The 281,350-nt window shown below is 38.8% G+C and overlaps 28 protein-coding genes and 3 pseudogenes across 48 annotated transcripts; 9 read left to right on the forward strand and 22 right to left on the reverse strand.

The window, feature by feature from the left end:
- The window catches only part of LOC122008225, a 26,744-nt pseudogene extending 25,633 nt beyond the window's left edge, over positions 1 to 1,111 (reverse strand).
- Positions 1,112 to 21,579: 20,468 nt separating this feature from the next.
- Positions 21,580 to 30,637, reverse strand: LOC122011860 (probable LRR receptor-like serine/threonine-protein kinase At1g53440). 2 transcript variants are annotated; one of them, XM_042568267.1, is made up of 24 exons: positions 30,437 to 30,637; positions 29,158 to 29,332; positions 28,378 to 28,449; positions 28,233 to 28,301; positions 28,080 to 28,151; positions 27,920 to 27,991; positions 27,772 to 27,843; positions 27,275 to 27,346; positions 27,110 to 27,181; positions 26,955 to 27,026; positions 26,788 to 26,859; positions 26,619 to 26,687; positions 26,460 to 26,525; positions 26,303 to 26,365; positions 26,187 to 26,222; positions 25,110 to 25,159; positions 24,617 to 24,990; positions 24,272 to 24,464; positions 24,054 to 24,194; positions 23,825 to 23,943; positions 23,476 to 23,686; positions 23,121 to 23,358; positions 22,657 to 22,807; positions 21,580 to 22,152 (listed from the first exon to the last, which is right to left on the reverse strand). In XM_042568267.1, exons 1-24 carry the CDS (start codon positions 30,573 to 30,575, stop codon positions 21,778 to 21,780), a joined length of 3,045 nt encoding a protein of 1,014 aa, XP_042424201.1. In that variant the 5' UTR covers positions 30,576 to 30,637; the 3' UTR covers positions 21,580 to 21,777. The 2 variants fall into 2 exon arrangements, with proteins under 2 accessions (XP_042424201.1, XP_042424202.1); XM_042568268.1 differs by lacking the exon at positions 30,437 to 30,637 and adding an exon at positions 29,851 to 30,085.
- Positions 30,638 to 74,748: 44,111 nt separating this feature from the next.
- Positions 74,749 to 78,195, reverse strand: LOC122011861 (50S ribosomal protein L13, chloroplastic-like). Its single transcript, XM_042568269.1, has 4 exons — positions 77,904 to 78,195; positions 76,464 to 76,649; positions 75,700 to 75,870; positions 74,749 to 75,099 (listed from the first exon to the last, which is right to left on the reverse strand). The coding sequence occupies exons 1-4, from the start codon at positions 78,150 to 78,152 to the stop codon at positions 74,983 to 74,985; spliced, it is 723 nt and encodes a 240-aa protein (XP_042424203.1). The 5' UTR covers positions 78,153 to 78,195; the 3' UTR covers positions 74,749 to 74,982.
- A 288-nt stretch (positions 78,196 to 78,483) lies between these two features.
- LOC122008038 (probable NADH kinase) lies at positions 78,484 to 82,286 on the reverse strand. Its single transcript, XM_042563610.1, has 5 exons — positions 82,036 to 82,286; positions 79,542 to 79,787; positions 79,354 to 79,434; positions 79,042 to 79,193; positions 78,484 to 78,967 (listed from the first exon to the last, which is right to left on the reverse strand). Exons 1-5 carry the CDS (start codon positions 82,150 to 82,152, stop codon positions 78,565 to 78,567), a joined length of 999 nt encoding a protein of 332 aa, XP_042419544.1. The 5' UTR covers positions 82,153 to 82,286; the 3' UTR covers positions 78,484 to 78,564.
- A 240-nt stretch (positions 82,287 to 82,526) lies between these two features.
- LOC122012448 lies at positions 82,527 to 83,040 on the reverse strand. The gene has a single exon (XM_042568992.1). It carries the CDS (start codon positions 83,006 to 83,008, stop codon positions 82,742 to 82,744), a length of 267 nt encoding a protein of 88 aa, XP_042424926.1. The 5' UTR covers positions 83,009 to 83,040; the 3' UTR covers positions 82,527 to 82,741.
- A 2,306-nt stretch (positions 83,041 to 85,346) lies between these two features.
- LOC122012633 (peroxidase 51-like) lies at positions 85,347 to 88,237 on the reverse strand. The gene is made up of 3 exons (XM_042569236.1): positions 87,910 to 88,237; positions 86,165 to 86,356; positions 85,347 to 86,080 (listed from the first exon to the last, which is right to left on the reverse strand). Exons 1-3 carry the CDS (start codon positions 88,171 to 88,173, stop codon positions 85,508 to 85,510), a joined length of 1,029 nt encoding a protein of 342 aa, XP_042425170.1. The 5' UTR covers positions 88,174 to 88,237; the 3' UTR covers positions 85,347 to 85,507.
- A 5,133-nt stretch (positions 88,238 to 93,370) lies between these two features.
- Positions 93,371 to 98,370, forward strand: LOC122011863 (glycine--tRNA ligase, mitochondrial 1-like). Its single transcript, XM_042568270.1, has 9 exons — positions 93,371 to 93,896; positions 94,544 to 94,926; positions 95,019 to 95,136; positions 96,011 to 96,205; positions 96,303 to 96,527; positions 96,947 to 97,006; positions 97,169 to 97,249; positions 97,329 to 97,734; positions 97,916 to 98,370. The coding sequence occupies exons 1-9, from the start codon at positions 93,420 to 93,422 to the stop codon at positions 98,149 to 98,151; spliced, it is 2,181 nt and encodes a 726-aa protein (XP_042424204.1). The 5' UTR covers positions 93,371 to 93,419; the 3' UTR covers positions 98,152 to 98,370.
- Positions 98,371 to 98,893: 523 nt separating this feature from the next.
- On the forward strand, positions 98,894 to 106,481 carry LOC122011864. Its single transcript, XM_042568271.1, has 16 exons — positions 98,894 to 99,192; positions 99,600 to 99,694; positions 99,874 to 99,987; positions 100,829 to 100,933; positions 101,029 to 101,100; positions 102,762 to 102,874; positions 102,953 to 103,081; positions 103,200 to 103,268; positions 104,139 to 104,226; positions 104,332 to 104,403; positions 104,476 to 104,576; positions 105,305 to 105,422; positions 105,512 to 105,571; positions 105,668 to 105,778; positions 106,015 to 106,129; positions 106,239 to 106,481. The coding sequence occupies exons 1-15, from the start codon at positions 99,057 to 99,059 to the stop codon at positions 106,117 to 106,119; spliced, it is 1,488 nt and encodes a 495-aa protein (XP_042424205.1). The 5' UTR covers positions 98,894 to 99,056; the 3' UTR covers positions 106,120 to 106,129; positions 106,239 to 106,481.
- Positions 106,482 to 106,834: 353 nt separating this feature from the next.
- On the reverse strand, positions 106,835 to 107,825 carry LOC122010921. Its single transcript, XM_042567386.1, has one exon. It carries the CDS (start codon positions 107,630 to 107,632, stop codon positions 106,964 to 106,966), a length of 669 nt encoding a protein of 222 aa, XP_042423320.1. The 5' UTR covers positions 107,633 to 107,825; the 3' UTR covers positions 106,835 to 106,963.
- Positions 107,826 to 110,256: 2,431 nt separating this feature from the next.
- On the reverse strand, positions 110,257 to 113,603 carry LOC122011865 (U2 small nuclear ribonucleoprotein A'-like). The gene is made up of 8 exons (XM_042568272.1): positions 113,378 to 113,603; positions 113,197 to 113,237; positions 112,591 to 112,720; positions 112,303 to 112,508; positions 111,426 to 111,599; positions 111,187 to 111,237; positions 110,896 to 111,057; positions 110,257 to 110,586 (listed from the first exon to the last, which is right to left on the reverse strand). Exons 1-8 carry the CDS (start codon positions 113,457 to 113,459, stop codon positions 110,581 to 110,583), a joined length of 852 nt encoding a protein of 283 aa, XP_042424206.1. The 5' UTR covers positions 113,460 to 113,603; the 3' UTR covers positions 110,257 to 110,580.
- Positions 113,604 to 114,215: 612 nt separating this feature from the next.
- Positions 114,216 to 117,697, forward strand: LOC122011866. 3 transcript variants are annotated; one of them, XM_042568276.1, is made up of 4 exons: positions 114,216 to 114,717; positions 115,721 to 116,190; positions 116,902 to 117,182; positions 117,280 to 117,697. In XM_042568276.1, exons 2-4 carry the CDS (start codon positions 115,810 to 115,812, stop codon positions 117,362 to 117,364), a joined length of 747 nt encoding a protein of 248 aa, XP_042424210.1. In that variant the 5' UTR covers positions 114,216 to 114,717; positions 115,721 to 115,809; the 3' UTR covers positions 117,365 to 117,697. The 3 variants fall into 3 exon arrangements, with proteins under 3 accessions (XP_042424210.1, XP_042424208.1, XP_042424209.1); XM_042568274.1 differs by having other exon boundaries at positions 116,902 to 117,697; XM_042568275.1 differs by having other exon boundaries at positions 115,800 to 116,190; positions 116,902 to 117,697.
- A 318-nt stretch (positions 117,698 to 118,015) lies between these two features.
- LOC122011867 (F-box/kelch-repeat protein At5g26960-like) lies at positions 118,016 to 123,243 on the reverse strand. Of its 5 annotated transcripts, none has more exons than XM_042568277.1 (4): positions 121,568 to 123,243; positions 121,333 to 121,385; positions 118,812 to 119,128; positions 118,016 to 118,432 (listed from the first exon to the last, which is right to left on the reverse strand). In XM_042568277.1, the coding sequence occupies exon 1, from the start codon at positions 123,150 to 123,152 to the stop codon at positions 121,869 to 121,871; it is 1,284 nt and encodes a 427-aa protein (XP_042424211.1). In that variant the 5' UTR covers positions 123,153 to 123,243; the 3' UTR covers positions 118,016 to 118,432; positions 118,812 to 119,128; positions 121,333 to 121,385; positions 121,568 to 121,868. The 5 variants fall into 5 exon arrangements, with proteins under 5 accessions (XP_042424211.1, XP_042424213.1, XP_042424214.1 ...); XM_042568279.1 differs by lacking the exon at positions 118,016 to 118,432 and having other exon boundaries at positions 119,010 to 119,128; positions 121,568 to 121,640; positions 121,849 to 123,243; XM_042568280.1 differs by lacking the exon at positions 118,016 to 118,432 and having other exon boundaries at positions 119,010 to 119,128; positions 121,333 to 121,499.
- Positions 118,262 to 119,886, reverse strand: LOC122009556 (psbP domain-containing protein 6, chloroplastic-like). Its single transcript, XM_042565758.1, has 3 exons — positions 119,550 to 119,886; positions 118,812 to 119,128; positions 118,262 to 118,432 (listed from the first exon to the last, which is right to left on the reverse strand). The coding sequence occupies exons 1-3, from the start codon at positions 119,884 to 119,886 to the stop codon at positions 118,262 to 118,264; spliced, it is 825 nt and encodes a 274-aa protein (XP_042421692.1).
- Positions 123,244 to 126,277: 3,034 nt separating the features above from the next.
- LOC122009560 (NDR1/HIN1-like protein 13) lies at positions 126,278 to 127,047 on the reverse strand. The gene is made up of 2 exons (XM_042565763.1): positions 126,760 to 127,047; positions 126,278 to 126,709 (listed from the first exon to the last, which is right to left on the reverse strand). The coding sequence occupies exons 1-2, from the start codon at positions 127,045 to 127,047 to the stop codon at positions 126,278 to 126,280; spliced, it is 720 nt and encodes a 239-aa protein (XP_042421697.1).
- A 1,313-nt stretch (positions 127,048 to 128,360) lies between these two features.
- On the forward strand, positions 128,361 to 131,690 carry LOC122011871 (protein prune homolog 2-like). The gene is made up of 7 exons (XM_042568284.1): positions 128,361 to 128,936; positions 129,021 to 129,205; positions 129,604 to 129,684; positions 129,761 to 129,847; positions 129,929 to 130,061; positions 130,149 to 130,220; positions 131,173 to 131,690. The coding sequence occupies exons 1-7, from the start codon at positions 128,861 to 128,863 to the stop codon at positions 131,307 to 131,309; spliced, it is 771 nt and encodes a 256-aa protein (XP_042424218.1). The 5' UTR covers positions 128,361 to 128,860; the 3' UTR covers positions 131,310 to 131,690.
- Positions 131,691 to 132,109: 419 nt separating this feature from the next.
- Positions 132,110 to 136,442, reverse strand: LOC122011869 (transcription factor bHLH128-like). Of its 2 annotated transcripts, none has more exons than XM_042568283.1 (6): positions 136,018 to 136,442; positions 135,063 to 135,400; positions 134,585 to 134,716; positions 133,352 to 133,417; positions 133,118 to 133,186; positions 132,110 to 132,491 (listed from the first exon to the last, which is right to left on the reverse strand). In XM_042568283.1, the coding sequence occupies exons 1-6, from the start codon at positions 136,340 to 136,342 to the stop codon at positions 132,435 to 132,437; spliced, it is 987 nt and encodes a 328-aa protein (XP_042424217.1). In that variant the 5' UTR covers positions 136,343 to 136,442; the 3' UTR covers positions 132,110 to 132,434. The 2 variants fall into 2 exon arrangements, with proteins under 2 accessions (XP_042424217.1, XP_042424216.1); XM_042568282.1 differs by having other exon boundaries at positions 135,063 to 135,403.
- Positions 136,443 to 153,257: 16,815 nt separating this feature from the next.
- Positions 153,258 to 154,080, forward strand: LOC122011873. Its single transcript, XM_042568287.1, has one exon. It carries the CDS (start codon positions 153,304 to 153,306, stop codon positions 153,865 to 153,867), a length of 564 nt encoding a protein of 187 aa, XP_042424221.1. The 5' UTR covers positions 153,258 to 153,303; the 3' UTR covers positions 153,868 to 154,080.
- Positions 153,898 to 155,923, reverse strand: LOC122011872 (probable beta-1,4-xylosyltransferase IRX10). The gene is made up of 4 exons (XM_042568285.1): positions 155,597 to 155,923; positions 155,046 to 155,434; positions 154,714 to 154,955; positions 153,898 to 154,613 (listed from the first exon to the last, which is right to left on the reverse strand). Exons 1-4 carry the CDS (start codon positions 155,700 to 155,702, stop codon positions 154,094 to 154,096), a joined length of 1,257 nt encoding a protein of 418 aa, XP_042424219.1. The 5' UTR covers positions 155,703 to 155,923; the 3' UTR covers positions 153,898 to 154,093.
- Positions 155,924 to 157,643: 1,720 nt separating this feature from the next.
- Positions 157,644 to 169,705, forward strand: LOC122011875 (formin-like protein 7). Of its 8 annotated transcripts, XM_042568296.1 has the most exons (10): positions 157,644 to 158,039; positions 159,243 to 159,337; positions 159,852 to 159,930; positions 160,040 to 160,120; positions 160,201 to 160,420; positions 165,426 to 165,542; positions 165,664 to 165,811; positions 167,705 to 167,844; positions 167,937 to 167,972; positions 168,703 to 169,705. In XM_042568296.1, the coding sequence occupies exons 5-10, from the start codon at positions 160,226 to 160,228 to the stop codon at positions 169,504 to 169,506; spliced, it is 1,440 nt and encodes a 479-aa protein (XP_042424230.1). In that variant the 5' UTR covers positions 157,644 to 158,039; positions 159,243 to 159,337; positions 159,852 to 159,930; positions 160,040 to 160,120; positions 160,201 to 160,225; the 3' UTR covers positions 169,507 to 169,705. The 8 variants fall into 8 exon arrangements, with proteins under 8 accessions (XP_042424230.1, XP_042424225.1, XP_042424229.1 ...); XM_042568291.1 differs by lacking the exon at positions 159,852 to 159,930 and having other exon boundaries at positions 167,702 to 167,844; XM_042568295.1 differs by lacking the exon at positions 159,852 to 159,930 and having other exon boundaries at positions 160,040 to 160,084; positions 167,702 to 167,844.
- A 1,347-nt stretch (positions 169,706 to 171,052) lies between these two features.
- Positions 171,053 to 174,117, reverse strand: LOC122011877 (calcium-binding protein CBP-like). The gene is made up of 5 exons (XM_042568297.1): positions 173,596 to 174,117; positions 171,770 to 171,816; positions 171,514 to 171,689; positions 171,394 to 171,412; positions 171,053 to 171,301 (listed from the first exon to the last, which is right to left on the reverse strand). Exons 1-5 carry the CDS (start codon positions 174,080 to 174,082, stop codon positions 171,197 to 171,199), a joined length of 834 nt encoding a protein of 277 aa, XP_042424231.1. The 5' UTR covers positions 174,083 to 174,117; the 3' UTR covers positions 171,053 to 171,196.
- A 2,359-nt stretch (positions 174,118 to 176,476) lies between these two features.
- Positions 176,477 to 179,256, reverse strand: LOC122012766 (probable monofunctional riboflavin biosynthesis protein RIBA 3, chloroplastic). The gene is made up of 7 exons (XM_042569413.1): positions 179,096 to 179,256; positions 178,729 to 179,002; positions 178,205 to 178,435; positions 177,787 to 178,109; positions 177,524 to 177,653; positions 177,013 to 177,309; positions 176,477 to 176,858 (listed from the first exon to the last, which is right to left on the reverse strand). The coding sequence occupies exons 1-7, from the start codon at positions 179,149 to 179,151 to the stop codon at positions 176,652 to 176,654; spliced, it is 1,518 nt and encodes a 505-aa protein (XP_042425347.1). The 5' UTR covers positions 179,152 to 179,256; the 3' UTR covers positions 176,477 to 176,651.
- Positions 179,257 to 179,634: 378 nt separating this feature from the next.
- LOC122011878 lies at positions 179,635 to 183,279 on the forward strand. Its single transcript, XM_042568298.1, has 4 exons — positions 179,635 to 179,964; positions 181,971 to 182,571; positions 182,664 to 182,949; positions 183,024 to 183,279. The coding sequence occupies exons 1-4, from the start codon at positions 179,823 to 179,825 to the stop codon at positions 183,072 to 183,074; spliced, it is 1,080 nt and encodes a 359-aa protein (XP_042424232.1). The 5' UTR covers positions 179,635 to 179,822; the 3' UTR covers positions 183,075 to 183,279.
- Positions 183,280 to 183,511: 232 nt separating this feature from the next.
- Positions 183,512 to 187,985, reverse strand: LOC122011880 (50S ribosomal protein L34, chloroplastic-like). Its single transcript, XM_042568302.1, has 2 exons — positions 187,715 to 187,985; positions 183,512 to 183,919 (listed from the first exon to the last, which is right to left on the reverse strand). The coding sequence occupies exons 1-2, from the start codon at positions 187,908 to 187,910 to the stop codon at positions 183,666 to 183,668; spliced, it is 450 nt and encodes a 149-aa protein (XP_042424236.1). The 5' UTR covers positions 187,911 to 187,985; the 3' UTR covers positions 183,512 to 183,665.
- Positions 187,986 to 189,509: 1,524 nt separating this feature from the next.
- Positions 189,510 to 191,724, reverse strand: LOC122011879 (probable E3 ubiquitin-protein ligase RHC1A). Of its 2 annotated transcripts, none has more exons than XM_042568299.1 (2): positions 191,569 to 191,724; positions 189,510 to 190,564 (listed from the first exon to the last, which is right to left on the reverse strand). In XM_042568299.1, exon 2 carries the CDS (start codon positions 190,488 to 190,490, stop codon positions 189,591 to 189,593), a length of 900 nt encoding a protein of 299 aa, XP_042424233.1. In that variant the 5' UTR covers positions 190,491 to 190,564; positions 191,569 to 191,724; the 3' UTR covers positions 189,510 to 189,590. The 2 variants fall into 2 exon arrangements, with proteins under 2 accessions (XP_042424233.1, XP_042424235.1); XM_042568301.1 differs by having other exon boundaries at positions 189,510 to 190,570; positions 191,569 to 191,721.
- Positions 191,725 to 191,984: 260 nt separating this feature from the next.
- Positions 191,985 to 197,303, forward strand: LOC122011881 (DNA-directed RNA polymerase V subunit 5A-like). Its single transcript, XM_042568303.1, has 4 exons — positions 191,985 to 192,381; positions 192,836 to 193,012; positions 194,205 to 194,318; positions 197,044 to 197,303. The coding sequence occupies exons 1-4, from the start codon at positions 192,094 to 192,096 to the stop codon at positions 197,167 to 197,169; spliced, it is 705 nt and encodes a 234-aa protein (XP_042424237.1). The 5' UTR covers positions 191,985 to 192,093; the 3' UTR covers positions 197,170 to 197,303.
- Positions 197,304 to 197,468: 165 nt separating this feature from the next.
- Positions 197,469 to 207,927, reverse strand: LOC122008547 (annotated as a pseudogene).
- Positions 198,305 to 198,395, forward strand: LOC122013079 (annotated as a pseudogene).
- LOC122008546 lies at positions 201,940 to 205,491 on the reverse strand. 2 transcript variants are annotated; one of them, XM_042564309.1, is made up of 3 exons: positions 204,614 to 205,491; positions 202,675 to 202,930; positions 201,940 to 202,572 (listed from the first exon to the last, which is right to left on the reverse strand). In XM_042564309.1, exons 1-3 carry the CDS (start codon positions 205,451 to 205,453, stop codon positions 202,184 to 202,186), a joined length of 1,485 nt encoding a protein of 494 aa, XP_042420243.1. In that variant the 5' UTR covers positions 205,454 to 205,491; the 3' UTR covers positions 201,940 to 202,183. The 2 variants fall into 2 exon arrangements, with proteins under 2 accessions (XP_042420243.1, XP_042420242.1); XM_042564308.1 differs by having other exon boundaries at positions 201,940 to 202,930.
- A 29,193-nt stretch (positions 207,928 to 237,120) lies between the features above and the next one.
- On the reverse strand, positions 237,121 to 238,762 carry LOC122009580 (enoyl-[acyl-carrier-protein] reductase, mitochondrial-like). Its single transcript, XM_042565786.1, has 5 exons — positions 238,756 to 238,762; positions 238,468 to 238,599; positions 238,222 to 238,365; positions 238,019 to 238,121; positions 237,121 to 237,214 (listed from the first exon to the last, which is right to left on the reverse strand). Exons 1-5 carry the CDS (start codon positions 238,760 to 238,762, stop codon positions 237,121 to 237,123), a joined length of 480 nt encoding a protein of 159 aa, XP_042421720.1.
- A 2,862-nt stretch (positions 238,763 to 241,624) lies between these two features.
- LOC122011882 (nuclear transcription factor Y subunit B-3-like) lies at positions 241,625 to 252,108 on the reverse strand. Of its 2 annotated transcripts, none has more exons than XR_006120052.1 (7): positions 251,910 to 252,108; positions 251,577 to 251,822; positions 251,349 to 251,478; positions 251,187 to 251,192; positions 244,106 to 244,201; positions 243,949 to 244,002; positions 241,625 to 241,946 (listed from the first exon to the last, which is right to left on the reverse strand). XR_006120052.1 is itself a non-coding variant. In XM_042568304.1 (7 exons), exons 2-7 carry the CDS (start codon positions 251,810 to 251,812, stop codon positions 241,944 to 241,946), a joined length of 522 nt encoding a protein of 173 aa, XP_042424238.1. In that variant the 5' UTR covers positions 251,813 to 251,822; positions 251,910 to 252,108; the 3' UTR covers positions 241,625 to 241,943. The 2 variants fall into 2 exon arrangements, 1 of the variants encoding a protein (XP_042424238.1); XM_042568304.1 differs by having other exon boundaries at positions 243,949 to 243,999.
- A 523-nt stretch (positions 252,109 to 252,631) lies between these two features.
- On the reverse strand, positions 252,632 to 263,553 carry LOC122011883 (serine/threonine-protein kinase ATG1c-like). Of its 3 annotated transcripts, none has more exons than XM_042568305.1 (14): positions 263,434 to 263,553; positions 263,005 to 263,321; positions 261,372 to 261,489; positions 261,208 to 261,266; positions 259,828 to 259,892; positions 257,508 to 257,601; positions 257,342 to 257,422; positions 257,157 to 257,262; positions 256,081 to 256,153; positions 255,658 to 255,998; positions 255,217 to 255,581; positions 253,404 to 253,686; positions 253,247 to 253,317; positions 252,632 to 253,104 (listed from the first exon to the last, which is right to left on the reverse strand). In XM_042568305.1, exons 2-14 carry the CDS (start codon positions 263,263 to 263,265, stop codon positions 252,904 to 252,906), a joined length of 2,118 nt encoding a protein of 705 aa, XP_042424239.1. In that variant the 5' UTR covers positions 263,266 to 263,321; positions 263,434 to 263,553; the 3' UTR covers positions 252,632 to 252,903. The 3 variants fall into 3 exon arrangements, with proteins under 3 accessions (XP_042424239.1, XP_042424240.1, XP_042424241.1); XM_042568306.1 differs by having other exon boundaries at positions 263,422 to 263,545; XM_042568307.1 differs by lacking the exon at positions 263,434 to 263,553 and having other exon boundaries at positions 255,217 to 255,572; positions 263,005 to 263,422.
- Between the last annotated feature and the right edge of the window lie 17,797 nt (positions 263,554 to 281,350).

A 281,350-nucleotide genomic window follows, 5' to 3' on the forward strand; every position in this document is an offset into this window, starting at 1 on the left:
TAGTAAGATAGGATCAATTCGATTAATACAATCCAAACTGACAATTTTACATCTAACATCACAAGTTTTTCAAATTGTGTAATATATATATCCGGATGAAATTTGAACCTTTATTATTTAGAAAATTCATCTCACCACTTACCAGTGAAAAAAAAACATAAATAAATAAATAAATGACGTTAGAACTGGTTTATTTATTTTGGTCAAAAGACCAAAATTCAAAGCCATACAACGACCCACTATAGAAAGAGTTTGTCTTTCAAATTTTACATTCTTATAATTATAAGTATTGGAAAAGGTTTACTCTTGTTACTCTCACTTTGGGGAAAAGAATAGTTTCATATTTAATAAATTGGATAAGTTATTCAAAAAGTTCAAATTATTAATACGATCACTAGTATAAAAGTGAAGTATTTAATTGCAATAAAATGGATTTATTCCTAAACAACCACTAAGCAAATAATTGATTTGTGCTTATCTATTCATTTGAAGAAGTTTGAGACAGAGCTAGAAATATTAAACACTACCTCATAATATATTTCTTAAAATTTATTAATAAACATAAAATCTTAATAGTGGCATTCAAATATATAAAGAATTAGCATAAATTCGACTCATTTATAAAAATAATTTATTTTAAAAATTATTACACTATACAAAATTATGTTTCAAAAATATATCTATTGTATATATATTTTTTTATTATTAATTCAAATGATGATGAGATACTCCTATCACCCTTCTCTGAACATTCGGGAAAAAAAAAGTGATTTGTGTGATTTGTGCCGTCCAAAGCCGTACATATACCTTGAGTGACTTGATTTAAGACTCCGGACACTAACAATCAAAAACCCTTCTAATTAAACCGAAGGAGAAGAACAAGGCTAAGATCTGAAAAACCACAAATAAATCCTTAAACCAAAAACTTTTTTTAAAAAAGGATAAAATGGCAATGCGGTGATTTATACCTTCATGGTCAACCAGTGTCTGTGTCTGCGCTCTGCATCTGAGGTCCAAGAAGGAACTCAAACCCAAGAGCAAAGAGAGGAAGAGGAGAGGATGAGAACTAACATTAAACAGAGTTGCCGCTTTGATAGCGCTCATCACAACGTTCCTAGACGAGAGTCACGAGACGGAGGAAGAGAAAGGACATATATGGAAGGTATTTATAGGGAGATTGTTGGAACTTGGAACTGACTTTAGTTAGAGCACTTATGGGAGTGTTTGATAAAGCTTCTAATAAAGATCTATTTAGATTCTAGTTATATGAAAGTACTTTCGAGTGTCTGTAAATGTCAATTTCTGATTCAGCCTATGTAACTTTTGATTAAAAATTAGAAGCAATAATTTGATGTTTTTTTTACTTCTATTTCTTTTTATGATTTAAAATTAAAAATTGACATTTATGATTTTAATAAATTTATCATTTAACATAATTGTTACCATACTTCTGCGATATTTATTTTTTAAATGATATTTTATATTTTTTATATAATTTATATTTCTAGATTTTTTACATATTTTTTTTGTATTTATATAAATTTTGTCATGTTTTTGTTTTTATTTTTATATATATTTTTCATTATAAAAAGTAATAATTTTGATATAATATTTAAAATATAATAATTATTATATAAACAAATAGTGTATCAAAATTATATTTAAATAATTAAAAATATAATTTGATGATATTATTATCATTTAACTAAAAATTAAATTTTAAAATAATTATTCATCAAAAACTTCAACTCTATCTTATATTAATTTTTAACTTCTATTTCTAAACATTCTATACATTAGCTTCTTTTTTACTTCAAAATAATCTTTAATTTATAAAAAAAAACTCACTTTTACATAAGTAAAAGCTGTCCTAAACATTAGACAGATAGATTGAAGGGATAGATTGAAGCAAATAGAATCAGAAAACATTTTCTTTCTTTCTTTTATTTATCCTTTGTTTTTGACATGTTCAAATATCGACAAAATGTATACAATTCGATACATATTTTTTTTAACAATTTTTTTAAAAAAATTATTATTTGATGCGGCGATGGAGGAAGATCTATCTGGCACAGGATCAACTGTCAGAGTGGAGATCAAAGTTAAGATGGTCAACGATGTCAAAGGACCGAACAGAAGATCATTGCAATGTCCGATCGGACGGTCAGGCCCCGGCCGACAGGAGATGGGTCCGAGTCGACCCCAATTCCGAATCAAGATGATACGCAAGACAACCGACGCTCAATATAGAACAGCAGGATGCCGAGGGAGATCGCATAGTTGGTCTAAACGGGGGAAGATATGTTACTACACGGTCACAACATGTAAGAACCACAGAGGCGACATAGCGGGGGAGTCCCGGCCGAGCGGCTATCCCGCTCAGCCAAGTAGTGGAATAATTGTAATATCGCTCGACATTTTTTTGACAGATAGTGTCACTGACACAATGCATGGTTGACAGGTGAATCATACGACAGAAGCTTCTACTGTCGCTTCAGGGATATACATGTCTATTAAGATATGGTGTCAGAGGTACTTTAATTTCCTTAAAAGGTCTTTTCATGGAACACGTGATAAAGTGTACCCATGTCTCGAGAGGCGCGAACGCTGCCCACTATGACTCTATATAAAGGGTGGTCCTTCACAGGCAAAAGTATGTGTTATTCTTGAGTTCTACCGTTGCTACTGTTTCTCCGCTTTTATTCACATTCCGTTAATTGACTTGAGCGTCAGAGGGCCAATACCGAGAACCCCTTCCCTAGCCCGACACTGACGCCGTTTATTTTACAGAGCGAAGCGAAGTCCACATTCAGTCAGCAAAGCCGCTACCTCTCAACTTTTTAGGATCATTATTTAAAATATCATTTATGATTTTTAAATATTTTGTTAGTAAAATGCTCTCAGGATAAAATATATTTGTTGCTTGTAAGTTATTACCTAAATTTTTCACTAATCCTAAAATAATATTTTAGAGTAATTTAATAATAATAAAATAGTATTTTAAAATTGTCAATTTAAAAAAAAACTCTTTAATTCATTTAAATATAATCTTAGTTAATTATGAAAATATATTTATCATGAAGATTGGGACACTAAGGTAAATGTCATTGTTCCAATCCTTTTCTAAAGGTCTAGTTCTCTTAACATCATCTTTAACTGAGGTTAACATGTTTTAGTCTTTTTTGACTTGTTCAATGACTTGGATGTTGATGGAAGGACTTTTCTAATATCGTTTACCTATTAATTATTTAGATAAGATCCATTTCAAATTACAATGGTAAGAATTTGAGTTTTTGAATATTAACTCCAATAACACATAGCGTACTTGAAAACGCAATAAATTAGTAGGAGATATCAAGTAAGACACTAAAGTAAAATATAAAAAAATCTCCAGTTATAACTTTAACTTTACATATAGTCTTCAATCATAAAACAAAATTTATTTCTATTTCTTACATGTAAAGTTTTATTTACTTGAATTTCCTCATGCAAATATGATTATATAATTGACTCTCATATTTTTTTTTTAAGTACAAAAGGTCTAAAAATGAGTATAATTTCTCTTAAAGTCAATACTTTATATTATAATTGAATATATTTTCTATTAAAATTGTCCCTCATATTTTTTAGGTAGAAAAGTCTAAAAACAAGTATAATTCCTATTAAATTTAGCACTTTACACTAAAATCGAGTATATTTTCTATTAAATTGAGCACGATTTTTTTCCCATTTAATATAATTCTTACTAAATTTAGCACAATTTAAAAAAAAAATCTAGTGTATTTTACATACAATTGAGATAGAAAAAGAATCGTGCTCAATTTGATAGAAAATATAATAAAATGAGTATAATTTCTTTTAAAGTCAGCACTTTACACTAGAATTGAGTATATTTTCTATCAAAATTGCCCTCATATTTTTTAGGTACAAATAGTCTAAAAACAAATATAATTACGATTAAATTCAGCACTTTAAACTATAATCGAGTATATTTTTTTATTAAATTGAGCATGATTTTTTTTCTGTTTAATATAATTCTTCTTAAATTCAGTACAATTAAAAAAAATCTAATATATTTTTATCCAATTGAGTATCATTTAAATAAAATCTAGCATATTTTTCATCTAATTGAGCTGGAAAAAAAATCATGCTCAATTTGATAAAAAAAATATATTAAATTTTAATTTAATATACTAAATTTAAAAAAATATATACTTATTTTAAAATCTTTATGCTAAAAATATTAAAAATGATTAGATAAATATATTTAATTAGGGAGTGGAAATAAAGAATTTTTTAACGGTGACTATACAAAGTTTTATTTGTCAATGAGTCTGAACCCAAATTGTCGCATAAATCAATTGTCAAGAGGCCATTGGACTGCAGCGCTGTTGGAGGGGAATTAAAAAAAAAAAACAAAATGTTAATTCATGGAGGAAAAATAATATTGATGTCTGTCCAACTAATTAAATAAAAAATTGAAGATGCAACGAATGAATGAAACTATTTTTAAAATAAAATTAAAAAAAAATCCAAAAAAATCACGACATCAATTCTATCAATTTAACGAGTTCGATTGGCAATAAAAATCTATACCTGCAGATGGAATGCATTCAGTGGTGATGCATTCAAAGCATAGCTAGCTTTGAGCTAACAACCAACCAACCAACCAAGTTGGCTTCTTGGCTCACGGTGTTGCATTTATTTTCTTCTTTCTTGGTTGAACCTTATCTTAAATCGGAGAAGGTGCCGTGCTGATTATGGGAAGTCAATGTTGACCGTAAGGAGATTTTAAGAAATAATGAGCTCGCATCACTATAGGACTTGTGTACTAAAGAAAATAATTAGAAGCAAAAAATGTCATTGGTCGGGCTAAGGAAGAGATATTCGGACGCAAGTTAGAAAGATAATGGTAAAGAAAATGAACATACAATAATAGTGAAGAAATGAGCTTTTTTAATGAAGCCTTGCGTATTTGCAGGATAGAAACTTCTTGTGTATAATTTGCATAGGAAATATTTCTCTAATTCTCTAACAATAATTACACAAGACACTAAAAAGGAATGTTGAGCTAATGTGTCATTAATGCACTGTGATAATATGTTTGCTCAGCTCCCTCCAACACCTGATGTGACCTTGCTCTCGAAAGGACTCGGCTCGGCTAATCGTTATAGACCACTTTAAGGGCTTGGTTAGGCCTTGTTGAAAACTCGACTTAGCCTCGTTGAGGACTTGGCTCAGCCTCATTGAAGACTCGACTCAACCTCTTTGAAGACTCATTTTGGCCACGTTGAGGACTCGGCTTTATCTCATTGAGGACTCGTCTTGGTATGAAAGGTATTTAAATGGCTAACTTGATACGGAAGGTATTTATTTTGTTAGAAAATGCTCTTAGGATAAAATATATTTGTTGCCTTTTAAGTTACTACCTAAGTTATTCACTAATCCTAAAATAATATTTTAGAGTAATTTAATATTGATAAACTAGTATTTTAAAATTATCATTTTTTAAAAAATACCTGAGAAAAATTACCCTACCGAAGTCAATGCTGAAGTCAATTGTAAGCTAACAATTAATGATTTTTTTAAAAAAAAAGCTCCTTGAGTTTATTTAAATATAATCTTAGTTAATTGATGAAAATATATTTATTATGAAGATTGGGACACTAAGGTAAATGTCATTGTTCCAATCCTTCTCGCCCCCACGGGCGGGATCAACCGGTTATGACATGGTATTCTTGCAACATGAGTCGAGAGGTCGAAGGTCTGCGGCAGCAATTGCGATAACATCAATATCTGTCCGTGCTAAACACCTTCGACCGCCATGTCATCGCCGGGCCCGTATTCACCGTGATTTACTCCCTCTCATACTCGTGGGGCAGGGGTGAGGGGGCCGCTGGGCGGCGGGACCCGCCTTTGCAACATTGTTCCAATCCTTCTCTAAAGGTCCACTCTTATCATCATCTTTAATTTGGGTTAACATCTTTTAGTCTTCCTTGACCTGTTCAATGACTTGGATGTTGATGGAAGGACTTTTCTAATATCTCAATATTTATCTATTAATTATTTCGATAAGATCCATTTCAAAATTACAATGACAAGAATTTGAGATTTCTGAATATTAACTCCAATACCATGTAGCGTACTTGAAAAATGCAAGAAATTAGTAGGAGATATCAAATAAGACAATAAATCAACTGTAAATTAGAGAAAAATCCCTAATCACAATCACAACTTTGCATGTAGTCTTAAATCACAAAAAACTTTGTTTCCACTCCCTGCATGCAAAATATTACTTGTTTCAACTCCTTCATGTAAATTTTGTTACCTAAATTACCCCTCAGATGTTTTAGGTATAAAAAGTTTAAAAACGAGTATAATTCTAATTAAATTCAATACTTTTTAACTAAAATTCAGTACTTTATACTAGAATTGAGTATATTTTCTATCAAAATTAATCTTGATGTTTTTTCGGTACAAATAATCTAAAAATGAGTATAATTCCTATTAAATTCAGCACATTAAACTAGAATTAAGTATATTTTCTATTAAATTGAGCACGACTTTTTACCTGATTAATATAATTACTTAAAAATTTAGCACCATTTACCATTTAAAGAAAATATAGCAGATTTTTCATCAAATTGAGTACCATTTTAAAAAAAATCTAGTATAGTTTTTATCCAATTAAGGTGAAAAAAAAATCGTACTCAATTTGATAGAAAATATACTAGATTCTAATTTAATGTACCGAATTTAAGAGAAATAATACTGATTTTTGGACTTTTTATAGCTAAAAGTATCATGGGCAATTAGGTAATGTGTTTTGACTAGGGAGTGAAAACAAGATTTTTATCACTAGGGATTGCATGCAAAGTTTTGTTTCCCAATAGAGAGTGCATGCAAAGTTACTCATAAATCAATTGTCAGGAGGTGATTGGATAGCAGCGCAGTTGGATGGATAAATAAATCATTCTTGACCTACTCCTATCTTTTCTATAAACATTCGATCATTTTTTATCTGTTCTAAATTTTCTTGTAACATTCAAATATTATTGACCTACTTTTGTGCCTCACCAATTACTTTTGATATACTTCGGGTCTCCCCTTAACTTCGTTAAAACTACTCTATTTGGCATCCGATTTCAATCATATCTCTAACATCATTTATTAGAATCGAAAGAATTCATATATCTCTCTACTTAAAAGTTAAAAGTTTTGGTACCAATGAAAATATTTTTTATCCTTTTAAATGTATGATTTTTTTCGTATCTATATGGAATTTTGATGGTACATTGCTGTTGGAAAGAGATTTGTTTGACTCTAACGTTCAGTTGGAATGCATTCAAAAACACAAATAGCTGTAAGCCGACCGCTAACCACCAACCAACCGGATAATTAAGTTGGCTTCTTTGCTCACGGTTTTGCATATATTTTTTTTTTCTTTCTTAGTAGTTTCTGTTTGGGCACAAATCAAATCAAAAGAGTTTTTGTTTTCTAAATTATATTTTTATTGTTTAAAACCTCAACACATGAGAATTAATTATTTTGTAAAAGATAATTACTAAGCGTTTTTTTTTTATTGTTTAGAACTAGTCAAAACTTTGAGGATCAATAAATCACCAATCATTATTATTACAATTTTGCATGTGTTGTAATTAATAACATGGATAGGTCTTGGCATTGTGTGATGGTAGATGTCTCCATTAATCTTTAATTTGTTACACAGTGCTGAACTGGATGCTGCTGATTTCCACCCTACTGACAGTGCATGTCTGGACGAGAGAAGAGAGAAAATGTGGAACAGAAGTTTAACACAAATTAAGAGCATAATGGAAAACAATAATCTCATAATTAAACTACAATTACAAATGGGAGAATTCATTCCAGTCATTGGAGGGTAAATGATTAGCACAACCACTGTTTCATGCATGTGAGCAATCAACAAAAATATATATATATAATCAGAACATGGAGCCGATAAACTAACTACTGAAACTTTGCAAGTGCTTGATAGTGTGCTTTGCTGAGAAATAATGGAATTTAGGAAGCAAGAAGAGAACAGCCAGTTATCCAAGCAAAGCTCCAAAAGTATCTACTTGTCTATTTGTATTAGGAAGAGGAATAGGCTGCTGCTTTGTATACATTCAGCTGACTAAATAATAATCCAGTGATTCAATCATAATAGCAGGGATATTGTCCCTACGATTTAATTTGGAAAATGGAAAGATATGAGTTTAACATTAATTGCAACGAAATAGACAAAATTCAGTAGATTTGTCAAAAAAATTCTAATCACAAAACAGTTAAATAGTGAACAAATGAATAGAGGGCTGACTCTAGATTTTAAAGGGTCTGGAAAAAAAAAATAGACCCAGTATATTTATAAAAAATAATAATAAAATCAATGCTATATAAATAATTTTATTAATAGAATAAAAATTTTATCATGATAAAAAGAGATGAAACAAACTAATTGAGTAATTAAAATTAATTACTTTTCATTTAATATGCACCAAGTAAAGTTAACCTAGATCAAACAAGAAAACTCCACATAAATTGAAGCAGGTCTAAGCAATAAGAAAAACTCCACCTAAATTGAAGCCTCGAAGGGTCTAAGTGCGTGTGTAATGTTAGTGGGCATCGATGATGATGCAATGATGCAACGATGACGTTATTGGAAATCACAGTATGAGAACTAGGAAGGTGACTATCGGTGATTATTAAAGTGGACAAAAACGAAGAGTTTAAGTGTGAAACAGGAAGCAAAAGTAAATTTAGGGTTTAGGAAAAATAGGAAAAAACAGGAAGAAAAGACATGATTGAATATTTCTCTCTTTTATTATTAACACTTTTATAAAAAAAATTACAATTATTTTAGATTTTATAATTAGATTTTTTTAAATTAATTTTTTATTCAATAAATATTAACATTTTCTTTTACTAATAGAAATGGAACTCTATCCGAAGTGGGGTACTATCCTGTGCATCAGTCTCATCTTGACCAACCTAGGGCCGGTCCTGAATGAATAACTCATTCAGAAGGACGATACATAGATCAAATAGAAGCGGATCCAAGGCCAAATAAAAAGAACAAATTTTGTGATCAATATTGTTTGTGACCAAAAATAAAGTCTAGCTTCCACTATTTAGTATATTTTAAGAAAATAAAATAAAATAATCACCATGATCAAAAATAACGGAAAATAGTGATGATGATTAAAATATAAATATTCTCTTTGTTATAAAAAAACACATTTCTATATTTTTTAAACTCTAGGTTATTAAATCACACATCTTTATTTATTTATTTTATTTAATATTTCTATGATCCACTGACATTGCCAATTACGAGAGAGAAGAATAACTTTAAAATTTCACTATTATTTTTAAAATAAAAACCTTAATTTCTCGCCCATATTGATTTAAACTTTGGCTTCACAAACTTCTTTTACGATCTTAAGTTGAGTTGCCTTGATAATATTAATAGAAGATATGTGCTAATTTTTGTAAATGAGACCATTTTTTATTATTATTATTTATATATAGTTACAAGTCTCATTTGAAAAAAAAATTCATATAAATACATCGTAACTAGGAATTAAACTATAGATATCTAGGAGACAACATTCTCATTCAATCTTTTAAATTTTCTCTCTTAGTTATAAGATATTTTTCTTAGAGAGATAATAAATCTAGGATGTTCTAGGTTGTTAGATCATTTATTATAAGTACTTTTAAATTTATTATGATGATTGATCCTGTCCGAACCAGAAGTCAACAGACGCTGGGCACGTGACGCTCCAAGGCTCGCTGATGTAGGTCTCCAACTAGTGTCGAGATGCTCCGGCTATCCTGCACAGAAGTCGAGCCGGGAAGGGGATTCCCAGCGACGACCCTCCGACGCTCAAGTCAGGTAAATCACGATGAACAAGGTGGCTCCAGAAGTCTCAGAGTACATACCAGCCTCCTCTGTCGATGAAACCTGAGGTTCTTTATATAGAGCTGTGAAAGGTTTGGGCACGCGTACCAAGGTGCATAAGTGTCCCCTGTCCTATCCTAGGTATGCGGCTGTCAGAAAGCTTACCTGTCCTTTCCTAGGTACGCGGCTGTCAGAAAGTTTACCTGACCCATATCGCTACAGTCAGAGCATGCCCTCGATGGGACAGCAGAATCCCCTGTCACAAGATTTGGAGCATGACACACACGTGAAACCTACAGGTTGTCAGAGAAAGAAATCCTCTGGCCCTTTCCTTTGCTCCAAACTTGTAGTCCGAGCGGAAAGATACCTAAACATCCGACCGGACATCCGCAGTGGTTTACTTGTGCTTTGTGGAGACTAACAAACAGGGGTGCTTTATGACTGTGATCGGTCAAAGGTCACTCGGTCCATGACCTTTTTAACTGAGCGTCGAACCCCGATTTGACAGGTGCCTACCAACTATAAGTGCAACCCGGACCCTTCCGGTACTCGATTCCATCGGCCGGCAGGCGGACCGGCCATCTATGGCCGTCCGTCCGTCGGACCACACTCTCCTCGGGGGGGCGGCTGTTCGGTGACTTCCACTTGGCGTTGACTTTGCCGAGAAGAGGGGGCCCGCTCTTACTACCGGATCACTTGCCTTCCTTCAAGTCTAGTCGAAGGAGGCGATAGTCCGAACTGTGAGTCTAGCCGAACGGCTCTTCCATGCTAATCTCCTCCGCCCGGTCAGCGGCAGAGGTATCCTTGAATGAATCAATGATGGCTTTCGCCGGATCTCCTTGCGTTCTGCGCCAATCTTCGACATCAATGTCGATCATACCTTCATTAAATGCTCCGAATGATTGACTGCCACGTGGAGCAATGCCATCAGAGTACGGAGGCGGTTGCATGATATTTTGATGTGACCGAAGCAATTCGAAATAAACGGCTAGATGTATGCATTGATTCCCGTGACCTGGATCCGACGGTGGAGGCCGACCGGCCCTCACCCTATAAATTCTTCGTTTCCTTCTCGCCTTCACACGCCTCCGTTACCTCTACTGTTGCTCTCTGCGCTGTGGAGCTCCGGCGATCTTGTTGCTGCCTTCTGACGCTCTCCGGCGCCTTTCCTCGATTCATCTCCCCTCAGTAAGGTTTTAGATCTCTCCTCCTTCCTTTCCGGTATCTAATCCGTATTTCTTCCCCTAGCTCGAGTCTTTGAAATTCCATTCCTTCGTCTTTGGAACTTCCTTTTTGATTTCTTCTGCCCCGATCATGGCCAGTTCTTCTCATCCCGAAGAACAATCCTTAGGCCCATGGTATACTACCATGCGATCTCGTTTCGAACAACGGGATTTTGATATTTTGGCTGACAATTTCGAAATCCCCGAGGATATCGAAGTTCGCCTAGCTGGTCCTGCCGCTCGGCCACACAGACCGCCGCGCGGTGGTTTCTGTGTCTTTCGTGACCAATTTACCGCCGGTCTGCGGTTCCCCGTCCATCCTTTTATAGCAGACGTCTGCAATTATTTTGGCGTGCCGCTCGGAAGTTTAGTACCAAACACCTTCCGTCTCCTCTGCGGCGTTGTCGTTTTGTTCAAGATTCACAACATTCCCCTCCGACCGGAGGTCTTCTTTTATTTCTATTATCCTAAGCAAGCCGAGCCGGGCACCTTTATGTTCCAAGCTCGGCCCGGTTTGGTCTTCTTCAATAAACTACCCACTTCCAATAAACATTGGAAGGACTATTATTTCTACCTCCGCATGCCCAGTCAGCCAAACTTTCCGACCCAGTGGCAAGTCAGTCTACCTCCCCCTCCCGAACTGAAGAAATTCAAGACCCGACCGGACTATCTTCACGCTGCAAATGTACTAGCCGGTCTACGACTTGACATCAACAAGCTTCTTCACGAGGGAGTGATGTACATTTTTGGGCTGAGTCCTATACGGACCCCACTTCCGACCGGCTTCGGTAAGAACTTTGCTTTGGCACTTGCTTTAATTGCTAACTGATTTCTTTTTCTCTTCATGCAGCTGACATCGTCATGGACTCGGTGATGGCCGGCGTTCTAAAGAGAAAGGCAGCAGCGCTGGAGGAAATGAAGGCGCTGGGTATTCAGCCGGTCGGTTCTCACGAAGGAGAGAGCGGCACCCAGGCTGAATCGGCCGCTCAGGCCTCTCAACAGCATGTGGACAGTGGCGCTACCCCCTCCAGGGAACCAACGGCCCCCGAGGAAGGGTCCGTTCGGGAGGAGGATCAGCCGCTGCAAAAGAGACGCCGAGTGGAGACCCCACTACGCTCGGCTACCTCCGCGGTCCAACCCTCTGACCGGGCCGCCTCGACTGCGAAAGGGAAGGCACCGGTGCCTGAGACCATTTCATCTGACCGGACGCCTTCCGACTGGGACGAGCTGACTGCTCCGGTCGAGGCCACTCCGGTCGACACTCTCCCCCCCGCTCGCCGTTCAGTCCAACGTTCGACCATCCATTCGCGGTCTTCTGCGCCAGCTTCTGATCCCGGTCGGGCGATCCCTGGTCACGGCCGCACAATACGGGTTACTCTTCATCTTCCGACTGAAGAGTTGCTGCCCCTCGCCGAGATGTGGGCCGACGCTCGGGCGCGCGTAGCACTGATCCCTCTCCAGAACTTAGCCAACAGCCACATGCAAGCGGCTACGGGGGTAAGTTCTTCGTTGTTTTTTGTTTTTTGTTTTACCTAAAATATTTCCGCTCGGCTTCTAACAACTGCGCCTTCTCGTTTCAGAGGTGGGTGGAAGAGATAGCAGTTTCCAACCGTCTGGCTATGGCGGACGAGGAGATAAGACAACTGCGGGCGGCAGGTGGTCCGAGCGGCTCCCAAGGACCTTCCTACTCCGAGCTGCAAAAAGAGCTGAAGAAAGCTCAAACTCTGCTGGCTGCTGAGCAGAAGAAAACAGCTGACCAGGCCCACGCCCTAGCCGAGTCCGAGCGACAGGTCAAGTCGCTTGACACAAAGATAACTCTGGCCACCACTCGGAAGAACACAGCCATCTCCGATCTGGAGAAGAAAAACGTGGAGGCCCGGGGCCTGGAGTTGAAGATAAAGGAGCTGACGGAGCAGCTCGATCGGGAGAAGGCAGGCCGCTCGGCCGATGCGGAGAAGATTGAACGTCTGAATGAGGCCCTGACAAGCTCCCAGGCAACCTTCAAGGAATACCAGGATGCCGAGCCGAGCCGAGTCGCCGCTCTCCGACAAAGTTACATCCGATCGCCCGAGTTCTCGGAGAAAATTTGCGAGCGGATGTACTCGGCTTTCGACCTGGCAATTACGGCCACTATGACCTATCTGAAGTCGAAGGGCCTTCTTCCGGAGTCCACCAATATTCCAGCCGGCGATCAAGTGGAGCTCCTGAGCAACATTCCGAGGGACCTCTACGACTACATCGAGTAATTTTTGTAATTTCGCCGCTCGGCTGAACATGAACCTTTTTGTACTTAGGCCACTCGACCTAAGGTTCTAATTTTAATGAAATGCTTTCCTTTCGTGTACTCTATCTTTTTGCACTGTTCCCTGGCTAACACTTGTACGGTCCGCTCGTCTTCTATCACATCATACCTTGGGCATTCGAGGTGCATTCTTCCAGAATGAAGTGTTTTCCCCAGCTCTTCCGTCCGGCCGAATATCAATCTGGGCTGCTAGCCAGAATCGCTCGCTATAAGCCGATCCGAACCTTTTATACCTCGAGTCCGATCGGAAAATAGCTTCGGTCTGACAATCGGCGGGGAATACGGATAATCGCAGTGTCGACGATATTCCGCTCGGATTATTTATAGACGCCGGCTCGTCTCTTGATTTTTAACGACGGAGCTCGTCGGCGCGGATATTTATAGCCGGTCGGCGCGGCTCTCGATCTTTAACGACGGAGCTCGTCGGCGCGGATATTTATAGCCGGTCGGCGCGGCTCTCGATCTTTAACGACGGAGCTCGTCGGTATTCCGCTCGGAGGGTTTATAGACGCCGGCTCGTCTCTTGATTTTTAACGACGGTGCTCGTCGGCGCGGATATTTATAGCCGGTCGGCGCGGCTCTCGATCTTTAACGACGGAGCTCGTCGGCGCGGATATTTATAGCCGGTCGGCGCGGCTCTCGATCTTTAACGACGGAGCTCGTCGGCGCGGATATTTATAGCCGGTCGGCGCGGCGCTCGATCTTTAACGACGGAGCTCGTCGGTATTCCGCTCGGAGGGTTTATAGACGCCGGCTCGTCTCTTGATCTTTAACGACGGTGCTCGTCGGTCTTCCGCTCGGAGGGTTTATAGACGCCGGCTCGTCTCTTGATCTTTAACGACGGTGCTCGTCGGTCTTCCGCTCGGAGGGTTTATAGACGCCGGCTCGTCTCTTGATCTTTAACGACGGTGCTCGTCGGTCTTCCGCTCGGAGGGTTTATAGACGCCGGCTCGTCTCTTGATCTTTAACGACGGTGCTCGTCGGCGCGGATATTTATAGCCGGTCGGCGCGGCTCTGCGGTTTAACGTCTGGGCTAGACGGCCGTCAAGGCTAATTTTGACACTTCCGTTCGGAGTTGCTCTTCGCCTTTCCCCCAGCTTGGATAATGCCTTCCTGGCCGCACGGCTCAGGATCTACTTCATCGAGTATTTTGGCTCGGATAATATACCTCCGTTCGAAGGGTACGGGGCCTTCGATCTTCGAGCGTTTGGCTTGACCAATTTAATTCCGGCCGAACGGCACGGGTTATTTGCTTACAAGTCTAACCACATAAACCTCCCGGCCGATCGGCCTGGGGGCCTTCGCGCTACGATGATAATGCCTTATATTCGCTCCTTTGACTTTTCATCTCTGCATTTCAAGTATTTAGTCGAAAAATGAAATACACAGGGTGATTTACAGTGATACACCTTTCACCCTGCCCGGTAAGGCTGGAGGTGGTTCGCGCTCCACGGTCTATCTAGCTGCCGTCCGTCCTCATCCTCCAGATAATACGCGCCCGAGCGGAGCTTCTCGATGATTTTGAAAGGGCCTGCCCATGGCGCTTCAAGCTTGCCGACGTCGCCGACCGGCTTGACTTTCTTCCAGACTTGGAACGATCTGGGAATTACGCGCCGGTTGTAGTTTTGCTTCATCCGCTGACGGTACGCCATCAGCCGAACGGACGCCTTTGCCCTCTCCTCTTCTACCAAGTCCAGCTCTATGTTTCTTCGTTCGGTGTTGTCATCATCATAGTTCTGGATCCTGGCTGACTCAACGCCTACTTCGACCGGTATGACAGCCTCACCGCCATATACCAAATGGAACGGTGTGACTCCCGTCCCTTCTTTTGGCGTCGTTCGGATAGCCCACAAGACGCTCGGCACCTCGTCCGGCCAACTCCCTCCTAAATGGTCGAGCCGAGTGCGAAGAATTTTCCGGTTGGCGACTTCAGCTTGTCCTCGAGGATAGGCCACGGACGTGAAATGTTGCTCGATCCGTAGCTTTGGCACCAATCCTCCAACATCTTCCCTGTGCACTGCTGTCTGACACGACCCGGCGAGGGATGCCGAACCGACAAATGATGTCTTGCCAGATGAATTTTTAACCATTTGCTCGATGATCTTTGCGGATCGGCCTCCACCCACTTGGAGAAATAATCTACCGCCACTAGTAAAATTTCCTGCCGGTCGCCATCGGAAATGGACCCACAATATCCATTCCCCACTGATCGAACGGACATGAGATGGTTGATGCCTTCATCTCCTCTGCCGGTCGGTGGGAGAAGTTGTGATACTTCTGGCATGAAAGGCATGTAGATACTGTCCGAGCGGCATCTGCTTGTAAAGTTGGCCAAAAGTATCCGGCCAAGAGGATCTTCTTGGCTAACGAGCGTCCGCCCGGATGACCTCCACATGATCCTTGATGTACTTCCTGGAGGATGTAAGCTGAGTCCTCCGAGCTCACACATTTTAGCAGAGGACGCGAGAAAGCTTTCTTGTAAAGCTGATCTCCGATGAGTGTAAACCGACCGGCTCTTCTTCTGAGGAGCCGGGCTGCATATTCATCGGATGGTGTGGTGCCCGAACGGAGGAATTCTATAATAGGTGTCCTCCAGTCACTTGGAAACGCGAGGCCTTGCATCCGGTCGACATGCGCCACCATCAGCGTTTTTTCAATTGGCTGCTGAATGGCGATCGGCGTTATTGAGCTCGCGAGTTTGGCCAACTCATCGGCCGCCTGGTTCTCCGTTCGGGGAATCTTATGGATAAGCACTCGGAAAGTAGCTTTGAGTTTTCAAAGGCCTCAGCGTAGAGTTTAAGCCGAACACGGTTGATTTCAAAGGTGCCGGAAAGTTGCTGAGCGGCCAACTGTGAATCCGAATAGAGAGTTACCCGACCGGCCCCACATGTCGTGCAATCCGGCTATAAGGGCCTCATACTCTGCCTCATTGTTGGTGGCCTTGTAGTCCAGCCGGACGGATAGGTGCATCTTTTCTTCTTGCGGTGAGATAAGTAATATCCCAATCCCGCTTCCGAGTCGAGTGGAAGACCCATCCACATATATCTTCCACAGAGCTTCCGGCTCGGGCCTCTGCACTTCGGTCACAAAATCAGCCAAGGATTGGGCTTTAATCGCCGGGCGGGGCTGTGGATGTCAAACTCGCTTAATTCGTCGTCCACTTGATAAGCCGTCCGGACGCTCGGATTCAACAGGACTCTTCCGAGTGGACTTCGTCCGGACAATGATTGTGTGGGCCAAGAAATACGGTCGAGGCGCCGAGCGGCTAGAACCAATGCAAAGGCCAACTTCTCGAGCCGGTGTAGCGAGATTCACATCTTCAAAATACACCGGCTGCTCTTCGCCGCTCGCCCTCACAAGTGCTGAGCCTACAGCATGTTCAGTTGACGACAAATACATATACAGTGACTCACCTCCGATCGGCTTGGCCAGTACAGGCAGGGAATTCAGATATGTTTTCAACTCTTCAAATGCTCGGTCACACTCTTCGTTCCACTGGAACTTAGTAGCTTTGCGTAGGATCTTGAAGAACGGCAGGCTCCGGTCGGCAGTTTTGGAGATGAATCTGGACAAAGCAGTTATCCGACCGGTCAACCGTTGCACTTCCCTTGTGTTTCTGGGAGGAAGCATGTCTTGCAGAGCTTTCACCTTGTTGGGATTTGCTTCGATCCCCCGCTCGGTCACTATATACCCCAAGAAACGCCCTCCTTTAGCTCCGAACAGGCATTTCTGTTGTTTTAGCTTGACTCCATATTTGCGCAGTGTTCGGAAGGTTTCTTCCATATCCTTGAAAAGATCGGCCGCTCGGACGGATTTGATAAGAATGTCGTCACGTAAACTTCCGTGTTCCGCCCGATCCGCTCCTTGAATACCATGTTCATCAAGCGTCGATAGGTGGCCCCGGCATTCTTCAATCCGAACGGCATCACATTGTAGCAATATGTGCCGTCGGCCGTTACGAAGCTCACCTTTTCTTGATCTTCGCGGGCGAGCGGTACCTGGTGATAGCCCTGGTAGGCGTCGAGCATGCAAATTAACTCACAGCCGGCCGTAGAGTCCACCAGCTGATCTATCCGGGGCAGAGGATAAAAATCTTTGGGACATGCTTTGTTTAAGTCCCGAAAGTCAATGCAAACTCGCCACTTGCCGCCCGGCTTGGAGACCAATACCACGTTGGCTAGCCAGCTCGGGAACTGCACCTCGCGTATGTGGCCGGCCTCCAGAAGTTTCTCTACTTCCGCCCGGATTATGGCATTCTGCTCGGCGCTAAAATCTCTTTTTCTGCTTTACTGGCCGAGCGTCAGGTCGGACATGCAACTCATGTTGCGCTAGGCTAGGCGAAATTCCGGGCAACTCGTGTGTCGACCAAACAAAGACATCATGATTTTGCTGGAGGCATTGGATCAGCTTCTTCTTCTGTTTTTCCTCTAGATCTCGATTCGGGGGACCTTCCGAGCGGAAGAAGCTTCTGCTCGGATCATCTCTATATAGCAACGCCGAGCTGCTAGTTGATCTCCCCGCACTTCTCCAACTTTGTCCTCCACGGGAAATTTTATCTTCTGGTGGAAGGTTGAGACAACCGCTCGGAATTCGCCGAGCGCCGGTCGTCCCAAAATGACGTTGTAGGATGAGGGAGAGTCAACCACCACGAAGTTTGTTGTCCTGGTCCTCCTGAGCGGCTCTTCTCCCAGCGAGGTGGCCAACCGGATTTGTCCGACCGGCTGAACTTCATTGCCCGTAAACCCGTAGAGCGGGGTCGTCATTGAAGCAGCTCGGCTCGATCAATTTGGTGATCGAGCCTTCTTGAATAGTATGTTGACCGAGCTCCTGTGTCAACAAATATGCGTGAATGGTGTAATTTGCTATTACCGCTTTAATGAGCAGCGTCGTGGGGTACTTCTACTCCTTCCAAGTCTCCGGGCCCAAGTGATTTCGGTCCACTTGCCCGCTCTTGGCTACACCCGATCTGCAACGCCTGCCTTTCTTGCTCGGTTGGAGTCTCCTCCGGTCCGCCCACCAGCAATTGATTTCGCCCCGGAAGTATTGCTCCTGTTTTCTTCCTCCCGAGTGGATGGTCGGGACCGTTCCCTGGACGTCCGGCGACTTTCCTGTCTTGGGGATCTATGCCGATCGGACGTATGGTGATGTCGCCTCTCTATGCGGGTCCGGTCGGCTTCCTGGGTCCTTTGCCTCGTGTTGAGGGGAGGAGACCGTCGTTCGGTTCTCCGGGGAACAGGATTGGACACAAAGGGAAGGCTTCGGCAATCCCTCGTGTTGTGCGTATCCGTTTGGTGGAATTTGCAGAACATTGGGGTCCACCTCTTCTTTGGCTTGGGCCGAGCGGCAGCCACTTCTTGCACGTGCGATCTGGTGTGGGGAGATCGAATTGCTTCAGCCCTTGGTCCTCTAGGTGGTTGCTGAGCGGAGTGCTGCTTCCGCTCGGCATGAACAAGTGCACGTTCGGTTGGAGCTTCTTTTTTCCGAGCGGCTTGCGCTTCTTCCACGTTTATGTATTCGTTGGCCCGATGTAGCATGTGATCATAGTCTCGGGGCGGCTTTCGGATGAGCGACCTGAAGAAGTCCCCATCAACAAGGCCTTGTGTGAAGGCGTTCATCATCGTTTCCGATGTGGCTGTTGGGATGTCCATCGCCACTTGGTTGAATCGCTGGATGTAAGCTCGAAGCGATTCTTTTGGTTCTTGCTTGATGGCGAACAAGCTAACGCTTGTTTTCTGATAACGCCGACTGCTGGCGAAGTGGTGGAGGAAGGCCGTTCGGAAGTCCTTGAAGCTTGTGATGGATCCGTCCGGCAGTCTACGGAACCACCGCTGAGCCGATCCCGAGAGCGTGGTAAGGAAGACTCGGCACTTTACTCCATCAGTGTATTGGTGGAGCGTGGCGGTATTATCAAACTTACCCAAATGATCATCCGGGTCCGTTGTTCCATTATACTCGCCGATCGTAGGGGGCACGTAGTGCTTGGGCAGAGGATCTCGCAGAATGGCTTCCGAAAATTGGCGGTTGGTCCGCTCGGGAGATGAGTCCGTCCGGGGAGCTTTCCCCTTCCTGTCATCCCGCCTTGGCATTTCATCTGAGGAAGATCCTATATCTCTTCGGGCTGGCGTGGCTCCAGGAGTGCGAAATAAGGCCGGTGGAATGCGACGGTGGTGCTTCCGCTCGGCCCCCCGACGCGGACGTTGCTTGTTGCTCCGCTCGGCGGATGCTTTTGCTTTGCTCCACGAGTTTGGCGGCCCTTATCTCGACCGGAGCGTCGAGTTCCTCCCTTGAAAGCGTCACCGTGTCTTGTCGTCCAGCCTCGTCCATTGTCTCCCGTGCGGATGGCCCACAGACGGCGCCAATTTGATCTGTCCGAACAGTGAGTTGACGCCGGGCACGTGGCGCTCCAAGGCTCGCTGATGTAGGTCTCCAACTAGTGTCGAGATGCTCGGCTATCCTGCACGAAGTCGAGCCGGGAAGGGATTCCCGACGACCCTCCGGCGCTCAAGTCGGGTAAATCACGATGAACAAGGTGGCTCGAAGTCTCGAGTACATACCACCTCCTCTCGATGAAACACGAGGTTCTTTATATAGAGTGTGAAAGGTTTGGGCACGCGTGCCAAGGTGCATAAGTGTCCCTGTCCTATCCTAGGTATGCGGTGTCAGAAAGTTACCTGTCCTTTCCTAGGTACGCTGCTGTCAGAAAGTTTACCGACCCATATCGCATGCCTCGATGGGACAGCAGAATCCCTGTCACAAGATTTGGAGCATGACACACACGTGAAACCTACAGGTTGTCAGAGAAAGAAATCCTCTGGCCCTTTCCTTTGCTCCAAACTTGTAGTCCGAGCGGAAAGATACCTAAACATCCGACCGGACATCCGCAGTGGTTTACTTGTGCTTTGTGGAGACTAACAAACAGGGGTGCTTTATGACTGTGATCGGTCAAAAGGTCAGCTCGGTCCATGACCTTTTTAACTGAGCGTCGGAACCCCGATTTGACAGGGTGCCTACCAACTATAAGTGCAAACCGGCCGGACCCTTCCGGGTACTCGATTCCATCGGCCGGCCGGCAGTCCAGTCGGACCGGCCATCTATGGCCGTCCGTCCGGTCGGACCACACTCTCCTCTGGGTGGGCGGCTGTTCCGGTGACTTCCACTTGGCGTTGACTTTGCCAGAGAAGGGGGGGGCCCGCTCTTACTACCGGATCAATGATCAATGAAAATTTTTTATGAAATATAATCCTTGTAATTAGTCAGACTAAAGGGTTAAATACTTAGTGCTAGTAAAAAAAAACAAAAAGAAACTGCACTTTGAGGAAAATTGACTTTGAAAGTTGCATCAAGACACTTGTATCTAAATGGAGCTTGTTCAAATTACTCAAAGGGAAACTTGAGTAAATTGGCTCCAAAACTTTTTCCTAGAAATACTAGAATATTTTGAAAAAGTAAATGGTGCGTGCATAAAATACAATCATCCTATTATTATTTTATTAAGTGAATTAATAGATAGTAATTTAGAAACACTGAAGGATATTTTTTTTTGATGCTTTTTAAATTATATAAGATTCTTAAAAGAGGATAAATGAAATAATTTTTAAACAAATTTAATTTAATGCTCAACTTTGACAAGGAAGTATACAGTTTAAAACTGTCTTGAATTCATACATTATTAATTAAGAAAATATAAATTGGAATTCAAAATAAAAGGACAAATAGGCATTCAGTCTAAATACACTTACAAATATTCTGAAATATAATGCTATATGTACATTTAAAGGGCACAATTGAAATGAAATAAATTACATTCAGAATCACCTGAAACAAATTATTGCATAAATTTCATTAAGAGAATCACCATTCAAGTGCTATAGGAAGTAGCCACATTCTTAGAAAACACAGTTACAATCATACATAGAATTGATAGGAACTAGCAGAAACTGTGATGTTTTCCTTCAAACGCATAAGCTTACAAACTCAGACTGAGAATACATTTCTAAGAGCAAGGAGTTGAATATGAAGAATAGAAAACTGCAATTAGTTCAATGGTGCCAGTTGAAGCAGCTAAACTTCACACATAACCAAGTGAAGCAAGAGTAAAATCTTGTGGTGAAGACTTGTTCATGGCCAGTCGAGACATCAACAAAATCAAACACTTTTGTATTAATACTGGCAAATGAAACGATACTATAAAAAACTTAAGTAGGTTTGCTAAACAGTCTACAGACTTTACTGAGTTTTATAGTTGCAGTTTCTAGGGCTGAATTTACTTAAACGATTGCATTCACATGACTGTTTGAACGTGATCCTAATAAAAGCACCATTTCTTTGCCCTAATCTGTGTAGTGAAGCAGAGGGTGGCTTGTTTTTGCCTGTGAGTTCTTGCCACTTGATGCTGAGATAGAGGAACCAATCGATGGGCCATCGACGGAGCTCTGTGTTTGGCTGTCTTGGGAGACCTTCTCCAAAGCTTTGAACCTCACGTTATCAACTGTAGCTGCTGCTCGATTTGCGGGCATGACCTTAACTGGCATCTTGCCTTCAAGCATGCTTATCACAGATGACATTGCAGGCCTGAGCGTAGGGGAGGGGTTGGTGCAAACCAGAGACAGTTCCAGCATTTGCAGTGCTTCCTCCTTTGAGTAGTTGGAGCCAAGGCTTTGATCAACTAATTCAAGCAAATTTCCCTGCTCTTGCAAAACATAAGCCTGCAGAATGGAATAGATTATTGAGATCCAGTAAGATTCAATAACAGAACAGTCTATTGTCTAGTAGATTTTTTTTCCTTATTTTGAAAAAGAAATGAGAAAATGCCAATTAGAATTTGTACATATGTATCAAACAATCTAGATGAAAAGAAGCCCAAGTTTAATGGAAACGATAATGAGAAAGCAGCAAAGAAACGATTTTCTAAAAGGAGGGAAAAGTTAACAAGTAAACAAGATGTGTATAACTGCATTGGCTTACACATTGTTTGATATAGCAACAGCCATGGTTAATTAGATGCCTAATTGACCAAAGCAAATTAAACAAGAGACTAATTAGGAGCATGTCTGTCCAAAAATTGCCAGAAATAAATAACATGAAAAATATTCTAAGAAGATTTTTTTAACCAAAATCACCCTACAGAGCAAATTTGGCTACGATTAGGAAATAAGGATCTATCAGGAAAGATCTCACATCAATGAAAAGAAAAAGAAATATTTCCTTACCCAATCAAGAAGATAGACAAATTCCTCCTTGGGCCTATAATTAGTGTTGCTAATCCCACTGACAATTTCTAGTGTCACCACCCCAAAACTGTACACATCTGCTTTGTCTGTCAAATAACCTCTCATTGCATACTCTGGAGCCATGTAACCTCTGCAAGAGTTACAAAATTTACATAAGGTTAATATGATGCTGTCATTTCAAAAATGTAATATATACAACTCAATTCAGATCAATATATACAACTCAAAGTTTGCATACTCTAATTCAGAGTAATATGTACAACTCAAAAATGTAACTCTCTCAATGAACCTATGTCATTAAATTCCATTATCAACATATGATATGCGTATTTTCTTAATTTAATCGCATACATCGGATATTTCATCTTGAACATGATGCTAGTTATTGGATCAAATATGCATTTAAAAAGAAAAGTAAAACATAAATCAATAATACTACTCACATTGTTCCTGCTATTCTTGTGCTGATATGAGTGTTTTCTTCTTCATCAAGTCTGGCCAAACCAAAGTCCGAAATTTTTGCATTGAGATCTTTATCTAGTAGAATGTTTGTCGCCTTGATGTCTCGATGAACAATCTTTAGCCTTGACTCCTCGTGAAGATATAACAATCCTCTCGCTATCCCTATGCAAATATTGCGTCTTGTTTGCCATTCCAGATTGAGGCGATATTTTAGCGGACCTATTAAAACCCAGATTTAGCCTTGTATCTTTTGCAAATGATTTATGAAGTACATGTTAGAGATGGAACCAAGAGCACTTTCCAGCAATCTATTTGTGCAACAAGATAAACACATACCAAATAAAGCCCGAGCGAGAGAATTATTCTCCATGTATTCGTAGATAAGCAACAATTGATTTCCTTCTATACAACAACCATAGAGCTTCACTAGATTTGGATGTTGTAAAGCTGATATCATTCCTATTTCATTGACAAATTCACGATTCCCTTGCCTAGATTTGGAAGAAAGTTGCTTGACAGCTATTATGGAACCCTCTGACAGTTCACCCTGAGACAGTCATAATTAAAAATAACCCCAAAACATGATATTGCAAATAATCTAAAGTTGAAATACCACAATAGAAAACAATGCATTTGACACAATTCAGATTAATAAAAAAAATACAATTTACAAATGCAGTTATACCTTGTACACGGGACCAAACCCGCCTTCACCTATCTTATTTTCAGGATCAAAATTCCTAGTAGCAGCTTTTATCTGTTTCAAAGTGAAGTAGCCAGTAGGCAGCTCAAGGCCTTTGAGTTCTGCATGATCGTTAGTGTTTAACTAAGCAAAGACCCATGAACTGCTTTTTCTCTTAATGCAGGGTCTTTAATTCGGGACGTGCTTATAGAAAATTAAAACTATAGCTTACCATTGTCTCGAGGGTCTTTCCTGATGAAGTAAAACCAAATGATGTTTAAGGCAAGAATAAGTACTAAACAAGATGCTATAACAATGCCCACAATGACCCCAACAGATAGCTTGCTTTTATCCTTGCAATCAGCCTCAAAATCTTCAAGAAGCAACATAATTTTTTATTATTGAGCAAGATATTAATGGAAAACGAAAAACCATTTCAAAAGGACTTACTCGGAGTGATAGAAATGGCTGAGATAAGAGGTCCATATACATTCCTCACAGGGATGGAGTTTGTTCCCTTGCCACCCCACTGAAAGTGAATCTCGAGTGTGTCATTAACCAAAGTAGTGAAGTTTCTGATATGCACCTTGCCAGTTCCATTAGCTTCTTTTGCTATGTTGAAATCCTGCAGAACTTTTTGACCCTGCATTCGTTTAGAGTATTGTCTGGTTAATAGATGAATTAGCACATAAAAGACTTTTCAAAGGATAGGACTGTTTAAGTATTATGAACGTAACTATTTTGTAGGGAAAAAACGAACAAGGAGAATTAATTATAGGCTAAAAACTCAATCACCTGGATTGACACATCAAACAAACGTCTCCCAGTACTAGCATATGTTTGGTCATCAGTGAGCATAATCTCAGCAAAATGGAGACTCACTGTGTAATTTCCTTTCTGTAGGCATAGACCATAGTATTTCATGGAAAGAGGACTAAGCCGAGCTGTCGTGTATAATTCTGGATTACTCATATTTAGGATTGAAGAATTCTCTGCAATAAAAGATGTTTTATCTTCTCCTATAAAGTCTCCAGTATTGCTGTATGCCCATGCTCCATTGTTGCTCTCACGAAAAGTAGAGTGATCAAAATTGCCAGATGAATCATCTTGGTATTCATGCCCGTTGATAGTCACCTTTTTACCACCACAGTTGATGAACAGTTCACAATCTGCAAAATGATGGGAGATAGAATCATGCGAAATCAATGCCAATATTTGTCATGGACTTGATTAACTTGAATTATATCTCAATTTTTTGGTAATCCTTTTTAAAAGCTTATATACCTACTTTTTGATTTCCCTGAACAAGGGAGATTCTTTCTTAAGCATGAGGCTATCCTGCATAACCATTCAAAGCAGAAACATTTGATGTGAGATTCCACAATCTGATTGCACATTTTGATTAAATTGTTCCTACTTAGCTGAAAAGAGAACAAAAATCAAGATGTTGTGAGGGATGAGGTAGAATTAGTTTAATGAAAAGAGAACCATGACACCCAGATAAAGATGATTTCAATACTCAAGAAAACTCAAGAGAACTAAGCTACTCTCCTTCTATTTTTCCAGCCAACGCCATTTTCCCATGCATATCTTCTTCTTCTTCTTCTTCTTCTTCTTCTTCTCAATTTGTGTTTATCTTTTCTGATTACTTATCAATTTGTGTTGGTTGTCTATTTTCCTTAACCTCTAGTTTTACAGGCATATAGACATCATTTTGATATTATAATTAATTTCAGCTTGTATATAGAGTTGCTTCGACCTGCATATTTTAGTTTGTTTTTTAATTCAATGTATTTTCAATTTGTTCATTTAATCTTTCGTTTTATACAATTTTATTTTATGATAAATGTAGTAAAAGTTGTATAAATAAATATATAAAATTTTTGAAATTTCTTAGTTATTTTGTTCATATGGTTTTTAGTTCCCTTTTATTATGTTGTCACCAAATGGGGAATCACCTGATGAGTGGGAATTACACTCCCGATTGGCGGATTCAAGTTATAGATGCTCAACCCTACATCTACACAAACTTGAAGTTTCTTTTGAAGAACATCACCAACATCAGATGCTATACCATTGTTTCTCAACCACTGAATTGTTGTTGTTTTTTTACTGTCATCTCTGTGGGATTCCTTTGTCAAACAAGCTAAACATAACATCTATGATCTAGTTTGAATGCAAAAGGTAAGAATTAATATTATAAATTTGATTTAGTCCCAAAAGGGAAATTTAACAATTGTGCCTTGTGTCAAAAGACAAATCACATATGGGATATATAATGAGTCTCTTTTTGTTTATCTATATGCTAAATCTTATCATTCTCGACCTATGAGGAAAGAACAATAAGCAAATATCGAAAGCTTACGAGTTTTCATTTGTAGAAAAACTTGAAACCAAGTTCCTGCATACAACAATTTAAATTCTTAGTGGTGCAAATTTTAAGAACTATAAACAGTTTAATAGATAATTATTGAATCTCACACTCCATCTCGTGGCTGGCAGGATCTTGGTGGAGATACATTAAAAGAATTATAAGAAACATCCCTGAAATAGGAGACCTTATTAGCTTGATGTTTGTCATGCAAAAGTTAGTTCTTCTAGTCAGATGGATTAGAGATATAACTGAGAAAAGACATACAAATTCTGAGTGCTTGTCAAAACCCATCCTGGAATGCTTCCACTGAGTTTGTTATTGGTCAGGTACCTAACATATTAAATGGATGTGAGATCTGCAATATTATTATTGGTGCAGAGTTGTAACTCAACAACAAATACTATCTATAACTGCTACACTTACATATAGTTTAAGTTTAGTTCACCAAAGCTGCTTGGGATTTGCCCGGTCAAGTTGTTAAAGCTTAAATCTCTGAGGAATTGAATTGGCAAGTAAAAGAAAGATTAGCATCATGTTGATTATTGAACTTGCTAATGAAATTGGTAGAGCTTCCAATGAGAGAAAATCTTACAAACTATTTAGACTTTTCATCGTTCCAATATAATAAGGAATTTCACCAGATATTGACAGGTTCCTAAGAACCCTATATAAAATAACAGTCAATAAAGCAAAGATCTGTATATATATACATAGAGAGAGACAAGCTACTTCACTGATGAAAGTTTGTGGCTAACTTACAATTTGGTCATGTTAATCATATTCTGCAGTTGAGGAAACTGTCCATCTCCCCCTTTCCAGTCAGTCACCCTCCTGGATTTGCAGCAAAAAAAAACAAATCAAATATGTCTTGGAGCCACTTCAAGCAGATTGAAATACTAACTAATTGTTCTTACAGCTCAGTTATTGATACCAGACTGGAGAAGCTGCGAGGAAAAGGACCTTCCATAGACGTCCCTTGCATGTCACTGGCACACATGGTTCGAGTATCCAACTTGTTCATAACGAAATTTAATAATGATTTAACATTTGGCCTAGAATGGTAGTGGTTGACGACTTACAAGCGTTGAAGATTTGTCCAGTTACCAATGAAACTTGGTATTCTGCCAGAAATTGGGTTGCCATCTATTCTACTGGAAAATGAAAAGCAAAAAAGTTTAAGCATGCAGTACAACTAGACTGTTAAATTTCATTGGCTCAAGCAAAAATGCTGTGTTCAACACTTTAAATAAACTACTTTATGCAGTTTGATTTGTGAAGATAAATCATAAACCTATACTTCCACCATTTACCATGGTAACTTGTTTTAATCAATAAGGTTTAATACTAATGACAAAAATCTACACAAACTTATTAAGTTTATTGATGAATGGGCAATGTGTAGCTTGCTAAGCTTCTATTTATGAAACACTAATGGCAAAATCTTGTCACACAAGTACATTGTTAAGTTTCTAGATGGATGTTCCATTTCAATGCTTAACCTGATCAGCTAAAGTTTCATGTTTCTGAGCACAAAAAGGTACTTCTATATCCATAAGATACAAGAGATGTAACATACAAGTCTTTTAAGTTGCGGAGATTTCCAAGTGATTCTGGTAATTCCCCTATCAGATTATTTGATGAAAGAAATCTGCAACGAAGACAAAAGCAGGAATCAAATGACACTGTGTGTATCATTATATATGTAATGCATGTATCCATCCTACAAGCGAGTCAAATTGCTGAGGTTGTCAAGGCCTTCAGGAATTGAACCTTCTAGTAAGTTTGCTTCTAATACCCTATCACAAATTATATATGTTTATTTAATTAGCACCATAAAATATTATAGAAGAAAAGAAAAGTATGGCGGAGGACAAAGGAATATACAGCGATGTGAGTGACGTGATATTTCCAATCTCTTCGGGGATTCTCCCAGATATCCGATTTCCCAACAGAGTCCTGTAAATCTTTTGTTGCAAAAGAACCCTCATGCAAATCAGAAAAAGAAATGGAAGAAGAGTGTAAAAGTATATAAATTACAGATCGGTGAGACGAAGTGTTCCCCATTTAACTGGGATAGTTCCATTCAGATAGTTCCTTGCAAGATCTCTGCTAGACACAATAGCTGAGCTATGGCTTTATCATTCACCAAAAACAAGGCGTTAGTTAATCACTAGTGACTTACAGTGTATCTAAGAAAGTAAGGTTGGCAAACTCAGCCGGCAGCTCTCCATTCAAACTCTGCCCCTTCAGCAGGCTGCAAAAGAAATAAACAAATTTGTTAACTAGTTTTTATCTTGTCTTTGTCAAAGTTTATTGGCTGACAATTAATTCTAAAATCTTGAGTTTCCATCTGGAGGACAAGAGAAAGAGGAATTTTACTTTAAACACAAAAGTAAAATTCATTGAGTTTCCATCTAGACCCTTATTTTACATTGAAAATTTTCCAATAAGATGTAATTTCATTGAGTTTCCAACAAACTGTAGCAAAAAAAAGTGTACTTCCAAGAAGTCAACTTGCATTCCCAACTAAATTTAGTTCCAACTTCCATGAAGCCAACTTGAGTTTTCAACAAGCTGTATTTCCAAAAAGTGAATTTGCATTTCCAACAAGCTGTGATTACAAGCCAACTTGATTTACTAACAAATTGTGATTCCAAGAAGTTTAGTTCCAACAAATCAGTTTGCATTTCGAACAAGATGTAGTTAACTTGGATGTCCAAGAAGGCGCTAGCAACAGTATCATGCTCTTAGTTACGTTGACTTAATTTAGTAGTAATCAATACACTTCACAAAAGTTTAGTTTTTGCAAAAAGGCACTCAAATTATTAAGAACAGCCAATCGACAAAATCTCATTATTTAAGTACAATCACAATGCATTAACAATTTTCCATTCAATTCCTCTTAATTGTGATTAAGAGAAATAAAAGCAAGTAAAAGTGACAAGAATAAGAAGTTGCTTACATGGAAGTGACATGACAATCATTGGTTGTGGTGTTGCACATGCCACAAGTGACATTGTTGGCATAGTTTGCCGTTTTGTTCTCCGTGTCTACCCATCCTGGAGCCTTACTGCAAGGGTCCACACTGAAGTTCCAGTTCTTGTTCAACTTTGAACCAATGGTTCGTAGAACTTCAACTGTAAATCAAATGGTCCACAATTGTTCCAAGCATACACGTTATATATAGCATTTAACACTTGAGAGCCATGCCTTGCTAATTTAAATCTCATAAAATTGGCAGATAATTGACAGAGTTTGGTGTAGATTTAAAATTTTAAATTTAAAATTAGATGAGAGATTGGCACTACACACTAGTCCACCATTAGGTCACAGTAGAATGTATATTAATATAAGCCAATTTGATAAGTGTGCTTAACTAATAGAGAGACCACTAATTACTTGCCACTATTCCTAGTGAAATGCTAACGGCCAACAACACATAAAGCTAAGTAGGGCAAATTGCGCGGCTAGAAGCCGCTCAACCAGTTCGGCCATGATTCCGTGACCAGTGACCACCTTCGTCATGTGTTCTAGCGGCCGTGAGCAAATTTAAACAAATAAATAAATTGGAGAAGTTGATTCAATAAGTTGAAATTGCTTAGTTGGCTATGACACAAGACTAGTATGAACAGATAAGGACAGCAATAGCACTTACGCAGTGGAGTCAAAATCGTCAGAGGATGGACTCTACTAGATTTGAGATCATGATGGCCTCCGATTTTGAAACCTGATCATGCTGTTGTTTGTTATCAAATGCATCCAGCATTTGATATTGACCAAGTCTACTTTTTAAATGAAAAGGATGAACAGCCACCAAATCAAATAATTGATTTGTGCAGACATCTCCGAGTAACACGTGATTCCTTATTTTACTCTTTGAGAGGTTGACTCCACTGTCTTATTTCCAGAAGTCCAAGTGATGTTTTTATATTAAACAGTCTTAAAATATCAACATATTTTTGAACTATGCCGAAAAAAAAAATCGAAGAGTAATCGAGGAAACGCACATCAAAAGACAAAAGGAAATCTTTTTTCACTTTATGGCTTACAGAGAAGAAAGCATTAGAATCCTAAAGTGTCACAGAAAAAGAAGAGAAATATGCAATAGAAGAAAAATGAGTGTTTATCTTTACGAACCCATGGCATTCATCAGAACCATTCTAATCGATCCCAAGGAGACGAACAAAACTAAGATCTGAAAAAACCTCAACTGAATCATTGAACGAGAAACGGTGATTTACCTTCAGAATCGACCAGTCTCTGTGTCTGCGCTCTGCATCTCAGGTCCAAGAAGGAACCCAAAGCCAAGAGCAAAGAGGAGAGGACGAGGAGACGATGAGGGCTGAGTTTAAACGCCGTTGCCGCTGTCATGGCTCTCATCTCAACAATTCTTCGACGAGATGGAGGATGAGAAAGGACAGATGGAAGGTTTTTACAGGGAGATAGTTGGAACTGACTGCACTGTGTTTGTGTTTATATAGATGAGGTATAAGCAAATAATTTCAGTAAAATCAATTATTATTATTATTATTATTATTCGGTGAAAGAAGCTGATTTATCTCATTCTAAATATTGAAGGGCCATACTGGTCCTACAGGAGTCGCGAGATGACAATTTCATTTTTTTTACTATGAATTATTATTTATTTATTTTATTATTATTATTGAATATTGCTACCTACCAACCGCATGGTTCACATAGTGCTCGAAGTCAAAGAGAAGTAGAGCGTTAAAAGTCTATTTTGTCTTTCTTTTAATAAGAATTAAAGGAACTATGGAATTTTACACTGTCAATTCTGATCATCACAATTTTTTTTAATTAAAATTAAATCGGAAATTAAGGATTTGATTTTATTTAATTGAGAAATCTTTTTTAGATAATAATAGTAATAATAATATATAAAGATTGTAATTCTTATCTATTTAGTTATTTTAGGTTTTTTTTATTCATTAACTCGTGTACTTTAGGTAAAAGAGCAATTAAGGTAATTCAAATTTTAAAATGAAGTTTATGATTTCTATTTTTGTTACTAAAAATGTTTTTAAGGTATGATATGATCCCATATTTTACAATGGACCTAATATTTTTTTATATCAGGTCTATTCTGATCTGATATATATATGGTCCAATATCAGACATAACATGAGTCTGATATTTTCCATATAGGCTCAGTGTGCACCTGATATTTTTCGTATGACCAGTCTGAATTTAATATTTTTCATATCATGCATGTTGGGTCTAATATGAAAAATATAAAGCTCATGCATTGAAAAAAGTGTAGGATTTAGGAGGTTGACGGAAGGGGTAGGAAGGGAATAATATTATTTTTGATACTCTTTTTTGATAATTTTAAAATTAAGATATTTTTTTTAGTAAATAAGGAAACGTGGCCACTCATTTTATATGAAAAGACTTTAAAAAAAATTAGTAAAAATGCTCTTAAATAAAATATATATGCTGCCTTTTAAGTTGCTATCTAAATCATTCACTAATGCTAAAATAATATTTCATAGTATTTTAATATTCATAAAATAAAAATATATCAATCTTTTAAAAAATAACTTTTTTCAACCCTAAGCTAACAATTTTTTATTTTTAAAACAGTTCCTTAAATGTTTTTAAATTTTAATACATCTGCTCCTACTTAACTGATGAAAATAAAAGATCAAAACATCCTATTGTGTCTATCGCTCTTGTACTCATTTTCCTTGAGACTGAAAATATTTTTGTTCATTTAGCGAGGGACCTTGAAAATATCAATGTAATTGCTATATACGGTTGTAATAATTTGTGAAGTTAGTTAGCTTACATAGAATTTGGCACTCTAGAAAAAATAATAATAATAATAATAATAAATCATCCATAACATCTCGAAGCATTAATTATTTTTTACCAAAATAATATTATTGAATGTCTCTTTTTCAAAAGTTATTCAATATCATCAATAAATGAGAAATAGACTTACAATAAGTCTTATTGATTTGTTCCAATCCTTCTATCAACCCACTATATATTCTAATATTTCGATATAGAATGGCGTTGTTCAATGTTTACCAACTAATTATGTCGATATGATTAGTCTAAATGATAATTATTCAAACCATTTAAAACGAGAATGGTAAAACTTTGAGTTTTCTGAATGTTAATTCAAATAGCAAATAGTAAACTTGAAAATATTGCGAGAATTTAGTAGGAAAGATCGAGTAAGACAACGACTGAGACAGAATGGATGACGATAAATTAATGGGCACAGACAAGTGGAGCAAAAAAGTCAAACATACAAGGGAATAAAAGTCAATTCAAAGAGGAAAAATAATATTTTTTTTAAGTTGGGGTCAGACACATCTGTTCAACTAATTAAGTAAACAAATTGAAGATCAATTCTGTCCAAATTTTTTTAAAAAAAAAATCCAACAAAACATGTCATCAATTCTATCGATTTAAAGAATTTAATATATAATTAACATGGTTAGGTCTTCATTATATATTGGATTTTATAATTGGTGTTGAGCTGGATTCTGCTAATTTCCAACCGACTGACCGTGCATGTCTGTACGAACAGAGAAAATGTGGAACGGACAAAGCTGGGCTACTTGTCAGCTTGCATAATAGAAAACAATAATCTCGTAATTCCAGTTATTGGATGTTTGATGATTACCGCTAGAAGCATAATGACTGTATCAAGTGTTTCTTTTGGATATTATAGTAGTTTAGATATGAGGTGTTGTTATATGAGATTTTAGAGTTCAAAATCGGTATGTATATATTTTTTTCCATGTCTTATCAAGGGTAGATTTTCTAGATCGCTTTTTACGGTATAGAAGATGATCTTTTAGTATGAATTGATGAAATTAATGGTCTCCGTTCATAAAATAGATAGAGAGCATTCATCCCCAACAATCCATATTAAGGGACCATCCCTTGGACCGCAAAAAGCGGTCCAGAGAATCTAAGCTGTGTCTTATTACATATATTAATAGCTAGTAATTATTCATAATTTACCTTCTCTATATTTATCTAGAGATAAATTGATGAGATCATGAAGGAGAGTGAATCATATTTCACCATATAATTACAATATCAGATCTAGACAAGTAAGCAATAGAAAAACAAGAAAAATAGAACACGGAGCCGGTAAACTAATGAAACTTTGCAATTGCTTGATAGTGTACTTTGCTGATAAATGAAATTTAGTGCAGGGCCGTCGTCTTTTAAAAAAAAACTAATTTTTTATAGTAAAATTACTAATAAAATTATATATTTAAGTTTTGATAATAAATTTTTAATTAATAAAATATAAATTATTTAATCTTTAATCATTATTAAAAACTTTATTAATTTTAATTAAAATTCTGATTTTTTTTATTTTTTAAAAAATATTTAATTTTAAAAATAAATCTAAACCATTAATATCAAGTAATATTTGATATTTGAAAAAGTGTTCCAGCATGCTATCTGTAAAAAAAAATCATCTAAAAATAGATGGAGAACTAAAGATAGTCATTTTTTTAATCTATATAATAAAAAATTAATTTAATGTTTAAAAAAATCAATATAAAAGATAATGAATGAAAATTTTCTAATTTTTGTTCTTATCTAAAAAGAAAATAAAAATTGAGGGAAAGAGAATGAAGATAAAAAGAGCCCCTTTAGTTTGATAGTAGTGTAATAGTTCAGGGTGTATTAAAGACAAAGGGTGTATAATATTTTTGATGTAATGATCAGAAGTCGATTATCAGAAACTGACGATCTAGAATTTACCTCATCATACGTCTGATATCTGTGTATCTACATGTACCTTTCTTCATATCCGTGGAACCAGTACTAAGAAGGTTGTTAAAGTAACAGATCTATATTTTTTTTATAGTGGTGTAATAAAAAAAGAAAAAAAAATACTTCGTTAGTGTATATGTTCCTTTTTTTTAATGTAAAGGGTCACTCTGCTAGATTAAAATGACATCATGATTTATCTCACTTTTAATGTATATGGGATAATTTTGAAGAGGTTTTCGGGATGAGAATTAATTATTATTTTTTTACCGTCGACTAATGCCTCAATCAATCAATTTGAGACCTTAGACATATGCCTTGAGCCGACAGTTATTTAGTATTGGACAATTTAGTAGGAGATAAGAAAATATGTTGAATTTGAAATTACAGAATTAAAATGTTTATTAGATGACTTAAGTTGGTAATCTTAAGTTATCAGTGAAATTGATTTGGTCAAGCTTTGGTTATCCGAACATAGTGAAAATCAGAGTGTCAAGTTGGGATGTCACCTGATTGTTGAGTATGACTTATCTGAGTCTCCAAGTGCCAAATTGATTGAGTGTCGAGTAAGTCGTCTAGTACTGGAGCAGGTTGTCAAGTCGTTGTGTGCTCGACTATCAAGTAAGTCGACTAACAGAGTTGCCCGACTACCAATTATAGGTCGAGTCGGAAAAATTGAGAATGTGCAATATATTGGATATGTAAGTTGATAGCAAAAACTTTTACTTATTGGCCTAAACAATCAAAGAAAAATAATTAAGATGAAAACCATAATTTATTATCTGTTTTTTCCTTTTTTGGAGAATCTTCTATCTATAAAATTGTCATGTTTCTTTAATAAAATAAGTATCCGTATATGTTAGTTTCTACTCACCCTTCCTTTAGAAAGCATGCCGCGAACAGTATGGGAATTCTCTCCTGAAGCTGTGCAAAATAGTTCGCACCTTTGCACCACCTGAATGTCTCCTGAACCTGAGCTGAGGCCAACAGACACTCGTTTAAGCTCACTTCCTAGAGGGGCTAAAAAAATTATAATTTATTATATCATTTAATATTAAAATTTTAATTTGAAAGAAAAAGAATTCACGAAAAAATATTAAAATATAATAGCAAGTAAAATATTAATAGAGATGTTATCAATCTTAAAAAAGTCTTTACCCGATAGAAATAAAAAGGAGCTGTAAATATTTTAAAATATTTGAAAAACTATGGATAATTAGATACTTATGCTGCCTACAGAATTTATTGATCATACAAGTTATAATGACATCTACATGAAGGAGCTTTTCGAAATTGAATTTTATTATAACATATTTTAGATCAACCATATTATAGCAAAGATTAAATAGATTGATGATAAAATCTATTGGACAAAAAAGATAGTTGAACATCTAGACTAACAAACTTAATTTATATTTTTACAATAAAAATAGCAAGATGTGTTGTATTCAAATTAAATAATTATGGGTAATATTTAACTTTTTATTTGATTATATTTTATAATATTAAATGTTATTTAATTCCATATTTTATTTTACATGGTGCAATCTCTCTCTAAAATAATAACAATATGCATTGCACTTTTACAATTAAAACGCGAGCAAAATGATTATTGATAATATTTAAAAGAGATTATATTTTGAAACATGCATGATTTTTAAGCTAAAATCACATTAAAACATTGTAAAAGGTCATTTTTATTGAAGCTTATTTAGGCAATCAAAATATCATATATAACATTGCATAGGAGGACGAATAGGGTATTGATGTAATTATTTAAAAATTCTCTAATACAAAATTTTCATACCCTAATTAAAAAAATGTAACTTTTAAAATAATTTATTTGGTATTTCAATATATATTAAAATATTAAATCTCATAACAAAATTAACAAATTTGATATGACATAATACTATATAAAATTTTTTAGTATATCATTAGTGTTGATATATAAAATATGATATATGCATATCTTACTATTTTATTAAAAATCTCCCCCCTTTACTAACTAATTTTGGTGAAGCCTAAAATGTATTTACGTTAATGTCCTTTTTTCTATTCACATTAAAAATAATTCCAAAGTTTATTAGTAATTTCACAAGCAAAACAATCACTGATCTAGAGTTCAAGACTAAGTTACAGCGTATTATTATGAATTTTTCTCATCATTAATTTTCTCTGGTTATTTTATATAAAAAAATATAGTTCTCTTTAGTCCCATATCTTAGAATTGACAATATTATAATCAAAGAAACTTCTATAAATATTTTAGGCGGATGCTGTTAAAAAATATATTTTTCTTAGTTTTTTTTACTAAGACAAGTATAATATTAAATTAAAATAATTTTTTTTTTATAAGGAAGCCCGTTACAGTAGTTTGTTGCTGAGATTCTCTAGCGTCACTATTGCATGAGTTTCAAAGACCCAAATAATTTATATATTATTATATTACACACGCCGTGTGCAAAAAGTATATATTGAATTTCTTAACCTTTTTTCAATTATTTTAAGTAAATACCTATCATTTAAAAAATTATAAAACATTTATAAGACTCTATTTAAGATAGATTCCATACATATATTTTTTCCTCAAAATTTAATTTCCAATTAACTTATAGATTTTTAAAATCATGATTAAAAGTTAAAATTGGATAGAAATATATTTTTATTAAAAAATTTAATTAATTTGATTGAAAATCAATTAATCGATATTTTATCAATCCAATTTAATTAATTTTATTTTAAAAATTAGTTAGCTCAATTAGTTTATTTTTTTAATTTATTATATTTTAATTAAATCAATTGGGTTTTGGATGGTTGCTCAGTAATTATCAACAGATTTTTTTTTTTGATACACATGATGTCAGATTTTCGTAAACATTAATGTTCAGCCTTCTGAATGGGTAAGAAAAATATTAAAACTTTAATATATCAAAAATCGATATAGTATTATAGGTACTCAATTTTTGAATATACGATATAAAATTTAATATTTTTTACATTTCAGTATATACTAATACCAAAATAACAAATAAATTTATTATATAATCATCTATTTTTCTAATTAGAGTATGGGATAAAATTAACAGCACAATGGTATCATTTTAATTCGGTTTAGTTATTGTTTATTTGATTTAACCTAATTAGAAGTTTCAAAATTCAACCGAATTACTTGAAATAACTGATTTTTTTTTAAAAAAAATCTAAAATAACCTAACTGAATTTTAAAATTGATAGGTTCAATTAATTAGTTAATTTTATTTAATCAAACTTTTGCATATAAAAAATTCTAACCTCCTATGATCAATTTACATATTTTGGTGGAAATTTACAGTGGCGAACAAGCATCTCCTGTATAACATGATTGAAATGAGTTTGTGGTCACCTACTTTCAAGAGCAATATAATCCATAATATGATTTTACCACTGAGATCCCTAAAATTCAAAAAATTTAAAGAGCGGATGAAATCACTCCATCAAATCAGATTTTCTCATTTTTCTAATTTTCTTTAATAATGAGATATTAATCGTCGGTATAGGTTCTGCTTATTAACCCTATTCCACCTCAGGGAGTTTGTTTTATGGTTTATAATTCAACTTGTAAATATAATTAGGAACGAGCAATGTTAATAATTGAATTATCAAATCGCTTAAATCAAAATCGAATAAATTATTATTTTTTAGTTTTTGATATATATAGATAATGATATGCCAAACAAATTTCCTATATAATTACTATTTTTCTAATTAAGATAGTGGCCAGAATCAACACCATACTATAATGGTGTATTTTGATGTTGGATTTCAAAAATTCAATACTATAGTTGTGAAGTTCTTATTCGTTCAGGTTAATAATATCGATTTATTTAGTTTAATTAAATTAAAAAATTAAAATTAACTGAAAAAATTGATGTTTTTTTTAAAAAAAATATTTTCAAATAACTTAGTCAAACTTTTAAATTCGGTCATTTTAAAAGAACTTTACTTATATACCTTTATTAATTAGTGGGTATTGGACAAATATAATTTTTATATAGACGGGATTATATTGATATATTATCAAAATTTTGAAATACTAAAATTTTTTATATAAATTTATACCATATCAGATTTCCGGTATGATATTGATATAAAAATTTCATATACTAAAATTTTTAAAACAATATATGATTTCATATGAAAAAATTGATATACTATACCATAAGAGCCCTAATATCCTAGAACTAATTTATATATTCAGTGGAAAATTTGTGATGCCAAACAAATATCTCCTATATAACTTGACTGAAATGAGTTTGTGGTTAACAACTTTAAAGAACAAGATAATTCAGAAAAGTTGTGTAGTTGAGATCCTGAAATTCAAAAAATTTGAGAGCAATTTATAAGTGACCACTCAATCAAATCAATTTACAAGTTGTTTTTTAATTTAATTTGTAAATAGTGAGTAATCATTAATGATCCTGTCCGAACCAAGAGTCAGCGGACGCTGGGCACGTGGCGCTCTCTGCTGGATCCTCGAGTGCTCCGGCGAACCTGCAACAAAACCGAGCCGGGGGGTGTCCCGGCGACGGCCCTCCGACGCTCAAGTCAGGCGAGGAAATAGCAAAGAAGTGGCTTCAGAGATCCAGACGCGCGTACCTCCGGTGAAGAAATGGAGGCCTTATATAGAACTATCGAAAGAGCCCAGGCACGTCGATCGAAGCAGTCATCTGCTTTAGACCATACCCAAGTATGGGCCTGTCAGAAGAGCATATATGAGGCCATACTGCTACTGTATCCACCTCTCCCTGATGTGACGGCGGGATCTTCCATCGTGCAATCTCGTGTACGGCCTTATCATCAGACGTGCCTTCTCTGACATCCCATATCTCGAGACAAGCGCATAGGCTGCTCGGCTACCTTTGTACCCTCGCCCTTATCTTGGCCGAGCGGACCACCCGCTCGGCCCTCAGGTCCCAGCCGAGCGGACTCCTGCTCGGCCCTTAGATCCTCCTGCCTTGGCGTCAGAAACCCAAGCCCATGGATGGGTTATCTATAGCTCCGCTCGGACCATTATCCGCTGGGCCAGCCCTCCATCCGTCCTTAGGCTGGGACCCTTCAGAAGGTGGGCCCCCCATTCTTACCGCCGGATCACTTGCCTTCCCTTCAAGTCTAGTCGAAGGAGGCAGTGAGTCCGACTGACTGGACTATGTGTCCGAGCGGGCGGTCGTCGCCTTTTCGTCGCTTATAGTACCCGTAGGGCCGTTCGGCCCTTCCTCCAAATTCAGCCGTTCGGCTCTTCATTCCGGTTGTCTTGTCGCTCAACATGGATGTTTGCTTGTCTAGATCTTCTCGAAAATCACGCAAATCTTTTTCATTAAGTCGAAGCATGCGCGGTATGGGCGCATTAATTGTGCCTGGCGACAGAGCGCCACGTGGCTCCTCTTGCGTGGCGGTGATGATCCGTACGATGGGACGCTGGTTATTTCGAAACGGACGGCTAGATGATTACTTCGTCTTCCGTGACCTGCATCCAACGGGCGAGGCCGACCAGCCTCGTTCGTATAAAGCCCTCGTCTTCGCCTTTTTGCGCCGCATTCTCTGTTTCGTCGCGAAGTTTCAGTCGAAGGTGTCCGCTGCTGCTGCATCATTCCGGCCGTCCCAGCTTTCGCCTCTCGGTGGTCTTCGGCTCTTTGGTGATCCTTTCTGTCTACCTTCTCTCAGTAAGCTTCTCCCCTCCCCTTACAAGGCCCTCCCAACTTGTTCTACCTTCTTTGCTCCCATTCCTTCGATTTCTCGCTGTCTTTTTGCTCCTTCGAGATGGCAAGCTCCTCTGAACCCGCTGTTGGAGTTCAGGGCCCTTGGTACCTGACTATGGAGAGCCGATTTGATGAGGAGGGCGCTCGGCGCCTTGTTCGGACGTATGGGATTCCCGATGACTATGAAATAGTTGTAGCCGACCCGTCTGACCGGCCCCATGACCCGCCGATCGGCACCATTTGTTTCTTTCTGGACCAATTCCAGGGCGGCCTTAGGTTTCCTACCCATCCCTTTATTTTGGAGGTTTGTAATTATTTTCGCATCCCGCTCGGCCAACTTGTGCCGAATTCCTTTAGGCTGCTGAGCGGGGTAGTCGTCCTCTTTAAGCTGCACAGTATCCCTCTTGACCCCAAAATATTCCACTTCTTTTTCTACCCTAAACAATCTGAGCCGGGCACCTTTATCTTCCAAAGTAGAATAGGCTTTAGATTTTTTGATAATATACCGACCTCCAACAAACACTGGAAGGAGTTTTTCTTCTACATCCGACTTCCCGAGCGGCCAGTCTTCCGCACCAAATGGCAGACCGCTGTGCCGACTCAGCCGGAGCTCGGCAAGTTCAGAAGCAACCCATCCTATCTTCATGCGGCGAACTGGTTATCCGGTCAGCGATACAAGATCGACCAGTTGCTTCTCAAGGGGGTGTTGTATATTTTCGGATTGTCTCCCGTTCGGGCAAACCTCCCCATCCGCATGAGTAAGGATTCTTTACTCTTAGTCTTTTTTGTCTAATTGATTTTAATTTCTTTTACTGCAGCTGAAGTCATGTGGCGCTCCAAGGCCACCGATCATCTGAAGTTGAAGTCCGTGGAAATCGAAGCGGCGACTAAAAGAGAACTCGCCGAGCGGGGTCTTATCCCCAGCCGCCCGGCAGCTACAGGAGAGGGGGGGACACAGTCGGCCCCTGAAACAGAAGGTTTCCTCTGCTCCAGCAGAGCTGGGAGTCCCCCAGGCCGGGGATCCCCCACTGGAAGTTCGGCGGAAACGTCGAAGAGACCCCAGCCTTCCGACTCAAAGCGAACCACAAGTGCCGATCGGGGTAGATTCGCCGGACCGCACACCGACGCAGATCGGGACCCCTGTGGCTTCGCCTACCGCACGGCCCTCAGGCTCTCCTCCCCAAACTCGTCGCCGCTTACGTCGGTTGGGCGAAACTTCCACCATGGGGGAGTCCTCGCATCAGGCGGCCGCGACTGAAGAAGCGCCGTCCGGCCATCCGACCATCAAAACTACCCTCCGATTCCCGTCGGAGGAATATTTACTGTCTTCTGATCGGCCATCAAGCCCTGTCCACGAAATAACCCTGACGGGCCCGCTCGCCAAGCTGTTCGAGGACGCCCAGATTCAAGTGGCCCTCATGACGCCCAAGCAGCTCGGCGATAACAACATGCAGCAGGCCACTCAGGTAAATTCATTTTTCTTTCTGTGCTATGCTACCGTCCAGTTCCTCATTTTATTATTTCCCTTACAGCACTGGGCTGAGCAAATCGCCACTAGCCATCGGCTAGCCGAGCTGGAGGATCTCTTGGAGAAACTCCGTGTCAGGGGGTCCATCGGCCGAGCGGGAGAAACAAACCCTCGAGGCCGAACAGAAGAAGTCCGCCGACTTGGCGACAGAGGTGGCTCGACTTGAAGGCCTGGTCAAGACACGCGACGCAGACGTGAAGCGCGCCAGCAGCCGGAAGAGGCGGGCGATTGCTGATCTGGACAAAATGAAAGTTGAAGTCCGAGCCCTAGATCAGCAATCTAAGAACCTGGAAGCCCAACTAGCTGCCGAACGGGAAGGGCGCTCGGCTGAACGCACCAAAGCGGAGGTGGACCTGAAAGTTCTTCAAGATTCGCTGATTGCCGCCCGAGCGGCGCTCAGACAATATAAGGAGGGAGAGTCGAGTCGCCTAGCAGCAGCTCGCCAAGAATACCTCCGCTCGGAGCGGTTCGGCGCAAAATTCGGTGGCAACGTCTCCTCAACTTTCCTCGAGGCGGTCAAGGTCACCATGGCGTACTTGAAGAAGGGTGGCCACCTTCCCGAGGAAATGCACATTCCAGCCTCCGACCTGGCGGCCATGATTGATGATATCCCGGACGCCTTCTTTAATTTTGAAGACCCAGAGTGAGGCGAGTTGTTTCAAGTGCTTTCTGTATTTCATCCGCTCAGCGGATGCAAAAATTTCTGTACGTGCCGTTCGGCCTCCTTATGTTTCTTTGCTTGTATTTTTTTGTTTGCCCTTCATTGTCTCGTTTTAGCGTGTTGCTGCGTATTCGTAGCATCAGTTGGACTCCCCTAGCTTTCTACTAAACGGCCGATCGGGTTAACCAATTGACTTATTTCCTCAGAATCGTTTAGCGCTTGGCTATAATAATTGCCTTCAGTGAATGCGAAGTGTTGGCAAACCGACGGCCGATCGGGTCAATCAATCTGGTACTTGCGAACAATCATGATCGGTGGGGCTCTCGATCTTTAACGACGGTGCTCGTCGGCGCGATTATTTATAGCCGATCGGCGCGGCTCTCGATGTTTAACGACGGTGCTCGTCGATCTTCCGCTCGGGGATTTATAGACGCCGGCTCGTCTCTCGATTTTTAACGTCGGTGCTCGACGGTCTTCCGCTCGGGGATTTATAGACGCCGGCTCGTTTCTCGATTTTTAACGTCGATGCTCGACGGTCTTCCGCTCGGGGATTTATAGACGCCGGCTCGTCTCTCGATTTTTAACGTCGGTGCTCGACGGCGCGGATATTTATAGCCGGTCGGCGCGGCTCTCGATTTTTAACGACGGTGCTCGTCGGCCTTCCGCTCGGGGATTTATAGACGCCGGCTCGTCTCTCGATTTTTAACGTCGGTGCTCGACGGCGCGGATATTTATAGCCGGTCGGCGCGGCTCTCGATTTTTAACGACGGTGCTCGTCGATCTTCCGCTCGGGGATTTATAGACGCCGGCTCGTCTCTCGATTTTTAACGTCGGTGCTCGACGGCGCGGTTGTTTATAGCCGGTCGGCGCGGCTCTCGATTTTTAACGACGGTGCTCGTCGGTCTTCCGCTCGGGGATTTATAGACGCCGGCTCGTCTCTCGATTTTTAACGTCGGTGCTCGACGGCGCGGATATTTATAGCCGGTCGGCGTGGCTCTCGATTTTTAATGACGGTGCTCGTCGATCTTCCAGGCTAACTCCTTACCAGGTCAAGCGACCTTGGCCTTCATTTCAAGTCTAGCTTGGATAATTACCCCCTGGCCGAACGGCTCAGGGTCCACTTCGTCAAGTATCTTGGCTCGGATAATATACCCCCTTCCGAATGGTACGGGGCCTCCATTTTTAGAGCGCTTGTCGCCAATTTGATCCGTATACCACCGGCCGAGCGGCTCGGGGCCTTCGTTGTCGAGCGCTTGGCTCGGAAAACCATATACCCGGCCGACCGGCTCAGGCCTCCACATCGAGCGCTTGGCTCGTAAATAATCCTCCCCGATCGGCTAAAATGTACTGGCCGAGCGGCTCGGGCCTTCGGCTCGAGCTCCCGGCTCTATACTAACCTCCCGGCCGAACGGCTCGGGGTCTTCGGGTTACGATGATAATGCCTTATATTCGCTCTTTTGACTTTTCATCTCTGCATTTCAAGTATTTGGTCGAAAAATGAAATACACGGTGATTTACAGTGATACACCTTTCACCCCGCCCGGTAAGGCTGGAGGTGGTTCGCGCTCCACGGCCTATCTAGCCGCCGTCCTCGTCCTCCAAATAATACGCGCCCGAGCGGAGCTTTTCGATGATTTTGAAAGGGCCTGCCCATGGAGCTTCAAGCTTGCCGACATCTCCGACCGGCTTGACTTTCTTCCAGACAAGATCGCCGACTTGGAACGATCTGGGAATTACGCGCCGGTTGTAGTTTTGCTTCATCCGCTGACGTTATGCCATCAGCCGAACGGACGCCTTTGCCCTCTCCTCTTCTACCAAGTCCAGCTCCATGTTTCTTCGTTCGGCGTTGTCATCATCATAGCTCTGGATCCGGCTGACTCAACGCCGACTTCGACTGGTATGACGACCTCACCGCCATATACCAAATGGAACGGTGTGACTCTGTCCCTTCTTTTGGCGTCGTTCGGATGGCCCACAAGACGCTCGGCACTTCATCCGGCCACTCCCTCCCAAATGGTAGAGCCGAGCGCGAAGAATTTAGGTTGGCGACTGACTTGAAATGTTGCTCAATGCAGTAGCTTTTGCACCAATCCTCTAACATCTTCCATGGCCCGTTGTCGGACACTAGTCGGCGAGGATGCCGAACCGACAAATGATGTGTTGCGGATGAATTTTTAACCATTTGTTCAGTGATCTTTGCGGATCGGCCTCCACCCACTTGGAGAAATAGTCTACCGCCACTAGTAAAATTTCCTCTGCCCGCGCCATTGGAAATGGACCCACAATATCCATTCCCCATTGATCGAACGGACATGAGATGGTTGATGCCTTCATCTCCTCTGCCGGTCGGTGGGAGAAGTTGTGATACTTCTGGCATGAAAGGCATGTAGATACTGTCCGAGCGGCATCTGTTTGTAAAGTTGGCCAAAAGTATCCGGCCAAGAGGATCTTCTTGGCCAATGAGCGTCCGCCCGGATGACCCCCGCATGATCCTCGATGTACTTCCTGGAGGATGTAAGCTGAGTCCTCCGAGCTTACACATTTCAGCAAAGGGCGCGAGAAAGCTTTCTTGTAAAGCTGATCTCCGATGAGTGTAAACCGACCGGCTCTTCTTCTGAGGAGCCGGGCTGCATATTCATCGGATGGTGTGGTGCCCGAACGGAGGAATTCTATAATAGGCGTCCTCCAATCACTTGGAAACGCGAGGCCTTGCATCCGGTCGACATGCGCCACCAGCAGCATTTTTTCAATTGGTTGCTGAATGGCGACCGGCGTTATTGAGCTCGCGAGTTTGGCTAACTCGTCGGCCGCCTGGTTCTCCGTTCGTGGGATCTTCTGAATAAGCACCTCTCGGAAAGTAGCTTGGAGTTTTTCAAAGGCCTCAGCGTAGAGTTTGAGCCGAACACAGTTGATTTCAAAGGTGCCGGAAAGTTGCTGAGCGGCCAACTGTGAATCAGAATAGAGTGTCACCCGGCCCGCTCCCACATGCCGTGCTGCCTGCAGTCCGGCTATGAGGGCCTCATACTCTGCTTCATTGTTAGTAGCTTTGTAATCTAGCCGGACGGATAGGTGCATCTTTTCTTCCTGAGGTGAGAGTAGTAATATTCCGATCCCACTTCCGAGCCGAGTGGAGGATCCATCCACATAGCTTCCGGCTCTGGCCTTTGCACTTCGGTCACAAAATCAGCCAAGGATTGGGCTTTAATCGCCGAGCGGGGCTGATATTGGATGTCAAATTCACTTAATTCTGTCGTCCACTTGATGAGCCGTCCGGACGCTTCTGGATTCAACAGCACTCTTCCGAGTGGACTGTTCGTCCGGACAATAATGGTGTGAGCCAAGAAATACGGTCGAAGGCGGCTAGAACCAAAGCAAAGGCCAACTTCTCGAGCCCAGTGTAACGAGATTCAGCATCTTTTAAAATGTGGCTTAGAAAATACACCGGCTGTTCTTCGCCGCTCGCCCTCACAAGTGCTGAGCCTACAGCATGCTCAGTTGTCGACAGATACATATAAAGTGACTCACCCCCGACCGGCTTGGCTAACACTGGCAGAGAATTCAGATATGTCTTCAACTCCTCAAATGCTCGGTCACATTCTTCATCCCACTGGAACTTAGTGGCCTTGCGCAAGATCTTGAAGAATGGCAGGCTCCGGTCGGCGGTTCTGGAGATGAATCTGGATAAAGCAGTTATCCGACCGGTCAACCTTTGCACTTCTCTTGTATTTCTTGGGGGCGGCATGTCTTGCAGTGCTTTAACCTTGCTGGGATTTGCTTCGATTCCCCGCTCGGTCACTATGTACCCCAAGAAACGCCCTCCTTTGGCTCCGAACAGGCACTTTTGGGGATTTAGCTTGACTCCATATTTGCGCAGCGTTCGGAAGGTTTCTTCCATATCCTTGAAAAGATCGGCCGCTCGGACGGATTTGATAAGAATGTCGTCCACATAAACTTCCAGATTCCGCCCGATCTGCTCCTTGAACACCTTGTTCATCAAGCGTTGATAGGTGGCACCGGCATTCTTCAATCCGAACGGCATCACATTGTAACAATATGTGCCGTCGGCCGTTACGAAGCTTACTTTTTCTTGATCTTCCCGGGCGAGCGGCACTTGATGATATCCTTGGTAGGCGTCAAGCATGCAAATTAATTCGCAGCCGGCCGTAGAGTCCACCAGCTGATCTATCCGGGGCAGAGGATAAAAATCCTTGGGGCATGCCTTGTTTAAATCTCGAAAGTCGATGCAGACCCTCCACTTGCCGCCCGGCTTGGAGACCAAGACTACGTTGGCCAGCCAGCTCGGGAACTGCACCTCGCGTATGTGGCCTGCCTTCAGAAGTTTTTCCACCTCCGCCCGGATAGTGGCATTCTGCTCGGCGCTGAAGTCCCTTTTTCTCTGCTTCACTGGCCGAGCGTCCGGTCGGACATGCAATTCATGCTGCGCTAGGCTCGGCGAAATTCCAGGTAACTCATGTGTTGACCAGACGAAGACATCATGATTTCGTTGGAGGCATTGAATCAGCTTCTCCTTCTGTTCTTCCCCCAGATCAGAGGCGATAAAAGTCGTGGCCTCCGATCGGGTCGGATGGATCTGGACTTCCTCCTTTTCATCATAAATTAAAGCAGGAGGTTTCTCGGTTATGGCGTGTACCTCAATTCGGGGCGCCTTCCGAGCGGAACAAGCTTCTGCTCGGATCATCTCTATATAGCACCGCCGCGCTGATCTCCCGCACTTCTCCTACTTTGTCCTCCACGGGAAACTTTATCTTTTGGTGGAAGGTTGAGACAACCGCTCGGAGAGCGCCGGTCGTCCCAAAATGACGTTGTAGGATGAGGGAGTCGACCACCACGAAGTTTATTGTCCTGGTCCTCTGAGCGGCTCTTCTCCCAATGAGGTGGCCAGCCGGATTTGTCCGACCGGTTCGTTGTCCGTAAACCCGTAGAGGCGGGTCGTCATGGGCAGCGACTCGGCTCGATCAATTTGCAGGTGATCGAACGCCTTCTTGAATATGATGTTGACCGAGCTCCTGTGTCAACAAATATGCGGTGAATGGTGTAATTTGCTATTACCGCTTTAATGAGCAGGCGTCGTGTGGCACTTCTACTCCTTCTAAGTCCTCGGGTCCGAAGTGATTTCCGGTCCATTGGCCCGCTCTTGGCTGCAGCCGCCTGCGTGGATCTGCAGCTGCCGGACTTCTGGCTCGGTTGGAGTCTCCTCGGTCGGCCCACCGGCAATAACGTTGATCTCGCCCGGAAGTATTGCTCCTATTTTCCTCCTCCCGAGCGGTCGTGACCGTTCTCTGGACCGCCGGCGATTCTCACGCCTCGGAAATCGGTGCCGATCGGGTGTCTGCGATGTCGCCCTCGGTGCGGGTCCGGTCACTTCATGAGTCCTCGCCTCCCGCCGATGGGAGGCGATCGTCGTCGGCTTTCCCGGGAACAGGATTGGACACAAAGGGAAGGCTTGGCAATCCCTCGTGTTGTGCGTGTCCGTGCGGTGGAAGGTGCAGAACATAGGGGTCCACCTCTTCTTTGGCTTGGGCGGCGACCACTTCTTGTACGTGCGATCGGGCGTGAGGGCGGATTGCTTGACCCTCGGTCCTCTGGGTGGCTGGCGTCTGTGGTTGCTTCGGCATGAGCAGCCTGGTCGGCTGGGGTTTCCTTTTTCCGAGCGGCTTGCGCTTCTTCCACATTTATATATTCGTTGGCCCGATGTAGCATGTGATCATAATCTCGAGGCGGCTTTCGGATGAGCGACCGGAAGAAGTCCCCATCCATAAGGCCTTGCGTGAAGGCATTCATCATCGTCTCCGATGTGGCCGTGGGGATATCCATCGCCACTTGGTTGAACCGCTGAATATAACCTCGAAGCGATTCTCTCGGCTCTTGCTTGATGGCGAATAAGTTGACACTTGTCTTTTGATAACGCCGACTACTGGCGAAGTGGTGGAGGAAGGCCGTTCGGAATTCCTTGAAGCTAGTGATGGATCCGTCCGGCAACCTCCGAAACCACCGTTGAGCCGATCCCGAGAGGGTGGTAAGGAAGACTCTACACTTTACTCCATCTGTGTACTGATGGAGCGTGGCTGTATTATCGAACTTACCCAGATGATCATCCGGGTCTGTTGTTCCATTGTATTCGCCGATCGTCGGAGGCACGTAGTGCTTGGGCAGAGGGTCTCGTAGGATAGCCTCCGAAAATTGGCGATTGATCCGCTCGGGAGGAGTCCGCTCGGGAGCTTTTCCCTTCCTGTCATCCCGCCTTGGCATTTCATCCGAGGAAGATCCTCTATCTCTTCGGGCTGGTATGGCTTCAGGGGTGCGAAATAAGGCCCGATGGAATGCGACGGTGGCTGGGGGCGCTTCCGCTCGGCCACCAGACGCAGATGTTGCTTGTTGCTCCGCCCGCTCGGCGGATGCTTTTTGTTTTTGCTCCATGAGTTTGGCGGCCCTCATCTCGACCAGAGCGTCGAGTTCTTCTGTTGAAAGCGCCACCGTGTGTTGTCGTCCAGCCTCGTCCATTGTTCTTGTTCGAATGCAGGAGCTTTCCCACAGACGGCGCCAATTTGATCCTGTCCGAACCAAGAGTCAGCGGACGCTGGGCACGTGGCGCTCTCTGCTGGATCCTCGAGTGCTCCAGCGAAACTGCAACAAAACCGAGCCGGGGGGGGTGTCCCGGCGACGGCCCTCCGACGCTCAAGTCAGGCGAGGAAATAGCAAAGAAGTGGCTTCAGAGATCCAGACGCGCGTACCTCCGATGAAGAAATGGAGGCCTTATATAGAACTATCGAAAGAGCCCAGGCACGTCGATCGAAGCAGTCATCTGCTTTAGACCATACCCAAGTATGGGCCTGTCAGAAGAGCATATATGAGGCCATACTGCTACTGTATCCGCCTCTCCCTGATGTGACGGCGGGATCTTCCATCGTGCAATCTCGTGTACGGCCTTATCATCAGACGTGCCTTCTCTGACATCCCATATCTCGAGACAAGCGCATAGGCCGCTCGGCTACCTTTGTACCCTCGCCCTTATCTTGGCCGAGCGGACCACCCGCTCGGCCCTTAGGTCCCAGCCGAGCGGACTCCTACTCGGCCCTTAGATCCTCCTGCCTTGGCGTCAGAAACCCAAGCCCATGGATGGGTTATCTATAGCTCCGCTCGGACCATTATCCGCTGGGCCAGCCCTCCATCCGTCCTTAGGCTGGGACCCTTCAGAGGGTGGGCCCCCCATTCTTACCGCCGGATCAATTAACAATCAATTAAATTATTTTGTTTATCATCTTTTATAAAAATTAAATAAATCAAATTGATAAATTATCAATTAAATTAATTAAAAATTAAAATAAATATTATTTCAATTAAATTGAGCCTCAATCGGAAAGTGTCTTATTAAGAATGTTACATACATCAATTTCAGTGCTTAGCCCCAATATCATTACAAGTTTTTTTTTTTTTTTTAAATAAAAAATAAGAAAATTATGAAATTTGAGACTTTAAATTTGAACTAATATGCTCGGGATAGGAGTGAGTAAAATTTAATTAAATCCTATTAACCGATTGAATTTAAATTTAAATTATTTTAAAATTTAATTCTTTTAAAAAATAATATTAATTATATTGATTAATTCGGTTCGATTTTAATTTTAACATTTTGAATTCGATTAAATTGAATATGCCGGACTTGAAATATTTCAATGGTAAACTTCTAAGTCTTTAATTTTAAATTAAAAATTAATATCAGATAAACATGCATAATTATTAAAAAATTTAATTAATTCAATCAAAATCTGAATTAGTCAATATTTTATTATTTTGATCTTCCGGTTTATTTGAAAAAGTTTAGTAAGTTCAATTTTGATTATTTCAATTTTGCTTTTATAGTTTATTAAGTTAATTCGATTTTTTTTTTAAATTACTATATAATTTCGAAACAGAAAATCCAAACTCATACATATCTAAGCATGACGTAAGGAACTTGCTGTTTACTACTCCTATGTCTATTTAGAGATGGCAATGGGACGAGACGGGGGCGGGTTTGTCATTCCCATCCCCGCTCCGTTCTCATTTTTTTGGGTTCGGAGATTTTCCGAACTCGAACCCACGGGTTCGGGGATTCCCCATCTCCGCGCCCATTTCTAAATGTAATTTATATTATTATTATTATTTAATAATAATTATTAATGATAATATTAATATTAATATCCATATCAATAATATTATTATTAATAATATTTTTAAAAATTTTAATATTAATATTAACTCTATTATTAATATTTTTTAAAAAAAATCATATTATTATTTATTAATATTATTAATAATAATATTCGGGACAGGTTCAGGGATGGGGATAGTATTCCCATACCCGTCACAAACCCGCCCCATCCCCGAAAATTCGGGAATCCCCATCCCTATTTCAAATTTTCTCCGCGGGACCCCAAACCCACAGGGAAAATTGTCATCCCTATATCTATTGCATCAACTAGTCATATTCTTTAAACAATCCGTGTTTTGAGTTATATACATCCTAACATTTATACTCTCGTAGTTATGAGGTATGCGTTTTAATTGCGTAGTATGGTTCAATATTAATGATATATTGAAAATTTTAATATGATATTATATAATATCAAATTTTTAGTATGGATATAAGATTTAAATTGTTAATATTTTAAAATATAATATACTGAAATACCAAATAAATTTCTTAAATAATTATCTATTTTTCTAATTAAGATATTAAATAAAATCTGTAGTGTAATGTTGAATTTTGATATTAACTTTCAAAAATCCAACACCATATTATTAATCGAATTAGAAATTTTAAAACGCAATCGAAATATCTGAAATAACTAAAAATAATAAAATTTCAAAATAACTAAAATGAACTTTTCTAATTATGATATAGAAATATTGTACCGGTAAATATCAAAATTTTGATATTTCAGAATTTCAGTATTCTAACTGTATAAAATTTACATTATATTGAAAATTTAGTATATAACCAACTTACATATTAGGAGGCATTTGTGGGGGCAAACAAACATGACTTAAAATGGATTTGGGATCTCTACTCTCAAGAACAAGATTTATTGCTAAGATCCCTGAAATTTCAGAAAATTTGAGAATAATTTATAAATGATATTACTCAATCAAATCATATTTTCTTATTCTCTAAAGTCTTCTAGCTACTTATTTATCTTATTCTATAGCCTAGAGATCTTCTTATATAATTTATAATTCAATTTATAAACCTAAGAAGGGTTAGACAACTAAAAACATAATTACCTTTTACTACATTAATTCAATTTATAAATATGGTTAAATATAGTTACTGGTGAGCAAATGATTAATAATCGAATAAATCAAACTATTTAAATTAAAATAGAATAAATTGACTTTTTTACCTATTTAATATTTTAGGCATTTCGGCATATATAAATACAAATTTCTTATATAATTATAATTTTCTAATTAGGGTATTGGGCAAAATTAACATCATATTGTGGTGTTACCAAGTTTTGTTCTAAATATCCTTCAAAATATACTAGGGATCTTGTAAAACATTTTTAAGAAGTAATTGAGTGACATAATCCATAATATGAGAAAAAAAAATAGGTGGAAATGTAATTTCCATCCACTATCAAAGCATAACCAAGAAATTGCATGGCAAATGAAGTCAAAATCTGAACTCGTGGAAACAATTTGAGGTTGATCCATGTTTTTTTATTATAATTTTTTTTAACAATTTGTCAATATGAACGTCAATGTTTTACTCATTAAAGAACATTTTCAATAATTTTTTAAAAATCCAAATAAAAGAAAAAAACCAAATGATTACTATCGTTAGTAAAATGTCGTTAATTCAAATAACTTAATCAAACATTTAAATTCCATCTTTTTTATTTTAATCCAACTTTACTTACCTCTATTAATTAGTGGATAATTGGACAAATATAATTTTTTCTTTTATAATTTTTATATAGAAGGGATTATATTGATATAGTATCAAAGTTTTTGAAATACTAAAATTTTTTATATGAATTATTTTAATGCCAAACAAATATCTCCCATATAACTTGATTGAAATTGATTTGTAGTTATCTACTCTCAAGAACAAGATAATTCAGAATAATTGTGTTGCTGAGATCTCTGAAATTCCAAAAAAGATTCAGAAAATTTGAGAGCAATTTATAAGTAACATCACTCAATAAAATCAATTTACAAGTTGATTTTTAATTTAATTTGTAAATACAATTAACAACCAATTAAATTAATTTTTTATTTTTTATCATCTTTGTATAAAAATTAAATAAATCAAATTGATAAATTATCAATTAAATTAATTTTAAAATAAAATAAATATTCTCTCAATTAAATTAAGTCTCAACCGGAAAATGTCTGATTAAGAATGTTAAGTATATGATTAAGAATGTTACACACATCAATTTTAGTGCTTAGCCATTAATATCATTACAAGTTTATTTTTTTGTGTTTTTAAATAGAAAATAAGAAAATTATGAAATTTGAGATTTTAAATTTGAACTAATATGCTCGGAGATTGAATTACATTGTTGCGGCGTGAGTAAAATTTAATTAAATCTTATTAACTGATGGAATTTAATTTTTAATTATTTTAAAATTTTATTTTTTAAAAAAATAATATTAATTATTTTGATTAATTCAATTTGATTTTAATTTTAAAATTTGTAATTCGATTAAATTGAATATGCCAGACTTATATTTAAATTGGAAACTTCTAAGTCTTTAATTTTAAATTAACGGTAAAGAAAATTAAAATCGGATAAACATGCATAATTATTAAAAAAATTAATTAATTCGATCTAAATCTGAATTAGTCAATGTTTTATTATTTTGATCTGTTCTTGAAAAAAGTTTAGTAAGTTCAATTTTGCTTTTATACTTTATTGATTAACTTTTATCTTGCTACTAAAAATATTTTAGGTGAAAGAGCAATTAATGCAAATGTGATAATAGGTTGGTTCCCGACCTAACCTTGCTCTCGAAGGACTCGGCTCGGCTAACCGTTATAGACCACTATCATTCCTAATTAATGACTTTTGCTCCTATACTTATAAAAAGATAGAATATGATAAGACATTCGGAGATCACTTATATAAATATGAAGATGAACTCTTTATAGAGTATCGTAGTATATTTTATAATATTAAATGTTATTTAACTCTGTATTATGCATTGCACTTTTATAATTAAACGAGAGCAAAATGATTATTGATAATATTTAAAAGAGTATTATATTTTGAAATATGGATAATTTTTTAAGCTGCGGAGTGAATTCCTAGCCAGGATAGATCTGGTAAAAGTCGTGTAATACAAAATTTTCATACCCTAATTAAAAAAATATATAATTTTAAAAAAAAATTGTTATGTATTTCAATATATTGATATGACATAATACTATATAAAAATTTTCATTATATCATTAGTGTTGATATATACAATATATATTTATATATATATTTTTTATATTTTTTCAATTATTTATAGTAAAGTACCTACCATTTAAAAAATTATAAAACATTGATAAGTATATTAATTTCAAAATTTTCATATTATCAAAAATTTTGATATCAATTTCATATTGTTAAAATAAAAAATTTCATTATATTAGTACAAACTGTCTATATCAAAATTATAATAGAAAAAAAATTATATTATCCAATTGCCTATTGCATCAACTAGTCATATTCTTTAAACAAGTGTTTTGTGTTATATACATCCAACATTTATACTCTCATAGTTCTTAGGTATGCCTTTTAATTGTGTTCTTACATGAGCATGGTTCAATATTAATGATATATTGAAAATTTTAATATGATATTATATAATATTAAATTTTTAGTATGGATATAAGATTTAAATTATTAATATTTAAAAAATAATGATAATGAAATACCAAATAAATTTCTTAAATATTTGGAATGTCTAGGTTACAAAGTTTTCTTCTCGGTTCAGTTACCATCATGTAGTGCAAACTTATGAATGAGATATTAATTGTCACTATAGGTGGTACTTATTAACCCTATTCCAGCTCAGGGAGTTTCTTTTATGGTTCATAATCCAATTTGTAAATATAATTAGGAATGAGCAATGTTAATAATTGAATTATCAAACTGTTTAAATAAAAATTGAATATATTATTATTTTTTATTTTTATATATATATTGATAGTGATATGCCAAACAAATTTTTTATATAATTACTATTTTTCTAATTAACATAGTGGCCAAAATCAACACCATATTATAATGTTGTATTTCGACGTTAGATTTCAAAAATTCAATACTATAGTCGTTGTGAAGTTCGGTCCGATTAATAATATCGATTTATTTAGTTTAATTGAATTAAAATTTTAAATTAACCTGAATTATCTGTAAAAATTAATGTAGTTTTTTAAAAATTATTTTCAAATAACTTAATCAAACTTTTAAATTCGGTCTTTCGATTTTAATCAAACTTTACTCACCTCTATTAATTAGTGGGTAATTGCACAAATATAAGTTTTTTTCTTTTATAATTTCTATATAGATGGGATTATATCGATATAGTATCAAAGTTTTCGAAATACTAAAATTTTTTATATGAATTTATACCGTATCAAATTTCGGTATGATATTGATATAAAATTTTCATATACTAAAATTTTTAAAACAATACATGATTTAATATGAAAATCTAATATACTGTACCATAAGAGCCCTAATCTTCTAGAACAAATTTATATATTCAGTGGAAAATTTGTGATGCCAAACAAATATCTCCTATATAACTTGATTGAAATGAGTTTGTCATTATCTTCTCTTTGAGATTCCTGAAATTCCAGAAAATTTAAGAGCAATATATAAGTGACATCACTGATTACGAGTGAGAAATCATTAACAACCAATTAAATTAATTTATAAGAAATCTATGAAATTTGAATTAATATGCTCAGGATTGAATTACACACTGTTGGCAGGAGTGAGCACAATTTAATTAAATCCTATTAATTGATCGAATTTAAATTTTAATTATTTTAAAATTTTATTTATGAAAAAATTAATATTAATTATTTTGATTAATTCGTTTCGATTTTAATTTTAAAATTTTTAATTCGATTAAACAGAATATACTTGAAATATTTAAATTGGAAATTTCTAAGTCTTTAATTTTAAATTAATGGTAAAGAAAATTAAAATCGGATAAACATATATAGTTATTAAAAAATTTAATTAATTCGATTGAAATATGAATTTGTCAATATTTTATTATTTTGATCTGTTCCGATTTAGTTGAATATTTTTTAAAAAGTTCAATTTTGCTTTTATAATTTATTGATTAACTTTTATCTTGCTACTGAAAATATTTTAAGTGGAAGAGTAATTAAGTTAATTCGTTTTTTTTTAAATTACCATTTAAAATTATATTAATTTAATTATGAAAAACTTTCTTAGAAAATAATAATAATATATAAAGATTGTATTTTGATAACATATTTTAGGTAAATTTAAATCTTTTAAGTATTTTGTATTTTATGTTATTATTAAATTTTATATCTTACCATCTAATTATATAAGATTTTGAAAACCTTTTTATATAATACTATATTAAAATTTTCAATATCAATATAAAATTTAATATTTATTTATATTTCAATATGTTCTAAAATTTCAAGTAAATTTTTTTATAAATTATATTTTTTAAGTAGAATTTAAAGTTTTATATTAGATTTAACTTATAAATTTTATTTCTATTCATTTAGTAGCATTTGTTATCTAATTAATAGGCAATTGGATAATTTATTTTTTATATTATAATTTTGATATAGACATTTTGTACTTAATATATTAAAAAAATTTATTTAAAGAAATCAAAAAAATTTATTGCTTCGGGGAGTTGAAAATAAGCATAGATCCGGAGATTCCCGAATAGGTCAACCTTTCGAACTGCTGCTGAATCCATGGGCAGGCAAGAGACAACCTGGCGAATTGAAACATCTTAGTAGCTAGAGGAAAAGAAAGCAAAAGCGATTCCCGTAGTAGCGGCGAGCGAAATGGGAGCAGCCTAAACCGTGAAAACGGGGTTGTGGGAGAGCAATACAAGCGTCGTGCTGCTAGGTGAAGCGATGGAATGAATGCTGCACCCTAGATGGTGAAAGTCCAGTAGCCGAAAGCATCACTAGCTTACGCTCTGACCCGAGTAGCATGGGGCACGTGGAATCCCGTGTGAATCAGCAAGGACCACCTTGCAAGGCTAAATACTCCTGGGTGACCGATAGCGAAGTAGTACCGTGAGGAAAAGGTAAAAAGAACCCCCATCGGGGAGTGAAATAGAACATGAAACCGTGAGCTCCCAAGCAGTGGGAGGAGAATACGATTTCTGACCGCGTGCCTGTTGAAGAAACATTTTGTATATAGACATTTTGAAATTGATATCAAATTTTTTTGATATATTAAGTACAAAATGTCTATATCAAAATTATAATATAAAAAATAAATTATCCAATTGCCTATTAATTAGATAACAAATGCTACTAAATGAATAGAAATAAAATTTATAAGTTAAATCTAATATAAAACTTTAAATTCTACTTAAAAAATATAATTTATAAAAAAATTTACTTGAAATTTTAGAACATATTGAAATATAAATAAATATTAAATTTTATATTGATATTGAAAATTTTAATATAGTATTATATAAAAAGGTTTTCAAAATCTTATATAATTAGATGGTAAGATATAAAATTTAATAATAACATAAAATACAAAATACTTAAAAGATTTAAATTTACCTAAAATATGTTATCAAAATACAATCTTTATATATTATTATTATTTTCTAAGAAAGTTTTTCATAATTAAATTAATATAATTTTAAATGGTAATTTAAAAAAAACGAATTAACTTAATTACTCTTCCACTTAAAATATTTTCAGTAGCAAGATAAAAGTTAATCAATAAATTATAAAAGCAAAATTGAACTTTTTAAAAAATATTCAACTAAATCGGAACAGATCAAAATAATAAAATATTGACAAATTCATATTTCAATCGAATTAATTAAATTTTTTAATAACTATATATGTTTATCCGATTTTAATTTTCTTTACCATTAATTTAAAATTAAAGACTTAGAAATTTCCAATTTAAATATTTCAAGTATATTCTGTTTAATCGAATTAAAAATTTTAAAATTAAAATCGAAACGAATTAATCAAAATAATTAATATTAATTTTTTCATAAATAAAATTTTAAAATAATTAAAATTTAAATTCGATCAATTAATAGGATTTAATTAAATTGTGCTCACTCCTGCCAACAGTGTGTAATTCAATCCTGAGCATATTAATTCAAATTTCATAGATTTCTTATAAATTAATTTAATTGGTTGTTAATGATTTCTCACTCGTAATCAGTGATGTCACTTATATATTGCTCTTAAATTTTCTGGAATTTCAGGAATCTCAAAGAGAAGATAATGACAAACTCATTTCAATCAAGTTATATAGGAGATATTTGTTTGGCATCACAAATTTTCCACTGAATATATAAATTTGTTCTAGAAGATTAGGGCTCTTATGGTACAGTATATTAGATTTTCATATTAAATCATGTATTGTTTTAAAAATTTTAGTATATGAAAATTTTATATCAATATCATACCGAAATTTGATACGGTATAAATTCATATAAAAAATTTTAGTATTTCAAAAACTTTGATACTATATCGATATAATCCCATCTATATAGAAATTATAAAAGAAAAAAACTTATATTTGTGCAATTACCCACTAATTAATAGAGGTGAGTAAAGTTTGATTAAAATCGAAAGACCGAATTTAAAAGTTTGATTAAGTTATTTGAAAATAATTTTTAAAAAACTACATTAATTTTTACAGATAATTCAGGTTAATTTAAAATTTTAATTCAATTAAACTAAATAAATCGATATTATTAATCGGACCGAACTTCACAACGACTATAGTATTGAATTTTTGAAATCTAACGTCGAAATACAACATTATAATATGGTGTTGATTTTGGCCACTATGTTAATTAGAAAAATAGTAATTATATAAAAAATTTGTTTGGCATATCACTATCAATATATATAAAAAAAATAAAAAATAATAATATATTCAATTTTTATTTAAACAGTTTGATAATTCAATTATTAACATTGCTCATTCCTAATTATATTTACAAATTGGATTATGAACCATAAAAGAAACTCCCTGAGCTGGAATAGGGTTAATAAGTACCACCTATAGTGACAATTAATATCTCATTCATAAGTTTGCACTACATGATGGTAACTGAACCGAGAAGAAAACTTTGTAACCTAGACATTCCAAATATTTAAGAAATTTATTTGGTATTTCATTATCATTATTTTTTAAATATTAATAATTTAAATCTTATATCCATACTAAAAATTTAATATTATATAATATCATATTAAAATTTTCAATATATCATTAATATTGAACCATGCTCATGTAAGAACACAATTAAAAGACATACCTAAGAACTATGAGAGTATAAATGTTGGATGTATATAACACATGAAGAATTGATATACAATACACTTCATAATACTTCTGACCGATGGAATTGATATACAATACACTTCATAATAACTAAGTATGACATGAAGAACTTACTCTTTATTGCTCCTGCCTATTACATCAATTGGTCATATTCTTTAAACAATGAGTGTTTTGAGTTATATATATACATCTAAAATTTATACTCTAAGAGTTCTAAGGTATGTCTTTAAATTTAGTTCTTCCATGAGCACAGTTAAAATTTAATATTTATTTATATTTCAATATATTCTAAAATTTCAAGTAAATTTTTTTATAAATTATATTTTTTAAGTAGAATTTAAAGTTTTATATTAGATTTAACTTATAAATTTTATTTCTATTCATCTAGTAGCATTTGTTATCTAATTAATAGGCAATTGTATAATTTATTTTTTATATTATAATTTTGATATAGACATTTTGTACTTAATATATCAAAAAAATTTATTTAAACTATATGAAATTGATATCAAATTTTTTTGATATATTTTATATGAAAAAATTTCTATCTTCTGACCGATGGAATTGATATACAATACACTTCATAATAACTAAGTATGACGTGAAGAACTTACTCTTTATTGCTCCTGCCTATTACATCAATTGGTCATATTCTTTAAACAATGAGTGTTTTGAGTTATATACATTTAACATTTATACTCTAAGAGTTCTAAGGTAGTATGTCTTTAAATTTAGTTCTTCCATGAGCACAGTTAAAATTTAATATTTATTTATATTTCAATATATTCTAAAATTTCAAGTAAATTTTTTTATAAATTATATTTTTTTAAGTAGAATTTAAAGTTTTATATTAGATTTAACTTATAAATTTTATTTCTATTCATCTAGTAGCATTTGTTATCTAATTAATAGGCAATTGGATAATTTATTTTTTATATTATAATTTTGATATAGACATTTTGTACTTAATATATCAAAAAATTTTATTTAAACTATATGAAATTGATATCAAATTTTTTTGATATATTTTATATGAAAATTTTTTTTATCTTTTTAACGATAGAATTGATATACAATACACTTCATAATAGCTAAGTATGGCGTGAAGAACTTACTCTTTATTGCTCCTGTCTATTACATCAATTGATCATATTCTTTAAACAATGAGTGTTTTGAGTTATATGCATCTAACATTTATACTCTAAGAGTTCTAAGGTATGTCTTTAAATTTAGTTCTTCCATGAGCACAGTTAAAATTTAATATTTATTTATATTTCAATATATTCTAAAATTTCTAAGTAAATTTTTTTATAAATTATATTTTTTAAGTAGAATTTAAAGTTTTATATTAGATTTAACTTATAAATTTTATTTCTATTCATCTAGTAGCATTTGTTATCTAATTAATAGGGGATAATTTATTTTTTATATTATAATTTTGATATAGACATTTTCTACTTAATATATCAAAAAAATTTATTTAAACTATATGAAATTGATATCAAATTTTTTTGATATATTTTATATGAAAAAAATTTTATCTTCTGACCGATGGAATTGATATACAATACACTTCATAATAGCTAAGTATGACGTGAAGAACTTACTCTTTATTGCTCTTGCCTATTACATCAATTGGTCATATTCTTTAAACAATGAGTGTTTTGAGTTATATACATCTAACATTTATACTCTAAGAGTTCTAAGGTATGTCTTTAAATTTAGTTCTTCCATGAGCACAGTTCAATATTAATAATATATTGAAAATTTTAATATAATATTAAATTTTTAGTATTAATATAAGATTTAAATTTTTAATATTTTAAAATATAATAATATTGAAATATCAAATAACTTTCTTAAATAATTATTTATTTTTCTAATTATATTAAATAAAATCGGTAGTGTAGGGTTAGATTTTGATATTAAATTTCAAAAATCTAACACCACATTATTAACCGAATTAGAAATTTTAAAATAGAAATATCTGAAATAATTAAAAATAATAAAATTTCAAAATAACCAAAATGAACTTTTAAATTTGTTCAGATCAATTAATTTAATTTAACTAAATTTTTATTCATCTCTGTTAATTAATAGGCAACTGTATATATAAATAATTATTTTTTCCTTTTATAATTTTATATAGATATACCGGTACCATATCAGTATTGAACATTATAAAATTTACATTATATTGAAATTTTGATATATGGTATTGAAATAGATTTTACTTATTCGATTATCTAATTTTATATGAAAATTCTTATATACTGTACCGAACAAGTCCTGACCTTCTATAACCAATTTACATATTCCAAGAGGAATTTGTAAGGTAAACAAACATCTCATATATGACTTAACTGGAATGGATTTGGGATCACCTACTCTCAAGAACAAAATATATTGCTAAGATCCCTGAAATTTCAGAAAATTTGAGAATAATTTACAAATAAGATCACTCAATCAAATCTTATTTTCTTATTTTCTAAATAAATTTGAGAATAATTTGTTATGCCAAACAAACATCTCCTATATGACTTGACTGAAATGAGTTTGTGGTTATCTACTCTCAAGAACAAGATAATTCAGAATAGTTGTACCCCTGAGATCGCTGAAATTAAAAAAAAAATTTAGAAAATTTAAGAGTAATTTATAAGTGACATCACTAAAACAATTTACAAATTATTTTTAATTCAATTTGTAAATATGATTAGGAGTGAGTAATCATTAACAATCAAATAAATTAATTTTTTTACTTTTTGATCATCTTTATAAAAATTAAATAAATCAAATTGATAAATTATTAATTAAATTAATTAAAAATTAAAATAAATATTCTTTTAATTAAATTAACCCTCCACTGTCTATTAAGAATGTTACACACATATATCAACTTCAGTACGTACCATGAATATCACTAAAAGTTTATTTTATCTTTTTGTTTTTAAATAAAAAAATAAGAAAATTATGAAATTTGAGACTTTAAATTTGAACTAATATGCTCGAGAATTAAATTACACTCTTGCTAGAAGTGGTAAAATTTAATTAAATCTAATTAACTGATCGAATTTAAATTTTAATTATTTTAAAATTTTATTTTAAAAAATAATATTAATTATTTCGATTAGTTCAGTTAGTTTCAATTTTACAATTTTAATTCGATTAAACTGAATAAGTCAGACTTGAAATATTTAAACTGAATATTAATTATTTCGATTAGTTCAGTTGTTTAATTAGTTTTTTTCTCAAATTATAATTGTGTTAATATTTACTTCTAATCATATATTCCCGTGTCCCTTTATTGAATAAGATGATCAAGATATCCTTAAGATGTGTATAGTATTTTTGAGATGTGATTTGATCTGTTTGATTGGTACGTAAGAAGGAGAAAGGGGACATATAATTTAGGAACAGAGAATCTGAATTCATACATTTCATGATAGCTATGCATGACGCCAGGAACTCACTGTTTACTGCTCCTATGCCTATTGCATCAACTAATGATATTCTTTAAACAATCAGCGTTTTGAGTTATATACATCTAACATTTAAATTTATACCCTCATAGTTCTGAGGTATGCATTTTAATTGCGTTCAGCATGGTTCAATATTAATGATATATTGAAATTTTTAATATGATATTATATAATATTAAATTTTTAGTATGGATATAAGATTTAAATTATTAATATTTTAAAAATATAATGATACTGAAATACCAAATAAATTTCTTAAATAATTATCTATTTTCTAATTAGGATATTAAATAAAATCCGTAGTGTAGTGTTGGATTTTGATATTAAATTTCAAAAATACAACGCCACATTATTAACCGAATTAGAAATTTTAAAATCCAACCGAAATATCTGAAATAACTAAAAATAATAAAATTTCAAAATAACTAAAATGAACTTTTATAATTTTGATATAGAGCATATTGTACGGTAAAAATCAAAATTTTGATATTTCAGAATTTTCGGTATTGAACGGTATAAAATTTACATTGTATTAAAAATTTGGTATATAATATTGATATAGTTTTTCATTATACGATTATCTTATTTTATATGAAAAATCCGATATGCTATACCGAACAAATGCTAACCTTCTATGACCAACTTACATATTCCATGAGCCATTTGTGGGAGCAAACAAACATACTTAACTGAAATGGATTTAGGATCACCTACTCTCAAGAATAAGATATATTGCTAAGATCCCTGAAATTCTAAAAAATTTGAGAATAATTTACAAATGAGATGATCACTCAATCAAATTATATTTTCTTATTCTCTAAAGTCTTCTAGCTAGGGTGCTACTTATTAGTCTTATTCTATAGCCTAGAGAGCATCTTATTTAATTTATAATTCAATTTATATACCAAAGAAGGGTTAGACACCTAAAAACATAATTACCTTTTACTACACTAATTAATTCAATTTATAAATATGGTTAAATATAGTTATTTGTGAGCAAATGATTAATAATCGATTAAATCAAACCATTTAAATTAAAGTAAAATAAATTGACTTTTTTTTACCTAAGTTAATATTTTTGGCATATATAAATACCAAATAAATTTCTTATATAATTATATTTATTTATTTTAATCAAATTAGGAATTTTAAAATCTAATTGATATTTAAAAAAATCAAAATAATCAAATACTAATATATTTCGATGGGAAATTTGTGGGGCAAGCATATTCTCATATATGAATTAACTGAATGGGTGTGTGGTCACCTACTCTCAACAACAAGATAATACATGAGATAAAAAAAAAAAATTGGAAACAGTTACAAGTGAGATCAATCAATCAAATCATCAAATCAGATTTTCTCATTTTCTATTTTTTTTCTTTTTCCTGATTGCTATTGAGATATTGATCGTAGCTAAAGTTGCTACTTATTAGCCTTATTCCATCAAGATTTTTATATTAGCTTTTAAACTTTACAAGTTGGTTTTTAATTGATATGGGATAGTAATTAAATCAAAATTGAATAAATTATCAAACTTTCATAAGAAAATTTCACCAGATAGATAAAACAACAATTAAATTAATCAAAAATTAAAATAATTGAATTTTTAATTAAATTAAGACTCAATAGGAAAAATCACAAATTACTAATGTTACACATAAGCATACTTGCAGTCACGAATATCATTAAAAGTTTATATCTTTTGTAATAAAAAATAAGCAAACTATGGAATGAATAAAAGTTTGATTAAATTGAATTAATGGTTCGAATTTAAAATTTTGATTGAGTTATTTCACTCTTTTGATAAATGAATTAATGGATATTTTATTAATTTGATTTATCCAATTTCTTTTAAAGTCGGTTTAATTTGTAACCAATTACTCTATCCTAATTTGTGTTATATATATATATATATATATATATATATATATATATATATATATATATATATATAGTTTTGTTAAAATACGGACTTCTCCATGCGGATTCATCCGTGACATACAGATTTTGTTTTATTTGTGATTTTTTTTTACCTTCCTCGTTCTCCTCTCTCGTCGTAGTGTGTATGTGCCAGCCTCGCCGACCTCCTCGCCACTGGTCGGCCGAGCACCACCCACCGGTCACCCCGCCTCCTCGCCTCCGGCCGCCCACCACCCGCCGACCACCCGCCGGCAGCCAGAATCCCAGCCGAAATCCGGCCGCGATTGCGGTCGCTAGCGTGGTGGCCAGATCGCAGCCGGATTTCTGCCGGATTCCGGTTGAAATCCGGCCGGGAATCGGATGGAGTCTGGTAGCGACCGGATTCCGGCCGCGATGGCGCCATCATCATCGCGACCGCACCTGCCTCCGTCGCGATCGCGTCCGAACGCGCCCGCGTCAGGATCCGACGAAGGCGCGTCCGGATTCCGGTGCGATCACGGCCGGAATCCGGATGCGACCGCGCCGGAATCCAGTCACCTGCCCAACACTGTCAATCGCCTGTATTGCGGCTGGAATAGAGAAGTGGCCGGAATCCATGCCGCGATCCCCGACGGGTTCACCCCATGGGCTATAGTGTGGGTGGATCCAGGCGGTCGGAGGCCGCCGGTGGTGGGCGATGGCCGGCGGCAGGGCGGGTGGCGGGCGCGCGACGTGAGCTGTTTCTCGGTGAAATGCGTCGAGAACGAACGAAGCAGGAGAAAAAAAATAAAAAAGAAAGAGAAAATTTTTTATAAAAAATTAATAAAAAAATGACATGGCATTAAGTCCGTAGCAATCCGTAAATAATAATCCGTGTATATATATATATATATATATATATATATATATATATATATATAAAATATAATATAATATAATATAATATAATATCAGAAACTAGTGACTCAACACTTCATAATTTTTAAAAGAATTCAATAAATGTTATATATGAGATTTGATCTCATGCGCGATCTGCACAGTACGCGCAGAGATAAATTCAATAGATTTTTAAAATATTTTTAATTAAAAAAATTAACATTTCCTTATATAAATTTTTAATACATTAATATATCCCCTCAACATATTTCAATACTCAATAAATACTTAAATTTATTTTATTTTTTAAACCAAACACTATAACCTAATTGAAAAGCCTGAACCCTAGAGGTAAAATCTAAAAAAAAAATAGCATTGATACTATAACTCAAAGTCTGAACCCTAAATAGCTTTGATACTATAACTCAAAGTCTGAACCTAGAGGTAAAATCTAAAAAAAAATAACTTTGATACTATAATCCAAAGCCTGAACTTAGAAATTAAATTTTTAAATAATATTTTAATTATTTGTTTTTAATTCAAAAATTGCGCGCACAGTCACACACTGTGCGGGCGCGCAGGATATCAACTTCGTGTATATATATACAACAAACAACAACAACAACCAAGCCTTTTCTCACTAGGTGGGGTCGGCTGTATGAATCCTTTTACGCCATTGAGCTCTATCTCCTATTATATCATCATCTATATTTAAATAAAATTTATCTTATTTTATTGTTGCTAACCAAGTCTTTTTTGGTCTTCCTCTTCCTCTTCCTCTTCCTCTTCCTCGTTTGATATGCATGTTTATCATAGTTTCATATCGCCTAACTGGAACATTTATTGGTCGTCTAAGTATATGTCCGTACCATCTTAAACGTGTCTCTCAAAATTTATCCTCAATAGATGCAACTCCGACTTTTATATATATATATATATATATATATATATATATATATATATATATATAGTCCTACTTAAATATCGCCTACTAACTAAAATTGAAAAGTACAAATAGCTATTGATAGACGGTCCAACATTATAATTTTTTTTAAACTTAAAGTTACAATATATCCTAAGTGAGATATTAACTCTCATTATCTATAATATCCGTCCTACTTTTTATTATTACACCATAACTTTAGGACATCATTGTTATTATAAGATAGTTTATGTGGATGAAAGCCACAACGAGATTGATTAAGTACCGACCCTGTGATGGTCAACATGGGGCTGTCGCATAGGGCCCCATGTAAAAAATTTAGGGAGGTAAATGCATCAAGCCGCTCATGAGCCATTCGAAACTCGATTCGATAAAAGCTCATTTAATAAGATTCGTTAAGATAAACAAATCAAGCTCAAGTTTCACAATATTCTGATTGTTGTAGGTGCAACGGAGACCGGCAAGAGGGAGGTAAATTGCTGAAACCAAAAATAAAACTACCCTCCTCGGATTTCAACTCAGAAATAAAATCAGCAGAAAAAATAACTAGCAACTATATGAAATTAAAGACAGAAATAAAACGGGAGACCGAGGTTTAACCTGGTTACAACCAAGGAGGTTGTTAATCCAGGACAATCGAAGATCGCACTAGCAGAGTCTCCTTCACTGTAGGCGGAGAAGCCTTTTTACACACTTAATGAACTCACAAGTTGCTAGGAATTGAAAGCTTGAATCAATGATTAATTCCTAGGTCCAGGGGTCCTTTTATAGCCCCTGGAAAGTCTATCCCGAAGCTCCAAGGCGCCTCCAACAATGGTCCAAGGCGCCTCCAAGCAAGTGTTCGGATATAACTCTATCCGAAGCCAAATGGTCGATTTGACCAAGCTCAAGGCGCCTTAAACAAGCCTTGAAGGCGCCTTCAAGCATGATGAAGGCGCCTTGAGCCGCCTTTTCAGCTCCTTTGCTTCGTCTTCCGACGTCTTCTGTAGTTCTGGTCTTTTGGGTGATTCCGGCCAACTGAAATAGGGTTCACTCGAACCCAATTTTCAGCCTTCCTCGAGCAGGCTTCCGTCCGGCTTCTCGTCCCTCGAACGCCATGCGCGTTCTTCTCGCTCCACTGGAGTACTCTTCCGCAGCTCTCTCGTCCTTCGGACGCACCGAGCCCGTCGGCTCCCTTCCCGTGCCGTCCTTCTCACTAACTGCGTCTTCCGCTCGATTTCCTGTGCTCCTAAGCTCCTGCACACTCAGACACAGGGATCAAACAAAACGCAGGACCTAACCAACTTGGTTGATCACATCAAAACACCTACGAGGTCCAACAATCTCCCCCTTTTTGATGCGCATCAACCCAAGTTCAAGTTAGGGTAAATAGACATAAATAATAATTTTAAAGGAAATTACTAAACTAACATATTTAAGCATAAATTTGTAAAAAATAAAAAATATTAAAATTTTAATTTTCGTACTCCCCCTAAATTTGTATCTTTCTCTCCCCCTTTGATCACAGCAAAAATGGGGTACTAATAAGAGCAAATTAAATTTAAAAAAAAATTCTAAGCAAAAATGAATTTTTAGAATTTTACAAAAAAATTTCTAAGTTTAAACTGAGTTTTCAAAAAAAATCCTAAGCGAACTGTTTGACTGTTCCAAAAAAAAAATTCTAAGTCAAATGAAGTTATTTAGAATTTCAAAAAATTTCTAACTACGATAAAAAATTTTTAAGTTAGAATTTTCAAGAAATAAAAAATATTTGATAAACTTTTAAAGCATTATTTAATTCTAGTTTTTAATGCTTTTTTAGAAAGTTAATTAAACATTTTATTTCAATATTTCAGCTTCTAGGTCGTGGCGAGACACTAGGCCTTCTTGGTTATTGGAGCAACAACCACTTCCTTAAACAAAGCTTCCATAAAGAATTTCAATGTTTAATTTTCTCTCTTAAAGGTTTTTTTTTAAAAAAAATTAATTTAGCACAGATTTTGGAACCCAATAGAAGTTTCTTCCTACAGGGTTATTCAAAAATTTAGGGGTACATATTTTCTTGGTACATTTTTAAGTTGATCCTGATGGTTTCTAATATACCAATTTAATTTACCATAAATTCTAATTTTTGAATTTGAAAACTTCTTTAAGCATGCATCATTTTTCAATTTTTCAATATCATTTTTTAATTTTGTATTTTCTAATTTCAAATTTTCATTTTCCTTTTCAAATTTATCTAACTCTTTAGAAAATGCTTTTATAAATTTAAAGGACTGAGTCGGGGTTAGATTGCGTACCTTACTTACCTGACTCGGTGATGCTCCCACCTTCACTGCAGCTTTCCTCTTCTGACGTTCTTCCCCCTTCGTCGATGCTCATCTCTGAGCTGGACGTTTCTTCTAGCTGATGGTTGGCCATCAGTGCTAGTCTCGAGAATTTTTCGACTTCCGATTCGGAGGATGACGAATAATCCCACGTGGCCTTTAGATTGTGTTTGGTTCGAGCTGACTTCTTGCTCCTTTCCTTATCCTTCTGTTTGCTCTTCAATTTTGGGCAGTCCTCCTTGATGTGCCCTTCTTCGTTGCAGTTGTAGCAACGGATTGTCTTTCTCTTTTGATGATGTTTACTTGACTGCGATCTAAATTTGTTAGATTTAAAAAACCTATTAAAACGTCTTACCATTAATGCAGCTTCGTTTTCATCGATTATCGCTTCGGAGTCAGGATCGTCCTTTTCGGCTCGTAGGGTAATGTTGAGGTTCGACTTCTCTACTAGATTTTCTGCAAGTCGAGATTCGTGAAGTTCGAAGGTTGAAAACAATTGTTCCAATGTACTTACCTCGAGATCCTTAGAGATGTAGTAAACATCTACTAAGGAGGCCCACTCGGGAGTTCTCGGGAAGGCGTTGAGCGGGTATCGAATTGAGTCCCGGTTTATTACTTCTTCTCCAAGGTTGGTGAGTTGAGTGATCATCTCTTTGATCCTCGCTTGGAGTTGCGCTACCTTCTCGCCTTGGTTCATCCGGAGGTTCGTCAATTGGGTCCGGAGGATGTCATGTCGTGTCAGCTTTGCTTCGGAGGTACCTTCGTGAAGCTCCAGGAATTTCTCGCAGAGATCTTTCGCGGAGTCATAGCTTCCGATTCGACTTACCTCTTGTGGTGGCAGCACACTGAGCAGGTGGAACTCTGCCTTTCCGTTGGCGACGAAATCGGCTTGCTCCTTCTTGCTCCATGTGTTTTCTTCTTTGTCTTTCGGCGCTGCAAAACCATATTTCATTGTAATAAGAATATCAAAATACGTTTTAAAAAATACCTCCATTTTGCGCTTCCATGTGGCGAAGTCTCCGTCGAACTTCGGGGGATGGATGTTCGCTCCGACCATCGTCTTGATCTTCGTGCTTCAGTCGGAGGTTAGTCCTTCTGAGGCTGTCAGACTCTGATACCAATTGTAGGTGCAGCGGAGGTCGGCAAGAGGGGTGAATTGCTGAAACAAAAAATAAAACTACCCTCCTCGAATTTCAACTCAGAAATAAAATCAGCAGAAAAAATAACTAACAACTATATAAAATTAAAGACAGAAATAAAGGGAGACCGAGGTTTAACCTGGTTACAACCAAGGAGGTTGTTAATCCAGGACAATCGAAGATCGCACTAGCAGTCTCCTTCACTGTAGGCGGAGAAGCCTTTTTACACACTTAATGAACTCACAAGTTGCTAGGAATTGAAAGCTTGAATCAATGATTAATTCCTAGGTCCAGGGGTCCTTTTATAGCCCTTGGAAAGTCTATCCCGAAGCTCCAAGGCGCCTCCAACAATGGTCCAAGGCGCCTCCAAACAAGTGTTCGGATAGAACTCTATCCGAAGCCAAACGGTCGATTTGACCAGGCTCAAGGCGCCTTCAAGTTGAAGGCGCCTTGAGCTGCCTTTTCAGCTCCTTTGCTTCTTTGCTTCGTCTTCCGACGTCTTCCGTAGTTTCGGTCTTTTGGGTGATTCCGGGCAACCAAAATAGGACTCACCCGAATCCAATTTTCGGCCTTCGTCGAGCAGGCTTCCGTCCTGCTTCTCGTCCCTCGAACGCCGCTCACGTTCTTCTCGCTCCACCGGAGTACTCTTCCGCAGCTCTCTCGTCCTTCGGACGCACTGAGCCCGTCGACTCCCTTCCCGTGCCGTCCTTCTCGCTAGCTGCGTCTTCCGCTCGACTTTCTGTGCTCTTAAGCTCCTGCACACTCAGACACAGGGATCAAACAAAATGCATGACCTAACCAATTTGGTTGATCACATCAAAACACCTACGGGGTCCAATAATTATATATTTGTTCTCATTTTTTAATTGATCAGATTTGTTTTTCAATTGATCAGCAATTCCTTCTAGAACTTGTACTCTGGAAAGTGCTTCTTCCAATTGGCTCCTTTGAGTTGTTACAGCAATGGTTGAATCAGTAGCTTCTTCCAATTAACCACTTTCTCTCTACTTGTATTTCTCAATAGCTTCATGGAGCAGGGATTCATTTTCATAGGAAATTGAGTTACAAAATGAACATTTTATAATAAATGCTTGTCTAATATCTATAATAAGTGGTTGTTTGAGAGTTTGAATTTTTTTTTTTGTAGAAAATTAGAATGTCTTATACTAGGAAGTATCTATCAAGACATGATAAGCGGAAAAAAAGAAAAAGAGTTGAAGAATTTATTGAGTCTCAAAGAGGGGCAATTGATAGATTTATTGTCAAAGAATCGAAAAATTCATCACTTGAAGATTTAGTTAATGAAGAAAAACAAGAAAACAATGGTAATGAATTACATGAAGGCTTAGCCATTGAAAATGATATAGAGGGTGATGTGAATGAGATTAAAGACAATGAAAGTGGTGATGACTTAGACTTTAAAAATAATTATTCTAAAAGTGATGATGATGCTATTAATGAAGTGAATGAAGAACCAAGTTCATCAATTCCATTTAACATTTTTTATCCTAAAAATTGGGAGAATTTAGATCCCAAATGGAAGGATTAATTAATGAAAAAGGGCTCTATAAGAGATGTATTAACAGGGAAAGGTCCCAAAGATAGATCAAATAGACGATTCTATTCACATTTCTATACTCGGATTTTGCCAAATGGTCAAAAGCACCATAGAGATTGGTTGGTCTATTCAAAAGCACTTGATAAAGCATTTTGTTTTTGTTGCAAGTTGTTCAAAAAGGGGTCTCAACCAAGTCAACTAGCAAATGAGGGATATTGTGATTGGGGGCATCTTAGTAGTAGACTTAAAGAACATGAGACAAGTATTGAACATATCAATTATTATGTTAGTTGGTCTGAGTTGCGTATCAGGTTAATGAAGGGTGTAACAATTGATCATGCTATTCAAGATCAAATCAAGAAGGCAAAAGAGCATTAGAGGAAAGTATTACACTGATTAATTTCACTTGTGAAATTTTTGGCTAAATAAAATAGAGCATTTCATGGTAGTAATGAGAAACTTTATGATGATAACAATGGAAATTTTATGGTTGTTGTTGAGATGATTGCTGAGTGGGACTCAGTGATGAGGGAACATATTGAAAGAAATACACATCATTATTATCTTAGCTATAAAATTCAGAATGAATTGATATGCTTGTTAGCTTCTCAAATAAAGAGTTCTATTCTTGAAAACATTAAAAAAACTAAGCTATTTTCTGTAATACTTGATTGCACTCCTGATGTTAGTAACCAAGAGCAAATGACTTTGGTTATAAGATGTGTTGATGTTTCTACAAGCCCAATGAAAGTAGAAGAATACTTTTTGAGAATTTTAAAAGCGGATGATACAACATGACAAGGCTTATTTGAAGAACTGCAAAATGTGTTGAAGAGTTTTGATCTTGATATTGATAATGTGAGAGGGCAGGGATATGATAATGGGGCAAATATGAAAGGGAGACATCAAGGCATACAAAAAAAATTGTTGGATATAAATACTAGAGCATTGTATACTCCGTGTGCTTGTCATTGTTTGAATTTAACACTTTGTGATATTGCAAATTCCTGTGGAAAAGTGAAATACTTTTTTGGAGTAGTACAACAGATTTATACAATATTTTCTTATTCTACAAAGAGGTGGAAGATTTTGATAGATCATGTAACAGTAAAAGGTTTAACTCTCAAGCCATTCTCAATCACTCGATAGGAAAGTCGTACTGAAAGTGTAAAAGCAGTGGTACTTCAAGCTCAACAAATCAGCGAAGCTTTACTTCAAGTTGCAGAAGAAAAAGACACTGACTCTAAAATAAGAAGTGAAGCCAAGTCTTTAGCAACATTTGAACTTGGAAATTTTGAGTTTTTAGTGGATATGATTATTTGGTATGAGATATTGGGTAAAGTTAATATTGTTAGCAAAAGCTTACAATCTGAAAACATGCTAATTGACGTTGCTATGACCAAGATTAAGGGGTTAATTGCTTCTTTTGAAGAGTATAGAGAATCTAGATTTGGACAAGCTATCAATACAACAAAAGAACTTGCTTCAACAATGAGGATTGATCCTGTTTTTCCTTAAAAAAGACAAATATATAGAAAAAGACATTTTGATGAGGTTACATATGAGTCTTCGAAACTACCTCAAGAATTTGCCGAGGAAGCTTTTAGAGTTCATTATTTCTTGTTCATAGTAGATTAAACAATTGGGTCATTGAAGAAAAGATTTGAGCAATATGAGGAATATGAAGATTTTTTTGGATTTCTTTTCACAGCTGAAAAGTTGAGTTCATTGATTGATGAGGACTTGAAAGCTCATTGTAAGAATTTTGAAAGGAAACTACAAAGAAAAAAATGGTACAAGACAAGATGTTTCAGATTTGAATGGAGATGACTTATTTCAAGAACTGAAAATCATAAAACATATTCTGCCAAAGGAAACAAAAACTACAAGTGAAATACTAATTTTTTTGCAAAGAATGAATTGTTTCCCGAATTCATTCATTGCGTACAGGATATTATTAACTATTCCGGTACTGTCGCATTTGCAGAAAGAAGTTTTTCTAAATTAAAGTTGTTAAAATCTTGTTTGAGATCAACCATGGCCCAAACAAGATTGAATGCATTAGCTATGATTTCGGTTGAGAGTGAGTTTTTAGAAAAACTTAATTATGAAAAATTGATCGATGACTTTGCAAATAATTAAAATTTGTAAGAAGATCAGTTTTTTATAGTTAATTGTAATAATTCTTTTTCATTTTCTAATACTGAGTATTAACAACATTGAATATAATATTTTTATTATTATGGATTTTAGTTTATGTGTTTTGTTGATGAGTTATTATATAGTATCAATTTTATTATTTTTTATCTGAATTTAAGGACTTTTTTTTTTTCACCAGATCCTTCAAAATCTAAGACCGACCCTGAATATTATTCATCATAATTAAATAGTCCAATACCATTGATCTTATGGTAAAATATAAATAGAAAAAATACATGACATTGACCTCTCAATGTGTTTGATGGCATCCTATCGAGTGATTTTTTTCCCCAATATTGTGACACTTTAGTTTTAGAATTTTTTTTACATATCATATTTTTATATTTCACGAAAGGACCTTTAATTCCATAATACCTTCTTCCTCAGAGTTTGGCCACCCAACGACGTGTATGCTCAGCCTGCTTGACCTAGAGCCTCCCATCGGCCCTAGTTGAGTAGCCAGGTCCTGTGACCATCATTACCGAGCCGCCAAGACCGTCGTGCGAGTTGGTCAAGTGGCTAGGTGGTTCAGCAGAGCATTGTCCGAGATGGATCACACGGTAATTTTTTATACATTTTTAAAATAAGAAAAATATTTTATAAGAGAAGTGTCTTTTAATAAATATAAAATTATATGCACTTTTTAATAAGAATATATTTTTTGAATATTGCCAATGAATTAGAACAAGTTTTATATAATACCATCCCTATTTTTTTTTTTTTTTTCAATCTAGACTTACAATAAGTCTTATTGATTTGTTTTGATCCTTTTATCTATCCACGTATTTTGTCATTGTTTCTCATTCTTAAAATATTTTTTTATAATTCAAATATTTAAACTTCACCTAATTAATTTTGAAAGTAGAGTATCTTCTTCTTTAATTCATCTGCAGATTAAATACCTATTTAAAAGTCGACACTTAAAATATTCATTTAAGATTTAAATTTTGATCAATTATTTATTCCCTTAGTATTTTAACATTGTACTAGACCTATGGAGTCTCTTTTTTTCAATTACAGACTATCCTAATAGAATGGTGTGGTTCAATGTTTATCTACTAATTATGTATGTCGATAAGATTCGTCCAAATGATAATTATTCAATAATTCAAAACCAGAATGACAAAATTTTGGGGTTCTTAATATACAGTTCAATAGCAAATAGTAAACTTGAAAATTTATAATTTAGTCGTGGAGATCAAGTAAGATTAGTGGTTGAAAAATATTAAAAATTTTAATATACCTACGAACCATATCAACATATATCTCGAATGTATCAATATTAATGGTGTACCGAAAAGATATCAATATTAGATTTAATATTTTTCAGTATTTAATATATGATGAAATACATAATAAATTCTCTTATAAATTAACCCATCTAACCTAACAGAACAATAATAGTGACTTTTTTTCATTTTTATTTTTCTTCACTTCACATCTCTCCTAATCCAAACTTTTGTTATTATATCAATACGTCAAAATTTTAATGTGCCAAAAATTTTATTATTATGAATGATATAAAATTTATATCATATTAAAAACTCTCTATAGCAAAATTTTAATATACTAAAATTTTAATTCTATATCTATATATATTTTTTATATCAAAATTTTCTATAATACCCGCCCTAGGACAACGGCTGAGGTGTGAAATGGATGATGATAAATTGATCGTCAGTAGGCAGTTGGATTGTAGTTGGAGGTCAGTAGGCAATTGGATTGTAGTTGGAGGGAAAATGAAAGATTGAAAGTCAAAACATTCGACTGAACTAAAGTCAATTCAGGGAGTAAAAATAATATTTTTGAAAATGAGAGTTAGATAAATCTGCTTGTAAAAAATTGAAGATCGATTCTGTCGAGAACATTGGAAGACAACAACCTAATAGAAAACAATAATCTCGTAATTAAACTACAAATGAGAGAATTTCATTCCAGTTATTGGAGGTTAGATGATTACCACTACAAGGACAATTACTGTATCAGGCATGTAGGCAATCAACAAAAACTAATGAAACTTTGCAATTGCTTGATAGTGTACTTTGCTGAGAAATGGAATTTAGGAAGCAAGAAGAAGAAGAGAACAACCAATTATCCAAGCAAAGCTCCAAAAGTATCTACTTGTCTATTTGTATTCTCTTGTCCCTTATAGGAAGAGGAATAGGCAGCTGAGCTTCATGTGGATGATCTGGCCCTTTGTACACTTTCAGGTGAGTAAAAAGCCTTCTTCCAAGCTGCAATAGGCAAATAATCCAGTGATTAAATCATAATAAGATATTGCCCCTACAATTTTGGAAAAGGAAAGCCATAAGTTACACATAACAGACAAAATTCAGTAGATTTGTCGACAAATTCTAATCGCGAAGCAGTTAAATTGTGAACAAACAAACGCCTCATTCAGAAGGATGATAAGCAGATCAAACAGTAGCATATCAAAGCCAAATAAAAAGAATAAATTTTGTGATCAATATTGCTTGTGACAAGAAACTCTGCTCTCAGGCCACTAGGAAAAATATTGAGAGATTATATTAGGTCATTGAGAATGTGTAATAGTGGAGATGTAACTTGCTAGAGAAAACATTTACATAATGGCCTAAACATTCAAAGAAAAAGGAATTATGATGCTAACCATAATATATATTCTGTTTTTTTTAAAACTCTTCTATCTACAAATTTTCTTTAGAACAACAGTATCTGAAATGCATTCCACATGTTTCTTTAACAAAATAAGTATATCCATAGGTTAGCTTCCTCATACGTGTTCACATTTTGAATATCTTAACATTCTATGATATGTGATATTGTGATTGTCAAAAATGGAGATAGTGACTCACCCTTCCTTTAGGAAGCATGCCACGAACAGCATGCTCGATAATTCTTTCTGGAATTCTCTCCTGAAGCTGTGCAAAAGTTTCCACCTTCATACCACCTGGCCTCCCTGAATGTCTCCTGTAGAGCTTTTGGCTTCTCTTTTTACCAGAAACTGCAACCTTTTCAGCATTCACCTATTTTGAGGTATCATGCAAACTATTGAGGATTGAGAAAAAAACAAACAAACTAAGATAACCAAATGAAAAATATTATCTGATAACATCATCTATTCACCAATGTCCCAAACATATGAGACTACACTTGTCAAGCATTTAAATGGTGCAAAAGGTTAGATCACCATTAGATATATAAATAAATAAGAAGTTCTCAATATAACAAACATATAAGATTAAGTGATCATCAGACACTTATTGAGCATTTAAATGTGCAAAAGGTTAGACACCATTAGATATATAAATAGATCAAAAGTATCCAATATATCAAACCAAGAACTCAACAATTTATTAAAAATTGTACAAAACTATCCTCATATCCATTGAAGAATCAAACGTGGTTGCAAAATCATCCTGCCAAGATTCCTTGTGGCAATTAACAGTGGCTGATTAAAAAGCTAGAAATGAGCATCCTTAACAAATTAAACAGAATAATTGGAATGTCTAGGTTACAAAGTTTTCTTTTGGGTTCAGTTACCATCATGTAGTGCAAACTTATGAAATTAAACCTTGAAAAATGCTAAAAGCTGAAACAGTTGCTTTCATATACATACCACAATAACATAAGCCCCCATGTCAACACTAGGAGTATAAGTTACAAGGTTCTTTCCTCTGATATGTATTGCAATGGTTGATGCTAGTCTGCCTAAGATTTTATCAGCTGCATCAACTATATACCATGTTTTTTCTGAATTAATATGATCTGCAGCCTTGGGATACCAAGTTTTGTTCCAAATATCCTGCGAAATATAGTAGGGATCTTGTAATACATTTTTGAGAAGTAACTGAGTGACATAATCCATAATATGAAAAAAAAAAAAAGAGGTGGAAATGTAATTTCCATCCACTATCAAAGCATAACAAAGGAATTGCATGACAAATGAAGCCAAAATCTGAACTCATGGAAACAATCTGAAGTTGATCCATGTTTTTTTATTATAATTTTTTTTAACAATTTGCCAATATGAACGCCAATGTTTTACTCATTAAAGAACATTTTCAAATAGTTTTTTTTAAATTCAAATAAAAGAAAACTATCTAGGAAGAAACCAAACTTCAAGAATTTTTCAAAAAAGCGTTATTAATATTTATGGCAAACAATAAGTGTTAGAAAGGCCCGTCTATGATTGGATTTACTTTAGCATTATTTTAGTGTGAATTTGTGTGATAAAGCAGAATTGTTCAATTTATGTTTAGTTTAGCCACTTTCAATTCATTGATTTGATAATAGATTAATTGATTTCACAACACAATTTTATCATTGTTTGACTTCTTCCATTTTCTTTTTGGTGAAGAGGGAAACACAGAGATGCTCCATGTTCTCTTCATAGTTGACAACTTTCTTATCCTACTACCATGATAAATCTATGTTCATGTATCTAGCCTTTTCTCAACTGTTTCTTTCTTCTTTCACCCACTACAATTGCCTAGAGCCGCCTTAACAATTAGCACCTTCAGATAACCAAAATGGAACTTGCTCATAACCTGATCTATAACAATGTAAAATCATGAGTGCTTACATACATGTGTATCCTTACTAAGATGTCCACTAATGAAATCATCCCTAAAGATAATTATCACCTACATTAAGTCCATACGAACAGAAAATTGTTCCCGCAACAGATCAAAAGTTTTCCGAATCTTGTGAACCTCTACCCAATAACAATCATCCAACACCTTTTAACCAACCTAATTACATTCGACTTAACTAGTGAACCATCATATTTTATCGTTTGTTCCGATTCTTGTATATCTCTCATATCTGGTGCTCAATGTTTTTGATTTACATTTTACAAATACTAACACAGTCAAAGTTTCCGCTTTGTGCACGAGAGTGATTTACTTCCATAGAAATAAGATAGAAATTGGAGAATTAAAACCCTCAATAAATGTTTTTTTCTTTCAACTATGGCATACTGAAAGAACCAAGAACCAGTCGGAAACACAGTCAGGTATTAAATATTTGGTACAAAATGGGAAGTAAGAGAGAGTACAGGCCCGTTAATCTCGGACTCCTCGAACATCCACCGCTGCTCTCTCGGGATGACCACCGTATTCTGCTGCTGCCGCTCCTGCTGCTGGCAATGTATGCGGAGGAGGCGCTTCGAAGCGATGGGGACGCCGCCGAGAGACGGCTTGGTGGCTGCGACGCCCGCGAATCTAGAGAAACCGAGGGAGGTTGTTCCGGGAACGGCAGACGTAACGGCGGCGGGTGACGAGTAGCAGAGGACCGCCGTCGCCATTCCTCCAAGAAATGCGAGGTTTTCTGTTCCCCAAGAGAAAGGAAAGGGGATAAGATAGAGCGCGATCCTAGTCGTGTCCAAACTCGTGACTGTAATTCCATTATTTTTTTTTAAAAAAAAATCTTCAAATTTCTTTTCCACTTTTTTTTTAGGTTAATTGTTAAAAAAAATATTTAAACATAATTTCTTAAAATTTGGAGGATGACTAAAATTCTTATGGTTTCTCAAACGTTAATTGAATCATTAACATATTTTTCATCTATATTTTCGTTTTATAATTATCAACTATATAAAAAAATCTACTATATCAACACCACATAATAAAATCGAGTGCAATTTCAATTTTCCACAAATGGATTAGTCTTTAGCTTCGGGCTTCAAGACAAAGTACCAAAGAATCAAATTTACAAGATTATAGTTCACTCTGTGGTTGATGATATGTCACAGAACAATCCCTCAAAAATTCACGGGGCAAATAAACTTTCAAAATTGGAGCTTTTGCTGATACCTCAACTCTGTTCCCGTATCGAAGAGGACAAGTTACATGACAACCATCAACATATATGACACCTTCTTGAGTATACCAATCGATAAGCATTAGTTGTTCAGGTTTCACAAATCCCCGCAACAGAGGAACTTCCGCAACTCTGGGTGAGATGGGCTCTCTCGCCATGTATTGAAGATCTTGGCTCGAAATCGCCATGGGGATACCTCCAGCAGAAAGGATGGCAGCTGTTGATCCTGCGGCGGTTGAGATCCTGAGGCCACTTGATCGGGAACTGACTAAGCTTGAGCTTGTCCTGTCGTCTTTAATTCTGAAGGAAGACCCAAATATCTTTATTTCCGAAAGACATCAAGCAAAGGCTCAGACTTCAGGGAAGATTTGTACCTGAACGAGAACCGAGAAACGGTTGCTGGGCAAGGGTGCGCAACAAGAATGTCATTTAGAGCATAAGTTGGAAACAGATTTCCATTTACATGAATGGATATCCTCGAGAGCTCTGAAGGCTGTTTGCGACCCTCGAGTACATCATCTAATACCTTCGTAAAAATAGAATAGAGGTAACGAGTATGAAGATGAGAAACTGAAGGAACACTCAACTAAGCAATTGCAGATCATAATACTACAAATGAGACTTTGCAAATCAATAAACAAACTTGACTAATAGTCTTCTATAAAAGTAGAAGTTCTGGATGTTGCCTGCTCAAAGTTTTTTGCAGTTGCAGCACAAAGATAGCCTGTACTTCTTGTCGCGTCAAATGAATCGCTTAACTCATTAACCTGAGAATGAAAAATAAGATTTGCTACAGTTTGTCACATTGACATGAATGACCAAATATGCAAATCTCAACTGCCCAAAACAATTAAAAGGACCAAAAACAAGTGACCTCTTCGACTTGAGTGGGATCTGAATTGACGCCCAGTACTGGAATGGAGTCATCCAAAAAGTGACTAGCTCGTAAAAGAGTGCCATCTCCACCGATTGTGATCACAAGATCTACATGACGAATTGGACGACACAAATTATCTCGTGTGACTGGTTCCCACTCAATGTATTTGCTTTGTAGTACATCCTGACAGAATCTGATTGTATCCTGATGTACCTTATATCTGCTATTTAAATAACTTATAATCTGCAAGACATCCAAAATGAATAATGTGATAGACCGTTCAAGTATGTGCAAAGCAACATTTGTAATGACATGAAATACTATTTTCACACGTATACGATCCATGAGACTATAAGAGAAGGCGATGCTCTCATTTACTTCCATGATGACAAAAGCATATATCAAAAAGGGATTAAATCAATTTGTGCACCAGACTATCAAATTATTAAAGTAGCTTGGCTAACAAAGTCTAATATGATTTTTTTTTCAAGCTTTGATCTATTTTAACCACCAAATAAGATTCCTAACACTGATAGCAGCTACACATGTACTTGACAAAGACAAATCAGCAAAGAGGAACAAATATTTATTATTTGGAATCTCCAAGTGAGAAGATTATTTATGTAGTTTTAGCATGATATAGGTGCTACAGCATTTGACCATTAGAAGACTGCAAAAGTTAGAGGAAGCATAAAGCAGAAATGATAATGTCAGACTTGAAAGCAAAGTGCCTTGAGTGGTAACCAGATTGATGCATGCATGTTAGTAATATATGCTTATCTAACAGAGTTGATGCCAATATGTTTAAACTACAGGAAACTCTTGCAATTAAATACACAAGCTCCAAATGAAACCCATTAAGTATGAGATTAAAAAACAATAAAAAGTAAGATAATAGGTGGGTTATATGTAAAATTAAAACAAAACCAAAAAATTCCAGTGAATTAGTGGGTATAAATCGAATAGGCTAGCTTTGATATTTGTAAAAAGTAAGTTCACAAAGTCAAATGAGGCTTCCAGATTATCTGTTGAACTACCTACTTCATAATTTGTTGCGACAAAGGACATCCTTGAATTCTAGCATACAATAAAATCCTAAGAATTTTCATGTACAGATGAACCACATGGCAATGTTAGACAGTAATCATCTGAAGATCCTAAACATCATGCCCTTGAGTTCACTGAGGTACAACGCACACATCCTGGGCATTAAAAAAGTTATCCACCATTGATATCTTATAGCCGACCCCACCTAGTAGGATAAGACTTGGTTGTTGTTAATGATATCTTATAGTAGTACCAACAATAATTAATTGGTGTCATCAAATAAGCTTCTTAGTGTCTAGCTCAATGGGATCTATCAATCATTAGATTCTAGCTATGAGTTAGCACATTAGTTTAGCAATATGCAAGAGCTCTTTATATTTGCTTGACAGGATGAATAAGAGAAACATAATATACAAATGACACAAAGATTCTTGTGAAACTTAGAAAATTGCCCCAGAGTATCTTTAATCCCTGACCCATGGTGTACTTAGAAAGTTAGAAGTTACAAAATGAAGGTGAAATACTAATAGTGATACGAATCTATGAAATAGAAATTTAATGTCTCTTTTAGATTTCATCCCACTAATAGCAGTCAAAATTAGGGTAAGAATGAAAGAAAGCTTGTCTTCATCTTCAATGATAGAGGAATATGTCTCACAAAAATAACACATCTGGGATTTGGGTGAGTTCGGTATTTCATTCTTTGTAATGAAACAAGCAATAAATTTTGACACATGACCAAGAAACAATGCCACATAGATGTACCATCTCAAATTCTACTGAAGATATAACAAAAACACCAACGCTGAATATTAAGTACCCATGCTACACTAGCTTGAGTTCCTGTAACAGGGAAAAATTCAACATTTGACGACTTCTTTAAGAACCTAAAATGAATATTATAGCATTTCTCCATCTTTCTGCAGGAATGCCTTTCTAAAAGACTAAAATGCTTTGACTTTGATCTCCATACAAATAACTTTTCATCCTCAGAAACCACCAACTAACTCAAACTCCCAGCAATAGAAAAAGTGAAAAAAGGCAAAAAAAAAAAAAAAAAAAAAAATTGTAGGAACGTCAGTTTATCGCCATACAAGATTACACCAAGAGTTTAGCATCATATGCTGGATAAAAAAACACAAAAGAACCAATGAGCAACTTTCATAATATTATCTCAACAAAGCGTCACCTAACTGTAATACAAGGAAGACACCTTTTCAACCTCAAATACACTACAACCGTCAACTCTATCACCAACCAGCATCACACAAACTTGCGTCAAGAACACACATATATCATTTATCTAGCATCATACGATCGGTCCAAATTAAGGGCGAACCTAACGTGAAACTATCTCCACGCAGTCTGTAGCTATGTAGAGGTACATGATTCACAATCATACTAAGCAGTCAAATAAGTTAGTCAACAAGAGTGAGAGATGCACCTTAGGGTTGAGGGAAGAAGGAAACGAGGATGAGGAGGAAGAGGAGGGAAGTATGTTGGGCCTTGGCGGATAGACGTCGAGAGGCTTCAGCAGGAGAAGTACACGGCGCCTCGCCATTGTTGGGCCCGAGCGACCGACGGCGTTGAGGGAGGCGGCGAGGTACCAGGAAATAGAAGGGTTCGGCTTCGGTTCACGGATCCATTGCTGCAGCAGCCAGCGATCGGCTCTGAACCCGGTCGAAGTTTTTATTTTTTTTTTAATTTTTTAACCCGGCCCAGATGGCCAGAAAAACTAATTTCACACTCCTTGCAGCAGCTGAGCTGGAGGCCTCGCGTAGTCAAACACATCTAACCCTGCCCATTGAGTTGAAATCTTGTCCAGTTGTCTTTGACTTTAACCTGTTGACCAGCCAAGCTTTACTTTGGCATATGCTATATATTTGATCTCGTTAGATAGTTAAACTGCTAAAGTATGGCTTTCTTTGATTTTGGGATTTTGAGAAGCATGCAATCTTGATATTGAAAACTAAGATTACATCACGTTGACCCACGATATATGAGCAAGGAGACGAAGACACAACAAGTACACGTACACTTTTTGCATCAACTACCAGGAAATTAACTGACTTAACCGACGCCTCTTCCTTGACTAGCAGATGATCACAACAACAACAGCTAGCTATTGTCAATGGCAAACGGCCGTGACGTTAGGGCTTCACGGCTAGCCGTCCTCCTCCGACGACTCCGCCGCTTCCGGGAAAAGGAGCGTTCCCGATGATGGGGACGGTCCCGAAGCCAGGTGCGCTGAAGCCCAACTGAGGACCCATGGGGTTGCCGTAGAATCCTCCGTAGCCAAAGAAATTCTGAGGCTTGTAGTTCTCAGGCTTGTTCTTGATGTTCCTTCCTTCAAGGCAGGGAACAGAGGTGGCAAAAATGAGAGCCAGCAGCAAGAGAGGCTTAACACTGAACTCCATGATCAGGGATCGATATTGATAATGTTTGCATGGCCAGTGGGTGGAGTGGAGTGAGGCAATTTATAGGAGATCAAGGAGAGGAGGAGGGGTGGCCATTGGGATGGTTTCATTTAAGCGCAGTAAATAAGAGCAGTAAAATTGCAGATGAAGCTTTAATGTGGTCTTTATTACCAGAGCTGTTGGCAGGTGATTCCACTTTTTTACTTCTTTTTCTGCAGTGAAACTGAATGCTGCATTCATGGCTCTGCAAGTGTGCAGGGCTTGCCAGGATTGCTGGAGGGACGCAGGACGATTCAAAGAGACTTTACATGAATTAAATCTTGTACTTGGGAGAACAGTAGAGAAATAAAGGTAGTGTTATTTTTGAGAAATTTGGGAGGTGAAAATTTAATTTAATTGGTTCCTGTTCTGTGTAAAAAGGTGAAGAAAAATATTAAACTAGTTATTTAATTTTTAATGCTGATAATTAGTTGTATTTTTTTTTAACTAAAAGATTAGTAGTCATTTAATTTTTAAAATTTATAATTATATATTTTAATGCGACTTGTGCATAGCGCTGGTGAGCAACGAGTTATTAATGAATACCATAAACTCTACTTATGAGACAGATGAAGCAAGTGCTACATAAAGCAGGGGAATGAAGATCATATCCACCCAGGGCGATCAGTGGTTAAGACCTAGGATATTATTATATAAGATTTTAAAATTAAAATTGGGTGTATCCGAGTATATATTTTTTTTTCTGGTCTTGGCCACTTATATTAATGGTTAGTAGTCATCCATAATTTACCTCCTCCTATCGGCCTAGGGACAGGTTAGCGGAGGCGCTAGGGAGGACGAATCTCCTTTTGCCACATGGGAATCAAGATCATGAGTCGCCTCGGGACGATCTAAAGCTAGTTCATCAGGTGTTACTACCATAAGGTCTAGGGTTCAAATCTCAGTATAGCTGAGGTAAATGTCTCCCTCATACTTAGTCACTATTCTAGAGGGTAGAAGTCACCCGTGATTTATCTTCTTTGTATTGACCCTAAGACTGATTGGCGGGGACGCTGGGACGAGCGTAGTCACTTTTTGCCACCATAGGAATCAAGATCATGTCCCTCATATCTTGGTCATTTATACTAATAACTAATAGTCATCTATAATTTATCTCCTCCGTGATGGGTTGGCAGAGGCGCTGGATGAGCGAATCGTCTTTTGCCACATGGGAATCAAGATAATGTCCTCTCGGGATGATGCGATAGTTGAGGCATAGGGTATTGCCACATGAGGTCTCAGGGTCAAAACTCGGCGTGTCCGAGCATACCTTCTCCCATACCTTAGCCACCTACACTAATGACTAGTAGTCACTCGTGATTCACCTCCTCCGTGTTGACTTAGAGACTGGTTGGCGGGGATGCGAGGGCGAACAAATCGCCTTTGACCAAATGGGAATTGATACAGTGATGAAAAGGGTCCCCCAAAAGATGGGTCAAACTAGGAAAGAACAGTTAACGTGGAGGTCAAAGTAAAAACAGTCGAAACACAGGTCCCCAGTTGGGCGTAGTGGGCCAAACGTGCTACACGGCCGGACGAACATGGTTGTTCAGACGACCGGTCGTGGGGAGCCTGTGATGGTGGTAAGAGACAAGGCATAAATCCCCTGAACCCTTATCTTGGACAGATGCCATGGCCGATCGGATGAAAGACAATCCTCCAACAATAGAAAGGCCGAATAAAGGAAGATAGCTCTGTTCAGTATGACCGAGTAGGGACGTCCTTGCCGAGCAACCTCTAGTCGACGTCCGATTGACTTACGATGGGACCCACCTACGTATCTCATCATACCCTTTTGGAGGCTCGTGTCACTGACAACGAAGCATGTCCAACAGTTAGACTGACTTTAGAAACTTCCAGTCTATCACATCAAGGATTTGTGTACTCGCTTAAGGAAAGATGTCAGAAACATTTTTTAACTTGCCTTTTCTTATAATGCTTTAGAGAATGTTTATATATTTTGAAATGCTTGCATAAATACTACAGTAACACTATAAAAGGGGTTCTCATCTACATGTTGAGATATACGTAACTTTGTTATTTACACGATCTAGCTACAGTTTCACTACTGTCCTCCGCTAAAAATCGAAAATTGACTTAAACATTGGAAGACCAACGCTAGAAACTCCTTCCCGATCCGATACTAACATCTTTTGTATTATAGGACCGTGTGGATTCTTCATATAGCCAACCTTGAAGCCACGTCCCTAGCCCACTATCTTCTCCGCTTTCGGACAGGATCAAGAATCAAGCTAACTATATCTAAAAACTGAAGGAACGAATCAATTGCTACATCACATTGGAATAATACAACTCATTTATTGATTTACATTCCGGATTCATCAGTTAACACTATATCTTAACTCTATTGTTCAATATTTGATCTATAAACTATTGGCATTTGCTTGTAAAAAAACACATAAATGAATCATATCTGGCTGTTGATTCATGATTTAAGTATTAATTGAATACAGTGCACTCTTTCCTGATCTGGCCCTGTATACCAGTTTTCACACCAACCCTACCAAGCTTTATCATCGATCCAGCAAAGGCACTGAAGAAGCTGGTTTGATTGGCTGCAAATTTCTGGACGACAGGCCTTGATAGGCGATTTATAAACAACACTTCATCTGAGGAAAACAGCCCTTCACCATTCAGTAAGTTCTTGTAGTAGACATTGTCAAAGATTGTTGGGGTGTAGGGATCCATGTTGACTGCAATGGTTGGATCCACATTTGGTGGGCATGCTTGCTTTAGCAGGCGTGCATATGCAAGATTGAATGATGGATCCATTGAAGATGATGAACTAAATGAATAAAGACGTTTCCTGAAACGGCTACAGTGGGAGAAGCCAACTGTGTGAGCCCCTGAAAGGGTGATCATGTCATAGGTTGTGAGGTTGTTAATCCTGAAGAGGCTGGAGAGAAGGTTGAGGTTAAATTCAGGACCGGGCAGACGGCCAGCAACTCGTGTAGCCTGAGAAATAAGCCCATCGCGCCTGCCAAGCTCCACGATGAAGTTTGGGCCACCAGACTAGAAACAAAAGTCTATTCCATTACAACGATTCATAAATGGTAATTGCAAGCCTGCAAGAAGTAAGAAGTAGAATGAGCTTACAAGTACTATTACATCCCTTGCAGCAATTGCTAGGATATCTGCACAGGATACAACACCCGGGCACTGTGCTTCCACGGCCTGCTTGGCCTTGATGACAGTGTCAAAACCATCACCAGCAAGCGAGAGATTGTCAGGGGCATCCTTTTCGGCATTTGCTCTTGGTGAAGCTATCATAACCGATGCATCGCAACCCTGAATATTCAACAGATTCGATTAGTCTCCTTGGATAATTTTACCATATTGCACACTTCATTACTTTTTTAAAATCAAATCACAGCCCATTATTGATTTTACCAACTGATTTGAATTTTAACTCAAAGTTGACTTCATTGTGTCCCTTTGCACCTAGAATGTTTTGTTTTTTTGACTCTTAAATTCTAGTAAATGATTTCAAAATTAGCTCACATGAGTTGAACACGGGCAACATGGTCACAAGTTAGATTTCCAAATCAATTTCACTCCAAATCAACTTGTTTGAGGTCGTTTGCACCCACAAGCTGAATTGGAGGTCGACTTGTCACATGTTTTTCATACAAAATCAACTTGTTTGAGTTCTTTTGTATCTAAAATGATCACTTTCGGATCTCACCCATCCTAATGGCAAATAAATATAAAAGTTAGTCATTTAAACTAATTTTATAGGTCTGTAATCTAGGCAAGGGTAAAATCGGAAGAAAAATATTAAGGGGAGGTGGCTTAGGTAACAATGCACTACTATCTTTGGTCCCCTTGACAGTTTTTTATATTTTTGTTTAAACAGTTCGGGCAAATTTGAGGAATTAGATACCAGGTGATCTAAACTGTCCTCATGACTTGGATAGGAGTCGGGGCTTACATGGTTGCCACAGAGAGGTTGCCTTAAATGCAACTTTGTGAACTCTTGCAGCATATTTACTTACTCTGAAAACGAAATTATTGATTGGGACTTGTAATATGATGTGAATAAAGAAATATTTGTGTGGGTAAAGACTAAATTGTACTTGAATCCAACGTTTACCTAATTTCATTAAGAACATTATTTTCAATCTTTCACAAAACAAAATCTTCCAAAAATTATTTGCTGGATGGCTATTTAAAGAATAAGACTACAAGTTATAACTGCACTTGTGCTATCTGATAAAGATCAGCAAGCCTTTAACTTGAGCCAAATCTTGATATTGGAGAAAGGCCAATAAATGAACCGGATCCTAACCAAAAGTAAGCCATCAATCACGATGAAAAATCAAGAACTATGCCTTTTCCTAATGTTCAAAGATTGAAAATAAAATCAATAAACCTCAATTCTGATCCAACTGCTAAACCAGTGTTGCATAAATTCCAATTTAGTTTTCTTCCAAACATAGGCAATTCAGCATGAAAGGGAGGATTTTTCTTTACACAAACACAGACAAAGTCACGAGTAGATATTAAATAAGGCAACTCAGACATTGAGGCCATTCTATCTTCTACCCTGTACTTTTACCAATCGCTTCAGGAGTAATTTTTTTCACCGCCTACTTTCTCTATGTATTCTTGTCTCAAAATCATCAATTTGTTAAAAATCTGGAAGGGTAAAGAGTTTGTGACCTAATTTGTGATAAAAATCCGATCCGGAACCTACCGAACCACAAGTTCATGAATTGCAACTTACAATTGCGATCTACATTTTAAACAAAGAATAAAGAAGAAAGGGAAAGGGAACAGAAGACAAGAAACTCGTCGAACACAGAACGCTTGGTTGACGAAAGGAGTACTTTGGGGCTCACCTCCACAAAGCAATCGTGGAAGAAGAGCCGGAGTGTTGCAGGCACCGTGACGAATGTCTCGCGCACCTTCTTGGCGACTGCCTTCCTCACTATCGACTCCACATTGGGGCAGCTAGACTTGTAGAAGTCTGGCCTGAGGTGAGCCGCTTCGCTCCTCGCCACTGCGACGAACAGGATCAGAAACCCTAGAACCGACCTCCTCCAGAGCGCCTTGGCCATGAATTCCAGCTTGCCACTCGGCCTTTCCAGCTGTCGTACGAGCATCAATGAGCCGCAGCAGCGGGGCTTTGAAAGGGATGGCGGGGTTGCGGTGTCTTTGGGGTCAAAAAGAAGCAGGAGGCAGCAGCAGCAATGGAAGTTAAAGTGGGAGTGGTCCCGTCGAGGGTAATTCAGGGATGTTTACCTCGATGGACGGACAGAGTTTTTGGCGAACTGTTTACCTTGAGCCGCTTACCTGGGCCGACAATAGATTAAAAAGCGTAGTTAATGACTAAACTACCCCTACGATTTTCCTCTGTTCCCCAAAATCATTGAATTGGTTGCTGGACGCACGAAACGATGAACCACAGGCAAACCGACACTCATGGTCAAGGACACCAACGAACAAATGTCCTTCTGAAGCTGGTGGTATTGAGGTGGCCACGTCAGAGTTCACAAACGGGAGAAAATCAGTAATGGAGAGTAATGTCCCCACCTATTTTAGAGTTAATTCGATCATGTCTATACAGGTATTGCTCCAACTTTTCACATTAAGATGATAGAACCTACACTTAAGTAGTGAGTCCCACCATTTCATTGCGAGAGGTTGGGGCAGTACCTGGCAAGGTAAAATTTACCTTATTTTAGAGCGACATTACTCTACACCAATAAATATACATGGTCTCTTCTATTGTCTGTCAAAATAGATTAGAGGATCTCTTCTCAATAAAAGATGCCTAATTAAGCGATTAGAAGTCACGAATATTTAAAAATAATATTAAAATTTTATTATCAAGAAATTAAAATTAATTTTAGTCAATAAAATACTATAATAAATATATATTTTTAATTTAAAAAGATATTAATTCTTAAATAAAATCTAAAAATACCTATAAAATTAACTTTAGTCTTATTTTTATTCTCTGTATAGATTATTTTTTACTATCAAATAAAAAACACTCTTGAAACAACTCTATATAATGAACTTATGTAATAGTAGCATTAATATCTATTTACTAAGCTAAGTGTTAGTTGATACAATAGATAAATTGACTTATGAAATAACAAAATTAAACAATTTATTTTTCTTTACACATCAGTTGACGCATTCAGGATCATCTTTTTTCATATGACCATTTTTCTTACAGAAGAAATAAATGAATTACTTATTCTATTTCTTATGCTCCTTATGGCCAAACCCCTCCAAAATTTAAAATTTGCTTTTCCTTTTTCCTTTATTGTTGATCTTCTTTCTCTTCTTGTTCGAATCTTGAGAATCAGATGCTAAGTGAGTGCTTTCAGATATTATACCTCAGTCTCTCATTCTCTTACACGCATTGAAGTATAAACTCATTTTATGTTCACTTTTTTCTTTTTAATATTATAATATATCTTAAAAGCAGTGAACTGTACAAACAGAAGCATCAAAATGAAATGCACTAACTTAAACTCAGATATTTGGATTTTTAATGCTTTCAGACATGTGGCGATATTAGACATCTCCATGATGTACTCTCTGAAATTTCCTTTGCTGTTATATTGCATAGTTAACAACTTCAAAAGAAGTGTGGTAGTCTTGACTTTTTTGTTTGCCATGAAACGATCTACTAATTGCCTAAGGAAATTTCTAGCAACTTCTCCCTAAGTTATTGAGCATTTAATTGGTGCTAAAACAGAAAATCTCATGATACTTAGACTAGTGCGATTTGATCGCTTCTACTTTTCAAATTCCACCATATGTTCTATAGTGTTAGCACTAGTAGGGGTGATCGTGGATCAGGTTGGTTCGGTTATCAGGATAAAAAATTATCCGATCCTACTAGATCAGATAATACAATATCATGACCTACATCCGGTCTTATATCCGACGGTTATTATGTATCAAATATCTGACGGGTTGTTAGTTATTTGGATATCCGACCTTATATCTAATAAAATATAAAATATAAATATAAAACAACAAAAAAATAAAATATTTTAAAATGATAATAGACATTATTCATTACACGTTGTAGCAGCTAATCTCCAGTAGCTGCTACAATATGTAACAGCTTATCGGTAGTAACTACTACAACGTATAGCAACTTATCGACAGTAGTTGCTATAAGTAGGGGAGATCGCGGATCGGGTTGGTTCGGTTATTAGGATAAAAAATTATCTAGCCCTACTAGATCGGATAATATAATATCAGGACCCTACATCCGACCCTATATCCGGTGGATTTTTTTTTTTCCGGTTCAAATCGATATAAGCGGGTTGGTTGGTTTGGCTGGCTGACTGCTCACCCCTAAGCACTGTCAGGGGTGCAGGGCGATCATGTCTCAATACATAGTTTAAGTTAATGTAACCGAAGACTATGATAATGTACTCTTTTCATTCAGTAAAATTTAAATGTCTATGAATGTGCTCTTTATGAGATATCAAATGCAACATTGTAGAATTTCGTAGTATAACAATGAACGGAACTATAATAAATATTTCATCTAAGTTGAATAACCGAGGATTGTACTGCGGATTCTGATAATTCGAGAAGTTTTTATTTGGTTATGATCGAAAGAAGAAACAAAAAAACAAAACGGATACTTACCTTAGTCTAATCTATTTTTTCTATAGAAAAATTAGCAGAGGGTAAAATACGAGGTACTTTATTGCTTAGTCTAGCTTTTATGGAAGCTTTAACAATTTACGGACTGGTTGTGGCATTAACACTTTTATTTGCGAATCCTTTTGTTTAATCCTCAAAATATAAAAAATGTCTCTTAGAGACTTTTTTCTTATTAACTCTGAACTTGGAATTTTCCTTTGCTTCTTAGAATTATATTAACACGTTACTAAAAAATTACTTATTTATTGAGACAATACCTCATTAGACTAAAATATAATTTGTTAGTGATACTATATAATATAACTCAAATTTTAATTGACAATATAATGAGTCTTCTTTTAGGTCATCCATTGTGCACATAATATGATATTTAATATGAGTAATATAATGATTTATAGCTCATATCAACCTTAATTTGCCACATAATATGTTTTCATTTAAGGCGACATATTTTGTGCATGATTAAAATAAAAATATTTTGATCTATCCATAAACATATATCTGGCATAAAAGTAATGGATCAATTACTTTTAGCATAGATATATATCTACCAACATAAAACATACTAAATCTACCTAATGTGTCTTCCTTTGGGTCAACACAATAGTTAAATTTAGTAACACGTGTGTAAATAGATCCAAAAAAATTCTAGAAACTTTAATCGAACAGATAAACATTTGATCAATCTTAATAGCTCGAGTTTGGACTTATCAGTCGATTGATACTGTATGATCAAATTAATTGCCTCAATCGATCTAAGAGCCTACTGTACTCAACTACATGACAATCAATCGATTGATGGTGTGTGCCAATCGATTGGTGATAACCAATCGATCATAGAACCTTCTGTTAGACATCACACGCTCTAATCAATTATTGATCCTTGGCAATTGATTAGTGTTCATCAATCGGTCTGCCAGTCAATCCAAGAGCTATCTATGCTCGATTTCATGTCCATCAATCGATTGGTGAAAAACACCAATTGATTGATACCTTCAATCAATTCGACTGATCGATTAAATCATTTCTATTGTGATTTAAGATTGCCAATCGATTATCAAGCTTCAATTGATTGACATGATCGATTCCAATCACTTTTGTGCCCAACCTCAAAGTTATTAATCGATTGGTGGCAATCTCCAATCAATTGGAGATAACAGTCTGACTTGTAATCGATTGAAAATTGATCTCGTATTCAATCGTGTCGTATCAATCAATTAATCATGTCTTAATGCAATTGATTGGTGTAAATTGATCGAACGGATCAATCGATTCCCATCTATTCTATTCGTGAACTTTGGCTTGATAATCGATTGCCTAATCAAGACAATCAATTACGTCATCGCGATTTTGTCCTAAATGATCAAATCGTGACAATTCTTCCTGAAGATGGCGACTGTTCACCGTTGTTCTTCATGAAAATCACAAAAAACCTAGAAGATCAAGTATTTTCTAGGTTTTCTGTGCAAAAATTTTTCAATGATCAAGCATGATTTATACAGGAAAACTTTATCTAGTATAAAGAACAACAAATCGACAAAAAACCTTAAACCATATTGCCATAGCAAACAATAAAATAGAACCTATAGCTCTGGTAGACTAGTACCAATTGATAGAAGTTGTTATAACCACACCAACAGCTATTCCCTAAGTCACATAAATTTTAGAAACTGAATAAGAACTCGAATAGGAAATACAATCCTAAGTACAAAGATATAGTAACATCGCATGATGGCATAATAAAATCAATGAAGAAATTGCAGTAACGATGATAAAACTTGAATGCAGCAAAAGAGACATTATTGTAAAGTTTCATCCTCAAACTGAAAATCCCCAAGGAAGAAGAAGAGGCGGAAGATCTTCCGAAGGAATTAGGATGACGATGCCAAAACTCTTTCCCAACGGAAAATGAAAGAGATGTCAAGATGCCTTAATCTAATGGGGACCTCTCCCTTATATAATGCATCCAATCCATATTAGTCCATGGATAATAGCATATCAGGTTTAGGGTTCTATACATATAATCCACATCCAATAATCCGAAATCTTTAAATCAGAATTAGATTATTTTAACAAATTTGGTTTGGTTCGTATTCACATATACAAATTATAATTAAGCTCACCTACAGAGAAATAATTAAAGTTTCAAAAATTTTAGTGTTTTAAAAGTCTCTTTTGGTACTCTGTGAGAATAAGTCTTTAAAGGTGGTCTTCAAGGTGGCAATTGTCCTGTTAAGGATGTTAAGAGAGTTTTGATATAAGTTTAGTTAACCTGAGCTGTTTTAAATTTTGTTATTTGATTTATCCCCTAGTTTGGTTAAGTCCTTGTAAAGGTAGGATTGTTGTTTTCCTTAATTTTTGTAATTTACTTCTAATTTTGTTTAGAGATGCAATTTTCCTTGTAGTTTTTCAACTTTCAAGTAATAAAATTCCTCTTTGTTTAATCTATTACAAAGATCCTTTCTTGTAATATCTATTTTTCATTATTCAATCTTTTTTTATTTATTTATTTTTTCTCTCAAATGGTATTTTAATATTTAGAACATAAATTTTATTATATTAATTCTGTTAGTATTTGTTTTTATATTTTTTCTCCCTGTTAATGCCAACTATGTGGTGAGGTGAGATCATATGAAGACTGAACCAGAACCGCAGCGGAACAAACTTCATTTTAGTTGCACCACAAAGCGACCGCACTCCCGTTTGTATGCGTTTCGCATTACTCGCCTCCGCTGTTTCTAAGTCCTTCGTCCCGACCAAAACCCTCCGCCGCCTCCACCTCTCCTCCGCATCCTCCTCTCCCATGGCTGCCTCCGAGGAATCACTCCGATTAGCGCTTGCTGAGAAGCAGGCCACCGTCGATGCCCAGGCCGAGGCCGTACGCGCCCTCAAGGCCCGCCCCGGCTCCGCCAAGCCCGAAATCGACGCCGCTGTCGAATGCCTCAAGGCCCTCAAGGTGGAGGCCGGAGCCGCCGCCAGACAGCTCCAAGCCGCTGTCAGTAGAAATGGCAACGCGTCCGCCGCCTGCAGCAGGGAGGCGTTCCGCCAGGCTGTTGTCAACACGCTCGAAAGACGGCTCTTTTACATCCCCTCCTTCAAGATCTATCGCGGCGTCGCTGGCCTTTATGACTACGGCCCTCCTGGCTGCGCCGTCAAGTCTAACGTGCTCACCTTCTGGCGCCAGGTAAATAATCGTTCGTCTACGTAATTGCATTCGCTATCTGTCTATATTTAGGTATATGTACGTTGATCGATTATATACCATGTAGAATTATGGTCGTCTGACTGAAATTTAAAAGGAAAATTAGTAGGGCAACTGTTTTATTTGATCTATGTGTAACAACTAACGATAAAACCACGTTCAATCATTTTTTTTCACCCCACCCACTACTTGCCTGCTCCACTGCCGTGATTTACCTCCCTCGTGATAGCGGCTGGGACGTTAGGGGCGAGCGATTTTGCCTTTTGCCACCTTCAATCATTTTTTGTATGTTATGATACCCTCCTCCGTGTTGGCCTTGGGACGGGTTGGTGGGGGCGCTGGGAGTGAGCGTATTCGCCTTTTGCCACCTTGTATGTTATGATAGAATTCATAAATCTATAACTAATTTTTTTTTTTTTTTTTTTTTGCAAGATTTCCTATGGGCTTACACTTGTAATAGATTACTGTTTTTTTGGTTATCTTTCTTCTCTGCCATGCACACTTGTTTGTGCATCTATTGTTCTTATGACTATCAGTTGCAGGATTATAAGCATCTTTTTTTCACTATCGGAGTTCAAGGTTTGCTGTGCTCTGAATTTACCTCGTTTTTTTTTTTCTATTTATTGTAGCATTTTGTCCTAGAGGAGAATATGTTGGAGGTTGACTGCCCCTGTGTCACGCCAGAAGTTGTTCTTAAGGCATCTGGACATGTTGATAAGTTCACTGATCTAATGGTAAAGGATGAGAAAACAGGCACATGTTATCGAGCTGACCACTTACTCAAGGACTACTGCAAAGAGAAGCTCGAGAAGGATCTCGCATTATCAGCTGAGCAGGCTGCAGAGCTTAAGCATGTTCTAGCAATGTTAGACGATTTCTCTGCAGAGGAATTAGGTGCGAAGCTTAAAGATTATGGGATCACAGCACCAGACACCAAAAACACACTTTCTGATCCTTACCCCTTTAATCTCATGTTTCAGACTTCCATTGGCCCATCTGGTATTTTGCCCGGGTCAGATAAATTTACAATAATTACAGATTGACATTTGATTAAAAATTAATTAATAATTTTCAGTATCGCGTTAATATGTACTGTGTTTATAGATATATGAGGCCAGAAACTGCTCAAGGGATCTTTGTGAACTTCAAGGACTTGTACTATTATAATGGTAACAGACTTCCATTTGCAGCAGCTCAGATTGGTCAAGCATTTAGAAATGAGGTTCGTTATTATTGCATTATTTTCTCCTTCCATCTGGATATAGGAACTTTAGTACAAGAGATTAACTTAATTGCTGATCATTGTCATGTGGAAAGTGAATTGCATACTGTTTTTTGATATAATTATTAGTCCCATATAGAAGAAATAATTTGAAACCAGTGACTTCAGCATTGGGACACTGACTCCTTGATCAGCTAATCACTTTTTGGAATGCAGAGCTAACCCCCAATAACAATATCATCACTGAGAAATGCGTAGTCTTAAAAATGTCGATTGGGATGAACCATTTTAAGTTTATAGTAGCCGCATTTTTTTTGCACTATATTTGCTATTCTTAGCAAATGGGAGGTTGTGAACATTTTGTTAAGGAATCTCTGAACTTTTTGAAATTGAACTTTCCATATCAACATTTTCAATATTCAGATATGAGGACATGCATCTTCAGAATGTTAATCAGTAAAACACTGTCTCTATTTTTTTTTGAATAAATGAATTAGAAGAATAATATCCAGTCCTTTCACAAATAATTAAACCAAGATGAAAGAATTTTTAAAAAAATGTAAAGGAAAAGTTATTTTGCCATAGTTTTGTCGAGAAAAAAAAACAATTAAATGAAACCAGACGAATTAAGTCTTACATGAAAATGAACAGACATTCTTTAAATTCACTTTTGAAATGTAGGTAGTTTTAATGGAATACATCACATCACATTTTGTTGATGTATCACTTAATTCCTAGTAAGTTAGTCTCTACTTCTCATTGATTGTCTTCCTTCATTTTCATCCTTATAAATACAAAAGAGTGTAAAATGTGTTTTTGGTCATGGCGTAAGGTATTCAATGGTTGTCGTCTTGAACCAATTTCAACATTGCAGATTTCACCTCGGCAAGGTCTTCTCAGAGTCCGTGAATTTACATTAGCAGAGATTGAGCATTTTGTGGATCCAGAAGACAAGTCACATTCAAAATTCATTGATGTTGCCAACTTGGAGTTTTTGATGTTCCCTAGAAAGGAGCAAATGGCAGGGGAGTCAGCAATACCCATTATACTTGGCGAGGCAGTTTCCAAGGTTGGTTCTTTGCCTATTTTCTTTCCACTCTTCTCCTTCTCTATGTTTTTACTGCCATGGCTGTTGAGTCTCTTTGGAAATTGTTTTTACTTGTTAGGGAATTGTCAACAATGAAACACTTGGCTACTTTATTGGGAGGGTGTACCTCTTTCTAACACGCCTTGGAATCGATAAAGAACGATTACGTTTCAGGCAGCATTTGCCAAATGAGATGGCTCACTATGCAGCTGACTGTTGGGATGCAGAGATCGAATGTTCTTATGGCTGGATTGAATGTGTTGGAATTGCTGATAGATCTGCATATGATTTACGGGCTCATTCGGTGAGATGGAAACTTTTATCACCCCATTTGCATTTAGTACTCAGATACTGTACTTTTATTTTAAAACCTTCACATTCTCTAAAAGCATTTCAGAAGCAGGACACTAGAAAGTAACTAAAGATACAAAATTTGTCCAGTCAAACATGAAAAGAAACATCTTTCCTGCATTTAATTACATTTAGAAAGTATTTTTTTCTTACATGTGACTCCATATCATGCCAAAGTAAGTAATTATCTAAATCTCCCTTCAGTTTTTGCCCTTGTGCCAAGCATCTGTTTAAACTGTTCCAAGTCATATTTCTATTGTCTCTTGTTATTGTACTATTGTCCGGCAAATATGCTCATTCTTGATATACTTTGTTATATCTGGAAACTATGTGGACTGTTATTGAAATTGAATAATTTCATTTGATTAACAGGAAAAAAGTGGTGTCCCTTTGGTTGCTCATGAAAAATTCTCAGAACCTAGAGAAATAGAGGCAAGTTCCTATGCCTGACTATGCTCTGTAGTTTATTTCTCCGTTATGATCTATTCCTTGCCTGCAAATGTTGTGTTACTATTCATTCTTCCTCTATTTATTTATGGCTCTTTTTTTTTCTCTTTTTCTGATAGTGTCTGTTTCTGTTCACTTTTAATTTAGAAACTTGTTATTGTGCCATCAAAAAAAGAACTTGGTCTCTCATTTAAAGGCAACCAAAAGATGGTGGTCGAAGCACTGGAGGTAAACTTGAATTTCCCATTGAAAATTTGTCCTTGTATGTTCATTGAATTTGTTATTTATTTATACGGCACTACGACAGGCTATGAATGAAAAGGAAGCACTGGAAATGAAAGCTTCTTTGGAATCTAAAGGCGAGGTAGAGTTCTATGTTTGTACTCTGGGGAAAGCTGTTGTCATAACAAAGAAAATGGTCGCAATTAGCATTGAAAAGAAGAAGGAACATCAGAGGGTTTTCACACCCTCTGTTATTGAGCCATCTTTTGGTATTGGACGGATAATATATTGTCTTTTTGAGCATTCTTTCTACACACGGCCAAGCAAATCAGAGGATGAACAACTAAATGTCTTCCGTTTTCCTCCTCTAGTGGCACCCATCAAATGCACTGTTTTCCCACTAATTAAAACTGCAAAATTTGATGATGTCGCTAAAATCATAGCAAAATCTTTGACAGCAGCTGGGGTTTCTCATATTATTGACATCACAGGTATGTTTCTTAAAGAATGATAATCTTTGTCTTGTGTTGCACCACACTAATGCAGTATCCTTTTCTTTACAATTGGTTCATGTTCTCGATGGATGATTCATACTGTGCACTTTTATATGATTTGTTAACTTTCATTGCACAGCAGAATGAATTGAGCATTTGTTCACTGGGTTTTTTACAGGCACATCTATCGGAAAGCGGTATGCCAGGACCGATGAAATTGGCGTACCTTTTGCAGTAACGGTTGATTCAACTGATAGTGTGACGATCCGTGAAAGGGATAGCAAGGAGCAGATCCGTGTGAGCATCGACGAGGTGGCATCGGTGGTGAAGGAAGTGGCAGATGGGCAAAGCACCTGGTCTGATATTACGGGGAGGTATCCAGCCCATGCCGCCGCGCAATCCAATGAGGAATGAACCATACTGAATTCAACACATGACATCTTAGCTTTTATTCCCACAAGGGTTTTAAGCTTTCATTTTACAGTTCAGTATTTCAATAATTGCATCAAAGACTCGACTAAATTATGTATTATTTAATCATTTAACCTTGCTTATGTCATTTAAAAATTCTAATTATGTAGCATTTTGAACATGTCGTTCCTTAACAGATAGACTGCATTACAGTTGAGTGTTTCAGGCTGTTTCAGCACGATGAGGCATCTCATTCTGCACATCATATTTTAAAAATAAAGGCAAATATATGACTACTTTGTCTTCCTATTTTAAAAAAAAACATTTTTTTTTTTAATTTTAAAATTGTAAGTTGATTTATAATATTTTAAAAATCTAAATTGATCTTTTTTAACTTCTTGCTAACGTATTTTTATAAAAATAAATTCTTTTACTTACAGTATTTAGAAACTCATAATAATTAAAGTAAATGTGAAATGATTTACAAATTATCTTACATATCAATAATTAATGTAAAACAAACAAGCTAATTTTTTAACCCGCATGTGGTTAATGTTTTCATTAAAATGAACTCGTTTAAAAAAATAAAATTTAGATTTTTTTTAAAAATAATTTATAACTAAAAAAGGCATGTTTTGACAGATGGCACATCAATTTATTTTTTTTTAAAAAAAACAATTTGGATGTTTTCTTCATTTATATTTAATTAATTTTATATGGTTTACACTCTCTACCTTCCTTCTCTTCCACTAATTAAGAAGGGCCGTTCCGGAATCCGGATGCCGCTCTAATCATTGCTTTGTCCGCCCGTCCCTTCATTGCATTCTTTCGTTCTCTTCCTATTCCTCAATCGGATAGCCCTAAAAGAGCCCCAGCTGAATCCTTTCTCCGCAGATCTCTTTGAGCCAATGCAAGGAGGAGGAAGAGGCGGCACAGGCGAGCCGCAGAGCAGCTGCCGGAGCGACGATGTGATCCGGCTGGAGCGCGAATCCGTCATTCCCATCCTCAAGCCTAAGTTAGTCATGAGGCTCGCCGATCTCATTGGTGCTTCACTTCTCCTCTTTCCTTCTTAACTCTCATCTAAAGCGTGTGAATTACCTAGTTTGCAAGTGTTCGCAAGGTGTTTTCCCCCCCTTTTGTTGATCTGCATTGTAGGTCTGTTTGATGATGAAAAAAAAGAGTTTGAATCTCCATTATTCATGATGATCAACAGCTTTTGGACAATGGACTAAATTGTGAGCAGAAATTAGGAATAAGGATACGGGAGATATAACTCGATAGTGTTGGGTTTGATTGCTCTTGCAGAATTATATAGCCTGCTCTATGAATTATATGCTACACTATCTCCTAGTATAACTCTGTGTTCTATAATTTGTTTATATTTTATTTTCTAAGCTTGTTCATTATCTCATCGATCTATTCAGCCACCTTGACATGATTTTCTCTCGCAGAGCACGTTTCTGATCGGACAGAATTTTTGAAGCTTAGTAAGAGAATTGAGTACACTATTAGAGCTTGGTATCTTCTTCAGTTTGAAGACCTGATGGTATGTTCCCAACAGTTACATACTGAGAAAATTGTTTTTCAGGTTTTTGATAGTATCTCATGGACGTCCTATTATTATTATCCTCTTTTTATTCTTCATCCCATGATAATAATTAAATGTCTAATTGATCAGTCTAAACATATCTACTTCAATATTGAAAGATAAGTTTATCCTGCCAGCAACTGTATTCCCTGTTTGATCCTGTTCATGGTGACAAGAGATTGGAGCAGCAGAATTTAACATCTGAAGAAATTAATATTCTTGAGCAAAATTTCTTGACATATTTCTTTCAGGTGAGTTGTAACTATAAATCTCCATATGAAATGCATCAAGTTCATGATTATGTTATCTGTTAGATAGAGTACCTGAATTATTAAAACTAACACAATTGATAGCACCTTTGAGCTTATGAGCATTTAACATTATGAAGTGCTTGCATATCATAAGATGTTTTATATTGACTTGGAAGTTGGCCATTAGCAATTTAAAGGAGTTCATTTTTCCTGTTAAGATAATGGGTTGTTACAACTTGGTGAAGAATGATTTTATCACAAAGTATTCTTAGTTGGTTGATGTCAAGAGTAAAAGTTTGCGCATATATAACAGGAAACCTTTTTCCTCCTACCTTCTTTATGCTTTTAAATAGAAATGTAATCCTTAATTTGCTTAAGGAATATAAAGACTTGATCTGCTGGATTAGGTGATGCAATATAAGTAATATACCTCAGTTGCTGATCATGTGACCATAGAGAGAAGAGGCGGGAATAGGAGAAATTTTGTTGGCCATTAGGACCGGAGAAATTCTATTTATCCAATGATCTATCTTCACAATGTGCCAAATACTATACAAGCTTTTTATAATAAAATCAGGCAAAATAGACGAAGGACAACTGAAACATCAAAATAAATAAACAATATACAAACCTAATCTGGTTTACTTATTTGGCCATTTATATTGTTAAAGAGTATTTAATTCATTTTGTATCATATGAATTACCTAGATAAATCATGATCTAGTCAAGAAAATGGATTTTTTGTAGTTAATAGCCGGGTTATCTGACAATTCCTTGATACAAATGGCATTTGATTCTACTTGATTCCAATATATTCTATTATCCTCATATTGAAATGCAGGTAATGGAAAAGAGCAATTTCAAAATAGTAACTGACGAGGAAATTGATGTCGCACATAGTGGACAGTACTTGTTGAACCTACCAATCAAAGTCGATGAGTCCAAGGTTAGTAATGCATAGATTATGAAGAAAATGCATTTTTTATGCATCTTTGTTCAAGCGGTTTTGCTCACAAATCAAACCGATATTTGTTATTGTAGCTCGACAAACATCTTTTATCAAGGTATTTTAAAGAGCACCATCATGATAATCTTCCAGAATTTTCAGACAAGGTATTACTATAGCTTTCTTGTTACGCCAACATGTGATACTACAGTTTCCTTTTTTCCTTTTTATTTCATGAACCTCTTGATCCTCTTTGGCAAAGACAGTATATCTTAGTATATCCTGATCTGGACAACTGTTTTGGAGGAAAAAATATGATACTTTTTTCCTTAAATAGTGCCATTTTCTATTCAAATTTCAAATGTCATAGATTATACGTCATAATTCATAGAATTCATTTACAAATTTCTGCTTCCCAGATATGTAGTGCTATTTGAATAATCTTTGAATTTTGTAGGCTTGCTTTACAGTTTATTTACATTGCTTAATAAGGAACAATTCCAATAATCTTGTTCATTGTTCTCTATTGCATGTTTTTCATATAGTTGTAGCATATGAATACATAACTTTTTTGGGCATCTCACTAGTAAGCTTCGAGTTCACTTCAAATGATCTACTTACATAGTGGATTGATGCAAAAATGTGCCAGGGTTTTCTCTGATCATAGTTAGTAAAGAAATTAATACAATCAGGTTAGTTTGCAGTCGCCATGTGTAATATATGGAATGTCAGGTTCTTCATCCTGATCCACCAAATAAATGCTCCAAAGGGAACCTATCAAAACATAGGTAAAGGACATTGGCAATAACAAACAAATGAACAATAGGTAGACTGGTATATTCATGATCATCACCCAGCTCTTAGGAGCACACAGAGCATCATCAAAGAAGGACTGCATCAAAGTAATGTGATGAGAAACCTCCTGCACCCTGTTGGTTAAGCTGTTGCTTAAAGCTCCTAGAAATTGCTCATAGGAATAGCAGCCAGCTACAGCCCTTGTTTATCCCAAAGAAGTGGCACATCTCATGGTTGCTGCTGCTTATGGCTACTTGTCCAGATTGCAATCAGCACTGCCTGGCACTTGGTTGCATAGGGTTTTCGCATTATGTGTGCTACCTTCTTATCAGTTATTGCAAGATTGCATATTGCTTGCGATGTTGCAGCTTGTGGCGCTGGAAGGGATTGAGAGCATTAGATGTGTTGGCATATTGTGAATAGTTGAGCATTTGGAAGTGAATTGCTGTCATTTTTGTTGTACAACTGTTTGCAAACGGTTAGCAGTGGCTTTTGGAGTTGTTACTGAAAGTTGACATGGAATTTGTAGTGATAGTGGGTTATGAGTTCCATCCATTTGGCAAGATCTGGAGGTTAATCACAACATATTATCACATTTCATATGGAGACACTATGCAGAATTCAACCACCTCTCTCTTCTAGTCCATTGGCTACTTGGTAGCATGAGGAAGAAGATCCCATTAGCATGAGGATCTGGGACATGAAGACAGCATCTTCGTTTCAATCTACTTTGGTTCCTAGGCTACACTTAACTCCTGTGTTTGTATGAGTTTTAAATTATGATCCTTAACACAAAATGGAGAGATTCAACCAACTTTTGTAGATTTAATATTTTTCTTGTGCATGCTGCTCTAGTGCTGAAGCTTGTATTTGATTAGAAATGCTTTGAAAATCTTGGTAGTCTCTCATTTTTTGAATGTGATGAAAAATTATTTCACAAATTTTTAGCTCTTCTATTATAAATTATTTTGTAAAAGTTAAATTCATCTTTATTTCTATGAGACACTCATGATTTTTTTATTTGTTTTTGAAGTATGTAATTTTTCGTCGTGGCATTGGAATAGATCAAACAACTGATTACTTTGTAATGGAGAAACTTGATATGATCATTTCCCGTATTTGGATGTGGTTCCTTAAGAAAACAAGGTACTGATATTTTCTGTTTCTTCATTCTTCCCTAGCTTAATTACCTTATGGTTTTGCTACTGCTGAAAATTGGTGCAGGTTGCAATTTCTGTTTACCAAAAGGGCAGACAAAAGGCCACAGAGTAATCCCAAAAAAACAGATGAACCTAATTCTGAAACAGAAGAGTTGTTTGTTGAACGAATTAGGATTGAAAAATTGGAACTGAGGTAAAGTTTTCATATAATGAATGTATCATGATTGTTTTCTCTCTTTTTTTTTTTCCTTTAAACTTCATCGTTTTACAACTGATGCTTGTTTTTCTTGTCTTTCCGTTGTGGGTTAAAGCATGCGAAATTTGTTTGGGAAGATTATGATACAGGAGCCTACTTTTGATAGGATGATTGTTGTCTATAGGTATGCCTACCTTTTTTCTTTTCTGGTTAATTTCAACCATACTCCACAGGGTATTGCCTCTAATTAAATTTGGTATACAAGATTTCTTTTGTTCCATTGTCATCTTTAAATTTACCTTAATGTTTTATTTTGGAGGTCAAATCTATTTCACAGAGGAAGACATTTTGTTGGGATTCCCAATTAGCATAGTTTAATAGATCCAGTCAATTTCATACCTTTCTTGTTTTTCCTTGGCCTTCTTCTCTCTCTTTCTCTCATGCTTCCATCACCTCCTTCGCCCAAGACAATGCCACCTTCAATCGCCATCAAAACCGCTTACTGTTATTCTGGGATCCTTTGCTGCAAGAGCATGGCATCAAAACAGCTGGAACCCTCATTCCCATGTGAATGGCCTGGTGGCTGACCATACTGACAATGGTTAGTTTTGTGTCTACATAGTGGATATGGAGGGTGGATGGTGGAGTCTACATCTGATGGGATAGGAAGGAGAGTGAGATAGAGTCAACAAGGAGAACAAAGAAATAAAAGAATCAAGGAGCATGAAATTTGATTGAGAAAATAAGAAAAAGGAATATTCAACTCCAAAATATGCTGATTAGGTCATCCTGTCACTTTCTGTCCCCCACTATCAAATTGATTGCTGAAATGCCAGGATGAAACAAAAGGGTGACTTTGGAACAAAATAAATTGTGTTCCAAATTTATAGAAGGGCGTACCTTGAGTTCCATTTTCCTAATTTACTCTTTCTTTTTCTATGAAATTCAGACTTGATTTTTGAAAAGAAAGCCCAGTCTCATGTTATGAAGTATAACCCTATGCATGGAAATAAATCTACATCTAACCCCTTATGTGTAATGGAAAATTATACAGACGGGCTGGTGACAAGGACAAGATGGACCGAGGAATTTTTGTGAAGCACTACAAGACTATACCTATGGCAGATATGGAACTAGTTTTGGTCAGCATTTTTTTTTTTTTTTGAGAAAAAAAGGAAGACGCTTGTATTTTTAGCATCAAATTTCTGTTTTTACCAATATTTGATACGTATTATTTGGTTTTGCAGCCTGAAAAGAAAAATCCAGGTTTAACACCTATGGATTGGGTCAAATTTCTTGTTTCTGTCATAATTGGACTTGTATGTCTAAATAAATAACCAGTTGAATTCTACACTAGAAATGATATTCAGATTGGATCCTGACTGTTGCAGGTTACTCTTGTTAGTTCTCTTGAAATGCCCAAAGCTGATATATGGGTTGTTATTGCTGTCCTCTCTGGTGTTGTTGGTTATTGTGCTAAGGTCTATTTTTCGTAAGCACTTCTTCAACTTTTACTCAAAATATGTTTTTTTCTCTGCTTCTTTTGGTATAAGGACATTTGTATTGTACTTGAATTGTTTAGGATGAGACACAATTAGATTTTTTTTTAACAATCATCATAATGCTTACACACTAGGAATTATCTGATACACCTTCACCACTTTTTTTTTTTTTCTTAATCTTGGCTTCGATATTGTTTGTACAATGACATTGATGCTTGTTTTTGTTTCAGTAAAGCATAGTTAAATCAAGGAATGTTTAAAAACCGTCTGAGTTTTTCTATTCTTAATGTGGCCCGTATAATTTGTTTTTTGTGTGAATGCCCATGCTGTTGGTACGGACTTTAGTTCAAAATCATTCTTGCAATTTTCTGTTAACTAAAGTAATTATTCAGCACATAGGATCATCTGTTTTTTTTTTTTTTTTCATTTCTCTCCTTTTTTTTTTAGGTCTATTTTATGATTTAAAATTACTTTCATTTTCTTTGCTACACATCCCATACAATACTAGCAGTTTTATGGATTAGCCAATTCTTTCTGCAAAGGAGGCTTACTATCATGGAGTTGTTTTCATGTTCATGTTTTTCTATATTGCATTCGTGATTGCTGAACAACTATTATATTTGACCAAACTTCTGGAGTATACTGGGATTTTGATTTCAAATTGTGGTCGATATCTTCTTCTGATTTATCAAATGCTAAACTTCCATTTATGCTGCAGGTTTCAGCAAAACATGGAGACTTACAGGAACTTAATCACCCAGTCAATGTATGACAAACAATTGGATAGTGGGAGAGGCACACTATTACACTTGTGTGACGATGTGATCCAACAAGAAGTACGTTCCATACACGAATCTTGATAACTTTTATTGATAGAACAATTGCATTTCTTCTGCTGATCAACTGAATTCTTGAACATATTTAGGTCAAAGAGGTTATAGTTTCTTATTTTATTTTGATGGAGCAAGGGAAGGCTACAATGCAGGTTCTATTTCTTTAAATACTCACATATTTCCATCTTTATGTCATACTATCACAGTACAATTATATGAAATTTCACTCTATTTGGATCTACATGTAGGATCTCGACATTCGGTGCGAAGAACTCATTGAGGAAGAATTCGGAATGAAATGCAATTTCGAGGTTCTAGATGCTGTCCAAAAGTTGGAGAGACTTGGAATTGTTTCTAGAGTAAGATTGCAAAATACCCACTTTATCCTTTCTGACAAGATTCTTGTTTTTTCAGTCAGTTAAAGCTCTGTCAAGCTTCTCTATGTCAAGTACCTGAGATGATTGATTGTCTGTGATGATTCTTTATGATCATCCAGCAAACGTATAATTGGATACTGACTCCATTATGTTATGCATTACACCTTGATCCGATACATTGATGTGGTATATCCATTTGGTTGCAACTTCTATTTCAGGACTCTATCGGAAGGATATTCTGCCTTCCACTGAAACGAGCCAATGAGATAATAGGTCCCACTACAGAAGAGTTGGTAATAAAAGCCACTCAAAGTCAAGATTAATGTGTCCGGAGTAAGCTCCTCTCCCGATTCCATTTTCCAATATCGTTTAGCATATTTCATGTCATGATACTGGTCTGTCGGAAGATCCCTAATACATTGTTCTTGAATGTTTATTGCAGTTCTGGTCTTAGATTTTCTGAAAAGATTCCGTCATGGAGATTCACCCCATTGGAGGCGCATGTTGCTGGATTCCCATTGATGGATTTTACAGAAGTCGCAGGCTATTCAAACTGTTTGGTGATCTATAGAGAACATTAATTGTTGATTGAGGCATTCAGTTTCAGTAAGGATTAATTAATTAATTAATTTTTTTGTCATTGGAAATATGGTTACCTTTTATTGCTCACAAAAGTACCAATTTATTTGATCGGATGAATGATATGATAGTCAGATGGCATTTCCCTAATGAACCACCTAACTCATCATGGACGTCAACAAAATGCAAACCAGTGACGTACCATCTCATCGACGATGACAACTTCGATCGATGCTGGCAAGCGAAGAACACTTGTGACTTGACGCGACACTCTTAATATGTAGATGCCGTGCGATGCAATCTGGCTCGGTGGGTGGGTCTCATGCGATCGAAATGTGCTGCAAATCTCTCGATCGACAAGGCACATCCCGTAGATAATGATTGATTCACATGGTCGAACAGATATTTACATACATCATTTCATTTATTCATTCGATTCTCACCACGCGAGAGCAGCAGTAATAGTAATAGTAATAGTAATAGTAATAATTAATTAAAGATCACATATTAACCCCACTGCAAATATAATGAAGCATGCTTGACCATATCTGATTATCGTTACTTACGTACATATAGACGATGGATGGATCATAATCCTCTGGCGAGCATCTGTTGGTACTCCATTTCCTGGTACTGAAGCAATGCCACGCGGCTCTGCGATCGCAGCTGCTCGTAGAACCGCTTGATGAACTCCTCCGCCTCGTCGTCCACCTCGCCTTCTCCTCCATCCTCTTCCTCCTCGCACTCCGACGGGTAGTCCATCACGCGGACGGAGGACGGGGACGAAGCGGACGGCAGCGGCGTGCGCTGCTCCCCCAGCGCGAGATCATGGGACGACGACGACGACAGGAAGAAGTTTTCCGGCAGCGGGGAGTACTCGATCCTCGGCGGCACCACGGCGGCCCACGGACTCGCGTCGTCGTCGGAGACGACGGCGGCGTGCAGGCAGGGGAAGTAGCTGTGGCGGTGGCGCCTTCCGTGGTAAAAAACAGGGTAGTTGGGGCTGTTGCTGCACGAGAACTCGTACTCCCGGCGACCGAAGAGGGTGGAGACATTCTTCCCAATCCCCGGCGCCCGGTGGTGGTGGTGGCTTTGGAAGATGAGGCTGCGGCCTAGAGACTTGCCTCGCTTCATGAGGAGGTTCATCTCCATGGCCAGCCGTCGCCTGGACGCGAAGCCTTTCCTCATCATGAAAAATGCAACTCGCAGATAATTCCAGAGCTTCTTGGCGGTGGCAGCGTGGGTGCGGAGCTCCATAATCTTGGCCCGAGGGGTTGTTCTCTGATCCCTGCGAGGTTAATTAAATAACCTCGCAGAAGAGGAGAAATTAAACCCCCCACAGAGAAACAAGAAAAAGTGGGCGGAGAAGGAAGTAACTTATAGAGGGAGGGATGCGGGATATTGTGAGAAGGTGGAGTGTGGAATGGAGAAACGGAGCTAGCGGTGGGAAATGATGACAGTATTGGAGAACAAGAAAGAAACCAGGAAAAAAAATATAAAAAAAAAAGAAAAGGATCGGAGATAGGGAGATATGAGACGATATGATCAGTGAGCTAGGCCTAGGCGGAGTGGACCATGGCAATGTAATAATGAGTAGTTTAAATTGTGAGGACAACGCCACTGCAACCACTGCACCGACCGCGCGCGTCTCAGCGAAGCCTTTTTCCCTTCGTCCTCCTCGCCAGGGAGGCCGCACGCATTCGCCGCTCCCACGCGCCCGATCGAGCTCTGTAAAAGACAAAGCCAGACTTGAGATTGAAACGTTCGCACTTTTTAATTTAATTAATTGTTTGAAATCGCGTGACCCTGAGTAGCTAGGTTATTGTCGAAGCCAAAATAGCCTAATATATGGATTTTACATTTAATTCTAATACGGTAGAAAAAGAAATAGAAATATATGAAATTTAATTCCAAAAAGAAATGAGATCTTTCTCGAAAAGTAAATCTATCAAAAGAAATCACCATTATCCTAAATATTATAAAAATAATTATTATACCTCCTCTATGTCTTGGCCATTTGTATTAATGCTTAATAGTTATCTATTATTTATCTCCTCCGTGTTGATCTAGGGCTATGAGATTGTATATTACATATAAATATATATAATTACTGGATGCAAATTTTTTTTAAGCTCCTGGGGTAAGATATGCAGGATAAATGGAACTATTTTTTTTTAATTGGTTTGAAATCGTAAGCACCGTTCTGGATATAAAAATATTAAGTGTCTTTGTCCAGTTGTTTTCACCAAATCAACGTAGCATTATATCAATCCCATTAGCGCGGTAGAAATGTAAAATTTAAATAGAGAAAGATGAATATTTTAGAGTCGATTTCTGAATTTAAATTTTTCTGATAAATTTAAATTTAAATTTAAAGTATGACACAACTTTTGTGAAAATGCAAGTTTGATGTAAAGATTCTTATCTATTAGTGGTTTTAATTTCACTCGAACGCTGTTGAAATATATTATTAATTTTGGATTATTTTCTTCCCCTTTTAAATTTATAAGCGCTCCTCTACTACCTCATATCCAAGATTCAATGTTTGAAAGCCAATTCACATTTTGTGTTTTTTTAAAATGAAAATAATAAAATCTTTTAGGATTTTTATCTTAGTATGTAAGTTAGGTGAACTTTTCTTGTTTTATCGGAGAACTAAATTTCAATTTAACATTTCTCTATTATTAATCAAATTTCATTCATGATTAAAGTTAACAAGTGCAAGAAAATGGGGGCCCATATTTATAAATATAAAAAGGAAAGAAATAAACTCTAAATTATGATGGAGAATTCTAATATTTTATGTCATAGGTCTTTGAGGCTAGGCATTTGACTAAGGAGCACATTCATAACACTTCATGTTTTGAAAGATAAAATAAATAAATAAATAAATAATTTATAATTTTTTCATACAGATAAATTATAAATATTACAACTTTAACATGTGGAACCACACTCCTCTGATTGAAACGCTTCAATATAATAAAACAACAATTTATATTTAGTTTCTAGTTGGAGTCCATTGTATACTTTAGCTAATTAAATTAAAACATTATGTTGTGACCAACTAATGAATGGTTAAATTATACACAACAAGAAGACTAGTGCTATTAGAAAAAAGTAATTATCGTGAACAATGATTGTTCATGGAGGATTTTCAGGAATGGACAAGAAAAATGCATCCTTTAAAGACTAAGCTTTTTGTTACACTTTCGTTATAGTTCTTTGGTCTGGCGTCTGTTGACGAGAATTGAACTGAATGGAAATAGAAATGAGAATGACCATAATCAGCATGAGTTTTATAGAATACTTTAAGCCCTGAATATTTGCACCGTGAAGTTCACGCACAAGACCCATATTGTTGTAATGCCTTGCGTGCCGAGAACTCAGCCAAAGACATGGGTTTTTAGGGCAAAATTAACGTGCCTTGAGCAACCAGCGAGGGAGAGATCCAGAGAACACATGATCGTCGTTATGGTGGGAGCGTACTTAAGCTAGCGGCAGAAGGAATTTTGTGCTCGCTTCCTCTTTCGTCACTTTCAAGTTTTGGTTTGTTGTGTTTTAATTTTTTCCCTTCGCTTCCAAGTTGTTCCATTACTTTAAACCTCTCTATCCTCGTGTTGCTCCACTGTTTATGCCCAAGGAAAAGGATTATTAATGAATCAATTTGAGGCCACACAGTGGCCGACATCGAGCTGCACTGTTTTATTGTTTTGATCAGAGTTTGACCTGAGCTTGAACCTTTATCGAAATACCCTAAAGGAACTACTTCAATCAATGCATATATATACACACACACACACCATCAAAATCAAATCATCCACAATCAAGAACAGGGAAGAGAAACCATATCGTAGTGGCAACTCCAGAGAAACTAATAGTAGATAAATCATCCGAGGCTGGCAGGTTAATTTTCCTCAACAGAACAAACACAGTTTTGACATTCATTGGATGGATTAATACAGAATTATATCTTTTACAGAAACTAACTTTGTTAACAAAAGGGTGTTTTTTTTCTCTTCCTGATGAAGTAGAATAGAAATGCATGAAGCAGGCTTCAAACACTTTGTTGCTTGGTAACGCATGAATAGGAATTAGCTCAGCAATTGCTTTTACACTCAGTTGCCCATTTGTAGCTTCAAACAGTTGGACGATAACACTAAAGGATTAGCAATAGACCCCTTTCACAGTTGTAGTATCAGCTGCTAGTCCTGAAGCGAAGAAAGAAACAAGGCGGCATTAGAAATGACTCTTCAAGAAACAGTTCAATCCTCCAAATGCAAAGACAACTCAGGGTGTTAAATATCTGGAAAAAAAATAATAAAATGTCTGGTAAAAATATGTTCCATCTATTAACAGTACATTGTATTTAATCAGACCTTTTAACAAAAATGAGACCATGATTTTTGGCATATTGACCCAATGCTTCAACAACAATGGTGGTGGTCTTTTGGCAATTTGACAATTTTTAATACACCCAATAAAAGGGCAATGCAAGTTGAATACTAGGTCGAGAGAACCTGTTCGATTGGCTGAACATCTTCGTTCTGGTCATTATCTTGAACTTCGTTTCCTTCATTCTGGTCATCTACTTTCACTGTATCAACTACCATATCTTCCGACGCATTTGTCTCCTTTCCCAAATTCATAAATTCTTCAGGAATTTGACCTAACTTTAGTGCCTGTATAGCAGAAAGAAACACAATTTTGGTAACGCATTAAAACTAGAAGAAGAAAAACAAAGACTTATTTCTAACAGGTGTATTCTACTATAACTGCTTAACTAGCCTGTTCGATAGTGATGAACATACCTTTTCAAGCCTAGCAACTTCTTCAAGAGTTTGAGAATTGATGATCGCAGCCTGCATATAACAAATTATTAGATCAACAAATGGGACAATTCCTAACTGTAAATGTTGTCAAAAACAGGTCATTCAGCATTGTGATAGAGGTAACTCAGATAATAAGTGGTTAAATTAAAAAGATGCATTACATTAGGACGAACACTTATTTCTAGCACATCATTTATTGGCAAAGAGGAAGGAGTTACCTTAATAGCAGTAATTTGCTCCAGAGTGGGGGTGACTTTAGGAGGCTGCTCTAATTGTGAAACATTTGGTTCAGTTGGAACCTCAACCGGCGTGAATGTCTTTGGAATTACTACTTTCTTTGCTTCCTCTTCAGCTTCTTTTGATGCAAACAGCCTTTCTGCTTCAGTCCTCTCCTAGTAGTGTAAACAGCACCAATACAACAACAACAACAACAAAAAAGTGAAACAAGTGCCTAGTATAAAGCAAAACAAAAAATTTTACAGGAGCAGCAAGCACAATTATCATGCCCAGTAATTTACCTCTAAAATTAAAACATTAGAAATTTATGGTAAATCACCCTACAGAGCCAGCGATGTAATATTTCAGATGAACTAATTTTAAAAACAAACATTAACAAAATTGTACGCTAAGGTTTTAGATCTTGTTTTACTACTGTCATTGGTAGCTTGGAATAGTTCAGTATCGTGCCGACTCATATCAACATACAACTAGAATTAGCACTAGTCTGGCCAAGTGAACCTAAATTTTGGCATGGATTTGATGTTAATTAATTTCAACGATCTCTTGACCTTTCAATCAACCACAATCTCAATCCTCCGGAGGACATACTTATTTCCTCTATAATTTACTTCAATGTGATTAGAGCATTGCATCCATATGCTTTCATATTCTTGTTTACTCTAGCTCAAGGAGGCATAAATGCCGTGTCCAAGTAACAGACTCATACATCTGCCCACTACTCTTTAGAAAATTAATTTAGCAAAGAAACTTAAAAAAATAACTATTTGAATGTAGATGTAATATTTTGAATAGCAAAATATACAGTAAGGTTAAAATAATAAAACACAGATCCAGCAGAAAATTAACTCAACCAACCTTCTGTTTCACTTTCCTGAAATCAAGCAAACGCAACTTTTTGAGTCTGTGAATCACATACAGTCGGTAATTTGGCTTCTTTGTAATATTATTATCCAGTAAGCTAAGAAATTGCAGCTTTGGAAGAGATACTAGAGGATCAATCTCCACCAGGTTTACCAACCGATTATTAGTGAGAACCAGTGTGTGCAGTTTTGGTAAGAATTCTGCAAAAATTAGTGGAAGAAAAGTGATTTAAAAGGCAATGAATTACAGGCAGGTAATTCTGCTTAAGGCCCAAGATACAACCTCCAAGATTCAGATTGATACGAGTGATGCGGTTATTGTTGATCAACAGAGTACCAAGACGATTTAAGTAGGGAAAATTTTCAAGCTTCACAATCTCATTGTCAGATAAATCAATGGTGTCAAACTGGTCCTGCACAGACAAAAAATAAATCAGATAAATATATGTGAACATGTAAGATAAAGATTCTAGGGCGAGTATCATCTTCTCGGTTAGATCCCCTCCCCTCTCTCTCCAAACAAACAAGTAAGATAAGGAAATGAATATTGTCACAAGGACTTCTTTTCTTAACTGTATGCATTTAGGCATAAAATCACAGTAACGATGCTTTGTCACACAAGTGATGAATATTACATTAACACAAATTACAATGCATGTCCAAGTCAAGACCGGTACTGAATGTTGAGAAATCCAATGTAATCCATCTGAGTTTGCCAGTAACTTCACAATGAAACTTTGCCGGAAATTAATACTGACAGTAAAAGCCTAATTTTGAACTGTATGTCAGGACATAAGTCTAGCTCTGATGCAATCTAACATTAGGGACACTTAAAACGAGCTCAAGAATAAATACAATAATCAGGAAATCAGAGCCAAGTCCAACTCACCTCCGTAGCACCAAGGTTCTCGATGACCGCGATCTTATTACCTGAAACCACCATCAGAAACAGCACATCAGAACCACGACGGCTCCAAATGCGTGTGATTTGGAGAATACGATAGGCCGTGGAAGGATAGGTAGAAGAAGAACAAGCAAGCAAGTCACGTAGCAGAGGGCGAAGTACTCACCGCGCAGATCGAGCTCGCGCTCTTTGATGACATTGAAGAAGTGCGGACTCTTCCATATCAAGTCCGCCGTCAGCCTCACCATGTCCTCTGCTGTCGCCGCCGCCCGCCGCTACACTGGAAAAAGACTTAGAACCGTCGTAAATCGGTTGCAGGCAGAGAGCGATGGAGCAAAAACCTCGCGTAGGGTTTCCGTGCAGCACCGCGACCGCGGAGAGCCGCCGATCCCTTTTCTTCACGGTCGTGTCGACGGATTCGGATCTCTTCCGATTTGGATCCGCCAGCCCGCTTTCACTTTTCAAAATCCAATTGAACTAAATTAGTTTTTTATTTTTTATTCTGGATTTAATCGGTCGAATCGATTTATTTGGTCCGGTTTAAGAATCCGAGTGCTTGGCACGAAACAGTTGAACCCGATGCCTGGTCAGATTTTACGTCCACCGGTCTAAGAATCTGCGTGCTTTCTATTGGTCAAACACGCCTGTGCCTGGCGACTCAGGTCCGAGCCACCAAACAGGAAAATTAAGCCACTCATACGCCTGGAAACGCTGTTCCGAGACGTCATATCTCCGCTGGCACCGCCGCGGAGGTTCTCTCGACCGCTGACCAGGTTCTTTCCGAGTTTGGTGGATTGGTTGGCACAGCGGTGATTTTTACGGTCTCAAGCCTCATCCTTATCCTTCCACGGAATGATACTTATTATCACCCATGTTTTAGACACATAGATCTACCCTTGTAATTATTAGACGAAGCCATAAGAACACGTGGTCCCTTTAGGGTAACGTGGCGACCGACTAGCTCGCTGCACAAAAGCGGCGCCTTTATAAGCGTCATTGCCCTTTCCTTCCGATCTATTGATCAGGTCGCGCAAATTTCATCGTCTTCCTCCTTCCTCCTCCTGAATATTTCGGTACTCTCGCTTTGCATGCGATCGGGAGAGTTCGGAAAACTGGGATTGGCGGCGGATTAGGGCTTTGTGCCATTTGTTTCGAAGAGCATCGACCATGCCTTCGGTGCTCGGAGAAACCCTCCACTCGCGATCAGCTTTCTACTCTTCTTCGTTTCCGCTTACCTCCTATAGCAGATCCAATTCCAGCCGTTTTAAACAAACGCGTAATAAGTGGAATCGTCGCAGTAATCTTAGCTAACATTTGCTTCCCGAGGGGTGTTAAAATCTCACCCCGGTTGCGAACAAATTAGGTTTTCTTCTCCATTCGATTTTCTTCTCCTGCTCCCTCTTGTCTTGTTTCCTCATTCATCGACACGTGCTTCGAGTTGCCTAGGGATCTTAAAGTTTGGGTTTTGCTGTTCTTGGTGCGGACGCGTAAAGAAATTTGATAGAGGTATTCCTTTATTTTCTCGATTTGTTATTTTTTTTAATAGATTACTGTTTTATGAGTATAGATCTTTTAGGTGCTATAAGAAAATTTGCGTTTTGATGAGATGATTCTTCTTTTTGTTCTTAAGACGTTTAATTTGAGGATTATTAAGGGGATTGTTTGTCTTGGAATTTTTTTCCTCGAGGTCGCTTGACCATTTCATCGATGTGAACTGAAAGGAACATCAGATAGCCAGTACTCAGTACTCAATAGTCGGTGATATGCCTGGTGACACTTATTCAGTCAGTTTGTATAACTAAACAGTTTGCAGGTCTGGATCATTTAACCAAACAGTTTATAGGTTGTCTAGGTGAATGATCATAAAAATATAACTAATAATCCTCTTGCATTTTTCGTAGATGAAATCCATAATTGCTGCAGGGAACCAAAAGTCTACCACAAGATGTTTTTTTAATCATTATTGTACTTGCTCAATCCTTGCTACTGCTGTTTGCAGATTTGGCTACTTGGATTTTTTTTTTTTTCTCGTCTACAAATGTAAAGATGATTAAAGCTTTTTTTTTTGTTCATTTGGCAAGGAATAATAATTGAAGATCCTATCTTCCTCGAAATGTGATTCTTTTCCTTGGAGCTAGATCTTCTCGAAACTAACTCAATATAAATACCTGTACGATTCCAAGCGCATTGCACATGTTTGGAAAGTGAATGAAATTTCAATTTCAATAGATCATCTTCTCAGATATTATGCTATACACTTTGGATTCTTGTTCTTCGAACCAAGAGCTATACCTACATTACATGTGCATCAAAAGTTTTATTATATTTATTTCACCACTTCAAAGTTATCAATATCTTGTGAGATGAATTCTCTTTTAACAAAAATCCCTCTGTTGGAACATCAGTTATTACAACTATGATCTAGAACTTAGCTGTGGCATATAACTTCTTTACTTCCGTTAACTTATCATAGATGTTGCTGATTATTACAAGGAATACTATTTTACAGCGTTCAAGCGACTGGCCAGCTGTTTGTCTTGCAAAAAGATAATTTCTAGGGATTCTGAGACTGATCCATTCTTTTGCAGTCCTGACTTCATGGAATCTTCAGTGAAGCATGAACGCAGTACTCCTACCATCGTGGAAAATATTTTGAAGAATGTAGCCTTGGAGGATCTTGACATTTTGTCTATAAATGAGAATGATGAACTGATAATTGGAGAACTTGGACAGTTTTTTAATGGAATCCTTCATGTTGGCGATTCTTATAAGGTAGTTAGTGATAGTGACCTTGATACAGATCAGGATGAAACTTATGCTGTCAATCAGGTTGACATAACTCCAATGGATGACAATAAATTGGAGGATTTTAACAAGCATGCTTCTGGACACTTGATGGAATATTTGCAATCACCTCCTTCCCAGGACACAAGAGAACCACTGAGTATAACAAGAGATGTTGAAAACGCTGAAAACCCTGTAAGTTCGTTTTCATACCATTTTTTAAATCTATCCGCTGTCCGAATTTTGTTACAAAGAGATGTCACATTAAGTTGTTGCATATAATGTTAGGATAAATCATCTTTCTTTAGTTTTCCTAACTAATGTTAGGATGACTCTCATCCTCCTCATATTGCTTTAAAGGCCTTAGCTTAAGCCATTTATGGCTGTATAAGCTTATTAAGCATAGAGGGAGTCCACATTCACTTATGGCCACAAAAGGGTCATAGACGTTCAAACAGTCCCTAGGTGTAAAGTCCAAGTGACATTGAAGTTAATTTTGATTTTTGAATATGATTCTTATACATGTCAGCCAATGTAATATTCCAAAGTTGACTTATTAATATCCCATAGATACAAGATACTAGAATCTGGTTTAATGAACCTGCTAGATTCGTTGACTTGGTTTGTCTGGTTTATTTGTAATTTTCACCATAATTACAGTTCTATGGCACATTCTTCAATTCAACCTTTCAGTGCCTTCAATACCTATCTGAATTTATCTGGTTATTTATGTTCTTGTGGAATTGCTTCTTAGTTTAACGTATACTAGAATCTGATTAAACTTGATCCAGAGTATAGTTGGGCGCTCAACTTATCTGACAATCAAATTTTATTTGATAAAGAATAGTTGATATATGTAACTTTGTTATTTTAAAACATAAGAATGACTCTTATTGGCTTGCCCAGTCTACTACTCCAAAGCTTATCTCAGCCTTGAAAGGAAGCCGTGCTCAAATAGGCATGCAGTCGAATACCAAATTGACTGTCAAGTGGGCACCAGATGTCTATGACCCACCGGTTACATCTGACTGCCACACTGTGAAGGGGCACCATCGACGTTACAAGATCATAAAGAAAGAACCTCGGAAACAAAAACATAGTAAAAACAAGTCCTACAAAATCAGCAGCCACGACAGGAAATCTCTCTCTCAGAAAGGCATGGATAACATTGACTCCGGGATGATGATGTCAAGTCCAAAAACCCTGATGCTCAAATCTTTTAACATTCTTAGTATCTTAACGTGCAATAAATGTCTGATTTATAGTTGCCTTCGTTGTTTTCAGGTTAGCAGCACTTCGTAAAAGAAGTTCTTATAAGTCGAATGCAGAAATCCCGGGCTATACTGGTTTGACAGATGTGAAATGTTGAAAGTGTCTGGCGATTCTCAGTTGCCAAGGCTAGCTAAGTACCATGAAAGGAGCAACTACAAGAAATTTATACTACTCGGTTGTTGCCATGCAGTTTTAGCTTTTGCCAATGATTTTCTGAACCTTGCATTTACTGCCTCGAGTGTTATTGATTATTCTACTACGGTCGATTGTGTGAGTGGTCCTTCATCTTCTACTTCATCTTGTCTTTTTCTCACTGTCTGGTCGTGCGATGAGGAACTAAAGTGGTAAATTCTGTAATGGAATGTTAATTTAGTGGGCAACTAGTATCCAAATTCTACTTTTTAATAAATTCATGAGTATCTTTTTGAAACCTGGCCTGGATTGACTGATTGTATCAGAGAAATTGGTTTATGGCAGTGCCAACTTTTGCCAAAAAATCACTAACTACACGTCTACACCCCCACGATATCCGCACTCGTTTTTTTCTGGTCAAATTTCATTCCGCAAATCAAATATCATTCTGATGAAATGATGAAAATAAATGACGCAGTAGAGATTCAAAAGAAAAGGATCAAGTATAATTTATAACAAAGAGAAGCCTTCCAATATTTTCTACATAAAAATTCCTTTGAGATTAATCTTAGCCAAATTATTTAACACTTATTCATCCTAAACTGTGGCAATTCAATTCAATTCACAAAGGAAAAAACTTTCAATCTCTTTCCAAGCATTAACGATTAGACACTTTGTATGGACAAAAATATGAAAAAGTCTCATAACTTTGAGAAGAATAGTTAAGTCTCCGCTCTGTTGCCTTTAGGAAACGCCAAAATCAAATTTTCAGTCTTCAAATCTAGTAGGGAGATATGACGCCATTAACAACATTAGAGTAGAAGAATTAGGTAATCACACTAGGCTTCGATCATGAGGATACTCATACTTGAAAGGACTCGAGCATTGCTCTGAGAATCTTCTGAGAAACTGGCCATTGTTTGTCATTGGCACTTGCTACAAACAAGATTACTGTATTTCCTTTGGCAGTGGCCTTTGCTAGATTATGTGAGCCCGTCAAAGCAAATGGAGTCTCGAGTTCATATTTGTAATACTGCAATTGAGATAATGAAAGATGATAAGCTAATAAGCTCATTTCACTTGATATTCTTGAATAATGTAAAGAACCAAGAACATAATCATGAAAAATTGACTGACTGATGTAATTTAACTGATGGTGGTGAAAGACGACCAAAGATGTATCACCAAAGAGTCTCTCTTACAATTCAGTCAAGCCACAAGAAATAAAGGGAACTTGTAAACTAGAGAATGATCACCATTCTGAGGTCATGAATGGCTAACTATAATTTCTATGTTTGTTTATAGAATTCTGAGATGATGAATGGTTAACTATAATTTCTCAAATCGCTACCTTTCTAAAATAAGTTTAAAAGTGTGAGGCTAAAAGGAAAAGGCAAATGTTAAGAATTTACTGTTTGATCACCAAGCTTATCAACGGATGCTTCTAGTAACTCATCAGGGTCAAATGTGTTTCCAGTGACAAAAGGTCCAAGGGAAGCAATCAATTTCTCAGGGCTTCCAATGTCTTCAATTGTAGCATTGGGCTTGTTTGTCAGTCGAATTAGCGGTGAAGCCACAATCTGAACTTTGCCTTGCTTTTCATCTTCAAATTTCACCTCTACCCATGGTTCAGCGCATTTTGGTTGGCAATAATTTCCTGAGAGTATGTTTGCAACTCGCGTTTGTTTCCAAGTTGGTGGGAGAACAAATTTGTATGGTTGCACATTGCCTGCACAGGAAAACCTATGAGATGCTGAAGAGAAATAAGAACCACTATCAAAGTGCAAAATGGAAGCAATGCCATGGCATCTTCATCCCTATGTTTTTTTTTTATGAATACAAAAATGTTTTCCACACAAGCTCAATAATGTCGCACACAGCAGAAAAAGGAATGCTTCTAATCCATAGTCTAGGTAAGGATAGGTAACAAAGGGATTTTTTTTAAAACTGTTAAAAGAATAATTATGGACCTTGTGCCTTTTTAGTTCTCTAGATAAACAATTAACCAAATGATGAGAACTTAATAAGGTAAGAGAGAGGTAATGCATATCCAATCGCATAATGCATATCCAATCGAGAATGTAGGAAGAAGATATAGATCTCTCGAACCAAATCTTCTACGAACCTGTAAAGGAACAGGGGGCACATACCAGCACGAAGAGCGGGCGTGTCTTTGGAGGTTGCTTCGAAGACGACGAAGGAAGGGTCGACGGGGGAGGGCGGCAGATAGGCACCCACCTCCACCTCACGGGCCAACGAAGAGAGAGGTTCCTTCCAGAAGAACGCGGACAAGGAAACCCCGGCGACGAGGTGCCTCCGTCGAGCCAGGAGGCAGTACTTGTGCACGGAGTGGCGGTGGTTGTTGCCTAAGGGTTTGCTCGGACTCGCGACTACGGCGATGGATTCTGGAGGGGAGGAAAGGGATGGGGAGGAGGCGGCCGTGGAGACGAGAAGCGGAGTGAGGGGAGCGACCGAAGCGTTGGCCATGGCCGGGGATTAGGAAATAGGAAGCAGCAAAGCAGGGTAGCCACGCCCACACTTTAATAATCTTATCCGAATCAATTGGTCATGTGGGCCCAACCAAGTCAAAGGCTAGCTAAACTTGATTTTCGTGGTATTATTATTTTATTTGGTCCTTATACTATTTTTATAGAAAAATTGATTTAGAAGCTCCACAAGACACCCAATCACAAACGGTTCAAGAATACACAGGATATATATTTTTTTTAATGGGATGAAAAAAATTAAAATATTAAGTATGTGTTTGGTCCGTGTATTTTTTATTTTCATTTTCTAGAAAACATATATTTTTTGAAAAATAATATTTAGTTTATGTTTGTCGTGCTTGTTTTCTAAAAAAATAACTAGTATTTTTTAGAAAAATAAAAAATGATAAAAAATTTATCATTTTTTATTTTCTTAAAAATATGTATTTTTTTAGAAAATAAAAATAAAAAATACACGTATCAAAAGCAGCCTAACTATTTGTAACTCTATTTTATTTTAAAAATAGACATCGGAATCAAGTCAATATCGTCATGATAAATTGCGGGGTAAGTAGTAGATCAAGAGCATCAAACAAGTCACATCCAGTCAAACAAATAGACAAAACAAGCAGAGTCGAACAAATAGAGCCAATTAAGTGAGACAAATAAACAATGAACAAGGTGCAGAATCCAGTTCTGAGATAGCATGTGAGATAACTAGATAAGTATCACTAAATATTCATTATTTCTTGGAGCCAAACAACAATGAATGAGGGTAAAAGCATGCAGTCAAATAATGAAAATGAACAGCTCAAAGAGAATCGTAGGATGATGCTTTAATGCTTCCCTCTTATTTAATTAATAATAAAGATTGAAATAAATGCTCTAAGTCATGACCTTACTGGAGTACCTTGTTCCCATCTTTCAGCAACACAGGAAACTTGTAATAGCTTATTTTTACGCAGTGAGAGTTACAGACAGATTTCTATACTCATCACAGCCTACATGCTCTACTCTTCAAACAATGATACTCCTGAATAAATAATAATCCAACACAAAAGTAAACTACAATTTGATCTTCCATACCAAAGACCAACACACAAAAAAAAAGCCTAGTCAATCAGAAACGCAAAGAGTGGATAATAAAAGTCTAAATGTGAGAAAAATGAATCCTGCAGGATACAATATATGTTCAACAGCAAGTTCATTCTTTCATGTGATAGAATCAGGTTTGTCATGATATATAATAAATACCAGCCTTGACGTTAACAAACCAACCAAACTGCTTTTACACTAATGTCATGATATCTTATTATCAATTGGCCCAACAATGTACTAGCATGAAGCAAAAATTCATATATTAATCTTCTGTCTTGACCATGTAGAGCAACCTTCATGTGTTCATGGAAAAATAACTCATCAGATGCAGTGCAAATATTGTACTCACCAATTGGCACGGAGCTTGTTGTAGACACTACATGAATGCTCGGGATTCTGAAACTGAAAAAAAATATGTATAAGAATCACATGGCTGCCTCCAGTGACAACCAGTAAGTAATCAAGTCCAAGCAAAGATAGATTTGCACGGACTAAATGCTTGTGTCACAATACTTCCTGTGGAATAAACAGAACTTAAAATCTAGAAAAGTGAAAGGAAACAAAAAAAAAAAAAAAACTCTCACCAGTAATCATATGAACTTAATCTCACCAGATGCCAAGCTTATGAGCAGGCACAGGAGCAGCTTGTCCAAATACCTGAAAAGATAATTGTTAAGAAGATATTTCCAGTGTCTGAATGGATGAACGAGAACAAAAGTGAAAGAGAACAGAAAAATTCTACAGAGTTTGATCCAAGAAAGCAAGCGATTGACCATAGACATATCTCAAACATTGAATTTGATCATCATTTTAGGCAATCACATCTATAACTATCAATCTCTTGGTGAATGCTTAATGACGCTACATGGTAGGTGGTAACGTTCGTCAGAACTCGACGCAGACAACAGCGGCGCGTCGAAGTCTCGTAGGCAGGTCCGGGCCTCGACTCCATTCGCCGCTCCTTATGTCGTACACAAGCAACGCGCCCTCCACCGCCAAATTGTCCGAACCCCATCTTGCACCGCCATGGCCAGAGCACCCGACCGAGACTTGGACTAGCGCCACCACCTTTTCCTCCCCCACGGCAGCGCAGCTGAAGCGAACAGCTCCGCCCAGGCCCAAACGGGCCGGCACTGGCGGTGGTAACAGCCGCGTCCACTCACCGCCGCCGCCCCTCCGCACCTTCCCCTCCCAACGCCAAAAGGAAAGCTCCACCGCGTGGCTGGCTACAACGTACACGTACGGCCCCGATCCGCATGCCCCAACGACGCACCAACCTCCGGGCACCGCAGCCGCCGACCCTGCCCCGGCGGCCGGCCGGCCTCTCACCCACGCACCCGCATCCACGTGGTAAGCATCCATAGATCCAGCGCAAATATGGGCGTCTAGCCTCCCAGCCTCCACTCCAGTCCCGCCTCCGCCAACGCGCAAACCTCCGGCAATGTAAAACACCCCTCCGGAAGCGGCGCCGACGCAGCCATAACGCTGCTTTGGGGCCTCCGCGACTACCCGCCACGCATTGGCCACCGGATCGTACTCCTCAACCGCTGAAGTACGGGCGGCGCCCCCGGCCACGTAGATCTTGCCTCCGATTGCCGCGGCGGCGAATTTCTTGCGAGGGAAAATGGTCGGGGCCCGAGGGGAGACCGCCCCAGTCCAAGTGTCGTACCGGAGGGTAGCTCCGCGGCCAATGATGTAGATCGCGCGTCCGAGGACCGCCACACGGGCATGAGCGAAGGAAAAGGATCCTTCGAAGACTTCAAGTGAGACGGCTCCAGAAGAAGTGGAAAATAGGTCCCAGGAGGCGTCCAAGGAAGAATCAGCGGAGAGGGAAGCAGAGGAGAGCCGACCAAGATCGGAAAGGGAGAGGGCGTGGAGGGTGCGGCGGAGGCGGCCGTGAGAGCGGCGGACGCGGAGGAAGGCAGGCGAATCGATGAGGAGGGAGAAACGGCGGCAGACGAGAGGGAGGACGGGTAGGGAGGACGTCGGCACCCTGGAGAGGCACTCGAGTAGCAGATCGTCAGGCAGCGACGCGATTGGGGCGGCGGAAGATGGCCTGAGGTGGTGTATGATATCCAGCGGCGTCAGGGCGATGATCTCACGGCGGGGATCGGGACGGCAGGGCTTTACGAGCCACGAAAGGCTCCGAGAGTTGCAGGCGTCCGCCATGGCTAACCCTTCTCCCTCTGCTTTCCTCTTCCCCGTCGAAAGGAAGAAAAGAATACAATGGAAATGAGGAAATCTAACAAAACAATACAAATGTTTCGATATCAACATGCATACTTTATTTTATATCAAGGAATAAAATTCCACTTTATCCCTTAATCGATTAATTTTTTAAAAAAGCAAATTTTTTTATTAAAGTTGATTTACTTTCTAATTTTTTAAAATAACCTTATCGATATATCTGCATAATAAAATATTTGCATTTAAATAATTTTATTTTAAAATTCCATATTATATTATTTTTTTTAAGAAATACATAATTTATTTATTTTATATTTCTTCACATTATAATTTTCATTACAAAATGTAATATATTTTTAAAGTTAAATTTAATATATTAGGAAAAAAAACACTTATACGAATTATGACAATTGAATTAGTTATGACAAGTGAACTCAGGAGATGACGTGACAGTTAAAGTCAAGATAATATGATGGTCAAGATCAATGGAAGGGAGCATCTCCTAACTGGCTCCATCATTCACCGAACATTAGGGCTCTAAGGTTGAGATCAGCTGGGGTTAGGGGTGTAAATGAGCTAAGCTGCTCGTGAGCTATTCGGAGCTCGATTCGATAAAAGCTCGTTTGAGCTCGTTTAATTAGGTTCGTTAAGATAAACAAACCAAGCTCAAGCTTCATAATATTTGACTCGTTAGCTCATGAACATGTTCGTTAAGCTCATGAACCAATTTTTAAATAATAAAAAATAATAATTTTGATATTGAATTTATAGATTTTGAACTCTACTTATGAAAAATATAGACAAATATAATTGATGCGGATATATGGGGATGGCTTAGACGTAATTAGGAATGGGAAAAAAGGGCAGTTTGGTCACTTAACAAGAATAGGGTTGGAGGTAAAAGGGGGGGACTGTAGCACAGCAAAAGGGGAGCTTTTCTCCTCCTCTCCTCCAGCCGGCGAACGTCTTCAGTAGCCACCACCTCTCCTTCCCACCAGCCGCTGCTCTCCTTTCTTCTTCACCACGAACCCGTCGCAGGTGACTCCAGCAGCCGCCTGTAGCTCCCTCGTCCGTCGCCAAGCATGAGCAGAAGACGCCTCTCTCCCTCGTGCGCCATCACCGCGCCACCTTCCGTTTCTTCTCGATCCACGCCGACGCAGCCACTTTGGCAGCCACTGCCGTAGTCACCTCCGGCGATCAGCATCCTCGACATCCAGTGCCGTCACCTCCGGCTGCCGTAGCCGCATTCGGCGACCTGTGCCGTCAGCACCTCCGGGCAGTCGTTGTCGCCCACCGAGTAGTTGTCATTCGAGTGCTAAGGTATCGTATTAGCTACTCATCAGGCAGACATTTATCTACTATTCGAGCCGCGACGACTCGATCGGCACCACGACCGGCTCACTCATCCATCCGAGGGCGCCCCCCTGGGCCAGGGTACGTTCTCGTACTCGGTATCTGTTTACGGACTTCAGACGACTTGGTCAACGCAGCGGACAGATCATCAACCGGGTCATGGGGATGCGGTCAACCTTCCAGACACGTCACACCGGCAGGTTCGTTTTCTTAGCTTCCAGACATGAACAATAATAAATTTATTGATTAGAATAAAATTATAAATTTTATCAAGAATATTATAATTTTTTAAAAATATATAATTTAGTTTTTAATTAATATTTAAATTTATAATTTATATTTATTAAGCTCGTTTAGGCTCGATAAAAGCTCGTGAGTCATGAATATATTCGTTAAATAAAGCTCGAGCTCGGCTCGATTATAAACGAGCCAAACTCAGACATCCAAAAGTTCAGCTCGACTCGGCTCGGCTCGATTACACCCCTAGCTGGGGTATAAGCTGGGCGAGTAATCATCGACTAGCTCTTAATCCAGTCAAATATATAAAGCCCAGTATTTTGCCTAAAAGATAACATGTCTAGTTAGTTGGTAGCCGATTGGGTTTTGAGGTGGTCGGCCTTTTTGGCTAGTCGGGATGTTGGATCCATCTCACAATCGACCAGTCATAGGTTGACATCCCCGAGGTTTGTGAATCTCTTTATGCCCGCTCGGTTGGGTAAAAGTTTGCTCGAGTCTGATCACTTAACCTTATATTACCATATCCAGATGGATTTTCAGCAAAGCATAATTATTAGAGGGACTTCCAGGGAACACAAAGCATCTTATCATTTCTCAAACAGATTTCTAACACGATGAAGACATCATATTATTATTTTCCAAACGAATGTCTCAATAATGCGCAGAGCATAACTAAGCAACTTAATGTCGAGACAGATATAAAGGCGGTCGGCCTTATTGGCCACCCAATATACATCCAGTACAATATAGAGTTGACCATACAGAATGTAACCAAGCAGTTCAACAGAGACGATCGGTCTTAAGGACCGGCTAAGATATACTTGACAGACTCCTAACAACTTGTCAGACTGGAAGCTTCTTTAAGGACTATCGTGTCTTTCATAAGAAGACAAATTATAATAGTATATTCTTTCAATAGCTTCAACAATAAAAGAAGTTATAAATGATAAAAGATATATACATATGAGTAAAGGGAAGCTTCTTTAAAGAATTATTGTACATTATTTAAATTGTACACTTCCCTTTACCTAACAAACTCTGACACACTTTGTCATATCATGATTATAAAAGATATATGAGGTGTTACATAAAGGAGAGTTCTCTTTGTAATGAAAGTACATTCTCGGAACATTTATAACTTTTCCCTCACATATATATTTTTACTATTCTTCATCTATTTGTCCAGATTTGTATTGATTTAAATGTATTTAAATGTCAAAGGATATTGACCCGAGACTCCCTATGATTTCTAGGCACTGACATTTTATTGATGTGCCTCCTTATGCGTAGGATTAAAAGATATCTTCTTCTCATAAAGAAAGTCCTTCCATTAATGAACCAAGCTAGCCTAGCGCGTCATTTCTACCCTTTTACAACGGGAGCCAACAGTATTTGAGTAATATAAGCAAGTAGAAAAATAACACTGGAATTATTTATCAGGATTTTTTTAAAATATATTGGGATAAAAAATGTTAACAAGTCTCTCGCAAAATATGACATAATAATATAAATATTAATTAAATTTGCATTTCGATCCCGCAAGATTCCGAAATAATTTTGGAGGCCGGCGTTAGACGATCAACCGTCACGTCGCACCGAAGCTTGAAGATGATGGTCCAGCTCGTGACGGCGCCGGCCTTAAACTGGACGGGCACCGACGCGTCGACGAGTAACGGCACCCGACGGCGCTTCTCAGCCGTCACCAAGTCTTGAAGGATCGCCGACGACAGTATGAAACCTGACGCCGTCAGGTCTGCGTCGAACACCGTCACGTTGCGCAGCTCCTGGAAGAAGTCCGGCCAAGCACCGTCGCCGAGTTTGACCCCGCCGTAGGATGCCGTCACCTCGCCCCCGCTGAGGTAATGGATGCCCAGCCGCTTGTTGGGGTTGAGCGCTCGAAAGGTGGCCACGAACTCCGGAGAGAGGGCGGCGGCGGGAGGTTGAAGTTCCTGACGTAGAGAGCGTCGATGGAGATTACGGGCTCTTTAGGATGGCAGACGAAGTAGAGAATGATGACGGCGACGAGGAAAAGTATAAAAGAAACGGAGGCGACGGCCGAGGCGAGGAAGCAGAGGAGGCTGCGGTGGCGGGAATCGGAGCGGCGTGCGTAGAGGGACACTCGGTGATCGTCCTCCGGCGAGGGCACGCGGAGGATGAGGTCCTTCTTGACCTGGATGACGTAGTGTCCTGGCGGCGGCGGCAGTTTGGGGATGAAGCTTTGGGAAGAGGAGTCGGAGGAGCGTTCCTGCGACGGAGGAGAGTGAGGATGGACGCGGTCGGAGAACATCGTGTCTGGCGAAGAAGCGGTGCGGTGGTCGGAGAAGGCGCAGCAGGGCAGGGGAGGAGAATCAGGCGGAAGATTACTTACCGCATATAAATATTACGAATTAAATACTATATTATTATACGATATACTGAATATTAAATTACATAAAAGGATTACAATTTGCAATTACGGATAATATTTCCTAGACAACAGCTGGAAACGATCGGGTTTGCAATCCTTCGATTACGCCTTTGATTACTTCCTTTTTTTGTATTTCCTTCATTGGAAATACTTTAATTAGCGATTATTTTATTATTTAGTCACCGCGGCAAAGTTATGGACATTCTGCATCAATTTCCATGTAAAATAAATAAATAAATAAATAGCGTCAATATTTTATTTTATAGCCGAAGAGACTTAATTAAATAAAACAGAATAATAAACTTAATAATTAACTGGGCCGGTTCGGGCCCAAACAAGCCCAGCCCGAGCTCGGCTATTCACGGCGGTCGGTTGACTGGCTAATCATCACCACTGCGATGTTTGCTTGCGGTGTTCGAAGACTGGTTCAAACGGCCGGCCGGCCTTCCAATCAGCCACCATCTGCAGCGTTGATTGGACTCTTCTTGCCTCGTGATCTCAGTCTTTTTGTTGCATAAGACTCCAGTTCGTCCATCTCCAGCCCCGGCAATCGCTTCCCAGATCGCTAGTTAATTTCCTCTCATCGTCGCATGGTGCAGGGAGCCAACTCCAAGAAAATGAGCTCCCAGAAGAGAGGGGACGTGGCCTCCGGCGAGCTACTCCCGGACCTTCCGGACTTGATGAACGACTGGTTCTTCGGCACCGCCGACGTGAACAATATGCGAGCGTATTATATGGGCGAAAGAAGAAACATAAATGAGGAGGAGGAAGAGGAGGAGGAGGAGGGGGAGGAGGAGGTGGAGAGGAATATGCGCAGCGGCAGTGGCAGAAATCACACCGGTCGGCTAACGCAGGAGTGGCTGGAGGAGGCGAAGAAGATAGTGGCTGTTTCGTCCGCCGGGCAGCCGGGTTCTCCAGCGAGGTTCTTTGGGTCGCCGAGGTTCGCCTCCGCCGACCATAGAGAGCCGGCGAAGACGCCGTTGCTTGATCGGAAGGATCCCCTGTCGAGATCCGCGAGGAGGTATGCGTGCGTATGTATATTTTTAGGATATTAAAAATAAATAAAATTTGGTTTACCATCATTTTTATTATTTTAAAAAATATTCTATCATTTTATCTTCGCACTTATTAATATTATTAAAATAATATTATAAGTATATTTTAATAATGATGACGCTTACGTTGTTGGGCTTTTAGGCACAAGTCGCTTGAAGGGATCAGCGACGAAATTCTGCGTCGGTCCTCCTCGCGCCAGAATCGAAACCCTTCCGATTCCTTGCTGCCCTCCGGCGAACCTCAGCTTCCCACTGCCTCCAATCCGCCACCGTCGCTCCCGCCGAATCTGCCGGTTCGTCGGACTTCCCGCTTCCGCCAAGATATTCCCTGCGAGCCTCAATCGCCCGCGGCTACTTCCCGTCGCACATTCCGCAGCCGCTCCCCTGCGCCGCCTCCTCCGGAGGATGCCGCATGTCTGGCACTGTCGCCTCCGCGGAATCTGGTGGAGTCGGCGCATCGGAGGTCTGTCTCTTCCACGACGTGTTCGCTGGAGACGCTCTCTCGGCCGGAGAAGGAGAAGGGATCCTCCCAACCTAGATCCATCTCGTCCGCGTTTGAATCCGGCTATCGGTCAGGGGAGGCCCTGTCCTCAGGGGATGTGAAGCAGATCAACGCGTTCCTCAGTGGGCAGAGGAAAATGATCGGGAGGATCTCTCGTGGAGAAGTCCTATCTAAAGTCAAGATCATCCTCTCCGGATCGTCAAATGGTTTAAGTAAATTCATATAAGCTCCTTCTCTCCATGTCATTCGACCATATCTACCAAATTTCTCCAAATAGGGTTTTGTTTCTTTGATAGGCACGACGAGTACGATGGTGGCGGCTATATGTTATGCATGGTTACTGCAGAATAGAGAGGAGGAAGATGTGGCCGTGATACCAGTGGTGAACATTGAGAGAGGGAGGATGAACAAGCATGAAGAAGCTGCTTGGCTCTTTTTCCATGTCGGCATTGATGCTTCAGAACTGCTCTTTGCGGACGAGGTAACTCTCATCACCTTTTACTTTCTAGATCTACTCTTTCTTTTCAACATTACATGTGTGCTTGAGTGCTTCCAAACATCGCATATCATGTCTGCTGGTGCCAATCTTCATTTCGGAGCTTCCATGGCGCCATGATGCATAAGGTCAATATCTCCTCTGTGATCAACACTGAAGTGATATGCTTGAGGCCTCACTACTCTTTTGTATACTTCTATTTGCAGTGACAGTTGAAGTTTTTGACTCATAATATTCACTATTATACCTTTTATATCCAAAGAAAATTACATCAGTATCTGATGCTTAAGATGCTCGATGTAGTTTAACCTTTTGTAATCTATTGTCAGCAACCATCTGTGTTAATTTCTGATGACTACTTACTTGTTTCGTGCGTGAATCAGGTAGATCTTGGTAATCTTTTAATGAACAGACAATTAAGTATGCTTGTTATCGGGCAAGATGTGCTTAAAACCAAGAATGAGGTGATTGATCACTATTTGAAAATTTGAGAACAGAGCCATTTGTTTATAAAGTTCTCATACATTCTCTCTTGCATAGGTTGGTTCATTGTGCACAATTCTCACAGATAATTACTGTGAAGAAGCCTATGATCTACTTCAAAATCCTAAGTTGAAAAATCTATTGGTAGAACTCACAATCTAAGTCATATTTATCATTGGTTTCACCCTCTTTTGCAAGTTCTAGTGATCATTATTCTGTCTCCAGCTTGCAGGTATTCTCTTGGATACACATAATCTTAATTCCACATCTTCGTTTGTTGCAAAGAGAGATGCAGAGGCAGTACGATTGCTTTCCGCTGGTTCTTCTCCCGACTACAGACATGAATTGTTTGAGCAATGTAATCTTTAATTATTCATATTTATTTTGACTTAATTATTAACTCTTTTTTGAGTTTGTTATCTTCTTGTCATCTGTTTTCAACTAGTGATGCAAGATCACAAAGACAGTTTGTTTCTTGAAGCTCTCAAGAAGCATTATGGAAAGGCTACCCATGACTGTAAGTTATGCAAAATTACTGTTTTTATTTTTTCTAGGCCCTATAGAAATTATTATCTTTTTGTAAATTGTTTTCATTTCACCATTTTCTGAGTAATCTTGAGTTATGGTGTCATTGTATGATTCTTCCTCAAAATTACCCCCTTAAAAGTTTAATTTTTGTTTACTTTTGTTGGATGTTTACTTCAGGCTCGCTACTTCTCCAAGCTAAATTAGTCTGAACATGTTTTAGTCTCAAATATTAAAAGTTTATCACTGTATTAGATGAGTCTTCATTAGAGAAAATAAATACAACATGATCATTAGTGAATTGCTATGAACTAACAATAAGCTACTAGAAAGAGAGGAGTGGAGGAAGAGAGTATAGTGAGAGGTGATGTGAAGGAAGAGAGGAGCATATAAGAAGAATAAATAATCCATTAGCAAACTAGGTTATCCCACAAGATGCCTTTATAAGGTACTGAGGGAAGACTTACCAACTTAATGATAGAACTTCCCAGTGAAAGAATTGGTCGAACTATTGAAATTACCCACTGAACTTGCCCCTAAATCCACTAAATATATATATACTATGATACATGAATTCAGTGGCAGTGGCAGGAAATATATTTAGTGGGTGCAGACTATACTTTGATTGTAAATTGAATGCATTGATTTGACCAAAAAACTGATCCTCCAAGAGGTTGAAAGTTAATCCATAAATCTAGAAAAGTCAAAAACCACTAAACTCGGTAGCCCTTTTTTTTCCTAGAAAGCTATTTGTTCTCACAGTTTGGACACATTAGCATCTGGGAAGCTACAAACACTGCTATTTTTTTGTTTATTTTGAAGGTCATGTTCATTTCTAATCACCTGCCACTGCTTTGAACATTCAAAGGCAATTTCTGCTAGAAATTATATTCATTTTATCACTGAGTTTAGTCTTCCCTGAGCATGTGATATCATTGTTGCAGCAAAGGGAAAGAGTCTGCCCGTTGTGGCGGCTCCAACTCGGACTCCAAATCCAGGACCTCTTCCAGGGAAGGAACGTGAAACCCGTGGGAAAAACAAGTTCTTTTTGGCAAAATGGTTTGGTTTTGGTTCCAAATGATGCAAATTTCCAACAAGTATTATCCTTATTGTTATTTTGGGTGAAAGATGGGCAATAGTTGGTCTTTTATTCAACCATAGCTGAAAAAAAAGTACGTATAGAAAATCCTTGGAGCTTACAGAAACCCCTCTTGGGCTCCCGAGGCTCCATGGTAGCTCTGTCAAAGTTAGACATTTGCTTCTTGAGCGTTTTGCTACTTTGGCTAACTTGTCCACTGTAATATGCTCGTCAAGCAGTCTGTGTTTCACCTTGATCCTCCAGGTTTGAGTATTATAGTTGATTTAAGTTCTGCTAAAGAAAGTTGAGCGTTAGATGTTTTCGCGGATTCATTGGTTAGATAGAATGTTCCTTTATCATAAATGTGATTGTGTATTCGTAAGATATGTTCCTATCTCATAAATGTTCTGTCTAATCTGGCCTTCAGAATCGTCTCTTTCAGTGATAATAACATTTTTTTTTAAATATATCTCGACTTGTTATGCTAACCAACTTGTCCTTGAGTCAGCCTAGGAACATCCAGGAAAGCTCATACTTGTGGTGTACGTGTCAAGGAACATCCAGGATAGCTCATATTTGGTCTGTATGTGATCCATTACCGATTCTACTTATGCGTTAGTATGAGCAAGAGTGACACGAAGTAACTTCCAACTTTAAGCATGCATTCTTAAAAAAATGGCATATCATCACGCTTGCTTTGTGTGTTATCTAGACCTGCTCATCAGAGGAAATTGCAATCCATTCGTGTAGGTAAAACATTGGAAAAGATATGCAAGAACCAGATTCGTGTAGCAAATTGCCCGAATAACAACAATACAGAACTAATATTATTAGCATGTACTTGTCACCTACAATCAGCAAGGTCCTATACTATACGATATCACAATAAACCCTCAACATATTTGCTGTGAGAAATTTTGTCTAACTTAAATAGAGAAGCACGACAATGACAGTGCACAATTCCCTTGTATAGTTTGCACATCCAGACATGGTTCCTTAGATATCCATGTAGTCGTACAATGTTGGTAATGTGGTCTTCTATCTTTGATATATAGCAATTTTTGTTTAAAGAAAACAGGGAACACAACAACAATAATGCACAGCATGTGCATGCATAGTCACCAGCCCTCAAGCCTTTTCCTGCTTCGATGTGCATGTACAATTGGTTTGTTCTTGTTTGAGGTTCTGAAAGAATAAACGAAGAGGAAAAAAGAGAGTGTTAGAGATGCCAGATACATTGGCCAATTTATGGTTAAATGTTGAGCCAAATTTAGTTTTGATGGCTTTTCCAGTGATAATTCATGACTGACCACGTTTTCTATTGGACTACTGATATTACAGTTTGTATATTGATGTTGGTTAAAGTGTACATGAATACACCTAGCTGGCCAAACGCTTAGAAGCTTTATTTACAGGATAGATAAGTAGATGGATGAACAAGTTTATATATATATACAGGTGGATATAAATATTTTTTTAATTTACATTCACTCATTTTTTTCACTTTTAGTTCATCCATCTTTTAGAGTAGACGGAACCAAGTGCTATAGGAACAATAAATCTAACATATGAATACAAACAAAGACGCACCCAAAAGGATGCTTAATACCAAGTAAATGTGTCATGTTTAGTTACATTTGTGGGAAAATATTTCATTATCTAATGGCTGTGATTAGTCATATTGGATAGCAGTTTAACGTCTGCATATATTCATATATTTGAATATGTTTGTTCATGCATTTTCAAAAAATTGCCAACAAGGTTAGGGTAATTATTGCCTATAAGTGACTCTTTCAACTATAAAAACTCACCTGTACTTGGCTCTGCAGCTCTTTAATGTGTTGAATCGCCAGTTCCAGCATGTCTGAGGTGCTCGTTTGCTTCAATGAATTCAACAGAAACATCACTAAGTAGCAGTGACTATATTATCTTTTTAACTCGTGTGTAATGAGATTAAGCATGCCTTCATTCTATTCTCTCACTTAAAGATGGATGCAACTTGAAACACAAGACTTTTTCTTTTTTTTGCGTGTCCTATTGTGTACCTTGTCCATGTTAGGCACAAGATCTTGCAATTTCCTCAGCCTTTTGCTAATTCGTGTTCTCCTCTCCTAACAATGACAGCAAGACTAAATTCAATAAATAGCTCTTTAGTTGAGTGGACAGAAACAAAATCATTAAAAAAAGCTGGTGATTGTGATATTCTTAGATACAGGTATCTTAATGGCCATTTGAATGTCACATAATATTTCCCTTCTAACACAAATTCGAATTGACTTTTCCAGTCAACTCTAAATTAAATGCTTGATTGAGTCTAAACTTGGAAAGTGTTGCCAAACTAAAGCTTAAATAATTTTACTATTTAATTTTTATTAAACTTAATTCAACCAGTTTTATAACGCTAGGGCAAATTGAGAATATTAAGCCCTTGTTTAGTTGTAAAAATTTTCTTCTTTTAGATTTCACCATTTTAAATAAACAAAATTGAAAAGAAAAAAAACTACCATTAACTGTTTGACAACATTCATCTCTCATTAATGTTCAATATTTATTTCATTTTTCTGTTCTGTTTACAAATATCATTTCTTAAAATAAAACAAAAGTGGAAAATAGAATATTTCACAAACCAAAAAAAAAAAAATATATCAAATATCAAGACTATGGTTTATTAACGATACACATAAGTCATTATTAAACTATCGAAAAATATAAGAAAGGAAATTTTAATATCGTCAAAAAACTGTTGAAAATATGAGCCAGATTTAACAAAAGTCATATAAGTAAAGGCACATGCAAGCAAGCTGCCTTGAGAAGACCAAGGGTGAATGCCGTTATCTACCTAAAATTTAATGTTTTTAACCTGTGAATATGTTACGACTATGGTGACATCAAACATGGGAAATTCTTCATAGACAAAGACAATTCTTTTATAGTTTTTTTATTTATTGAAGTTAGAGATTGAAACTACGGCTTTCATTCCATAATTATATACACTAACTCCACTAAACTAGCTTCAGTTTGACCAGTGAGCGTTCCATATTTTTGTCAAATGATACAAGGAAGCAAACAAGTTAATATCTTTCTTTCATTTTCCTTGTTTCCTTCCATGACTATGTTTCTATTTGCCGTATTATTCTGTGCTTGCTTGAGGATAATCTATGATTATCAATTGGCACATATTGGTTCAAGCATATATCTACTTTTCTCTCTTTTTTGTATAATAAAAAGATTACTTGTCTATGAGCTTAAAAGAAAGAAATACAGAAATATGAGCTGACCCTCTCAGCAATGCTCCGGGGATGAGTTGCACAACCACGCTTAGCTCGAACTCTGCAAGGGACTGAATCTTGTTGGATCTGAACGTATTTCTCTAACTCAGACAATTCTGATGATGTCCTTGGAAGGCTAAACTGCAACCATCAGATAATTGCTGACATGATTAGGTGATGCAGATGAAGATAACAATAATCCAAGTTGGTTTCTAAGGGTCTACTACTATCTTGAGTCAATGCAGGGCATTGGCTCAACTTTCACTACATTTGCTTTATATTTTGTTCTTATTCTTTCAGCATTTGTTGCCAGCCAACTTCACAGCAGCAAAGTTTTATCAAACCTCATTTTGTTTCAAGATACTGTGATTAATGATAACAATATATGGCAGTACTAGTAGGCCGTAGTTATGGTTACTTCAAAGCTAAATCTAAATTATATATCATTCTCAGACATGTTTCATCAGTGATGGTGTTTCAACCTTACCTGTGAATGAATGTCACTGAGGCTAGCAACTATATCCTCATTATTGCACTTAATCCTTTTGCTTTGTGGAGCAGAAAATGTAATTGAATTGGTATCATCCCATGAGCCCAATTGAAAGTTGCTAGAAATGTAGGATTGGCTGGCATTCCCAGCTGCCTCGTCGGAGTCATGGTATGTATCACTCTCTTCCACTTCTGGGATGCTCAATTCAGAAATTTGCGACAAGGAGTCTTGCCTAGAGAAGGCCCACTGGGCACGTTGCCTTCTATGTGCCAATACATGGAGGTTTTCTGTGCCTGCTTGAGAGTAATTTCCAATCATCCTTGCACTAGAAAGACCTGCTGGCAGTGACAACAAATTCAATCAGTTTAAGACTTATGGAATACAGACAATCCCTTTGTTAACTCACAAACAGAACAAGGGTAAAAATTTGGTACAGCAACCACCAAGTTTCTTAGTTTCAGATGAGCAACGAAAGCCCTACTTGAACATTTTTAATTTATATATATACTTTTTTTAATGTTTGGGTGGAGTCTAAGCAAAAGCAACATGACAAACCATGCAGAGTTCTTTAACTTTCAGCAAGTCTTCGAGTCAGTTAAACTTATGTTAGCAGTTTAACTGAGATATCTGTTATGTTAGAAGACAAGTAAAGGGATTCACAAGACAAGTAAAGATCCAAACTGTTGCAGAAAGAGGGTTCTAGCCCTGGACGATGCTGAGCCATGGCCCACATAACGCATCAGAAAAGTCTAAATTGATATTATTATTATTATTATTATTATTATTATTTCTACTGGAGATCCACATCCATGATGTAAATTGGGCGTGGTTCCATCAGCTGTCACAGAACAAACACGGGGCAGGAATCTCGGTCCACCAGTTACCCGAAACGTAGGCCATCCTCGTCAGGCATTGGATTGGAAAGGCGTAGGGGAATTGAATCGATGCTCACCTTGATCCGCCGGTTGATGGGAGAAGAAGGCCGAAGGCAAGCTGCTGTGCCGGACCAGAGGGGATCCGGCGGTGGCGTCGCCTTCCGGACTCCGGTAGCTTGATTCGGAAGTCAGGCAGTGCGAATCGCCGGTGAAGAACCGGGTCATCATCCTCTCCGATCCGGCCGAGGCGGGAGACCGCTCCGATCCGCTTCCGCCGCTGGAAGCCATGACAGAGTCAGCGATCCCGGCTAGGAAGGATCCGGGGGCTGAGCCGTAGCGCGCGAGCCCTGGCGGAGGGCCCATCGCCGCCGGCCGGCCTCCCCCCGACAGTGAATGATTCATCGCCTCCAAGCACGCGAGAGGGAGTCAGAGAGAGAAAGAGAGAGGAAAAGCTTCCTTATTCGGAATGGATTAAGAAACGCGATGAGGAAGAAGAATGCATTATTATTATATCAGGAAAGGAAAATCCAACGAAGGGCTGGGATCTACTGGGAGAGATGAACGGAGGGATGGATTTTAGTGATCCTCGAATAGAACCCTGTGGAAGGAGAGATGGGAGTTGACTTCGATTGGAGAAGCCTCAAGAAGCGCAAGTGGAGTTTTGCTTTTGATCCTCAGAGTCAAGTAGTGGATCATCACTCATCACTTACATATTTATCTTTTATTTTGTCTATTTAATTGAAACGATAACTGATAACTAATTAAGAAATAATAATAATAATAATAATATATCAATCTAATTTATGACGAACATATTTCAAGAATTATATATATATATTATTATTTCTTAATTAGTTATCGTTTCAATTAAATAGATAAAAAATCAAAGGAAAAGATAAATATGAAAATGATGAGTGATCATCCACTACTTGACTTGCACATTCTTATATGAGCGATAGCAGACGTGGTGTGATGACGCGACGTCAATTTAAAGTTTGGTAATTGATCTGGTAGTAAGAATAAGGGACTCCGCCCTGTAGAGTCAACGTCACGTGGAAGTCATAGTGACAGTTGTCCGTCCGGAGAGGGCCAAGTCCGACCGGATGACCGGCCGGCTGATGGATTCGAACACCCGGAGAGGGGTGGGGTCCGATCGGCTTGCCGACCAGACGATATTCGGTTGATGGTTAAAGGCGCCCTGTCGAAATCAGGGTTCCGGCGCTCAGTGGAAAAGGTCGTGGGCCGAGCGGACCTCACGCTCGGCCAAAGTCATAAGGTAACACTGCTAATAGTCCCCATAAAGCACGTCGTAAACCACCGTATATGTCCGGCCGAATGTTGAGGGAGCTGTCCGCCCGGAAGCCAGATTTGGAGCAAAGGGGAAAAGGACAAGGAACGTCTTTTTCTGACAGCAGGTATGTTTCACGTGTGGGTCATGCTCCAAATCTTGTGATAGGGGATTCCGCTGTCCCATCGAGGACATGCTGGGACTGTAGCAGTATGGGTCAGGTAAGCTCACTGACAAGTCCTTACTGGAGTATGGACCATGGACACGTGTACACCTCGGTAAGTGTACACTCACTTCTTCGCTGCCCTATATAAAAGCCCTCATTCTTCGCCGGAGGTACGCATTATACCAGCTTTGGAGCCACCTTCTTTACTACTTGCTTGCCTGACTTGAGCGTCGAAGGATCGCCGCCGAAAACCCCTGTCCGGCCCGACTTCTGTGCAGGATCGCCGGAGCTTCGGAGGCCTGCGTCATCGGCTAGAAGAGCGCCACGTGCCCAATATCCTTTGATTCGACGATTCGGACAGGATCAATTTGACGTCATCTTTCTCTCCTCTTTTAGACAAATTTATTTGTTCTCCTTCTTTTTCTGTGTTTCCTTCTCTTCCCTAAATCAATTACCCTAAACCCTCTTCGTTATTTATCTGCTCTTCTCTTTCTCAGCGTCCAATCATCTTTTTCATCTTACATTTCGCGCCAAGTGAATTAATATTTTCGCTCATAATTATACAATTGGTCATCTCCTCCTCTTCTTTTTTTACTCATATTTCAGAATGACGTAAAAAAATATTACAAAGCAAACTCCAATAATATATATATATATAATTTCTTAATTAGTTATAGTTTCAATTAAATAGATAAAAAAATATAAGAAAAGATAAATATGCAAGTGATGAGTGATCATCCGCTACTGGACTTGCACACCCTTCGATAGCAGACATCGTGGTGAAGTGACGTCAACTTGAAATTTTGTTATCTCTCTTTTCTTTGACGTGGATTTATTTGTTCTCGTTATCTGCCTTTGTTTCTCTCTCTTCCCTAAATCTTCTTCGTCACTTATTCGCTCGTGTCTTCCTCGACAACTAATCCTAAATACAGATATCTTCTTCATCTCATAGCTCACATCAAGTGAGTGAGTTAAGATTTTCACTCATAAATATACAATTGGTCATCTTCCTTCTTTTTTTTTTCTACTCGTGTTTTGAAATGACGCAAAAAAATATTACAAAGGTATGTTAAATTATGGTCTTTTACCCATCATAGTTTATAAGAATCAAGTGTTTAGAAACTACTGCAGAGTTTGATGTTTTATTTCGAAGAACATAATGGTACTGATTTTCAAAAACTTTAACCTTAGTGTTGGTCTTCAAAACCCTAAGTCTAATGTTAGTTCTGGTTTTAAAAAATCTATTAACTACACGTTGATACTGATTTTCAAAAACCAGCATCAACATGTAGTTAATGGGTTTTTGAAAACTAGAACCAACATTGGTACTTATTTGTAAAGACCAACATCAACATTGGGTCTGGTTTTCAAAGACTCATTGATTACTATATTGGCGCTGATTTTTAAAAAAAAACACATTGGTGCTGAGTTTAGAAAACCACTACTAATGTGATACTGGTTTTTCAAAACTAGCACCACCCAATTTAAAAAAAAACACAGAAGTTGTTGGATCCCAAGGTTGTTTTGATGTAATTAAATAAGTTAAATTAGGTCCTATTTGGTTTAACCCCTGTGTCTAAGTGTGTAGGAGCTTAGGAGCACAGGAAGTCGAGCGGAAGATGCGACTAGCGAAAAGGATGACACGGGAGAGAATTGATGGGCTCGGTGCATCCGAGGGATGAAGTGTCGCGGAAGAGTACACCGGTGAACGAGAAGAACGCATGCGATGTTCGAAGGACGAGAAGCCAGGGAGGAAGGCTTCTCGAGGAAAAGGTCGAAAATTGAGTTCGGACGAGCCCTATTCCGGATGGTCGAAATCACCCAAGCGAGCGAAACCGAAGTGGAAGACCTGGACCGAGGCGAACAGAACCAAAGCAAAGGGCCTGGATCGAAAAAATCAACCATGTTGACTTTTATGGGTCCGAGCGCCCTGAGTCACTCCGGGCACCCGGAACGCAACTCTTATCACATTTGACGTGTCTGTTAATCGACACATCGGGGATAGAATTATATCCCACTCAAAGCACCTAAACCCTTCCAAATGCTCGGAATAGTGCTATAAATATAGCTCTGTTTTCAATAGTTCACAACAACTTGTAACTCTGTTCTTTCTGTTCTACTATTGCGTGCGAGATATATATTAATGTTGTAAGAGGCTACTCCGCCCGAAGGAGATCTTCAGAAAGTGCACTTCATTTTCCATGGATTAGCAATCTCCTGATTGCAAACCATGTAATTATCATTGTGTCTCTGTCCTTTTAATTAGTCTTTATTATTATTATTACAAGTGTTCTTAATTAAGTTAAAAGTCGAGAAAGGGTTGAGTTTAATTATTTTTATAGGGGAATTCACCCCTCCCCTCTTGCAGGCCACCAAAGGACCAATAAGTGGTATCAGAGCAAGGACGATTTAGACCACCGACCGAAGCAAAGAAACCAATGGTTGGACTAAGCATCGTTCCACCAAAATTTGTGGGAGACTTTGCACACTAGAAACACCAAATGGAGGTATTTCTAAAAACTGACTTTGAGATTCGTTTAATAATCAAGTATAGCTTTGTAGATCTTACGAATCAAAATGGAAAGGAGAAGGAAGAGAGTCTTTGGATGAAGAAAGAACAAAATGATTCCATAGCAAATAACCGAGCGGAATATCACTTGCTGAGCATGCTGCCACCTCAAGAAGTCAACCGCATCGGGAGCTACTCGTCAGCCAAAGAACTCTAGGAAAAATTCCTGGAACTCCACGAAGGCACGTCTAAAGCCAAGCTCACAAGACGAGACATACTTCAGAACAAACTGAGGAATATCCGTCTGGAAAATGGTGAGAAGGTAGCCGATCTACACGCGAAGGTCAAAGAACTAATCATCGGTCTCGAAAACCTCGATGAAATGGTAACCAACCGGGACTCAATACGCTACACACTCAATGTCTTTCCCAGGACTCTAGAACGATCCTCGATAATCGATGTCTACTACATCTCAAAGGACCTGGAGATAAGTATCCTAGAGGAACTCTTTTCTACTCTAGAATTACATAAAATCATATGTGCAAGTACAACAAAAGAATCAAGCTAGATTGTGGCACTAAAAGAAACTAAGAAGGATGAACCCGAGTCAGATTCAGAAGAAGATCAAAAAGTTTACATAGTAAGGAATTTCAGAAAATTCTTTAGATCTAACAAATTTAAAGAAATGCAGAACAGGAAAAATCCAAGAAATAGAAGAAGGGTTCGATGCTACCAGTGTCAAAAGGAATGACACTTAAAAGAAGACTACCGAGAACTCAAAAAGGAAAAAAGGTAAGATGTCCAAGCAAAACAAGCACAAGACTCTAACTACTACTTGGGACGACAACTCATCATCAGAATCAGAAATAAAAGAATATGTTGGACAAACACTGATAGCAAGCCATGAAGAGCAAAATATCTCAGAAGCCAACATCGATGAAGGGAGAGCGACTTCAGATGAATACATCGAAGCAAGGGGAGAGTCAAGCTTCAAGTCTGATGTGGTAAGTGAGGTATGCCTCTTACCTCCTGATCAATTCTATTTTGGTATTAAGTTTATGACAAAATCTACGTATAAGTTAAAAAATAAATATGATAAATTAAGAAATAAAAAATTAGAAATAACAAGAATTTTAGCAAAATCATGTCTGATAGAAGATTTTGAAAAAATAAAACTTGAAAATGTTAAATTAAAAGAAAAAATATAAAACTTGAAAAATTCTACATGTTCAAATGTTTCTATTTTTAGAAACTATAGAGGATTAAACTGGTACTATAGATTTTACAAAGGTCAGATCAGAAAAGTAACAAAATCTTATATCCCTAGAAAATACCTGATTAATCTTGTAGGAAGGAACATATATTGGGTTCCAAAAACTTGTTTAAATTAAAAAGTGAATTTAGACTTAGCACTTTCAGCGAGAAAATTAGATGTTTAATTTCTTTATGCGACTTTGTCTAGAAAGTAGTTGATGATCTAATAACCAAGAAGGTCTAATGTCTCGCCACATTCTGGAAATCAAATATTGAAATAAAATATTTAATTGATTAACTGATAGATCATTAAAATTGAAATTAGATAATGATTTAAATAGTTACTCAATTTTTTAAATTTTTCTCTACGAATTTGTTTAACTTAGAAAAATTTCTCAATTTTTTTTTTTAACTTAAAGTGTTAAGTTATTTTACAAACTTTGTGTTGCACAAATTTTTGGAATATTTTCTTCTGCTAGAAAATTTTTAATTATATTTTTTTTCAGATTTACTTTACCAAAATTTCTACAAAAAATTAATTCTTGAAACTTTTTTTAGGAAATTTTTTACCTAAAAAAAATCTTTTTGAAAATTCAGATTTTTATAAAAGTTACCCTTAGATTTTATTGTACCCCATTTTTTATATGATCAAAGGGGGAGAAGAAAAAAATTAAGTCTAGGGGGAGGTAGCTTAAAAATTAAATTTCCTACTTTTAGTGTTTTATTGCAAAAATTTATTTTTGCTTTAAGTTTATTTGTTTACCCTAGCTTAACTTGGGTTACTCACATCAAAAAGGGGAAGATTGTTAGAACCCCAAGGTTATTTTGACGTGATCAAAAAAGTTAAGTTAGGTCTTGTTTGGTTTAATCCCTGTATCTAAGTGTGCAAGAGCTTAGGAGCACAAGAAGTCGAGCGGAAGACGCGGCTAGCGAGAAGGACGGCACGGGAGAGAGCCGACGGGCTCGGTGCATTCGATGGGCGAGGTGCTGCAGAATAATACACCGGTGGACGAGAAGAAAGTATGCGACGTTCAAGGGACGAGAAGCCGGGGAGAAAGGCTGCTCGAGGAGAAAGTCGAAAATTAGGTTTGAGTAAGCCCTATTCCGGATGGCTGAAATCACCCAAGCGAGCGGAACCGGAGTGGAAGACCCGGACTGAGGCGAGCAGAACTAGAGTAGAGGGCCCGGACCGAAAAAGTCAACCATGTTGACTTTTATGGGTCAGGCGCCCGGAGCCATTCCGGGTGCTTGGAGTCTGGGCACTTGGAACCCTTCTGGGCGCCCAGAATGCAACTCTTATCAGATTCGACATGTCTGTTGATCGACACGTTGGGGATAGAATTCTATCCCACTCTAGGCGTCCGGAACCCTTCCAGGCGTCCGAAATAATGCTATAAATATAGCTCTATTTTCAGTAGTTCACACAACTGTTAGGATCCTTCGTACGGCTAGAGAGGGGGGGTGTGAATAGCCGACCCCAATCTTTCTCGTTTCTTCCTACGATTAGGTTAGCGCAGCGGAAATACAAAGTAGACAGAAAACAGGAGAAGAAAATCAAACCTTAACACAGCGATGTACGAGGTTCGGAGATGATACTCCTACTCCTCGGCGTGTCCGTAAGGTGGACGAGCCCTATCAATCCGTCGGTGGATGAGTCCCCGGAGAACCGGCTAATATCAACTCCTTGTGGGTGGAGAAACCTCGCCACAATCACTTGCAACAGCAAGCTAAGAGTACAAGAGAATAGCAAGAACAAAATGAATGTAAAACAAACAAGCTTGCCTTCTCGTCGACTGAGGTCCCGGATGAAGTAGCAACTCCACGGACAGATGCAACAGCAAGCCAGTCGAGAAAACTGTCGGGGAAGCTCACGCGAAGCTTCAGCAGCGGTTGAGCTCAGCAAAGCTCGGAGCACCAGAAGAAGCAGAAGCTTCAGGCAGGAGAGAACTTCCAGAAGGAAGAAGAAGAAGCCCTGTAGAAGCCCTCAGCCCCTTTATACCTGCGAAGAAGAAACAGCGAAGAAACTAGCCGTTGCATCGCGTGATCGATCCAGCGACCGGCACGGAAAAACTCTCTCGATCGGTCGGCAGACCGTCAAAAGTCGTCAGGTGATCGGTCCGGCTGATCTCCATGCCGAACAGACCAAGTGCGCGGTTCAACGCCTCGTAATGCCAATCCTTGGCATCGATCAGAACGCCGTCCATGTCGAAGATGACGGCCTTGATCATGGGCTGATCATACGGTGAGCCCGATTGGGGAAATCGGTGCACAGGGTGATATCGCCGGGCATCGTTAGGAGCCAGTCCCGGATCGGTCCGGTGACCGATCCAGAGCTTGGTTTTTGCCCAAACCAAGTCCCAAGACTTCCAAACCAATATCCGGTCAACCTTGACCTATTGGTACTTCATCCCTAGCATCTGGTCACTCCCTTGACCTGCTAGAACTCCCTGCCAAGTGTCCGGTCAATCCCTTTGACCTACTTGGACTTTCCAACACCAGAAGTCCGATCATCCCTGATCCATCTGGATTTTCCCTTGCCTGGCTTCACTCACCAGGACTTTCACCTGGCTCCACTCACCAGGATTTCCACACTGCCTAACATCCCAGTTAGGACTTTCTCACTGCCTAGCTTCACTCACCAGGACTTTCCCACTGCCTGGCTTCACTCACCAGGACTTTCCACACTGCCTAACATCCCAGTTAGGACTTTTTCATTCACCTAGCTTCACTCACTAGGATTTTCACCTGGCTTCACTCACCAGGATTTCCCGAATGCCTGGCTTCACTCACCAGGACTTTCACCTTCACCTAGCTTCACTCACTAGGATTTTTCCCCGTGCCAAACTCCCTGTTTGGACTTTCCCCGTGCCAAGTCTCCATACTTGGACTTTTCCAGTGCCAAGTCTCCATACTTGGACTTTTCGCGTGCCAAGCTCCCTGCTTGGACTTTTCCAGTGCCAAGTCTCCATACTTGGACTTTTCGCGTGCCAAGCTCCCTGCTTGGACTTTTCCGTGCCAAGTCTTCATACTTGGACTTTTCCAGTGCCAAGCTCCCTGCTTGGACTTTTCCGTGCCAAGTCTTCATACTTGGACTTTTCCCGAATCAGGTCAACCAGGTCAACCTTGACCTACGGTTGCACCAATAATCTCCCAAACATCTATTCTTGTCCCACATCAAGAATAGAACTCTCTCACGAGTGTCAAACATCAACATGCAACACAACTAGGTCAACCTTGACCTAAGGTTGCACCGACAATCTTCCCAAGTCAAACATCAAAATACAACTCGAGTCACGTCAACTCGAGTCGGGTCAACCAGGTCAACCTTGACCTAAGGTTGCACCAACAACAACTTGTAATTCTATTTTTTCTGTTCTACTATTGTGTGTGAGCTATTAATGTTGTAAGAGGCTACTCCGCCCGAAGGAGATTTTCAGAAAAGTGCGCTTCATTTTTCTTGGATTAGCAATCTCCTGATTGTAAACCAAGTAATTCCCCTTATGTCTCTGTTCTTTTAATTAATTTTTTATTATTATTACAAGTGTTCTTAATTAAGCTATAAAGTCAAGAAACGCTTGAGTTTATTTTTGCAAGACAATTCACCCCTCCCCTCTTGCCAGCCACCAAGGGACCAACAGAAGTCACATCGCCATGTTGTAGTAAATATCTGAAAAACAACATCAATGTGGTACTACAATATGGGAACTAGCACTAGTGCACCACCCCATAGTATTATATCAATGTTAAAATCTTAGAAGCATTATTTGTACATTTATTTATTTATACTAATAATGTATATTTTAAAAAATTTCAATCATCGATTGATATTGGTCATAAACTCTAATGGACTAATATTTAGGTCACTTTAATGATTTTTTTTTGTCGGCCAACAACGAAAGGACATAATCGTGGGTTAGTTCATTTACATAATCAACATAAAGTGATCATGAAACAATCCCTTTTTGCTGTATTTTTTTTTATATACAAGATATTCAACAAATTCATAGTATACCGGTGAATATATTTCAAAGTTGGAATTTAGTATCTTAAACCTTTATATTTTTAGATACATTTTTCTAGTTTTGAAAGTTAAAAGCACATAATCAAAAGCTAATCATTATAAATTTATAAGTGTTCTAGTTACTTTCACTATAAGAAATGTATCTCTATTGCTGGGTATTTCAGATAGAGATGTTTTTGTTCCTATGAACTCAACTAATGCATCGGGTGATCTTTTTCTTTATCACTTATCTAATAAAAAAGAGCCTACTAGATCAATAATTGAGGAGTTGCTTAAACACTATTCTTATAGAGTTGAAGTAGATCATGATATTTTAGTATTTTGCAAATTATACATTATATATATATGTATTTATATGTTATTTTCTTCTAATACATACAAGGTGTTGGACCCCGTAGTAGTTTTGATGTGATCAACCAAGTTGGTTAGGTCCTGCTTTGTGTTTGATCTCTGTGTCTGAGTGTGCAGGAGCTTAGGAGCGCAGGAAGTCGAGCGGAAGATGCAGCTAGCGAGAATGACAGCACGGGAAAGGAGCTGACGGGCTCGGTGCGTCCGAAGGACGAGAGAACTGTGGAAGAGTACTCCGGTGGGAGTGAAGAGTGTGCGCGGCGTTCGAGGGACGTTAAGTCGGGACAGAAGGCTGCTCGAGGATAAGGCCGGGAATTGGGTTCGGGTGAGCCCTATTCCAGTTGGCCGTAATCTCCTAAAAGAACGGAGCGTCGGAAGCTGAAGAAACCAAGCTAGAAGCTTGGAGGCGCCCTAGAAGGCGCCTTCAACAGGTCAGTTTTGACCGTTTGCGTGCGGATAAAGTTTTATCCGCTGACCGAGCTGGAGGCGCCTTGAGCCTTGTTGGAGGCGCCTTAGACCCTCGGGATAGACTTTCCAGGAGCTATAAATAGGCCCCTGGAGCTAGGAATTCATTATTCATTCAAGCTTTCAATTCCTAGCAACTTGTGAGTTCATTAAGTGTGTAAAAAGGCTTCTCCGCCTACAGTGAAGGAGACTCTGCTAGTGCGATCTTCGATTGTCCTGGATTAACAACCTCCTTAGTTGTAATCAGGTTAAACCTCGGTCTCCCGTTTTATTTCTGTCTTTAATTTTATATAGTTGCTAGTTATTTTTATTGCTGCACTTATTTCTGAGTTGAAATCCGAGGAGGGTATTTTTATTTTTGTTTTTAGCAATTCACCCCCCTCTTGTCGGTCTCCGCTGCGCCAACACAAGGTTCCATTATGTCTTATAGATATTATAGATGATTTTGAAAATCTAGGTAGATTCAATTGGGTTGAAGAGATTTATCAATTTATTGCCCCCCAACTACCTACCATCAGAGACCTTTTTTCATCAAGTCAAACATATCAAACGACCACTTCAGTTTGATATCTAAAAGATTTACTGGTCTTTTGGCTGTAGGTTTTTTTTAATGATAAATGTAATATTTTATATGGACATTATTATGTATGAAAGATTGATTGAAGTAGGCATGATTTTTGGAGTATGTCCTAATCTATAAATCATATAATATTGAAGGTCTGTGAATAAAAAAGTAGAAATCTACTCCTTCATATATTAGTAAGATGAGAGGTTTGACCAAGTCGCACATGAAGAAGTAAATATAAAAAATTATCACCTAATTTTCATTTGTAGTGTCAAAATAATTATTTTTAATTTGATAGGTTATTAGAGAACTAGTCCCTACCCTATCTAAAAATATATTGGTAGAAAATCTTCCTTACCTCAATGATACTCCACGTCTATTAGAGACATCACCGGTTCATGATATAGAAGTCAGATGCCCAAGTGATAGTGAATGCCCTAATTGTATTATTCATCAGAACCAAATCAAGGAGCTAACAATGGAGAACATACAGCTAAATGAAAAGGTGAAAGAATTACTTGGAATAATACAAAAGCAAGGCATCTTGGTTGAATCAAGCAACCTTGCAATGGATCCTCATCCTAAATCAGTTGCTTCTAGAACAAGAACTAGGAGAGGACTTGATCGAAGTCCCTATGATTACAGGGATACTCTTGTTGATAATCCTATGTAGTCTAAGCTTTTACCTCAGAAGAAGAGAAGCAAAATAAAAATCAGCAAGCCTTTTGAGAACATCACAGGATAAGGAGCTGTTCTTGACTAGGGAAAAGAAAAAATTGATCACTATGATAAGTAAGAAGGAGAGATTATCTTAATTTCTGAAGGAAATTTTGAAGAAGGGGCTAAGAAGGAGGTTGAAAGAAATTTCCAAACTTAACAAAATAATATTACAAACCATTGCAGTAAGCTTGTATGTACACATCAATTAGTTTGAGTAGTTTAATTTTAATCGCTAATTACTTTTTTTATGGTAGTATGTCAAAAATAGTTTTAAACTCCCAAGAAGAAAAATAAGATGAGGATGTGAGCTACTTATTAAATACATTGAAAAAATTAAAGTATGGTAGTTTCCACCACTCATTTATAGTAATTCTGTCACAAATTTATAAATTCACACATTCTAATATTGCAAGCTATTGCAGTAAGTCTGTATTTATACATCAATTAGTTTGAGTAGTTTAATTTTAATCACTAATTATATATTTTTTTTATGGTAGTATGTCAAGAAATAATTTAAAACTCCTAAGAAGAAAAAAATAAAATGAAGATGTGACCTACTTGTTAAATACATTGGAAAAATTAAAGTATGGTAGTTTCAACCATTCATTTATAGTAATTCTGTCACAAGTTTATAAATTCACACATTCTAATATTTATTTAGCTAATTGAAAGTTATTGATTTACTTTTCAAGCCTATTACATAATTTATTTGGGAGGAAGCATCTTTTTGTTAACTACGACTTTCTTATTATCTTATATAAATGCTAATATTTTTACAAGAGGGGAGTTAATTAATATTTATTGTTCGATTTTATTTAGGGAGGCTTCCTCATCTAGTGCGCCATACAACAACTCTCTATGTATTTCAACCATCGTAATTGTAAAGAATTTAAAATTATCGAATATTATATATTGACTGAATATGTTGTATTAATTTATTACTTATATATCTCTTTGCACAATTAATGTCAACATCAAAATTTTATGGAAGAGTGTCACGACACAAATCATAAAAATCGATATCATAGAGGGAGAGGTTGGTATATATTTATACCTATTAACACAAGTGATGCACAGCTTTCAGTTGCCGTGTATCGACATAAAAGCAATGACTTTTAATAATTACAACTCTCTTGGATAACATGGTAAATGATCGCCAGATTTTGAAACATTGATGAGAATATAATATTCTTGTTTATGTTAGTATTCTAGTATAAATTATAATTGATGTTAGTTTTTCCATTTCATTCTTACAGGTAGTTGAATTAAAAGAATTTTCTCTTGAGAAACTTGCTACTATTCATCCTACTTTAGAATATCTCCATCCCTTTGACAAATGAGTTTATATTACAGTTGATTGTCGACAATAAGAAGGTAAGTTCGAAAGAGTCAGTGTGAATATGTAAATTTATCTTAAATTTGAAATACTAAATTGCTTATATTATTTATAGTAATGATTGTGACTTCTTCATGATGCAATACATTAGATGTCTGCTATATGATCTGAAGTTGAACTTCAAACAAGTCAGTCTAATCATCCATTGTGCTGTAACATGGAAACTTGGGTATGAATTGTAAAGCTAATATTGTGTACTTATGATACATGTATATATGTATTTGTAAAATATAAAAGAGTTATAGTTTCATCAGTCTTGTGTCATTTCTATATTGTATTTGTAATCATCTTAATAAATGTGGCATTATAGTAAATGTAATGTAATAATTGTAATATGGTTGATTTGGTGTTTAGTAATCGATTATTGAAGATTGTTGTGTATGAAATGTGAACTTTATATTAAATAGTCACAGGAATAAATTTACTGTCAAGCCAAATAAAAACACAATGGCATTGGTAGGGTGGTGTTGATATATGAAGATAGCACTAGAGTGATGATGATATTATGAATTATGATACGAAAATTAGGATCTGTGTCACTTAGCATACAACTATAACTTCTCATAGGATACTCAGAATCATGACTTCACAACATCTCTACCTTCTCTATACTCATATCCTCAATATCATGGCAGACCAACATGTTGTTGGTGTTGCAAGATCAGCACCAATGTGGTGCTGGTTTTGCAAAATCAGCACCAACGTTCGTGCCACTTACCACACGACAATAGGTTCTTGTATAGTCTTAGAACTATGGTTGGAGGGCATATATACATTCTATACACTCATCTCTTCCATCTCATACCAAAATTTCTAAAATCTAAGGTCCCTAAGTCAATCAATGAGTTTTTGTCAAAATCCATTGATGGACGTAGAGGACTGTGATCGAACCCATTCCAAGACCTATGGTTCCGTATGTGTCATAAGAGTTTGAATATGCCCTCATTAACTTTTTTTTGACCTTCCCAACGTTGTTCCAAATGATTTTCATCTTTTTATACATTCTGATGTTGGTCTGAGAAGATAAGAGCCACATTGATATTGATCTTCGGAAACCAACACCAAGCTTGGCAATGAGAATCTAAAGCCACTTGGTGCTACTTTTGAAAGACCAATACCAATGTGGTTATGGTATCGCAAGATCAACACCATGTTGGTGTTGGTTTTTGCAAGATCAGTACCAACGTCCATGTCACTTAGCACGTGACTATAACTTTTTGTGTGAGTCACAGAACCATAACTTCTTATGTGATATGCCACTTTACCTGGCCGATCTGCCAATCTTCCTGCCCCCTCCCCCCCCAAAAAAAAACCTACCAAATTTGTTATTTGAATTAATATCGTAATCAAAGAAAACCCAATTAGGTCCAATTTATTTCTTCACTAATGAAATATTTGACTTACAACCAGTTCTAACTTCGCCATGTGGTCTTGTCTTTTTTATTTTATCACCTTATATCTACATTGATCCTGCCCGAAAGTTGAAGAGATGGAAAGCTGAGAATGTGGCGTTCCCGTTGATCGCCTATAGACTCCGCTCGGACCCGCAACATAGATGGCGTCAGTGATGAGCCAAGGAATGGTCCCCGACATTGACCCTCCGATAATCGCATAAGGCGGAGCAACAAGAAGACTGCAGCACAAGCAGTGAATATCGCATACCTTCGTCGATACTTGGACCCCCTTTATATAGAGCTCCTGTAGCGCGCGTGCATGCTCCCCAAGGCGGACACGCTTCCCTAAATTTTTCCTGAAAAGACTTGTTGGTAGTGTCTCTGACACAGTATCTTAACAAACCGAGCATATCTCTGAAGTGACAGTGGAAGCTTCCGTCGTACGATCTTCTGGTTGTCCATGCATGGATTCCTTATGTCTCGTACATTCGGTCGGAGTTCCACTGTGGTTGCGTCACATCCGCTCGGCAAGAGATCCAATGCGCCAATGTCGAGTCTTGCCGCCTAACCGAGCGAGGTAGCCCTCGGCCGAAGTTCCGCTCTGCCAATGTCTAGCCTTGCAACCTAGCCGAGAGGGGTAGCCGCTCGGCCGAAGTTTTGCTCCGCCAACGCCGAATCCTACCGCCTGGCCGAGTGGGGTAGCCGCTCGGCTGAAGTTCAGCTCCGCCAACGCCGAATCCTGTCGCCTGACCTAGCAGGGTAGTCGCTCGGCCGAAGTTCCACTCTGACAATGCTTAATCCTACTGCCTGGCCAAGCGGGAGAGCCGCTCGGCACGACTTCTTCACATCGACTCCTCCGTCCGGCATCCCCTACTCCATTGAGCGTTGGTTGTTTGACACCTCCCCGCGTCGAAGGCGAGGTCGGACCGGGACCTTCTCCCCTCGGTCGGGGCATGCTCGCCTGACCGGTCGATGCTATTTACGCGTTGACCATCATGTCTTTGACCTTCACCTCGGTAACTATCCTCCGCAGGGTGGGTCCTGCCTTATCACCGTATCATACATATTTCGTTTAACATTTGTATGTCTTTCTTTAAAGTATATAAATTTTTTCCAGACTACTTCTTTAGTTTTCTTATTTTTTCCGGCTATTGCTTATTCTTGTGCTAAATCCGGCTTTTTGTACATATTGATTATAAAATGAAAATGGCTCCTCCAGTGATGCAAATTTCATCCCACTTTTTTTTTGCTTTCAATCATCATTAACTTGAGGAATGTATACCTGATCATCACATAGGTTTTTTTTTTCATTAATGTAAAATGTATGATTTAAAAAATCGAGCAACTATATTGGTGGAAGCACAAATAATATATCAGTTACTGGACAACTATAAGTCAAGCAACATTTTTCTTGCTTGATTCTTGAAGTTCACTGTAATTACAATTTCATCCAAAATATAGTATGCCTGTAAATTTTTTTGTCGGCAATAAAGGGAAAAATTCTACAAAGGTCAATGTGAATTATAAAATAATTATGATAATAATAATAACAATACAATCTAGGAAAAAATTACTTTGTAATATTAGGTACGTTGGTGTTGAAACCAGGACTAACATTATAGTTGATTTTTTTACCATATTTCATGATTAATTTTGTAGTTGATTGATAAAAGAGAATAGAAGCTAAAAAATTAAGTGTTATTTGGAAGTTTCATATGCAATGATTTTTTTTGCTTTGGATGTATTGATTTTTTTAAAATCACCATTACGTTGGTGTTAGATTTTAAAAAACCAACGTGGTGCTATTTTTTTTTTTTGTTGTAAAAAATAACACCAAGTTGATGTTAGTTTTGAAAGACCTAGCACCAATGGTTTTGAAAGCTAAGGGGGTATTTGGTTGATGGGTTTGGGAATGAGGGAATGGAATGATAGTAAAGATGGTATTTGGATTGTGGGTTTGGGAATGACAATTTGGGAATGATTTCGAGATTTATGGGAATCAACCAAACCCATATAACTAAGTGGGTTTCATTCACATTCCCATTACACCTTATTATCAAACTCATACCTATAGTCATTTTCATCATTTAACCAAATGTCACCTAAGATTTAATGCGGTGCTAGTTTGAAAGACCAACACTAATGTGCTGCTAGTCAGTGCTAATTTTGAAAGATCAGTACCAATATGATGTTAGTAGTTGGTATTCGTTTTAAAAGACCAATACCATATTGGTGTTGGTTTTGAAATAAAAGCAGCTTAACGTTTGTACTGGTTTTTTCAAAATCATCACATTAGTACTGGTTTTGAAATAAAATAAGGTTGTGAAAGAAAATACGCTCAACATTTGTGCTGAAACCTTCATAAGGTCAATATAGAATATAGATATTGAAACACTAGCAGAAAAAGGAGAGTTATAAGTAAAGATCTAACTCATTTGACGCAACAGACAGTTAAAGAAGATGACTTGCATCTATGATTCAAAGGGGAGAAAGAGAGAAGCAGATTCATGACAAAGAGGATTTAGGATTTTTTGTTTTTGGAAAGAGAGATAAGTAAAAGAAGAGAAAATAAATAAGTCCTTACTAAACAAAGAAAAAAAATTAAAAAATTTAAATTTAAGTCGCGTCATATGACCACATCACTCATATTTACGGGTGCCCGTATAAAAGTGTATAAAGTATGAAAATTATATCACACAAGGTCAATGAACAGGGGTAGTAGAATATACACTGAAATGCGCAAAAGTCGTCGAGCAGATGGATTGACGTCCAAGCAATCGACAGACCATCTAGAATTTCATTTTATTCTTTATAATTTGCTTTTTTATTATTTGTAAATATCCATTTTTTAAAATTAAACCATCATTTTACTCGTAATTTTAATTAGTTCTTAAAAACCTCGGCTTCGACAATTATGTCAATGGTATAACATAATTTATAAATGGCTTGGTCAGTCAACTATCTATATTTTATTGTCAGTTAATTTCTTAGTATTATTGTTGTTTAGGTCCAACTTGAAGCTTCTCAGTCGTTGCCTACCGAGCAACGAGATCTTAGCATGAGTCAACTGCTTGGTCAATTTCCGAGCAGTTTACTTGCCGAGGCAACGCGGTGTCGCCGCTGAACAATCCTTTCAGACAGGTATGGCCTTCGGACTGCTTGGGTTTTCGTGAGTTCCCTATAAATATGCTCGTTGCTGCTCTGTTCTTCCACATCCTTGGATTCACTTTGGAGGGAATGGAGCTTCGAACTGGCCGTAATTCGGCTGCCAAAGCACTATGGAGCCAGCTACGTGTCGCCCTCTTTGTGATGAGGAAAAGCTTAGCTTGGAAGCAGCAGCAGCTGCTTCTGGAGATCAAGCTGCTCGGTGAATCCCTCGGTGACTTCTTGTACCGCCGGCGGCCGGAGAGGCCTCTTTATGGGCTGCGTGAGCACGAGTTCTCCTGCAGCAACACCCCCAATCACCCCCTCTCTTACGGCCGCCGCTACAAGGCCGGCAAGCGCCGCCACGGCTACTTGCTCCCGTGCTTGCATGGAGCCGTGGCGGTGGCGGAGCCGGAGGCTTACTGCAGGCACGCCTCGCCTCGGCGTGCCGCCGTGAAATCGGTCCTCTTCTCCCCGACGGCCTTCGCGGTTCGCATCTCTAACTACTCGTCGGACGACGAGTACCTGGGGCAGAGCGCCGCCAAGGTGGACGACGAGGCAGAGGAGTTCATTAGGAAATTCTACGAGCAATTGCGCCAGCAGAGTCGTATGCCGCTGCTTCACTGCCAAGAAAAGGAGCTTGCAAGAGGACTATGAAATTAGTTAACACTGATGAAGCTGTTCGTATACATCATGCACAGAAATAAGGCTGCTTAGTTAATTTGGAGTGCCTGCAACAATGTATTTCTAGCTTTCATCCCCCTTTTTTTTCTTCTTCACACATTGAAGTTTCGTTCTTTTTAGTTGGGGAGGTGGTGCATGATTTGCTGTAACTACAATGTCGAAATAAATATAATGTATTGAAGGGTCTCTCTACATCTATCTATTTCTCCCATGGATAAGTGTCCTCCACAGAGCCTGCAGTCCAGTTCAAAACCTTCTGCCCTGGCTGTAAGTAGACGCTGCTTCCATGTGGAAGCTTACGAGCAAGACCATTCAGTATCTGATGGAAGGCATCCCCCGGTCTCGAAGGCTGTGGGAAAGACACGGCCAGCTTAATCAAAGGATTCGCGAGCAGTCTCTGTTTCCTCAATATAATCTCTGTCGGCATCGAAGTCAGTATCGTATCCAACCTTACGATGTCCTTCTCAGCTACAAATACTGCAATGTCCGTCCACGGAATTGTGTCCGCGAAAGGCAGCACGATGTCATCGGCTATGACCACGGGAATGCAACCGAACACCACGGCTTCCACCAATCGGGGACTCCAAGGAGCCCAACCTAACGGGCACAAGCAAAAAATCGAGCGTTGCATGTCTTCGTAGTAAGTCGATGGATGTTCGGTCGAGATGTCGAAGATGGGATTGTTCTTGAAGTTCAACCATAACGAGGCCCGAGCGCCCCTACGGAACGTACGTAGGTAAGTAAGTTGTACAATCAGGTTCAAGCTAGCTCTCAAGCTAAGTCCAGTCTACTCTACGAAGGTGAGAGAGACGTACATACCTCGCATAGTAGCACCCCTCGGGATCATTCATACCGTCGTGAAGCAATCCGCGGAAGTAAATGAAGATGGAGCGAGGGATGTCTGGAGGAAGCAAGTGTGCGTGCATCCTCTGGGGCGAGGCGTATGGAGGAATGACAATTGATCCCTCCTTCAAGCAGACATGGTTCTTCTGCCCGAAAGTCTGCACCAACGTAGCACGTCGAAGCAGGGGGAGGATTCCGCGTTCCACCGCAGTCTCTTCCTGCAGCCATAGATACGAAATTGAAACAGTGCTGTTTGAGTTCAACATGCAATAGGAATTAAGAAACTGTGCTCTCGACTGATTAATTACCTGGTAATGGAAACATGCCCCGAAATCGTGGGGGACGACGAAGAAGTGATCTGCTCCTTCAGTTTTGTTCCAATGAGGCCATTCCGAGGCAATTAGTTGTATCGCGCTCCTCATCATTCTCGGAGATCTGAAGGGCAGAGGAAGGCCATCTTTGGTCAGGTCACAGGTTGGGTAAACTGGGACATAGAACCAGTCAGCTTCCTCGGAATCGAGTGTTCGAACAGGACTCGATAACAGGAACCGGTGCATGAAAATCTCTGCAGCGAACATGTGAGTCAGGCATCTTGGATCTCTTTTTACCAAGTCGACATTGTACTTGCTGGGCAATTCGTAGACGAACACCTTCAACCTCCCCACAGGATCATCGTCTAATGCGTCACCAGCATTTCCTGAGATCATGGAAACAGAGCCAGCCGATCATGGAAAAACTGATAAAGAACCAGATAAAGGATCGAACAATTCATTACAAAGTAAAAAAAAACAAAAAAAAGGAAAGGTAAAAAAGAACTTATTTTACTAGGAAATAAATCCTACAATGAACTCAAAGTCACCTTGAAAGCCAAGTATTTGCCGATTCTGATCCATACCCAAGCCCTCAGTTCGGGATGCCAAGCTGCAGACAATGAGAATGGTAAAGCCCCAGATCCCCTTCTCCATGATTAGGCGAAGGCAGCAGCTGTTTCCTTCCCTCCTCTGCAAGACGGGAATTCCTCCTCTTGCTTGTATGAATCGAACAGCTCGGTGCCTAGTTTTACAGGGCGAGATGAAAACCGAGGTCGAGTGACACCGACAGCCTGAGAGTTAAGACCCGGGAGAGGAGCAGTTGGCTTGTCCAACCAAGAAAAGGGGCCGCTGCCTTTATTTACTCTGTCAAAAGTGACACAGAGACAGCGAGGGATGGAGAAATTAAAATCGTTAATAAATCCACCAAATTCAATCAACGTGATAAAACCGCGCACTGTTGAGTCGCGAGCAGCGGCATCGATGGAGGAAAGGACAGGCATGTCGAGGCATAGATGAAGGACCACGTAACCTTCAATGATGCATCACATGGCAGTGGGTGGGAGTTGGTCTGTTGTTGATTTGCGTGCAAAGATTAAAGAAGCTTTTGTCGCTTAATCAGCTGATTTGCCGAATCGGATTTGGAGGAGTAGGAACGAAGTGCTCTTGTAGCAAAGGATCGGAGACACAGGGAATAAGAATAAAGTAGTCTCTACTCGCAGACAAACATAGGGAAAAAAAAAGATTAATCTAGGTAATATCGTATTGTCGAGTTTGGTGTGTGATCCATTCGATCCTATAGAAATTTTTCATCCTTTAATTATGTGTTCTATTTGAAAAAAAATTATTATAAATTTATCATAATTGAGGCTCAAATCGTGAGTATCTGGATGATAATTTAGATGTCCTACCATTATATCATAGTTCTGAGAGCAAAATTAAGATAGTTCGGAGACACAGGGAATAAGAATAAAGTAATCTCTACTCGCAGACAAACAGAGAAAGAAAAATTAATCAGGGTTGGTAATATTGTTGAGTTTGGGATCATCGATTCGATCCATCCTTTAATTACATGACTTATTTGAAGATTTTTTTTTTTTATAAATTTATCATAATTGGAGTTTAAATTGTAGATATCTGGATGACAACTTAAATACCCTGCTGTTACATCATAGCCTCAGAGGTAAAACTAAGATAGAATAAATTTTTTATAGTAATTGGACTCACCGTTTCACGGCCCTATACTCTAAAAACCTCCGAAAGAAATTTTTAAGGAGCCTTAGTACTACTCCAATTGATAAGAACGTGCATAAAAATTCTTAGTCAACTATATCCGACAAATAAAGAGTTTATAAAAGGACTCGAACTCGATAATAGATAATAATATTATAATTAAAACATCTCTAGATCAATTATTGTTGGTGTAGATTAACAGAGGAACAGTTCTTGTCGGTGTAGACAAACAGAGGAAGGGATGACCAGTAGTGGACGTAATAAGATCCTCAAGTATTATTCCAATCAATGTACAGCCGCCATTTTGATTCTTTCCTGTATTGCGAATCTATTTTTTTCTTTTAACGTGGTTGACGTCCTAGTTTCATTGACTCGGGGTTGACTTTTCCATTGTTTTTTGTTCGGGTCAAAGTCGTCGCTTTGAGTATGGTTGATTCGGTGTCTGATACACTACGGGGACTTTTAGATTTACCAATAATGAAAATTTTATGTAAGACCGAATCAAAATTAATCGATTGCAAAGATTGAATTCTTAATTAAAAAAAAATCACTACAATTGTTAAAATCCTTTCTATAAATAAAAACAAATATAAATATAGGAGAGATAAAAATTAATGAATAAAAATATTTGGCATTAGTTTTAAAAATTTGGATAAAATTTTACGTTCGCCTTAATTTGCAAAATATGTAAAGTGGCACAGTACTTAATTAACCTGCCAAGTTTGCTTATAATTTAAATTACATATGCGTGAAAAATGCAATATTTTTTACTTGCAAGGTGTAAAGCGTTATTTATTTTATTAAAAAACAAGGTAGGGCAATGCAAAAACAAAATAGTATTTATAAAGGAGGAAGGGTATTTTAGGGAGGGAAAGGAGGATACTGGTCGATCCAATGGGGAAAACGGGAGCCAAGAACACGGAGCAAATCTACGCTAGATCACGTTTTGATCTCGGACCGAGCCCTTCGCAGCCCGACCTGAATCCATCGGCATCGAATCGATTCCGCTTGTTGGCGTCAAAACCCCCAGGCGAGTGATGGCAGACTCCATCCCCTCCTCGACGACGCCAAGCGGCAAATGATTTCTTCCCTCTTATGAAAAAATTTCCTGCCAATTTAAGGCCGGGAGGGGAAACCCTAGTTCATCCCCCCTACTGCCTATATTGCCTTCATAAAGCGACCAGAATGCCTCAACCTTCCTATCTCCCCACTTCATTGACGACCTACTGCGGTTCCGCTCGGCGGCGGTAGTCTTAGCAGGTTTGATTGGTTCTGGATTATTGTACTTCCGGTGTCCTATTTTTCACATTCCCTTTTGTTTCTGATTTGAAAAGTTTTTAAGTTTCGGGTATGCGCGTTTGTGCAAACTATTATCTTTTTATCTGAACTGTTATCTTGTAAAAGAGGTTATTTTTCCCCCCTTTACTTATAATTCTGAATAGCGGTGTGCAGTTTTTGAGTAATAGATTATCTATTCTGTATGTACTGAGGAAGGGTAACTTGTTGAGGTACTTAGATATTGAATGCTATATCTGATCTTCTTACTATATGTTTCCAGATCATGCAAGTTTGGATATGTCTTAATCATGATCCCCTACTTACTATTTTCATCATAAGCTGTAAATATAATGTTTCAGAATTTCTGTCTATTTATTTCATCTGATTATTTTTGAATAGTGCAATGTAGCAGTTGTTAAACCCTAAAAGAAGGGACATAAACTTGAAAGTAAACTCATTTTTTCTGCAAAAGAAGAAAATGTTCCTAACAAGCAAGCATAGAGAGAGTTTTTATTTCACCCTCAAACAGGCAGATAGAAGCTTGTAGATTTTGGAAAGTAATCTACTTAATTTCATTATAGGGATCAATAATTTTTCAAAATGCTTTTCATTTAATGTTCCTTGAATACTTCCTACAAGTGTCAGATAGCCATAACAATATTTGCTAATTAATCATCCCGACACTTGCTAGTTGATATTTAAGTAAGAATGTGTTGTTTTAAGAGAATTAATTGATATCATGCATCTTTCTTATACATTTCACATACGATTAATCAAACTGGTTGTGAGGTTAGTATAACATACTGCAAGTGCTATGAAACATCACAGGTACACAAAGAATGATCTGATAATTTTGATGATCTTAAAACTCTAGAATGCATCGAAAAGAAAGTGAACTTAAGGGGTGAAATGGGATTTTCTCTATTGTTTTAATGTGAGTGTCACTTCTTTTGATAAGATGGTTTAACCAGTGGACTTTTGGCTGATTCTTATTTCATAAACTGATTCAAAAAGGAAATATGTATTACTAATAGTTGAAGGAATCTTTTATTGATACTGTTTTCTGGATTTTCCTAATATACCTGCATTTCTCTTTTTTTATGCATTCCGATTTTATTAATTCAAGTGGATCTATTGAAATGTCTATGTCGTCTGGCATATTTAACTACCAGAAGTATATTTCAGGCATGACGAATGGGCCATTCAATGAGCAGATTTTGGCGGACAAACTTCTTAACCTTAACAGCACACAACATAGCATAGAGAGTATCCTTCTGTTGGTATATATCAATTTGGAAAGTAGTTTGTTTTACCATTAATGCTTGTGCCTGTTGGAAATTCTTCAGATTTTAGAACTTTTTATTGAATTACTTAGACACTTGTTCTATAGATATATATATTATCATTAACTTTAATTAGTTATGAAAATTGATGTGCTGTACAGGACATGAGCTATCATATTACTGTCTTAATATTCAGGTGCCTAAATAATTTAATAATTATGCCATGTTCTATGACAAGAAAAACAGTTTCAAATGGTCAGTCATAACACATAGGTAACTGTCACATTCTGTCTAGTTTGGCTTCAGAAATCATCAGTTGGAAAAAAGCTATATCTTTGTGTGGCTTCCTTTCCTTTTGGGTTCTTTTTTGCACAACTATTTATTCAGTTTTTTTGCATGATTTTGTTCTTGATACTGTTTCAGGCAGTTATTTATATATTTATTATTTTGTTTTGTTATTGGATTCCAAGATTTGCATTATTCCTTTTATGTTTGAATGTTTTGCTTGTAGCCATCTAGATCTCATCAGATACTAAGAACAAGACAATTAGAAAAAAAATACTAGTGAAGATTTATTATCTGTTCGTATGGTAAGTGCCCCTCAATCCTCACTTTATCTGAAGCCTTTATTACAGAATAAAAAACTGTTATTCAGCACATAATAGAAACAATATAATCATAATCTAATTGTGATTGCAGAGTTCTCGTTACTCTTTCACATTTGTTCTAGTCTGAACAATGCTGGTTAGTATTGGCCTTTACATCGAATTCACACTCGTGGTACTGTTACTCATCCATCTTAGGCTTTGTTGAATTGACTTAACTTTAATAGCTTTGTCACATTGGTGTATCTTCCATAGAAAGAAAGCAAAGGAGGTTGTGGAAATGTGGCTACATCAATTTCATTTAGCTTCAAGAGATCAAAGAATATCTTTTCTCTTTTTAGCCAACGATATTGTTCAAAATAGCAGGAGGAAGGGCTTAGAGTTTATCGAGGAATTTTGGAAAGTTCTTCCTGATGTTCTCAATGGCATCCTTGATAATGGAAACGATGTTGAAAAAAATATTGTGCATAGATTGGTAAGTGAAGACAAGTTATTCCTTTTTGTTCTGTTCTAGCTGATAATATACTTTTCCTATTTTAAGATATTTCAGTTTTTGTTTATCATTATGATCTTCTTGTCACTCTTTTGCACCTTTTTTATGCCTTCTGTGTAACGGAAATTGAGCATCTCATATTTGTTTATTAATGCTTATGATAGTTGGAATCATGAATCCTACTTTATCTAAGAGCATGCTAGCTTTAGCAAATGTAAATAACTATGAGGTAAAAATTCCTACAAGACAACATGAAGGAAAAGTTTTATGAAGGAAGAAATATGATCAGTATGTCAGATCTCATTTCACTTTAAAATATCTTTAATAAAAGTGACTTCTTTTTATGTCAAATTTCAGTTTTTAATGGACATTATAGAGTCCCCAAAATTTATAAATATTTTTCAAGCAATTTAAATCGACAGAAATAGTGTCATAATTCAAAATTTATTTTGGATAGCGTCAGGGTGAAACCAAGGGTTTCAGTTGAGCTCGAGTCTAACCACAATTTAATAGCAGAGGAATCAAGTTTGCATGATAATTTCACTTATTAAAATGTATTTTGTGTGTGTGTGGAGGGGGAGAAGTGCAAAAGGAGAATTGTAATTGTATTGGAGCAAAAGGTGAAGTCGTCACCTTAGTGGCTCCTCTAGGCCGGCCCCCCACTTTCTGGAAGGGGGTAAATTACGGGGGACATTTTCCCTAGCGCGGCGGCCCTTTGCATGGGGGGAGATAAGGCACCAGTGAGACATTTTGTAGAAGTTGACCCTAAGACCTATTGGAGCAACCACCCATGCAGTTACCCATGGGGGCGGAGAGTTGTAATTGTAGATATCACTAAAGGGAGAGGGAGAAAGGCTTATAAAACAAAATGAAGAAATAATTCTACTGTGACGATCACGACGATGATAGAGTTTTTGATGTCGTTGGTCTCTTTCTTGAATCTAGTAACAGAGATGAGGAGAGAGAAAGATGTGGCTGTGGAAGTGAGGGTGTCATCAGTGACCTCATCAAACTAAACTCCTCGATTGTCCACTTAACTCCTTTTGCACTCATAGTAAATTTGTGAACATCTGAAATTCATGAAATCAACAAAAACAAATTTGTCAATCATGTTGATTTGTTATCCTCGATTCCTTTAATGGAGAGATACCGACTTGAGAGTGTGACGAAGGTGATCATAGAGGCAGAATACCTTGGGAATAGCAGTCGGCGGAAGCAAATCAAAGACAAATTGAGTTTACGGAAGTCTTCAATCTCTACCTCTTGCTCAATTCCACTTGAAGGAATTGGAGGGAAGAAATTGTCTTATTATGCTTTCCCTCACCTCTTTGCAAAGAAGAGTTCTCACCAATGAAGTAAATTGACCTAATGGCTTACATTAAAGTTGAAAGTTGAGTTTTATAAGCCAAGATATTAGTCCTTACTAAATTTTGAATTATAAAAGTGCTCTGCTATCTAACCAATACATAGTGCATATATGCTAAATGGGCACAATAAGTTGTGGCTTATATGGTCCACGTAAAAAATAAAAAAATAAAATGATTAACACTTACTATATATATGGAAAAGTATGCTATTCGACATTATCTAATCGATAGTTTCACTTTAAAAATTGTGTGCAAATTGTCAATATCATCATCGTTAAGATGTGTTTGTTCGAAGTATTTGAGGTATGCTACATAAATTTGATCTCTTATTGAGTTCTCTTCAAGACGACATCATTGAGTAATAATCAATTCAATTAATTCATTATTTTATTTCACTAACTAGTGTAATTGTACAATTGGAAACACATAATGAAGGAGAAGGGAAAATGACTTAAAAGGGTAGCATTGTGCACAAAGCTCCTATTAGTGCGGGATTCCGAGGAAGGATCGGACGACATTAAGTTTATTGTACGCAACCTTACCTTCCATTTTGCAAGAGACTATTTTCGCAACTTGAACCTATGACCTCAAGGTCGCATGGTAGCAACTTTACCGTTGCACCAAGACTCTCCTTCAAAAGAGAAAATGACTAAATGAAGAAATAATCTAACGAAGGTGAACCACCTGTCTATTGGTGATAGGGATTTGGATGTTATTCGTCTCCCAAATCTAGCTGACAAAGATAAGGCTAAAGAAGAAGGATGTGATTGTATAGGTGAGGGTGCCATTGGTGACGTCCTTAATGAGCTAAGTTCCTTGACTCATGATTATTACATTCTCAAGTTCACAAACTTGTGGAACCTCACAAAATCGACAAGAATGAGGTTGTTAATCTTTGTGGTTGTGCCAGTGTCCTTGTTTCCTCCATCGGCAAGATGCCAAGTTGAGAGCTTGACAAAGGTGGTTGTAGAGGCAGATTGGCTTGGGAACACTTGAGGGTACTAACGTTATTTTATTTCATTTCTTCTCTTAGATGAAGGCAAATTGTGGACAAATTGACTTTCTGAAACTCTTTGTCTCTATCTCTTGCTCATTTCCACTTAATGTAAATGGAGGTCAGGAGTTGTCATACCGTGCTTTCCCTCCCTTCTACAAACAAGAGTTCCCTTTGTTGAAGAAAATTGACCCGATGACTTAAATGAAAGTTGAGTCTTATTGTAATGGATCTTGCTAAACACGCAAATAAATCTTAAATGTTTGCAATTTTGTAAAAAAGGCAAGTACTTATTATCAATCATAAGATAGTAGGTCTTCTTAAGATGATGATATCCGATCTACAAACTTCATAGTGCATATTTCCAAAAAGGATGCAATACGATGAGGCTTATGTGGTCCATATTTTTTAGAAAATAAAATATGCATAATAGTCTATATATATATATATATATATATATGAAAAAGTATGCTATTCAACATTATCCAATCAATAATTGCACTTTAAAAAAATGTAATGATATTTTTCAGCATCATCATTGGCATATCACTATTTCAAGTAATTCAGGTCAGGTGTACTACATAAAATTATACAAGGCTATATCACTAAGTAATACTCAAACCAATTAAATTAAGTTATTTTTATCAAATTGACTGGTGCAACCATATATGGTTAAATGCATAATAAACGGCAACTTATATTGCCAATAATGTGGAAAATATTATACAAGTAGCAAACATATAATTGAGCACTTGCAATATAAATGTAGCTTATATAAAGTACCTTTTGTTCTTTATTTTTCTAACTCATGTTTATGAGAAGATAAAGTATATCACTTTATTTTTCCTTTTCTACTTCTTCAAGTGCAGGATAACCCCAATGGGTTAACCCACCACCCCAATGAGGATGACATACAATGCTATAACAACTACTTTTCTTCATGATGCTTACATTGAAAGTACTTATTTTGTTCAACTCAAACTTGTTTGAATGAATCATAGGTTTAATTGCTTGGGTGTGCACAAAGTAGTTATAAATTAGTCATAACTCACTTTAAGGAGAATGATAAGTTATATGATTCAAAGTTGACACTGAGGATAAAATCAACACTCAATGATAAAAGAGAGAAGAAAAAAAGACAAATCTTGACACACATGCTCGTAGTGGAGAATAAGTGAGAATAATAAGTCTTACCATGTCAAAGCAATCTTCACATTGTGTTGTCATTGTCTTCCTCTCTTCATTCACTTTGATGACATGAAGACTTAGAATCGACATCAAAGATGAGGTTGATGATATTCTTTCAATTATTAGAAGTAATTAGATGGTCAATGTTCGCTTGTCCATTTTAATGTTGATGCCAAATAAAATGAATAGACAACACTTTGTTTTTTGAACAATTTATTCGAACTTATAATTTTTTATTATGGGTAACAATTAGTTTGTTTGCTTTAGTAATTTTTTTTGTGTGTGTTTTAACTAGGATATTATCTTGTTTTTACTTATTTAAAAGTAAATGCAGAATTTACTAATCCAAGCTTTACAATTCTTACTATGACAAAATTAATCTACTACATGAACCTCAATTTGACAACCTTAATATTATATATGTGCCTTTCATGGCTTAGGGTACTTTCTATCTCTATTGTAGACTTACTATAAGCTACCTCAAAAGGATCATAGAAGTTAGGGTTTGAGCACATGGGTCTTAGTTGAATGGAACCCCCCTTTCGTGACAATTCACAATATGTTGTGTTAGTTGTGTCATACAGGTCGTGTTATTTCGGTTCCTATAAAATCATATAAAATATAGAAAAATGATTATATATTTTAAAAAATATTTTTATAAGATCAAATATTAATTAGATTCATCTAAAGAATTAACTTATATGATATAAAAATATTAGTGATTTTAAAAGTTAATTTCTCTTTAAAAAGATCAATTCGTCTCATTCATTTATATATTTGAGACCTCTCATGACACTTTGAGGATTTTGGTTTTTAATGTTTCACGTCAAGTCGGCAGATGTTTTAGTGATTCGTGTCTAATATAGCTAGCCTTAGTTTAAAAGCTATAAAGTGATAATTGTTCCCCTAGATTTTCTTCCTAAAAATGTGGCCTTGATTCACTTTTGCTACATTGAAGTGAATGAAAGTTCAAGTAAAGACTAGAGAGGTCAGACAGAAGGAATTGTTTCCCCTTGTTTACTTCATATACCTAAATGGCGAACAAATTTCCTATGGCATTTTGACAATTATTGAATCAAAAAAGGATTATCTGGAGGACAAAATGAAATTTCCTCTAGTTTCTATCTGTGGAGTACTAAAAATTTAATGGTGCTATGCTCTTCTCATCATTTTTTCATTGCTATGTTTGTTACTAAAACTTTTCATCCACATGCCTTTTTGTTTGCGGTAAGGCTACTTAAACATATGCTTCCTGGACTTGATATTTAGTAGTAGCCTTGTTGTAGGATTGGTTTTGTTAGATATACACTGATTAGATTTAATTCAACAGTAAAGCTATTTATTCAGGAGCTTTCTTTGTGAGATATGTTATTTTATATTCATCAAAATTAAGTTACTGAATATATTGATCTCTTTTGGTTCTTCTAAATATCCTTAGATCAATATATGGGAACAACGCAAAGTTTTTGGCTCTCATGAATCTTTGAAACAAGATATGCTGACAAAGAATATTGATAGTAGAAATCGAAATGGGAAGGGTATTTCTTACAAATTGGTAAGTAGTTGGTCTAAATCATTTTGCCTCACATAGACACATTGATGCAACAGTGACCTCCATATGCCATAACCTTTTCATCAAGAATATATGCACCAACATCTTGTTTGTTTATTTGCAGAAACAACCTGGGGGCGAGCAGCTTCAGAAACTAATTTCAGCTTATAGTGATGCATCAGGGTTTCCCTTTGACGAAGAAACATTATTGGACAGTTGTCAAGCTGCCGTTAACTTTGTTGAGAGCTTTGAAACGGATACGTGGAATCAAAGTAAGTTTCTAGTTTAGCTAATTGCTCTAAATTTAGTGAGTAATAGTTGTTGTATCGAAGTTGGTATATTTCTTAAATAACTCACATTACATGGAGAAAATTAGTTTCTAATTTCTTTAGTATTATTGTACTTCTGCAAGTTAAATGTAATAATGATGCTGGTAGTGTTGGAGCCGGTTTTTTTTTTTGCGAATATAGTAATTAATATGATGTAATTTAGACAATTTTCAATTTAGTCAAAAAACAAGAAAAAAAAAATCTCAATTGACTCATTAAATTTAATCATCTCAAGTTTGCCTTACATGAGTATCAAACTATCAATTCAGTCTCAATTTGCCTCTTAACTGAGTATGAATTTAGTCATGGTGCACTAATCTGGCCCTTGACTTTCCAAAGTAATTAACATCATCCAAGGTCATCCACAAGTATGGCAAAAGTGGCTGGATGCTGCTTGCATGATTGATGAGGCGAAACCGTTGGGTAAAAGTGTCTTTGCACCAGTGCTATATAAAAAAAAAAGACAACCCGGTGCACGAAACTCCTGCTATTGGGGGGGGGGGGGGGGGTTGCGTAGGATCCTTGCAAAAACAGGGTAAGGTTGCGTAGGATCCTTCCCCTGTTTTTTTGCAACCTTACCCTGTTTTTTTGCAAGAGACTGTTTCCAGGATTCGAACACGTGACCTTTTGGTCACAAAGCAACAACTCTACCGTTGTGCCAAGGCTCCCCTTTTGCACCAGTGCTATGCTATCCCATAATACACAATAGATCTGCTTTTCACTCATTGGCATGAGAATCATCTGCTTCCCCTTGGCATGTTGCTTATTGCTGCTTGTCAGCCATTGCTTCTGGAGGAGTTTCGGGATTGTGAAAGACTAACAATCCTAAATATCCCCAGAGCAAAAAGATAATTTTCCTCAATATTTTCAATCCTAGTGGTCATGTGAGCAATATTTCATCACTTTTGCTAACAATTGTGGATGACGTCGAATTTGGGAAGGTCACAGGCCAAAGTGACAATTTTAGGGGTCACAAATTAAAGGTATTTTTTTTTTTTAGGAAACAAAACTTTAGGTGCCAAAGTGGAATTTCATTTTAGTTTAGTCTTTCAGTTATGGTGCTCTGTTATTTGATGTCTTTAATGCTGTCCTTTGCACTGTTCTCTTTCTATTTTGTGTAATACACTTTTATAACTGAGGTCTAATTATGGTAAAAGGGTGGTGAAATTACAACTGACTAAAAAAGAGAGATTCAATAGAAGTGATAACTTACCATGCAATTATATATCTTCTATTATTAGTAAAAGCCTATGCCCTTGCGCTAACTACTTTAGAAGATTATCTACCTTATACTCATTGTAGTATAAGTAGTGCATCGTCCAATTTTTTTTGTTCTAGTCGGCAACATGCCAACCTACTTGCAATTAGAGAGTTTCTTGTTATTTTCCTTTAGGAATTTAGCAGGATTCTCATTTTTAGTCAATGTTAATTTTCAAGGTCCAGTCTCAAATGAAACTGAAGAAACTTAGATTTAATTTTCTTCTTCTTTTTGATTCAAAAAAATTATGACATCATGCTGGCATATGTAGTTTCTACCTTGGCAATGGACATGTTTTTCATCACATGTTGATATACAGCTATAGTGCTTTGCAGCTATGTTAAATTTAAAATATCTAGTGCGACTTCAACTTCAACTCCATGCTTTTCTATCTCAAATTTAAAATATCTAGTGTGTGACTTATTTGGGCCTTAATATTTAGTGTTGACATGAAACCCATATTGTGTGGAATACAACAAACTATGTTCCTTTCCATTCTGGGCTTCATGCCTTGTTCGTTCATCCTTCATACGCATTTAACTTGTGTGTCTGTCATTTATTCTTATATGGATTAGCAGGGAACTTCCATGGTTCTGGAACAGTGAAGGAGCTGGTTAAATATCATGAAGTGTTAAGAGACTCCATAAAAAAATTGAAGGCTGTTGAATCAACAAGAGCAATTATCGTTGCCTGTTTAAAAGAAGCACTACTTGAGCAGGTAGTTTGCTGGTTCATACTTTTGAATGCTTTGTGCTTGTTATGTTGCTTATTTCATAAGTTTAAATATTTTTCCAATTGGTTTGTGCACAGGAAATCAAGTATAGCCAAGTTCGCCAACAGCTGAAGGTATTTAATTTGTAGCATTAAAAATTTCCTGGTAATTTCAGTCGTGTTACATATTCTAACAAGTTGCGATAATTCGATATAGTAAACTTTGATGGAAATATGTTTTCATAATCATATTTTTAAGAAAAGATCTATGAAAACTATATGGAACATTTAGCTCCAGAGATGGAATATTATGGCATATATATATAAACACCAAGAGGATCAAATAAGTTGTGGGTCTAATAGTGGTGATTGATAAAAGAAAATAATACTCAAATCTTATTGGTCAAGTATATTCTCCTCAACGAAATGCATGACACATTCTTCCCCTTCACCATGATACTGAGAATCTGCATGACACATTCTTCCTCTTCGCCATGATGCTGAGGAACTATTTGGAACAGCATTACTTGGAAATAAATAGTTGTATGAATGTTTTGACATCTTGATTAAGTTTAGTATCTCAATTCACTAAAAAATAGAAGAAAAATATTTTATAAATCTTGGTTGGATGCTTGGAACCATATTGGAGACTGACCTATTTGTGGTTTATATTACTGGTTTTTTTATACATAATTGGATTGAAGGTTATGATTGAATCTTCTGGTGCTGTTTTTAGCAAAATCTCTTATGTCAGTTAAGGTTACTCTTTATTTTGGCAGTGATTGACACTTTTATAAAAGCTAATATTTTACTGCTTTATAAGTTATAGATTTATTCATAATCTGTTTCCTGAATTGTTCTCCAGGCAGCTCAATCTGGGTATCAACTATCAGTAAACTTGTGCAACCAATTTAATATTGATATGTCACCAGATCGAAGACTTCTGGAATCGCCAGATCATGGACCTCCTGGCTTTTCGAGCAATTATGCTTTCGAATATGTAGAAGGGAACCAGAAGGCAGGAAATTCAACATCCTCAACTCTGGAAGCTGCTCCAGATGCGCCACAGCTTGTAGCTTCTACATCCTCGACTTTCGAAGCTGTTCCAGGTGCGCCACAGCTTGCAGACTTAACAATCTCTACTCAGATGCAAGATCATGCTCAGCAGTTTGTTCGTTCCAATGACATTGTTGGGTCCACAATTGAAGAAGACCTTCAGTCGAACAATAAAAGATTGAAACTCGAGGATGATCCTCGAGTTTCATTTCAACCGCAGCCACAGTTCGTGCCACCCTTTCCACCGTTGCATCCTAATACATTGAATCAGTCTTCATCACAGCCACCTGTACCTGTTACTTACCCAGACTCAACTGTGGAGCTGCTACCACCGCCGCCGTTAACACCTTTCCCACCGCCACCACCGCCACCACCTCTGCCAGTAGCGCCAGTAGCGCCAGCATTCACACCCCTTGCTGATTTGACTATAGCAAGCACTTATGGATATGCCCCGGCACCTCCTTTTCCAAATTACCAGATGGTTGGTTTTCCACCGCACCCGGTTGCTGGAAATCAATACGGTTTTCAAGCACCAGAGGGATCCAATTACGCCGACCAACCACCTTTTCGAAGACTGCCGCCGCCGCCGCCACCACCACCACCACTGGCTTGACAATAGTGAGAAGGCTTTTAGATGTTCAAGTAACTAGTTATGTTTCTGTACATTATGTGCGTGTTCCTTTACCTCCCCAAGATGGGGTCAGAGATGATATAATGGGTTAGACTTGCAGATCAGCTGAATGAAGAACCAATGGTTTATCCATCTCCTTAGATTGAGGGAAAAGTTCATTTAATTTATGGTGGTTTTCTTATTTTATGGTTCAGCTCTAGCATGTTCATCGTTGACAGATGCTCGAGAAATGGAAATGGAACAGTCGATAATTGTGAATGCTTTAGCTGTTCATCTCAGAAATGAATTTCTTCTCATGTGGTAAAAGGCGATTTTTCTTCTCGAGTGAATGGAAGCAGGCTTTCGTCTATCATTTCGACATCAACCATGCATCTTGGAGTATCAAAAGAGTAGTACGCGTTTAGAAAATTAATTAATGCATATGTAAACTATAGTTAAAATATACAAATATAATGTTTGATTAGGCAAAGTATATAGAAGAATAACTAAGGTTCGTACGTAACTTGGCTTGGTCGGGAGGACGAAATGGATTTATTTTATATTTTATATTTGATATTTGAATCGATGCAGATATTGTTCAAGTAGATACACAGGATTTGATGATGACAATAGTGACTTCAGGATTACGAGATAAAGCATAAATCACATAAATATTATTTTAGGAGAGAAAAATATTAACTTTGGTTTTTTTCCCTCTTCTAATTAGAATATTAAGAAAACTATAAAAAAATAAACAATTTCAATTGAATCTCTTTAGCCCAAAAAAAAAAAAATACTACACCAAAGATCGCTTACGCCTGATTTCGATTTTTGAACCAGTAGTAGTAGTAGAAGATAATCAGAGGAAAGGAATCGTTTTTCCCTGGAAAATCATGCCCTTTTGTGAAGATGATTTTCTTTCCTCTATTATAATACACAAGTCCCAAAAGATGAGACATATTATTATAGCAAAACTTGTACGGAATGCGATAAATCATATTCAGAGATACTCGTGCTACGGAATGCGATAAATGAACAGTTTCATATTTCTAGCCAACAACCTCATTGATTTCTAGTCTGACTCGTTCGAGATTAATCATTCATTTCCTACTAATATGTTATTAATTTATTATTAAAGCATCTCCTATGGACATTATCAATTTGGACAATAACAGATTAATTTTCACCGGTAGGCAAGGGAAGGGTGCGAATAGTTCATCTAGTCAATTGCAAAAACGGAGCAAGAGACCAAGATGGCATAATCTAATCATTTACTTTTAATTTTTGACCATATCCATAGACAATTTCATATTTCAAGACGAAAACAACAATGTTAAATCTCCTCCAACACGGATTCAAACCTCTGAAAGTTCTCAGAACCTAATTCCAGCATTTGATCATTTCAAAAGCATAGCTATTTTATTCTTTCCTCTGCTGAAATATGCAATAACCAAGTCAGTTGTCGTCCACAACCGGCTTTCGTTTTTTGGAATTCCTGGTATTATTTCATTACGACAGTGTCTACATTAACCATTAAACCGCACACTACTAGCACACAAGCCCATCAAATTAGGAAGTTCCGAGCAACAATGGTTAAATTGGTTCACTTACAACTTGGAAGGCGCTCACATATAAATACCAGTCAAACATAAGCAGTAGTTGAGCCTTTGCTAAACAGCAAAGGCAAAAACACTTAAGCAATGAGAAAGGGCAAGACGGTTAACATGAAAGACTCGTAGGTGAAAGTTGCTGAACCTGAATATGCGGTGTCCTTCTCTTTGAATTTCTCTGTCAGACCCTGAACAAAACCAGTTGTCAATTCATTTGAAAGGTAAAAAAAAAGAAGCAATGAGACAGAATATTTGTAAAAGCATCTCGACAATGTATCACCTTGACCGTGAGACAGCACCTGCATCACAGCCAAAACAAACATCAATCATGAACGTTCCCGTGATATGGACAACCATTGTTTATTATGCATTCAACAAAATAAATGAATTTAACTATTACTCGATGAAGTTGTCATATTCGATGGCTCTACTCTTGCCTCCAGATTTGTCAAATTTGGAAACAAGCAAATCCAGGATTGATGGGGAAACAGAAAAACCAAGGCTCAGAAGGGCCTCACGGAGCTCTGTAGTGTCAATCTTGCCACTGCGGTCACGATCAAACCTCTCAAAGATAGCCTGGAAAAGAATACATCAACAGAAATTGTATTTTAAAAGCCAATTAACAAACAAAATCTGATAATGATTCTCTCTTGTACCCTCCAGCTCTGAAGACTGTAGAAGACAGAAGTGAACTCTTTAGGCCCTGCGTTTAGACAATCAGATATGATACACATTTAGCAGGAGTAAATGAGAAAATTGATACACCAAATAAAATAAAATCGGCGGATTGCAGAACAAGACATGCATGAGTAAGCTTTTCTTAACATTAAAATTTAGCATACATGAGAATGTTTCTACTTAATATGCTTATGAAGCGGGCTCATTATAAAGCCTAAAGATTATAAACTAGATTTCATAGTCAGAAGTTATAGTGGATCATTTTTTTTTTAATGTTTTCAACACAGATAAATAATAAACAATTTCAAGAACATAAAGCTTGGCTGAACATGGAAGGAAGAAGGAGATTGAGCAGGAAAGCAAGAAACTTATGGCAATAAGATAACATAATAAAAGAGAGAAGTGGAGGCAGTTGATAGAGAGTAATCCTGATAGAAAAAAAACTGTTAGTTTTATTCCAAATCTTTCCATTCTGAATTGAATCACATCAGAGATCATAATTATAGGCTAAAGGCAGCTTGAGTTACAAGAAACAACATTTCTGCATATTCAGCACGCACAGTTCAAACAAGTCAATACAACTTCCAGCAGACAAGCTAACTGTGCAACTTCAAAAATTCAAAACGTCCCAAGACAACAACTATGTTCAACAAGTCAAATCTAATCCCCAGTAACAACAAATGCTACAATGCATAAAAAAATTATATAGTGTGGTTCTTAGTCGGAAATGCATCATCAATTTCAGTAACCCCAAAATTCCCATGCTAGGTATAGCAGGTAGAGTGAATAATTAAGGCTTTGTTAAAGAAAAACAATCATTTATCAGAAAATGAAATTATTTTCAAGGAATGTAACATTAATTAAACCATCACAACCTGTGAGTGTTAAAGCAGAATATTCCACTTGCTGACTAGAATACCATAAAATAAAACTGATATTTACAATGCTGTTCAATACTTCTTTTGTTGAATTTTGACATAATTAAAACAAACTAAAACTTAATTAAAGTGAAAATAGATTTTTCATGTGTCAAGTTATACTGTCTCGATTATCAAGATCATGATAAAACATTTTTTGGGTCCTGTTTTACAAAGTACAAACCATCAAATAGCTAGACAATATTCAAAACCTAGAACATCTAGAATTGGTAGACCAGTAAAAATTACTTTCCACACTTCCTACAACCACCCTCATCTTTTGTATACTTTCTCATCTGCCGACACCTTAGTCTTCATCATCTCCCTTATTCCAACATTAACAAAGTTTGGTTAGCGAGTTAGATCATCAGTCTCATTCAAGTTGACCTGAATCCAAGCCAGGTCATACTAAACACTCAGGTTTGATTAGTATCTGATCCTATGATTTGAATTGACATAACATTGAAGGATAATGAAAAGCGTGAGGACTGATAGAAGGAAGGTTTCAGCCTTTACATCCAAAGAAGGCCCCATTAGGCTTGATAGGTTAATGATCATTTTCTTGGAAGGGGACATAACAATTATAATTATATCAAATATAAGAGATCATGATCGCTAACTAGAAAACATAGTGATAGATCAATTTGTCTGAAGAATGACTACAGCACTCAACAACCAAAGGCTTTGTTCAGCTTTTAGGTTGTATGTTTCAAAAACAGAATAGCTTTTGGGCACGAAACAATTAGATAGAGAAAAAGGCGCCGATGCTAATCAAATCAGGGTAAAGTATCATTAGGCCCTAATCGTTGAATAACCTAGGGTTCAGAACATGTCTACTTGGAAGGGGGAAAATTGCGTGGAGGAAATAAGGAGAGAAAGAAACTGACCGATCTTGCGGACGTTGGTGGAGGTGAAGAGGTACATTAGGAGATGAACGGTCCTCATGCTGAAGCTCTGGTTGTAGGACGAGAGCGCTTGCTGCAGCTCCTTATCATCGATGGACCCACTTCCGTCGCGATCCGCGGCCTGAAAGCACGCCACCACGTTGGGGTCGGTCCCCGGCGGAAACACTGAGGGTACGAGCGACGCGAACGGGCCGCTGCTGTACGGCCTTGGATAAGGAGACTGAGAGGCCGAAGCGGATGGTAGAGCGGAGTGGCCGTAGTACCCGGGCTGGCTATAGCTCTGGTTCTTGCCTTCCTTGGGCGGTTTCTCTCCCGCCGGGGGTGCTGACGGTGCGGGGCCTCCATAGGGCGGTGGCGGAGCTCCATAGGACGGCGGCGGGGCTCCGTAAGGGCTTCCGTAGCCGTAGGGTTGTCCCGCCGGAGGAGCGCCGTAGGGAGGGTAGCCGGAACCGGGAGGATAGCCGGCCATTCGGATTCGATCGGTACGCGTTTGCTTGCCCTCTATTCGAGGGCTAATTATATACAGTAGCGGGGGTATTTCAGTCAATTGATTACTTTTTTAAGTTTAATTTATTTTGTTTATTTTGGGAGATCAAAGAAACCGCGTGCACTCTCGCCCGTAGGACAAGCCAACGTGGGCACGTAGCTGTCACGTTACGATCGGGCAACCGGAACGATCGACTCGTTCGATCGTTTTAACGGACACGTGTACAGGGAAACGAAAAGTTCGACGCGTGTGTTCTTTTTAGAATTGTCGAAAAAAAACGTTTCGTTTTGAAAAATGGACATCTATTATTCTATTCCTACGCTTTTTTATTTTATTCAATATGAATTGAAAAATAATAATAACGAGTATTGCTTAAAATGAAAATTTTCATATTTGTCCTTGTTTTATTTATCCTTATTTTATGTGTTTTTTTTTCATTTTAATATATCGGATCAACTATTGAGCACGATATCTAAATAATAGTTTAAGGCGAAGACTTCAAATCAACAACCAAAAAAACTTAAAAAAAAAAATCAAATTCACCAAATCAAATTAGACATTTGGTCTGCACATTGCGTATTTAAGTTAGAGAATTCATTAAATGGATAAGAAGGAAAGCAAAAGCTGACAGGGACAAATCAGAATCCAAAAGAAATAAAAAAAGGAAAGGAAAACCAGAGGATAATTAGTTTCCAAAAGAAAAAAGGAAATTTATTTTGAGAAGATCAAAAGAAAATATTATTTAGATGGTCTTTTCATTTTATTGTCAATATTAGTTTTTGACGAGTACAGATCTTCTAAATCGCAATTTATGATCTAAAGATGAAATATTATATTTATTAGTTGATGAGCATTCTATCTATTTAATAGATGAGATTCATCTTCATCAATCAATCAATTTGTATGATCCATTTTTTGAACCGTAAATTATGATCAAGAGAAATTACTTTCCAAAAGAAAAAGGGAATTTATTTTGAGAAGGATCAAAGAAAGTATTATTTATGTGGTCTTTTCATTCTATCTTCAATATTAGTTTTTATGAGCACAGAATCGTAATTTATGGTCTAAGTATGGAATACTATATTTATCGTCAATATTAGTTTTTATGAGCATAGAATCTAATTTATGGTCTAAGGATGAAATACTATATTTATTAGTTGATGAGGATGGATCCTACCTATTTAATAGGTATAAGTAGGATCCATTCTCATCAACTAATCAATTTGTGTGGTCCATTCTCTTATTGTAAATTATGATCAAGAGGATGCTGCCTCGTTTTTTATATGTGGTTACTTTTATTATATCTGAACCAATTATTTTTTTTAAAAAAAATCAAAAGTATTTTATGGGATTCGGATGCACATAATTTTATCATGTCTCTCCTATTATCTCCTCATTATGATATTGAGATTCATATTTATCATATATCTTTCTACTATTATAAACATGATATCATCATTAAATGAGACACCTCTATCTAATTCAGATCAAATCCAATTGATGTAGTGATCCGTCCTTTAGATCATAAATTACGGTTCAGAAGATCTTTGCTCATCTTGGCTCGTTTTTTATATGCACGGACTTTTAATATATCTGAACCATCTTTTTTTTTTTAAAAATAATTTAAAAGTATTTTATGGGATTCGGATGCACATAAATTTATCATGTCTCTTATATTATCTCCTCATTATGATATTGAGCTTCATATTTATCATATATCTTTCTACTCTTATAAACACGACAACATCATTAAATGAGACACCTTTGAGACAGATCTAATTCAGATCAGATCTAATGTGAGTTTGATTCTATGAGATCAGAACTATGTTCTAACTGAACATTAGTATAATATTGTAACATCTGGGGTTCGGATGCACATAATTTTATCATGTCTCTCATATTATCTCCTCATTATGATATTGAGCTTCATATTTATCATATATCTTCCTACTATTATAAACACGATATCATCATTAAATGAGACACCTCTGAGACAATGTAAGTTTGATTCTATGAGACTAGAACTATGTTCTAACTGAACATTAGCGTAATATTGTAACATTACCTCGTTCGTGATAACGTTTTGTTTATGACAACATAAAGAGGTATGGTAAACATGCATCTTAATGTCACACAATGAAGAGAGGAGAGGGTCGAAGACATGATGAGATCAAATGCATCCAAACTACATAAATTATTTTTGAATTAGAATTTTTAAAAAATGTGACTGGAATGTATTAAAATTTTAATATTGAGTAGGACGAGAAGGTCATCCAAATCCGTGCGTGTTGTGATCATTTTCAAAGTATATTGCATGATTTAAAAAATTCAAATCTACTTACGTCCTTCTGTAAATTCAGGGGAAAACACATGAGCTGAATGAAAGAATTTGCTTGATATTTTTATATTTCTTCATATCACTGGACTATAATATTCTTCATGAAACAAACTAAAAAAAAAAGAAGAAGAAGAAAGGAGATTGTTGACTATTTCCATAGATTTTATGATTCTTCCTTGGCGTCTCTGCTCGATTCAAATCCGAGCTCAAGCATCAGGGTGAACTTTCAGGAAGATCTGAGCCATAGATGTGCCCCATCTTGGTTCTCTTCGTCTCCAGATATCTCTTATTTTCCTCAGTTATAGGAGAAATGACAGGGACCCTTCCGACAACAGCCAGTCCATAGCCTTTGAGTCCGATGAATTTTGCCGGATTATTGGTCATCAATCGCATTGTGCGCACACCAACATCTCTTAGAATCTGCAAGTGCAGGAAAAAGAAAAGCCATTAGATGAGCTCCAACGAAAGCATTATATTTCTTCAGTATTTTCTACTATTCTGTTCTGCGTTCTTCTTTCTCGATCGACGATTAACTGTTCGATCACATTTTGAATTTGTTCAACCATTTATGTACCTGGGCACCAATTCCATATTCACGGGCATCAACAGCCAGGCCTAGTTCCAAGTTAGCTTCCACCGTATCATGGCCTTGATCCTGCAAATTGTATGCTCGGAGTTTATGGCCGAGGCCAATGCCTCTTCCTTCATGGCCGCGGAGGTAAACTAGAACTCCTCTTCCTTCTTCCTCTATCAGTCGAAGCGCGAGATCAAGTTGATTGCCGCAATCGCAGCGAGCAGATGCGAGTATGTCTCCAGTTAGACACTCAGAGTGGACTCTTACCAGAACATTTTGTCCATCTCCGATATCTCCCTACAGATTCAGCCATGCTTAGCAGTCGTCTTAATTAACCAAAAAGAAAAAAAGGCATATTTCAAGAGAAATCAAGAAAAAGATAACAAAATGCAATCAAGCATCATGAAGCAGTGTTTGCCTTAGCTACTTGATCATAAGCCATCGAATGTTAAAAAGTTCAAAACTGTCCAAAGTTGCAAACTAAAGGTAAATGCCTTGAAACAATGGGTACCTTCACAACGGCAATGTGCTCAGTTCCATCTAATTTGGACTGGTAACAATAAGCTTGGAAAAGTCCCCATTTAGTAGGCAATCGGCATACAGCAATTTTTTCCACAAGTTTCTCCCTCTTTCTTCTATACCTGAGAAAAATGAAACAGGAAGTGAAATCAGTGAGCTGTTCATTAGATTCATTCAGAAAGGTGCAGTTTCATGAACCAAATTAAAAAATACTACGAAAAAGATTCAACCAAGTTCCTGTTTATGTATGTATACCTGATCAGATCACTGATTGAGATTATTGGTAAATTGAACTCCTTGGCGATTGTGTGCAATGCAGGCAGACCTGCAATTGAACCATCCTCTGGATCGACGATAGTTGAGAGAACTGACACAGGCTGAAGTCCAGCTAGGGCCGCCAAATCCACCGATGCTTCAGTATGGCCAGCTCTGTTCATTACACCTCCATTTCTATACTTTAGAGGAAACACATGGCCAGGTCTTCTAAAATCCTCTGGCTTGGAATCAGGAGAAGCAAGAGCAAGAATAGTTTGCGCTCGGTCAGCAGCCGACACACCGGTGGAGGTTATCCTGGCATCCTAGGACCATTCAGTGAATTGTATGTTACTGATGATGGTAAGCATCATCTTGAGTCTCATTCTCATCAGAATAAGCAAGAAGTACTTGAGCTTACCACTGTGATTGTGGCAGCTGCGTTGGAATGATCTTTTATTTCAGTGATGATGGGAGACATCATAGGAATCATGAGCCTCTCCAGGTCTTCTTCCTTCATTCCGACGGATATTATTCCTGAACCATGCCTAATCATAAAGGCAACGGCCTTGGTGTTTGCCAGAGTAGCTGCCATGATAAGATCACCTTCGTTCTCACCGTCTTGTTCATCGCCATCTACAGCAATCACAAACTAGAGAATAATGAACGGTTAACTGCTTGTCCTCTTATTCCTCACAATTAATGAACAAATTGTAGGAAAGAATACAGCAAAATTCTCTAGCTTCAGTAGTGTAGAACAAGTATCATAATATAACAAGCTAAAGACTCTCTAGCTTCAGGGAAGAACAAGTAGAGAGTTACAAACTAAATCAAAATTTCAAGTGTCGATAAGATCAGGAATCATCAATTTCCTAAAACTAAATTTCATGATTGGGGCAAACCATCGAACAGTACAGGCACTACTACCATATGATTCTCACCGACCTTTCCTTCACGGAGAGCATCGACAGCTTGATCAATGGAGCAGAAGCCTTCGGAAGGCTGATCCGGATCGCCTTCGGCGTCGCTCACAAAGAAGTCCACCGTTTCCTGCGTTATTTCAGCGCTCAGAGTGCCGAACGAACTCGCCGCTCCGCCAAGTCCTCCAACGGCGGATCCATTTTCTGCCCCGCCGATGGAACCGCATCGGAGTCTCGACCAGCCCTTCTTGATTAACCGATAGCTCAGGCTGTGGAAGCCAACGAAGGATCTTTGGCAGCTGCATGCGACGACGACCGATTTACCCAAGAATCAATGGCGAAGATCGTTAAAAACAAACAGACACCTGCAGGCTAATCGGAGTGCGTTCTACCTTGAGCTGACGGCCGCTTGAGGCGAGAAGGGAGGGCTGAGCAGCAGGCAATCCATCGGGATAAAGCTCCAACAGGAACGATCGACGGACGCGTCAGAGTGTTTGTATTGCGCCGTTTCCCGCTTCCGTTTCCCCGTTTTCCGTTTCCATGCATGGATAATGGACGTAAGCAATTGAGGTGGACGAATCACGTCCCCATGTTTCGCCTTAACTCAGTCCGTCCAAGGCCACAATATTACAACGGATAAAAGATCTAGAAAATATACAATAAAAAAGAGTATAAATATCTTTTTATTTTCCATAGTTGACTGGTCAAAGTCCAAAATAGCTTACTTGTTTAATACAAATTCCTTTTTTTTTTTTAAAAAAAAGTGATTGTATTTAGCGATAATCTTCAGAAATAGAAAAGGACACGGCGCTTGTTATTCGCGGGAATTTGTATCGTTTGTCTTTTTTGGGCTATTGCTTTTTTATTTTTATTATTTTATTTTATTTTATTTTTGTAAAAAATGGGAAAATAATAAAGAGGATTAAAAAGAGTGAGGAATGCGACGCCGCGTTGCCATCGAAACCCTTATTTCTCGCCACAAGCGAAGAAGCGAGGCGACGAGACAGGGAGGAGAAAGAAGAGGAGAGGAGCGGAGCGAAGGCGTGTTACGGCTTCTCGCCTCTACCAATCCTATCTCCCTCCCTCGCCCTCTCGTCCTTCTTTCTCTCCTGTTTTCTCATGGAGTCTTCGGTGGCGACCTGCGCGGATGACCCGGCGGTGGACTCCGCCGCCTCCGCCACGCAGGAGAAAGAGGGGCTCTATGGCCATGTTGACCCTTTCCTGCTCGAGATCCTTGAAAATTCTCGCCATCGGCTTGCAGGTTTCTTCTCTCGCTTTGGCTTGGGAATTGGGACCGCGTGCTTTAGTGATTCTAATCTTCGGGTTTCCTTTTTTGTTAATTGGTGGATTCGATCTCTTGCTTGAAGGGATTTGTGTTTAATGACTAACAATTTGACCACTGGCTTGGCGCTCGAATTGTGATTTTGCGTTGAATTTTGTTTTTTTCTTCTTCTATTTGCTTTCTTGGTCTGACGTCCGTCCAGATTCTTCTCTCGATTTTTCTGTTTTTGCTCAATTGTGGTAACAGAAGAAACAAACATTGATGACAATTGAGAAGCAGAAGAATGAATTCACTTGTTTTGTTCTCTTGGCTAATTAGGCCTCTTGTACAATAAAAGCTCTTCCTTAAACTCTGGATATGAATCTCTATAATTAGTAAAATATGCTAGGAAAATAATTAATCTATACAAGTAAAGTTTTGTATCTGGTTGATTTGTGAAGCTGGAACAATCTGCACAATTGTGTTTGTCAATCTTGCCTATCTTCTAGTTGATTCTGTTCACACATAGATAGTTCAATATTTTTTAGTTGCCATATGAGTTTTTTATACTGGTTAGTTCACTAAATCCTGTTTGAGATATTACGTTGAAAAATTATGGTCATTTAGGCGTTTGATGCATGAGCTCTTCGTTTGCCTCTTACATACCCATTGTCGGCTATTGACACTTTGACTCTATACTTGACAGTCATTGATCGTGTATAAAGTTTTTATAAATATCTGTATTATGAACTTAGATCTACATCTAAGTCAGATTTTTTTCACTGGTCAATTAACATAGATCTAGACCATTTTCAGCTTTGCCCAGATTATCCTACACCATTGTTGCATCATTCAGTTTTTTCTTGGTTTGCTAAATGACCAAATGGGTGTAACAGTTAGATTGTTAGCTTTGTGCTTTCACCAAGGTGGAACAGGATGGAGAATTTTGTAGGAACATGATGAGGCAAGATGTTCATTATTAATTTACCCAAAGTGTAAGCTTTGAATTGGTTGAGGCAAGATTTGTTGATTGTAGGAAGATAGTTTATTGATGTTCTTGAATGTTAGGAATGACTACATCCTCATTTTTTACATGGGAATGAATGGCAATCCATTATGATTTGCAGTGACATTGATTCACATTGTCTACTAGCAATGTTTTGTGATGCCTTAAAACTTCATAATCGATGTGGAGCTTTCAATCTGTCAGAAGATTCAGATGTTTGTTCATTCAAATTTCCTGTTATATTCATGATTCCCAGTTCTGATGAAGGATTTGTTTCCTTAGTCTATAGGAATAGACACTCCTGATAGTCTATAGGAATAGACTCTATTACTGGAAGATGGTGCAAAAGGAAGTTTAGGATAAAATCCATTCGTGTTATGTGGTGTAAATTACTATACAGTTTTTGGTGCTCGTGAAATAATATAGATGCATGCCACCAAAAAGCTTAATTGTTTCTGTGTCTTTTCTTTTCTACTTTAATTATAGTTAGGATAATTCTTGCAACTTCAGTGTTTTTGTTTATATTCAAGCAGAAGTGGAGCATTCCCTCTCAGTTGCCTTTTTATCATAATTTTGCTTTCTAATTCTCTGATTGCTGGAAATTCCTTTCCCGGGATAGGATGGATCCAAATGGTTAATGAATTTTATTAGCAATGGTTGAAACCATGTTTGGTTGTCCTACAGGATTTCCATTTTTGTTGTTTGTTCATCGATAAATTGTTTTTGACAGCACTTTACACCGTGGTCATTGTATCTGCACCACCCAAGGGTACCAAGGGATTTATTAGGATGTGTTAATATAGGGATGAATTCTTTTCTCTAACAATTCTTCCAGATTGTAACAGTGTCCTATGGGGTTGGTCATATGGTATCCTAGAACTACTAGGAGCTTGTAATCTTCATGCCGCTGCGTCCATATAGTGTATCAAGATCTTTGAGATAACTTTATTGGGGAATTCCTCTTCATATAAATGCATAACTATAGATCTTGTCACTGTAGTTCTGCGAATGGAGTTGGACATTCAGAGATTCATGCAGAATCCTCAAGAACAACAGTTTGAATTTCAACATTTACCAACTTCTTATCTGAGATGTGCTGCTCATCGTGTTGCCCAACACTACGGTTTACAGACGATGGCAGTTGATAATCCTTTGGATGGGTCATGCAGCAGAGTTGTTGCGAGGAAAATGTCTAATAGTAATTATCCGGCTGTTTGTTTGTCAGAAATACTGGCAAAAGTTCCTAACAAGGATACGACTGAGCAGATTAAGATTGCCATTCGCCAAAGACCCAAGACAGCTTCTTCAGGTGATGGGTTGGATCCAGGTTTAAAAAGTGAGGTGAGAACCGTAGAAGAGCGGAAGGAAGAATATGACAAAGCTCGAGCCCGTATCTTTAATGGTTCAAATAACTCTGAAGTTGAAGGTTCTCTTGCTTCATCTGATGGCATAAGTTTGTTCTTACGTAGATACGATGAATACCAGAGAAATGATGAAGAAATTGAGAAAAACATTTATAATGATGGTGCTTCCAGAGTAGCCGTTTTCAGAGACAAGGAAAAGGATCGCTGTGATCCAGACTATGACCGGAGTTATTCAAGGTAAAGGGAGCCGACTTAACTAGCAGAAATTTATTCCTGATATTTTCCCCCCTGCTTGATAATGTGCTAACATGTATCTTAAATTTCTGCAGCTATGTCAGAGGGCTCTCACTTCCTCAGTATTTTAATCTGCAGGCTTGCAGCGTTATTCAGCCTTCATCGCTGCAGCGTCATGGAAGCATTTCTCAGTTTGGCGACTTCAGTCATTTGCCGAGGAACCAAAGTCATCTGAGCTACCACATGCCTAACCCAGCCACTGTCAACCCATATGCTGTTGGATGCAATCAGAACACAGAAGATGTTGTATACGTGCAATGGCACGGCCCTACAACGATGTATTCAAGCACATATGAGCATCTTGACCACGCAATGTTCCAGGTAATAACAGGGTAAGGAATTTTGCTGTTTACACTTACTCAAGATTCCCTAATTGTGGTGCCCCACTCGTGCAGGCTCCGTTCTATCAGCATCACTTGGGCTTTGAAGGCACCCAGAACTGCTAGTGGTATATCTTCTCGTCAAGTTAAGAAAAACCAAGAAACATTTTGTTTGAATTCAGAATTCAGAATTCGTAGAGATGCTGTCTTTGATACTCTCTCCGGTTAGGGAAGGATACTGTGTGATATACTCATTCTAGTTAGAAAAATCTTTAGCACTTGACCTGTGACGTTTCTTTGCTTGCTATACACCACTTCAGTGTTATTATTATTTTTTTGTGGAATTTGGATTGCATGGCGCAGAAACCTCAGGTTTTTTCCCGTTATTTGACTAGCTTAATTAACAGTCAGCCTAGCCAGTCAACTGACCAACTGCAAAAGCGCTGGCTGGCCAGAATTAAACACCTCCATGCGTCCATAGAGTTTGTTACAGAAAAAATAAACAATGGGCAAGTAATCTAATTCCTGTATAGACGATATTGTTCCATCAGATGGACGTCTAGTGTCAAGCCAAACACTGAACAAGCTTCGCAATAAGAATAGATTGTGCTTACATAACCAAGAAAATTGACAAAACACATGTCTGGATCAGAGTCAGACTAGCATGAAAAGCTGAATGAATACAACTGAGTAACGGTGCAGAACTTCCACCTGTGATCACGCCCTCTTTCCACTGTTTGGATTTGACTTTGTGCAAAGAACTTTCCTCCCTTTTGCGCGTCTTCGCTTCAAAACTGCTCTTCCGCTGGTGGTTCTCATTCGTCTGCGGAAGCCATGTGTCCGAGCAAGCGACTTTCGAGATCTATTCCTCTTTGTCATGCAAAGTACAGCCTTTCCAGCTCTCACTACCAGACGGTGGTACCTCTGTTTCACAACTCTATTACATCCGAAATCAATGCCTAAAGACAGTCCTGAGGATCAAATCTTCAACATTGTTAGGGCGTTACAATGCTAATTGGTTTACACATATCTTTTCGCATACAAATTTACATGCAAACAGCCTAAGCCAATTCAGACGTTCCAAATGTTCCAACAATAAAATCATGAGATCAGATAAAAAAAATTAATATTTGCATCAGAAATTTAGGAGCAAGTAACATATTGAATATTAGTCATTAATGGACTCAAAAATTGCACCTGCAGATAAATAATGCAGATACCTCTAGATAGTTGTCAATACTTGATCAAAAAACTAATATTTGAACAATATTTATTCAAATAGTTGTCAATACTTGAATATGGATCACCAAGACTTCCTACTATATAGTAAGATTAACTTTACACTAACAATCTGAGTTTCACTTGATTTTGACATGGGCTGATGAAGAAAGTTGGAAGACAAGAAGTAGATTGTTGTTCTATTGGATGAATGATGCAAGTCAATACAAAAACAACAACCAAGCCTTATCCCACTAGGTGAGGTCGACTATATGGATATTTTTACGTCATTGGACTTCATCTCCTACTATATCATTATCAATACTTAAATATATTTTATCTTTTTATTATTACTAATTAAGTCTTATTTGATCTTCCTCTTCCTCATTTGATATGCGTATTTGTCATAGTTTCACATCACCAACTGAAACATTTATTGGTTGTCTAAGTACATATCCGTTCCATCTTAAACTTATTTCTTGGAGTTTTCTCTTAATAGATATAACTTTGACTTTCTCTCTAATGCTCTCATTTCTTATTCTATCCATTCTTATATGTCCACACATCTACCTTAACATCCTTATCTTTGCAACTCTCAGCTTCTGCTCATGTGCTCGAGTCATAATCCAACATTTAACTTCATATAACATAGCAGATCTAATTGTAATTTTGTAAATTTTCCTTTAAATTTTAGAGGTACTTTATGATCGCATAAAACACCCGACGCTCTCCTCCATTTCAACCATCCTACTTGTATTCTATGTAAAACATCTCTCTCAATTCCTCTATCGCTTTGTAAAATTGATCCTAAATATTTAAAGCTCCCAGTTCCCAACAACTCATCATCTCCTATCTTAACAATTGTCTCATTACATCTAATATTACTAAACTTAAATTCTATATATTCTGTCTTTATTCAACTAAGTCTAAAATCTTTCCTTTTTAGTATTTCCCCCCCAAGATTCTAGTTTAGCATTTACTCTTTTACACGTTTCATCTACCAAAATAATACTATCTGCAAATAACATGCATCACAGTGTTGTGTCTTCAATATGTCCCGTGAGTTCGTCTATAATTAGTGTAAAAAAGTAGGGATTGAGCTAATCCTTGATGTAACCTTATCTTTATTAGAAATACCAATTACTCCGCCTGAAGTTTTTTACTCTGATCGTTATATCCTTATACATATCTTTAATTAGTTCAATATATGTTACGCTAATACCTCTCTTTTCTAGAATTATTCATATAATTTTTCTTAAGACTCTATTATAAGCTTTTTCTAACTCAATAAATACCTTATGTAGATCTTGTTTTTGCTCATGATATTTTTCAATTATTTGTCTAAGAATATGTATAGCTTCTATTGTCGCTTCCAGATATGAGCCTAAATTGAATTTCGATCATCGTGATTATTCTTTCCCGAAGTTTCATGGTATGACTTATTAGTTTAATACCTCTATATTTTGTACAATTTTGTACGCCTCCCTTGTTCTTATATAAGAGAATTAGAGTACTCATTTTTTTCGTTTTCAATTTCATGTTAAATAATTTTATAATTCATTCAATATCTTGTTTCCCTAAACGCTTTCATACTTCTATCGAAATATCATCTAGTTTAACGACTTTTCTATTATACATCCCATTTAAAGCTTGTTCTACTTTTAAAGTTTGAATTCTACAATAAGAATATAAATTTCTATACTCATTTGACTTATTTAAATTTACCTAAATTAAGTTGGTCACCTAAACCTTCATTAAAAAGTAGATAAAAAATACTTCTTTCACTGTTCTTTTATTTCTCCATCGTTTACTAGTACCCTACTATATTCATCTTTAATACATTTTATTTGAATAAGATCGCTTATCTTCCTTTTTCTCACTTTAGATATTCTAAAAATGTCTCTTTCCCCTTCTTTGTATCTAATTTTTAATATAATCGTTTAAAAGTTTCATTTTTTACTTCATTCACTACTTTCTTAGCCTCTTTCATCGTTATTGTATATTTTTTTAAGTTTTATTCGTTCTTACAAATATATAATTTCTTATAAACAGTTTATTTTTCCTTCACTTTCTCATTCTACCACCAAGATTTCTTACTTAGTAGTACATGTCCCTTTGATTCATCGAGTACATTCTTAGCTACTATTTCAACTTCAATATCATCTTATACCATATTGTATTAGGAGTATTAGAGTTATCGTATATTTCACCTAATGCTTGTACTCCTACCTTCTCCTTAAATATATTTTGTTTTTCATCCTTTAACTTCCACGGTATATTTCTATTGAATGATGCAAGTCAATAATAATAAAAAAAATGACATGGCCTGCACACTATAGCACTGTCTATCAAATGGAATCAAGAAAAAAATCAATGTGTGCGTGGAAAATTCATTCGTTAGATAGTAGATTTCTAACTCGAGAGTTATCTAACTTAAGAGAGGAGAATCAGAGTAAATAGTCCATCAGTGCAGACACCTACTATGATGCAACATACAAAAACATGGGGCAAGTCCTAGAGGGATGCTAAGATGTCTCATGTGCTAGAACCTGAATTAACCTTCATGATATCATTCTCACTCTATAAACAAAAGTGTTCACATGAAGTATGGTAGGCATACGAAAGCAAGAACAAATTGCATTTAACTAGTAATCTTCTTTCTTGCAGACATAAAAGGAATACAAACGAACTTTATTCTTCCTGGAAATATTGAGTTTCTCATGCTTTCAACCAGTAGAGATATCCCATTCGCTAATGATTAGGATTCTGTATATTCTGATACCATATGTTCTGGTATGGTTGGCACACTTAATTGTGGCATGTCACATATAATCAAATACAACGAATAATTAGAACAACTCAGTTCAGGCTTTCATATCTAAATAATTATATTTTGTAGGTTTAAAACAAATTATCTTCTAATTTCCATTACCAAGAATAAGCTTTGATAAGCATAGAATTCACCATCATCACACATAAAACACATTGCTAAAGTAGATATTGCTGTATTTTAACACCTTCCGAGAAGATTGAACCAAAATCACAACTTTCTACTTGCTGATATTTGTATGGACATTCATTTTCCATTGTTTGAAGAGTTTTCTATCTATTAAGAACCGCACACTATCGTCCAAAAACTAGCATCATATGGAATATCATCAAGAAATTATGTTCTGGCATCTGTTCACAACTCTTTTGCTAGTGGAATAGGACACATACTAGTAAAAGTAGCACTCTACATAGGCAAACAAAATGGCATTTGATAAAAGAAACGATTCCAAGGACCAAATAAATAACAAAGATCAATGGTTGCGCACAATATAAAAGAGAATTGTCGATTCCGAAACAATGTACAGTTCCACACAGACAGTGAACTGCTCACAATGAATTTCGACATGAAAACCCAGAAACCATATATAAAATGTTCCCTTTTGGCATTTAACCTAAAGAAAGCATTTCCACATGAAGTTGCAAAATGATAAGAATCTAAAGGCATGGATAGAACGAAATCGTCTGCAAAAAGAAAGTAGAGAAGGCGGGAGGCATACCAGTAACGGAGGAAGGAAACGACAGCGACGCAGAAGGGGAGGAAAGGAAGGAGGAATGCAGGAGCACGGCAGAACGAGGTGCGGAAGACTTGGAAAAGGCCAGAGGGGTTCGGCCGAGACAGCCGCGGCCAGCGAGTAGGGCGAGCGAGGCAGTCGGAGAAGCGATGGGGAGGAGCGCTGCGAATGCCATCGCCATGTCCGACCTTGGGCAGCCACTTCGATCTGCTCTTCGTTTCGTTCCGTTTCGTTCGAGGAAAAGGGCGGAGATTCCACCTTATCAGATAAGGTCTTGATCGAGCTACCAGAGCCGTCTGATCAAGCGATGGCAATCCTCAAATAACCTCAGCTTTGCCCCTAATCGCACTCATAATCACACACTAATCCTTCTTTAGAAGCTAATTGAATTGAGATCCATCCACATCCATATCCACCTCCATTAAAAATGATTTATTGAATAATATTTTATTCGCAATTATATAAATTAAAATACTTTTGTAAAGTCACTAGAGTGTCAAAGTCATCTATATCTTGCGAATTGGCATCGACTATGTCAACTATAAGTCTATAATTAACATTATTATTAGTGGATTATTACTAATACTTATAGCCCAGCAATCAATAGGCCCACGCGGGCGCGAAAGGAATCCCTCTGTTTTTTTTTTTTAATTCCTCTCTAATAACATTTTTTTTTACATCCGCCTTCCTTCGTCCTCCCCATGGCGGCTAAGGCGGAGGACGCGCCGCCGCTATCCGCCGCCGCTCCGGACGATTCCCCAGATCTCGGCCCAGATCCGGAGGTGCGCCGCGTCCGCACAGAGGAGAGGAGGACTGAGAGAAATGAGGAGGCCGCGGATAGCGAGGCCCGCCCTAGAGAAGCGAAGCGGCGGCGGAGCTGCCTCGCGGCGCTCGAGACAGCGGCCCCGTCCGTGTCGACGGCGGCTGCTGCGGCGGGGGAGGAGGAAGAGTCGATCGGGGCGGTCGGAGGGGAGTTCTCATTCTTCGTCGACGCGAAGGGGCCTACGCCGATCGAGACGACGCCGAAGTTCGGGACTTTCCGATTCCCGGTGGCGGATCTAGCAAGGGAGGAGGCGGCGCCCCCGGCGGTCAGGAAGGCGGAGGAAGCGGCGGATGAGGGCGAATTGGATTTGGAGGAGGCCGAAGTAGTTTAATTTTTTAGGTGGTTTTTGTGCTGATTCTAATCCGATCTTCCTGGTGCTTCGTTCGATGTAAGCTAAATTAAGTCCGAATAAAGTAAATGCCTTGTGTTTTTAGCATTTATATTTCATTTTATTTTTTTTATTTGAAAAAAAAAAACTAAAACCCCCATCAAAATTATGTGTTTGACAATACTTGGTAGGTTTTCTTTGCTCAAGTGATTGGATTTCTTCTCTTGAGTTATGAAGCCTTCAACAAAACAATGGAATAACAACTTCAGTGCCATCGATGCATCTCATATATCTAAGTTGGTAAATTTTTGGCGTGTGCCACAAACACATCGTCAAACTAAAATAACAAATTTAGCAATAACAAACTTATTTCCATGAACAAGCTCCTCAGAATAGACATACAAACAGTGGCCCGTAAAAAGTCAGCACAAGTCATGTAAAGGCACATAGATGAAAGGAAATGAGGAACAATTACTGAAAAGGAGCAGCTAGGTAAGTTTAGATTTTTTCTATTATCTATTTTTATTTTGACGATTTTATCTAAGCCAGGAAGCTAGATGCAGAAAAGGATACGTCATACGTGCTAAACAAAATCAATATAATATGGCATGATGCTTCGCATTGGAATCTTGGACAAACAGCTGGGCGTGGAATTGCATGAAAAGGTTTTGAACAAGATCTGATGGAATAATAAACAAAGACTAGAGATCTTAATAATCAAAAGGCCATCCAGTGTAATGGAGTTCATGAATACCATCACTGCCGCTCCCACTCGACTCGTTTGCATTAGAGCTAGTAGGATTAGCAGTCTGCGATGGCCGAGTGGAGGAAGGATTCCTCCTGGTTTGGCCCTCACCGCCAGATTCCCTACTACTATTGCTGTTGTTCCTCCTGGCATGGCCCTCACCACCAGATTCTCTGCCACTGTTACTGTTGCTGCTTCCACTGCCACCACTATGGTGGTTTCTAGTCGGGATATGGTCAGAGCCATGAGATGGCAACTGATGCCGACAAACCGGGCAAGAATTGTGATGGACTAGCCATGGAATAATGCAGTCGGAGTGATATATATGCTTACAGGGCATTTCCCGTGCTTCAGATCCCAACTCGAATCTGTCTTTACAAACAGGGCAGTGTGAATCACCACGGAGATGCCTCTTGCTTATCTTTACAGTGGGCATGGAGTCAATTGCTGATTGAGAAGCAGGTGGTGGGCCGCGACTGTTGTTCCTAGTGAGCTGTTCGATGAGGTTATCGAATCCAGAACCAAGAAGATAGTCACCTATATTGACACGCCTTGTACCAAGTCCATGTCCTCCATCGAAGACTATCTCAATCCCTGTTGGAGCATTGGATCTGCTATTAACATCAAATTCCCGATTCAGTCCTCCCATATGCTGTCTCATCAAGGCAGACAAAGCATCCAGAATTCCAAAATGATTATCACTGTGATTGTTATAGTCCTCCCCCAAGTAATCAAGTGGGCTTCCATCTAGCTCATTCAGGTCTTGCACGAATCCTCTATCACAGTTTGGGCAGATCATGGTCGTTCCAAGTGGCCGAATTGCTTGCCTGCAAACATAACACCAGTGTGTATTTGCTCTTGACATTTCTTACCACTTCAAACCACCATAAACTTTGAAAAGCTCAAATCTCTGATTGATATCTCAATCAAACAACACTCCTGTACCTTCCAGGAAAAAAAAAACCTCAGCATTCAAGAAAGTAAACAATTTCAATGTAGGTTACTCAATGAACTACCCTGAATCAGATGAACACTAAGTGAGTTTTCAATGCTTGAAAAATTGAAAGGGTGATAGTGACAGAAAATATACAAACGAGATAATAAATCAGCTGCTCAAATATAATCATTCCATAATAACAGAGAGTTTTTCAATATAAAAAATTACAATGATATATGACATGCAAGATACAATAAACAAGATAAAAGGACAGATGTTCTTAGCAAATGAACATAAAATATCCAGAAGAAAAGATACAAGTTCAGTGCAGTCAAGCTGGTCGTGAGGAGATTGCAAGTACACTTATAAAAGCAAGTTTCTCTAATTTGGTCGGTATGCTTACTTGTGCTTATTTTTTCTTCCGCTAATGTTAAACTTGAATCTTTCAAATCGGTGTAGAAATAAAGTCTCTTAATTCAGGCAGAGTAATCAATTATCATTATCAGGATGAAATTCCAAACTAAACGGAGTAATCTTTTTAGGCAAACTCAATGATAATTTCATATTGCATCTTCTTCCTGATAATGAGCACCTACACGTGAAGCAGATCTAATAGATTGCGTTAGCTACGACTATTCTCGAGGTTCTTCCAACCATAGAGGAGGGCAGTAGCATATACACATATATCCCACCAAACACTTCCTCCTCCGTTAGGGTTTCAAATTAATAGATTATTTTCTTGTGAATGAGGAATACAAAAAAAAAAAAAAAAAAAAAAAAAAATCATCAAGGGAACTAGTTATGAAAGAGGGGGACATCGATCGAAAAATACGAACTCAACTTAATCTGAAACCAAGATAACAAGCGAAATCATGGTAAATCCATACTTGACATCTACAAATAAAAATGAAAAGAAAAGGAAATTGAGATTAAAAAAAAAACAGCATTCCGAGCCCCAGACTTTGTTTCTTGACCAAAAAATTGTCTCGGAGGAGGATTTTCGTACCTCGACGATGAGAGATGGAAGGAAAAAGGCGAGATCTGAGATGGGAAGCGAAGCAGAGAGGAGAGGAAAGGGGATCGGTGATTGACGAGGACTCGTGGACTACCATCGGTACTCACTTGGGCTGGTGCTAAGAATAGACGACGAAAGGCGAGACTTAAATGTGAATGTGTGGCTGTGATCGTCGTCATTTTGTCGGCCTCGTACAGTTCGATGGCAATTGACACGTCATGCAGTTTTGGCATCATTTCTTGTTTTTTTTTACTTTATATTTATGTTTTTTTTATTATTAATGAGATTTGTACCCATGCCAGATCGGGCCCTACGCGAGCTAACCCAGGCCGAGGACCAGGCTTCGGCCCAGGCCCATGAAATTGCCCTAGTCTTTGAACGCGACTCGAGACGTCGTTCTTGGCCCTTCTCAGCTCGACTTCTGCGTTCGCAAAGGAAACTAGATACTCGTTCGCTGCCGCTTTTTCGGCTTCTCGCATCTACCTGCGCTGTGCTGCTCCGAATCCATTTGACGAGATGGAGGCGGAGATGGAAGCGGAGATGGCCGATACGGAATCAGGTGAAGGATCGGCTGTGCCGGAGTGCCTGAGCTCGTTTGTGGACCGTGGTTCGGTGGAGAGCCACCGATATTTCCTCGCGCGACGCACCCTACTCGAGATGATCCGCGACCGAGGTTTCCCTGTTCCAGACGACGAACTCGCCCTCACCCTTCCCGCCTTCCGCTCTAAGTTCGGTGATCAACCGAAGCTTGACGACCTCAGGATCTCCCTGAGCATCCCTTGCAAAGGCAGCCCCCCTAAGAAGGTGTGCCTGCTTATTTCCCTTACAACCCATCAAGGGCCTAGTAAAGTGGGAAAATATTTCATGAATACAGAAGAGGATGTATAATGAAGTAGTCAGTGAGTTCTGGATGATGCCATGAATGTTGTATTAGAAGTTGAGGGAATTAATTTTAACATTAAACTTTATGTGGTTAGATCCTTACTCAAAGGCTTTAGCATTGTTTTATCTTGGCTGTTAGCGTCCAATTGATTCTTCATTGCATTTACAGTTTTAATAACTTCTTATTACCCTTATTAGATTCTCTGTCAAACCTCAAACAAATTCTTTCTGTGGAGTTCATGATTGTTCTTTTCCTTTGGTCATTCTTGAGATGCCTTCCTTTTTCTGTTTCTTAAAATACTATATGTTTACATTTTTATCAATTAACGCATACTTTCTACCTATATCACACTAATAAATTTTATGCATTTTCCAGCTTCTGGTAATCTTTTTTGGAACTGAGCCTTTCAAGTTGTCAACTCTCCGTGAGATGTATGGCGCCGTCAAACAAGAAAACTTGACTAATTTAATCTTGGTATTACAAAGTAAAATGACATCCAAAGCCAGAGATGGCGTTAAAGAGATTTCTAAGATCAAAGTGGAGATTTTCCAAGTGATTTCGATTGCCTGCTCTTTTTATATGTTTTTAATTTCACTCCTTATTTTTGGGAATTCTTAGGAAATAAATTTAAGACTTTTTCTGCTTACATGATTATTCATGTTATCTAGTATCTTCTGTGATCATACTTTATTGACTTGTTTAGCATCTGAAATGTTTTAATAGATTTTATGCAGGATACAGATTGTGTCTTTCAACAAAAGCTTGTAGATAATTTTCCAATGTTCTTGTGTTACGATCCAGTTTCAACAGATGCTATTGAATGCTTATCCCTTGACATGATCCACAATATTAGTATGATTTGAGTTCTTTTCTGAAAGGTTAACATTTTAGGATAAGTGTCTAAATTAAATTGAACATGCTTTTTGCAAGTAACATGCTATATGCAAGGTTTTCTGGATCTCTTTCCTACTTTGGACTTGCGAAATCTTTATGGGATCAGCTTGTAGGTTTGAAACATAGGATTTTAAGAGCCTACAACCTAACTAAGAATATATTTGATAATTATATTTCGGATTCTATGTTTTTCCTTAAGTACTAACTTTTATGTTTTTTATTAGTGAAGAACTTGAAGACTGATGATTGATATTAGAGGATAGAATCTTATAGTGATTAGTTTACATCAAGTTTCTACACCACTAACAAAAGACTCTCAAAGCAATAAAGCATTCAATTATTGAAGGAAAAAAAACACCTTTGTCCTGAAGCATACTAGTTACAAATTCCCTTTCAATACAATATGGATTTTTCTGAGCAACAAAAGAGCACATTAAGTAAAACTTGAACCACTTGAGAGTTGATGCCAGATCTTATTCTAGACTACCATGTCACAGCACAGCAAACCTTATGTTTATAACTGTGCTTCTAAATAACTTTTTTGATGTCCACTAGGCTTAGAAAGCTATATTTGAAAAGAAAGTAAACAGGTCTTTGAAAGAACAAAGGGCCAATATACAACAAACCATAAGTCCAACTATTTGGGGTCTGCCAAGTACTCTATTAAACATGAACGTGGTCCAAAGAAAACGTTCATGTTATCATTTTTTTTTTTTGCACAAGTTATCATGGAGCATTTAACGGTTGGCTTCTTCCATCTGTCTTATTCTTTTCTTGTTCTATAAAAATAAGTTCTGCACTGGAGGACTTTTGTTGATATTCTGATGCCTAATCTGCTCAATGATCTCAGATAACTGAATTGCTGGTCAATATCACAAAGCATGTTTTGATGCCAAAACATGAATTACTAACTACAGATGAGAAACAAGACCTACTGAAGAAGTACAACGTGGGTGAAAGTCAGGTAAAAGCAAATTAAAATTTCAAGTTACTAAATTTAAAAATAATGGCCATTTTTGCTTTTATTGACTTATGTTTTCTACAATTTTTCTTGGTATATGTTAAATTTCTAGTGTTCTTTTTGGCCATTTTATTTTATTTTATTTTTATGAATGTGCTTTCTGTTTATCCAATCATGTTTCATTGTCCAAGTTATTGTCCTTTGTTTTTTTTCTAGAAAAAGTCATCTTAAGGTACTTCTTATCCTTTTATTCTTTTTCTCTCCTCTCAATAATGTGTGTGTTTGTCATTGAACTTTCAAGTGAAGGTATAGTGTCAATGTTTACCCATACTGGTTCCTTGTTGGATATAGCTGGATGGCTCTGGAATACCAATTGTGTATCCGCTACTACATAAGGTTTCCATAAATAATCAGAAAGGAATTTCTTGCTAAAATGGTAATTGTGAAAATAGAAAACATGTCTTCCTATTCTCAACTAGGGTTAATCCACTAAACTGTAGATATGCCTACGACAGGGTGACCTAAACAACAATTCACAACACCCTAATTCATCTACGATATAATCACCTATTACAAAAGCTGAACATATCGAATCTAATGTGCTAAACAAACTACAGATATTTTGACGTCTTCATCTATCATAATTAACAGCAATGCATCCCTAAATAAAAGTGTCGGAGGTTAATCTCCGCTAACTAACATTGCTATCAAAGTCTGCACGTGAAATTGGAGGCGACAACATAGATGTTGAGTTGGACTTCAACAAACACTAATGCATATATATGATTATTGACTACCAACATAATGCAACAACATCATTAAACAAGCAATCCAACAGCTACCAACAACACCAAACCAACAGCCTTTAACAATACATTACTAGTGGTATCATCACAATTAACTATAACATTTGTAACCTTCAATTATATACTGGTAGATCGTCGCATGTTCGGACCAATTGGTTTCTTTGTGCACTCTTGCCCCGTTGAGAGCAGCACTGCATGCCCACCCAAGTTTGAGTACCATAATGCTCGCCTTAGTATTCCAATGATGTTGCATTTGACATCCTAACACGAGGTGTCTCATAGGTATATGGCTTGAGATTTTGTATGAGTCAAAAGAATGAGTCTTGCACACAAGTGCCTTGTGTGTGTTCCCAGAAGTGCATATAAGGCGTACGTAATATATTAAAACATGTTCCCATCTGTAGCCATAAGCCTCCTTGAATTCAACTTAACATCCAACGTGTTCAACACTTACCAGCATGAATTACCTACCAACTACTTGTTCCACTTGATTGTTCACTCATCGTGCCAATTATAATTCATAATTGATGCGGTGATAAAAGGGGCCCACCAAGTGTGGGTTAAAGGATGGGGTAGCAGCCAACGTGGAAGTTAAAGTCAAGGAAGTCAACGTCAGAGAACCAACTAGCTCACCAAAGGGGAGCCGAGCAGAGCTCTACTGCAGTGGCTGATCGGGCATGAAGCGCCCGACCAGCAAAGGGTTGGTCCAAGCAGAACGCCCGTATAGTCAAGATCATCAGGCGCTCGTCACATAGCAGAGAAACGTTGGGACAACTGGAGCGTTAGTCTGATCGGGCGGAAACAATCTACCAAACCGAATCATTGCAGGGGAACAACAGAGGTCGATTGGGCGGGGATCCTTGGCCAAACAATGGAACCCCTCTCATATATATCCCTTTGGGAGATAATGTCGTTGATAACGAGGCATGGTCAACAGGCGGATCGTACGACGAAAACTTCTACAATCTCATCAGGCATTGCATGCCCTGTTAAGGTAGTCCTTTCATAGGACAATTTAGAGAATGTGCCCACACATCGAGGAGCGTGCACGTCGTCTGTTGGGGTGCTCTATATAAAGGGGGTCCATGTACCAGCGGAGATACGCGTTATTCACTATTCATGCCGGTGTTTAATGTTGCTCCATTTTCTTCCATATTTCCGGTGACTAACTTGAGTGTCGGAGGGGCAACGCCGGAGATTCCTTCCCTGATTCGGTACTAATGTTTCTTGCATTGCAAAGCAAAGCGAAGTCTACATCTAGTCAACACAAAAGTCACATCCTCAGCTAGCCATCTCCACGATTTTCGGCCCGGATCAATAATACTTGGATGTATTTCCAATAGATAAACTAAATGAGAGAATAGATTAAAATAGGATGGACATGTCAAAGATAACTTCCTAGGTTCTTTAGTCACATAAAGTGAATAAATTGGAGTTGAATGCTTGAGAGAGAAGATCAAAGTAAAATCTGCTTAATATTATTTAGTGATCTTAAAAAACATGATTCTTTCCATGAACTAAAAGATGGAGGAAATATTCATGTAGGCTTGTAGTCGATTTCCGATAGTTGATATTTCTTGCGGAATAAGATTGACTCACTGTATTGGACATGGGCATCTACATAGTTTGATTTTGATCTGCCAAGTCCCAGTGATAGGTGAGGTTACATCTGGACGGTATCACAAAACACTTCATAGAATAAGGGATATTAGGTTCATTTCATGTGGCACTGATTGTTTATCGAGTAAAGTTTTGTCATATAATTATTTCATTTACGTTTCTCAATAAGAATACAGAAGCTGGCAAACATCAATGGCAATATGGCATACTTGCTTTCTATCCATAAAAAAGTCACGGCATACTTTCTTTCTATCCATAAAAAACTCACATTTACCTAATGCAATAAGATGTTTGTATTGCAGTTTCCTCGTATGCTCGAGAGTGATCCAGTTTCTCGGTATCATGGGTTGAAGAAAGGGCAGATTGTTAAGGTCACCTATGAAGGAGAGCTCACTGGATCTCATGTTACTTACCGCTGCGTTTTGTAATTTTCTCTAACCGGTGATCTTGTTGTGCTATTTTCTTCTGCAGTTTTAGTCAAAATGTAAAGGAAGTCGTATTTTGGTCAATCATGTAAATGTAAGTTCTCGCGAGAACCTAGAAACTATTGGTAGAATCAATATACATTTATCTCTTTCAAAAAAAAATTAGTAATTAAGCATATCTAAAGATTGGTAGGATTGTCTTTCATTGAACCAAAATCCAACATGACCACACATCTTCATTTTTTTCAGCAATAGTAACGCTACTGATGACGTACTGTGATTTAGTAGCTAAACATTCTTATTTAGTTCCCTATTAAAGCCAGCAGAAAAGCCTTGTAATCCCCTGAAACCTCTTTGCCAGTATCATGTTCCAGTGTAACATTGGTTCTCTTGTAGAACATCTCCTTGATCATCCTCAAATCCTTTCCGCATGCATCACAACAACGAGAGTTAGCGCATCCTCATCGGTATTCTTGCTGCAGATTGCACGGCGAAGAACCTACAAATCACAGCCAATTCATATCGACCAAACCCAGTCAGTAAATTAAAAGAGGTTGGATCAATGATCTTAATTCATGTTTCTTGCTAGTCACCTTCACATAGTACTTATGAGGCGAGATGATGCATCGAATTGCTGTTCGCAGTGCGCGTGCAAACTCATTTGGTGGATTAGCAGTGAAAGCCTAACCAAAATATATACAGATCAGTAGGTAGTTCAATCTTCCATATCGGTTTGACTCCAAAAAGGAAGACTAAAAATGACCATTGCCTTGGTAATAGAAACACCAAACTCGTCTTTGTAATGGTTAAACGTAGTGCGAAGTTGTGCCTTGCTCTGAGTGCTCAAAAATCAAAATTCAAATGATCTCGGAATGGTTGAAGCTGTGATCGACGATAGCAACCTGATTAGTCTTGGCTTCCGACCGCGCCACACCCACGTCGATCTCCTCCCCATCGCATCTGTATGTGCTTACGAGTGCAACCAAGAGCTGCATTGCAATTGACAATATCAAGTGTCGATCAAACATGGAAATTTAAGACATTACAAAGAAATCGATCGGCGCATACTTGGCGAAGATCACCAACAGTATGGGCTGCCACTTCTTCTTCCAGGCAATGCTTGTAACGATATAAAACAATACCTTTCTCAGTCTTTTGGTTAAGATCAAGTATAGTATCTGTTCTTATCAATTGTAACGATATAAAACATTCATCAAAACACAGCCCTTAAAGTTTTTTTTTTTTTTTTTTTTTTTGAGAAGTTGGCATTTTCAAAATTTTGTTGGCAACCCTAAAGTTAATAAAGTTAGTAGATTTTAGAAGAATTTTAACTTTTTTAGTTTGTGAAAATATTAATATATTGTGTTTAAAATCTGTTTTAAAAAATATTTTAAAAAAAAATTTCTCCGTTACAAAATATCGTGAAAACTTTTGAAATTTTTTTTGAAAAGATTCTTTTTAAAACTATTTTTTTTAACTTTAAAATTTTTAATAAGTTAAGTTTCAAAACTATCTTTGAATATATTTTATAAAATATATTTTTTGAAAATTTTTTACCGTTATACATTTTTCCTCCCTCGAGTAATCCTGAAAACTATTTATTGTACAAATTTCATTTCTTTTTTACTTTTCTTAGCACATCTTTTGCTTAATATCTATTCTTATTTTTTTGTTGAATATCAAAGGAAGAGGGTTAAGCGGTTAAGTTAATTAAATTAACAAACTTTAAAACAAATCGAAATCCAAATAACTTAAATCATATTATTTTGAAAAAAGGTTAAGGGGTTCGGAATTTGGATGGAAATCCAGTGCCAACTCCCGTCAGTGCACCAGACTGACCAGTCAAAGTCGCATCGTAGAAATTGAATTAATGAAAATTAATTTATGGTTTTCGTCTCTATATATAATATCCGATCTCTTTCAGCCGGCCGAAAAGAATGATACAATTTTACTAAATTAAATTTGTTTTGACTTTCTCTGACGAACGCATGCGCATCACGCATTAGCAGGTGATCAACGAGACTTCGAGTGGCCAACATTATGAGCGGAGTCTTCAAACGCACCATGACAGGCATCCATTTCCAAGGTATATATTAATTACTATTCAATATACGTGAATGGAGAAAAGATGGTAGAGGAAAGTAATTCTATTGTAAATGGGATCTTAGTCTCACATTAAGAGTTTCAAGATAAATTGATTAGTTTATATTGATTCACATGCTTTGATGATGTGAATAAATACATAAGGAGAGACTCTCTCTCACGCGTGGGTATGTAGGAGGGTGTATATCCAAGGCTTGGATTGTACTGAATTAAGTTAACTTTTGTGTGAGCACGACCTGCGTGCGACGAATGCCGAACCGGTTAGGGCAAAATTTTTGCCCATTTATCTAAGCTCCTATATAAGGAGACTGTCATCATATGGCAAAATGTTACACACACGAAAAGCTGAAACTCTCCACCTATGTTTCCCCTCCAACTCTATCGTGCACTTCTTGCTCGGGGGGAGTGCCCGTGATAGCAATAGGGTACTTCTCAGTTTGCCGTGACCACTAGTGCTTGGTGGGGATCGCGGTTAGCCATTGTATCCTGGGAAACAAACGACCCAAGAAAACCTCGAAGCACAGTCGGAGGTGGGGTGAATCTGTTTCAATGAAACTGCATTTATCGCAAGCCTCGGTCGCTCGGGCGCTCACTCGTCCGACCACTTTCTAGGCTTCGCTCAATTGTTCACCCGCCAACTCACTCGGCAGAGGCCTCCAACTCGCTCAACAAGAAGCATCCAACTTGATCGGCAGAAGTCTTCTTCTTCGCTCATCCTATTGATTGCAAGTTCACTCAGTTTGTTCGCCCGACCGACCTCCATCTCGCTCGGTCTGGGTAAAATTTGTCTAAGTGGAACAACCAACATTTTGCCACAATAAACCTTTTATTGCTTGTAACTGATGCATTAAATTGAAGGTTAATGCAGAGAGTGAAACGTTAGCATTTCATATCTCGGTGATTAATGATCATTAACGTTGTTGTTGATCTGAGCTCCTATATAAGGAGGTTGCGATTATATGGTAAAAGGTTATACACACGAAAAGCTGAAGCTCTTCACTTACATTCCCCCTCCAACTCTATCGTGCATTTCTTGCTCGGTGAAGTGCCCGTGATAGCAATCAAGTACCTCTCATCGCCGAGACCACCAATGCTTGGTGGGGATCGTAGTTAGTCGTTGTATCTTGGGAAACAGACGACCAAAGAAAGCCTCGAAGCACAACCGAGGTGGGGTGAATCTGTTTCAAGGAAACTGCGTTCATCGCAGGCCTCGGTCGCTCGGGCGCTCACTCGTCTGACCGCTTTCTAGGCTTCTCCTGGCCGATCACTTCACTCAATTGTTCGCCCACCAACTCGCTCAGCAGAGGCCTTCAACTCGCTCGGCAAGAAGCATCCAACTCGATGGCAGAAGCCTTCTTCTTCGCTCGTCCGACCGATTGCAAGTTCACTCAGTCTGTTCTCCCGACCGACCTCTATCTCGCTCGGTCGCTCGCTCCTTCGTTTGGTTGCTTTTTGGTCTTCGCTCGACTGACCGCTAGCTCGCTCGGTCGATCAACACGGTCGACCACTCGCGCAGTGCGCTCGCCCAGCATAATTCTAGGCTTTGCCCGTCCAGTCGCGGATGCTCGTTCGCCCAGCCGATCTCTCACTTGCTCGGATGCACATCTGTTTGCTCGCTCGACCACTACGCTTGGATGCACATCTGTTTGCTCGCTCGACCGCGCGCACACACACACAATCCTGAAGGGGTGCAAAGTTTTCATCTCGTTCCGAGCCGTGCATCTTGATCCTCTCTACTTCAAGGATGGTCGGACCTTCAATCCTTGGAGATGGCACCTGGTGAATATTAATTAGTTGGTTAATCATGCATAATTTAATTACAATTAATTGGTTAATTAATTACTAATTAACTGCATGCGGTGGATGCAGAATAAAGAGTGAGCAACTACTACGTATCCGTACTACAAGCCCTTCGACGGAGGATCTCGGCTCTGTCCTGGCTACGAACTTGCTCACATCGTCATCTCCGTCTTCCTCCATTACCTCATCACTCGCTTCATGTGCCAGCTTAGTTAAATTTTAATTTCCAATTAATGTAATTAATTTTTCATAGTTAATAATTAATGCAGTTGGGAGGAAACTGAGAAAGATAGGTTTGTGTTCTTCCCCACCACGAGGACTCTCAAGGGCTACCCCCATCAATGTTCGATATCACAACATCAGCAACAATGACAATAATAATGGCAAGCCAGTCATTGATCAGTCCACATCTTCTTCTTCCTCAACCATGTGTTAGTTAATTGCATCAAAAAATATGTAATTGATAGTGAAGGTTGTTCATCAAATATAAAACAACAAATTAAAATGTATAAGTTAAACAATCTATATTATAATAAATTAGTTTGGAAAATGTGACTGAAATAAACTTTTGAGTGTTTTTTTCTCATTCTATCTTAAACTTTCATTTACTTCCAATTGGTATTTAGTTTGATTGGCATCTAAGATTTCTCTGGTTATACTTTCCGTCTTATTTGAACATGATTTAAGGTAATTTTTATTCAAACAAAAAATGAACAATATTGTTACTATTACATTCTTCTTTGGTTATAAAAAGAAACATTTTTTTGTTAAGCCAAATAAAAAGGAAGAAGATCTATGCAAAAAAAAAGTGGACTGCAAGTCTTATCATGGCTATAGAACATTTCTGGGTTGTGATGTCATTTAGCAGAAAGAAAGAACGTCTATATTTCACTTCAAAGTCTTAATCCTTCTAATCCATTTCTAAAAGACAAAAGAGGTGATCCAAATTCATTAGTCTTCTACCAGCAAAAACAAAACACATTTTCAAGCTATAGGAACTGAAACCCAGAAGTTTTTTGTTTTTCCAAGGATTTGTACTTCAACCAGATGTTGAGCGTTGAATAGTGATGAATTCATCTTCACAGCCGAACTTGTAATGTGAAAGAAGATTTGGTCATGTGTCGTCATCCAAATCAAAACTACAGTTCCCTGCAGAAGTACTATCATCATCATAATCCAATGCATTCACCTGCCTGTCCTGAAAATGGCCGATAACTGCTTGGGCTTCAGTCATTAAAGTAGCCATCGCAGCTTTTATAACTCCAGATTGTGGCCTGGTATCATTCATATTAATGCAACTAACGACATGGTTTTCTTTACCATGGTATGTTCTCCTTCTTCTTGCTTCTATACAATGCAGATGATCAATATATCTCTCATGCAAAGCAACATTCTTAATCCGCTTCAGAACCTCTGGACTTGGATCTACATCATTTGTTTTGAACCTGGACAAAGGCCTCTTATGAGCTGAGGAAGACCTCTCACTGCACTTCATCAGAAAACCTGTAGTAAACAAAGAATCTGGAGTTCCAGGATCTCCATTTGCAGGCATTATAATGGCAGATGCATTTGGAGAGTTTTCAAGATGTGAGAAATAGTCACCACCTGTGGTTTGATCTGCCAATTGATGCTTTCTCAGCAAATGCCTAACTGTCTTTTGGGCGGCAAGAGTCCTTCGTTTACTTCTCCTTGCCTTTTTGAATTTCAACTTTGTGTCATCTAGAGGTTTGTCTCCGAATGTAAAATGGACTATTGGAGATAAATCAGCTTTCTTGGCTCTTGAACGAGGCTGGTGTTGAGGCGGAGTTGCAAAATTGGCATGGATTCTGTCAAAGCATTCTTGTGCAGACTTTTCTGGTACCTGTGGATACACAAAATTATATGGCATTGGGTATGGTGATTCTAGCAAGGGAATCACTATCAATGTAATGTCAGTCGGTGAGCAATATAGACCATGAATCATCACCATAGTATGCCACATTCTATCCTCTAGTGGGTTTCACATGTTTATGTCATAAATAGATAGTTTTTTGCTATTTACTTTGGTGATCATGTACATCCACCATATTGGAAAGAGGGAATACAAGCTCCGAGTAAAACACCTTTCATAAGGAATTCATCGGAAACAAAATAACAGTTAACAATAAATCAACTGAGCTAAACTTAAAACAAATCAGAATAACTACTAGTTGAAAATGTTTTTGCTATTGTGTACATAACTTGCCTTCACTCGATACTCATTTTAGATGCTCTTTATGGATTCAATCAAGCAGGACTTTAAGCTACTCTTTAGTGGTGCTGAATGGTAAAACTCTTTGACATGCCTTTTGTATCACCTAAAATTTACAAGACAATGCTAGAATTTACAAATGTATTCTTTCCTTAATTTCACTTTCCTATGGTGAAATATGAAAGGTGCTTGTACACTAGTTCGATGTTGTTTACATCATGGCAGATGTCCTGACAATAGGTAGTGCATAACAGCGCCACAATCATAGAATTCTGATTCAAACCTACGAAGGACATGACACAATCACATGACTCCAGAAACTCTTTTCATTTAAATTGTCCATCCTTTACTTATTAATGATATCTTCCTCCACCCCACCTTGTTGATTAGTATATCAAGATATCTAATTCTCTTTATGTTGTTGATATATGCTGAGTTTTAGTCCTGCATAACTTTTTTAGTTTGTTTAATTTATTCCACAATTCAACCTTCAATTTTATTGGTCCACACTCATCAATTAGCACAATGTCGTCAATAAATAACATACTTATATTAAATATGCTAATAAGTTCATTTGTTAACAATCTGAAAGATAGGAGCTTAAATTTACTCCTAGATTCTGATCAGAAAGACTGTTGTATCTATTAGACAGTGAAATGAATTTGGAATCTATTAACATCCTCCAAGAAAATTGTCAACATTCCCATTGTACTGAAACCAATGAAAGAACACTTAATAATTTATTGAGCAGTGTGCAAAGCGTTTGAAATACAGGAAAGAATGTCACTTAAGTAAGATTTGCAAAGGAATTTCAAACAGATTTACTAGTTTACCAATCCTTATCATAAAATTAGTTTAGGATACAAGATGCATGACACAAAGTTTTGATGTTGTGAATAGTGATAAATATAATGAAAAAGTAAATTTGATAAATTTGCAAACTGATCACTTAAAAAAAGTAAACTCTGATAGCTCTCAACACAACTGAAGGGACGTAACAAGAAATGAAACATATACTAGTTTGCCAACAAAATGGCAAATAAATCCAGCAAGTATGGTATAAAAATTATTCTCTGTTTTCCATTTGTTTAAGACCACACTAAGACTCCGTTGGTCTTATTGTCAATTGAAGTACTTTGATCGTCATATAAGAATTATCTAATGCTTATACATTAAGTTTCACCAGAGAGCGCAAAAAGGGATCACAAGATAAAACTAGTAGATCTATCATATTAGTGTCGACGGAACTAGCAGCAAGGGTGACCAAGAGATAGACAGGGACTGAAAAACTTAAGCAAGCAGAGCGCAAAATACCATTTTGGAGACCTTCTTCCAGAAATGCGGTGTAGGCCTCGCCAACAAGTAAGCCCTCTGCAATGCTCTCTCTTGCTCTTCCGTCCAATCCTTCGAAGCACGATCATGATAGACCTGGCCATCTCCTCCTGCAACCTCTTTCCTCTCCTCGACCAAGAGTTCAACTTTCCTTCTCTTGTCCCGCCTTCCTTTCCTCTCCGCAACATCCTCCGCCTTCCCTTCACCCACCAAACCAAGAAATCCGCCCGTGTTCACATGCGTAACCGCACTGGATGCCAACCTCGAGGACCTCCTCAGCTTCTGAGGCGTCTCTAGCGAACCAAGAACTCCATCCGCGTTCACATGCCTAACCGCAATGGATTGCAACCTCAATGACCTCCTCACCTTCGGAGGCGTCTCTACCAAGCCAAGAACTCCGCCCGCGTTCACGTGCCTGACCGTAATGGATGCCAACCTCGAGGACCTCCTCAGATTCTGAGGCGCCTCGACCGATCTCCAACCCCTAATCTTCCTCCCATCAGGAGCAATTTCTTTCGTGAATCCTCCACTTGAGCCGGGATCACTCTCGCTCTTCTTCGCCTCTCCTGAAGCCAATCTAGAAGACCTTCGAAGGAAGCGGGGTGCCGGGACGGGAGGCGAAGTTAGTTTATCCTCAGAAGACGGCGTTGCATTGCTAGGTTTCTTGGTTTTCTTGTTGCCGTTCGAACGACTGGGAGTAGGTCGTCCAGTCGTCTCGATACTCTTTGACGACTGGAATCGAGGAGATCCGATGGGGATTTGGTGATACCTGTGTCGCCGGCCGGTTTCACGTGTCACGGTGGTCGGAGGTCTCTTCGCCATCTCGTCTATTCCGAGCAAATCAAATTGCGTGACTTGAGGAAGAGAGGAGGGGAGTCGAGAGAGGGAAAGAACTTCCGGTATTTAGAAATTCATGGGCCGATTGGCCTTTTACGACCCAATTAGGTCGAAATAAACATTATCCAGATCTTTATTCATAATATAAACAATTTTAGTCGTTAACCTGTACTTTTTAAAAGTGGTAATTTATGTCAACGTAGTTAATGATGTTATTAACTACCGCTGCGTTATGTAATTTGCTCTAACTGGTGATCTTTTTGTGCTATTTTCTTCTGCAGTTTTAGTCAAAATGTAAAGGAAGTCGTATTTTGGTAAATCATGTAAACGTAAGTTCTCACGAGAACTTAGAAATTATTGGTAGAATATCCTGTCCGATGACATGGATGTTAGAGATGTGATATTCTTGTTGACTTCCGGTGGACTTCACTCCGACCTATAACATAAGGAGTGTCAGTATCGGGCCAGGTAAAGGGTTCTAGCGATGACCCTCCGACGCTCAAGGCAATCTCCGACGAAGTAAGAAAAAGAATCAACGAGAACAATAGCGCAACAATAAATATTACGTGTAACGTATATTTTGTGGCACTAGCTCACAAAATGATGTCGAAAGATAGTGTGTTGTGTCTGTTAGTGGGCCAAGTGGGACAGCCGCTTAGTCGAAATTCCACTATCCACGTGCTGTCTGTTGTCGGTCCGAGTAGGATGGCCGCTCGGCCAAAAGTTCACTGTCCGAATACTATGCTGCTGGGTCGAGCGGGATGGCCGCTCGACCGGAAGTCCATTGTCCGCGTGAACTGTTGCTGAGTCGAGCGGGATAGCCGCTCGACCGAAAGTCCACTGTCCGTGTACTCAGCTAATGTCAAGTCTGTTGCTAGGCTGAATGAGGTATCCGCTCGGCTCGGCTTCTGCGCGTTATTTGAACGTCGGTTGTTTGATTGCTCCTTGTGTCGAAGACGGTGGGTCGGAGCTTACTCCCTGGTCGACGCATGATTCACCCGATCAACCGATATCGTCTCCCCATTGACCGTCTTGACTTTGATCTTCCTTGACCTCTACCATGATAGTAGGATGGAGTCATTCATCATTACCACATGATACAGTTATCTCTGCACATCTAAAGATTGGTAGGATTGTCTTTCATTGAACCAAAATAATCCAACATGACCACACATCCTCATTTTTTTCAGCAATACTAAAGCTACTGATGAGCTACTGTGATTTAGTATCTAAACATTCTTATTTAGTTCCCTATTAAAGCCAGCAGAAAGGCCTTGTAATCCCCTGAAACCTCTTTGCCAATAGCATGTTCCAGTGTAACATTGGTTCTCTCAAACCCAATCAGTAAATGAAAAGAGGTTGGATTAATGATCTTAATTCATGTTTCTTGCTAGTCACCTTCACATAGTACTTAAGAGGCGAGATGATGCATCGAATTGCTGTTCGCAGTGCGTGTGCAAACTCATTTGGAGGATTAGCATTGAAAGCCTAACCAAAACATATACATGATCAGTAGGTAGTTCCATCTTCCATATCGGTTTGAATCCAAAAATGTAGACTGAAAACGACCATTGCCTTAGTAATAGAAACACCAAACTCGTCTTTGTAATGGTTAAACGTAGCGCGAAGTTGTGCCCTGCTCCGAGTGCTCAAAATTCGAATGATCTCGGAATGGTTGAAGCTGTGGTCGTCGATAGCAACCTGAATAGTCTTGGCTTCCGACCGCGCCACACCCACGTCGATCTCCTCCCCATCGTATCTGTATGTGCTCACGAGTACAACCAAGAGCTGCATTGCAATTGACAATATCAAGTGTCGATCAAACATGGAAATTTAAGACATTAAAAAGAAATCGATCGGCGCATACTTGGCGAAGATCACCAACAGTATGGGCTGCCACATCTTCTTCCAGGCAATGCTTGTAACGACCTTGGTAGGCATCCTTGACTGCCAAGAGCTCCTTTGGTGAATTCACACATGCGATTTCGATGATTACTCGGTAATCGAGTTTCCTTTTCAGAGCAATGTTTGCGAAAACAGCCTCGCGTTCAAGTGGTTCAAACATCCATCGATACACAGCCCTCTACAAATAAAAGACATAAAAAAAACACCGAGAGAGAGATCTATAGATTGATTGAGGAGGAGCGTGCCTCAAAATCCCCTGATAATTCTGATTCAAGTCGCTTGATGAGATTCTCATTGTGCTGCTCCTCAAAAGCCAGACTTATTTGGTGCCTTTGAGCTGCATTTCTGTGTGCTAATACATTGATTATCGCTTGCTCATCAGTTCCCCATCCTAAAGAATCATGAACAAGCTAGATAGATTGAGGTTTAAGTAAAAAAGAAGTATAGCTATTTACTGAAATTTAACTCGTTGTATTACCATGGCAAGCCTTCCAGATGCGCTCGGCGTCTTCAGATGGAGAAGGAACAGGATCCGGGACTGTGAAAGTGGCCATGGATATTGAAATTCCTCGCTGCAGAACTGCTGAAGGATGAGGAAATTTTTGTGACTCGCCTTTGGAGAGATTTATATAGGGTTACGTTGTATGGATTGAATCGAGGTGTGTAAAGAAACGGATATTGTGCATTAATTGTTCTCCTGCTTAATTAGCATGATTAATTTTGGGAACTGCTTTGAATGGCGTAACGCGTACAATTTGTTTTTATATATGCCCATGTATATTATTCCTACTCACCAGCTTCTGTCGTGTTGTCCAAATGCGTTTTTCTACTGTCGTGTTTCACGATTTTTAGATGGATATCGAGATAATCTTTTGTTGAAATTTATCTAATGGAAGTAATTTTAATAATTATTTGATTTTAGTATGGACAGTTGAAATTTTAAAATTTAAATTTGGATTGTATTTTTTAAAAATTATTTGATAAATTAATTTTTTTTAAAAAAAGTTCTCTTTCTCGAAATGCACGATATAATTTCTAATTTTAGTAAATTATATTATATAAAACAATGACAATATTATTTGAAATTTCTTAAAAGACTTTCAATTATATTTTTTTTGTATCTTGAAACATGGGACTTTAAATGATGCAGTTTTTAGCTTGAAACATACATGAGTCATTATATTTTATCCGATAACAAATGTAGATAATCGTGTCTAAAAGCTGAGAAAATAGTTAGCTAGAAACATGATACTAGTGTTGACTGAAAGAAGAGTCCGTGTTGTCTTGCAAAACTAGAAGCATTAGTACTGGGTCATGGAAGGAGTTCCGACGTTGACCCTCCGACACTCAAATCAGTCTTCGGTTTGGAAAGAATAGTAGCAATCAACAACAGCAAAGAGAGTGTAGAATAATGAAGCATCACATACTTTCGCCTATAGATAGAGACCCTTTTTTATATTATCATTGTAGTATCTATGCACGCATCCCAAAGTATATATACATTTTCCAAAGCTTTCTAAGAAAAGATAAATCAAAAAATATCTCTGATACTTTTCTTAAAGCGAACACGTAAATCTCTATGATATGACTAGCTAAAAGCTTCTAAAGTACTGTTTACTTGTTAGACATTCTCTATTGTCTGCGGCACAAACTTTCAAAAGAGTACAATAAGATATGTATGTGGGCCCCGTTGCAGATCGACAAGAGGCCACTTGGCTGAGATATCACTAACTTGGTTGTACAGGGTGAAGCGGTCGACTTATTCTTCAGTCGGTTTTACTATCGTCAAAGAGGCACATTATGCCTGATTTGACCTAAGGTCCAATTGGCCAAGGTGGCCCCGGGTAACTTTGTTTTTGCTCTTGACCTCGGCTGTAAGTTGCTAAGGGTGACAGCTCGGATGGTCTAATCGGCCTTTCACGTCCGACTGGCTCTAGAGGCCCGCTCGGTCATCCACAATCCGCAGTCTCGTAGTGCACCCGACCTTGCGACTTTGACCATTTGATTTTGACCTCTCGTTAGCCAGTCTTCACTGTTTTGAACCACTTTGGAGGGGGTCATCTTTATCACAGTATTAGTAGATATATGAATGAGTTTCGATTTAGTGTATAGAACATTCTATTCTGATATTCAAGTCAAAAATTATGATCTTCAAAAACATGCATTTGACACATAAATATAACTTATCGTAAGGATAACAAAACTAGACATGGACGTCATAAATACCTTCACTGCACAATCCTCGTTCATTACATGTCACCTTATTTTTATAAATCCAAATATCCTAGGTCAATCAATGAGTTTTAGTCAAAACTCATTAATAGACCTAAAGAACTCTTATTAAACTCATTCTAAATGCTACATGTTTCTGAAATGCCCCGAAATTTATATGTGCCCACAAATATCATCTTAAAGTCATTAACAGCGGTGATCAAAAAGTTTTCAAAGTTTATAACTTTAAACAATTGACACATACACATAACTTATCATAGGTGATCCGGTAGTAAGAGTGGGCCCCCCCCTTTTCTTGCAAAGTCAACGCCAAGGGAAAGTCACCGGAACAGCCGCCCACCCAGAGGAGAGTGTGGTCCGACTGGACGGACGGCCGTAGACAGCCGGTCCGATTGGACTGCCGGCCGGTCGATGGAATCGAGTACCCGGAGGGGTCCGGCCGGCTCGCATTTATAGTTGGGAGGCACCCTGTCAAATCGGGGTTCCGACGCTCAGTTAAAAAGGTCGTGGACCGAGCTGACCTTTTGACCGACCGCAGTCATAAAGCACCCCTGTTTGTTAGTCTCCACAAAGCACAAGTAAACCACTGCGGATGTCCGGTCAGATGTTTAGGTATCTGTCAGCTCGGATTACAAGTTTGGAGCAAAGGAAAAGGCCAGAGGATTTCTTTCTTTGACAACCTGTAGGTTTCACGTGTGTGTCATGCTCCAAATCTTGTGACAGGGGATTCTGCTGTCCCATCGAGGGCATGCTTTGACTGTAGCGATATGGGTCAGGTAAACTTTCTGACAGCCGCGTACCTAGGAAAGGACAGGTAAGCTTTCTGACAGCCGCATACCTAGGATAGGACAGAGGACACTTATGCACCTTGGTACGCGTGCCCAAACCTTTCACAGCTCTATATAAAGAACCTCAGGTTTCATCGACGGGGGATGCTGGTACGTACTCTGAGACTTCTGGAGCCACCTTGTTCATCGTGATTTACCTGACTTGAGCGTCGGAGGGTCGTCGCTGGGGATCCCCTTCCCGGCTCGACTTCTGTGCAGGATAGCCGGGGCATCTCGACACTAGTTGGAGATCTACATCAGCGAGCCTTGGAGCGCCACGTGCCCAGCGTCTGTTGACTTCTGGTTCGGACAGGATCAAATTGGCGCCGTCTGTGGGAACGCTCCTGCATCCGATCGGGTACAATGGACGAGGCTGGACGACAACACACGGTGACGCTTTCAACAGAGGAACTCGACGCCCTGGTCGAGATAAGGGCCGCCAAACTCATGGAGCAAAAACAAAAAGCATCCGCCGAGCGGGCAGAGCAACAAGCGACATCTGCGTCTCATGGCCGAGCGGAAGCACCTCCAACCACCGTCGCATTCCATCGGGCCTTGTTTCGCACCCCCGAAGCCATACCAGCCCGAAGAGATAGAGGATCTTCCTCAGATGAAATGCCAAGGCGGGATGACAGGAAGGGAAAAGCCCCCCGGGCAGACTCATCTCCCGAGCGGACCAATCGCCAATTCTCGGAAGATATTTTACGAGACCCTCTGCCCAAGCACTACGTGCCTCCGACGATCGGCGAATACAATGGAACAACGGACCCGGATGATCATCTGGGTAAGTTTGATAATACAGCCACGCTCCATCAATACACCGATGGAGTAAAGTGCCGCGTCTTTCTTACCACTCTCTCGGGATCGGCTCAACGGTGGTTCCGTAGGCTGCCGGACGGATCCATCACAAGCTTCAAGGACTTCCGAACGGCCTTCCTCCACCACTTCGCTAGCAGTCGGCGTTATCAGAAAACAAGTGTTAGCTTGTTCGCCATCAAGCAAGAACCAAAAGAATCGCTTCGAGCTTACATCCAGCGATTCAACCAAGTGGCGATGGACATCCCAACGGCCACATCGGAGACGATGATGAATGCCTTCACGCAAGGCCTTGTGGATGGGGATTTCTTCCGGTCGCTCATCCGAAAGCCGCCCCGAGATTATGATCACATGCTACATCGGGCCAACGAATATATAAATGTGGAAGAAGCGCAAGCCGCTCGGAAAAAGGAAACTCCAGCCGAGCGCGCACCTGTTCATGCCGAGCGGAAACAGCACACCACTCAGCAGCCACCCAGAGGACCGAGGGCCGAAGCAATTCGATCCCCTCACGTCAGATCGCACGTACAAGAAGTGGCTGCCGCTCGGCCCAAGCCAAAGAAGAGGTGGACCCCTATGTTCTGCAAATTCCACCAAACGGATACGCACAACACGAGGGATTGCCGAAGCCTTCCCTTTGTGTCCAATCCTGTTCCCCGGAGAGCCGAACGACGGTCTCCTCCCCTCGACAGGAGGCAAAGGACCCAGGAAGCCGACCGGACCCGCATAGAGAGGCGACATCACCAGACGTCCGATCGGCATAGATCCCCAAGACAGGAGAGTCGCCGGACGTCCAGAGAACGGTCCCGACCGTCCGCTCGGGAGGAGGAAAATAGGAGCAATACTTCCCGGGGCGAGATCAACGTTATTGCTGGCGGACCGACCGGAGGAGATTCCAACCGAGCCCGAAAGGCGGCCGTCCGGCAGCTGCAGATCCACACGGTCGGCTGTAGCCAAGAGCGGGCAAGTGGACCGGAAATCACTTTCGGGCCTGGAGACTTGGAAGGAGTAGAAGTGCCCCATGACGACGCGTTGCTCATTAAAGCGGTAATAGCAAATTACACTATTCATCGCATATTCGTTGACACAGGGAGCTCGGTCAACATCATATTCAAGAAGGCGTTCGATCAGCTGCAAATTGATCGAGCCGAGCTGCTGCCCATGACTACCCCGCTCTACGGGTTTACGGGCAACGAAGTTCAGCCGGTCGGACAGATCCAGCTGGCCACCTCACTGGGGGAAGAGCCGCTCAGGAGGACCAGACTCTCCATCATCCTACAATGTCATTCTGGGACGACCGGCGCTCGGTGAATTCCGAGCGGTTGTTTCAACCTTCCACCAGAAGATAAAGTTCCCCGTGGAAGACAAAGTAGGAGAAGTGCGTGGAGATCAACTAGCAGCTCGGCGATACTATATAGAGATGGTCCGAGCAGAAGCTTCTTCCGCTCGGAAGGCCCCCCGAATCGAGGTACACGCCATAACCGAGAAACCTCCTGCTTTAATTTATGATGAAAAGGAGGAAGTTCAGATCCATCCGACCCGATCGGAGGCCACCACTTTCATCGCCTCGGATCTAGAGGAAAAACAGAAGAAGAAGCTGATCCAATGCCTCCAGCAAAATCATGATGTCTTTGTTTGGTCGACACACGAGTTGCCCGAAATTTCGCCGAGCCTAGTGCAGCATGAGTTGCATGTCCGACCTGACGCTCGGCCAGTGAAGCAGAAAAAAAAGAGATTTTAGCGCCGAGCAGAATGCCATAATCCGAGCGGAAGTAGAGAAACTTCTGGAGGCCGGCCACATACGCGAGGTGCAGTTTCCGAGCTGGCTAGCCAACGTGGTATTGGTCTCCAAGCCGGGCGGCAAGTGGAGAGTTTGCGTTGACTTTCGGGACTTAAACAAAGCATGTCCCAAAGATTTTTATCCTCTGCCCCGGATAGATCAGCTGGTGGACTCTACGGTCGGCTGTGAATTAATTTGCATGCTCGACGCCTATCAGGGCTATCACCAGGTACCGCTCGCCCGCGAAGATCAGGAAAAGGTTAGCTTCGTGACTGCCGACGGCACTTACTGTTACAACGTGATGCCGTTCGGATTAAAGAATGTCGGGGCCACCTATCAACGCTTGATGAACAAAGTGTTCAGGGAGCAGATAGGGCGGAATCTGGAAGTTTATGTTGACGACATTCTTATCAAATCCGTCCGAGCGGCCGATCTTTTCAAGGATATGGAAGAAACCTTCCGAACACTACGCAAATATGGAGTCAAGCTAAATCCACAGAAGTGCCTGTTCGGAGCAAAGGGAGGACGTTTCTTGGGATACGTAGTGACCGAGCGGGGAATCGAAGCCAACCCCGGCAAGGTGAAAGCTCTGCAAGACATGCTTCCTCCCAGAAACACAAGGGAAGTGCAACGGTTGACCGGTCGGATAACTGCTTTGTCCAGATTCATCTCCAAAACTGCCGACCGGAGCCTGCCATTCTTCAAGATCCTGCGCAAGGCTACTAAGTTCCAGTGGAACGAAGAGTGTGACCGAGCATTTGAAGAGTTGAAAACATATCTGAATTCTCTGCCTATACTTGTCAAGCCGATCGGGGGTGAGTCACTTTATATGTATCTATCGTCAACTGAGCATGCTGTAGGCTCAGCACTTGTGAGGGCGAACGGTGAAGAGCAGCCGGTGTATTTTCTGAGCCATATTTTGAAAGATGCTGAATCTCGCTACACCGGGCTCGAGAAGTTGGCCTTTGCTTTGGTTCTAGCCGCTCGGCGCCTTCGACCGTATTTCTTGGCTCACACAATCATTGTCCGGACGAACAGTCCACTCGGAAGAGTCCTGTTGAATCCAGAAGCGTCCGGACGGCTTATCAAGTGGACGACAGAATTAAGCGAGTTTGACATCCAGTACCAGCCCCGCTCGGCGATTAAAGCCCAATCCTTGGCTGATTTTGTGACCGAAGTGCAGAGGCCAGAGCCGGAAGCTCTGTGGAGGATATATGTGGATGGGTCTTCCACTCGACTCGGAAGCGGGATTGGGATATTGCTTATCTCACCGCAAGAAGAAAAGATGCACCTATCCGTCCGGCTGGACTACAAGGCCACCAACAATGAGGCAGAGTATGAGGCCCTTATAGCCGGATTACAGGCAGCACGGCATGTGGGAGCTGGTCGGGTGACTCTCTATTCGGATTCACAGTTGGCCGCTCAGCAACTTTCCGACACCTTTGAAATCAACTGTGTTCGGCTTAAACTCTACGCTGAGGCCTTTGAAAAACTCAAAGCTACTTTCCGAGAAGTGCTTATTCAGAAGATTCCCCGAACGGAGAACCAAGCGGCCGATGAGTTGGCCAAACTCGCGAGCTCAATAACGCCGGTCGCCATTCAGCAGCCAATTGAAAAAACGCTGATGGTGGCGCATGTCGACCGGATGCAAGGCCTCGCGTTTCCAAGTGACTGGAGGACACCTATTATAGAATTCCTCCGTTCAGGCACCACACCATCCGATGAATATGTAGCCCGGCTCCTCAGAAGAAGAGCCGGTCGGTTTACACTCATCGGAGATCAGCTTTACAAGAAAGCTTTCTCGCGTCCTCTGCTAAAATGTGTAAGCTCGGAGGACTCGACATCCTCCCGGAAGTACATCAAGGATCATGTGGAGGTCATCCGGGCGGATCGTTAGCCAAGAAGATCCTCTTGGCCGGATACTTTTGGCCAACTTTGCAAGCGGATGCCGCTCGGACCGTTTACATGTCTTTCATGCCGTAAGTATCACAACTTCTCCCACCGACCGCAGAGGAGATGAAGGCATCAACCATCTCATGTCCGTTCGATCGCTGGGGAATGGATATTGTGGGTCCATTTCCGATGGCGACCGGGCAGGAAATTTTACTAGTGGCGGTAGACTATTTCTCCAAGTGGGTGGAGGCCGAGCCGCTAGCAAAGATCATCGAGCAAATGGTTAAAAATTTATGGCAAGACATCATTTGTCGGTTCGGCATCCCTCGCCGACCGGTGTCCGACAACGGCAGTTCACAGGGAAGATGTTGGAGGATTGGTGCCAAAGCTACGATTGAGCAACATTTCACGTCCGTGGCCTATCCTCGGAGCAACGGTCAAGCTGAAGTCTCTTCGCATTCTGCGTTCTCGGCTCGACCATTTGGGAGGAGTTGGGCGGATGAAGTGCCGAGCGTCTTGTGGGCTATCCGAACAACGCCAAAAGAAGGGACGGGAGTCACACCGTTCCATTTGGTATATGGCGGTGAGGCTGTCATACCGGTCGAAGTCGGCGTTGAGTCAGCCAGGATCCGGAACTATGATGATGACAACACCGAACGAAGAAACATGGAGTGGACTTGGTAGAAGAGGAGAGGGCAAAGGCGTCTGTTCGGTGATGGCGTACCGTCGGATGAAGCAAAACTACAACCGTGGCGTAATTCCCAGATCGTTCCAAGTCGGCGATCTTGTCGAAGAAAGTCCGGTCGGCGACGTCGGCAAGCTTGAAGCGCCATGGGCGGGCCCTTTCAAAATCATCGAAAGCTCCGCTCGGGCGTATACTGGAGGATGAGGACGGACGGCACTAGATAGGCCGTGGGCGCGAACCACCTCCACCTTTACCGGGGTGAAAGGTGTATCATCAGTAAATCACCCCGTATTTCATTTTTCGACTAAATACTTGAAATGCAGAGATGAAAAGTCAAAGGAGCGAATATAAGGCATTATCATCGAAGATCGAAGGCCCCCAGCCGATCGGTCGGGAGGTTTATGTGGTTAAGACTTGTAAGCACGGCCGGAAGTAAATTGGTCGAGCCAAGCGCTCGAGGAACGAAGGCCCCGCGCCGTTCGGCCGGAGGTAAATGGGTCGAGCCAAACGCTCGAAGATCGAAGGCCCCGTGCCATTCGGACGGAGGTATATTATCCGAGCCAAAATACTCGATGAAGTAGGTCCTGAGCCGTGCGGCCAGAAGGGCATTATCCAAGCTGGGGGAAAGGCAAAGAGCTACGCCGAACGGGAGTGTCAAAATTAGCCTTGACGGCCGTCTAGCCCAGACGTTAAACCGTAGAGCCGCGCCGTCCGGCTAAAAATATCCGCGCCGACGAGCACCGTCGTTAATGTTGGTGCAACCTTAGGTCAAGGTTGACCCGACTCGAGTTGACTTGACTCGAGTTGTATTTTGATGTTTGACTTGGGAAGATTGTTGATGCAACCTTAGGTCAAGATTGACCTAGTTGAGTTGCATGTTGATGTTTGACACTCGTGGAAGAGTTGTATTCTTGATGTGAGACAAGAATAGATGGTTGGGAGATTATTGGTGCAACCCTAGGTCAAGGTTGACCTGGTTGACCTGAAAAGTCCAAGTATGGAGACTTGGCAAACGGAAAAGTCCAAGCAGGGAGCTTGGCACGCGAAAAGTCCAAGTATGGAGACTTGGCACTGGAAAAGTCCAAGTACGGAGACTTGGCACGGGAAAAAGTCCAAGCAGGTAGCTTGGCACGCGGAAAGTCCAAGTATGGAGACTTGGCACGGGGAAAGTCCAAACAGGGAGTTTGGCACGGGAGAAAGTCCTGGTGAGTGAAGCCAGGCAGTCGGAAAGTCCTGGTGAGTGAAGCCAGGCAGTTGGAGAAAGTCCTGGTGAGTGAAGCCAGGCAGGGGAAAGACCTAGTGAGTGAAGCTAGGCAGTGTGGAAATCCTGGTGAGTGAAGCCAGGTGAAAATCCTAGTGAGTGAAGCTAGGTGAAAGGGAAAGTCCTGGTGAGTGAAGCCAGGTGAAAGTCCTGGTGAGTGAAGCCAAGCGGTGAGAAAGTCCTAACTGGGATGTTAGGCGGTGTGGAAAGTCCGGTGAGTGAAGCCGGTGAGAAAGTCCTAGCTGGGATGTTAGGCGGTTGGAAAGTCCCGTGAGTGAAGCCGGTGGAAAGTCCTAACTGGGATGTTAGGCGGTTGGGAAGTCTGGTGAGTGAAGCCGGGCAAGGGAAAGTCCTGGTGATGACTGGAAAATCCCGGTGAGTGAAGCCGGGTGATTGGAAATCTGGTGAGTGAAGCGGTGAAAATCCTAGTGAGTGAAGCTAGGTGAATGAGAAAGTCCTAAGTGGGATGTTAGGCGGTGTGAAATCCTGGTGAGTGAAGCCGGTGGAAAGTCCCGTGAGTGAAGCCGGGCAGGAAAATCCAGATGGATCGGGGATGATCGGACATCCGGTGTTGAGAAAGTCCAAGTAGGTCAAAGGATTGACCGGACACTTGGCGTGGAGTTCTAGCAGTCAAGGGTGACCGGATGCTAGGGATGAAGTACCAATAGGTCAAGGTTGACCGGATATTGGTTTGAAGTCTTGGGACTTGGTTTGGGCCAAACCCAAGCTCGGATCGGTCACCGGACCGATCGATGGATTGTTCTGATCGGTCCGGTGACCGATCGATTCCAGCCTTCGCTGGATCGATCCGGTGACCGATCCACACTGACGCGAGGCGGATCGGTCTACCGATCCCGGTGTAATCTGATCGGTCGGGGACCGATCGAGACGATGTCGCTGAGAAAGCAAGGGTTGGGATGGTGCGTGGACCGATCGGTCTTTGATCGGTCCGCACCGATCGTAACCCGCATGAAGGTGGGCAGCTTTCGTGAAGAAAGCTGATCGATGCCGGGACCGATCGAATAGGTCTGATCGGTCCCGACCGATCAGTAAGCCGCTGCCGCAACGGCTAGATTTCTTCTGTGTTTTTCTTCGCTTTCTTCGCAGGTATAAATGAGGGCTACAGGACTTCGGTGAAAACTCCTCCGTCCTGCCACTGCTTCTTCCTTCTGGAAGTTCTCTCCTGCCTGAAGCTTCTGCTTCTTCTGGTGCTCCGAGCTCTGCTGAGCTCAACCGCTGCTAAAGCTTCGCGTGAGCTTCCCCGACAGTGTTTTTCTCGACTGGCTTGCTGTTGCATCTGTCCGTGGAGTTGCTACTTCATCCGGGACCTCAGTCGACGAGAAGGCAAGCTTGTTTGTTTTACATTCATTTTGTTCTTGCTATTCTCTTGTACTCTTAGCTTGCTGTTGCAAGTGATTGTGGCGAGGTTTCTCCACCCACAAGGAGTTGATATTAGCCGGTTCTCCGGGGACTCATCCACCGACGGATTGATAGGGCTCGTTCACCTTACGGACACGCCGAGGAGTAGGAGTATCATCTCCGAACCTCGTACATCGCTGTGTTAAGGTTTGATTTTCTTCTCCTTTCGTTTCTATTTGTATTTCCGCTGCACTAACCTAATCGTAGGAAGAAACGCGATTGATTGGGGGCGGCTATTCACACCCCCCTCTCTAGCCGTACGAAGGATCCTAACAAGTGGTATCAGAGCGAGGCCGCTCTTCATCGGATTCACACCCGTGGGAGCACAAGCTAGAGATGGATCAATTTGGAGAAGACATCACCATTCCACCCTTCTACAACGACAACTTCGCATATTGGAAGGTAAGGATGATGTATTTTCTTAGGACTAATATGTGGAACTGGTTTTGTGTACAAGAAGGGTTTACTCCTCCAATGGATAAAGAAGGAGAGCCTCTAGAGAAGAACAAGTGGACGAAGGAACAAGTCCACCAATTCACGATCAACAATGAGGTAACTAAAACAATTGAATTTTCATTACCTACTAGTGTTTTGTGTAAGATAGGTAAATACAACAATGCCAAGGAGTTGTGGGATAACTTGGCCAAGTACCATGAGGAGAGCTCCACTTCAAGCCATGAAGAGGAGCCTAGTGAGCCAAGTAGCTCACATCATGGAGGGAGCGAATTGGGAGTTGAGGGCTACTCAACATCCAAGGAAGAAGAGGAGGAGAGTTCCTCTTGTTCAAGTTCGGAGCAAGAAGAAGCATCTACCTCCGGAAGGGATGAAGAAGAAAGCTCATCTACATACACAACCCTAGGTAACTCAAACACTGTGATTTCAAGCAAATTACACATAATGTGTTTTGAGTGTAGGAAGTTTGGGCACTACAAGAGTAAGTGTCCAAAGAGGGTTAGAAAGACTCCACCGGCGCCAAAGATCAAGGAAGTCGGAGTCCCAACACGCAAGGGCAAGGAGCACGTGGTGTGCTTCCAATGCAAGCGAAGGGGACATTATCGGAGTCAATGTCCGAGGGGGAGGCAATCTCACAAGGACAAGAGACCGAGCACGTCGATAGGGGGAGCTAAGGCAAACCCTAAGGTAACATTTAAGGCACACTCTTGCAATAATAATAAGACTCATGCTAGTAGTTTTATTGCAATTGTCAAGAATGATAAGCATGATAATTCTAGGAACCAATATATGTGCTTAGGTGCCAAAGATGTTAGTCTAGATAAGGATAACACTAGGAAAGCTAACCCTAGGATCAACCCATCTAAGGCTAAGGATAACCTAGGTAGGAATCCTAAATCAACTAGACATATGCCTAGGAATACCTCAAGGAAGAGTGATAAATCAAAAATTGAGGTATTAGAGAAGGAGAATCAAGTCTTGAAGTCAAGACTTGATACTTTGGAAAAGACTCTTAAGAACATGGAGAAGTCATCTCTAGGGTTTAAGAGTCAAAAACCCAAGTCCAAGGACAAGAAAGGTTTGGGTCACAAACCTAAGTCCCAAATGGTCAAGCCCACTTATCATAATGTTCCATTCGATTATGGAACAATACCTAGGGCTAGGAAGACCATTACCAAGGTTACAAGGGGAGTCACCCCTATAGTTGACCTTGACGAGACCCAAATGACCAAGGCTTCAAAGCCTAAGAGGGTCATTAGGAGGGTTGCTAGGGAAGTCATCCCTAGTGAATATTTAGTGAACCCAATGAGCTCAAATAGGTATTGGGTTCCTAGGAGCATCTTCTCTACCCCATAAATGGGTTAGAGAGTGTCAACTCCAATAAGAAGGGTAGTTAACCCAACTTTGAGGAAATTGACACTCAAGGAGCATTTTCAAGGTTTTTGGAAACCTTTGAAAATGAAATGGAATAATCTTTATCATTCACTCCTTGGAAGAGTAAAGTGTGCCAAAGTGAGAATATATTAATCTTACTTTAATGTGACACAATTTGGAAAAACCTAGAGAAATATCAAATTGGGATTTTGATATTCTCTTAGGTAATCAAGGCAATCCGGGCCTTAACTTAGAAGTGCTACTCTTGTAGAATTTTAAATGGTATAAATCAAACAAGAGATCAAGAAATGTCAATTTGGGTTTTGACATTTCCTTGGAGCACTTTGGGCAATCTAGGATTAGAATTTAAGTTAGCTAAGTGATTAAGGATACTTAGATAGGTAATCTAGGTATTTTATTTGTGTTAACTTACCATGGTTGTTTGCCATATGCCATGTCATGACATCATATTTAATTTATGATCATTTGAAATGCCATGATAATGCTTAGGTAATAATATGTCATGTGTTAGTTTAGTTTCAAACTTTATGCCATGACATCATGACATTGGCACATGTTTTCATTTATGTTACTAATTTATGCCATGTCATCATCTCTTGCATTAATAATCAATTGAATTGATTTAAGGACAAACATATAATTTGATATTGAGATCAAATTGGTGTTTAGAAAATGCATGAGAACTTAGCCTAAGTTGACCTTAACCCATATCTCACATCAAAATTGACTTGGATGTGTTTGATACACTTTAGATGTGTGTGAGATATTAGGATCATGAGTTAGGATCAAGGTGCATAGGTTTTGTACCTAGATGAGCCTAATTCAAGAAAATAGGGATCATAGGGAAAGCTTGTGTACAAGTCATGTACATTTAGCCCTAAGATTATGGTCCTAAATTCAAATGGTTTTAAAAGCATTTTAAAATTGATTTGAAAAACCTTGATGAAGCTTTCCTAGTGATAGCATTCTTCATTGAGCAAGATGATACAAAGATGACTTAACTTTGAACTATTTCAAAGTTTTCGAATTTTGTATCAAGATTTGAAAATGGAAACTATTTTCATAGAAAACTATTTTTCCATGATAATGTATGTTATGAGGAATGTATCCTCAAAATTTAACAATTTTTCGAACTTTCTGGAATTTATTAGGGGTTTCTGAATTTCGGGAGAAGAAAAATCAGAAATCCCTGTGATCAGTGTCTGGATCGGTCGCTGGACCGATCCAGAGTGCTGTGGATCGGTCTGGTGACCGATCCAGTGAGGTCTGATAGCGTGCCAATGTGCTGAAATTCGACTGCATGTCTGAAATTTCGGCTGACAGTTGGTTTTTAGATTTATAAAGGTTTGAAACTCTCCAAGACATTGTTGGTGCAATGGTCAAGGGGGAGTTGGCCTTTAGGGGGAGTTTTAACTATTAGTCAAGGGGAGTTGACTTTTAGGGGGAGTTTTTACTCCTTGAGGATTAGTGATATGGGATTATCATTAAGTGGATTGTTGAGCTTAGTATCAAAGGGAAAATAAGAGTTTCAATGAAAGGTATGGGACTTTCATTAGGAAGAAACTCTTGACCTTGATACCCTCCTTTTTCTTTTTGATGTGTGTCAAAAAGGGGAGAGTGTTCATTGGAGAATTATTAGAGAACCCAAGTTAGGTTATCGGTTTAACCTAAGCTAGGGAAAGAATGTCAAGGAATGTTCGAGGAAGAACATTGGAATACTTTTTGATGTGTGTCAAAAAGGGGGAGAATTATTGGAGAACCCAAGTTAGGTTATCGGATTAACCTAAGGGGAGAATGTCCAGAGAATGTTCAAGGAAAGAACATTGGACATTGGAAGATGGTTGGAAAACCTAAGTTAGGTTATCGGGTTAACCTAACTTGATTATGATTTTGTCAAACATCAAAAAGGGGGAGATTGTTGGTGCAACCTTAGGTCAAGGTTGACCCGACTCGAGTTGACTTGACTCGAGTTGTATTTTGATGTTTGACTTGGGAAGATTGTTGATGCAACCTTAGGTCAAGATTGACCTAGTTGAGTTGCATGTTGATGTTTGACACTCGTGGAAGAGTTGTATTCTTGATGTGAGACAAGAATAGATGGTTGGGAGATTATTGGTGCAACCCTAGGTCAAGGTTGACCTGGTTGACCTGAAAAGTCCAAGTATGGAGACTTGGCAAACGGAAAAGTCCAAGCAGGGAGCTTGGCACGCGAAAAGTCCAAGTATGGAGACTTGGCACTGGAAAAGTCCAAGTACGGAGACTTGGCACGGGGAAAAGTCCAAGCAGGTAGCTTGGCACGCGGAAAGTCCAAGTATGGAGACTTGGCACGGGGAAAGTCCAAACAGGGAGTTTGGCACGGGAGAAAGTCCTGGTGAGTGAAGCCAGGCAGTCGGAAAGTCCTGGTGAGTGAAGCCAGGCAGTTGGAGAAAGTCCTGGTGAGTGAAGCCAGGCAGGGGAAAGACCTAGTGAGTGAAGCTAGGCAGTGTGGAAATCCTGGTGAGTGAAGCCAGGTGAAAATCCTAGTGAGTGAAGCTAGGTGAATGGGAAAGTCCTGGTGAGTGAAGCCAGGCAGTGGGAAAGTCCTGGTGAGTGAAGCCAGGCAGTGAGAAAGTCCTAACTGGGATGTTAGGCAGTGTGGAAAGTCCTGGTGAGTGAAGCCCAGGCGGTGAGAAAGTCCTAAGGGATGTTAGGCGGTTGGAAAGTCCAGTGAATGAAGCCGAGGCGGTGGAAAGTCCTAACTGGGATGTTAGGCGGTTGGGAAGTCCCAGTGAGTGAAGCCGTGCAAGGGAAAGTCCCAGTGAGTGAAGCGAGGGAAAAGTCCCCGTGAGTGAAGCCAGGCAGTTGGAAATCCGGTGAGTAAGCGGTGAAAATCCTAGTGAGTGAAGCTAGGTGAATGAGAAAGTCCTAACGGGATGTTGGCAGTGTGAAATCTGGTGAGTGAAGCCGGTGGAAAGTCCAGTGAGTGAAGCCGGGCAAGGAAAATCCGGATGGATCGGGGATGATCGGACATCCGGTGTTGAGAAAGTCCAAGTAGGTCAAAGGATTGACCGGACACTTGGCGAGGAGTTCTAGCAGTCAAGGGTGACCGGATGCTAGGGATGAAGTACCAATAGGTCAAGGTTGACCGGATATTGGTTTGGAAGTCTTGGGACTTGGTTTGGGCCAAACCCAAGCTCGGATCGGTCACCGGACCGATCCAAAGGTGTCTGTTGCTACGATCGGTCGGTGACCGATCGATACAAGCTCTGTTGTTCTTGATCGATCGGTGGCCGATCGCCAGTTTAACAGAGGCAAAGAGAGGTGATCGGTCTGCCGATCGGGCCATCTGATCGGTCTGGGACCGATCAGAGCGTCGCTGAGAAAGCAAGGGTTGGGATCGGTGCGTGGACCGATCCGGTTGTCGATCGGTCCACGCCGATCGGAACCCGCGTAAGGTGGGCGACTCGTGAAGAAAGCCGATCGGTCCGGGACCGATCGAGAATAGGTCCGATCGGTCCCCGACCGATTCAGCACCAGCGCGCCGCAACGGCCAGATTTCTTCGTGTTTTTCTTCGCTTTCTTGGCGGTATAAATGAGGGCTCTGGGACTTGGTGAAAACTCCTCCGCACCGCCATCGCTTCTTCCTTAAGTTCTCTCCTGCAAGCTTCGCTGGTGCTCCGAGCTCTGAGCTCAACCGAAGCTTCGTGAGCTTCCCGAGTGTTTTTCTCGGTGGCTTCTTGCATCCGTCCGTGGAGTTGCTACTTCATCCGGGACCTCAGTCGACGAGAAGGCAAGCTTGTTTGTTTTACATTCATTTTGTTCTTGCTATTCTCTTGTACTCTTAGCTTGCTGTTGCAAGTGATTGTGGCGAGGTTTCTCCACCCACAAGGAGTTGATATTAGCCGGTTCTCCGGGGACTCATCCACCGACGGATTGATAGGGCTCGTCCACCTTACGGACACGCCGAGGAGTAGGAGTATCATCTCCGAACCTCGTACATCGCTGTGTTAAGGTTTGATTTTCTTCTCCTTTCGTTTCTATTTGTATTTCCGCTGCACTAACCTAATCGTAGGAAGAAACGCGATTGATTGGGGGCGGCTATTCACACCCCCCTCTCTAGCCGTACGAAGGATCCTAACAGTTAAAGATCAAGAGACGAGCCGGCGTCTATAAACCCTCCGAGCGGAAGACCGACGAGCACCGTCGTTAAAGATCAAGAGACGAGCCGGCGTCTATAAACCCTCCGAGCGGAAGACCGACGAGCACCGTCGTTAAAGATCAAGCGGAGGCGTCTATAAACCCTCCGAGCGGAAGACCAACGAGCACCGCGTTAAAGATCAAGAGGCAGGCCTATAAACCCTCAAGCGGAAGACCGGCGAGCACCGTTAAAGATCAAGAGACCGGCGCCTATAAACCCTCCGGCGGAAGACCGACGAGCACCGTCGTTAAAGATCAAGAGACGAGCCGGCGTCTATAAACCCTCCGAGCGGAAGACCGACGAGCACCGTCGTTAAAGATCAAGAGACGAGCCGGCGTCTATAAACCCTCCGAGCGGAAGACCGACGAGCACCGTCGTTAAAGATCAAGAGACGAGCCGGCGTCTATAAACCCTCCGAGCGGAAGACCGACGAGCACCGTCGTTAAAGATCGAGAGCCGCGCCGACCGGCTATAAATATCCGCGCCGACGAGCACCGTCGTTAAAGATCAAGAGACGAGTCGGCGTCTATAAATAATCCGAGCTGGCCAAACATCGAGCTCCGAGGTTGAACATCGAGAGGTTCGGATCGTCTCATAACCAGCGATTCTTGGTAGCAACACAGAATCATGTGCGGCCGAACGGAAGAGCTGGAGAAAATACTCCAGCGATTCTCCAAAGGTGTGATGTGACAGGAGATGAGCGGATAGCACAAGTGTTAGCAAGGGGACAGTGCAAGAAGATAAAATACACGAAAGGAAAGCATTTCATTAAAATTAAAACCTTAGGCCGAGTGGCCTAAATACAAAAAGGTTCATGATCAGTCGAGCGGCTAAATTACAAGAATTACTCGATGTAGTCGTAGAGGTCCCTCGGAATATTGCTCAGAAGCTCCACCTGATCGCCGGCCGGAATATTGGTGGACTCCGGAAGAAGGCCCTTCGACTTCAGATAGGTCATAGTAGCCGTAATGGCCAAGTCGAAAGCCGAGTACATCCGCTCGCAAATTTTCTCCGAGAACTCGGGCGATCGGATGTGGCTTTGTCGGAGAGCGGCGACTCGGCTCGGCATCCTGGTATTCTTTGAAGGTTGCCTGGGAGCTTGTGAGGGCCTCATTCAGACGTTCGATCTTCTCCGCATCAGCCGAGCGGCCTGCCTTCTCCCGATCGAGCTGCTCCGTCAGCTCTTTTATCTTCGACTCCAGGCCCCGGGCCTCCACGTTTTTCTTCTCCAGATCGGAGATGGCTGTGTTCTTCCGAGTGGTGGCAAGAGTTATCTTTGTGTCAAGCGACTTGACCTGTCGCTCGGACTCGGCTAGGGCGTGGGCCTGGTCAGCTGTTCTCTTCTGCTCAGCAGCCAGCAGAGTTTGAGCTTTCTTCAGCTCTTTTTGCAGCTCAGAGTAGGAAGGTCCTTGGGAGCCGCTCGGACCACCTGCCGCCCGCAGTTGCCTTATCTCCTCGTCCGCCATAGCCAGACGGCTGGAAACTGCTATCTCTTCCACCCACCTCTGAAACGAGAAGGCGCAGTTGTTAGAAGCCGAGCGGAAATATTTTAGGCAAAACAAAAAACAAAAAACAACCAAGAACTTACCCCCGTAGCCGCTTGCATGTGGCTGTTGGCTAAGTTCTGGAGAGGGATCAGTGCTACGCGTGCCCGAGCGTCGGCCCACATCTCGGCGAGGGGCCCTTTCAAAGTAATAGTGTGCTCGGGCACGGTTGTCCGGTCAGCTTCTGGCAGCAACTCTTCAGTAGGGAGATGAAGAGTAGCCCGTATTGTGCGGCCATGACCAGGGATCGCCCGACCGGGATCAGAAGCTGGCGCAGAAGATCGCGAATGGATGGTCGAACGTTGGACTGAACGGCGAGCAGGGGGGAGAGTGTCGACCGGAGTGGCCTCGACCGGAGCAGTCAGCTCGTCCCAGTCAGAAGGCGTCCGGTCGGACGAAATGGTCTCGGGCACAGGCGCCTTCCCTTTCGCAGTCGAGGCGGCCCGGTCAGAGGGTTGGACCGCGGAGGTAGCCGAGCGTAGCGGGGTCTCCACTCGGCGTCTCTTTTGCAGTGGCTGATCCTCCTCCCGAACGGACCCTTCCTCGGGGGCCGTTGGTTCCCTGGAGGGGGTAGCTCCGCTGTCCACCTGCTGTTGAGAGGCCTGAGCGGCCGATTCAGCCTGGGTGCCGCTTTCTCCTTCGTGAGAACCGACCGGCTGAATACCCAGCGCCTTCATTTCCTTGGCTGCCACGGCCTCCAGCGCCGCTGCCTTTCCCTTTAGAACGCCGGCCATCACCGAGTCCATGACGATGTCAGCTGCAGGAAGAGAAAAAGAAATCAATTAGCAATTAAAGCAAGTGTCAAAGCAAAGTTCTTACCGAAGCCGGTCGGAAGTGGGGTCCGTATAGGACTCAGCCCAAAAATGTACATCACTCCTGTTGGTGCAACCTTAGGTCAAGGTTGACCTGGTTGACCCGACTCGAGTTGACTTGACTCGAGTTGTATTTTGATGTTTGACTTGGGAAGATTGTTGATGCAACCTTAGGTCAAGATTGACCTAGTTGAGTTGCATGTTGATGTTTGACACTCGTGGAAGAGTTGTATTCTTGATGTGAGACAAGAATAGATGGTTGGGAGATTATTGGTGCAACCCTAGGTCAAGGTTGACCTGGTTGACCTGAAAAGTCCAAGTATGGAGACTTGGCAAACGGAAAAGTCCAAGCAGGGAGCTTGGCACGCGAAAAGTCCAAGTATGGAGACTTGGCACTGGAAAAGTCCAAGTACGGAGACTTGGCACGGGGAAAAGTCCAAGCAGGTAGCTTGGCACGCGGAAAGTCCAAGTATGGAGACTTGGCACGGGGAAAGTCCAAACAGGGAGTTTGGCACGGGAGAAAGTCCTGGTGAGTGAAGCCAGGCAGTCGGAAAGTCCTGGTGAGTGAAGCCAGGCAGTTGGAGAAAGTCCTGGTGAGTGAAGCCAGGCAGGGGAAAGACCTAGTGAGTGAAGCTAGGCAGTGTGGAAATCCTGGTGAGTGAAGCCAGGTGAAAATCCTAGTGAGTGAAGCTAGGTGAAAGGGAAAGTCCTGGTGAGTGAAGCCAGGTGAAAGTCCTGGTGAGTGAAGCCAGGCAGTGGGAAAGTCCTAACTGGGATGTTAGGCAGTGTGGAAATCCTGGTGAGTGAAGCCAGGTGAAAGTCCTGGTAAGTGAAGCCAGGCAAGGGAAAATCCAGATGGATCAGGGATGATCGGACATCTGGTGTTGAGGAAAGTCCAAGTAGGTCAAAGGATTGACCGGACACTTGGCGAGGAGTTCTAGCAGTCAAGGGAGTGACGGATGCTAGGGATGAAGTACCAATAGGTCAAGGTTGACCGGATATTGGTTTGAAGTCTTGGGACTTGGTTTGGGCCAAACCCAAGCTGGATCGGTCACCGACCGATCCGATGTCTGTTGCTACGATCGGTCGGTGACCGATCGATATCGAAGCTCTGCATTCGATTCTTGTCGATCGGTGGCCGTCGGCCAGCAAAGAACACAGAAATGGATGCTCTTTCTCTCTTTACCAGTAGCCTCGGCGAGTTTGGCGTGACCACAGCTAGCTCCGACGGAACTCTGGTGGTGCTGCCCAGATGCAGGAGAACAAGGAAGAAGAGAAAGAGAGGGAAGGGAGGGGTTGTTGCTCGCGTTCCTCTTGCTTGTTGGTGAAGAGGAAGGAGAAGGAGGACTCGTGATGGAGAGGAAGAGGAGCTGTTGCGATCTCTCTTCTGTCGTTGAAGAGAATCAAGTGCTTTGTGCTTGAGCTTTGTTGAGCTCCTCCAAAGCTTCGCGTGAGCTTCCTGTGGTTCCTGCTGTTGTAGGCGTCGCGTGAAGTTGCTGCTTCACCTCCAATCGACAAGAAAGCAAGCAATTGGTAGAAGTACGATTGTGTTCATATTGTATTGCTTTTCTTCTGCTCTTGTACTCTTTGTTTGTTGTGTGACGTTTGTGTGAGGTTTCTCCACCCACAAGGAGTATATTGTATTAGCCGGTTCTCAGGGACTCATCCACCGACGGATTGACCGGACTCGTCCACCTTACGGACACGCCGAGGAGTAGGAGCCCTAATCTCCGAACCTCGTTACATCCTCGTGTTAAGGTTTGTTTTTCTTCTCTTTCGTTTCTTTGTATTTTCCGCTGCGACTAACCTAATTGTAGGAAGAAACGAGAGCGATTTGGGGCGGCTATTCACACCCCCCTCTCTAGCCGTACGAAGGATCCCAACAAGTGGTATCAGAGCGAGGCCGCTCTTCATCGGATTCACACCCGTGGGAGCACAAGCTAGAGATGGATCAATTCGGAGAAGACATCACCATTCCACCCTTCTACAACGACAACTTCGCATATTGGAAGGTAAGGATGATGTATTTTCTTAGGACTAATATGTTGAATTGGTTTTGTGTACAAGAAGGTTTTACTCCTCCAATGGATAAAGAAGGAGAGCCTCTAGAGAAGAACAAGTGGACGAAGGAACAAGTCCACCAATCTACAATCAACAATGAGGTAACTAAAACAATTGAATTTTCATTACCTACTAATATTTTGTGTAAGATAGGTAAGTACAACAATGCCAAGGAATTATGGGATAACTTGGCCAAGTACCATGAGGAGAGCTCCACTTCAAGCCATGAAGAGGAGCCTAGTGAGCCAAGTAGCTCACATCATGGAGGGAGCGAATTGGGAGTTGAGGGCTACTCAACATCCAAGGAAGAAGAGGAGGAGAATTCCTCTTGTTCAAGTTCGGAGCAAGAAGAAGAAGTTTCCACCTCCGGAAGGGTTGAAGAAGAAAGCTCATCTCCATTCACAACTCTAGGTAACTCAAACACTGTGATTTCAAGCAAATTACACATAATGTGTTTTGAGTGTAGGAAACATGGACATTACAAGAGTAAGTGTCCAAAGAGGGTAAGAAAGACTCCACCGGCACCAAAGGTCAAGGAAGCCGGAGTCCCAACACGCAAAGGCAAGGAGCACATCGTGTGCTTCCAATGCAAGCAAAGGGGACACTATAGGAGCCATTGTCCGAGGGGGAGGCAACCTCACAAGGGCAAGAGACCGGGCACATCGATAGGGGGAGCTAAGGCAAACCCTAAGGTAATCTCTAAGGTTCATTATTGCAATTCTAATAAAACTCATGCTAGTAGTTTTGTTGCAATTGTTAATAATGATAAGCATGTTAACTTTAGGAACCAATACATGTGCTTAGGAGCTAAACATGTTAGCCTAGGTAAGGATAACACTAGAAATACCAACCCTAGGATTAACGCTTCTAAAGTTAAGGAAAACCTAGGTAGAAATCCCAAGAAGACTAGACACATGCCTAGGAATATCTCAAGAGAAAATGACAAATTAAAACTTGAGGTATTAGAGAGGGAAAATCAAGTCTTGAGGTCAAGACTTGATAATTTAGAAAAGGCTCTTAAAAACATGGAGAAGCCATCTCTAGGGTTTAAGAGTCAAAAACCCAAGTCCAAGGACAAGAAAGGTTTGAGTCACAAACCTAAGCCCCAAATGGTCAAGCCCACATATCATAATGTTCCATTTGATTATGGAACAAGACCTAGGGCTAGGAAGACCATTACCAAGGTCACAAGGGGAGTCACCCCTATAGTTGACCTTGATGAGACCCAAATGACCAAGGCTTTAAAGCCTAAGAGGGTCATTAGGAGGGTTGCTAGGGAAGTTATCCCTAGTGAATTTTTAGTGAACCCAATGAGCTCAAGTAGGTATTGGGTTCCTAGGAGCATTTTCTCTACCCCATAGATGGGTTAGAGAGTGTCAACTCCAATAAGAAGGGTAGTTAACCCAACTTTGAGGAAATTGACACTCAAGGAGCATTTTCAAGGTTTTTGGGAACCTTTGACAATGAAATGGAATAATCTTTATCATTCACTCCTTGGAAGAGTAAAGTGTGCCAAAGTGAGAATATATTAATCTCACTTTAAGTTGACACAATTTTGAAAAACCTAGAGAAATATCAAATTGGGATTTTGATATTCTCTTAGGTAATCAAGGCAATCCGGGCCTTAAATTAGAAGTGCTACTCTTGTAGAATTTTAAATGGTATAAATCAAACAAGAGATCAAGAAATGTCAATTTGGGTTTTGACATTTTCTTGGAGCACTTTGGGCAATCTAGGATTAGGACTTAAGTTAGCTAAGTGATTAAGGATACTTAGATAGGGAATTTAGGTATTTTATTTGTGCTAACTTGCCATGATTGGTTGCCATATGCCATGCCATGACATCATATTTATTTTATTATCATTTGAAATGTCATGATAATGCTTAGGTTATCTATATGTCATGTGTTAGTTTAGTTTCAAACTTTATGCCATGACATCATGACATTGGCACATGTTTTCATTTATGTTATTAATTTATGCCATGTCATCATCTCTTGCATTAATAATCAATGAAATTGATTTAAGGATGAAAAACACATTTTGATATTAAGATCAAATTTGTGTTTAGAAAATGCATGAGACCTTAGTCTAAGATACCTAAACCCATATCTCACATCAAATTGACTTGAATGTGATTTGATACACCTTAGATGTGTGTGAGATATTAGGATCATAAGTTAGGATCAAGGTACATAGTTCTTGTACCTAGATGAGCCTAATTCAAGAAATGGGGGATCATAGGGAAAGCTTGTGTACAAGTCATGTGCATATAGCCCTAAGATTGTGGTCTCAAATTAAAAGGTTTAAAAGCATTTTAAAATTGATTTGGAAAACCTTGATGAAGCCATCTTAGTGATTGCATTCATCATTGAACATTATGATACAAAGTTGAGTTAAACTTGAATTATTTCAAAGTTTTTGAACTTTGTATCAAGATTGAAAAATGGAAGTTATTTTCATAGAAAACTATTTTTCCATGATAGTGTATGACATGAGGAATGTATCCTCAAAGTTTCGTAATTTTTCGAATTTTCTGGAATTTTCTAGGAGTTTCTGAATTTCCGGAAGGGGAAATCAGAAATTCTGATTTCAGTGGCTGGATCGGTCTGGGGACCGATCCAGGGAAGCTCTGATCGGTCTGCGGACCGATCCAGAGTATTGTGGATCGGTCTGTAGACCGATCCAGTGAGTTCCAGTAGCACTGCGATCTGGTGAAAGGCTGGATCGGTCTGGGGACCGATCCAGAGGGGTTCTGATCGGTCCGGGGACCGATCAGGGCGTGCCAACCTGCTGAATTTCAGCTGTTGTCTGAAATTTCAGTTATGGAAGTTGTGATTTTGGATTTCTAAAGGTTTGGAACTCTCAAAGACATTGTTGGTGCAATGGTCAAGGGGAGTTGACCTTTAGGGGAGTTTTACCTAATTGTCAAGGGGAGTTGACTTTTAGGGGAGTTTTACTCCTTAAAACTTTTGAGGATTAGTGATATGAGATTATCACTAAGTTGATTGTTGAGTTTAGTATCAAGGGAAATTAAGAGTTTCAATGAAAGGTATGGGACTTTCATTAGGAAGAAACTTTGACCTTGATATCCTCCTTTACTTTTTGATGTGTGTCAAAGGGAGAGTGTTTATTGGAGAACCCAAGTTAGGTTATCGGGTTAACCTAAGCTAGGGAAGAATGTCAAGGAATGTTCAAGGAAGAACATTGGAATTCTTTTGATGTGTGTCAAAAAGGGGAGAACTATTGGAGAACCCAAGTTAGGTTATCGGGTTAACCTAAGGGGAGAATGTCCGGAGAATGTTCAAGGAAAGAACATTGGACATTGGAAGATGGTTGGAAAACCTAAGTTAGGTTATCGGGTTAACCTAACTTGATTATAGTTTTGTCAAACATCAAAAAGGGGGAGATTGTTGGTGCAACCTTAGGTCAAGGTTGACCTGGTTGACCCGACTCGAGTTGACTTGACTCGAGTTGTATTTTGATGTTTGACTTGGGAAGATTGTTGATGCAACCTTAGGTCAAGATTGACCTAGTTGAGTTGCATGTTGATGTTTGACACTCGTGGAAGAGTTGTATTCTTGATGTGAGACAAGAATAGATGGTTGGGAGATTATTGGTGCAACCCTAGGTCAAGGTTGACTGGTTGACTGAAAAGTCCAAGTATGGAGACTTGGCAAGCGGAAAAGTCCAAGCAGGAGCTTGGCACGCGAAAAGTCAAGTATGGAGACTTGGCTGGAAAAGTCCAAACGGAGACTTGGCAGGGGAAAAGTCCAAGCGGTAGCTTGGCGCGCGGAAAGTCCAAGTATGGAGACTTGGCAGGGGAAAGTCCAAGCAGGGAGTTTGTACGGAGAAAGTCCAGTGAGTGAAGCCAGGCGATCGGAAAGTCCTGGTGAGTGAAGCCAGGTTGGAGAAAGTCCGGTGAGTGAAGCCGAGGCGGGAAAGACCTAGTGAGTGAAGCTGGGCGGTGGAAATCCAGTGAGCGCGGTGAAAATCCTAGTGAGTGAAGCTAGGTGAAAGGGAAAGTCCCGGTGAGTGAAGCGGTGAAAGTCCCGTGAGTGAAGCCGAGGCGGTGGGAAAGTCCTAAGCGGGATGTTAGGCGGTGGAAATCTGGTGAGTGAAGCGGTGAAAGTCTGTAAGTGAAGCGTGCAGGAAAATCCAGATGGATCGGGGATGATCGGACATCCGGTGTTGAGAAAGTCCAAGTAGGTCAAAGGATTGACCGGACACTTGGCGGGGAGTTCTAGCAGTCAAGGGTGACCGGATGCTAGGGATGAAGTACCAATAGGTCAAGGTTGACCGGATATTGGTTTGAAGTCTTGGGACTTGGTTTGGGCCAAACAAGCTCGGATCGGTCACCGGACCGATCGGTGTCTGTTGCTACGATCGGTCGGTGACCGATCGGATCTGGCAAGCTCTGTTCGATTCTTGTCGATCGGTGACCGATCGGCAACAGAGGCAAAGGCGGTGATCGGTCACCGGACCGATCGGGCCATCTGATCGATGCGGGACCGATCGAGGCAACGTCATGAAGGAAGAGCCGGTGGGATCGATGCGTGGACCGATCCGGCTATCTGATCGGTCCACGGGCCGATCGAGTCGCATGAAGGTTACGTGCACTAAGCGTCGATGCGGGGACCGATCGGCCTGATCGGTCCTTAGACCGATCAGGGTTCTAGCTGCTGACTAGTTTCTTCGCTGTCTTCTGCAGGTATAAAGGGGTCGAGGGCTGCTGCTGCGCGATCTCTCTTCTTCCTTCTTGCTGTTCTAAGTGCTGCTGTGCTTGAGCTTTGTTGAGCTCCTCCAAAGCTTCGCGTGAGCTTCCGGCTGGGTTCCTGCTGTTGTAGGCGTCGCGTGAAGTTGCTGCTTCACCTCCAGTCGACAAGAAAGCAAGCAATTGGTAGAAGTACGATTGTGTTCATATTGTATTGCTTTTCTTCCTGCTCTTGTACTCTTTGTTTCTTTGTGTGACGTTTTTGGCGAGGTTTCTCCACCCACAAGGAGTATATTGTATTAGCCGGTTCTCCGGGGACTCATCCACCGACGGATTGACCGGACTCGTCCACCTTACGGACACGCCGAGGAGTAGGAGCCCTAATCTCCGAACCTCGTTACATCCTCGTGTTAAGGTTTGTTTTTCTTCTCTTTCGTTTCTTTGTATTTTCCGCTGCGACTAACCTAATTGTAGGAAGAAACGAGAGCGATTTGGGGCGGCTATTCACACCCCCCTCTCTAGCCGTACGAAGGATCCCAACAACTCCCTCGTGAAGAAGCTTGTTGATGTCAAGCCGTAGACCGGCTAGTACATTTGCGGCGTGAAGATAATCCGGTCGGGTCTTGAATTTCTTCAGTTCGGGAGGGGGAGGTAGACTGACTTGCCACTGGGTCGGAAAGTTTGGCTGACTGGGCATGCGGATATAGAAATAATAGTCCTTCCAATGTTTATTGGAAGTGGGTAGTTTATTGAAGAAGACCAAACCGGGCCGAGCTTGGAACATAAAGGTGCCCGGCTCGGCTTGCTTAGGATAATAGAAATAAAAGAAGACCTCCGGTCGGAGGGGGATGTTGTGAATCTTAAACAAAACGACAACGCCGCAGAGCAGACGAAAGGTATTTGGTACTAAACTGCCGAGCGGCACGCTAAAATAGTTACAGACGTCTACTATAAAAGGATGTACGGGGAACCGCAGACCGGCGATGAATTGGTCGCGAAAGACACAGAAACCGCCGCGAGGTGGTCTGTGAGGCCGAGCAGCAGGACCAGCTAGGCGAACTTCGATATCCTCGGGGATTTCGAAATTGTCAGCCAAAATATCAAAATCCCGTTGTTCGAAACGAGATCGCATGGTAGTATACCATGGGCCTAGGGATTGTTCTTCGGGATGAGAAGAACTGGCCATGATCGGGACAGAAGAAATCAAAAAGGAAGTTTCAAAGACGAGGAAATGGAGTTTCAAAAACTAGAGCAGAAGTGCGAATTAGATATCGGAAAGGAAAAAGGAAAGATCTAAAACCTTACTGGGGGAAGAGGGATCGAAGAAAGGCGCCGGATAGCGTCAAAGGGCAAAAGCGAGATCGCCGGAGCTCCAGAGCGCAGAAAGCAACAGTAGAGGTGACGGAGGCGTGTAAAGGTGAGGAGGAAATGAAGAATTTATAGGGTGAGGGCCGGGCGGCCTCCACCGTCGGATCCAGGTCACGGGAATCAAAGCATACATCTAGCCGTATATTTCGAATTGCTTCGGTCACATCAAAATATCACGCTGCCGCCTCCGTATTCCGAGAGCATCGCTCCACGTGGCAGTCAATCGTTCGGAGCATTTAATGAAGGTATGATCAACCTTGATGGCGAAGATTGGCGCAGAACGCGAGGAGATCCGGTGAAGGCCATCACTGACTCATTCAAGGACATCTCTACGGCTGACCGGGCGGAGAATACCATCATGAATGAGCCGTTCGGCTAGACTCACAGTCCAGTCAGTCGGACTATGCGCCTCCTTCGACTAGACTTGAAGGGAAGGCAAGTGATCCGGTAGTAAGAGTGGGCCTCCCCCCCCTTTTTTCTTGCAAAGTCAACGCCAAGGGAAGTCAAGACAGTAGCCCACCCGGAGGAGGTGTGGTCAGACGGACGGTAGTGAGCAGTAGGTCCGATTGAATGCCGGCCGGTCGATGGAATCGAGTACCCGGAGGGCCGGCTCGCATTTATAGTTGGGAGGCACCATCAAATCGGGGTTCGGCGCTCGATTAAAAGGTCGTGGACCGGTGACCTTTGACCGACCGATCATAAAGCACCCTGTTTGTTAGTCTCCACAAGCACAAGTAAACCACTGCGGATGTCCGGTCGGATGTTTAGGTATCTGTCCGCTCGGATTACAAGTTTGGAGCAAAGGAAAAGGCCGGAGGATTTCTTTCTTTGACAACTGTAGGTTTCACGTGTGTGCCATGCTCCAAATCTTGTGACGGGGATTCTGTCCCATCGAGGGCATGCTTTGACTGTAGCGATATGGGTCAGGTAAACTTTCTGACAGCCGCGTACCTAGGAAAGGACAGGTAAGCTTTCTGACAGCCGCATACCTAGGATAGGACAGAGGACACTTATGCACCTTGGTACGCGTGCCCAAACCTTTCACAGCTCTATATAAAGAACCTCAGGTTTCATCGACGGGGGATGCTAGTACGTACTCTGAGACTTCTGGAGCCACCTTGTTCATCGTGATTTACCTGACTTGAGCGTCGGAGGGTCGTCGCTGGGGATCCCCTTCCCGACTCGACTTCTGTGCAGGATAGCCGGGGCATCTCGACACTAGTTGGAGATCTACATCAGCGAGCCTTGGAGCGCCACGTGCCCAGCGTCTGTTGACTTCTGGTTCGGACAGGATCAATAGGGATGTCAAAACTAGATGAATACCATAAATACCTTCGATGTACTATCATCTTCTATTATATGTCAACTTTTCAAAAATCCAAATCCTTTAGATCCATCAAGGAGTTTGTAATTCTATTAAATCTATTGATATATTTAGACGACTCAAATTAGACTTATCCAACTAATGTGAATTTCTATAGTATTCCGAGTTCAAATATATCATTTACTCTTTTTTAAAAAATCAACAATACATCAACAATACTATGATGTGAATTTTTAAAAATCAACATCACACCCACTAATTAAGCTATAAGGCTGATTTTAAAAAACATTTTTATTTTATTTTTTTATTATTTAAATATGTAAAATCAATTTTCATTATTAATTTAATTTAATTTAATTTTTTTATTCTTTTATAATAAGACACTGAAAAATATAAAAAATATTTTTTAGTAACCTTCTTTTATATTTATTTTATATTTTATTAAAATTTTAAAAAATAAAATAAAAATAAAAAAAATAGAGGATTATTTATTAAAATTTAATTTAATTTAATTTAAAAGATGAGAAGAGAGAGAAAAAAAACACTGGACTAAGTAACTAGACAACTCTCCCTGAAAGAAGACAGAAAAAATAATATTGTAACGGAGAGAGGAAGAAATAAAAAATTAAGTGTGCCATTTTGACAAAATAGACCTGATACATCTTATGAAAATTCTGAAATCTTAGGTGCGCCGAAATTGCAGTTAAAAAATTATGTTTATTAGTTAAACATAAAATATATTTCTAATTTTTATAACATAAATAAGTGTAAACAACAATCCAAGTGAAAAAACCATGATACAATATGATTTTGGGATAATCCCACGGATGTGATATGGTAGTAAAACCCTCCGGGGCAAATAGGACGATCAAAATTTAAATTTTTAACATAAACAATTCTAAAGATCGACATACTGTCTAAGTATACATAAGTTGTGTTCAGATTAATCGGATAAAGCCCAAACACCTAGATTATCGTTTTGAGAGTTAGAATTTGATAACTTGTTTGGCATGGCTCCCTAATTTCCCAAGTGCCTTGTCTAAGGCAATGTAGAAATCATCAAAAGGAACCAGCTCCACTCTGCAAAAACAAATAAGTCTGTCACTCTAAAGCTTCAACAGGTAAAACAAGGAAGTTCGATATCAGGCCATGCACCATCACAGGTGCTTGCAGCTGGTAGAGGAATGTTCAAACCGATGTCAGAGATAAGATGCATACTCGTACTTGAAGCTTCCACTCTTGACCAAACGCAAAATGTAGTCGACCATTGTTCTGCATGCTTTTGCATTCTCTGAATTCATCCACTTCTGCAACCAGAATCCCCGCAGAGAAAGATCCTAATGCATTTGCACCCCCAAAAGGTAATTGATATCGTCAGAAATAATCATTCAAATAATTGTATTTGAAATTTCAAATCTCAAGAACCACTAACATTAGAATTCGGTCAACTGGATTGTTTCTAACTAAGCAGAATAAATGAGTAGTTATAATGCCAAAAATCATGTAACATACGACATTAACAGCTTGTCAGATGCATGATATCATGCGTTGCAAGAAACTTAGATCTTTGAGGACCATCATCAGAGAAGTAAAGATTGAAATATCCGGCTTTGGAGTGCCGGAGATAGCCATTGATATGTCAAAATACACAATTAATATATTAGAACATAACATATAATGTGAGCACCGTAAATGTTGATTTGGGTTAGTCAGGAACACTAGTTTAAAATGACCCTATAATTCAACACAGTTTCTTAGGTTGAAATGGTCTTAAGCATGAAATATATAAGGATTCAAACCATTTTCATAATATTAGTTGTGTGATATTCATCTACACAATCTAAGGAAACAATATATCTATCATCTGTAAAAGTTCACTTTCACCTGTCCCTCAAAATATTCACACTATGAATGCCCTGGTTTTTAGCGAGCTGAATAATGCTTTGTCCCACAATACTAGTTGCACCATTTTGCACAATAGTATCACCTGATTTGCGTTTAATAACCAATTAGGTGTTATAAAAAAAAAAATAGAACTCAAGCCTCATATTGTATAATTGTAATGTAACGAGATAATAAGAAAACACCAGGATTTAGCCTAACGAAATCTTCCAGCATATGCATAGCATACAAAGGATTTACAGTAACACTAGCAGCATACTCCATAGGAACACCTTTATCTAGTTTGTGCCAAACATTCTCTTCTTTCACAATATAAGTCTGCCATGTCCCTAAGAACATCATTCATTAGAGAAGCAAAACATGTATACATTCTTGAGAAAATTTATAATCAAAGAGATGAAACTGTAAGATAATAAACAAGAACTAGTTACCAAAGGATGGAGGAGATGGTATGATCCAATCACCCACTGAGAGATTACTCACTCCAGATCCAAGAGAATACACTTCCCCAACCCCCTCATATCCTCCACTTGCAGGTACTGGTGGGCTAACAGGGTAAACACCTAAAAACATGTAACAAATAATCAGAAAAACCAGTTATGCAACATAATTAAAAAATAGTAAAATAAATCTTATCGTGCAATTAAAAAGAAAAATGGATCCACATATAGGTACAAAATAGAATTGTGTTGCGAGAACATAATGAATATAGAAAGTACTTTGCATTGACCAAGCTAAGAGTATAATGCAATGGTCACTGCATGCTAATAGACATTTATGGCAGCCAATTAATCAAAGCACTTAGCCCTCAAGATGAATACTAAGGTTATTTATATTTAAATATGAAGTGTAGTAGTGGTGCTCATAAAGGTTGTTTTTTTAGATTCACAGATTATTGATTAATTAACATGTGTTTTCCTTAATTATTTTGGATCTCTTTAGTTAATAATAAATTCACTTTAGTTATATCTGTATACTTCTTTATGTTTTTCTCCACATATCACATATGCTCAATAACACTCTGAGGCAAGATGAGATGTGTTTGAGCTCTTCTCTCCCGTAGTCTCCATGATTAGCAAAAAAGTATAGCTGAAAGAAATGAGCTGGTGTAATCTTCAAAAGACTTAGTTCCTAACACTTATGTTTGGAAAGATGAAGTAACATGCAGTAAAGGATTGCCAAAAGGAAAAAAAAAAAAAAGGATAGACGGCTTAGATTCCTAATCCAAGAGTTAGTATCAGCACAAATTAAGAAAAGTTGAATACTACTTTAAGAGACGAGTAGAAGATGTCAAATAGGAGGTGAAGTAAAATTTAAACATTTATTCAAGAGGAAGAGGATATTGGAAGAAAGACTTATTAACTGATATGTGCAGTTACAGCCAATAGTGCAATAAAAATGACCCACAAAGTGAGATTATCATTCGAATATCTCTAAGAGAAAAGAGGTAGGAAAGAGACTGAATCTTTGGTCACTTTATTTCAAGTGAAGGAGAAGATGTATACCGAGACAAAGATTGATACCTACTCTAAGTACAATAGAGACGTCAGAACATGGAATCACTGATCTGTTTTTCTTTTTTTGGCATCCAATGAAACCTTTGGACTTTTTTTTTCTTTTTCAAAATGCCTCTCTTGTTTTATAAAATATATCTATTTTCTACAGTATTTTTTTTTTTCTTTCTTTCTTTTTGCTTGTTGTTGGGGGGATTACCCAATGGGTCTAAGCAAGAGAAGAGAAGAATTCTTTTACAAAAGCATTTTGATGAAAGTATAGGCGAGGAGACGCATCAACGGATCCCAGAAGCAATCTTACAGTCGTCATTGGCAGGCACGGAGTAGATTATCTGGTCTGTAAATTACAGATCAGGGATCCATTATATGAAAACCCTTAATTTGGATGGACTCCAATTAAAGATGGACCTCATCTTTAAATAGGTGGGATCCATCTAAATCAAGGATCCTCGTCAATGGATCATCCCCTGGTCCACAATTTACAGACCAGAGGATTCCTACTGTGATAGGTGACAAACTAATTTGTTATAGTAGGGATCCTCTGGTCCGTAAATTGTGGATCAAGGGATGATCCATTGCATGAGAACTTTTGATTTGAACGAATCCCATCTTTAAATAAATATAGTCCATCTAAATCAATGGTCTTAACAAAATGAATAATTTCTTGATTCATAATTTATGGACAAAAAAATCTGTGCTCAGTTCACTGCGGCTAAAGGAGCAACCTATCGCTTTCGCTGCAGTCGTCCAGACTTCCGGAGCTGACAGAGTCCCAACTTGGAACATGGACACGTGTCGGCGGATGGCTTCTATACATTTTGAAGTCAGTAAAGAATTTAAAGTATAAAATGTTAAGAAGTAGAAGTTAAAAATTAATAGAATATAGAATTTGAGTGTTGATAAATAATTATTTTTAAGTTTAATTTTAATTAAATGATAATAATATTGTTAAATTATATAAATTAATTGTTTTTAATTATTTAAATATAATTTTGATACATCATGTTTATATAATTATTATTTTATTTTGAAAAAAATATAAAAATAATAAAAATAAAAATATAAAAAAATAATAAAATTTATATAAATACATAAAAAAAATGTATAAAATTCTGGAAATATAAATTATATAAAAATATAAAATATTATTTTAAAAATTCTTATAATAAAATATGATTATTATTTTAAGTCAAAAGTGGAAGGTAATTATGTGCAATGATAAATTTATTAAGGATATAAATATTAAATTTTAATTTTAAATCATAAAAAATTAGAAGTAAGAAAAAACATTAAATTCTTGCTTCTAATTTTTAATTAAAAATTATAAAAACTGAAGTAAAATTTAACATCCGCAAACACTTAAAATTATTAATATACAATTAGAATCTGAAAAATAGTAAAGCACTACCAAACACTCCTAAGTATAGTAAAAAAAAAAAATGATTACATCCCTTTAGATGCCTCTGTCCCCAATCCCCAGATTATATAACTGACCATCAAACAGTTAAAAAGTAAAAAAAAAAAAAATCTCCTAAAATATGACTTCTAGTTGAAACAAAAAAAAAATGAGATCCTCTGTCCTGAAAATATTATGTCTCCATATCCCAACACCGATCGGACGAACCAAATCACATCTCAAGGATGCAATGTACATCATGAAAATATCATAACCGTCCGATCGACGTTAAGACATGAGGACACAATATTTTCAGGACAGAGAATCTCATCTCAAAACAAAAACCCATCCTAGGTTGCCTAAATTTAGTATTTCATGCGAGATATACAATATACTTGTGATCAATTAGTTCAGACTTCAGATCTTCACCAAATCATGAAGGATGTGATTACAGCAATTAAAAGTTCCCTAACTAGCGTGTTTTTTATTGTCAGTCTTTAAGATATCTAAACCTTGACATTTTGATGATTCAGTCTGGCAACTCCTGGTGTTGCAAACTTCATGTATACTTGATAAATGAAGGAAAATGGAGATTAGCATCATTGTGGTTTCAGCATGCCTATTGAATTCGCATTTGTACAAACAGAAAGTCATACGATTAGTATAACATGATACCCAGCACAATCAAACTGGAATTCAAGCTGTAATTGCACTACGAACGAAGAGGTGACAAGTCAGCCCACTTATATGATAGTTCCAATGGTAATTCAGTGTCACCGTGGATAAAATGGGCTTATCGAAATCTATCTGTTGCCAACTAAAAATCCAGTAAGGATAACAAAGATGAATTTGGTACACACTGCGTAAATTGTTACAACTGGGGCTACTTTATAATCTAAAACACCAAATAATTGGAAGCTTAGCGATAACACATAGGGCGACGAAGCTTTTCCTCCTATAAGTCCCACTTCAAGATATTACACGGTTCTGATCTTAGTTACTGCACCACGGAGAAATAGCATCAGAAAAATTCACCGTTTCATTAACAAGATACTAAATTCTAATTGACAATGAACACATCTCAACAGAACAGTCAAACATGATAAGGATTATTTTAAATGAAAAATAAAATTGCATAATATATATATAGAGAGAGTAATTTTATCCCCGAAGACATCCGTGCGCCACGTGCCTCCCATGCAAAGAGGCACCCACACGCATCGCAGATGGATGTCACCCAGGATATCAAATTCGTGTGTGTCTATAGCATGGGAAAAACATCGACAAAAGATATGGCATGCGAAAAATATTGGCAAAAGAAACAGTAAACACCGCCTTATGAATTAACCACTAATAATGTAGGTATTTACTTTGGTTCATTTGGTGAATCTTCCAAACAGATACTTTTATAGGATCAAAAAGAATTTAAATATCTTCACAATGGCATAATATTGTCCACTTTGGGTCTAAGCCTCTCTACTCAAAAGGACTCATATCAATAGAGATATCTTTTTCTTATAAACCCATGTATTTTCAATGTGAGACTATGTCTGCAATCTTGCAACCCCAACAATCCCCCCCCCTCAAACAAAGGATCACAGGGTCCCCCTCAAGCATCAGGTCACTCTTGACCTGCTAAGAGTCTCCCCTCGAGCATCGGATCACTGACCTACTCAGGGCCTCCCCTACTTCGTTCACGGTTTCATCCATATAGTTCGATCTTAGATCATGGCTCTGACTCGTGCTTCATCCAACGGTTAGTCCAGTGAAAAACAACCTCGCTCTGATACCAATTGTAAGATCGAAAATAATTTAGATATCTCCATAATGACATGATATTGTCCATTGGTTTTATTTTTTGGCTCTACCCAAAAAGTCTCATACCAATAAAGATATTTTTTTTTCTTATAAAGTCATGATCTTTTCTATATGTTTTGAATGTGAGACTATGTTTGCAACCCCAATATATATAGTTGTAACATGTTTTCTTAACTTCTAGAAACAAAAGTCATGGTAAGTCAAATGTCCAGCTTCCTTAGTTCTAACAACAATTCTGTATAATTTCAACGTGCAATAGACTTGAGTGGCATCTCTAAACATTTAGGATTCCATTACTTGGTTGGTTGGGAGGTATGAGTGAAGAAAAAGTGACAAAAATGTTACATAAATGAAAATTTAGCTTGGTCTAGATGAATTAGCATGAAAAATTAGCTTCGTCTAGATGAATCAATTTAAGATTAACCTAATATATGACCACAAACAGACAATATAGCCCACATGATCTCAATTTTTAATCTGGCAAAGAATACATAACAAGTCTACATGTGCATGTGGTCACATGGACAACCTATAAAAGAATTGTTGGCGCAGCCATACCATTGTTGGTATAGTCATTCCTTTTCATGATTTTAAATGTAATTGGCAAAAGGTTTAAACTATGCATAATTTATATTTTTCTAATGAATATCAAGTATTCAGGTGCAGATTGCAGGAACAGGAACTTGGCATCTATCCTAACAAGAATGACAAGAAGTTAATGTTAGAAAAGTTATTTCTACAATTCCAAACATAAAAGGGCAGTTGGGTACACCAAGCTCTTGCCAATGCAGGGGGTCTCGGGCTGCATTGAAAAAGATTGTTTTTGCCACTCGAATCCGTGACCTTCAGGTCACACAACGGCGTCAAGGCTTCCCTTCTTTTACAATTCCAAACATATTTAAAAAGTATCACATTTATGCTTTTACATCCATATGGTACCAAATTATGGTGTATGCCTTCCTATGTATTCATGTGGAATGCATGTAAGTACATCACCCTTAATGATAATGAAGAAAATCTCTTATGGAAGAGTTTAAAAGTGGAGGTCACGCAACACCATTAGATGGCAATGTTAGACCAAACAACAAGACTGACATTTCTGAAATTGATGAACAACTAAGTCAAGATACAAATGCCCAATGGTATATTACATAATCATATATTGCATAAGAGTGAAATGGTACCTGAGGTTGCAAATAGCCCATGCCTTGTGTAAAAGATCCTTGTTGACCAATCTACTAATTTTATTTAGGAGTAGTTAAGTTGTATTATAAATGTAATGAAGAAAAATAGAACATTACAAATGTAGTTGAACTAGCAGAAAAATGACGTAAGTATTACCCCTTGAGAGATTGAACCAGATTGAGCTCCACCATGAGAACTAGTTATGTCTTGCTTTAGAGAGTTATCACCTTTAGCAGACACCTTACTGTCACCCTGCCGAACATACTCAAAAGTATCAAGAAAAACTTGATACTTAATAGATAACAGTTTGTATATATTATATTAGCCTATTTGATGATGCCAAGTTAAAAAGGGTTTAAGAAAAAAAATTTTAGCAAAGAAAACAACATGGATTAATCTAGAAGCTTCTGAAATGTGGAGAGTCTGGGAAGTGAAAATTATGTTAAATACCAAAGGCTTGTACAGGAAAATGCTTGCCAGTTTACAGTCTAGACTTTTTAAAAGTATGAAAAATATTTATATCATAGTTATTATCATAGATGTTTGAGTAGCTTGGGTGTGTAAACACAGAAAAGTTATGTAAGTATTGAAGGTTTGACAGCTTGTTCTGTGGTAATTATTCCTGCAAATTGGTGGCTACTTGCTATTTGGATCATGTAATGCCCAACCCAGAAGATACAACAGGGTCAAATTGGGCATCAAGTTTGCATCCTCAGGCCAAGTTTGACCCAATTTTAAATTATAAATTAATAACATTATAAGTGTTGAATACTTCTTAAGATTCCCTTGATTGTAGGGATTATGATTAATTTGGATTCCCTTGATTATTGGGATTGAGATTGATCTTGAATACAATTGAGATTGATCTTGATTGTATTCCCTTGACAGTAGGGATTGAGATTGATTTTTCTTTTCTCTCCTTATGTATATAAATACCTACATGTACACATATTAAGAATAAGATTGAGAGATTTTTTCTAACGCCTCTCGCTTCTCTTTTCCACATGGTATTAGAATGAGATTGAGAGGTAAACCCTATTTTTTTTCTGCACCGCCGTTCCTTGCGCTGCAGCACCGCGCACGCATATCGCAGCCCATCTTCAACAACCGCTCGACGCTGCCACCCTCCTCTCCTCTTCGAGAACTGACGCCGACCTTTTCCTGCATCATGAGCACACCGTCCTTCGTCTTCTCCTGCAATCCGGCGACGACGAGAAGTTCGCGAGATTAGCAGTTTGGCAACGGCAGGGATTATTCTTCCTGTAGTTCCACCGTCCTCACCTATCTTCTTGCATCGCTTGAGCCTTTCTTCGTCGTGTGCCCTCTTTCGCCAAGCTGATCAACGGCTATCTCCGGCACTCCAAAGCTGAATATTTCAATCTTTACCAACCACATCACTGCATCACTCTCTTTCGAGCAGTTGGTAAGAACTACTATTCTTGGGCCTCTCACATTAAGCTTTGGCTTGTTAGACAGGGTTATGAGACACATCTCACTCGCACCGAAGAGGATGCCCAAGTCACCGATCATCCTCTATGGAAAAAGGTTGACGCCCAATTGTGTTGCATTATCTGAGCCACCATCCATCCATCCCTTAGGAATGTCTTCCGCACTCACAAAACCTGTAAAACTGTTTGGACACAGGCTCAACAACTCTTTATAAACACCTCTCGATGACTATCAGGGTTGTAAAGATCTCATGACCATCCTTAGTGTCCATCATGTTAAGGATCTAATGTCTACCTATCTAGGTTCAGTCTCTAGCATTCTTTGTGACTTCAATGAACTACTTCCACCTACGGCCACTCCTATTGCGGAGCTTGAAAAACAGAAGAAATTTTTTGTCTCTGGCTTTATATGGTCTGCCGACAGATTATTCTCATGTTCGCGATTAGATCTAGGCAACCCCACAGAAGCCACTATGGACAATACTTGGGCAACTCTCCTTTGTGTCCCTACCAAAGTCTTGACATTGCCTCCTATTGATTCGTCAACTTTGGTCTCTCGAAACAACAACAGACCTCCACCTTGTAAGGGTGGCAAAGGGCGTCGTCGGTGTGATCACTGCCACCGACCAAGACACACGATTGATAAGTGTTGGAATCTCCATGGTCGACCTCCTCGCGCTACTCAGATCGCTCAGAGTTCCGTCGCTTCTTCAGCTTCCGTTGCACAATTGCCACCGGATTTAACGCCACCACCTTCCTATGATGACTTTCTGAAATTATATGAGGATCGTCATGCTTCAGATTCTACTACTGTCGTCGCACACCGATCATATCACTGATAATAAATTCCTTTTTTCTTCTCTCTCTACTTTCGATTATTTACCCTTTGTCACCATGGCCAATGGTTCCCAAACTCAGTCCCAGGGTGTTAGTATTGTTAATCCTTCCCTGTCTCTTTCTATCTATAATGTTCTTTATGCCCCCAGAGCTCCCTTTAATCTATTGTCAATAAGTCAACTTACTCGGGCCTTTGATTGCGCCATCTCTTTTACTAAAACTTCTATTTCCTTATAGGATCAGAGTACAGGAAGGACGATTGGCTTCGGATGTGAGTCTCATCGCTTATACAGGCTTCAACAGCCCCTCTTGTTGGTTCGGCGGCAACATCTCCACTTCTTATTCATGCTTAGTTGGAACATCTAGGTCTGGATAAGTTGAAACAATTACGTCCTAGTCTTTCTCACTTAGAGTCTTAGTCTTATGAGTCGTGTCAATTAGGAAAGCATGTTCGCAGTTCTTTTTCTCCTCATACTGTGAGTCGGGCTAGGTCCCCTTTTGCTTTGGTTCATTCTGATGTTTGGGATCCATGTCGTATTTCTTCTACATTGGGATCACGATTACTTTTATAGACGATTTTTCCCGTTGTACTTGGTTATATCTGATGAAAGATCATTCGGAATTGTTTCCTATTTTTCAATCTTTTTTCCATGAAATCAAATCTCAATTTGGCATTTCTCTTCGAACTTTGCAAAGTGATAATGCACACGAGTATCTATCTACTCAGTTTCATACCTTCTTGGCATCTCACGGTGTGTTGCATCGCATGTCTTGCCCTCATACCCTCAACAGAATGGGGTTGCAGAACGTAAGAATCGTCATCTCCTCGAGACCACCCAGACTCTTCTTCTCTACTCTCACGTTCCTCGTTAGTTTTGGGACGACGCCGTACTTACTGTGTGTTATCTCATCAATCGCATGTCTTCCTCAACCCTCTAGGGTAAAATACCTCATCATATAATTTATCCTCATCAGTCTCTTCATCCTTTACCACTTAGAGTCTTTAGTTCTATATGTTTTGCTTATGCTCTTAATCCTAGCATTGACAAACTCTCTTCCCAATCTCATAAGTGTGTCTTCCTTGGATACCCCGATCTCAGAAAGGGTATAAGTGATATTACCCTACTTTTCGTCGGTACTTTATCTCTGCTGATGTAATGTTCTTTGATTCGATTCCCTTTTTTGTGCCTCACGCAACTCCATCCGAGTTCTCTCCTTCTTCGCCTGCACCAGTGACTATCTTTTATCCTTCGGGGGCGTCTCTATCATCTCCAACCCCATCTCCTCTTTTGCAGGTTTATCAGCGTCATTCTCGCCCTGCATTGTCGTCACCCATCACTAACACTGCCATGGACACAGCTTTGGAGCCGAGTCCTTCGTCTCTTCCTTCGGTCCCATCTCCTGAGCCTGATATTCCCATTGCACTTCGGAAAGATATACGTTCCACTCGTAATCCTTCTCCTCATTATATTTCCTTGAGTTCCTTCGCCTCTTCCTCCGGTGCCTTGCAGCGCAGTGGAACTTGGGACCTCGTTCCTCTACCACTTAGAAAGTCGGTTGTTGATTGTCGATGGATGTATACGGTGAAAGTTGGTCAAGATGGCACGGTTGACCGGCTTAAGGCTCGCCTCGTCGCTAAAGGCTATGCTTAGATCTTCGGATTGGATTATGGGGACATTTTTTCTCCTGTTGCCAAGATGTCTTTTGTGCGCCTTTTCCTGTCCATTGCTGCGATTCGATATTGACCTCTTTATCAGTTGTACATCAAAAATGCATTCCTCTTTATCAGTTGTACATCAGAAATGCATTCTTACATGGTGACCAGCTCGAGGAGGTCTACATAGAGCAACCTCCGTATTTTCTTGCTCACTCGCCTGCAAAAATCTTTATATGGCCTCAAGCAGTCACCCATGGCATGGTTCGGTAGATTTAGTACTGTAATTCAACAATTTGGCATGACTCGGAATGAGGCTGACCATTCTATCGTTTATCGCCACTCATCTACTGGTTGCATCTACTTAGTGGTTTATGTTGATGATATCGTCATCACAGGTAGTGATCATCTCGGGATTTCACAGGTAAAACATCTTTTCAAACATTTTCAGACAAAAGATCTCGGCAAACAAGTATTTCTTGGGGATAGAAGTAGCAAAGTCTAAAGATGAGATCACCATATTCCAAAGGAAGTATGCAGTGGATATTCTAGAAGAAACAGGAATGTTAAACTCAAAGACAGTCAACAACCCCATGGATCCAAATGTCAAGCTCCTGCCAAATCAGAGGAAGCCTCTTCCAGATCCTGAACAGTACAGACAATTAGTAGGGAAACTAAGCTACCTTACTGTTACTTGTCCGGATATCTCGTTTGCAATAAGTGTAGTAAGTCAGTTTCTCAACTCTTCATACAATGAACATTGGAATGTTGTGACTCGCATTATTCGACATATTAGAGGCGCACAGGAAAGAGTCTTTTGTATGAAGACAAAGGACATACTCGAATTTTAGGATATTCTAATGTAGATTGGGCAGGATCTCCTACTAATAAAAGATACACTTCTAGGTTTTGTATATTTGTCAGAGATAACCTTGTTTCTTGGAAAAGTAAAAAGCAAAATGTTGTGGCAAGATCTAGTGCAGAGGCAGAGTATCGAACTATGACCATAGCTAGTCAAGTTAGGAGAGATTACACAAGTATCACTTATATGTGACAACCAAACCACCATGTATATCGCCTCGAACTCAGTTTTTCATGAAAGGACAAAGCATATTGAAGTTGGCTGTCACTTTGTCAAAGAGAAAGGCATATCTAGAGAAATATCTATTAGCTTTGTCAATTCACATGATCAACTAGTAGATATATTCACTAAGTCATTGAGAGGTCCTCGAATTAACTACATATATAACAAGTTTGGTGCATATAATCTATATTCTCCAGCTTGAGGGGGAGTGTTGAATACTTCTGAAGATTCTCTTGATTGTATAGATTATGATTGATTTGAATTCTCTTGATTATTGGGATTGAGATTGATCTTCCTTTGACGGTAGAGATTGAGATTGATTTTTCTTTTCTCTCCTTATGTATATAAATACCTACATGTAAACATATTAAGAATAAGATAGAGAGATTTTTTCCTAATGCCTCTCGTTTCTCTTTTCCACAATAAGTATTAAATATTTAAATAATATTTAATTTAATAATAATAATTTTGAATTTTAAAAAATCTTTATTAATTTTTTATAATTTCAAAAAAAAAATTAATATTAAATTTAAAAAATATTTTAAATTTTTATAATTTGAAAATTTTAATTATCAGACTCAAACTTGTGTTGAACGAGATTTAAGGTTTTAATGCTAGGAGATATCGACAAAGTGTTTGGCCTACTATTGGGATAAGCCACCTAAACTCTAATAGAAAGCAAGAAGACAAACTAAAAGAGATACTTGCCAACCTGCCATATGAGTCAATTAATAGAACCTCTGTTAAACTAAGCAATTGACTACTAGTTTAGTTGATTATTTGTTTTGGTTTGAGGAAGTCATGCTTAGATGTGATATTGAAGAGGATCAAATTTTCCAGTTTAACGTTTTGTTAAACAGATTAGTACATTACCTTGAACGAGACATTTCTCAGGCTTTTCTCAAACTTTAGAGAAAGCTTTCCAACAAGACAAGGAGATTTTTATGTAATTAAAAATATGTCCCATTCATCATCAAAACACAAATGACTCAATGAAACCCAAAATTCCTAATTACAGTAAGATATCTATCCAAAAAATTCCTAATTCTCTAACCCATTCCAACTCTCAATCTAGTTCTTCTGTTTAGTGTCATTATTGCCATACAAATGAGATTATGCCTCAGTTTACCTCGGTATACTCTCACTTTGGAATAAGAATCTGAAGCTCATGTAGAAGAAGAAATCCAAGAAATTGAGGCTGAAACATGCTTAGGTGTTGAAGGTAATTCAGGGAGTTAGGAAGGCCTATGTTAATGTCATGCAAATTGTTTTCTAGACGCAAGGTCAAGCATCTTCTTGTGAATGGTAATGCACCTTGTGTCTATCCAACACAGCAGAACTAGTTGAAGTGCAAGCGTGTTATCTCCACTCTTCATTTCAAATATTATGGTGCCAAATTTGAAGTGATGGAGGCCATGAAAGGTTAGGTCCATGAGGAGTGCAAACCTACAGTAGTGGGCATTTCCAAATTAAATGTATAGTTGCCAAAAGCAATATGATCAATAGAAGGCTAAAAACTAGCCAATAATTGTGTGTAAGTGACATCATACTCAACAGAAGCATGAAAATGAGGTTGACTATACCATATATTGTTTATGTACTATAATAGTTATGCTATCAGATTATTCTTATATTGATAAGGTCTCAATGGTAATACAAAATTTATACAAGTTTCAGATACCTTCCTACACACCTTAATGTGTAAAGTGTTTCCAAGAGCACAATTTTGCCCCCAAAAAAAGTTTATGTATCAATACCTTGATCATCTTTCTTGTGTGTCAAACTATCCAAACCATAAGTAGAAGTGAGTTTAAAGGGATGTCCGACTTTATTTATAATATGTCAGCTCAATACTATGTTTCCAATGATTTATTGGCTTAATATGATAGCATATCCATTAAGCATCATCCCAGACTGCCCATATAACACATCCACCTTTTATATCAGTCTTTATTGACGAAAAGAAACCTTTTTTCACTGGTGAAAAAATTTAGGAGTACCAGGCAATGATAAATTAGCACATTTCATCAACCAGGTGAAAAATTGTAATTGACTGCCTAGACCAAAAAATAAATAAAATAACAATAATAGTCTAAGACAATGTAAGCAGCAGCATAGGCTAAAAGTTTTATTGACTTTCGATATACACAGAACAAAGATATGAAAAAATGGCACCGACCGAATATATAAGGAACTAATAAAAAGACTCCTTACCTCCATCTGGACCAGCATAAGCCGCAACAGAGTACATGAAAAAGAAGAAGGGAAGAGCATCATTTTATTTACCATTATCATACTTGAAGCGTAGCATTTTAAGACTCGATCTGAGTTACTGAGTTACTAAGTGGGCAAACAAAGAAAGAGGGAGAGAATCACCTCTCTGTATTTCTGCAGATACAATTTCAGCGGTTCAATATAATCCTCGAATCCCAGCGTGGCCATCGCCCAAAGCAGATCGTCGCCATTAATGGTCTTCCTTTTCTCCCGCTGGCATTTATCACTGGCCCTACAGCATCAGAGCATCCGAACATTCTGACCTCTTAGCTAGTTTAGCGAACCATAATAGTAATAAAAAAAAAGAGAATCTAGGAAGAAAGCTCGAACTCGCTGGTGATGAAGCTGATGAACTCGGAGACGCATTCCTGGATGGTCTCTTTGGCGTCCTTGGCGATCTTGGCGTTGGCAGGTAGCGCCTTTTTCATGATCCGGCTGATGTTGGCGATTGGGAGAAAGCGGTCCTGCTCCCGGAAGCTGGATCGCGGGCTCTGGTCGCCGCCGCTCTCGTGACTACCGCCGCCGCCACCGGCACCTCCGGGGGGGCTTGCCGGCACCTCCGCCATGGGCGTGATCCTGAGCAAGACATGGCCAAGGCCGAGGAGCCAAAACGAGAGTGAAACGACGAAACCCTAGATCGAAGGAAGAGGAGGAAGATAATACCTGGGAAAGAGAGGGAGGTTTTGTAATTGAGGTGCGCGCGGGGGTAGTAGAGGAGGAGGAGGCGGCGGCGGCGATGGGTTGTGGGGGGAGGGAAGAGAGGAGATCGGACGCTGGAGAGGAGGCGTCGGAGGAGACGATCGGGATCGGAGCTCGAACACGAGAATTGGGTATCTGCACCGTCCGTCGCCCCAACTTTAATGACATAAGACGGGCCCCACCTCCGACTCCAAGCTGTTGCTTAAAAAAATGATTTACTCGTCTAATTTCCCTTTTAATTAAAAAAACAAATATAATATATTAACAAAGAAATTTAAAATAAAATTCTAAATTTTCCATTATTCCTGACAAAATTATAAATAATTAGAATATTTGAAATCAACAAAAACTCAAAATAATCTCTATTTAAAAAAACAAGTAAAATCTAGAAAATTCAAAATAATGATTTTTTCCAAACCCAAAAAAAAACGATTTTAAAAATTGAATTCCACGGGTTCATCTTCTGTTAGGCACAAGGCGTTTACCAAGTGTTAGACGCTGCCCTGCTGACGCCACATGGCAAAGAAAAGTTCGAAAAATTGTTGGATAGAGCCGTGCATTCATCAGGCAGAATGGAACACCGCTGGTGGTTTCCAATGGAAACTTATTCAACAAAAGCAAACTGTAGTGTCAGAAAAAAAAACAATAATTATAAACAAGGTACGAAAGAAAAGACAAACCAAGCGTGAAGGAAGACACCAAATTAATTAACTTCTATTGTGGAGTCGGATGTATGTTTTGCACCCAAACTTCCAGAAAGTTTACTAACAGTCTATATGGACTAGGAATCCAGAGGGGGCCGAGTTACCTACAACTTGTATCCCGTGATAATTACAAGTTGTTACTTCACAGTTACAGTGGACACGACATTGTCAAATGACATCATCAGCCCAAAGAATCATTACAAACAATTGGAACTACGTAACGTAGAATCTTGGACTTCCTCGAACATCGCACTTCATATTAGGAAGGAGGATTGATCTCGTCTATTGCTGAGCGCATCAATATATGTTCGCAGTCGATAACGGTCTGAGATTGTGGGCGTAAATGATGGACTGAGCACCAAAGATGGTGCTTCCACTAGAAGAAAACGTAACAAACTTACTGCTTTTGAATACTGACATGATGCCCTCTCCATGTTCCCCATCATCTCATCAACCTGTTTTGTTTCAAGAGGCAAATAGTTTTAAGTGGCATAAGTCGGGATGAAAGTGCTCTGTCATAATGTTTTCATTGAGGTGCCCTCAAGTTAAACTTTAATAAATTAAGATGAATAAAACAAGTTAAGGTATTTTACTTACACCGCCCTGTCTGCCCAATGTAAGAGCAGATTGGAATATTATTTCAATTGCGTCCGGCAGCTCTGAAGGCGCTGCGTGATCGTTAATTTGAGCATCAGAATCAGAACTTCACATTTTCATTTAAATATGAACCGGGATAGAAACTTCTCAATTGTACCTGTTTTCTGGTTGATGTCTGAGGCAAGCTCCTCAGCATACTCGACAGCAAGGAGGAAATCTCTCTCAATCTCCGAACAAACTGGATCTGACACTCGAGAGTCTATGCAATTCAAATATTCGGCAGTGTTGGAAATGCAGTTCTTTCGGATTTTTTGTTCCGGTAAGGGACTGACATCTGATGTGGATGCAGCCTCTGCATGGCAAATGCGCAGTGCTTGCTTCCAGATAGCAAGAACCAATAGCTGAACTGAGAATGCTTCGTGATGTTGACCATTCGCAATCTTTTGGCAGGTAGAGCAAAATGTGTCCAACATAAAAGATAGCAAGTTAATCCACACATCTCTAGGAAAAAAATGAAAAGACGACAAAATTACATCATAACAGTCCAGGATGAAGGAAGAAGGTAAACAAAATTACAAACTTTAGGAAAATCAAACGTCACAATATTGCTAGAATTCAGACAAGATGTAGAAGAACCATCTCCATGTCTTAGAGTAGCGTTAGTAATTCCCATAGACAAGTTCTATTTATGCAAAAGCCAAACAGAGAGTGCAGAAGCCTTATAAGGCTGAAGCTTGTGCCGAAAAAGAGAACAAGATTTTTTCCTCACAAAGTGATCTTCTGGAAAACTTTGCTCTCCTTTGGTGGAAATGCTATCTGTAGGGAAAGGCAAAATATACGTGTCCTGGTGCTCTTTGTTCACTGGAATAAATATTTCCCATTGAGGTAATATTTTCGTTAAAAAGTATCTTGGAATATCAACCCCATTAAATTAGTATTCCCCGTTCATCCTTCTTAGTTCTTCTTTACTCCATTCTAAACGATACATACTTACTCCTACCCTATCCATTCTCGGAAGAATGGTTATTTCGATTTCAACTTTCCAAAATATACATATTTCGAACGGACGAGATGAACCCAAAACAAGGGAGGAGGGAGAGAGAAAAGGGGTCGGATATACCATATAGATCTAGAGGGCCAAACAAACCATTGTCTAACTTCAAGAGGTACTTTATCAATGTGGAGAGTTATTTATTGCTTGTTTATTATTTATAGCATTCTTACAACCAAGTATAGAATGATAGAAATGAAAAAAAAAATCATTTATTTTATAGAAATTACCCTAAGAGGGCCCAGCTAATCAGTAATTCTCAAAGAGGGCTCCCAAATTATTTTTTCCCTGAGCAATCCCCTCCCCATTGAATAGACAAGAAACATCTTCAACCACTTCCTCCTCTTCTTCTTCCTCTTCCCATTTGTGCCTTGTTTGGGACAGTGAGGTGAACACCAATGCCACATCCATCTGCTCTGCCTCATCACCAAACATTCCATCTCTGTCTGCCCGATTTCCACTCCATCTCTATCTGCAACTATGAACCACCCACCTCAGGATCCTCCACCACATCCCTGGAGGATCCTCCATTATGTTGCTAACTAGAGTACGCATGATCAAAGACTTTAAACCAAAACAAAGTTTTATCCAACTACTAGTTTCAATAACTTGGTGAACCAGCAAGAAGACAAGGTTGAGTGGCAAAGTAGAGCATGACTTGTACTACCCAGTGCTACTATATAAGGTATCTATAGATTAACACCAAAGTTGTAGTTGTTGCTGATGCCTAATTAAACAAGCAAATTCTAGTCAGCATGTTAAAATATAGATTTTATTCAACCATACAATACCAGCTAACTATCAATGACAAAAATCAATGTACTTCCTTGGCCAAATTCAGAATTTTTTTAAGACATATAATCACTAAAAAAGAATATGTTACCAAAAAAAACTGGAAAAAACTGACAAATAAAAATACCTTTTCTTTGACAATGTCTGTTATGACAGATGCAAACTGCTGCAATGATCTGATCCTCACCATGAAATGGCCTGATGGCTGTTCCATAGCATCAATCATGTCCATGGAACCCTGTGAAGTTAATGACGCAGAACAACCACTTCCTGGAGTTCCAATTGTATGGCTATTACCCACTACTGCACCAATAATTGGCAATGGTGCACTTAGTCCATTAAATTTAGAAGATGCAACTGGTGGACTTTCTGATCTGCGAGGTGAATTGGTTGGACTGGGGCTTACTGAAGAGGGAGACATATCCAGTGGGGGTCCAGGAACGATCACATAATCCTGATCAACAAATTCCAAGGAATCGACGACTGCAGAATCTAATGTGACAGATAAGTAATAAACCTAAACATTATATAGTAAACAACTGTAATAGTGTGAAATTATAGATGAGACCTTTGGAGGAATTAGAAGGCTTTTGTTCTATCACAAACTCTGTCTCTTTAGCAATTTGTGCAGGAGACACACGAAAATCTTGTGCATGACCCCTATATCTGGAAGGAATGGTGACATCTTTTAATGGACTGCAAGATAGATTATTAAGTTCAGCACCAACAGTAAACCCAGTAGTACGTCTCACTGAACCCTTGTTCTGGGGATCAGGAATGCTTGTTTCCTGCAAAACAGATTCCTCATCTAAAGGGAAAGGCAGACTGTCATCATGTGAAATTTCTCCTAATAACCTCTTTTGACTGTATTCAAGCTGTGTAAAGTCATCTCTTATTTTAGATTTAATCCTGCAAATGTACAATTAAAATTATTAAGCACAGTTATACCAGTTTTTGATGATTGAAGAATATGAAGCACAGTTATCACAACCTTGCTGTGTCATTGGTAGGTTGCTCCAAAAGAAATTGGTGATTGAAGAACTCCTCAAATGTTAACCGTTCAACTGGAAAGGATTATTTACTTATAAACTTAATTTTATCAAACACAAACCATATAATGAGATTCTGACCAAGAAGATAGAACAATGTACACAACTTGTTAAATTGATAAAGTAACCAGTTGTCCCAAAAGATTCAATCAAGAAAAGAACATGATTCGTGCTTTTGGTAACCTAAGCCTGGAACCTGAATTAAATTGTCTTATTTAAGGTCTAAGGATATATGCAACATACTGAGAAGATTCAAACATAGGTAGGGCACTTTGTTTCCTTGCAAATTTAAATTTGATTAGACCATTAATTGAAAAAATTAATGTTGTGTATTAATTGGTATTACATTGTATATATGACATTATAAAACCCAAAACCTAAAACATAGAACGACTTAATCCTAAAAATATACCTCATAATACGTGTGTGTTGCCTTTATAATTTTTGCCCAATCCTATAAATGTACCTCATGATAGACTAAAGCAGAACAAGTTCGAAAACATGAACAGAATTAGGTTGACTTCATTTACAAAAAGAACAGTTGTAAAAGATGGTGTCTCATATAACACTACCAGTGAGTTCTAAAAGAAGAGAGAAGCTAGTGTGAGATTCAAGCAAGTCAAGTAGTTAACGATGGCTTGATGTGTTCAAGAAGTATTCTTAGATAATTCACTGAGCAGGCACTTACACAACATGTGCAACCATAAAAGAAATATGGAAGGAATTAGAAAGAGAAGAAACCAAAAATAAACTATTCCAAGTGAGCAAGCCATATAGTGAGTTCTATTAAAGTTTAGCCATATAAGCATTTCTCTTAGAAACAAAATTTTACACTTTTTCTGATTTCAAAGCGTTAAGGAACTTTCCTCCTTGATTCCTTAAAATCAAAGAAAATAAGTAATATGGTCCTGCCATCCATGTTTACCTTTGTAAATAGAAGCCAGGATTTTGGCTTATCTTTAGAGTATGACAATGTGTGGATGAGTAATTTATTAAACAGAAAAAAAGCAGAATATACCTGCATTTCGGCGCAACAACTTTTGGCACAAATCAACACATTCACTGCTCAAATTACAATCAAAAGGGAAATGTAGCTCATTTGTTTTGAGGACATTCTGAAGCAACTGTTAAAGAGAGGCCTTTATTATTTGAAGAAAACAAGTTCTTACATATAAAAGCACTGGCAGAAATATATAGGCCTACCTGTATTTGACTATTCCCGGTAAAAGGTGTTTTTCCAGTCACAAGTTGGTAAAGAATAATGCCAACACTCCAAAGATCTGCCTATTATTTCAGTAGAAAGGCATCATACAAGATTGCACCAAATGTGCATGGTAAGTATGATGTGATAAGCACTGTTAACTCAAACCTTAGCATCATACTTCTGAAACTGCATTACTTCTGGAGCCATGTAAAGAGGTGAACCACAAAGAGTCTCAGCCAAGCCTCGAGGTGCCAAAGATCTGCCGAATGAGTTAAGAGGAAAGTAAAAAGCAAGCAGTGTATCATAAATAGTAATAACAAATGAAATTGACCGGTAATTTCCTCAACAAATTTTCAAGTCAAGAGATTCTATACATGTCATTGCATATTTGAATTTTGAAATGCTGCAAAAAATCAATATCAAGTTGCATGTAGGAGTTAGTGAAAAAACAAAATGGAAAATATTTCATATCAATAAAACAGAAAATTTTAGAAGACATAGATAACAATCAGAAAGTACGATGAATATCTGCTGAAAATTTTATGCAGGTTAAATTCAAAAATCTCTAAAGAGATGAAGCCCAAATGACATGAAAGAAACCAATAAATTTTCAATTCGTATATCAATACCTCTTAACCTCACCAAACTTTGACCATATTTAAACATCATTTGGATGGTTTACAAGATCAACTTGTAACTAATTCCTTTTATCCACTTAAAGATACAAACTTGACCAAACTCAACTGAATCCAACTATATATCTCATTGAGACAGACAACTCTAAGGAGGTTTCCCTGCATAGGGCTCAAGAGAGACATGCTTAGATCCTAGATGTGTGGACAGTTGGATAACTAGCAAATTGACCTCACTAACTCTCCTATTCCTGGTCCAGTAATGAACCATGATAGTTATTGTATTAGGTTGAAGAGTATATACACAAATATGACTGTAAAGGCGTACATAAAGTATTGCTATAATAAAATTTCTCCTTAAGAATTACTATAGTGTTTGCTCCCATTTTCTTTCTAGCCATTCTTTTCTTTGAATATTCTTTATATACTCCTAGCACTTCCTTGAAGGATAGCTGTTGCTCTAGAAAAAACTACCAATGTGAGTGTCAAGCCTGGATGAAACCAATTTTAAATTGCATTAGACATCCAACATTAAACCTTATTTAAACCTATTAACATAGAACTTAACCTTATTTCCATAATTCCATTAAGAGCTAACAATAGAGACAATCACAGTTTCTTAAATCTTGATTCTTTATTGAATGTTGAATCATTAATCTTGTTTAAATCTTAAAACGTTAATTTTTAATCTTCTTCTTGAATCTTTGATTTTTAATCTTATTCTTGAATCTTTATCTTGTTCTTGAATATTGATTCTTTAATCATGAATTTGTTCCCTAATATTAATTCTTAATCTTAAATTTTGTTTTCAAATATTGTTCTTGAATATTGAACCTTATTCTTGATTGTTGCTCTTAAATATAGTTCTTAAATCTTTAGTCTTGTTCTTGAATGTTGAATCTTGTTCTTAAATCTTGAATTTTGAATCTTGCTCTTAAATTTGTAATCTTTAATCTCGTTCATGATTCTTGAATCTTGTTCTTCATTCTTGTTTTTATATTATAAATTTCATTCTTGAATAATCTTTTATCTTGTTCTTGTTTATTCTTGCACTTAAATCAAGAATCGTTAATCTTGTTCTTGATTCTTGTTCTTTAATCTTTTGTCTTTAATCTTTTAAATCTTATTCTTGGATCCCGAATATAGTTTTAAAATTGTGAATCTTTCTTGATTGTTAATCTTTCATCATGTTCTTGAATTTTGTTCTTGAAAATGAGTAGCATAGCTGACAAACTTAGAGAGAGAAGCCATTCAGGACATGTGCTCCACTATCTAATAGAAACACCTAAAAAATTCTCTTGCATGTCAATATCAACTGGAGAATGGCATAGTCTTTTTCAGTAGTTTGACATAATCTTTTTCAGGGTATAAATTATACCAAACATCAGATATTTTCATTGTAAAGAACAACCATTTGCAGGAAAACTGTGAAAATCCTTGGAAGGATATTCTTGGACAAAGCACATAGCACAAAGAACCTGCACTAAGTTACACATTTTACAAACACTGATGCAGAAGAAAATAAAATAATCAATACAAAGTTCAAATAGTAGTAAGACATTCAATACGGGAAGGATCCACAGCTAGCATGTCAAGGAGGAAGTTTGCAACATAACCAAGCAATAAGAGATAAATATCCAAGGAAAAAAAGAATTACAAGTACAGTTAGCTATAGTAGATTGGTTAATATCTAATAAGAACATATAGTATCTATTCAATACATGCAAACACAAGAAGATATTGTTACAATAATAAAGAGGCATTAGCCAACATCTAGAAAACATTCTTTTAAGGAATAAATAAATACTAATATTGTGCAGGAATCTTTTGATAATCAAATGTAAAAAACACACCTTGCAAAGCCAAAGTCAGCTATTTTCAAGACAAAATTTCCTCCATGTGTTGAGAGGAGAAGATTCTAACAAAAATAAGAGCAAACTTTTAAATAAGGAATTGGACCAGGTTAATTTACTAACAAATTTATAAGTATTTTAACTAGACAAAGCAAAATCAAATTTGAGGCTGCCTGGAATCATTAAAATGGATATTATTTAATCTAAAAAGAATATCTCCCATGATCAAGTTTCCAATAAATAACATACTGTCAGCTAAAGTTCTTAGTGGGTCTTCATTATCTGCAAAACACCTTAATAGTTAATATTATACCCAGCAACATTCAATTCTTGTTTAACAAAATACTTACAATATGCATAAATGTGTTATCTGTCTTGAATTTATTTCATTTCATTTAAAGATGCATTATTTAATTTTATTGATTAATTCAGTGTCTACTAAATCAAATTAGGAGTTAATAAGAGCATTAAAATGGTCGATCATGACCTAATTAGATTGCTATGGGATGAATTTATGTAGGGTTCATTTTGGCTTAAATTTGGATCAATTTGGTTCCATTTGATCAAGATTGGGTTAATACAAGGTCGAACCAACTGTAATTTGGTTAGACTTGGTTTAATAGTGTTAGACTTTTCCCTTTTATGCAGCATATATAAATATATATATTGTGTCAAACTCCCACTCTCTAGGTCTGTATTAAGGTAAGATTTCTCCTTATCGCCTATGGTCTTGAGTTTTCCACTTTCAGAAGAGTACAGGAATTGATTCGTCTGTGTTTTCCTTTGATGATGCTACCTACTGTGTCTTATTTTTTGTCTTATTTTGTTCTAGCTATAGTATCCAATATATGGTTGCAAATGAAATTATGGATGTAAATGTTTGTAGTTATGTTTTGTATACTAAGTGTTTAGAATGTAAACAAGAGTTTAAATAAAATATAGGAGACTCAATAATTTTTTTTTGAAAAATGGAGATGGGGATTTCAAATTAGTAAAAAAACATCTCGTGGCTTGAAGGTGATACTTCTCATCGAGAAAGTGTCCCTCACACGGCATGACAAAAAGGATCAATCATTGAGGTTTCTACCAATCACTTACGAAATTATGTAGAAAATTTAGCTTAGCATTGCTTGGGATCTTAGACATAGCTACAATCTATCACAATGATATAGCATGCTGATAGTTATCAAGTTTAAACAGCGCCAAAAGTTCCTGTCATGGATCAATCAAATATGTAAGGGTGTTATATGTAAAGTTCCTTATTGATTAATAATATGTACATACATAGGAAGGACTACCTAGGGTTGTGAGTGGAATAATTCCCCCTTTAATAGTAACATTTCCCATATATAATATAAAGTATGACAAGAAAAGTAAAACCTGTGGCTTTAAGTCACGATGGATGACATTGTTATCACGCAGCACCTGCAAACCAGAAGCTGTACAAAGAATAAAAAATCATCACTTTTTATAGAAATTTTCATATGAAGCTCACAAGGGAGAACAAAACATTTCATAGTGCATTTTTAAACAAAATAGGATACCTAGCTGTTGCATAAAATGCTTTGCAATTATTTCTGGAACTCTCCCATGGTTTTGAATATATACAGATAGGTCACCATCTTTGCAGTACTCCAATACAAGATAGATCCTTCCAGATGTCTGATACAAATGATATGCACAAAATAAGAGTGTGAAATTACATTTTAAAAAGATAACAAAAAAATTAAGACCTCGAGATGCATCTACTCATAAGCAACATTATGCACAACATTATACGCATTCTTAGCAAAACTATGCTTTGGATGCTTGATCACTACTTGTTAAGACCTTGCCAAAGCACTATGCTTGGCAAATCACACAGGCCATGACTAGGTAATTACATGGGCATCATTTTAGAACTTTATCCACTGCAACAGGTCATTGTGAGCAGCATCACTCCATTTCTCATCAATGGATTCTGCAAGCAACAATTACAGGTAACCATGCAGTGTTGATAATTTGGACAAGCTCATAATATTATGTATTGTACTCTTTGATGTTACAATGGAAATCAATATGAAACTTATGTTGTTTATAACACAATGTAACATTCTCAGCTAACATGAATATAGATCTCTTGAATACGTAAATTAAACTTTCAAATGAGTTATGTGGGTGAGAAAGGATGGTCAATTGAATCAGATCAATTGGTCAGCCACAAGAATAGTTGTAAACAACTTTTCATGTTGCAAACCTATTGATAAATTTCTTATGTAAACTCGGCAACTGAATCTTAAATGGCTGTTGCTACCAACCCTACACCAGACACCTAATATAAAAAAAAATGTGGAACCGCCACATTAATAGCCCCCCACGCGACGGCCCCACGTCGATGGAAGGAGGTTCATCAAGAGCACAAGTGTGAAGCGCATGGCGGGACTCAAACACAGGCAATGCATTCCCTGGGACTCGAACCTGCCCACTGACAAACTACCATGCATTTACCATCTGTGTCAAGCCCTGGGGACTGCCAAACACTTAATATGCTTCTATCCATTGTGCTTAAGGGCAGCTCGGTGCACGAAGCTCCCGCCATACGGGGTCCCGGGGTAGGATCCATTGTACACAGTTTTACCCTATTTTTTGCATAAGGCAATTTCCAGGATTCGAACCCGTGACCTTTTGGTCACATAGCAGTAACTTTACCGTTGCGCCAAGGCTCCCCTTCTTCTATCCATTGTGCTTGGTGTGCTAAAATTTAGTAAAAGGCTTCCCTTTTGTTTAAGAGAGCATATGTAATGTGTCTGCCCTCCTGTAGTTGATCTCAAATAACTCATATGATCAACATCTGCTACCACACCATACTTGCAATGCCCTTTTGAACTCACAATGCTAAGGAACTGATTGTTTTGGTCTTAAGCTTAATATGTCTCAGAATCAAACTGAAGATTTAAAAATGAAGTAAAGGTATAGACTTAGACTCAAAGTTAAAAAATAACTGATAATTCATCCAAGAAAATTGGCTCATGCACATTTCAGCAGGTAAAGCAAAAAAAATCCTACAGAACAACTACAAGCAACCACAATTCCCAGGTTGCATCCAGAGCCAAACATCCGCGACGAGTACGAAGCTGAGGAAAAGAAATCCATGCGGAAGGGGGGAAAACAAAAAAAAAAAAAGGGAAAAGACAAGACCTGGATGAAGTCATAGAGGGCGATGATGTTGGGGTGGTTGATCCGACGAAGAATGAAGACCTCGGAGAGGAGGTTTTCCTGCAGCTTCTTGGATAAACGATCCATGACGATCTCTTTGACGGCCACCTCCGTCCCCCGCACGCGGTGCCGCGCTCGCCAAACGGTGGAGAAGGCGCCCGCCCCGATCTGCTGGCCGATGATGTAGTCTCCCACGACACGATTGCATCTCGGGACGATGCCGCCACCGCCGGCGCTGCTCATCGCGAGATGAACCCTAGGAGAAGATCAATTTTTACCGTCTCGTTGATCAATTAAATCTGTGGCCAAAGATGAGAATCAGGGTAAGCATCGAGTTAAAGCAGACGGATCCCAAACTGCCGCGTTCATGCAGTTCGGGTAAGATAGAAGAGTTTTCGCCTTGAAACAGACGGATCAATTTGCAAGATGATCCCCAATTCCGTTTCCTCTCGGCTGCCGTGCCGTCCTGGCGTGTTGCGGGCGGCTGCTCGGCCCACGTAAAAAAAAAAAAAATAGCGTTGATAAATTATCAATTTTTAAATGCTCTTTTTGAATAAGTTTGTGGGAGGTCCCGCAATGGCACGTCGACGCACATCAAAATAAAAATAAAAAATTAATTTATCTCTTCACTGTCAACAAAATCTCTCACCTACTCCTTTACCATCCCGCACTTTTATTACAAATTATTCGTAAAATATAATATCAAAAACTTAAATATATTATAATTTTTAAAAGAATAGTAACGACTAATTTTAAAATATTTTTAAAAATATTTTATTATTTTTAAGCAAAAACTAAAATTAAAAAATATCGTAAAAATAATAATAATGAGGGGTTAGAATATCCGTTATAGGAGTTTCTATTGCTAATGTGAGGATGGTGAAAGAGCTTCTCATTTTTTTTTCATAAGATGTGACTTCCTGATCGTATTCTCCCTACTTATTTTTTTAATTAAAATATTTTTTATTTTAGTTTTAAAAAAAAAATAAAACAAAGGAGTTGTAAAAAAAGGTTGGGCTCAACACTTATAAAAGATTGTTAAAAGATTTTTTAAATGTGGAAAAACAAGTAAGGTGTTTTAATTTTAATATGGTATTAACATGACATTATAGAAACTCTCCTATTATGTCCTATTATAGGAGGAAGCTCCTTTCTCTTGTCATAACAATAGTTTAGTACTAAGAGCTTTTATTTATCTCTAAGGATATCTAGTGGAAGCTCTATAAGAGCTCCCTTAATATCACATCAACTCCATATCAAAATATAAAAATCTCATACATTTTTTGCTATAAAAAAAAATTGGGTTCCACATTTTTTTCCAAAAAATCTTACTCTTTTATTGTTTTTATTTTTTAAAATAAAAAACTAAAAAAAACATTTTAATTTAAAAAAATAAAAAAATTAAAGAAGCAAGGAGTAACTCTTTGTCTCGAAAATGAAGGAGCTCCCTTATCTATGCTATGTCAATTAGGAGAGAGGAGATCTCTTGGATCACTTTTTGTGGTCCAGGGGATGTGCTACTCCTATTTGCAGTTGGATCGTGGTCGTAATCCGGTCGCAATTGGTTGCGACCCCTTCTAGGGTTCATCGTCCCCACCAGGTTATAGTTTTTATTCGGAGCGAGCGGCCGGAGGCCGCCCGGAGGACACCCTCGCTCGGTGCCGAGTAACTTGACCACGTATCCATCACCGGAGGCCTCCGGGCGACCTCCGGCTGCCGCTCGCTCTGAACAAAAACTATAACATGGTGGGAACGGTAAACTCTAGAAAGGATCGCAATCAATTGTGGTCGAATCACGATCACGATCCGACTACAAATAAAAGTGGCACATCCCCTGGACCACAAAAAAGTGGTCCAGGAGATCTCCTCTCCAATTAGGAGTGCAAACGAGCCAAATCAAGTCGAATAAAGTGAAAATATTAATATTCGAATTCGAACTGGAAATATATATATGATGTTCGAATTCGATTCAAATCTCGAAAATACTAATAACTTTGGCTCGAATTCAATTTGAAATAAGATTCGAGCTCGAATTCGATTCGAATTATTCAAATATTAATTCGAGTAGAATCAAACTTTTAACTAGAAATGTCTTAAGTTTGAGTTCGATTTGAATTATTCAAATATAAATTTAGTTATATTCAAACTAAAATTATGTGCAATATAACAAAAATAAAATCACAAAACAAATACACAACGGTTTTGATCCTGTCCGAATGCGAGCTCAATGGACGCTGGGCATGTGACGCTCTCCACTCGCTGATGATGATCTCCAATCGCCCGCAAGAACCTCCGGCGCACCTGCACAGAGTCGAGCCGGGAAGGGTTTCCCGGCGACGACCCTCCGACGCTCAAGTCAAGCAAGGGAACAGATGAAGAAGGTGGCTGCAGGATCAAGACTCGCGTACCTCCGATGAAGAAATGAGAGGTCTTATATAGAGCACCCAAGGAACACCAGGCAACTACATCGGGAGGTCCGCATGCCCTGTGCCATGTTGCGTTATGGTCCTGTCAGGGGAGCATATCGCGGTATGGTCCTGTCAGGGGAGCATATCTGAGGCCATACTCCTACAGTTTAGGCCATCCCTTGATGGGACGGTTAAACCTTTCTCCTCGTGAATGTAAATAATACCTAGCCATGGAGCATGTGGGCTTCTTCCTCCTGAGCCGAGCGCTCACCCGCCCGGCTGAAGCCTTTCTCTCGACCGGCCGCTTGTGCCGGCCTGGCTTAGAAGACCTCTAGTGCTTGAACACCTTTTCCCCTGTTTCCCTGTGGAACGGCCAGGCGGTCTAATCGCTTGGCCTCTGCCTTCTTTCCCTATGTCCCGGCCGAGCGGTCCATCCGCTCGGCCACTTAATTCCTTGCGTCGGAAACCTGAGCCCCTGGCCGGGTTATCTTTGGTTCCGCTCGGACCAGTCGGTCGGGTTAACCAGGCCGTTACTCGATCGGCTTACCTTTGGATTGATCCTGACCAAGGACCCTCCTTAAAGCGGGGCCCCCTCTTCTTAATACCGGATCACTTGCCTCCCTTTCAAGTCTAGTCGAAGGAGGCGCTTAAGTCCGACTGACTGAACTGTGTGTCCGAGCGGGTGCTTGTCGCCTTTTGCTTTAAAAGTATTCCACAGGCCGCTCGGCGTGTGCGCCGAATTCAGCCGTTCGGCGCGCACTCAGATGTGACATGCGGCAATCCATTCCATTAAGGCTGCGCGTGCGTGGTATGGTGCACATTAAATGCGCCGAATCGCTCAGCGCCACGCGTCGACCATTGCGTGGCGGCGGCGTTACTTATGATGGGACGCCATCGTTTGAAATGGACGGCCCGATGGCGTCCTTGTTTCTCGTGACCTGGATCGGACGGCGGAGGCCGACCGGCCTCGGCCGTATAAAGCCTCAGTCCCCCTCCTCTGCCGCACGCTTGCTCATGCTTTGTCCTCCTGCCTCTTCTGCTGCTGCGGCCTCCGGCGATCCAGTTCCTGTTTTTCGGCGGCTACCATCTCACCGGTGATCTTTTCCGCCCGTCTCCTTCTCAGTGAGCCTTCTTTCTTCGTTTACTAGGTCTTCCCAACTCATTTTGCCTCTCTTTCGTTCCCATTCCTTCGATTTCTTGCTGTCCTTTTGTCTTTCCGAGATGGCGAGCTCTTCCGAACCTGCTACCAACGTTCACGGTCCATGGTATACGACCATGGAGAGTCGGTTTGATGAGGAGGATGCTCGGCGTCTTGTTCAGACGTACGGGATCCCGGACGACCATAAAATCGAGATACCCTCCCCGACCGGTCGTCCTCATGAACCGCCGCCCACCACTATTTGCTTCTTCTGGGACCAGTTCCTGGGCGGCCTTAGGTTTCCCCCTCATCCCTTTATTTTATTAGTTTGCAACTACTTCCGTATTCCGCTCGGCCAGCTTGTGCCGAACTCCTTTAGGCTGCTGAGCGGGGTGATCATCCTCTTCAAACTGAACAATATTCCTCTGGACCCAGCAATCTTTCACTTCTTCTTCTATCCCAAACAGTCTGAGTTGGGTACTTTTTTTTTCAAACTAGAGTAGGTTTTGTTTTGTTCCAAGACATGCCGAGTTCCAACAAGCATTGGAAGGAGCACTTCTTCTATATGCGCCTTCCCGAGCGGCCTGCCTTCCGAACCCAATGGCAGACCGCCGTGCCGACTCAGCCGGAGCTCGGAAGATATAGGAGCAGCCCGGCGTTCCTCCATGCAGCCAGCCGCTTATCCGGTCAGCGGTACAAGATTGACAAGTTGCTCCTCGAGGGCGTATTGTATATCTTCGGTCTTTCTCCCGTCCGAGCTAGCCTTCCCTGCAGGATGTGTAAGCACCTTTTTCACTCTTTTTACCTTTTTATCTAACTGATTTAATTTTTTCTCCTGCAGCCGAAGTTATGTGGCGCGCGAAGGCTACTGAGAGCCTAAAACTGAGGGCTGTGGAAATTGAAGCGGCCACTAAAAAAGAGCTTGCCGCGCGGGGCCTTATCCCAGCGCGCCCGGCAGCCGAAGGAGAAGGGGGAGCGCAATCCGCTCCTGAGCTGGAGGTCACTCAGTCTGCCTCGGCGGAGGTAGAAGTAGACCCTGTCTCTTCGGCTCCGGCCGAGCTGAGTGTCCATCAGGCCGATGCCGCCACCCTAGATACTCGGCGGAAACGCCCAAGGGATTTTACCCCACGGCCCACTCAGAAGGGCAAGGCTACCGCGTCCGTGGAGGTCCTCTCCCCGGACAGAACCCCGGCGCAGATGTCCGTGCGCTAGATCAGCGATCCAAGGATCTGGAGGCCCAGCTGAACGTCGAGCGGGAGGGCCGTTCGGCAGAACGCACAAAGGCTGAGGTGGACTTGAAGGCAGTCCAAGATTCCTTAACCGCTTCCCGGGCGGTACTCAAAAAATATAAGGAGGGAGAGCCGAGTCGCCTAGCAGCAGCGCGCCAAGAATACCTTCGCTCGGAGCGGTTCGACACAAAATTCGGTGGCAACGTCTCCTCAACTTTCGCCGAAGCGGTCAAGGTCACCATGGCATACTTGAAAAAGGGGGGGCACCTTCCTGCTGACCTGAGCATTCCCCCTTCAGATCTGGCGGCTATCATTGACGATATCCCGGATGCCTTTTTTAATTTTGAGGACCCGGAGTGAGGTGAGTTCTTCCAAGTACTTCCTGTATTTCATCCGCTCGGCGGATGTAAAATTTTTGTACGTGCCGTTCGGCATAATTGTGTTCCTTTGCTTCTATTTTTGTTTGCCATTCATTGCCCTCTTCTGTCTGTTTGGTGCTTATTCGTAGAGTCAGTTAAGCTCCACGTGTTTCCCACTAGACGACCGATCAGGTTAATCAATTGACTCGTTTTCCTCGAAATTGTTTAGCGCTTGGCTATACTGTTTGCATTCAGTGAATGCGAAGTATTGGCAAACCGATGGCTGATCAGACTTAATCAATTTAGTACTTGCGAACGCTCGTTATTTGGCGTCCTTAGTTCCGTCCAGTAAGTTCACAGTCGTGGGTTCGACTCTCGATCTTTAACGACGGGGCTCGTCCGCACGGATATTTATAGCCGGTCGGTGCGGCTCTCGATCTTTAACGACGGGGCTCGTTGGCACGGATATTTATAGCCGGTCGGCGCGGCTCTCGATCTTTAATGACGGGGCTCGTCGGCACAGATATTTATAGCCGGTCGGCGCGGCTCTCGATCTTTAACGACGGGGCTCGTCGGCCTTTCAAGGCTAACTCCTTACCAGGCCGAGCGACCTTGGCCTTCATTGTTGGTTGCTACTCGGAAAACCTAGAGGTTCCACTGTACAAAAATTTTGTACAAAGGTCTGAACCTTTTCCTAGCTACCATGTGTTCTTTTAAATTAAATTTTGGATCGCCTGCGGAACTTAACACGTTTGATCCAAAACTTAATCTATTTGTTCTTTAAGGTTTAGACTTGGATCTCCTGCGGAACTTAACACGTTTGATCCAAATCACCTAAGTTATTAATTCCATTAAATATTAATTTCCATAATTGGTTCCCAGTACTGACGTGGCGAGGCACATGGCCTTCTTGGATATGGGAACAACCACCACCGACTAGACAAAACCTTTTATGGAAAGCTAATATTTAATTTCCTAAAATAACTTTAGGTCAACCAAAAGGAACAATCAAATCACAAGGAAAAGAAAAATAAAAGAACACAACTTCGAAAAACATATTCGAAATACTAGAATCGTAAGCCTCTTGTATTTGGTATTATTTCCATAAATAACTAGTATGATGCGGAAAGAAAAATTACTAGTTATACCTTATAGAAAAACCTCTTGATCTTCTACCGTATTCCTCTTCTAACCTCGGACGTTGTGTGGGCAACGATCTTCCGAGATGAGAAACCACCAAAGCACCTTCTTCTCCTTTCTTCAAGTTTCGCCAAGCACTATGCTTCCAAGAGATGAAGATCTTTTCCATCAATCAAGCTCCAAGGGATGTAAGCTTTCTCTCCTTCTTCTCCAAGCTAAAATCCGGCCACCACTTGATCTTCAAGGAGGAAGAGAGGTCCGGCCACAAGATGGAGAGAAGAGAAAGGAAGGAGGTCGGCCACACCAAGGAAGAAAAGAGGGAGAAAATAATAGAGGTTGTTAACCCATGAAGGATCCTCTACCTCCTCTTTTATAATCCTTGGTCTTGGCAAATAAGAAAATTTTAATAAAAACTTCCTTAATTCTTTTGCAATGAAAAGGAAAAATTTATTTTAATTAAAATAATTTTTCTTCTCACTAAAACATGGCCGGCCACTTATTTCCTCAAATCAAATAGAGTTTTAATTAAACAAGAATTAAAACTTCCTAATTTGTTTCCGGAAATTTATAAAAATTTCTCCAATAATTTTATCCCTTCATGATTGGTTTATAAAAAGGAAATTTAATAAATTAAAATCTTTCTTTTAAACATGTGGATAAAAAGAAAGTTATCTCTAAAAATTAAAATCTCTTTCAATCTACAAATAAGGAAAGATATCAAATCTTTTCTTAATCTTTTGTAGAAACTTATAAAAGAGAATATTTAATTTTTAAACTCTCTTTTAAATCATGAACATGTTTAAAAGGAAAGTTTTCTTAAAATTTAAAATCCTCCTTTAATCAACAAATAAGGAAAGATTTCAAATTTTAAACTCTCTTTTAAACATGTAGATGATTTACAAATAAGGAAAGTTTTTACCAAAAATTAAAACCATCCTTTTAATTTACAAATAAGGAAAGAGATTAATCTCTTCTCTTAATCTTTTGTAGAAAGTTATAAAAGGAAATTTTTAATTTTTAAACTCTCTTTTAAAATCATGATATCCACATAAGAAATAATTTTAATAAAAATCCTTTTAATATTCTAGTGGCCGGCCACCTAAGCTTGGGACCCAAGCTTTGGCTGGCCACCAACTTGGCTCATCCACTTGGTCTTGGCCGGCCCTAGCTTGGGTTCCAAGCTAGCTTGGCCAGCCCCATTGGATGGGTAAGAAGGTGGGTATGTGGTGGGTATAAATCTCTATATACTAGAGGCTACGATAGGGACCGAGAGGAGGAATTGGTTTTGGTCTCCCGATAAAATTAAGCATCCCGTGTTCGCCTTTAACACACAACTTAATTTTATCAATAATAATTCATTCCACTAGAGAACTATTATTGAACTACCGCACCAATCCCAAATTACATTTTGGGCTCCTTCTTATTATGAGTGTGTTAGTCTCCCTGTGTTTAAGATGTAGAATGTCCACTAATTAATTAAGTTACTGACAACTCACTTAATTAATATCTTAGTCCAAGAGTAGTACCACTCAACCTTATCATCATGTCGGACTAGGTCCACCTGCAGGGTTTAACATGACAATCCTTATGAGCTCCTCTTGAGGACATTATCAACCTAGTATCTCTAGGACACAGTTTCCTTCTATAATCAACAACACACACTATAAGTGATACCATTTCCCAACTTATCGGGCTTATTGATTCATCGAACTAAATCTCACCCATTGATAAATTAAAGAAATAAATATCAAATATATGTGCTTGTTATTATATTAGGATTAAGAGCACACACTTCCATAATAACCGAGGTCTTTGTTTCTTTATAAAATCAGTATAAAAGAAACGACCTCAAATGGTCCTACTCAATACACTCTAAGTGTACTAGTGTAATTATACAGTCAAGATAAACTGATACCTAATTACACTACGACCTTCTAATGGTTTGTTCCTTTCCATTTTGGTCGTGAGCTACTGTTTATAATTTATAAGGTACTGATAACATGATCTTCTGTGTGTGACACCACACACCATGTTATCTACAATATAAATTAATTGAACAACTACATTTATCACAAATGTAGACATTTGACCAATGTGATTCTTATTTCTAGATAAATGTTTATACCAAAAGCTAGGCTTTTAGTATACACTCTAACAATCTCCCACTTATACTAAAAGACTAAGCTGCCATATCTGCTGCCATACATCTGATTCCCATCCCTTCAACATGCCCATCAAAAGCTCTTGCCTTAAGGACCTTAGTGAAAGGATCTATAGGTCATCACCTGATGCAATCTAGGCGGCAACAACTTCTCCTCGTTTATACGATTCCTCGTATTGGGTGGTACTTGCGCTCTATTGTGTTTACTTGCCTTATAGACTTATGGTTTCTTCGAGTTTGCTATTGCACCAACATTATTACAATAAATTGTAATAATTTTTGGACAAACTAGAAATCATATCTAAGTCTATCTTGAGGTTATTGAGTCATTCAGCTTTTATGGCTACCTCGGCGGCTGGCCAAATACTAAGCTTCTATGGTGGAGTCCAGAAAAACACCTGTGATTATCACTCTTCCATAGTTATGACTTTACCTCCTAAAGTAAACACAAAACCCGTGGTTGACTTATTATTGTCCCTATCCGATTGAAGTCAAAATCCTTGCAACCCACAAGGACTAAATTAATCGCCTTGTAAGCTAGCATATAATATCTAGTGCCTCTAAGGTACTACAATATATGCTTTATTGCCCACTGTCCTTGTCCAGGTTACTTTGATATCTGCTAACTATGCCTTGGCAAAACAGATTTCTCGTGCATAGCATACATTAGGCTTCCAACAGTAACATAAAGAATCGCTTTTATTTCCTTTATCTCCTTTGATGTCTACAGACATATCTTTAGATAAAGTTACTCCATCCTGAAAAGGTAAGAAACCTTTCTTGGAGTTTTGTATGCTTAAAACGAGCAAGGATTTTTCCGATGTATGAAGCTTGGGATAAGTAAAATATTCTTTTCTTGCGATCCCTTATTACTTTGATCTCAAGAATATATACATTCTCCCAAGTCCTTTATATCGAATTGTTTGGACAACCATACTTTTGACAACATTTTGATATTGTTTCCAACTACCAAAATGTTATCTAAGTATAGTACAAGAAATACCACCACGCTTCCATCACATCTTTTGTATACACAAGACTTATCCGGTTACTAAATCCATAGATCTGGATTACTTTGATAAACCGATGTTCCAAGACCTTGAAGCTTTGCTTCATCCATAGACCGATTGAGCTTACACACAAGATGCTCTTAGCCCTTTGCAATGAACCCTTCTGGTTGCTTTATATGGATGTTTTCTTCAAGACTTCCATTAAGGAATGCTGTCTTGACATCCACTTGCCAAATAGATAAAAGAATCCGGATAAACTTAAGCATGACTACCAGTGAAAAAGTTTCCTTTTTCATCAAGCCTTGCTTTGAAAGTTACTACCTTCCTGTCTATCCCTCTTTTCCTATTATAGACCTTTTTATACCCAACGGCTTTTACACCATTTGGTGATTCTACAAGCTTCCAGATTTTATTAGAATACATATATTCTAATTCTTTTATTCATTACTCTTTGCCAAGATGTTGCATCTTTATCTTGGAGTGCTTCATCATATGACCGGAGATCAGGTTCATGCCCTCCAGGGATCGAGTCCAAAAACTCTCCCAAAACATGAACCTATTTAGGTTGCATAACAACCCTCCCACTACAATAAGACACTTTCTGTAATTGTGTATCAATTTGTGATACGTGTTGCAGTTTTCTTGTGGTATCTCATCTTGTACAGTTGGTACTAGGTTAGACATGTCCTTTATTATTTCCTTAAGAACAAATTTACTTATGAGCACGTGGTTCATTATATAGTCCTTTTCTAAAAATCAGTCATTTATGCTAACAATGACCTTCTGATTTTAAGACTATAAACCTACTTTTGTTTATCTAGGATATCTTACAAACAAGTGAACTCCTATCCAACTTATCATTATCTCTCTTTAACATATGTGCTGGATTACCCGAATCCGAATATGCTTCAAAATAGGCTTACACCTATTCAACAATTCTATATGAGCAGAGAGTTATGACTTTGGAAAGTTCACTTCCGTTTCCAGAGCATATCCTTAAAACAAATTTGGTAATTTTCTGAATAACTCATCATCTATCTAATTATTCCATAAGAGTCTTATACCTTCTTTCTACTACACCATTCTGTTGGGGTGTTCCAGATGCAGTTAGTTGGGATTGAAATCCAACTTCTGATAAGTGACTCCCAAAATCTCTCAAGAGGTACTTGCCACTACGATTTTCCATAGTGACTTTTTACTTTAACATTTCTCCGCATCAGCCTTGTACTCTTTGAACTAATCAAAGCACTTAGTCTTGCGGTACATTAAGTAAATGTATTTGTATCTTGAATAGTTGTCTATAAAATAGACGAAATATTCGATACTACCTCTTGTCTGGATTGTCATAGGATCACACAAATCAGAATGAACCAATTCCAATATATCTTTGACTCCATTCCCCTTAGACTTAAAAGCTTCTTGGTTATTTTTCCTTTCAAGTAAGACTCGCAGGTTGGAAAGATTTCCACTACTAATGAACCAAAAAGTTCATCAGCTACCAATGAATCCTACTCAAGTTAATATAACCTAGCCTTAGATGCCAAAGATATAATTGGTTCATTTCCGAAGGTTGCTTTCTCTTAAAATTAGAAGATGTGTTACTAATTTCCATTTGTTGCATCGTGGGAGTTATTGGATTATAAATTGTCAACCATCATACCAGAATAGATAACTTCCCTATTTTTCTTGATAACAACTTTGTTATCAAAATAGACACAATATCTATAATAGTTTAGAAACTGAAATCAGGTTCTTTCTAAACTTGGTATGTAAAGACAATTACTTAAAATCCATATTTTATTCTTATCAAAGGATAAACATCTCCCACTGCAACAGCTACCACTTTTACAGTAGTGCCCATGTGGACGGTGATTTACCTTTCATTTAGTTGTCGGGTTTCCTGGAACCCTGCAATGAATTGCAGACATGATTAATGGCATCTTGTATCTACACACCAGGTACCGGTAGATAACTCCACTAAACATGTATCAACTAATGAATAAAATACACCTATATTGTTCTTAGTTCTAAGAGAAGTCTACCTTAATGTCCAAATTCTATTTCCAATCAATTATAATTGGGACCACTAAGTCTATCCTAAAGTATATCAGCTAGGGATTGACCATCTTCCTAAGAATCACAAAAATATTTGGTTAAGACCAACTCCTTAAAAATCCCCATGAATTTTGTATGCCACGTTAGTGTGGACGTATACAAATTCAAAGAGGAAATTTTATCATTTAATTTTATTATCTCGTCAACCTTACTTTATGACGAATAAAATTAATAGTTGGTCTATCTTTAATCAAATATTTGGTCAAGACTCTAAATTTAAAATAATATTGATTCCTCTAACAATACTATTTAAATTTACCAACACCTCAAAACTCCGTGAATTTTGCATGCCACGTTAGTGTGGACGTATACAAAATCAACATTTGTAAGAGGAGGGTTTTACCCATTAACTATCTTGTCAACGTAACTTTATGACAAATAAAATTATCTCAAACACCGTTAATTTTGTATGCCACGTTAGTGTGAACGTATACAAAATCAATCATTTGTAAGAGGGTTTTAACCCTTTAATTTTATTATCTTGTCAACCTAGTTTTATGACAAATTAATAGTTGGTTTCATTTGGTCACACAAATAATAGCAATGACTTCGATGGGGAGGATACTATTAGATGTGTCTAAGTGTATACCATTACTTGACACTAAGTCCATTAATAAGATTATGCCCTTCCGTTGGGGAATCACACGCCCTTAATTAACTTCCTATAGTCATCCAAAATGAAAGTCTGTTCTAGTGATCCGCAAATAAGCTCATCCGTGGAGGAAGGCACTCGAGCCAACGCAAGCTTGTTTGCATCACTTACAAACCAAGAATGGAGACCATGGGATTTACTTAAAAATCCCTCCCACTTAGTTATTTATTAATGAGGAATTTTAACTATGCTAGCCTACTAAACTTGTAAACTAACATGCACACAAAGACAATATAAAAGCAATAAATAGAAAATCTAATTTTCAACTATTATGGCTTTTATCTCTAGTTGTCCTCCGTGTGTTGTCATCCAAAGTTGCTGCCATATTTGGTCACCGCCACCGGGTCTAGCTGTCGCATCCATCTTGCTCCTTGTTCCGCTGCGCCTCTGGTCCTTAGAAGGTTCCACGCTTTGCAAGATTCGATCCACGACATAAATAGAATTTTACAATTTTGATCCTATATTCCATAAAAGGGATGTACATGTATCTAGATCAAAAATAAAATCCTAATAAAACTAAATACAGCGCCTGCTGTATGTTATAATACAATCATGCACACACATATAAATGCCTCGACATGTCCAAGGGTCCAATCACACATAAAACTATAAGCCATAATAGTTGGATCCTCGCATCCACAAAGTTAGCACATCCTACTATTATCCCGCCTAAATTATGTATGACATGCATAATTAAACTAATACCAAATACATAGAGGCAAACCCTAGCTCGATACCAATTGTTGGTTACTACTCGGAAAACCTAGAGGTTCCACTGTACAAAAATTTTGTACAAAGGTCTGAACCTTTTCCTAGCTACCATGTGTTCTTTTAAATTAAATTTTGGATCGCCTGTGGAACTTAACACGTTTGATCCAAAACTTAATCTATTTGTTCTTTAAGGTTTAGACTTGGATCTCCTGCGGAACTTAACACGTTTGATCCAAATCACCTAAGTTATTAATTCCATTAAATATTAATTTCCATAATTGGTTCCCAATACTGACGTGGCGAGGCACATGGCCTTCTTGGATATGGGAACAACCACCACCGACTAGACAAAACCTTTTATGGAAAGCTAATATTTAATTTCCTAAAATAACTTTAGGTCAACCAAAAGGAACAATCAAATCACAAGGAAAAGAAAAATAAAAGAACACAACTTCGAAAAACATATTCGAAATACTAGAATCGTAAGCCTCTTGTATTTGGTATTATTTCCATAAATAACTAGTATGATGCGGAAAGAAAAATTACTAGTTATACCTTATAGAAAAACCTCTTGATCTTCTACCGTATTCCTCTTCTAACCTCGGACGTTGTGTGGGCAACGATCTTCCGAGATGAGAAACCACCAAAGCACCTTCTTCTCCTTTCTTCAAGTTTCGGCCAAGCACTATGCTTCCAAGAGATGAAGATCTTTTTCCATCAATCAAGCTCCAAGGGATGTAAGCTTTCTCTCCTTCTTCTCCAAGCTAAAATCCGGCCACCACTTGATCTTCAAGGAGGAAGAGAGGTCCGGCCACAAGATGGAGAGAAGAGAAAGGAAGGAGGCCGGCCACACCAAGGAAGAAAAGAGGGAGAAAATAATAGAGGTTGTTACCTTATGAAGGCTCCTCTACCTCCTCTTTTATAATCCTTGGTCTTGGCAAATAAGGAAATTTTAATAAAAACTTCCTTAATTCTTTTGCCATGAAAAGGAAAATTTTATTTTAATTAAAATAATTTTTCTTCTCACTAAAACATGGCCGGCCACTTATTTCCTCAAATCAAGGAGAGTTTTAATTAAACAAGAATTAAAACTTCCTAATTTGTTTCCGGAAATTTATAAAAATTTCTCCAATAATTTTATCCCTTCATGATTGATTTATAAAAAGGAAATTTAATAAATTAAAATCTTTCTTTTAAACATGTGGATAAAAAGAAAGTTATCTCTAAAAATTAAAATCTCTTTCAATCTACAAATAAGGAAAGATATCAAATCTTTTCTTAATCTTTTGTAGAAACTTATAAAAGAGAATATTTAATTTTTAAACTCTCTTTTAAATCATGAACATGGTTAAAAAGGAAAGTTTTCTTAAAATTTAAAATCCACCTTTTAATCAACAAATAAGGAAAGATTTCAAATTTTAAACTCTCTTTTAAACATGTAGATGATTTACAAATAAGGAAAGTTTTTACCAAAAATTAAAACCATCCTTTTAATCTACAAATAAGGAAAGAGATTAATCTCTTCTCTTAATCTTTTGTAGAAAGCTATAAAAGGAAATTTTAATTTTTAAACTCTCTTTTAAAATCATGATATCCACATAAGAAATAATTTTAATAAAAATCCTTTTTAATATTCTAGTGGTCGGCCACCTAAGCTTGGGACCCAAGCTTTGGCCGGCCACCTACATGGCTCATCCACTTGGTCTTGGTCGGCCCTAGCTTGGGTTCCAAGCTAGCTTGGCCGGCCCCATTGGATGGGTAAGAAGGTGGGTATGCGGTGGGTATAAATCTCTATATACTAGAGGCTACGATAGGGACCGAGAGGAGAATTGGTTTTGGTCTCCCGATAAAATTAAGCATCCCGTGTTCGCCCCGAACACACAACTTAATTTTATCAATAATAATTCATTCCACTAGAGAACTATTATTGAACTACCGCACCAATCCCAAATTACATTTTGGGCTCCTTCTTATTATGAGTGTGTTAGTCTCCCTGTGTTTAAGATAACAAATGTCCACTAATTAAGTAAGTTACTGACAACTCACTTAATTAATATCTTAGTCCAAGAGTAGTACCACTCAACCTTATCATCATGTCGGACTAGGTCCACCTGCAGGGTTTAACATGACAATCCTTATGAGCTCCTCTTGAGGACATTATCAACCTAGTATCTCTAGGACACAGTTTCCTTCTATAATCAACAACACACACTATAAGTGATACCATTTCCCAACTTATCGGGCTTATTGATTCATCGAACTAAATCTCACCCATTGATAAATTAAAGAAATAAATATCAAATATATGTGCTTGTTATTATATTAGGATTAAGAGCACACACTTCCATAATAACCGAGGTCTTTGTTTCTTTATAAAATCAGTATAAAAGAAACGACCTCAAATGGTCCTACTCAATACACTCTAAGTGTACTAGTGTAATTATACAGTCAAGATAAACTGATACCTAATTACACTACGACCTTCTAATGGTTTGTTCCTTTCCATTTTGGTCGTGAGCTACTGTTTATAATTTATAAGGTACTGATAACATGATCCTCTGTGTGTGACACCACACACCATGTTATCTACAATATAAATTAATTGAACAACTACATTTATCACAAATGTAGACATTTGACCAATGTGATTCTTATTTCTAGATAAATGTTTATACCAAAAGCTAGGCTTTTAGTATACACTCTAACATTCATATCATATCCCGCGCTCGAACAATATTTATGCCCGCCCGAACAACACGGGTCATTCGCTTACGAGTCTTTAAATAGATAAACTTCCCGGCCGATCGACTCAGAGGCCTTCGTTCTCGAGCTATAATCCCCGTTCGGCGAACGATGCTTGTGGCCTTGCCGATTTCCTAATTCTTATTCTTATATTTCAATTGCACAACTACACGAGTAAATTACATTAGCGCACCTTTCCCTTCCTGTTATCCTGAACGGGAGCTTTGTCGGAAGAAGATCCCCATTCGATATGGGCGGGCGCATTTTCTAGAGGCATCTGGAATAAGGCTCTAGGAAAAGCCTCCAGTAGAGATAGGCTCCAGTCGGTCCGCCGGTATAGGCCGACCGGCCGAGGTTGATGTTGCTTGTTGCGGCGCTCGCTCGACTTGCGCCTTCTGTCGTTGTTGTTCTACTATCTTTGTTGCCCTTGCCTCAATCAGAGCGTCGAGTTCCTGTTCGAAAGCGTCACCATGTGTTGTCGTCCAGCCTCGTCCATTGTCTTCGATCGGATGTAGGAGCGTTCCCACAGACGGCGCCAATTTGATCCTGTCCGAATGCGAGCTCAATGGACGCTGGGCACGTGACGCTCTCCACTCGCTGATGATGATCTCCAATCGCCCGCAAGAACCTCCGACGCACCTGCACAGAGTCGAGCCGGGAAGGGTTTCCCGGCGACGAACCTCCGACGCTCAAGTCAAGCAAGGGAACAGATGAAGAAGGTGGCTGCAGGATCAAGACTCGCGTACCTCCGATGAAGAAATGAGAGGTCTTATATAGAGCACCCAAGGAACACCAGGCAACTACATCGGGAGGCCCGCATGCCCTGTGCCATGTTGCGGTATGGTCCTGTCAGGGGAGCATATCGCGGTATGGTCCTGTCAGGGGAGCATATCTGAGGCCATACTCCTACAGTTTAGGTCATCCCTTGATGGGGCGGTTAAACCTTTCTCCTCGTGAATGTAAATAATACCTAGCCATGGAGCATGTGGGCTTCTTCCTCCTGAGCCGAGCGCTCACCCGCTCGGCTGAAGCCTTTCTCTCGACCGGCCACTTGTGCCGGCCTGGCTTAGAAGACCTCTAGTGCTTAAACACCTTTTCCCCTATTTCCCTGTGGAACGGCCAGGCGATCTAATCGCTCGGCCTCTGCCTTCTTTCCCTATGTCCTGGCCGAGCGGTCCATCCGCTCGGCCACTTAATTCCTTGCGTCGGAAACCCGAGCCCCTGGCCGGGTTATCTTTGGTTCCACTCGGACCAGCCGGTCGGGTTAACCAGGCCGTTACTCGATCGGCTTACCTTTGGATTGATCCTGACCAAGGACCCTCCTTAAAGCGGGGCCCCCTCTTCTTAATACCGGATCAGGTTTCATAACATAAACAAAATATAAATACAAAACAGAATAAAAACTACACAACACATAACATATACAAAATAAAAATGAAGCCTAAACAAGTAAACAACATATAACATATACAGTTATACATAATGAAAATACAATACAAAATGAGAATAGTCATTAAAGTGGAATAATGGCTAAAATGAGAAACACATGCTAGCTAGAAGCATATCTTATTGGAATATGATTTTTCGAATGGAAAAACGAGGTGACATCAGTCGATGAAAATCAAAATTGACTTCAAATTCGAAATCTACGTTTCGCGTAAATAAATCTAGACTATTGATTTGCGCAAAATCGATTACGGGTGAATGAGAAATTATTTATTTAAAGTGAAGCCCAAAATTAATAAATGGGGAATAATCCCACATCTAAAAGAAAAAGGAGAGATTGTCTCCTTATATATGTTGATGTGTTATTGGAGTAAACATAAAAAGCACAAGGTGCTCTCTTCCCATGGGAAGCCCGCCACATGTGCACGCGCATAATGTTGGCGCACTTTGCACTACTCAGGCATGACGTGGCACGAGTACATGCAGGGAGAGATGACCAGAATGTTATCGAAGATGGTGATAGATCGCAAGTGATGCGAGATCTAGAGCGTTGATCGCGAAGAGTCGTGATCAGACCACTGGTGACGGAATCTAATCTGAAGCCTTAAACTGAAAGGAAAGATTTGGAAAGATACAACTCTTTGATCCAACAAATCTAAATGAATACACTCCTCTGGATTAAACGGTCCAGATGAGTCATCACCAAAGGGTACCTCACCTCTTCACTTGTTGGAAAAACTCACTCATATTCAATCAACTCATCCAAGCATCTAAGAGTAGCTTCATTCTGTCTGCATTCAGAGTCCAAAAAGCCCACCGGACATCCCTATGATACAAACTCTACATGTGCCTATGTACAGAGTCCAGATATCAAGAATCGAGACTATATCGAAGGTAATATTTAGGTTAATCTATATTTACAACCTCCAATTATCCAACATAGCAAGCTCATATCATTGTTAACTAGTCTTGATCAACATAATCCACAGAGATTCTAGCAAAAACAGCACACGTATAACCTGTAACACCTAAATAGAACAACTTTTGTTGATTTCTTTCATTAATCCAGATTCAAGCAATACACAAGACTATGGCTCTGTGGCCCCAAAATATGGGATTCCCCAATTTCTTCCCATAAAGTGGGAGATCTACATGCTCTGCCATACAACGCCTCATAAGGTGTCATCTGTATCGCTGAATGATAACTGTTGTTGTAG

This window comes from Zingiber officinale, chromosome 8A, assembly GCF_018446385.1.
Source record: "Zingiber officinale cultivar Zhangliang chromosome 8A, Zo_v1.1, whole genome shotgun sequence".
NCBI classification, from domain to species: domain Eukaryota; kingdom Viridiplantae; phylum Streptophyta; class Magnoliopsida; order Zingiberales; family Zingiberaceae; genus Zingiber; species Zingiber officinale.

Excerpts from the sequence above, each read along its gene's own strand:
- LOC122011863 (XM_042568270.1), top strand. The coding sequence starts at position 93,420 with ATGCGTTTCGCATTACTCGCCTCCGCTGTTTCTAAGTCCTTCGTCCCG. Across the intron at positions 95,137-96,010 it reads GTCAAGCATTTAGAAATGAG|ATTTCACCTCGGCAAGGTCT; the intron begins GTTCGTTATTAT and ends TCAACATTGCAG. Across the intron at positions 97,250-97,328 it reads TGGTGGTCGAAGCACTGGAG|GCTATGAATGAAAAGGAAGC; the intron begins GTAAACTTGAAT and ends GCACTACGACAG.
- LOC122011882 (XM_042568304.1), bottom strand. The coding sequence starts at position 251,812 with ATGGCGGAGGTGCCGGCAAGCCCCCCCGGAGGTGCCGGTGGCGGCGGC. Across the intron at positions 251,479-251,576 it reads ATCAGCTTCATCACCAGCGA|GGCCAGTGATAAATGCCAGC; the intron begins GTTCGAGCTTTC and ends CTGATGCTGTAG. Across the intron at positions 244,000-244,105 it reads CTGGTTCAATCTCTCAAGGG|ATTGGTCAACAAGGATCTTT; the intron begins GTAATACTTACG and ends TAAAATTAGTAG.
- LOC122010921 (XM_042567386.1), bottom strand. The coding sequence starts at position 107,632 with ATGGAGCTCCGCACCCACGCTGCCACCGCCAAGAAGCTCTGGAATTAT.
- LOC122011865 (XM_042568272.1), bottom strand. The coding sequence starts at position 113,459 with ATGGTGAGGCTGACGGCGGACTTGATATGGAAGAGTCCGCACTTCTTC. Across the intron at positions 112,721-113,196 it reads AGAACCTTGGTGCTACGGAG|GACCAGTTTGACACCATTGA; the intron begins GTGAGTTGGACT and ends TTGTCTGTGCAG. Across the intron at positions 111,238-111,425 it reads AGCAAATTACTGCTATTAAG|GCTGCGATCATCAATTCTCA; the intron begins GTAACTCCTTCC and ends TGTTATATGCAG.
- LOC122012766 (XM_042569413.1), bottom strand. The coding sequence starts at position 179,151 with ATGGATTGCCTGCTGCTCAGCCCTCCCTTCTCGCCTCAAGCGGCCGTC. Across the intron at positions 178,110-178,204 it reads CAGCTGCCACAATCACAGTG|GATGCCAGGATAACCTCCAC; the intron begins GTAAGCTCAAGT and ends GAATGGTCCTAG. Across the intron at positions 176,859-177,012 it reads AATATGGAATTGGTGCCCAG|ATTCTAAGAGATGTTGGTGT; the intron begins GTACATAAATGG and ends CTGCACTTGCAG.
- LOC122011871 (XM_042568284.1), top strand. The coding sequence starts at position 128,861 with ATGATCGGGAGGATCTCTCGTGGAGAAGTCCTATCTAAAGTCAAGATC. Across the intron at positions 128,937-129,020 it reads CGGATCGTCAAATGGTTTAA|GCACGACGAGTACGATGGTG; the intron begins GTAAATTCATAT and ends TTTCTTTGATAG. Across the intron at positions 129,685-129,760 it reads TGCTTAAAACCAAGAATGAG|GTTGGTTCATTGTGCACAAT; the intron begins GTGATTGATCAC and ends TCTCTTGCATAG.
- LOC122009556 (XM_042565758.1), bottom strand. The coding sequence starts at position 119,886 with ATGGCCAACGCTTCGGTCGCTCCCCTCACTCCGCTTCTCGTCTCCACG. Across the intron at positions 119,129-119,549 it reads CACGCCCGCTCTTCGTGCTG|GCAATGTGCAACCATACAAA; the intron begins GTATGTGCCCCC and ends TTTCCTGTGCAG. Across the intron at positions 118,433-118,811 it reads ATAAGCTTGGTGATCAAACA|TATTACAAATATGAACTCGA; the intron begins GTAAATTCTTAA and ends TCTCAATTGCAG.
- LOC122011880 (XM_042568302.1), bottom strand. The coding sequence starts at position 187,910 with ATGGCGATGGCATTCGCAGCGCTCCTCCCCATCGCTTCTCCGACTGCC. Across the intron at positions 183,920-187,714 it reads GTTTCCTTCCTCCGTTACTG|GACTGTCTTTAGGCATTGAT; the intron begins GTATGCCTCCCG and ends TTTGATCCTCAG.
- LOC122012448 (XM_042568992.1), bottom strand. The coding sequence starts at position 83,008 with ATGGAGTTCAGTGTTAAGCCTCTCTTGCTGCTGGCTCTCATTTTTGCC.
- LOC122011881 (XM_042568303.1), top strand. The coding sequence starts at position 192,094 with ATGGAGGCGGAGATGGAAGCGGAGATGGCCGATACGGAATCAGGTGAA. Across the intron at positions 193,013-194,204 it reads TCAAAGTGGAGATTTTCCAA|ATAACTGAATTGCTGGTCAA; the intron begins GTGATTTCGATT and ends CAATGATCTCAG. Across the intron at positions 194,319-197,043 it reads ACAACGTGGGTGAAAGTCAG|TTTCCTCGTATGCTCGAGAG; the intron begins GTAAAAGCAAAT and ends TTTGTATTGCAG.
- LOC122011875 (XM_042568289.1), top strand. The coding sequence starts at position 159,245 with ATGACGAATGGGCCATTCAATGAGCAGATTTTGGCGGACAAACTTCTT. Across the intron at positions 165,543-165,663 it reads AGGGTATTTCTTACAAATTG|AAACAACCTGGGGGCGAGCA; the intron begins GTAAGTAGTTGG and ends GTTTATTTGCAG. Across the intron at positions 167,973-168,702 it reads AAGTTCGCCAACAGCTGAAG|GCAGCTCAATCTGGGTATCA; the intron begins GTATTTAATTTG and ends ATTGTTCTCCAG.
- LOC122011872 (XM_042568285.1), bottom strand. The coding sequence starts at position 155,702 with ATGGAGAAGGGGATCTGGGGCTTTACCATTCTCATTGTCTGCAGCTTG. Across the intron at positions 154,956-155,045 it reads GGGCATGTTTCCATTACCAG|GAAGAGACTGCGGTGGAACG; the intron begins GTAATTAATCAG and ends CTATGGCTGCAG. Across the intron at positions 154,614-154,713 it reads GAGGGGTGCTACTATGCGAG|GGGCGCTCGGGCCTCGTTAT; the intron begins GTATGTACGTCT and ends TACGTTCCGTAG.
- LOC122011873 (XM_042568287.1), top strand. The coding sequence starts at position 153,304 with ATGGAGCTTCGAACTGGCCGTAATTCGGCTGCCAAAGCACTATGGAGC.
- LOC122011864 (XM_042568271.1), top strand. The coding sequence starts at position 99,057 with ATGCAAGGAGGAGGAAGAGGCGGCACAGGCGAGCCGCAGAGCAGCTGC. Across the intron at positions 101,101-102,761 it reads TTCCAGAATTTTCAGACAAG|TATGTAATTTTTCGTCGTGG; the intron begins GTATTACTATAG and ends TTGTTTTTGAAG. Across the intron at positions 104,404-104,475 it reads TTTCTGTCATAATTGGACTT|GTTACTCTTGTTAGTTCTCT; the intron begins GTATGTCTAAAT and ends TGACTGTTGCAG.
- LOC122009580 (XM_042565786.1), bottom strand. Across the intron at positions 238,366-238,467 it reads ACCATCTCCTCCATCCTTTG|GGACATGGCAGACTTATATT; the intron begins GTAACTAGTTCT and ends TGATGTTCTTAG. Across the intron at positions 238,122-238,221 it reads TTTCGTTAGGCTAAATCCTG|GTGATACTATTGTGCAAAAT; the intron begins GTGTTTTCTTAT and ends AACGCAAATCAG.
- LOC122011883 (XM_042568305.1), bottom strand. The coding sequence starts at position 263,265 with ATGAGCAGCGCCGGCGGTGGCGGCATCGTCCCGAGATGCAATCGTGTC. Across the intron at positions 257,423-257,507 it reads TTCAGAAGTATGATGCTAAG|GCAGATCTTTGGAGTGTTGG; the intron begins GTTTGAGTTAAC and ends CTGAAATAATAG. Across the intron at positions 253,105-253,246 it reads CATTGGGCAGACAGGGCGGT|GTTGATGAGATGATGGGGAA; the intron begins GTAAGTAAAATA and ends GAAACAAAACAG.
- LOC122011877 (XM_042568297.1), bottom strand. The coding sequence starts at position 174,082 with ATGGCCGGCTATCCTCCCGGTTCCGGCTACCCTCCCTACGGCGCTCCT. Across the intron at positions 171,817-173,595 it reads CACCAACGTCCGCAAGATCG|GGCCTAAAGAGTTCACTTCT; the intron begins GTCAGTTTCTTT and ends GTCTAAACGCAG. Across the intron at positions 171,690-171,769 it reads ACAGTCTTCAGAGCTGGAGG|GCTATCTTTGAGAGGTTTGA; the intron begins GTACAAGAGAGA and ends ATTCTTTTCCAG.
- LOC122011878 (XM_042568298.1), top strand. The coding sequence starts at position 179,823 with ATGGAGTCTTCGGTGGCGACCTGCGCGGATGACCCGGCGGTGGACTCC. Across the intron at positions 179,965-181,970 it reads TTCTCGCCATCGGCTTGCAG|TTCTGCGAATGGAGTTGGAC; the intron begins GTTTCTTCTCTC and ends TTGTCACTGTAG. Across the intron at positions 182,572-182,663 it reads TATGACCGGAGTTATTCAAG|CTATGTCAGAGGGCTCTCAC; the intron begins GTAAAGGGAGCC and ends AAATTTCTGCAG.
- LOC122008038 (XM_042563610.1), bottom strand. The coding sequence starts at position 82,152 with ATGGCGAGGCGCCGTGTACTTCTCCTGCTGAAGCCTCTCGACGTCTAT. Across the intron at positions 79,435-79,541 it reads ATCCCACTCAAGTCGAAGAG|GTTAATGAGTTAAGCGATTC; the intron begins GTCACTTGTTTT and ends TTTCATTCTCAG. Across the intron at positions 78,968-79,041 it reads GTTTCTCGGTTCTCGTTCAG|AATTAAAGACGACAGGACAA; the intron begins GTACAAATCTTC and ends GTCTTCCTTCAG.
- LOC122009560 (XM_042565763.1), bottom strand. The coding sequence starts at position 127,047 with ATGTTCTCCGACCGCGTCCATCCTCACTCTCCTCCGTCGCAGGAACGC. Across the intron at positions 126,710-126,759 it reads CCGTCATCATTCTCTACTTC|GAACTTCAACCTCCCGCCGC; the intron begins GTCTGCCATCCT and ends TCTCTACGTCAG.
- LOC122011879 (XM_042568299.1), bottom strand. The coding sequence starts at position 190,490 with ATGTCAAGAGCAAATACACACTGGTGTTATGTTTGCAGGCAAGCAATT.
- LOC122008546 (XM_042564308.1), bottom strand. The coding sequence starts at position 205,453 with ATGGCGAAGAGACCTCCGACCACCGTGACACGTGAAACCGGCCGGCGA. Across the intron at positions 202,931-204,613 it reads GGAAGAAGGTCTCCAAAATG|GTACCAGAAAAGTCTGCACA; the intron begins GTATTTTGCGCT and ends GTGTATCCACAG.
- LOC122012633 (XM_042569236.1), bottom strand. The coding sequence starts at position 88,173 with ATGCTCGTACGACAGCTGGAAAGGCCGAGTGGCAAGCTGGAATTCATG. Across the intron at positions 86,357-87,909 it reads TCCACGATTGCTTTGTGGAG|GGTTGCGATGCATCGGTTAT; the intron begins GTGAGCCCCAAA and ends TTGAATATTCAG. Across the intron at positions 86,081-86,164 it reads CAAGGGATGTAATAGTACTT|TCTGGTGGCCCAAACTTCAT; the intron begins GTAAGCTCATTC and ends TTTTGTTTCTAG.
- LOC122011869 (XM_042568282.1), bottom strand. The coding sequence starts at position 136,342 with ATGAATCATTCACTGTCGGGGGGAGGCCGGCCGGCGGCGATGGGCCCT. Across the intron at positions 135,404-136,017 it reads CCATCAACCGGCGGATCAAG|CAGGTCTTTCTAGTGCAAGG; the intron begins GTGAGCATCGAT and ends TGTCACTGCCAG. Across the intron at positions 134,717-135,062 it reads TCAGTGACATTCATTCACAG|TTTAGCCTTCCAAGGACATC; the intron begins GTAAGGTTGAAA and ends TGATGGTTGCAG.
- LOC122011861 (XM_042568269.1), bottom strand. The coding sequence starts at position 78,152 with ATGGCGACGGCGGTCCTCTGCTACTCGTCACCCGCCGCCGTTACGTCT. Across the intron at positions 76,650-77,903 it reads AGTCCGAGATTAACGGGCCT|GATATTTGGAACAAAACTTG; the intron begins GTACTCTCTCTT and ends TATATTTCGCAG. Across the intron at positions 75,871-76,463 it reads TGGGGGCTTATGTTATTGTG|GTGAATGCTGAAAAGGTTGC; the intron begins GTATGTATATGA and ends ACCTCAAAATAG.
- LOC122011867 (XM_042568277.1), bottom strand. The coding sequence starts at position 123,152 with ATGGCGGACGCCTGCAACTCTCGGAGCCTTTCGTGGCTCGTAAAGCCC.
- LOC122011860 (XM_042568267.1), bottom strand. The coding sequence starts at position 30,575 with ATGAGAGCCATGACAGCGGCAACGGCGTTTAAACTCAGCCCTCATCGT. Across the intron at positions 27,027-27,109 it reads CTGGTATCAATAACTGAGCT|GAGGGTGACTGACTGGAAAG; the intron begins GTAAGAACAATT and ends CTGCAAATCCAG. Across the intron at positions 23,359-23,475 it reads TCTCGCTCGGGCTTTATTTG|GTCCGCTAAAATATCGCCTC; the intron begins GTATGTGTTTAT and ends GGGTTTTAATAG.
- LOC122011866 (XM_042568274.1), top strand. The coding sequence starts at position 115,810 with ATGGAATCTTCAGTGAAGCATGAACGCAGTACTCCTACCATCGTGGAA. Across the intron at positions 116,191-116,901 it reads TTGAAAACGCTGAAAACCCT|TCTACTACTCCAAAGCTTAT; the intron begins GTAAGTTCGTTT and ends TGGCTTGCCCAG.